Consider the following 288,358-nt stretch of genomic DNA (forward strand, 5'->3'; position numbering starts at 1 on the left):
AAGGGAATTGACTGGTAGGTTGTAAGGTTTTAGGCTTCTTGCAGAACCAGAGATAGTTCTTCTGCCTTTAAAGAATCTTGCTTAAATCTCTTTGGTTTCTTATCCGGGGAGCTTCACTTCATTGTTGCCAACGACATCTATTCTTAAAAAAAAATGGCATTCATGTGATGTGATGTGATGTCTATCACTGCTGAAGTGTCTCACACAGTCAGGAAGTAGTTCTGATGATACAAATGTTCTCAATAAAACCATTTTTTAATGTTCTGGTGTGATTCAAGCAGCCGTGTTAATAAATGTGACACATACCGAACAGTCGCACGCTACGTGACGAGGTTATTATTGGACATCTCTCTTTATTTCAGTCTTAGTAAGCATATCTATGTTTTTTATCCCATCAGTAGGAGATGATGAATGTTCCTTTGAAAGGTAAGCCGTCTCTACGAACCTGGAGGATTTTTATTTTTCTTATTTTTTCGTTCTTCTTTTTTTTTTTTTTAAACTATAATTTCGCTGAGTACCAAACGCTCCTTTCTGTCTCAGCTTTGGATGGATGAATTCACTTCCCATTAATGGCACTAAAGATTTTTCTGTCGCATGAGACTTCACGGTCGTTTTAATAACGACGAACAAGATGCATGATCCAAAATACCTCATGTCAGTAGAAGACTTATTGACTTTTCGAAACGCAACTCAGCCAAATCGTCCCGGACACCTTTATGATGAAAAGTTCAAGCTGTGGCCTTTTCTGCATGAATATATGAGAAAGAGAAATCTGAATAACAGAAATCTACTAAAGATATTTACTATACCTGAGAATGAACAAGCAGATAATTTTCCACTTAACTAAATATCATCCATCAGTCAAGTCTGGGGACTGAATTTACTTCTTTAGTTTAGCCACGATACACACAATGCTAACAAATAAGGAAAGCTTCTAGCTACTATTTTATGATTTTAACCTTATACAACTTGGCAACCTTACTGTAATTATCACACACTCAAGATAGAAAATTAAAATCTGCTCCAAAGGAAACAAGTATTGTGCGGTGCATTAATGACAAAACATGGCTAATATCTTGTTTTCTTGTACATTTTAATGTTCTTGCTGAGAACTTTTTTATATTGCTTGCTCTGGTAGTAGGAAGTCCTTTATGTTGTCAAGACAAGAATAGAAATCATTGAAGAATTTCTTGGCATTCTGTCACAGGCAAGGGCGTCGATTTGGGTAGGGACGGTAGGGACATGTCCCTACCAATATCCAGGGAACACTCAATTGTCCCTAGCAATAATTCGACCAAGCCTATATATATTTATACATAACCACTGATATCCGTCTGTGTCTTGTGCTTTGTTTTACTTATTTCATTTAACATTTATCCAGGAATCATTAAATAAGATTAAAATATTTTACAACGGCGTTCTGTAAAAAATAGCGCAACTAGTGGAACACAAACTGTTAACAGAGCTACCACCTGCAATGGATCCCGCCTCTGTAACTCACCTCTCTAAAATGATTGGCCTTTGCCTTTTTTGAGTCCCGCCTCTCTAACCCACGTCGCTGTTTGATTGGCTTTGTCTTTCTCGCTAATGTGTTGAGGTCGGAGGCTGCAGCTATATTCCGTTGTATGAAGCAATATGCAACGTGATTATGCAGGTTACCGGTATGTGACTAAGAAAGTATTCTTATAACAACAGTTTTATGCACAAAATACAGGGAATGTTGTCCCCACCAATGTCAAATAAATTATGTCCCAACCGATGTCAAATAAATTGTGTCCCCACCAATGTCAAAATCAAACTTTCGCCATTGGTCACAGGCAACTTCGATCTCACTCTCACGCTCACTCTGAGGTAATTCCCTATTAATAGAGTGTATTTAAGATAAGATATGATAAGATAAGATATACCTTTATTTGTCCCACAATGGGGAAATTTCTCTGTTACAGGAGCAAAAATATATAAAAGGAATAAAGAATAAAGACATAATATAATATACAGTATATATAAAAACAGAAATGTATAAAAAGAGTAGTGGTTACACTGAAAGACGTATTGTACATAGGTAATATTGCACATTTTTCTAAATTTCTGTTATTGCACATGATTAAAATGCTTTGTTATTGTTTATTATTGTAGTTAAACAGTAATAAGTGTGTATTATTGTAACTGGTTCACTGGGAGCAGCTTTGATTGTAAAGTCTAATAGCAGCAGGAGAGAGTGTCTGTATCGCTCCTTCAGACACTTAGGATGTAACAGTCTGTCACTGAAGGAGCTGCTGAGAGCTGAAACCGTTTCATACAGGGGGTGAGAGTCGTTCTCCAGCAATGATGATAGTTTTGCTACCATCCTCCTTTCTCCCACCTCCTGTACAGTGTCCAGAGGAATCCCCAGGACTGAGCTGGCCTTCCTGATCAGCTTGTCCAGTCTCTATTTATTGCTTTTATTAAAAAAAAAAAGAAATTGCACTGACCTCAAATATCTAAATACTGTTAGTTAGATAATCAGTTAAAACATGAATATTATATAATAATAATAATAATAATAATAATAATAATAATAATAATAATAATAATGTATTCAATTCTAATACTAGAAAAATTCTAGAATTAGTTTTCATGCACATTTTATTCAATCACTTATTAAATCCTTGCAATCATATTACATTGTTAATGCAATTGATTTCTGAAATAAAATGCTGCTGAAAATATATTTAAAAATTATTTTTAAAAAAATGAATGATGCAAAAATTTGACATTCTTGAAAAGTGTTCATTTCCACTTTTTGCATGTGTAAATATTGACCAAATGCTGCACATGTGTTGAGCTCACTCACTCATTTTCTACCGCTTATCCGACTACTTCGGGTCACGGGGAGCCTGTGCCTATCTCAGGCGTCATCGGGCATCGAGGCAGGATACACCCTGGACGGAGTGCCAACCCATCACAGGGCACACACACACACACACACACACACACACACACACACACACACACACACAGTCTCATTCACTCACACACTCACACACTACGGACAATTTTCCAGAGATGCCAATCAACCTACCATGCATGTCTTTGGACCGGGGGAGGAAACCGGAGTACCTGGAGGAAACATGCAAACTCCACACACACAAGGCAGAGGCAGGAATCGAACCCCGACCCTGGAGGTGTGAGGCGAATGTGCTAACCACTAAGCCACCGTGTCCCCTGTTGAGCTCACAATATCATGTAATTTTAGAGTTATTCTTTTTGCTACAATTTTGCATTTTCATAAAAATCGGCAATACTTCTTGAGGTCATGTTATTGTCTGTGTAGTTTGTAGTTTATATACTAAAATGCCTGTTTTGCAAAATGTTATTATTAACCTGAATATTAGATCACTTAAAGGGAAAATACAATTCTAAAATTGTGAGATAAGATGTATTAGAAAGACTTATAAAGGCTGGAAACAATAGACGAGAGTTTTTTTTTTCCATTTCTAAATTGCAGAGGCATGTAGGAAAGGTAAGAATGACTATAAATAAATTAGTTTTTAAATAATTAACTTAATTATTTCCTCCCATATAAATGACTTATTTGTCTGATTAGAAAATATCAAATATTTTTTGCAATTCAAAAACATAAATAAAAAAACAAACTCTCCAAATTCCCAAAGGTCAGAGTAACCGCATAAATATATATATTTTAAATATTCCTTCCGATTTTCAGCTAGCATGCATCACAGCAGGTTGTTTGTTTTTGCTTCATTAGTGCTTTAGTTCTTGTGGGTTTAATGGGAGAAATCTGGATAATTACAGTGTTAATTACAGCTCACCTTCACATGTGCTGAGAGAGTCAAATTCCCTGACTACTCTGTGTGTGTGTGTGTGTGTATGTGTGTGTGTGTGTGTGTGTGTGTGTGTGTGTGTGTGTGTGTGTGTGTGTTCAACTGTACAGTATACTTCACTACTGTATGTTTACGTACAGTAAGTATGTCCATTATCAGCACTCAGAAGGAGCTGAACAATGTAAACTGTTGGGAGAAATAACTCACACACTCAAGGCTTCTTTAAGCACTGTGTGTATACATACAGCTCCTCTGTGTGTGTGTGTGTGTGTGTGTGTGTGTGTGTGTGTGTGTGTGTGTGTGTGTGTGTGTGTGTGTGTGTGTGTGTGTTTGTGTGTGTGTGTGTGTGTGTGTGTGTGTGTGTGTGTGTGTGTGTGTGTGTGTGTGTGTGTGTGTGTGTCCATTAAGAAGCACTCAGGAGGAGGAGCAGATCGATGTAAATTGTAGTGGGTGTAAAGATACACACACACACACACACACACACACACACACACACACACACACACACACACACATACACACAGAGAGAGATTTAAATGGTGTATACTCACATACATATGGAAGTTGAATGTGTGTGTGTGTGTGTGTGTGTGTGTGTGTGTGTGTGTATGTGTGTATATAAGACTGCGCTGTGTGTGTGTGGATCTGCACTCCAGTTTCTCTACCCATCTGCAGAGACATTCCTGGGTCTCGATTCCCATCCAGACATAACGAGTCGAGTGCAGAGCTCAGCACAAAGCCATGCTACAAATCTCCACTAACAAGCACCGTGCTGTGCTGCAAATGTACTCAGTACAAAAGTGCAGATTCAACACTCAGTCTGAGTATGGGGTTTCCTTAACACAGACCTCTTCAGGGCACAGAGGTGCTGATGGCGGCACTCTGAACTCACAGAGCTTCTGAGAACTCGTGCCGTAAGTTTGACCTTGAACAAGAGACAAAGAAATAAAATGCTTCATGTGATAGTCTGGCAAAAATAAAATGTATATACATCCTTCCTAGAGCAGTATCTAGTCAATATACATGAATTGTTTGGTTTCTGAAGTTAGTTACTTTAGCGAGAGGCTAATGTAGCTAACGTGTAATGGAATAGTAGTCAGATGTTTATTAATGTTTACTATGTGTAGACTTTTAAATAATCACATGGTTTATGTCGCACTAAAACCAAACAAGGACAAGATATCATTGAAAACGGCAGTTAAAATTCTCCTATTAGTTAGCAACATTTTCCGCATTAAAATAAGATGTTTAGCTAATGAACCAAGCTGGATCTTATTTCAGAGCTTCCAAAGAAATATATTTTACTGCGCAAAATCTCTCCTGACAGAAAAACCCCACAGAGAAAGCTAAATTATGTAGATTATACTTTAAGGTTATCGGGATGAGTAAAACATAGCAGAGAGAGCGTGAGGCATAGATTGAGAGAGTGTGTGAGAGAGAGTGTGAGAGAGAGAGAGAGAGAGAGAGAGAGAGAGAGAGAGAGAGAGAGAGATCTTAAATGCTATCAATTTGTTTGAATCACCTGTCTCAGAGAGTAACAAATTAAATTAGATCAAGATACAGAGAGAAAGGTGTAGAGATAAAGAAATAGCTTTTTATTGAACTATGAGGTATGAGAATTTAAAAAAAAATGATCAGGGAATTGATACATAAACAAGAAGAAGATAAACAATAACCTCATATTTGTGAGGTCTGTGCAGGGAGTTTTTATTTCTCATTATCTTATTTAGCTCATTATCTACAAAGCGATTGTGACAATCTTTTCAGAGAATTGTTATTTTTAAGTCATATTAATAATCCTTTGTGACAATGCTAGCTTATTGCTAATAATGCTAGGTGGATAACTAATGTAACATGACAGGATTTCTGAACGATTTTTCATAAAACTTCATAATCTTCACTGCTAACAGAATATTTGGTGATTATGGCTACATAAACATGACCAACATGACAGGATTTCTGAGAGGATTTTAAGACATTCATGGATGCTCATTATCTTCATTGATAATGCTAGCTAGTTGGCTAATATAAGCAAACTTGGCAGACTTTCTGACAGATTTTTTCTGATAATGCTAGCTAAAATAATCCTAAATGTTTATCATCTTGTCTAATAATGTTAGCTAGTAAAATACATTAAACTACTGAAAGGTTTTCGAAGATTATTTAAGATATTGATAAATTCATCGTCTTTAATTAAAATTCAAGGCAGCTAACTAATGTCAGCTAACTTTACAGTATTTCTGAGAGGTTTTTTTTTTATTATAAAAAATTACTTCATAAGATAATTTCAGACATTAGGTAAGTGGATAACGTAAGCGTATTGATTAGCATTTCTGATAGAATTTAGGTCATAATATTCAAAATCTTTACTGTTACTTCTTACTGGCTGTCAATCTTCAGCTGACCTGACAGAATTTTGGAGAGGATTTTAAGATATTCATAAAAGTCAATAATCTTTACTGCCAACACAAGCTAGCTGGTTAACTTAACATAACATAAAATCTTCGATACCAGTGGTAGCTAGCTAGTTAACATGGGCTAACTTCAGGATATCAGAAAACGTTACCTCTTCAAGAGCAAATATGAGCGCTAAGTGGCTACTCAGAAAGCCATCAGAAGTTCATATGACTCAAAGATACGGCCATCTGTCCCGCTCAAAGCCACACCCTCTGGTTTGTGATCTTCAGAACCCTCTATTGATTGGCACTGCAGGAGCTTCTAGCCACATCAGCACTAAAGAGTTCGATTTCATGCCCATCGACCAGCAGGCCTCGGGACGTGTTTAATTAACCACCAGAAGAACATATCTGTTAAGAATTTAACAGGAAGGCGGGAAGGTGAACGAGCAACGCCTCATCTGTTCACCCAGGCCAAGAGAGAGAAGGAGAGAATGGGAAAACAGCAGAATGTGATCAATAGATAAATTGAACTGGCGTGATAGCAGCAATGATTACGAAGAGATGCTAATGACAATACCGATTCCTGAGCTAACGTCATTAGCGGCCTTTCTTCTTTTCCATACTGGTCTAACAGATAATATACAAGATCAAATCCATAAAAACGACCTGAAATGAATGACAAAACAATGACTTTGGAAAGACAAGGAAGACCAGGGCCAACTCAAATGCTTCGCCGTCTGACTGAAAACTTTTGAGGTCGTATAAAAATCGATGGCTGGGTTGTTAAATAAAAAACTCATGTATTGAATTTGCTTCAGCACGGTTCTAGTTTCCTTGGTTATTAGCGATGTATTCAGACCCCCAGCTTTTCCGGGATTCTTTTTTTTTTAATATGTTTTTTCTCTCTGTATCTTTCTCTGGGACTCAAGGTCACTCCATTCCACAAGAACAACTCCATTCAACCCTTATGTTTACTGCTTAGCAATGGATGTCTTATTGACCCAGAGCATCTAATTCTGATTTTATGTCAATGCGATTGTAGATAAAAATACCCAATATCTTGTCTTAAATATTTATTAGCAACAGAAACAACATTATTGAAAGAAAGCTTTTTCCCCCGAATGCTTAATTATCATCATGGATAAAGATAGTTGCTTTAGCGCTTGATATTTTTAGCCACTCAAGTTAAGTAATTTATGTGTTTATCCTGCACTTTATGTGTTTATCTTGCATAATTTAAATTGTTTGTTACTCAGTGATTCACTCCTAGTGTTTTGTTTCAACTAATTTGGACTCCTTTTAACCAGACCCCAATCCCTCTTGTCATACCACACCACATTCTACACCTGGATTGTTTGCTAGATGCTAGAAAAAGGAAATTTCACTCTATATGATAAAATGTACCAGGTGCTCATGTTGCTCCATCATCAAATCGAGCTTTTGTCGCAAAGCTCACCAGAGAGACCAGACGGAGGGAGGAAAACGGAAAGTAAGAGAGCCATTTTGGATGACTGACAGCATGCTAGAGGAAAAGAGAGGAAGATGGGTGGAGATATAGACAGGAAGTGGTCGAGGAAGGGTGGGGGTGGGGGGTATGTGTGCGCATGCACGGCTGTTTCTACGATAAGACATGTTGGAATCAATTCCAAATAGAGGAAATGATTTAGAGAAGAGGGAGGGGGGTGGAAGCGAAAGAGAGAGAGTGAGAGAGAGAGAGAAAGAGAGAGAGAGAGAAGAGACAGTGTTATAGATATATTGAGGGTGGCTCAGATAAAGAGACAGAGACAAAATGGGGCAGGATGAAGGATTTGCTTCATAAAAGATGCAAAGTCGGCATGATCACACAGAGCACCTGATGATACCAAAAACCCTGAAATGCATGAATCCAGAGCTGAGAGCAAACATCCACCTCCTGCATGAATCTTTCCTAACAAGGTAGAATTGTACGTAAGAAGAACAAGAAGAAGGTTTGAGGTTTCGGAAAGAGGAATTTGAGGTAATGAGTCTGTTTGCGAATAGGACTGAGGTCTGGTGGAGTTATAAGTTGGTGTTAAAAGACAATATTCAATCATGTGATGTTTGAAAATCCAGGAAATCCAGCCTTGAATTGTTCCTGTTAAGCAATAACATTTTTCGAACGATTGCAATATTATAGCTATTAAATATACAAAATATCGTACTGTTTTTTAATTATCGTCAAAACTCCCTCCAGAAAGTTTCATTACAGCAGAAAGAAAACTGATTTTATTGTAGAGTGGATAAACATTATTACCATGATAAACTGATAAACATTATTACCATGGCAACCAGGAACGCCTACTGACGACTTCAAACTGTTCAAACCGCCGACTTGAAGAGATAAAATCACTGTGTGTGTGAAAGCTCCAGATGAAAACGGTCCGTAATCAGGTGAGTTGGAACGTGATGTGGAGCGGGTTTGTTGGAGATGCAGTTGGAGTCCGTGGCGGCCATGTTTTTGTTGATCGCAATGCATACTAGTTGCGTCACCCACTGATACATTTTTACTATGGCAACCAGTAGTAGCAACACTTATCCTGATCAGGGACGCAATGGATCCAAAGACAATCCAAGGAACACTGGGTTTTGGGTTTATCAGTTGCCTTTCAGATGTCTTTCACTTGACTTAGATGTGATTGAACTTCTGCTTGGTTGGATTGAAAACCTCTATCAATGCCAACACTTCCTGCATCAACGCTAACATTCCGTAATCTGTAAGCAAAATGAAGTAATCTCTGCAATTTACATGCCAAGAAGTACGAGCTCAGTGCCGTATAATATTTAAAATATTTTCGTGACCGTTTATGTTTGTTATTTCGTACATTATTTCAGCCATATTGCATTCTGGTTTGGCAGAACTTTGTATAGATGCCTGAAAGTGTAGTGTTTTGAACACTACATAATTCAGTGCTTTCCTTTTTCCCAAAAAATCCAAATAATCAGCAAGTTAATTCTTTTTTCCCAGAGGTCAAACAATGAAGTTTACTTCTGTTGGGTTGTGTCCATTTAACGGTAGTGAATATCATGTCCCACTCTTTGTTCTCTGACCCCAACCTCCAAAGATGGGATATGCGAAGAAAGAATTTCACTTTGCTGTACTGTATATGTGACAAAAATAAGGCTTTTTCTACTTCTTATCACTCAATTCACCTGGAGTTCATGGCCTGTCTTGGTAATCACCATTTGCTATTCTAAACAATCTCATGAGTTTCCTAAGGTCTTAAGGTCAGGCGATTTTGTAGGTTGACCCAATGGTCCATCGTGTTCACTGACTTCAGAGCTTGTACTCTCTAACATCTAGGTGGCTCAATTGGTTAAAGCTCTGGGTTGTTGATTGGAAGATCAGGGTTCAAGTCCTGGCACTGCCAAGCTGCCACTGTTGGGCCCTTGAGTAAAGCCCTTAACCCTCTTTGCTTCAGTGGTGCTGTATCATGACTGACCCCAACCTCCAATGTTGGGATACACAAAGAAAGAATTTCACTCTGCTGTAATATATATAGGACAAAATAAATAATCTTTTTCTTTTCACACTGGAGGGTTAATATGAAGCTCATATGAAAGTAGACACTCCGGGCTGTAAGAATTTGTAGGTTTCAGTTTTTCCCTAGCATAATAGGGAAAATTGACAAACAAATCAAATAAATAAATATCCCACACAAATCTTTGTATCTTCAAATTAAATGATGATATCAAACCCATTTCTGCTCTCCGAGATGCCTCAAGTGTTTGTTCAGAATCAGCTAAACTTTATCATTAAGCAATAAAATTCTTTCTAAGGTTATCCAACAAATGGGGAAAACACACATCTCACACCGAAACCCAGTCCTGACTCATTTTATTTCAGATGGACTCGCAGATGGAAATTCATTCATTTATTTACAATGAATAAAAATGCCTCATCAGTCGATTTTAGAGTTTACTGATGAAAGGGTTTTTGTTTTTCTGCTTTTTTTGTTCTGTGCATTCCTATTGTTCAGTATTTTTACAGGTCTCTAATGCATGTGTATTATTTTTTTTTTATCACCTAAGGTTTTTGTTTTAAGACAAATGGAAATTTTCTCCTTCAGTTTACACATCCTCTTCTGGGAGGTCTTGAAAAATTGTGTTATGTCTAAAAAAAACTGGTTTGTGGTCCCCGGTCTGCATTGATACAGTATATTATATTTTCCCCCCTTTTCTATCTGTAGAGTTACATTTTATTTGTAATTCCAATCTTAATATTTTTTTTCTAGTTCGAGAGATCTGATTAATCATTTCCCTGCACGTCGTATTGTATGCGGTTGTGGATGTGGCCGATAAAACGATTTTGAATTTAATTGGACGAATTAATTTATCCGAAAGTAAACTGTTATTATGACTGATATAACCCTTATCATCGTCCCCCTGTTCTGACTTAATAATTTTTAGAATTTATTTGACGATTGATTGAAAACAACCGGATAATAATGGCAATGCGATTGATCTGAACGGCACTATTTCAGAGCCTTTAACTGATCTGAAGTGCATCAAACACAGATCTGTTTATGGCTGAATCAGAACACGATGCATTAGTGAGCAGAGAACACACGTAAAGTGCCTGTCTAACTGCTTAACTTCCACTGGTCCAGACAATAAAGACGCATGCCGGCCTATTTCATCGATTTAATCCAATTTTCCACAGCGTTCTGCCTAAAGTGGCTTGCCATTAATCTGTCCATATGCTCAGAGTAAACGCCTACCGGTGCCGCATCGTGGAGAGAGGTTTAACAAAAAACAGGAAAAAGAAGGGGTTGTATTCGACGTACATGATGTAATATCAATTGTACTGTATATGATAAGCTTTAGAGCTGATGCAAAGCAACACAATGCGAATTCCTTTGTCTTTATTTGAATAAAAACAACAAGAAATGAGTATTAGCTTTAATAAAGCAGAGACCACGCCCCTTCCTGTTATCGGTTATGTTACAGCGACTATAAATAATAAATAAACATTCCCGCATCAGTTTGTCATGTTTTTCTCTCTCCGGTAGAGTCGATAACATTTACGGTAGTCTTTCCCGTATTTGAAAACGTACGGAATGTTACTAAAACTTCCGTAAATTTCCAAACAGATACTTTAAAAAAAAAAACATTATATGGGCCACTACGGTATTATATCTGTTACTATCGAAACTATAAAATATTAGAACGAGCACATTAATATAAACGTGCAATATTATCGACAGCTGGAACTGTTTTATTTGTCCAATCAGAATCGAGAATTTAATCGAGTTCATTCACTCATTTTCTACCGCTTATCCGAACTTCTCGGGTCACGGGGAGCCTGTGCCTATCTCAGGCGTCATCGGGCATCGAGGCAGGATACACCTTGGACGGAGTGCCAACCCATTGCAGGGCACACACACACTCTCATTCACTCACACACTACAGACAATTTTCCAATCAACCTACCATGCATGTCTTTGGACCGGGGGAGGAAACCGGAGTACCCGGAGGAAACCCGCAGGAATCGACCCCCCAACCCTGGAGGTCTGAGGTAAACGTGCTAACCACTAAGCCACCGTGCCCATTTAATCGAGTTGTTGTCGTTTCATTTACAACCCAAAGGATGAAATACCTCATGATGTGACAGTTATAACCAAGCTACTAAAATGAGCTAAGTTAGCTAGCATGCTAGCAACAATAATGTAGCACTATGTTTATTTGTAGCAAATGCTAATACATATATAATTATTTTTTTTTTACATGTGATGAGTAGTTTCTGTGTGTGGTTTGTGCGTGAGAGGAATTTCCCTTGGCTGCGTTTCATTACACATTTCATATGAGTAATATAGTACACCCTGAGGGAGAAAATTAAATACCCTCCTTTTTTTTTTTTTTTTATAGGTTACAGTAGTACAATTTTGGGGTGAAGTGCTAATTCAATTTAGCATTTAGCATTTTAAAGCCTGAGAACCACAAAGTAATTGCTCAATTTTTTTTTCCTTGAAAATGTTGCTGCTTTCTCATCTGCTCTGTTTTTGTTGATACAGTTTGGCTTGTTCAATTTCAAGGTGCTTTATAGGCATGACTTGTCGCCGGAGCAATCAGCGGAAAACAACGGGCACGATAACGAAGCAAATGTAACGACACAGTCGATGTTAAAGCAGGCGAGATTAGCGCTGACTGATTTGTTCCTCTGTGCTGTGTGTGAATCGTCTGCATCCCACACACACCGCTCTTCATTTAATACAGAACTCGGCTTCAGAGTACTCAAGGCCTCTCGCTTCTGCACACACACACACACACACACACACACACACACACACACACACACACACACACACACACACACTTTGCTCTTATTCTCGATCACATAGTCTCCATTCACTAGAATATTTAAAGAGAAATGAGGGATTTATCTGTCCTTCTCTCTCTCTCTCTCTCTCTCTCTCTCTCTCTCTCTCTCTCTCTCTCTCTCTCTCTCTCTCTCTCTTCCCCAAAACTGCCATTCCTCCTTCTTTCTCCTTAATCTATAATTCCCCCTTTTTCTTCCCTACATTGTTTCCATTCTCTCTGACTATCTCTTATTCTTTGCCGGATGAAGAACAGGAAAGATGTCAGGAGAAAGGTCTGCTTAAAGTTAACAAATCTTGAGAGCTACGGCACTAAAAGATCTTAGACTCCCACTGATGTCAGTCTGTTTTTAGGCCTCTGCAGTAAAACTAAACCCTAGTGAAAGTCAACACTTCAGACATCGAATGCTTCTAGTGCAGAAAGCTTCGAGTGCAGCAGCAATATGTGAGAAAGCAGTGCGTTTATGTAGCTAGAAACACATCTGGATTAAGATTAACATGTGCTAACTATCTATCGGGGGGGGGGGGACGGTGGCTTAATGGTCAGCACGTTTGCCTCACACCTCCAGGGTTGGGGGTTCGATTCCGGCCTCCGCCTTGTGTGTGGAGTTTGCATGTTCTCTCCGTGCCTCGGGGGTTTCCTCCGGGTACTCCGGTTTCCTCCCCCGGTCCAAAGACATGCATGGTAGGTTGATTGGCATCTCTGGAAAATTGTCTGTAGTGTGTGATTGTGTGAGTGAATGAGAGTGTGTGTGTGCCCTGCGATGGGTTGGCACTCCGTCCAGGGTGTATCCTGCCTTGATGCCCGATGACACCTGAGATAGGCACAGGCTCCCCGTGACCCGAGAAGTTCGGATAAGCGGTAGAAAATGAATGAATGAATGAATGAACTATCTAACGGTGAATAAACCTAGCAAGCTACTGCAATGTCAATAAGAAGGTAGCTAGTATGTAGCTTAAATATCAGTTGTATATTATTGTATATAAAACAACATCAGCAACAAAGGCCACGCCCCCTTCAATGGTAAGTTTCTGTAATCAGTTATATAATGACATGCAAACGTCTTAAGAGGCCATGCCTTATTACTTTTTTGTCCTTTTTTGTTTTCCTCGTTATCTTGAAATAACTTCTTTTTCGACTTCTTTTTCTCGTGATCTCAGCACAAGAACATGTTCTCGAGGCAGCAGAAGCACAGTAACGCAGCATCTTGCTTTTGCCGGCTCTAAAACATTTTCTTTTGTTATGTCGAGGTCATGTGAAAAACAAGAACAACAAAAAAAAATGTAATAATGCATGGCATCTTAAGACCTCCGTATGTCAGTCCTCATCAGTATTACATAACTGAAAACAGGACCTTTCCAGTGAAGGGGGCGTGGCCTCTGCTTCCTAAGAAATTGAAGCCTAAGAAATTGAAAAACAACTTTTTTTATGTCAAGATCAAAAAAGAAAGAAAAAATATAATTATGCACGGCATCCTAGGACTTGTCTGACAGCGACCCTTGGTGACTAGACGTGGGTGTGTCCGGGGACATGACAAAACTGAGACAAGTCTGTTCAGCGGTATGGTTGAGCGCACGTGATCCGTGATATATGGCACATGCTGCTTCTCCTTCATCTCGTGAGATATGATGCAGATATACATTGTTGAATGTTATACCCAAACACCAAATCTCCCTCTGGAATGTTTCAATTTTACAAACAAAAAACTGATATGTTGAAGTGGAATGATACTGGAACGTGCCACATGTTCTCTGATCGACCTTATTCCCATGGCAACCAGTATATAGTATACAGTAACTTTAACTGGCCGAGATGTACAGTACAGTATGTGTGAAGGTAATTTGATGGAGTTCTGGTTCAATCAGTCAGTAATCAGCCGAGTTAGACATGACATTATAGCCTTTTTTATCTCGAACCAGAGAAGTAATTTATTGGTGAGTTCTCCATCAAGCATGAACCAGGGTTATGGCATCTCTGAAAGTTAAGTAACGTTCGATGCATCCCTGCTTCGTGGCTCTGACATGGCGTCTGACTCTGCCAATCTCGCCTCGTGTTTATGACCCGACGGTGCTCGTCTAATTTACTCTGGCTGTTAGTTTCATAGATCCACGCAGGCTGTTTGACACCGTTTGATGATCTGACTGCTGTTTATATCGGATTGTAAAGCCGTGCCGGTCTGAACATGCTCGGTGTTAATGACTGTTCCGGGGTTAGTGAGGTTCACTAGCTTAAATCTAACGGTGCTTTTTTTTCCTGGACCTTTTAAAGCATTCAGATTCACCGCAACTCCATTTTCACGGCTCGGGCTGAAGTCGTAGAGAAAACAACCTGAACTCTGTAGAGCGTTAAATCACACTTTTGAAGCATCTGATGCTGCCTGGACTGCAAGCTGTCTTAATTTAAAAGATTTGAGTTTTGAAAGCAGCTCTTCCTGTTTTATAGGCTGCACAAATGAGTTCTTAAGGCCGTTAATCGTATATTCACTTAATTGCAACCTCTGCTTTTTTTAAACACACGAATTAGTGTCCAAGTGAGCAAGCCATTGAGACATTAACAGACAGATCCTACTTGCATTAAGATCCCACTCCTGAGTATGTGATGTGCCTTGGCTTTTACATCGCTGACCTGCTGTGCTTCCTCTGCGCTCCAATCTGTTTAAGCCAGACAAAGAGGAAAAAGTCATACTACGTTCAATCATCTGAATATTTCATGTATAACTAAACTCCAGGAGACATCAGACACTTGCTCAGATGGAAATCAGGGGCTTCTGCTCAAAATGTGCAAGGCTCGTGTTCCTTTTTTCCCCCTGCTGAATCTTTGCAAATGATTTTCAGAACAGATAATTAGATAAATATTTGACGTAAGCTCATTTATGTTCGTTGGTTTGATTAGCTCGGGCCACGTTTTGTATAATTCTCTTGATTATTGTTTGGATTTTTTTCTAGACAAACCGTCAGGATCGTTTTAAATAAGCCCAGTATTTACCAATAAAAATTATTTTATAAATACTGATATCAATTACTCAATATTTATAATTCTAGCTTTTGTTGTTATTAAACAATACTATTAATAATAATAATATTAATAACAACAACAAATATTATATATAATTGTTATTATTATTATTATTAAATAATATTATAAATTATATACTACTACTACTACTACTACTACTACTACTACTACTACTACTACTACTACTACTACTAATAATAATAATAATAATAATTATTATTATTATTATTAGTAGTAGTAGTAGTAGTAGTAGTAGTAGTAGTAGTATTTAGTCTCTCTCACATGCTCTTACATCATATTTTGGAAATGCAAACCTAATTTCTACATATTTGACATCCCATACATAGTCAAGAAGCACTCATTTAAAGATTATAAATTATATTGAAATCAAGTGTTTGTTATTTCTCTGTCAACACTTTATTGTCTTTAACAACTACAGTTTGGTCAATATTAACCTATTGAATATGTGTAATGGAGTCTCCAACAGTATCACAGCTGTTTGTAACGTAAGCTAAGCTAACTTTAGTTTTCAGGGCGGAAAACTCGACATACTGTTTTTTGTCGTCTTAGTAACTTCAAGACGGAAACAAAAGAAGAGGTTGGTGATGGAGATCAGGGGCAGACTTGTTCTGTGGACGTTCCACAATATTGAATGGAAATGAATCATGAATCAAATACAGCAGGTAAGGAATTGATTGCAGAAGCTACTGAATCGAACCGAGGATGTACTCAAATGCTCGTTCTTTTAGTTCTGCAAAATGTGTAGTATATATACATACATACATACATATATATATATATATATATATATATATATATATATATATATATATATATATATATAGACAGAGAGAGAGAGAGAGAGAGAGAGAGAGAGAGAGAGAGCGATGGATAGAAGGCCGATTGTCATGATATCAATTTCATACCTAGTTTGAAATTCATTCCACAGATTCATTCTCACCAGCTCAAGTGTGTGTGTGTGTGTGTGTGTGTGTGTGTGTGTGTGTGTGTGTGTGTGTGTGTGTGTGTGCGCGCGCGCATCAGTACGTCGGTGTGTTTTAATTTAAGAGCAGGAGAAAACGAGGAATGAAAGGTTAACAGCATTTTTGGGACGCATTTTGTGCACTCTGAGATAAAGGCTTTTCTAGGCTTTTCCATTTGGAAGTCCAGCGAACGCATAAACCTCATAAATCTGTTCACCAGACCAAACCGCTATAAAAGTTTGGACATACATGGAGGAGCAATCTGGAACTGTTTTTTTTTTTTTTAGAAAAGCTTATAAAAGTTACGTAACCTCAGAGTTTGTCTCACTATCCTGATATCCACTAAGGATTACCATTATCCATGATATGAAGGATATGACAATATGATAAGATGTTATCATGATTACAGATAGTGAATGGAAACGAATCGCAAATAGAAACTAAAGATATGTTTGGAGAACTATGAAAATGTGGAACCGTGTTGCAAAAATTTGGATTTGCCGCTTTACGGTTTCAGGAGTAATTTTTATAGAAAATTTAAATTGATGCCCTGCGATGGGTTGGCACTCCATCCAGGGTGTATCCTGCCTCGATGCCCGATGACACCTGAGATAGGCACAGGCTCCCCGTGACCCGAGAAGTTTGGATAAGTGGTAGAAAATGAATGAATGAATGAATGAATGAATGAATGAATGAATGAATGAATGAATTTAAGTCGATGATGAAATCATGGCTTCGCGTCACGTCAAGTGTGTACATGGAAAATGAACGCTCAGGTGTCACCAACTAGTGTAAACGTAGGTTATATTGACAGCTTTGAAGGATGCGACCACTAAATCAGGAAGCTGAGGTAACAAGCCTCAATGGTGGTCTGGAGGACAGATTTCCTCTGGCGCGTTTGTGTACCAGAGCGAGGATTAGTAAGCGTTTTTACTCTGTAACATCCATCCGGAATTTTACTCCCTTTCCCAAGAGTGCAGCTCTTTTGTCTGTCTCTATTACATGCCAGCCGGGACTGCTTGGGGTAATCATGGCACTCCAGCGTAGTCGACTGGAGCTCTTCCTACTTCAGGTGCACGTGCATTTGTAATTGGTTTATTTATTCATTTATTTCATTCATTCATTTTCTACCGCTTATCTGAACTTCTCGGGTCACGGGGAGCCTGTGCCTATCTCAGGCGTCATTGGGCATCAAGGCAGGATACACCCTGGACAGAGTGGCAACCCATCACAGGGCACACACACACACACACTCATTCACTCACACACTCACACACTACGGACAATTTTCCAGAGATGCCAATCAACCTACCATGCATGTCTTTGGACCGGGGGAGGAAACCGGAATACCCGGAGGAAACCCCCGAGGCACGGGGAGAACATGCCACCTCCACACACACAAGGAGGAAGCGGGAATCGAACACCCAAACCTGGAGGTGTGAGGTAAACGTGCTAACCACTAAGTCCCCCCCCCCATTCATTTATTTATTTATTTTATTTTTCAGATCTATCCATGGACCTGAGTGTTACAGTAGATGAGAAACCCAGTAGTAAGGGTGAGCATAACCATATATAAATATACTGCATAAGCTTTGTTTTTGGTCCAAATGTCCAAAAAAAAAAAAAAACATATGCTAATTTGTTTTCCTTGCAGCCAAACATGGTTTTCCAGTCTTCCTTTGAAGCTTCTCTGGTGTTTTGTCCAGAAGCTTGTACCTGCTTGTTTGGAGGAATAAAAATGGCTAGTATGGTGGTCTTGTGCCCTTGTGTCATGACCCCTACTATAAAGTCTTGTGGAAAAGCTAATAAACAGACTGTCATTACACCCACTTGCTGCGATCTCTCGTATCTATTAAACAAAACGGTAAAACAAAGAGGAAGTAATGAAGATCAATCAGAGCCAGATGTTTCTGATTTCCACTACAGCTTTAAACATGACAGTCTGTGTAACGATACATTTGGCACCAAACACATGGAAAACATCATGTTTGACGAGATACATTAAATCCCAGACGTTTAGGGAAAATCTGTGATTTCGGCAGCTGAGCTAATGAAGAAGCATTTTCTTGTTTGTTTGGGGAACGATTTTACTCAACGTGAAAGTAACCGAGGCAAACTTCAAGACCAGGACAGAAGCAGTGACGGTGATGCAAGTGCTACAAGACTAAAGCACTATTCGGACGGGACTAGTTTTACGTGGAGTAATACAATTTTACCTCAGGACGTCTGTAATATTAATTGGCCAATTCGCACAGGACAAGACATCTCAGTAAAACTAGCAGAAGTGGGAGGGGTAACTCGCTTTACGCACCACAGTAACCTCCTTGTCGTCATGTGCGTATGATGTCGCTTCCTGTTTATCATGTGCGCAAACAGACAACATGGCGCCTCCATGCTTGAAAAACGCGCCAAAAATTACTTTTAAACAGGAAATGACGTAATTTTACCGTACATATTTACAGCGGGTCGATTCGGACGGGATCAGTATTACCTGAGGTAATTTTTCCGGACCTTTTTATAGAAGGTAAAAGTTGCCGTAATCTTTACTGACATTGTCCGTAATGATTACCGAGATGGCACATTCGGACGGGACTAAAATCACCGAGAAGCTCTGGTAATAATTACTTTACCCCCCACGTCCCCACGTAAAACTAATCCAGTCTGAATAGGACTTAAACGTGCGTCCCAAATCCCAGTTACGGACTATTCTACCACAGTGTAGCTTAATCGTGTGTGTAGTGTGTGTAGTGTGTTCAGACTGAAAAGTGTGGGATGTTGGACTCAACACCCGCAGCTTAAAAAAAACACATAAAAAAATATATACAAAAATATACGAAACATTCTTTGTCTACACCAAAAAACTATAATAATTGAAACAATTATATATACAGTACTGTGCAAGTTTTAGGCAGGTGTGAAAAAATGCTGTAAACGAAGAATGCTTTCAGAAATATAAAAAATTAGTGTTTATTTCTGTCAACTTACAAGTGACAGAATTTACAAGTGAGTAAAAAAAAATAAAATTTAAATCAAATTAATATTTGGTGTTACTACCTTTTGCCTTCAAACCAGCATGAAGTGATGACACGGCCCCCACAGAGCCCTGATCTCATCATCATCGAGTGTGTCTGGCATTACATGAAGAGACAGAAGGATGAGAAAGCCGACTCGGTGAGAAAGCCGACATCCACAGAAGATCTGTGGTTAGTTCTCCAAGATGTCTGGAACGACCTACCGGCCGAGTTCCTTCAAGAACCGTGTGCAAGTGTACCTAGGAAGAATTGCTGCTGTTTTGAAGGCAAACGCTGGTCACACTGAATATTGATTTGATTTAGATTTCTCTTTTGTTCATTCACTGCATTTTGTTCATTTACATTTATGAAAATAAATGTTTAACACTTCCATTTTCAGGGGGGCACGGTGGCTTAGTGGTTAGCCACCTCGTTTGCCTCACACCTCCAGGGTCGGGGTTCGATTCCCGCCTCCACCTTGTGTGTGTGGATTTTGCATGTTCTCCCCGTGCCTCGGGGGTTTCCTCCGGGTACTCCGGTTTCCTCCGCCGGTCCAAAGACATGCATGGTAGGTTGATTGGCATCTCTGGAAAATTGTCCTTAGTGTGTGAGTGTGTGAGTGAATGAGAGTGTGTGTGTGCCCTGTGATGGGTTGGCACTCCGACCAGGGTGTATCCTGCCTCGATGCCAGATGACGCCTGAGATAGGCACAGGCTCCCCGTGACCCAGGAAGTTCGGATAAGCGGTAGAAGATGAATGACTTATAATTTTGAAAGCCTTCTTTGTTTGTTTACAGCATTTTTTCACACCTGCACAGTACTATATATATACATACATATATTTTGGACATGGAGAGAAATCTAATCCACTTCTGACCCGTTACTGTAGAAAAAGGAACAAAACAGCTTTTTTTTTTACATCAAAAAGTTATGTCTTATTAATAATAACTTATAATCCTTATAAACCTCAACACTCCAAGAACTCCACTAGGTAGACATTTTTAAAACCAAACCAAATGAAAAGAAGCAGTCTGCTGAGTACAGTTTCAATTATTTACACTTTAAATTCGACTTCGTTTTGTGTTGCGCTACAATGAAAAATTTTACAATGTGTTCAATAAAAGAAAGGCTCAACCCCGAGCAATGCATATGCAATACTCAGTGATGCTTCGCTGATTAATTGCTTTTCAATGGGCTGAGCAGTAAATCAAACGTAATTAATGCACATAGTATTCTCCATTGTTCTCTGAAAGCACGTCTCTGAAGTGCTATTAAAACATGGCGGCTTTTATCTACTGAGCTGAGCATCTGTGTGAGCATGATACGTGTCATTCAGACTTTGGCTAATTGACATTCGTGAGATTTCCCTCGTCTCATTTGCGGTGTCATCGGTCTGTCCGAAGCAGCAGACGGCTGGGCCCTGCTAGAGCTCCGTCCATCCTGAGCGCTTGACCTTGTGAGGACATAGCGACACGTAGTCATGTGGGTTATGTCTCACATCCTGGATATTTTGAAGAACATGCCATGGGGGAGTAGTTCTGATGAAATACAAGGGCATTATGGGTGTAAATGTCGAAATCGTTAAAAGTGGGAACATAAAGCTTCACATTTGGTGTCCTTTAAATTATTAGTTGTACTGTAAGTGACTCGGCTGAGACCAAAACAGGGATGACTCTTATGGGTAAGTCATACTCATCCATTATCTTATTTTTTATATGACTGAGCAACTGAAGGTTAAGGGCCTTGCTCAGGGGCCTAACAGTGGCAGCTTGGCAGACCTGGGATGGAACTCACAACCTGACGATCAGTAGACCTACACCTTAACCACTAAGCTACCACGCACCCTTACAAGTCCTCATTTATTATTCAGATTCAGCTTTAACTCACTCCATCTCACAATTACTCCATCTCACAAAACTCTGTTCACTGTTGACTTTTATTATATTTGCAATGAGAATGATATAGGAAATAAAATCTTGACTGAATAAAAAACCCTGCGGTTTTGCCTAAGTTATGTTTGATTATTTTCCCTGTATCTTTCGAATACTTAGTGTAAATAGAAACATACTTAAATGTATCTAATATTAATCTTGAATTTTTGTATTATATTAATCTTTATATTATTCTTTATATTAACCTTTTGTGTTATGTTTATGTTCTGTAAAGCTGCTTTGAGACGATGTCAATTGTTTTAATTCAGGGTTTTAATTTGTATCGGAAATGAAAAGGTGGCATCTATATTGTAAATAAATAAATAAATAAATAAATAAATAAATAAATAAATAAATAAATGATATGCAGATTTTTTAAAATCTTGTTGCAATGATTGTTATTGTCTGATTGTCTGTTATTTATCAATATCTGAATAGATCTGAAGCAGTGGGTCTCTAACAGTGGGTATCTGATCAATGCTATGTCTAAATGACATATTTTATTTAATTTGTTTATGCAATTCTACATTTACATTTCCACCATTTAGCGGAAGCTCTTATCTGGAGTGGCTTACATTTTCGTCTCATTTTATACAACTGAACCATTTAGGGATAAGGTCCTTTCTCAGGGGCCCTGCTCAGGGGCCCAACAGTGGCATTCTGGTGGATTTGGGATTTGAACTCACAACCTTTCCATTGGTAACCCAACACCTTAAACACTAGGCTACCACATCCCTCATGTCATGTGTGTACGGTGTTTCTGCTGTACGCACTGTCACGAGGAGGAGGAGGAGGAGGAGGAGGAAGAGGAGGAATACCGCAGTACCTGCACACTTTCCCTATAAATCACTTTAATATTCTGTTCTCGCTCCGTTCTTAACCCCGCCCCTCTCGCCTTGTGATTGGCCACCTCGCCTCCCATGAGCCACGCCTCCGCTTTGAACCGGCCGACCGCTTTTTCTCCTCGAGCTGCCAATCAGAGCACCGTGCGGGCTCCACTCTAGTCCCTGCCTCGCGCTAACTATGCGCGTAGTGTCGCGCTGATCCTCCGAGTCGCTCGCGCCGCATTCCGTGAGAGAGACTCCGGACAGTGGGGAGATACACCAGTGAGTGCGCGCGCGTCTCGATCATCCTTAAATTTTCACTTCGTCCGGTCCGGTCGTGTGCGCGTGCAGGGATGCTTTCTGCGTGAGGGATATTTACGTGCTGCTTTTTTTTTAATTCAAGGGGTCACTTTGGAGCAAAGAAGCAGAGGGGGGAAAAAAGAAAAAAGGGCACGAGAAACAAGGAGACAAGAAACCGTTTAAAAATTCGCATCTCGTGACATTATTATTATTTTTTTTTTCTGGAACATCTGTAGTCAACAAGAGCAAAGGAAGAGCGCGTGCTGTGCGCTTTATGCGTCTCTCTCTCTCTAGAAGAAGAAAAAACAAACAAACAAACAAACAAACACAAGGACAACCTGCTGAATTGCATCACGGTGCTCGAGGAGCGACACACGGGTCTAAACTCGTAAACATGAGCCGCGCGATCTCAATCTTCACTGCTGTGCTGCTGGCGCTGCTGCCTGAAGGTAAGTCGCAAAGGATCGCGTGCTGGAAATACCGAATGTCCCCGGTTTCTCTCGTGCGCGTCTCGTCTCGCCTCGCGCTCTGCTTCTGCTCGTGCGCTTCTCCAGTCGCATACTAATGCGCGCTCCTGTGTGTCTGTCTGTATGCCGAGATTTTTTATTTACACTCTTCAACATATTTAACTTTTTTCCCCTTCTTAATTGTTCAGGATTTTCAAACATGCTACACGAAGCTGAGTACACTGAGAGAGAAACAAAAACAAAAAAAAAATCCTTAAAAGTAATAAGGCGACTGTTTGTTTCTTAGCTCACAAGCCACGCCCATTTATTTATTTATTTATTTATTTATTTATTTATTTATTTATTTATTTATTTTACAAACCACGCCCACTCGACAGCAAGTTTATTTTGCAAACCACGCCCACACGATACTGCTAAACTATATTTATTTGACAACCTTTAATGCTTAAACTATATATATATATATATATATATATATATATATATATATATATATATATATATATGTGTGTGTGTGTGTGTGTGTGTGTGTGTGTGTGTTTAATCATGCAATGGTTTGAAGGACAGACAGAGGATCAGTTGATGCACTGTAGTCCATCTCCGAGAGAATTAACAGGTTGCGATTCCCTCTAATATTCACCCGTGCGTTTTGTTTATATGGACCTGGGACATTACTGGGAATGTTGCCTTTCACACTTATTACTAGATGTGGATCATGTTCAGCTGTTACAATGTTTAGCAGTTGTTCGAGGTTGTGTTAAGTCATTAGATGTGTGCATTGTTATTCCGAAACACAAAAAGCATCTTTTTTTTTAAAACTGCTGCTTATGTTGCATCACAGGGTAACGTAAGCGACGTATATCCTCTTCAGCATACACGAGTTTAGAGATTCAAGCACGTGATTGGCTTGCTTTGTAGTGACTGACAGGAGAGAGAGAGAGAGAGAGAGAGAGAGAGAGAGAGAGAGAGAGAGAGAGAGAGTAGGCCATCTCTCCCACACCAACACACTGTACCGTTCCAAAGTCTGTCAGAATGTATTAATCTGTCTGATTGCTTAAGGCTGTGTCATATGAGTCACTCTTATTCATCAGAGCAACATCACTCCCACCCTCCCCATGTTCTATCCAGTTTGGTCATTGTGCCAATTCCTACACACACATTTCAGAATCATAAGAAGGATGACCAGCTGGGGCACGATAGTCTGTCTAGAGCATCGGTTCCCAAAGAGGCTCTAGTGGGATCGCCAATGGGTTGTTACAGTGCTGGACATCACAATGCACCAGTAATAAATTTATTCGATTTTTTATTAAGTTGTAATCATTATCAGCTACATTGACTGTTCACTTGAATGGAATAGGTTTAATCCAAACAAAAAAAAGAAAAAAAAGTTAATTAAAGAGTAATTAAAGAGTAATTAACTAATTAACAACCAACCAACCAACCAACCAACCAACCAACCAAATAAATAAATAAATAAATAAATAAATAAATAAATAAATAAATAAATAAAGTCAGCTTGGTCCAGTGGCGGTTCTAGGAATTTTCTGTAATAGGGGCCATTAAGGGGCCACATTTTACATTCAGGGGCCAATACAGGGTACATTCAAGAACACAAAATAATTTATTCAGTACGGTGCAAATACATTTCAGCAGTCATTCCTTTTTCAAACGCTTGAGTGCCACCAATTGTTTGGGGGTGGAATTACATCTTTGATCGTTGTGAAAAATCCTCCAGTTTCAGCAGGGGCCGGGGCCCCTGTGGCCCCGCCCCTAGAACCACGCCGGCTTGGACAGTTAGTTCTGTTGGTAGAAACGTCCGGTAAAATGAATAATAAAAATAATAATAATAATTCTGTAATAAATATGCTGAATCTGATTGTTTGTAAGGTTAACTAATAAGCCAGATATTTAAGTCAAACCTTTTTTCTTTCAGTTTTTCTGCAACAAGTTAAGAGACTAATTTGTTTGTGAGTCTGTTGTGCACTTTGGATGTCCTCCATGTGTAGGCTTCAGTGGAATTTTGTCAGAGAAAGTTTTCCGAACGGCTTCACTCTCCTCAGTCCTCTTCATTTATTTTTGTTGTTTCTATAAACCTTATTTTCTTTTCCCTGTCTGATATCGTCAGTGATCTCTATTCAAGGTTTATCTATGCATGAATTCATGAATATCTCATTAACTACATTAACAAGCAAGCGGCACAAACTTCCTCTGTGTCACGTTTTAATCGCTCGTGCATTTATTACCGTCACGTAATTATCCAATCATTTTATCATTTCCTCTCCAAAGTGTTTTTGTTCGATCCTGATTTGCTTTCTGTTTTGTTCCGTTGTTGTTGTTGTTGAATCTCATTTTGTCGTGTTAGAGTTTGTTCATGTTTCCTATTTACTCCTCATGTCTGTGTTACCAGGTTTTCTTTTTTATCGCCATGTCTTTTTTTATGTTAATGTTGTAAAATCACTTTGTGCAGCAAACAAATGAAGGTATTCTAAAGTCGACAGAACGCTGATTTAATTGAATGTCAATGTGTTAAGACTGGATTTGGATTCAAAGAAAAACAACAAAACACTTAATTACACGCCGTCCTGTTAGAGCAGGCTTAATGTGAATGTTATAAGCATGAAATCTGGGTGTTGAATTCATCGGAAAATTTTAATTCTGACTAATGAGTTTTACTTCCTTCAGTTTGTACTGAAACCCGCAGGTCGTCTGGTTGTGTCCACACCTTTATGTAGAATTCATCAAGATGTATTTTTGGATAATGAAACACTGAATTTGTGTTGCATGTCACAGAGAACTCAAATCAAATTGGACCATTGTGACAACAGGAACCCAAGCCTTAGTGGTTAGCATGTTCGATTCCCGTCTCCGCCTTGTGTGTGTGGAGTTTGCATGTTCTCCCCGTGCCTCGGGGGTTTCCTCCGGGTACTCCGGTTTCCTCCCCCGGTCCAAAGACATGCATGGTAGGTTGATTGGCATCTCTGGAAAAAATTGTCCATAGTGTGTGAGTGTGTGAGTGAATGAGAGTGTGTGTGTGCCCTGCGATGGGTTGGCACTCCGTCCAGGGTGTGTCCTGCCTCGATGCCCGATGACGCCGAGGTAGTTCAGATAAGTGGTAGAAAATGAATGAATGAAAGAATCAACCAAGAAAGCATGGTCTTGTTGACGGTCAAATGAGCACAAGGTGCTGCAACTATCTTGCACGAAAAAGTTATTTATGAGCATGGAGCAGTGAAGCGGTCATACAGAGGAAATGTCACAGGTGAGAGCACTTCAGTTCTTCCAGCACTGAGACACGTGTGATTCCGGCGTCTACACTTTGCTCACGAGTCGAGGTACAACCGATTCCAGTGCCATAAAACTAAAAAACTCAGCAGGAGGACTTCATTATTAGCAGCAACCATTGCTTCAGCTAATGCTGGCAAGCGAATTCTCAAATCGAATGGAGATTTTCTGGAGGCCCTGTGTCAAGAATAGATAAAGTATGATGATTCACAAGATACCAAAGTTGTAGCCACAATTAAATACTTTGTGGCCTTAATATATTATTTTATTAGATTCATGATCACCGTGCGGCCTTGATATATTACCTTGTGCCATTAATATAATATCTCATGGCCTCAGTGAAGTCATTAGTGACTTCAATGTATTGTCTCATAATTATCTCACAATATATTATTTTATTGCCTCAGTAAATTAACTCAGCATATTATCTTGTGTCCTCAATATATTATAGTCTTGTTTCGATATATTATCTTGTAGCCTGAATATAATACCTTATGGCCTTATAATATCTTAGATTTCCCATATTGGCCTCATTGTATTATCTCATCATTTCTATATTATTTTGTGGCTTCAATATTATTATTTTGTTGCCTCACTGTATTATCTCATTACCTCAGTATATCCTCTTCAGTGGATTGTTTTAAATACTATGGGCCATAACATATCTCATATCTCATATCTCATATTATCTCATTGCCACAATATACTTTAATTAATATATGGATACTAATCCTGTCCATATTGTTTATCTCATGGCTTCAACATGTCAACTCACAGATTCATCGTTTTTTTCATCCTTCCTTTTTATTAGTTTATGTTCTCAGTACATCATGACCTCTATGTTAAATCACAGTCATTACGATTCTTAATTTCTTGATCGTATTCCAAGATGACATCCAAGTGAAGAAAAAATTCATTACAAACTGTGAAGTTAAGAGTCCCAGCAGTGGCTGTCAGGCAGACCTTCCATTTGAGCTCACGACCTTCTCCTTCTGGTCATTAGCACACAAGGCACCGCTGCTTCTAATCTGCTTTTCTCTCTTCTCATATTAAAACCCAGTAATATTTACACACACACACACAAACACACACACACACACACACACACACACACACACACACACACACACACACACACACACACACACACACACACAGTTATATTACACATTCACCCAGACCACTTCCTGTTGTTCACTTATACTGTATCTGGGGGATGAAAATGTTGAAGAGCTCACAGCAGAGGTCACAGCAGAGGTCACAGCAGAGGTCACAGCAGAGGTCACAGCAGAGGTCACAGCGGGTAAACATTTTAAGATGATCTTTATATCCGTTTCTCATAAAAAATGTTTATTTTCTGGTTTGAGTACATTGCTGTAAAAGAATGGGGGAAAGTAAGTGTCATCTAAACACAGTTCACCTGCAATGACCTCACACCACCTACAGGAATACAGACTCTGGGGCTGAGTAGACCATGAAACACAGATAAACACAGTGTGGGGGGGGGAGGGAGAGAGAGAGAGAGAGAGAGAGAGAGAGAGAGAGAGAGAGAGAGAGAGAGAGAGAGAGAAGGGGATAAGAGAAGAAATAGAGATACGGAAGTTTAATTAGGGACTTCTCTACCCTATATATATACTTAGATGAGTAATTTTAATAAATAATAGCTCTCTTCTATATATAGATCTGTTTTATAAAAATCCCCCAGATATCTATATTAATCAGATACTTTTATATTAAAAATTATTATAGATACTTCGTATATTATAATTCTTTTATCCTCTCTCTTTCTCCTTCTCTCTCTATCTTTTCTCTTCCTTTTCTCTCCTCTCTCTATCTCTCTTTCTTTCTTCTCTCTCTTTCCTTTTCTCCCTCCCTTCTTCTCTCTCCTCTCTCTCTCCTCTTCTCTCTCTCTTTTCTCTCTCTACCTTTCTCTCCCTCCTTCTCTCTCCTTCTTATCTCTCTCCCTCTCTCTCCCTCTTTCTTTTCTCCTCTCTCCCTCCCTCTCTCTCCTTCTCTCTCTCTCTCTCTCTCTCTCTCTCTCTCTCTCTCTCCTTTTCTCTCTCTTTCCCTCTCTCTCTCTTTCTTCATCTCTCCCTCTCTCCGTCTCTCTCCTTTTCTTCTCTCTCCCCCCTCTCTCTCTCCCTCGCTCTCTCTTTCCTTTTCTCCGTCTCTCCCCCTCTCTCTCTCCTTCTCTATCTCCCTCTCTCTCTCTCTCTCTTTTCCTTTTCTCCTCTCTCCTTTTCTCCTCTCTCTCTCTTCTCTCTCTCTCCTCTCTTTCCCTCTCCCTCTTTCTCGCTCCTTTTCTTCTCTCTCCCCCTCTCTCTCTCTCTCTCTCTCTCTCTCTTTCCTTTTCCTCCTCTCTCTCCTTCTCTCTCCTTTTCTCCTCTCTCCCCCTCTCTCTCTCTCCTCCTCTCTCTCTCTCTCTTTCCTTTTCTCCTCTCTCCTTTTTCTTCTCTCTCTCCTCTCTCTCTCTCTCTCTTCCCTCATCCTATAGGTAGTTATATCGGTATGGATACTAATCCTGTCCATATTGTTTATCTCATGGCTTCAACATGTCAACTCACAGATTCATCATTTTTTTTCATCCTTCCTTTTTATTAGTTTATGTTCTCAGTACATCATGGCCTTGTTGGAAAAAAATCTTAGTAGAAATAATTAAAATATTATTCCTTACAATACTATAACCAAAGTAAAGTATTAGGCCTTGCAAAATATTACAATTGCTGTCATAAGACATATGTAGGTGATGTTGTAGGCCAAATATGTTTATTGCAACCAGATTCGGGGCTGTTAGGCCTAGTCAGTCTGAGCACATTTGTAATAACAACTTGTTATGTAGAAGGGAAAATACCATTGTTCCCAGACCTTAGCTCATAAATTGTTATGGAAAATGAAGAACACCATGGTCCACAGACCTAGGCCCTGAGAACTAAAGGGAGGAAAATCCATATATGGGCATGTGGTGCTCATAAACTTGTTGTGCAGACTGAAGAAGGCCCAGATGTTTAGTCTGAGGTCATGAAAAATAAGGGGAGGAAAATCCATAAATGGGCATATGGGTGAAAGGTAATGGGAAATAAGGGGAAATTGGGTCAGTGTATTTAGGAGATGATTCCGGTAAATAAGGTGATATGGCACCTGGGCTCCTAGGAGCGCCAGGGTATATATTGAGAAGATATTTGAGTTTTTCTTTTTTGGTTCTTCGGGGGCGAAGGTGTGTGTGTGCGTGTGGGGGCGCGCGCACGCGGGCGCATGCCCGTGTCCGCGGGTCAAGGTGGGTGGTTTTTATTTTTGCAAGGACGTCATGAGAGTTCTTGTTTTTCTTGATTGATTTTGCATGACATGCTCTTTTTGGGGGTTTTCATTTGTTACTTTGAATTTGGCAATTTGTTACTTCTAAGTTGGCAATTTGTTACTTTGAATTTGGCAAATTATAATTTGTTGGCTGATTGACCACAATAAAGAAGTTTGTTCCCCCCTGTGAGACTGTAAAGTCTCACCAAACTTATGTTGCAGTGTTCTGGACTACCTTGTCATTTCCACTAACCCATATATCTATCTAATCACGACGACCTCTACCCCAACTTACAACAACTTACAACATTCCCCCACAACGAAAACAAAAAAAACCCATAATACATAAAACATAAACACAATAACATAAAACAGAATATTACTCCCCACAATGAAAACAAAAACCCATAATACATAAAACACATGTCCACAATTCACACATGCTCTTTCTCAGAAGGTGAGCCAGGAGTGAGCGAAAAACCCTCTTTGGAGTCAGATTTGAGGGAAAATTCTCACTCTGCCCGCATATATAGCGCGGCAGTGAAAGCAGTGTCACCAGGGTCACCGAAACATACAGCATAAACATACTAAAGGTATGGTAAACATAATAAACAGACAAAAAACACACAAAAACCGTTACAGGGCATAAGAAAACTAGCTGTCCCTACAACCACCACCAATAGTAATTGCGATGCATGGTTTAAATCCACTGTGGCGAGGGGGATGCGTAGGGATCTCCAAATGTCATTGTGGCGATAAGCGTGGAAAGCTCGAGTTATGGGAACAACCGCATCCGAATCACCCCCTGTCCATGAGTCCATGAAAGTGGGTGGCCCTTGCATATCCTGTAGACCTTGATGCACATCTTTGGTGTGAGATGTCCAGAGTTTATATACACAAAAGAATAACATACAGTACTGGTGTACGGCGGCCTGCCGTACATGGTGGGAAATAATATACGCATGTGCATGTCCACGTCCATATGTCAAGGTCACACAAAAGGAACGATGTACCTCATATGTGTGTACCTGCAAAAACAATCCCTTGTCCAGAGATTTATCATTCTCGTGGCACGAATGAACCCACAGTCCTTCAGGGAGGACTAAATCTGCATGTGCAAGGATAAGTGACACGGGGCTTGTGTCCTCAAGCAACGTGAACCAGGTGTCAGCCGTCGGCGGGGAAGGGTATGTTAGCCAGGTGCAATGTGGTGATACACCCAGGTCGAAGTCCCCCCAGATGAAGTCAGACAGGTCTACCTCATTGTCCAGTAGGATGCACGTGTAGCAGTAACCGGGGGCGTCGAGGCGACAAGCGACACTCCGTGAGCTTGCCTCTAACCGGGCACAAGTGCGGGGTCACTGGACTTGTCTCTCCACGGGTTCGACATAGCCTGCAACAAAGCCTTACAGACAACAGAGAGACAGGCAATAGACCAGTAGACACAAAATACCAACACCCATTACGTAAGCATATGTACAGAAAGGTTTGTGTGTAGTTAGTCTGGAGTCAGTCACAATTAAGGCATTAAGACCATCACCAGTAATGTGGTGCCTCGTGTACACAACACTTATGAAAGATATACACACATAGGGGATACAGACAAACAGGGACACACACCAATATGTTACAGTCCTATATATGCGCAACTAGTTCCAGTCCGAATCACTATTGTTTTCGTCCAGCAGTGGGAATGAGTCTGGATCCAATTAAACCAACATACACTGATAGGCACGAATTTTAACTGTAAGAATTTTTACTGTGATTGCCAGATTCAGAAGTATGCCTATCACACATGCCATATAAAAGATTTGTACAGTTAGTCTGTCCTTATATTGTTTGAGTTCCATCGAGTTTATCTAGTGGTTTCTCGTCTATGCTCTCCTTTTGTAAATTCACCAGATCTCTGGTCAGTATTTGGTTGAATATCGATGGATTTTCACAATATCCTTGTTGCTCTTAATATGTGAATGCAAACAAGTGCTGAGAGTCAGGGTGCAATGGGATACTAAAAAAATGCTGAACATAAATCAATTACTGTATACCATTTTGTTCCCTCTGGAATATTTGATAACAACATTTGTGGATCCGGGGCCATTGGGGTCTCTGCCACCACTATCTGATTGACTGGTCTCAAATCGTGGACCAATCTCCATTTATCTGAATTTTGGCTTTCTGATCGGACAAAATCGGAGTGTTGCACTGACTTTTTGTGGGGATTAAAACTCCTGCTTCTAATAACCCTTTAATAGTTGGCCCTATCCCTTCTTCCGCTTCTTTGGATAATTGATACTGTCTCCGATAAAGTAATAGTACATTGGGTCTAACCTGTATTTTTGCTAATCCTGCTGACTTAACTAGTCTGTTGCATGTTTAGTCCACAGTTACTCTGGGACTTGACTTAGTGCTTCGTCTACTTCTTTCTCTGTTGACTCTTCCTTATCTGCCATCTGTATCTCTACTTCTACTCTTACCAGAATTTATGTTTGTTCACTGACTTACTAACATGGTTGTGTATGATTACATGATAACATGATTGTCCCCTAATCTATCCTTAAAATCTCCATCTTCTGACATATGTACTCTAGGGTCTTTAGTCATGTTCCACTTCACTACCCTTTCTGCCTCTTTCATCTTAGGCCCAAAATCTTTGGATTCAAAACCTCGCCCGATCATCAGGGAGATGTGGGAGACTGCATCTCCAACTTGATACCATTCTTGAATCTGCTCAGGGAGTTCAGCATATGTAGCTACTCCTTGCTGTCCAATTATCATGCTGTGCGTGCTGATGTGATATTTTCTTCCTTCTAGTCGTTCTTATCATTATGATGCATATTCTTCATCTTTTCCCTCTTCATCATGTTTCAGGGTACAATGCCATGGTCCTCTAGCTTCACGGCAATCTGGTCGTATGTAGTTTAGCCATGGTTTCCATACTGAGTATTCTTGCCATATTTTTTGATGTATCTTTGTCCTTGACTTCCATCCAATATACTTTGTCCAGTTCTGTCATTTCATCTTCTTGGCTTACTACTAGTTATTGTCGAGCTAACATTTCTGGGAGTGTTATCCACACTCCCGTTGGCCCACAGTGTATTTTGGCTCCTAATTTGCAGAGCACATCTCCCCCAAGTAGATTGGTTGGAGTGTCTGGGAAATATAGTAAATATTTTTTTTTTCCCATGCTTGTAAATATTGCTCCTGTGTCACTCAGGAATGGGGCCTGTACTTCATTTCCAATTCCCACCATAATTGTTGGTTCTTGTGCAGGATGCAGTGAGGTGGTACACTGCACCAGCTCCACCTCTGGCTTCTCTGGACCTCTTCACAGTCCTCCTGGTGCTGGGCCCAATGGGCTCCCTCCTAGCGGTGCTGGGGCTTGTCCTTGAAATCCTGGGCCTGGGCATTGGCCTGCCCAATTTCCAGCTCCTTGTGGTTTTGCTGCGAGTGCATGCTGCATTCCTGACTGCCCTGCTCCTTGTTGAAACATTGGAGCAGGCATCTGTTGTCTTCCTTGGCTTCCCATGTGCACAGCGCAATCTTTGTCATATCCATCTTCCCAGGAAAAGCATCACACAAAAAGCCTTACGCTTCATGTAATTCCATTATGAAGTCAGAGTACGTGGCATTTCTCCCATTCTCATGATCTGGGAATCTGGGTGTCTCATGCACAGATTTTCATCCGGCCTTTCATACCTAATCCGCTCCTTCATACTTTGCGTGGGCAGCTATTCCGCATGCAGAGCATGTTGTATGATGAGGCTCAGCTTTCCAGTTTCCCACGTGATGCATAGGTTTTTCACCTTGTCAGATACTTCCGGAATCAGTCCATTCATGAAACTGTTTCTCGAGTGTGCCTCGTACTCCGTCACTTCCCCCTCACATATCCTGCTGGGGGAATGAGGCCACTGTGGGCGTTGTGTACTGTATGTCAGTGAGGCGATGGAAATATTGCGCAACTGTCTCGCTGTCCTTTTGTTCCTCGACCTCAGCCTGGTCCCCAGTCATGCTGTTGAGGTGCATACTCATGGGATAACTCGTTGGGTATTGCATCATAGTTGGAGGCAGTGGCTGTGTCATCAACACTTGTGGTACTCCTCCATTTTGAGGTGGCACAGCCTGAGCAGCGGTTGGAACCACCATGACTGCCGCCTGTTTTGAGGCATAGAATTTATCTTCCTTCTTCTTCTTTTCATGGCTTTCTTGTTTATTTCTTGCTAGTTCTCCCAGCTGCGCCTTGTGCAATTGCATTACTAAATCTTCTGCATCCTTCTTTGCCTCTCTCCTCCTCTTTCTGTGTAACTCTGTATGGTGTATTACATTCGCTTCGAAGGTGGCCCATGGCATGGTGTTTAGACCCACCACTGTTTCCAGTTGGTCTTGGACTTCCTCAGGGAGTGCCCTTTTTAACATGAGTTTAAACAGTGTCTCACTTGCGGGTGTCTCATCCCATGCTGCTCCCATCTCCTCTCTCCAGGACTCCTGGAGTTTCAGTATGAACTCGGCAACCCCTTCTTCTTCTTCCAGCTTTATTTTTTCCACTTTTCCTGGGTCTGCCTTGGTTGGGTAGGCCGTCCTTAACTGATCCCACAGGTCATTCCTGTATGGGACGAAGGTTATTCCATCTCCCCTTGGATCATCTGCCTCTCTTCCTAATCCAGCAAGATGGAATATTTCCATCATTTTTGCTTTTCCTATGGTTTGGCATAGGATTGCCTTCGGATCTCCCAGAGCCAAACTTTGTCCGGTTGTTTGTTCCTCAAACTTTGTGATCCACCTTTGTGCTCCTTCACACACACTTGGCAGTCTTTTTACCAATCCAGTCACATCCATAAATGTCCATGGCACATAATGCATTTGCTTTCCTTTAACTATCAGGGGGAGCTGTGTTGCTCTCGGTGCTTCTGTCTCCTCCTCTTCTTCACTGGAGCTCTCACTTTCGGGGGTCACCTGCTGCGTCTCCCCACCTTTACCTCTTCCCGTCTGGGATCGGGTCTGCATGTGTCTGTTTCTTTGGATGTCGCCCCATTTTTGTTTGTCTAACTTCTTCCGTGCCTAACTTATTCTTTGGAGATTTTTAAATTGTTTCTCCGCTCGTTTCTGTTCTTCCTCCAAGTTTTTATATTCAAACTCCAATTCCTCCACCTTCATCTCCAGTCGTGATGCCTGACCTCGTAACTCCTCCATCGTCACATCTGCTTTCTGGCTTCGTTCCAGAGCTTCCTTTATTGCTCTTTCCTGCTGTTTCCAGGGGGGTCAGCTGCACTTCTTCTTCCAGTCTCACTCTTACTCCTCTCATATCGTGCAGGGGCTCCACATCAACTGGGGCCGCCCTTGAGCTTATTTCGTCATCACTCACTATTTCCATTGGGGTGAGAGACTTTTGGTTACTCCGTCCTTTTATTCTCTCGCCGGGCATCTCTGTACCTTCCACCAGCTGTTGATGCCGTTGCCGCACCTCCCCTGTCTTTCCATTGGGTAATAAATTCCCATCTGCCTTGGTCTGTTGTTTCTTTTCTTGCTCCTCCTGGACCGCTATGAGGGTCCTTTTTGTCGCACAGTCGTTTGGTTTGCTTAGGGACCCCTGGGCTTCGCTTAGGCTCTTATGATGTTCCACCTGCCCGGTCTTTATTAATCCTCTCCTTCCCGACTGGCAGACATCTTCCATTTGTGGCTCCATATGTTCTCCTGCCCAATGTGCTGTTGGTGTGCTGTGTCTTTTTAAACCTGGCGGGTGTGTGTATTCAGTCAACCACTCCATATTACGCTCCTCTGCTTGTTGCCTCGATAAGTGGGAGTCCCCTTCCTCCCATCGGGCATTAGCTTTCTCCACCTCCCTGTCCCAGTACAGGCATCGGTATTCATCATCTTCCAGCACTTCCTCTCTTCCTCCTGTAGCCCCTTCTGGGCATTCTGGGTATTTTCCTTCTTCTCCTCTGCTGCCGCCCTTTACCATTGGAGGGCAGTCCTCTTGTTCTCCTTTGGGACGTTCTTTTTCTGCTGACGTCTGCCGGATTACTCCTCTGACTTGCCCTCCTGTAATCTCCAGTTCTATTTCTTGTGTTTCACCTCCTTCTCCCAACTGTATTGATGGATCCCATTGTACTCGGATCTGTAATGTTCGCTATAAGATGGGGGTTGCAGCTGCTCCTCACATTCACCTGAGGGTGGGGCTGTAGCCTACTCTTACTCCTGTTCTTTACTCTGTTCTGCTTTTAGCTTCTTTAACCCTGTAAAGCCCACCGTTGCAGAATTACAACACCACCTTGTTTATTTGTCCAGTCACTTGGCCATGAACTCACCCTACCTGCAAATTTATTATTTTTTTTTTTCCATGACTGGTTTTGTCAAGATCCGTATAAAATTCCTCAAAAAAGTTTCTGTGTTCATTACAATGTCTAGAACACATACATATTTAGTTATTTTGGAAAACTAGAGCTTATGTCCATGCTGTAATTCTACAAGTTTGGGCCAAAGTGGGAGTCAAAATAGCCTTATGCCTTATGCCTTACATAAAGACACTGCACTTCTTACATCATCCCAAATTGAAATTTAAACTGTAAGATGATTCATTGTAATTCATTTCTAAATGTGCTTTTCTGTTAAATTTATACTTATTTTCAATTAGACCATAATTACAGGGACAGGTGCAAATGGATATGCTGGATAATATGTAGATTTCTTTTTCAGTTAGTCTATTCTTCCAGTTTACTGTAATTGTGGATACACAAACACACTGTGTAGCAAGTGCAATGTTCGCCTGTGCTTTTCAGTAGAAAAGAGCTGTCTTAGGGCCTATCACTGCAATCAAAATTAAAACAGAAACAAAAGCTCTCCTAAATATTTTCTTCTCAATACCCATATCAATAAATGCCCATTCATACATCATATGATTATGCACAGTAAGCAATCAACCCTGCAAATGAATGCCTAAATGCTCTGTATATCTGATCAGACAAAGTAAGTACAAATACAGAAATTCTGCTCCTAGCAGAGCCCAACATTGCAATATTACAACATTTTCCTAAAAAACTTACTAAAATGTAAAAAATTTAAACAAAAAAAATTTCACCATGCTTTTTACTTCTCCCCAGCATTTTATACTTACTCTCATCTTCCTGCATTTTACCTCATCAAACGTGCCTCCTTCAGGCCACTGCAATTCTCCTTTTGTCCGGTCTTGCCATTTTTTCCATGTACTGTACTTCTTAATTTCTTTTTCAGCCATCTTGTGCTTTATTATTACAATTGCAGCTGGAGTAATTAAGTTCTTTTACCTTTCTCCATCATGCACCCTTGTCTCGCCCTTGTGGCACTGTCACGTGGTTCTGTAATTATTGCAGTTGAACGTTTATTCTTTTTCTGGAAAACGTGGTTGTGCAGGATTCCTTCTAGTATAATTCTCAAGAAAGACAAGGCAGATATCAAGATCAGAGTATAAGTCCAATAAATATAACTTCAATCAAAATAAAAATTAAATTAAAATTGATTAAAATCAAATCAACTGAACATTCAAATAATTACATACTCAACCAAGTATTGACCTATTCAATTAATTAACTCACTAATAAATCAAATAAACAATCAATCAATCAATCAATCAAATAAACTACCAGTTAAATCACTGTTAAATCACTTAGATAAATAATCAAAACAAATTGTTAAGTTGTAAAAATTAAATTGTTGTTACATTGTCAAAAAGGAAAAAATACAAATAAAAAATAAAAGTGAAAAGAACAAATCAATTAAATTGTTGTTAACTTGTTGGTAATTGTCTCATCTAACGACCCACTTATAACATAATATAACTCTATACGGTTAGATAATGCTCGAAGTTTTCAGCTTCTAAAACCTCTAACACTCAGAAAAGAGAGAAAGAAAAAACAACAATCTCATTGGAACCAAAACAATCTCTGTGTGTGTGTGTGTTTTACAAATGTCAAGGTGATTCTAGGCCTTACTGGCACAGAGTTACAGAAGCTAAAATGGAGGGTTTCTTTTACTGAAACAAAAACACTACATTAGGTTTTTATATGTCTTAATGTAATTATAAATCATATTGTAGTTTATGTCTAGTCCTGTTATGAATTAAAAACAGATTTGTATGTATGAATATGCATATGTGTGTACCCAGGAAGACTAGCTGATTGCATAGACTTTCAGCTAATTGGATCCATATGAACAAACACAAACAACAAAAAAATAAAATAAAATAAAACAAAGACAAAGACAAAAAATAAAATAAATAAAATAAAAATAACTTACACCTGGTGTAACACTACTAAAAAAAACTTTCCCCAACAAAACAAACAAAACTTATGAAGTCAAAAAGAATGGCCCAAGAATTGTTTAAATTCTTTAAAAAACTTAAAATGATTTAATTTTATATGAATGGTTTTTCCCTTAAGAGAGAAGGAGAGAGAAGGGGATGAGAGAGAGAAAGAGAGAGAAAGAGTGAAGGGGATAAGAGAGAAAGAGAGAGAGAGACGGAGAGAGAGAGAGAGAGAGAGAGAGAGAGAGAGATCACTCTCTCTAGCGCCTTTGCTACGAGCTCCCAATGACCCTAGTCTATCTTGATAGAGATATAGCTCCAGGAGTACGATCCATTTGCTATCTCATCTCCCATCAGGCGATCTACCTCTCAGCTTTCCTTTTCTCCTCTCTCCTCTCTTCTGCCTTCTCTCTCTCTCTCTCTGCCTCTCCTCTCTCTCTCTCTCCTCTACTTCACGTAGTCTCCTCTCTGCCCACCTCTCTCTCTGGTCTCTTTCTCCTCTCTCGCTCTCCGTCTCTCTCCTTTTCTTCTCTCTCCCCCTCTCTCTCTCCCTCTCTCTCTTTCCTTCTCTCTCTCTCCCCCCTCTCTTTTCCTCTCTCGCTCTTTCCTCTTCCCCCTCTCTCCTTTTCTTCTCTCTCCCTCTCTCTCTTTCTCTCTCTCTCTCTCTCCTCTCTCTCTCTCTCTCCTTTTCCCTCTCCCTCTCACTCTCTCTCTTCTTCTTCTCTCTCTCTCTCCTTCTCTCTGTCTCTCTCTCTCTTCTCTCTTTCCTTTCTGTCCCCCTCTCTCCTTTTCTTCTCTCTCTCTCTTCTCTCTTTCCCTCCCTCTCCCCTCTTTCTCTCTCTCTTTTCTTCTGCTCTCCCTCTCTTCTCTCTTTCCCTCTCTCTCTCTTTCTCTCTCTCTCTCTCACTCTCTCTCTCTCTCTTTCTCTCTCTTCCTCATTTAGCAGATTTAGCTTCCTGTCTTTTACCTGGAACACATATGTTGGAGAGATTTTTTTTAATTCCGATGAATGCTAATTATCCCAGAAAACAACAGTCCTCCTGTCCAAACAACAGCATCTTGTCTCTGGTTGTTCTGATGGACCTTCTCGTCTGTCTGCTTCCACACAGATTGCTAAACGGAATATTCTCGTCTTGTTTTTCCACCACGATGTCTAACGTTACTGATTCTAATCACCACGGACTGGAACCGATACATTAACCTTCAGTTGCATTTGGTTTCTGAGACAGTCGTCAAAGTCTGTCATTAAACTTTTCAAATAAGCTCACACGAGATTTTAGCTGTGTTTTATTCCTCTTATACCCAAATAATTTGCCAATGATTACGTTTAAATAAAATTAAATAAAGAACAACCTGTCAAAGAACAATGTCGGTCCTTCACCAGATGGAAGCTGGAAAAAAAAAAACCTGTTCTTTCTCTGCTAGAAGATTTCTGATTTCTTAGGAAACATACAAAGGAACAGCTTTACCGCTGACTACCTCAGCACTGTCACTGAACACCGGAGACTCCCTCGGAATCTGTTTATCTGAAGTTCCTGTATCAGCTGTTACCATAGAAACCAAAATGTAAATGAAAGACAGCCCTTAATATAAACTTTGCAGCAATTACTATTAAATATGATGTCGACCAATCAGAATCGACGAGACCGCCCTTTTTGAAATATTGAAGATCTGCACTAAGGCTTAGACTTTAAGTGAGTTTTGATTAAATAAAGGGTGGCTTAGTGGTTGGCACGTTCGCCTCACACCTACAGGGTTGGGGGTTCGATTCCCGCCTCCGCCTTGTGTGTGTGGAGTTTTCATGTTCTCCCCGTGCCTCGGGGGTTTCCTCCGGGTACTCCGGTTTCCTCCCCCGGTCCAAAGACATGCATGGTAGGTTGATTGGCATCTCTGGAAAATTGTCCGTAGTGTGTGAGCGAATGAGTGTGTGTGTGTGTGTGCCCTGTGATGGGTTGGCACTCCGTCCATAGTGTATCCTGCCTCGATGCCCTATGACGCCTGAGATAGACACAGGCTCCCCGTGACCCGAGGTAGTTCAGATAAGCGGTAGAAAATGAATAAATGAATGAATGAATGAAGTCTTGTCCGTATCAGCTAACATGATGAAATGATATGTGTGAAGAAGTAATGACGCACACGCCACCAAAAAAAGAGAAAAAAAGTAAAGAAAGAAATCCTGTAGTTTTCCTATTCCTATAATAAGGTCAAAATGTCAGCTTGTGTAAGCACCGCATAGTCTACTGACATCTGGATGGGTTCGTACAAGGCAAAGGAATGTGCTCTTTCTCGTGTATTACGACGCCACCGCATACTGCCTCGACATACGGTCGTTACTCAAACCCGTGGATTCCCCGTGCCGTTTCCGTGCCGATGTTATCGATGGTTTTGTCTAAGCCGCTCGCCTGGCTGATGCCTGACGCAGCGCCCGCACTCCAGGTAGAAAAAAATAGAAAGAATGTACAAAGCATTCAGAGGTGAGCTCTGTGACTTGGCAATGTGCCAAACGATAGTGACAGCTTTAGTAGTCTATGGCCTTTGTAGCGTGGAACAATTACAGAAAAATTATACATCTGGTTTTTCAGAATTGTAATACAACTTATATCACAGTTACGGATACGTATGTATGAATGTACACACACACACACACACACACACACAAAAAAAACATCATTACTTCCATATCTCTCAAATATTATGTATTATTTATGGGAGAATTTTTATAAGTCTCCTGTCTCAGTGGTTTGAAATCTTTTCGCTCTTCCACGACGACATCTGAACCTGGTTTAAAGCTTTCGAGACAGACCACTTTGAGATTTCCCGTTTCTCAGTAAGATTTTATTTCATCCGGCTAACGACTTTATCTATCTGCTGCAATCTGATGAAAGAGCGAAATTCAGTCATCGTTCATTAATAAACTAAAATCTGTTGGATAATTTCTCTGGTTGAAGACGAATTAAACACTTTGGGATGCGATGATGTCGGACATATGGAGTACCTTGCTACCTAGATCTGGGGGAAGTCGTGGCCTGATGGTTAGAGAGTTTGACTCCTAACCCTAAGGTTGTGGGTTCGAGTCTCGGGCTGGCAATACCACGACTGAGGTGGCCTTGAGCAAGGCACCGAACCCCCCCAACTGCTCCCCGGGCGCCGCAGCATAAATGGCTGCCCACTGATCCGGGTGTGTGTTCACGGTGTGTGTGTGTGTGTTCACTGCTGTGTGTGTGCACTTTGGATGGGTCAAATGCAGAGAACGAAACCTGAGTACGGGTCACCACAGTTAGCCGTACATCACGTCACGAAGTATTCATTACGAAATATAAAAAGATAAATAAATAAACACAAAGGCCCAGGTGCACGGTGCACTAAGGGATTTTTTTTAAGGTAAAAGGATGAACCGGAAACTGAGTGCTACATAATGTAATTTCTCTGTTGTTTGAGATCTAGCTTATAAATATTGATTTGAGGCTTCTACCTCTCCATCGGTTCAGCTCTTAGATCCTCTTACATATTTTAGTGAGTGTTACTATTTTCACCTGGCTTCTCTGTCAATATATAACACTAAGGTGCCATTAAGGAACCCAATAATTGTGCGTTCCTATCGTATTTATATCATATACCACTGAATGGGGAAGTCCTGGCCTGATGGTTAGAGAGTTTGACTCCAAACCCTAAGGTTGTGGGTTTGAGTCTCGGGCCGGAAATACCACGACTGAGGTGCCCTTGAGCGAGGCACCCCCCAACCCAGAGGTGGCAAAAGTACATCCTTTACTCAAGTAGAAGTTCAGATACTCATTTTTTAAAAGACTCAAGTAAAATTAGAAGTAGTGACTACACTCTTTTACTCAAGCTAAAGTAAAGAAGGATATTTGTGTTCATCAGCCACAAGATTGTTATGAAAGGCAGGCACTGATGTAGGTGAGGTAGGGTGGAGTCAGCGTTCACATTCATCCCAAAGGTGTTCAGTAGGGATGAGATCAGAAAACAACCACATATAGCAGGGAAGGTCAGGTGACCCAATACTTTTGGAAACATAATGTATACCAAGTGTATCACCAAGGCCATATCCCAAACTGTAGGGAGATTCCAGCTCTGTTCCTGAAAACAACTCAAAATTGTTGTGATGTTTCACAAATGACAAAATTGATGTTAATTAAATTAAGCACTTCGTGTTTTTATGGGGTGACACCAGGGGCGGTTCTAGGATTTCATCTTTAGGGGCTTTAGCCCTCAGTGAGAATTTAAAACAAGAAGAGTTCTATATTATATATTATATGACAACTCTGGTAATAAGAATAGTGAAATTTCACTGCTTTTGGTTGCCGTCTTTGTGTCTTTCCGCCGATTAACGTTAGAGATAAACGCCTCCAGCTCTGACTGCGCGTGCACGCTGCGCGTACCTGTGCTTTTCTGTTCAAATAAAGCAGACAGCTGATGATGCACTTTTGAAAGACCACAACACACGCGTGTAAAAGTATAGAATAAAAGCAAAGTAAAAAAAAAAAAATCGCTCTTGGATCAAACTGATAAATAATTTTCTTTCCCATCGACGACATGTCCTGCATTTTAACGTCATTTTTATTGTTTATTTATGAAAGTAAAAATTATTCTTATAGTTTTAGGGTGGCTGAGATTACAGACAGGGGGCTGAAGCCACCCTAAAAAAGGGCTAGAACCGCCCCTGAGTGACACAATTCGCAACGCATTCGCCAGGAATCCTTTTTGACCCCGATTATTTCAAACATCTCCCTCATATATGGCCATGTGTGTTCAGGAATGTCCTCGTTGTTAGTTATTTTAACATTGGTGACTCCCTCAGAATTAACATTATCCATTCCTTTTGTAGGCGCTGCTCATTGTTAGCTCCGCTATCCTTAGTCTATGTCTGATAGCCAGTAAATAATACAGTACACCAGTCACATGGGGAAAAAGCCGCACAATGATAGGATGATAGGCTGGAAACGGCGCTCAATGAGAAGAAATAATACTAAAAGTAACGAGTCCGTTTTGAAAATGTAAGAAGTAAAAAGTACAGATATTTGTGTAAAAATGTAATGAGTAAAAGTAAAAAGTTGTCCGAAAAATAAATAGTGGAGTAAAGTAAAAAAATGTACTTAATTACAGTAACAAAGTATTTTTACTCCGTTACTTCACACCTCTGCCCCAACCCCCAACTGCTCCCCGGGCGCCGCGGCATAAACGGCTGCCCACTGCTCCGGGTGTGTGTTCACGGTGTGTGTGTGTGTGTGTGTGTGTTCACTGCTGTGTGTGTGCACTTTGGATGGGTTAAATGCAGAGGACGAAACCTGAGTACGGGTCACCGTACTTAGCCGTACGTCACGTCATGTCACTCTGAATCCATCAGCCAGTCTTAAATATATAAACGACAGAACTATAGAAGGACTTCAAGAAATCCTACTACTAACATAACAGTTGGAATAGGAATAGAGTGAAAAGATAAAACATGACACTTATATTGTTCTATATGAATCTGTGATACGCAAAGAAACATCCAGAACGTCTCATGATTCAAATCTTAATTAAATAAGTCATGCTCTTAAGAATTTATTTTCCTCCATTTAAAAAAGAAAAGCAAAGGAAAGAAAAGTAGAGCCTGCAGGTAAAATTACCATTCTAAAAATGGTGGGTCGATTGGGATGCTGTTAAATAAAATTGCTCTCGGTCTCCAGGGTACTCTTGTTTTGTTCTTGACAAATATGAATTTAAAACTGATCGGACTGCAAATGTGCGAATCTCAAGATATGTACGTTATGGCTCATGAGAGTAGACTTTACTTTTACTACCCAAATAAATAAACAAACAAACAAACAAATAAATAAATAAAGCTGCCAGACCAATGCAACAAACACTCTTTATTGTACTGTAAGGTATTTTTAGTGAACTAGTTGTATTCATTCATTTCTACCGCTTATCCGAACTTCTCGGGTCACGGGGAGAATGTGCCTTTCTCCCTGGACGGAGTGCCAACCCATCGCAGGGCACACACACTCCATTTAAAAAAGAAAGGCACGGGGAGAACATGGAATCTCCACACACACAAGGCGGAGGTGGGAATCGAACCCCCGACCCTGGAGGTGTGAGGCGAACGTGCTAACCACTAAGTCACCGTTCCCCCCTATCTAGTTGTATTCAAATCTTAAATCAAAACTGTGATTTAGCATATATAATTCATGCTAAGAATTTGAGAGAACCTTAACCCTTGTATGGTGTTCGTATTTTTGTTCCTAAGCCAGTGTTCGTGGGTTTGGTCAATACGCTGCATTTTTGGGTTTTTAATTCAACACTCACTCACTCACTCATTTTCTACCGCTTATCCAAACTACCTCGGGTCACGGGGAGTCTGTGCCTATCCTAGGCGTCAATGGGCATCGAGGCAGGATACACCCTGGACGGAGTGCCAACCCATCACAGGGCACACACACACTCTCATTCTCTCACACACTCACACACTACGGACAATTTTCCAGAGATGCCAATCAACCTACCATGCATGTCTTTGGACCGGCGGAGGAAACCGGAGTACCCGGAGGAAACCCCCGAGGCACGGGGAGAACACGCAAACTCCACACACACAAGGCGGAGGTGGGAATCGAACCCCGACCCTGGAGGTGTGAGGCGAACCTGCTAACCACTAATGGATTTAGGGGCTGGGAGCCCAAGAGAGTAAAATTGGCAAGCGATATACTGTAACATCTTTCTCTCATAAAGACACCAGCCAATCAGGGGGATCTTTGAACTCTTAGATGTAAGTGGACCAGAAAGCAGAAAGCTGTTCCCTCTGAGGGTGTTACAATATAACATAGCTAGCTTAGCTTTGTACAACAGGGAAATGCTGACTGGTTAGTGACCTAATTTGGGAGAAAGTAAGGAAAAAATAAAATACATATTCTACAAGAATCAAAATACAATGGCTCCGGGTTCCTGACCTGTTCCACAGAGCATACCATAGCTAATCTAGATCACAACAGGTTATGATGAACTACACCACAGCTTCTAATTTAATAAGACTGCAAACGATTAAAGCTACAGAATCTAAAGGGCAGCGGTTTGGTCTGTTTAGGTGGACCTTCTGTTGAGAGAAAGCAGACAAAGGATCTGGCTCTCGCATCTCCATCATCGTTTAGTCACAGCACTCAAACGGCACTCCAGTTGTTATGAAACACGTACACGTACATTTCCGACATGAGACTGAAAACTAAACACAACTTTCAGGAGCTTTATTCTAGTCGGTTGTAAATAAAAAGGTATTTTGCGCTCAGAGAATCTGTGCGCTTATACGGAATTAGTAGTGGGGTGCCAATTCTTTTGAAACCTTTCCCAAAATTTTTTTTTCCCTCTGCACTTTTAGACCGTCGGTGTCTAAACTGGTGTCTCACTTGGTGCTCCACCAATAACATGGCTTCTTTGTATGACATATGGAAAAGACAAGTGGGGTCGGTGCATGTAGAACATGTTAGCCAGCCTGGCATCTCAAGTGGAAACTGGAACTGCAAATTTGGCTTGCAGATAAAGAGCGATAGAAGGTTGAAGGGATGGAGAGAGATGGAGGGATGGCGTATGCTGCCAACCCTAACAGATGCCGCCTCGTTTAAACCCACAACCCCTCCCTTTGCCTGTCAAATCCACCCTGTCTGAACTGCGCCATGTTCCAGACCTGGCTTGTGTGTGCTCTTTATCTTTCATCCGTTGTATCTGGAGTGTGCCGTCGCTTCCCGGATTCGGCGCTTTGGACTGTGAGTCAGCTTGAAAATCCAAGGCAGGAGGCAGAGGATGGTGCTTGGCACCCTCTCCGAAGCAGAGAGCAGTGCCCGGGCAGGATGCCTGGAGATCTGCACGCTCTCGTTGCACCTGTTGGACGGAGAACCAACAGATTGCGTTGTTTTCAGACCTGGGTTATAATATGAGGCCCTGTTTTGTCAAGCGAACAATGCATAATGAATGCACATCTTCATCCTAAACAGTCGGAGATCTTGAGGGTGCATTCATGTATACGATGTTTGGTTCATTTGAGTGGAGCTCTGGTGTGTTCTGCCCTCAGGTCTGGTTCTATAGGTGAGTGAGAATGCATCGATCATCAAGCTCCGAGCCCAGCAACTTCTTTCTGTCCGCTTCCACGTCAACTGCAGCGATAAAAGCGATTAGACTCTGATTCACTTTCGTACAACTGATTCGTTTCAAACATGCCGTCTGTTTTGAATTGAGCAAGAGGTCAGAACTGCACAAATGTGATGCTGGATATTTGGACAGATCCACCAAAAGAAAAAGCAGGTAATCGTGACATCATCCGATCATCCGTTTAGCTCCAACTCCAAGGTGTGTTTCAGTCCTACACGACCATCACACAAGCATTTTTTATTTTATTTTTTTTGGTTTGTTTATTACGTGCAGTCTGAAAGGAAGCAAAACTAAACAGCAAACAAAATTATACACGTAGCTCTGATTCAGATTTTCCTAACAGACTAACACCGTACGTGTGAATCGTGTGGTTTGATTTGATTCCAGAAAGAAAATCATTAGGCATGGAAATAAATATTCTCGATTTTGGACAGCATTTCATTCCACTAAACTAAGCAAAGGAATAAGCTGTAGTAATAAAGAAATTTGAGGATTTCTGGAGATTTCATTCATTCATTCATTCATTCATTTTCTACCGCTTATCCGAACTTCTCGGGTCACGGGGAGCCTGTGAATATCTCAGGCGTCATCGGGCATCGAGGAAGGATACACCCTGGACGGAGTGCCAACCCATCACAGGGCACACACACACTCTCATTCACTCACACACTCACACACTACGGACAATTTTCCAGAGATGCCAATCAACCTACCATGCATGTCTTTGGACCGGGGGAGGAAACCGGAGTACCCGGAGGAAACCCCCGAGGCACGGAGAGAACATGCAAACTCCACACACACAAGGCGGAGGCGGGAATCGAACCCCAACCCTGGAGGTGTGAGGTGAACGTGCTAACCACTAAGCCACCGTGCCCCCCTTCTGGAGTTTTGGACTGACAAAAATTAATTATGAAAATAAACGCCGGTTACACAAAAATCTATAATTATCTAATAACTTATTTAAGAATATTTTTTTCTGTAACAGAAGGATAACTTAATGGATGTGAATATTACAGGAAGCAAATCATAAATCATAAATCACGCTTGTATAGAAGGAAAAAGGTAACACGTCCTCCCAGAGCGTATGGAGAAATCTCAGAAAGCACCGACCGCAGAGAATACGCTAATAGCCACATGACGGGGAATCTCCACCTGCGGCATCACTTCTTCTGCTTTTAGCCGTGACCTTGAGCTCACCTTGAGGTCACTGATGCTTCACCTCAGAGATATCCCTCAGCGAAGACCGATCTGACTCTCGCATCTCGTTATATCCCGACCACTCGCTTTGCAATTAGATCCCGGACAATAAGTGAAGATCATGGTGCAATGATTATTCATTACTATAATTACAGTCATTATAAGTCTTCAGTGATTAGAAAAAATAGGACTGAATTTGGGTCGCTGGTGGCGTGGGACGAGTTCGTCCGCCGTGTTTAATTACTGTAATACTACCCACTTTCTCCATCGTTCTCCCTTTTGTTCGATACATGAATATGTGCATGAGCTAAAGAACCCACTGCGAATAAAAGTGAAAAGAGAGCCATGTTTTATTTAGTAGAGCGTAGAGCAATCGTTTAGGTGGTCACAGAGTGAGGTGGAAATGAGCGATGGGAGGGAAATGAGAGGATGGCACATGCACGGAAATTTATTTACACACACACACACACACACACACACACACACACATCTCATATGCACCACGAGGTATATTCTCATACATGCATAGAAATATAGAACATACCCACAATTGCACACGGACTTGTTTTGGCGCTGGCAGCAAGATGAATTAAAAAAAAAATCCACTGGTGCAAGGGGGTTTGTGCAAGTCAATAAAAGAGCTAAGGGCACCCAGCAACGGGAAAGAACATCTATATATTTACTAGACGCCACAGCGGCGCTGCAAATAGACTCCATCGATCTCTTATCAATAGTTAATCTCATATAGGGAGAACGTAATAAGTCGTGGACCTAGGGAAAAATGCTCGCTCTATAAGATTGTACCAAGACACCGAATTGAACTGTTGAAGGAGAATAGTTTTGCTCTGGGGGATGTGTATTTGTGTGTGTGTGTGTGTGTGTGTGTGTGTGTGTGTGTGTGTGTGTGTGTGTGTGTGTGTGTGTGAGTGTGTGCTAGCATACAGATGTAGAGCTGCAGATTGAAGTGCACGAACAAGGGACCACTGGTTTTGGTTTTGCTTTGCGTCTTTCTTACACAGGACAAGGTGCTCAGCTGCAAATCAATGCGAAAGGCTTAGGTGCTAACACCAGCTGTAGCCTATGAGTGGCCTTGTGTGTGTGTGTGTGTGTGTGGGTGTGGGTGGGTGTGTGTGTGTCTGCATGGCTGTCTGTCTCTGCTTGTGTGTTGATGCCTGGTCCCTGCTGTTTGACGCAGTACTGGCTGAAGAAAGGCATGCACTGCAGTCATTTTTAAAGCTGAGTTATTACACCAGCGCAGATCCCACAGGTAGCCTGCGCTTCAAAATGGCTGAGTTCATAACGGCATGAATAATGAGCTCATTAGCAGATGAAAATGTCACGAGCATAATTTTAGGTTGTTTTTTTTTTTTTTTTTTTTTTAAATATGCACATGTACATGTAAGGAAATGGAGTGGAATGTCTGAGGGCACCACCGAGAGCTGGTTTTGTTTAATCACTGATGGATCAAAACCTAATTTTTTTAAACACATACCGTGTTTGATATTAAATAACACAACATTTGAAATGGAGGCATTTGGAGTTTAAACCTTTCCTAGAAATCTCTTTAATGGTGAAACATTGGCTTCATCTGGCAACCCAACAAAGAGTCCAGATGTTTTAGATGTTCAAAGAGCTGTTGATTTAAAGGCTGTTTCTGAAACTGTGGGGATAAGACGTCTCTGGCTGTACCGGATTTCCATCCGTCCCTGGATAGAGTGCCGTCCCATCACGGTGCACAATTACACACGACAGACAGACAAATTGGAGATGCCAATCAGCCTGTAATGCATGTTTTTGGACTGCGGAAAGAAACTAGAGAATCTCAGGGAAACCCTAATGCCCCGGAGAGCACATGCAAACCAGTCACAGGACGGAGACATCGTTAACCAGTCGATTACCCGAATGTTCATACTGTGGACTTGTAAATTTCTTGTGAACAAGCCCCTCTGTGGTTTTTCTGACATCCGAACAAGAACTTACAATCTGACACATGACACCATGATCCTAGTAAATCGGTTCAAACCTTTTTGTAGGTAAATCCGACCAAGGATTTACTTTCTACTATGTCGAGAAATTCCAAATCGGCCAATTTACATCAATGACACCTGACGTCGGTGAAAAGAAGAAGAAGCGGTTCTTATACGAGGAACGCGCTAAATCGTACAAAAATGCGGCTCGGACAATGAAGCGCATGAGCCATCACAGACACACAAACCGTTCCTCTATTCATAGGGTGCCAATACTTTTGTCTTGAATAAATGCTTGGTCTAATTTGGTTAAATTTAAGGTTGGATTTGGATTACTTCACTTTCAAGTTAAAAGTGAAGTATTTCACCAGAGAAGTTGGGATTCGAATCGTACACGAACATGAAGTCAGGAGAGAACCTTTTTCCGGATTACCGGGTTTTTCTTGGAATGCTTCATGAATACATTCGTTCGTATACGGTTTGATAAACGAGGCACAAGTTTACGGCTACAGGACAGAAAAGAGGTACACGTTTTAACCGCATTGCTTCGCTTTCTCTGCACAGCAGTACATTTATATTCTCATTTGCATTCCCAGCATTTGGCAGACTCTCTCACACACTTGAGGCAACTTCCAGAAGTTCTTTGTTGAAGAAATCCTTATGTTAGCGCTCTATATTCCAGACAGCTATTAACGTAATGCTACACTTCACTAATCTCTTGGCGTCATTTATATTCCATGTGATGTTTCTAATCACTTCCTGTTTTGCACCTATTGTGTTGTGCTGTTTATCGTTGAGTTGCACTTACACAAAGAGCTACAGTGCAAATGCTGGTTAGAGGAAGGCTTAATGCTGCGTTCATAACACCGTAATAAACCACGTATGAAAGGATGAAAGAAACAAAACGTATTTATTAAAACCCATAAACAAAAAAAAACCCCTTTCGCAGGATCACGTGACCGTTCGCGTGACACAAAAGTGTCGACAGCATTTCGGTAATGACGAGGCAGGTATTTTTGGAGGGTCTAAAAGATATTTCCTTCTTGATAGAAGTCTTTGGGGTGTAATTTAGAGTTTTGGGCAATGCCGTGTTTTAAAAAAGTTTAATTCGGGAGATACAAATCAATAAGGAAATATAATTTATGCAGGAGATACAAACTGTTCAGGAGGTACGAATCGTTCAGGAGATATGAATCATTCAGTAGATATGAATCATTCAGGAGGTAGGAATGGTTCAGGAGATACAAATCATAAAGAAGATACGAATCGTTCAGTAAACATGAATAGTTCAGGACGAACGAATGAACTAGGAGATACGAATTGTACAGGAGATACGAATTGTACAGGAGATACGAATTGTACAGGAGATACGAATTGTACAGGAGATACGAATCGTTCAGGAGATACGATTCGTTCAGGAGATATGATTCGTTCAGGAGATATGATTCGTTCAGGAGATATGATTCGTTCCGTAGGTACGAATGGTTCAGGAGATACAAATTGTTCAGGAGATACGAATCGTTAAGAAGATGTGAATCGTTCAGGAGAAACAAATCTTTCAAATCTTTAATGTTATCTTCATTGAATCCTGACTAATGATAGATAGATAGATAGATAGATAGATAGATAGATAGATAGATAGATAGATAGATAGATAGATAGATAGATAGATAGATAGATAATTGATCAATCAGTTTAAAAAAGATAAGAAACGACAAAGAAACGTGCAAACAACCTCAGCAGAATATGACATGAATCATTCACAGCTTGCTAGCTAACGTTATCTACATGGAAACGGGACTAACTTTAGCAAGCTAGCTGGTATTCATGTAAGTACATAACATATTTAAACTTCAGCTAATTGTTCTTTTTCTTCTTCCTTAAACTCTATTACTTTTTTTCTCCTTTGCTAAATGATTTCTTACTTCAAAATAACAACCGGATGTCAGCGATCCCCAAAACGGCGCTAGTTTGTCTAGTTATGCTAACAAACGCAAAAGACGGAGCACTGACGATCCTGGAAGCCGCGTGAAGAATTGTACGATCGTACGGATTCACGGCATGGACGTCCTGCGCCGCAATCGTCAGGCTCGTTTAAAAGTTTCCTGCATGCTGAAGAGGAGGAAGATTATTTACCAGTTTCACAAGCGTGAACGTAGGAGGACTCGGGAGTAATGGGTGGGTCGCGTCGTAAACTTTTACCTCGGCTCAATCGGTATAAAGACTCGTGTGCTTGTAAGTGATTCGGCTTTAATGAGCTCGTTTCTGACTTTTGGACGTGATGTATTGCGTATACATTTTAATTTGTGTGATTTAACAGCTGAGAGACTTCAGCACAGCTGTAGAGTACAGGCATGTGGGCTGCTCATGTCCTCCTCTCTTCTTCCTCTTCCTCTATTCTTTCTCACCATCATCCTCTGCCACTTCTCAACATTCTTCTTCTCTTCTCTTCTCTTCTCTTCTCTTCTCTTCTCTTCTCTTCTCTTCTCTTCTCTTCTCTTCTCTTCTCTCTCTTCTGTCTTTCTCCTGTCATTTTCCCCTACCATTTTCCTTCTGTCATCCTCTTGAATCCTTTTCTTCCATAATCCCCCTTTTTTTCTCTCTTCAACCTCTTCTTTCTTTTCCTCCTGTCCTCTTCTTCCCACCTTTCTCTTTTACTTTTATCCCTTTCATCCTACTCACGTCTGCTCGTTCTCTTCTTCCATGTTTACTTTCCTCTCCTCCTCTCCTCTCCTCTCCTCTCTTAATTCTCCTTTTCCTTTTCTCTTTCTCTCCTCTGCCGTTTATTCTTTCTTCTCGCTTTCTCCTTTCCTTTTTTTTTTACTTTCGCCTTGCCTCGTATTCCGTCACTCCTTTCTCCATTTACATGAAAAAAGGAGGATGTATCCTCTTGTCTCCTCCTCCTATCCATCTTTTTTCTCCTTTATTCCTTTTTCTCTTTTGCTTTCATTTCTCCTTTGCTACTGTTTCTTCTCTTTTGTTTCCGATTCTCAACCATCTCTCCTTCATGTCCATCTCTTCTCCTTTTCTTCTTTTCTCCCTCCATCATATTTTTCTTTACTTTCTCCTTCCTCTCCAGAGCCTCGTGTACTCTTCTCTCCTCTCTTTCTACTCTTTCTCCTTTCTCTCTCTCTCTCTGCCCTTTCCTCCGGGGTGAAGCCGTCTGATTTGCTGCCCCCCCCTCCCCCCACGTCTCTTCACCCTGCTGTTGTTTAATAAAAGCTGACATCTTGCCAACTCCAGTGCTTCAGACTCACAACACGAGTGTGAAGGCTACACATGTGGATGTTCCATGCTTGTTTTGTTTGTTGAACCAAACATCTCATCATTATATCTGAAGAGAGAAAACAAAGCAACATCGTGAGACACGATGCAAAAAAAAGAACTTTGTGTTATGTGAGTTGGCGGAGTTTTAAATTAGTTTGGAGTAAATGAAAAGTAAATGAGGCTTCACGCTTAATCTGGAGCTTCTTATAGACGTTCATCTTCAGTAAACGCTTTATCATGGTCAGGGTTGAGGTGGATCCAGGGACTATCATGGAAACGCTGGAGGGGACACACACACACACACACACACACACACACACACACACACACACACACACACACACACACACACACAAAACTAGTGCTAATTTATTGCACAGTCCAACTATCGGAAGGTTTTTTGGAAGGTAGGAGGAAACTGGAGAATCTCAACAAAACCCACACAGAGACATCTGAAAATCTGAGCTCGGGATCAAATCCAGATCTCTGAATCTGTGAGGTTTCGACGGCATTCGATCGACTTATCAGACTTTTTTCTCTCAGTGTAAACAAATGAATTATTATCTGGCTGCAAGTCTGATATAAAATGAGTCATGTTAGCTTTCAGTCTACGATGTTTGTTTTCACCTCTGTTCGGATAAACATCGAATTTTAGTGGTTGATGGTAAATTTTATGAATTTTATTTTTAGGAACAAACACCTAGGGCATCTCAGAGATCACGTTTGAGGCTGGAAAATGTTCTAACATGATTTCAAGTCAAGTCAAGTCACTTATATTGTCACATCACCACAGCACGTGTCTTGGTGAGTGAAATTCTTAGGAGCGAACTCCAGAAATTGCAGAACAATTATACAGATAATGAGTTGATATGTGAAAATGTGCAGTTTGCTCATACATATAGTCAGTACACACAGTGTACTATTGGGCTTCCTTACAGTACCACTACACATTATATGCAATATGTACTTATACAGCGATCCCTCGTTTATCACGGTTAATGGGGACCGGAACCCCTCGCGATAGGTGAAAATCCGCGAAGTACAGTAGGATTGACCCTAAGTTTGACCTTTTCACTGATGGTCATCATCTTCCTCTTCCTCTTGGGCTCACTAGAGGAATCTTTATATAATGTAGTGTAATCTTTATATAATCTTTGTATAATGTAGTGTGTATGTATAGTCCAGTGTGTATAAATGCAGTGTGTATGTATAGTCCTGTGTGTATAAATGCAGTGTGTATGTATAGTCCAGTGTGTACAGAATAAATGCAGTGTGTATGTATAGTCCAGTGTGTATGTATAGTCCAGTATGTATAAATGCAGTGTGTATGTATAGTCCAGTGTGTACAGAATAAATGCAGTGTGTATGTATAGTCCAGTGTGTACAGTATAAATGCAGTGTGTATGTATAGTCTTGTGTGTACAGTATAAATGCAGTGTGTATGTATAGTCCTGTGTGCATAAATGCAGTGTGTATGTATAGTCCAGTGTGTACAGTATAAATGCAGTGTATATGTATAGTCCAGTGTGTATGTATAGTCCAGTGTGTACAGTATAAATGTAGTGTGTATGCATAGTCCAGTGTGTATAAATGTAGTGTGTATGTATAGTCTTGTGTGCATACACACTGCATTTATACATACTGGATTTCTCTCAGTTCTATATTTTCACTTTCAGAAAAATGAGTCTTTCATTTCTGTAAAAAGTGGGCAGGCTTAAGCTTGGATACATTGTTCATTAGCATTAATCTCACCAATCACAGTACCGATTTTGCCACGTTTCTCTCTCAAATGTTTGAAAATGCTGCACCTTTGAGCAAATCTGAGCAAGCATAAACGATAGCATCTGTGTTTTGATACAAAAGCGTTATCACAGAAATGGCTGTAATATTTCACAGAATATTCAAGATCTCATTAATGCGTGGAAATAAAGACATATGTGGCAAGAACCCTTCAGTGTTTCAGCAGTTTGAGAGAGAAATTGTTCTAAATACATGAAGAATCCATTATAACAACACTGTGTTTCTTTTCTGGCTGTTTTATCAACCATTCAATCATTATATCCATCATGTTTCTTGTCACTGTTCACTGTTCACTGATATGATATGGCCATAAAGAGCAATATTGTGATACTCTAGATGTTCATAATAACCTTTACGTGCCCCTAGTCTGACCCAGAATTGAAAATAGTTTTACTTTTTTAAAAGCCAGGTGTTCAAATTGCAGATCGAGCTCTTTACGGAACCCGGTGCTTTTAAATCTCGACGGGGCCGTTTCAGCGATTCCTATTTAATACCGGTGCCGTGGAATGACATGGCGCGGAAAAGTCTACATGTTGGTCTGCTGTAGACCGTTTTCCTCCATGTCTGGCAATGACTGGTGTCTGAGGCTGATGGGAGTGCAGGAGAGATAAATAAATATATATATAAATAAATAAATAAATAATAAATATTTTAGTAGCTGGCTGCATTTACACACTTACACACCTCCCCAAGCCAAACAGTGGACATAGAAGGGAAGGAGGGAGATGGTAAGACAGTATATTTTATAGAGAGAGAGAAAGAGAGAGAGAGAGAGAGAGAGAGAGAGAGAGAGAGAGAGAGAGAGAGAGAGAGAGAGAGAGAGAGAGAGAAATCAAAGCAGAGACTAACACAGTCAGGACAAGAGGTAGGTGTTGCTGTAGTTCACTAACGAGTTCAACAACGTGTGGTGCTCCATCACCGCTACTGCTTTCCATCAATAACTGAATCCCTTTTGACCTATGAGCGAAGAATATCATATCTCAGAGATACAATATCTAAATTCTCCACATTTTAGACAAATCTTAGTAGAGATCTTTAAACCTTGCTGTCACCTTTCGTTGCACTACATATCCATGACATCCCAAGATGAATCTAGACAGAAAGGAGAGTGCAGAATACAGTGAGATTGAATTTGAGAGACAGAGTAAGTGCTACCGAGAAAGATAGACATGGAAGTACTAAAGGTAGAGTAATGGACAAGTAGCGACGGAGATTGCTACTTCAGCGATGCTGGTGCTCCACTGGGACTCCTCTGGACTGTTGAGACCTGGAGGACATTGTGGCTTTATAAAAGTACCAAAGTGTGGATCAGACATGGAGTGAATATAACGGGGCATAACTGGTGTAGCAGATACCCTTTTTTCAGCAAGATTGAAAACTATTGAAGAGCTTTTCCAGCAGATTCGGGATTGGACCATTATATAATAACATTAAAAGTCTGTAATGTTAATATATCCCTAATTTCAATCACAACATCCTCAACACTTCCAGCAATACAACCAGAATCCTAAACACACTCCTGACAATCCTAACAAGACTGCTAACACCAATCCCCACAACATTCCCGACAATATCTTTAAAATGACAATTACTATAATAAGGTTTACAACGATCTCTAAAATAATCTCTACACAATTACAGTACAACAATTCCAACAAAATGTTTTAAATATAAAATCCATCAGAATCAATACAGAATAAAACTATAGTAGTATAGTATTAGGCAGTCGTGGCCTGATGGTTAGAGAGTCTGATTCGTAACCCAAAGGTTGTGGGTTCGAGTCTCGGGCCGGCCACGACTGAGGTGCCCTTGAGCAAGGCACCAAATCCCCCAACTGCTCCCCGGGCGCCCTGGGGGTTTCTGAGATAATGGTATTTTACTAAAGTATATTGTTTTCTAGGGGGGACACGGTGGCTTAGTGGTTAGCACGTTTACCTCACACCTCCAGGGTTGGGTGTTCGATTCCCGCCTCCGCCTTGTGTGTGTGGAGTTTGCATGTTCTCCCTGTGCCTCGGGGGTTTCCTCCGGGTACTCCGGTTTCCTCCCCCGGTCCAAAGACATGCATGGTTGTTTGATTGGCATCTCTTGAAAATTGTCCGTAGTGTGTGAGTGAATGAGAGTGTGTGGGTGTCCTGCGATGGGTTGGCACTCCGTCCAGGGTGTATCCTGCCTTGATGCCCGATGACGCCTGAGATAGGCACAGGCTCCCCGTGACCCGAGAAGTTCGGATAAGCGGTAGAAAATGAATGAATGAATGAATGAATATTGTTTTCTAGAACAGTACTCTACCTCCCACAAAATTGTATACTGTATATGTTTTTGGATTTCTAAATGACACCAAACTGCCTTACACTAGGAGCAAACTAGAAGGCAACTGTAGAGGACTGCACTATGGAGTAATTAGGATAATTAGCCTTTTCTATCACTGACCTTCAAATATATGTTGTTATAAAGGTGCTATGATGTTTAAAGGGCCTCGTGTACTTTTATAAGAGTTCTAAACAAAACGTTTGCAGTGAGTTGGAGCGCATGCTGTGAAGCGTAATGCATCGGAAATGTGCAGTTGACTCCTCCAGTCCTCCCACGATATCACTGAAATGTTATGGCTGCAATCCCTCGTTGTACCACAATCATGAAACCTACGCTATTAGCCCTAGGCAGTGGAGAAAAGAGTACAAAATGCAATGACAAGTAAAAGCTCTGCAACTGTAGTAATAATTCACTTGAGAAAAAGTAGTAAGCAGGAAAATGACTCGAGTAAGGGTAAATACTGTAAGTCAGAGGAAACTTTATATTTCTGCAGTTAACAACAAAAATGTTTGATATTTTTTACGACCGCATTACGAACGATTACGTAAGCTTACGAAGTAAGCGATGCCGAAGTGAACACCACCTCTATTAATAATGGTAAATAATGAACGGTAATGTTAGCTGGTTAGCTGGCTAGCTAACATAGCCAAATGCTGTTAAAGAATTAGTAGTTTGCTAGGTTCATTAGCTAGATAGCTAGATATTGTAAATTCGTAAATATTTCTAGATGCAAATTTCTATAGACACTATAGTAGAGATGACCCTTATATATTTTCCTGAGTTCTTCTTATAGGCTGTAAAGTGGTAACCATGTCGTCATGTACTGTGCTGTAATTTATCTCTTTCCAACTCTGTCTTTTTAATCTATGAGTTTCATGTTTTTATACTGATGATAATGTTTCCCTTAATGTTCCTGTACATCATCTTACAAATTAAGCATACTAATATTGTAAGCCTCCATTGCCAGGAGGAACATTAGCATTATGAGACAAGTTATGAAGACAGAATGCATAGGTTGGACATGGCCACAAGAGGTTATATACAGTATATAAAAAATAAATAAAGACTTAATCGGGTTTTGAAAATTTGTGCTGAGAGACAGATGGTGAGTAGGAGAAGCGGAGAAAAAACAAGGAAAGGGAGAAGGAGATAAAGAGTGCAAGACGGGTTGATCTAAAAGCAGTCATTACATACAATAATAAACAACAGGTTTCTCTGACTAGTCAGATAAACATGGCCAAATACCACGTAGGCGTTCTGTAAAGTCATAATGTCCCTCCTGCAGACACAAGGAACTGGCAGCGAACTGATATTTTCCTCACACGCTACGTTCCCCTTCTCATTAGTCCATCGTTCCAGGGAGTTAATCTGTTAGCCTTGCTAAGTCCTGCTAATGAAAACAACTTTTTTTTTCCGCTCATGGTTTGGTAAACGGGTGCTAGTGTTGGATCACGGTATTATTATTATTATTATTATTATTATTGGCAACTTGTCATTTTGCTAAACAGCTAATACGCATGTGCCCAACTCAGTAACCGATAATAATCCATGTGCAAGACATTGTGACCAAACTTGTCTAACCGTGCATTGTAATTCCCTTGTCATTTCTTCGGGCCTGGCATTTAGGAGATATGGCAGCTGTGAAAGGTGCCAGTACTTTTTTTTCCCCAAGCGGTATAAGCGTCACTTTGAGGGAGTAAAGAAGACATTTCAGTGAGGAGGTGATTTCACTTCCCAAGCTAATCGGTATTGAGATACCATAACCAGCTAATCAGTATTTTCCATTTTACACTTTGTATTGATAGTAGATCCCACTCAGAGATACAAAGGATAGGATGGAAGGGGATGGCAGGGTGTGATTATTTCTGCAACTGGGATTTCAGGGTTAGACTTAAACCCTTAACTGTAACCACAACCGAACTGTTGTGGTCGAATGTACCACTAATGTGATGCTCAGAGGAGCAGGAGGAGGAGGAGGAGGAGGACGAAGCTCAGATCGAATTTATCCTGTGCTTGGTGAGACAGATCTAAAGCATGATGCTGAAATTATTTATTTATTTATTTATTTTATTATCTTTCTATAAATGTACGTATATTCCTAAGCCGAATTCTTTTATTACACCACAGCAAATCGCAACTCTAACAAAAACAATTATTTAAAAAAAAAATGGTTATTAAATTTACACAAAACTAGTAAGTTCTTGTTAGTTCTTTTTATATTATAGCATATTATAAAACAGACAGGTCTCTAACCAGCCTTTTTTTTTTTTTTTCGTTTTTTGGTTAACTTTCTTGAAATTAATAAGACAAATAAATGCTTGTTACATTACCGAGTGTCGAAGACACAAAATGTCACAAAACTCTTTCATTCATTCATTTTCTACCGCTTGTCCGAACTATTCTCGGGTCACGGGGAGCCTGTGCCTATCTCAGGCGTCATCGGGCATCGAGGCAGGATACACCCTGGATGGAGTGCCAACCCATCACAGGGCACACACACACACTCTCATTCACTCACACACTCACACACTACAGACAATTTTCCAGAGATGCCAATCAACCTACCATGCATGTCTTTGGACCGGGGGAGGAAACCGGAGTACCCGGAGGAAACCCCCGAGGCACGGGGAGAACATGCAAACTCCACACACACAAGACGAAGGCGGGAATCGAACCCCCAAACCTGGAGGTGTGAGGCGAACGTGCTAACCACTAAGCCACCGTGCCCCCCCAAAACTCTTTCAATTAAGACTAAATAAATAAAAACAAATAAAGATCTCCTTTCGGATGATGTCGCAATAACAAAAAACCCGACACGTTCTTAGAATCTGTTGGTTTGAAAACGAACAGGCGAGAATGCCGGATTATTCTAGAAACATTCCAGCATGCGCGTGTGCCTACAAGTGGTGGCTGTGCTTTGCTTAGAAATTTTCCTCACTTTTCCATTTTCAATGTCATTAAACAAAAAAGCAATTTCGCGTGTTTAATTAATCGTAATGAATTTCGCTGCATTATGTCCTGTTTGGGTGGATTAGATATTCATGGTTAATGAAATTCCCTTTCATTTTGAAACGGAATTACTCTTGTAGCTCTTGCAGCTCGACGGCATCTGCGTTACAGTTTGGAGCACAGCAGCTTTCTCAGATTTGTCAAATACGTTGGAATGACATCATGCGCTTGCGGTTGAATACAATTTACATAATAAAAGGTCATTTATTATTAAAGCCCTTTCTTCCCTGCAGCTTATTTGATAAGCATGCATTATAGATAACATATCTGACTATTTTACACAATCAACACAATAATGTTTCGTTTTTTTTTTTTTTTTCATCTGTTCTATCCTTCCATCCTTAGGGAAATGAGTATTAAATGCACGGTAACGAGTGGCACGTTTGCTCAGTGGCAGTGACCTTTGCACGGTCCACTCTGTTCAGACAGTAATGAAAGTGTTATGGAGGTCGATTAACTTGGCCAATTTTGTCAGGATACCATCCAGTTTGTGCTGAGAAGACAATATAAAGTGAAGTAGGGGTTCATTAGGCTCTATGTTGGATGTAATTTGGCTATTTATGCATCTCTAGTGTTAGCTTAGGTTGAACGGTCCACCGCCTGTGTCATCCCTAGTCTGGATACGCACATGGTCCATCAAAACCTTCGATGAAAATTGATCTGTTTACCACCGAGCCCTTAATTCAGACACGTCTGCAACGACGCTGTCGGTCCTATCAAGCCAAGCCCAAAGATAAAGCCTGTGAGATCCATCACAGTCAGCTCACATCGACAAATAAGACGTTATGATCCACTGCTCCGAGTAAAAATAGATGGCAGTATTGACGGTGCCTCGGGTTCCACCCTACAGTGAGCGGGCTTTAGGCAGACAGCATTCTTTAATCTCAGGTCTTCAGTCTAATAAAAGTACATTTTAAGTGCAATGCTTTAACTCTTATTCCCAGAGGCTAAAAATGGAATTTGGGCCTGTTTTTTGTTCAGTCCATGTTCATTATTGGAGGTCTTTGTCATGTCTCACTCCACAGTGATGGTTAATATGAAGCTCATAGAAATTTAGACACTCAGGGCTTTAGGAATTTGTAGTTTTTCTATAAGAATTTATGTTTTTACCTAGCCTACTAGGGGTTGAAAATATTCCAATAAAAAAAAGTTTAGATGTTTAGCTGTAATTTTGCTCTAATTTTTATATCATTAAAGTAAATGGTAATAGTAAATCTATCTCTGCTCTTTGAGATGCCTCAAGATATTGTCCATAAGCGAATTTGTAGCCGTTACATTCACCTTCATTCAATCGTTCATTTTCTACCGCTTATCCGAACTACCTCGGGTCACGGGAAGCCTGTGCCTATCTCGAGCGTCATCGGGCATCGAGGCAGGATACACCCTGGACGGAGTGCCAACCCATCACAGGGCACACACACTCTCATTCACTTCACACACTCACACACTAACGGACAATTTTCCAGAGATGCCATTCAACCTACCATGCATGTCTTTGGACCGGGGGAGGAAACCGGAGTACCCGGAGGAAACCCCCGAGGCACAGGGAGAACATGCAAACTCCACACATACAGTACAAGGCGGAGGTGGGAATCGAACCGCCAACCCTGGAGGTGTGAGGCGAACGTGCTAACCACTAAGCCACCGTGCCCCCCCCCCCCCCCCAAGTTCAACCACTAACATTCTGAACAGATTTAAAAACCTCTCACACTGAAAGCCAAAAGTATCTCGATTCCTTTTCTATCAGTCATTTGTTTATACTCATTGAAAATGATACCTAAAGTCCATTTCCAATCCTAGTGCACTGGGATTAAAATTGCCTGTATTTGAAGTGTCTCAGACCGATACAGTATGTGGATAGCTAGAACAAATTCAAAGAAAAGACACAAATGACTATCAGAGTTTTTAAAGTGTTTGGAATTCAAATTATGAATTGAAGAATGAATTGAATGAGGCTCAGAAGCATTCAGAGCTGTGTGGGTGGGTGTAGCCATCATGAAGTATAAAGTTAGTCCAGTCAGTTGATTAAAATCTTCCCAGATGTCCTCTATTCATGATCAATTTCTTTAAGTGATAAATTATGCCCGTATACAAACTCTTAATCTTCGATCTTTTGAATACTGCGTGTAGTTTTGATGTTTGAAGTGAAATCAATTCATATTTCTTCTGCCAAAACGAAACCCATTGATTTCTACAAAATGTGGAAAGCATAACCAGAAGTAATATATTATCAAATTATAAAGGGAATCATACCTATAATCAATCTTTTTTTTTTTCCATAGCGATGAGCAGTACTACTTAATGTGATTCTTTCAACTTCTACTTTTAATTGAATCAAATCAACACTTTGATTCATTTGATTCAGCCACATGCTTTGAAAGTTCCTGGAAGCCTCGGAAGGCGATGTGTTCTGGAAGAAAATACACCATTTCTTGCAGTGAATAAAACCCTTTGGTGGTGATATCAATGAGCCGATGGTGTGATGTGGCAGGAAGTTGACTGTTTTGTGTTTTATGTCTCGTTGAAAACACAACCATTTGCGTATACAGCCTCGAAAACCTTTTTTTTTTCTCATTTGGATTACTCTCACTCATTTTCTACCGCTTTATCCAAACTACCTCGGGTCATGGGGAGCCTGTGCCTATCTCAGGTGTCATCGGGCATCGAGGCAGGATACACCCTGGATGGAGTGCCAACCCATCGCAGGGCACATACACACACTCATTTACTCACACACACACACTACAGACAATTTTCCAGAGATGCCAATCAACCTACCATGCATGTCTTTGGACCGGGGGAGGAAACCGGAGTACCCGGAGGAAACCCCCGAGGCACGGGGAGAACATGCAAACTCCACACACACAAGGCGGAGGCGGGAATCGGACCCCGACCCTGGGGGTGGGAGGCGAACGTGCTAACCACTAAGCCACCCTCATTTGGATTAAATATGACAAAAATATATAGGTCATGTTGCCATGAAACTGCAAACTCCTCTGTTCTAAAGACTTTCCAATGCAAGAAAACATACAGCTCTTTCCAAAGCAGTGACACTGGAGACTCCTTCCAAAAATTCATGTTACTTTTTCTGTGCAAATGAATTATAAGTACCTCATTAAGTTGTATCTTGATTATAGAATTTATAACATATTTGATTCAATACATTAATATAAATAAGTATGAGTTTGGGTGGGTGCACGGTGGCTTAGTGGTTAGCACGTTCGCCTCACACCTCCAGGGTTGGGGGTTCGATTCCCGCCTCCGCCTTGTGTGTGTGTAGTTTACATGTTTTTCCCGTGCCTTGGGGGTTTCCTCCGGGTACTCCGGTTGCCTCCCCTGGTCCAAAGACATGCATGGTAGGTTGACTGGCATCTCTGGAAAATTGTCCGTAGTGTGTGAGTGTGTGAGTGCCCTGCGATGGGTTGGCACTCCATCCAGGGTGTATCCTGCCTCGATGCCCGATGACGGGATAGGCACAGGCTCCCGTGACCCGAGAAGTTCGGATAAGCGGTAGAAAATGAGTGAGTGAGTATGAGTTTGCCTCGTAGCTGAAAATACTGTCAAAGCTACTGTAATAGAAACATGTTTATCGTCTGATTAATCAGATTCAAGCACTCGACAGTGCTGTTTATTACGGCTGTGGCAAACAAATCTTGTGTTAAACATACATGAAATTGCTCATAATAACACTTTTTTTTCCTCCTTTGCGATGTCTAAGCATATAGAAAAATATGTTCTATACATAATGACATCTTTTAGTTCGATTTTCATTGTATAACAGCAATCGACATCAGAGTTCTCTCAACTCACATTCTTTTTACATCACTCAAGCATTCAAGGCCTTCATGGAGTCCTCACTTCTTCATGGAATGTTAATGTTATTAATAAATAAATATTTAATAAACATTCCATTTAAATGGAATGCAAATTAAATAAATGAATATATAAAAAAGACGAATGTTGCTATGGTGGCGTTGATCGTTTCCATTATGTTGCTCGATTTCATTTCCATTCCCGAAGAACAAAATCTGCGGACAAATACGGTGCATTCTTTAATCTTGCACTCGAAAACACAAAAGTAGCCTGATGAATGACGACCGAATCAGACGAGTGCACGAAACAATGCGTCTCCAGATTCTTTTGTGCTCGCGTTCTCGCTACACTATTCAAAACCTGTTTCGGATGCGGTGTAGCCAGACCACACAATGCCATAATAATGTTTGGAAACAAAGTGCAGCCTTCTCGGCAATTATTGTTGACTTCCATTGAAATTCAAATGCTCCTAAACCTGCATTTAAAGCCTTTCCCCTTCACTCAGAAAGTATTATCTTCTTATATCAGCACGACGGCTTTGCATAGCCGTTGCTATCCAAGGATCCAAGACGGAGCACTTAGCACAATTGTGATCGTTCTTCCAAGAGATGTTTAGTGTCAAACATGAAGTTTGGCTTTTTAGTTTTTTGCTTGCTGATGCTATCTGTATAAACAAACTACATGAATGTACTAGGCAGCCATCTTGAAGATGGGCTAATTTCTTTAATTTGGTATTACCACACATTAAAATCAGAAGGACACAAGAACATGTGAAGATGACATTTAATGTTTATGGCAGAATGATGATAACACACTTACACTATACGGCCAAAGTTTTGAGGACACCACCAATCACACCCATATGTAGGTCTTCCCCAAACTGCCGCCACCAACATGGAAGCATAAGGATAGGATATTACTGTATAGCACTGTATATAATTTCTCTTCCCTCTTTAAACTAAGAGGCTCAGACTTTTTTCAGCATGTCAACCCAACCCCTCTAGAGGTCAGTGTAGAAGAACCAGAGTGTCCTGCACAGAACCCTGACTCTGACTCACCCCCAATGTACACCAGTACTTAAGGATTAATTTCAACACCAACTGAACCCCAGACCTCCTCACATGACAATGTCTGATCTCAATAACACTTGTAGCTGAATGACCTCACCATGTTCCAACATCTAGTGGAAAGACTTTACAGAAGAAAAGAGGATGTTATAACAACAAAGAGAAGATGAAATCTGGAATCTTTGTGCAACACGACCAATGGACCAATGGCCGTGACGGTGAGGTGGGCACGTACTTTTGGCCGTATATATCATAGTTAGAGATAGGAGAGCTAGATTAAGAAACACAATGAACAGGATGACATTTTCTGCTAGAAGATTGGTGCAGCAGGTTACAGCACGTTGCTACCTCACAGTACCTACGACTAAGAACAGTTTATTCCTCGGGGTAATCATTCTGCTGAATCAGTCTTTTACAAACCACCTCTCTTTCCCTGAACTGGGACTTTGCCACACACAGACTCCACAAATTCACTCTTTTGCACGTAAGTCTTTTGCAATACATAGAGTATAGCAGTAGGAAGCTCCCGGTAACAGACTGCTACACACATTCGTCTGTTCCTGTTCGTCGTGAGCCACTCATGTCAGCCATTGCATGTTAGATAATTATGCTGTTGGATTTCATGACTATGTTACAGTAAATGCTTTTTTTTTTACGACTGTCTGAGTTATATACATAGAGTGAAATTAAAAATAATGAAAAAAAAAGAAAATATAAATATAAAATAAAAAAAGAAGAAATTAGAAGTAAAAATAAAACTAAATGGAATTAGCTCTACATTACAGAGAAAAATATAATAACAGCATCTAAATAAATAAATAAATAAATAAATAAATAAATAAATAAATAGTTTTTTGTTGTTTTTTTTATTCAGGACTGGGAGTAAATGTTATTTGAATATCATTATATGAAATTTAGATACAGCATTGTTATTGATACAAATAATGAATTCTCAGCTCTGTGTGTGTGTGTGTGTGTGTGTGTGTGTGTGTGTGTGTGTGTGTGTGTGTGTGTGTGTGTGTGTGTGTGTGTGTGTGTGTGTGTAAAATGATTTGTTCTGCATTTTTCCTTACTTGTTAGCCACATTAGCATTGAAGGTCCAAAAATTCTTAGAAAGCAAAACATATTGATTATAATATCTTGATTATATATATATTTTTAAATGTATTTATTTATTTATTTAAGTACAAAACTAAATACGCTATGACCAGGGCAGGGTAATTATTTTTCAGTGATGGAAAAAATGTGATTTTTTTTTTCTCTAAATATCAACATTTCACTCTTTTTTCTCACCCAGATCTGAGCTTGTTTGACAAGGACGTTAAAAAAATGGTTCCTTCTGGCTCAGCCATGGCACTAGTCAAATAAATGTCTCTAAATGTAAAATCTAACTTTATAACCTGCTTCCTTATGCCAATAATCAGACCTACTCTGCGAACTGCTTGTACCTTTTATATAAGCAGGTTGAAATGCACACTTGATGGGTTTATTTAAATATAGCGCAAAGTGACAAGTGCGCTTATTCTATCCACTTAATGTCAGCAGCGTACTGTGGTGGTGTCAGCTTTCACTCGAGTGGCAGGTTTAATCACAGCAGAAGCTCACTCTCACAATAATATCACTCTCTCATTACACCAGAGTCAAAGCACGTTCACACCCCAATTAGTGTCACACTCCTCCCATCCACACCTCGTGTACACCCAGAACTCTGCAGAGCCCTGACAGATGGTGTGGTAAGAACGACTTGTTTCCTTTCGAACACCGTTTACCTGATTTTCAAAAATGTCTTTCATTAGCGGACAAATCTCTTTATATAACTGATATATATTTCCTTTTATTTTTGGTTTCTGGTAAATTTTTGGTAAATGTTATGACAAATTAACAAATAACTTTAGCAAAAAAGACGTAGCTTGAAAGGATCTCAGTGGTGATTTTTATAATGTTAATAAATATCATTAGACAGCTAGCAAACGTGACGTAGCCTGACAGGATTTCTGAGGTGATGTTTATGATACGTTAGCAAGCATGACGTAGCCTGACAGGATTTCTGAGGTGATGTCTATGACACGTTAGCAAGTATGACATAGCCTGACGATTTCTGAGGTCACGTTTATGACACGTTAGCAAGCATGACGTAGCCTGACAGGATTTCTGAGGTGATGTCTATGACACGTTAGCAAGTATGACGTAGCCTGACGATTTCTGAGGTGACGTTTATGACACGTTAGCAAGCATGACGTAGCCTGACAGGATTTCTGAGGTGACGTTTATGACACGTTAGCAAGCATGACGTAGCCTGACAGGATTTCTGAGGTGATGTCTATGACACGTTAGCAAGCATGACGTAGCCTGACGATTTCTGAGGTGACGTTTATGACACGTTAGCAAACATGACTTAACCTGACAGGATTTCTGAGGTGAAGTTTATGACACGTTAGCAAACATGACATAGCCTGACAGGATTTCTGAGGTGACGTTTATGACACGTTAGCAAGCATGACGTAGCCTGACAGGATTTCTGAGGTGACGTTTATGACACGTTAGCAAGCATGACTTAGCCTGACAGGATATCTGAGGTGATATTTAGCGAACATGACTGTATGAAATTGAATATGTACCATTGAGCATACAATCGAAAGCTAATTAGAAAGTAAATTAATTGAAAATGGAAGTAAGCAGTAAGGCAAAGGTGTCTGTTTTATATTCATTCCACCGGTTTTTGTTATATTATCTTGCTTGATTTGGTAGAGCACTGGTTTAATTCTTTATTCTATAGTCTAGTATGCTAATGCTTTCATAGACAACAACAAAAATAGGCATCCACATACTGACAATTTTGCGGTTTACTGTTTGAACATTTAAGAAATGGCATTTGGTAACGATATATGAGAGATATGACAATAAAAAAACGAGCAAAAGAAGTCATTCACATCACCATAGCAACCATAGTGAAACGGTAGCAGAATAGTGGTGTTTGAGTAGGGCTGAAGAGATCTTGTTTTTTTTCCCTTGACAATGGGAAACCTAATACGTGATACACTGTAAGTATTTTTGGCCTACAAACAAATCAAAGTTGCATCGTTGAGTTCACTTGAAGGGGTCAGCTGAAGAGAATCAAATCAGTCGTAATCAGTGACTCATAATGCCCATCGTTAGACACGCAAATACACTGTGTTCAGACCACAAATCAGCAATCCACCTACTCAAAATACATGCAAACATTAGCCAAGATGTTGAGTGGGCACATGCACACACAGGAACACACACACCACTTACATTGTTGAGTCAGAACCATCTGTTGGCCTCTTGTGGGCAGTCTGAGGTGTTAATGTCAGATGTTGTTGAGTAGGCGAGACCCCAAACGTCCCCTCCATCTCTTGGCGTAATCTGAATCGTCTAGCTTCCTGACTTTCTGCTCGCTTTCTGCAGAGGTTAATAGAAATGACATGCATATTAATAACAGCATTATTACCACAGGGACGTGTCTGCGTTTGAATTTCATAATGCAGCGGATCCCTCAAAGGTGAGGGCGGGTCAAACGTCACCTCGCTCGTCTCTCTCTGCTGGCGACCTCTGCCAAAGAGATGCGATGCACACATCACACTAGCAAATTGCCTGTGACAAAGTCAGGGAGAGAAATGACTAGAAACTTTGACCTTTAGGCTAATTAGCACCGATTAGGCAGAAAGCTCTCTTAAAGGAGTGGGTAGACATGCTTCCATCAGTGAGACTGACATGCACAAAAAGAGAAGCCTTCTGCACAACAAACTTCACAGGCACTAGGACTTTGTTGACTACCAGAAGCATGTCATTGACCAGACTAGAGACGAAGGATGTGGAGGATGTACAAAGGGTCAAAGAACTCATGCAGAGAAACACTTGAATCCCCCAAAGGAGTGACGGTACCCTTCCATCCCTTTATCTTTAACCCACTCGCCCAGATCACACACACTCCACCTCCTTAAAAATTCATGAGTGTGGTTTGTTTTAGGTCATTAAAGAGTCATAAATCAGGATTTTTGAATGAAATTTAATATTCATGATGTGGGTTTTTTTCGGTGTCGGCATCCCCTGGCTTTTCTCGCTCCTCCCGCCCACCTCAGCCTTGTTGTGACTGTGTGTTTGTGTGCTTTGGCTGGAATGTTGGAGAACTGCGTAGGTTAATGGAATGGTATATTGCAGGTCCAATTACTAAGTAAAGAGCTGGCGGTGGTGTACTCTAATGAGCTAAAGGCTAGCCGTAGGAGACCTAAAGAGAGAGGTATGTGGGAGTGATGTTGGACAGAAGAGCAATAACACTAAGCTCAGATGAGGAGTTACCACACACTTACATCACCTACAGTACTCATCCTCTTCTCATTCAATAATGTATTGCAGGAATCTAAAGGCATTTCAGTACTTGACATAACCTAGGTCCTTCCTTAGACCCAGATTAGAGCCAGACTAATCCAAAATTTGCACAAAGATTGCACCAATCAGGAAAAAATGAATCGTAGATTGGTCCAGATGTACATTTGGGGCAAATCTTTGGGTAGATTCTTGGCAAGGCAAGACCAACCCAAATTTAGCCCAATATGGGATTTACATTTATGGCACTTGGCAGACACCCTTATCGACGGCTGAATTTTTTCTTGTTTCTATATATGTATCTGAGTATTAAGGGCCTTGCTCAAGACCAGCATTGTGCGCTTAGTGGATGCGGGATTCAAGCTCATGACCTTCCGGTCAGACCCAGGTTAGAATAAGACCAGTCCCATCATTTGATCCAGGTTAAAAGTAGACTTAAATCAGATCTAGATTAAAATAAGACCAGCGCCACAATTTAATCCTGGACATATATACACTCATATTCAACCCCAGGATAGAATCAGTCCGAGGCTGCATGCTGAGGAAAACATCAGACCTGAGACCAATCAGAGACCAATTAGACCCAGATCACACACAGACTGACCCAAAATTGGGCCAAATCTAACATCAGAACCCAAGATAGAACCCATGTGAGACCTAAACCAAAGAAAGACTGGACAGACTCTGACTTTGATACTGATACTGAATAGACAAAGCCATAACAGCTTAATAACATGGCCAGATTAAAACATGCACTATCCATAAATCACTACGGTAATTAAAACTTCCACTTCTCCTATCAATCTGCTGTCACCTCTATCCCGACACTCACCACCAGCCATAGATCTAATGACGTCTAAATGTAATCAAACTGTAATTTATACTGTTCTTCTTTTCCCGGCTCTGTGGACGCTTTGTGTGGTGTCGCAGTTCTGGCTGAGGTTTTCCTTACTCCAATTACATTCTCCAGTGGAGCTGGATGGGTAATCCCCACTCTCAGTGTCTCTCATTTTATTTTATTCGAGCTGTATTTCAATTCTCATTTTCTTCTCTCTCTAGGTAGCTCTTATATTATATCTATACTGGGCTCCAGTAGACTGAGAATAGAAATGTGAGTTCACTACTGTTTTTTATTTCCTAAAGTATATCAGTAAGTTATCTATATATAACTATAAAAATATATATCACACCATGCAATGGCTTTTCTTTCTGTGAGAAGACATCTGGGCCTGTATACTGTACATAAAGATTCCAAGAACGATCTTAGAGAGCTCCTAATTTAGCTGAAGAATTTCTAACTAGGATCTCAAGAGCGATTCAGGAACGATCTCAGAGCAACTCCGAGCAAGGAAAATACAACAACTTTTATCTTAAAGAGGAGGCGTGGCTTAACCTGTTACTAGGTACTGTAGGACAAAAAAAGGTCTATTATAAACCTTCACTTATCAGAAATGTCATAAAGCCAAATTATATCATGTATCAGCTCTGTTCCGGAGATGTTAGTGTATCTCTAAATGCAGAGGTGGGAGTAAGTCACACATGTGTAAGTCACAAGTAAGCCTCAAGTCATGAATGTCAAGTCAAAGTCAAGTCGTTTTTTTTTTTATATTTGTCAAGCAAGTCTCGAGTCTCAAATTTACGACTTAAGTCTGACTCGAGTCAAGTCATGTCCCCCATCTCTGAGTTATATAACTCAAGTCCGAGTCGAGTCTTAAGTCATGAATGTCAAGTCAAAGTCAAGTCGAGTCTTTTTTAATATTTGTCAAGCAAGTCTCGAGTCTCAAATTTACGACTTAAGTCTGACTCGAGTCAAGTCGAGTCCCCCATCTCTGAGTTATATAACTCAAGTCCGGGTCAAGCCTCAAGTCATGAATGTCAAGTCAAAGTCAAGGCGAGTCTTTTTTTTAATATTTGTCAAGCAAGTCTCAAGTCTCAAATTTGCGACTTAAGTCTGACTCGAGTCATGTCATATGACTCCAGTCCCCCATCTCTGTCTAAATGCCATAGCGGCAGTGTGTGTATATATATGTGTAATTTCTGTGCTATGTCTGAGATCTAATCTCTAATCTGATTGGTCACAATAAAAATTCAACACTAGTTTTTCCAAAAAGGAATACACTCAAAATGTATTAAAATAATTTGTTTCATAAATTCATAAATGGTTCATTTACATTGTATAGTCTGGAAATGCGACAGGAAAAAAAAAACTACAACTAATATTTATGTTTTTTTTTTTATCTTTATTTTGTTGTTATGCTTTATATACTATATAGGGTATGTCATACTCTATTTTACTATATTATACATCCCGGAGTACACACACACACACACACACACACACACACACACACACACACACACACACACACACTTTAAAAAGTACAAATATATCTTTATTTATTTATTTATTGTATTTATTATTATTGCTGTTATAATCTCTGTATTATAAAACACAGAGTACAAAAAAAAACCTTTTATCTTACACTTTTAACTGTAATCTCTTATTATATTAATATATTTTTTCTTTTTTAGATTTAATTAGTTAGATTTTCTTTTTGGTTTTGATGTGAGGTTGTGTTTGTAAAGACAGGCGAGTGACAAAGTGACAAAGATGGGTTGACAATATGTGTGTGCGTGTGCGTGTGCGTGTGTGTGTGTGTGTGTGTGTGTGTATGTGTGTGTGTGTGTGTGTGTGTGTGTATACACGTGACATGGGGAATGATAATGGGAGGGTGGTGGTGCAAAGGTCATAATTTGCTGGAAGCCTGTGAGTCATGAGTCATTAAATACACAGATTTGAACTTGTGTATTCCATAGAAACTGTGTACTTTCATATAATCTATCTATCTATCTATCTATCTATCTATCTATCTATCTATCTATCTATCTATCTATCTATCTATCTATCTATATATATATCTATGTCAGATAGCCTACAAGCCCCCCTCCCTCCCCCTCTCTCGCACGTCACTCAGCCATGAAGGGAGAAAAATAGGAAGAATAGAGTCATCATGCCTTCGCTGCGAGCTCACTGACGTCCCATTAACAAATTTATTCCAATTTACTCGGAGCTCTGACAGACAGCGCAGCGCTACTCGCAATGAGCAGTAACTATAAATACAACCCAACAGGCTTCCTGTTCCTGCTAGTATGCAGAAAGACAGACAGCGAGCGAGGGATGACAGACGGATATAAACAAGAGAACAAAAAGCCGAGGTGCCACTTCTCTCCCCTCCCCCACTTTTCTCTCTTCCCTCCTTTTTTTTCCCCTTCAATCTCATCCCTGTAGCTTGATCTCCTGAGGTAAAAAAACAACAACACAAAACAACACAAAACAAAATTGAATAAAAAAGACACTTTTGATATCTTTTACACAACCGATAAATAAAATTGTCGGCATCTGTCAACATCTCAGCATCTCGCATCGAAAATGCAAACGCTTCTCAGTTCCAGATCGAAATCTTGCCGCCTATTTGCTATCTTCCTCTGCTGAGTTAACTAGATTGTGTCAGGGATTCGGGATGCATAACTCCTGCTGCTTTCTCCCCTCTGTCCTCCCTCGTGATTCCGATTTCGGTCCCTTCTTCCTCCTCTCTCTCTCTCTCTCTCTCTCGCTCTCCATCCTCATCCTCTTGTGCTCTGAGGTCTGTGGAGAATTTGTCCAAATTACCTGTCATAGCTAGTGCTACGTGTAAATAAGCCAGGAAAGTGTCTCTCTCTTGCTGTTCCAGCTCTGCCTTGCGATTTATCCCTAAAGACTAACCGGGTTGCCTGTGTCATCTTTTGTCTGTCTTTTTTCCCCAAATAAATAAATCAAGAAATTAATAAATAAATATATTCACCTGCTAGAATTGACTAGCTGTCATTTAGCCACATGGTCTAAGCGAATTTAAAAAGGCAGCCTTTAGTTTCTCTGTGTGTGTGTGTGTGTGTGTGTGTGTGTGTGTGTGTGTGTGTGTGTGTGTGTGTGTGTGTGTGTGTGTGTGTGTGTGAGAGTGACATAATACAAGTGTGCATCAGGTCGTGTGTGGTTTACAGAGCCACTTCGGAGTTTGCTCATCAGCCCGTATCAAAGTGTGGTCATAAATATAAAGTGCCGGAGGTTCTTCATAACTCATCCGATGTGTTTAGATTGGTGTGTTTGTGTGTGTGTGTGTGTGTGTGTGTGTGTGTGTGTGTGTGTGTGTGTGTGTGTGTGTGTGTGTGTGTGTGTGTGTGTGTGTATGGGTGAGTGTGTGGGTGGGTGGGTGTGTGTGGATCAGCTCGAGAGCTCAATTTCCAGTTTCCAAGGTGCAATCATACTTTGCTCAAGGGTTACAGGTGCAACGGCACAGATTCAGAGAGGATGAGCAGCCAACAGGAGAGGGCTAAAATGCGGCAGCCAAATCTGATACGATTTATTGAGTGCGTCCAGCGAAATCATAATCCAGCGGAGAGGTGATAAATGTGTCCTGGGATATTTCTGGGCCCTTTAAGGAGCAGCTGGGGAGCAAAGACTCCAGCTAGCGACCGAATTCAAGGACTGCAACTTTAAAAGTGACCTACTTCATCAAACAGCGGCATCTCGCTGATCTGAAAGAGTGAGACGATCAGGGACAAAAACGTCAGAGCGAGACAGACACAGCGGCGCTCAGAGCGATACAGAAAGCGATGAGGCATGGTGCTAATAAAAAACTTGGTGCATTGGCACACTGCTTGGCTGTGCCTCTGTCATCTCAAGCTATCCCTCTGCTAAATAATGCATGGCTGATATCCCCGAGTCAGGGCTAAGTATAGGGTGCCCCTGGCTCTGTGCGCCATCCGGAAGCTTGGCATGGAGGCTGGGCAGCTGTTTTCCTCAGAGGGATGTGAGAGGTTATAAACAAGAACCAGTGGTGAATCCGTAGCATTATGAGAAGGTAGCTGCAAAGTTCGAGCCGCATAAAAACATAAACCTGTGAATTGCTTCCCTATTTGAGAAGATCCTAAAGATCAGGCAGTTTGATGTAGTGTGTGTGTAATGTAGGTTTTCGGTCGTATTTCTCAGTTCTCAGCCATTTGGTTCATTCATCCATTCATGGCAACCCCTATCGAATCTAGACACAAAACATACACATTTATAAATATAGACTTACCACAGCTCTGGTGAATTTTTAGCTCTGATTGGGTGTTGATTCTAATAATGGTTTCATGATAATGAACAAACCAGAGGCGACAGTGACAAAGAAAAACTCCCTGAGACGATAAGAGGAAGGAAGTTGAAGAGAAACCAGACGCAAAAGGAAGTAATTTTGCCTCAAAATTCTGTACATAAATGTAAATAATTGTTTATTATTTCCATTTAGGGCAAAAGTTACAATCTTGCATTTAGCCACTCAGAGCTCTGCCTTGTGACACCAAACCCGGTCGGAACACACGGTGTGTATCCTTGGGTCCGGCCGGGTCACGACTCTGTGTGCGTCTCCTGATGCATGCTGACATTTTACTGCGTGTTCAGATGTTTCAGTCGTTCTTACCAGCTGGACATGTGGATCCACATAGACCTGACTTTTATCCTGCGCTGATTCGAGCAGTAAACGTGATTGTTTATCTGCAGCTGTCACACAGGTCCACTTTTCAATCGCTCTCATATAAATTAGAGGGGACACTATGGCTTAGTGGTTAGAATGTTTTGACTTGCACCTCTGTGGTTGGGGGTTCGTGTCAGTTCTCCCAGTGCTTTGGGGGTTTTTTCTTGGTTCTTTGGTTTCCTCCACCAGTCATAGATACATGTTTTAAGATGATTAGCATCGCTAAATTGTCCTGTGATGGGTTGTCCAGGGTGTCCCCCACCTTGTACTCCAAGTCCCCTGGGATAGACTTCAAATTCCCCACAAACCCTGTGTAGGAAATGTGCTACAGAAAATGGGTGGATACACAGAGAGAGAGAGAGAGAGAGAGAGAGAGAGAGAGAGAGAGAGAGAGAGAGAGAAAGGAAGATAAAAGAGCAGTAATGCTCAAACCCTTCTGATTAAATGTCATCCGTGAAAACAGCATCCGACGGGAAAAAAAGGGAAAGGAAGAACTAATCAGCGTAAAAATGAGGAACATGCTTTTCTTAACGAGCTCCTGCTGAAAATCGCCGCCACGCCATGTCACCTCTTCTAGGCTTGATTTCACCTCTGTTTAGTGCCACAAATAGGCCTCAGAATGTGTGGAGGAAGAAAAGAAGAGCTGGCATTTCCCAATTCTGAAGCCAAATATTACAGCGTGAAAAAGGGAGCACTGATCAATAACAGGTTGGAGTTCTGGATAGATAGCTGAATACGGAATGATGGTTTCCTGAAAGATTTATGCATTTGCTTGTGTGTGTGTGTGTGTGTGTGTGTGTGTGTGTGTGTGTGTGAAGAAAAAAAGCGAGGTTGAAGCATCAGGCTGTTTGAAAGACCTGAATGTTTATGCTCCACTGGCCAAGGACTCCTTCCCTCTGCTGTTTGTTTGTTTGCTTGCTTGCTTGCAGGCTTGCTTGTCTGGTGTCATTGTCAACAAGACGCTGACATTAAGGCGATATGGTAGCAGACACAGGCAGCACAGGTATCAGCAGCTGATTGAATCCTGAAGCCAATTTCCATTCAGACCACTGAACAAAGAGAGATGAGAGAGAACAGACGCGGAAATATATACGTATACGTTTTCTAGCTTTAGACCTAGCCGCTATCCCCAATCGTACTCCCGGTCTTTCTGTACCGACGACAGCTTTTTCCACACGTCGCTACTGTGCATCAAATATGTGTGGCGTGTTGTTTGGCTCAGGAGACACAACAAACTATAATTCGATTCCACTTTAAGAATCTCGTCCAAACTCTGTGGGTTAAGGGTTAGAATATTGATTCTGGCATTCCCTCAACACAACACATAATTCAGTCCATATGTTTCCTTTTGATCGCACCACCACTGAGGGAAACATGCAGCCAATGATTTAGAACGACAAAATGCTGCCGAGATGCTAACAAAAATACGGGAAAAGCGTCTCGATTCATGACAACAGAAGAATGAGAAATACAAGGTGCTTTGTTTTGTACAAGACAACATTAGACAAAACAAATTTAGTGCGTTTATTTCATTTTGTCAGTTGCTATAAAAAACAATAAACGCCTAAATAAACTAGCTAGAGTTAGATAGTTGCTATTACAGAAACCTAATCTTTTATGGATGGCTATTACTTTCCATGTCTACTGAATAGCAATTTTAGCTGTGGGATGTGGTAGATTATTGGTCAAGGTGTTGGGCTACTGACAGGAAGGTTGTGAATTTGAGTCTGTTGTGGAAGTTCTGAGGTCTGAGAGATTTAAAGAATAAAGTATAACACTGGTAGACACGGGCAAGAGTAAAAAAAAAAAGTTTCACAGTTTATAGACAGAACTCAGGGAAAGAAGATAAGTAAAAGCCAAACACCATCATTCATTGGCTCAAAATTACTGCATGATCATTACTCCTGACCAAGCTAATCTGACCAGGCCAAGGTCTGCTACAAGGCCTACTAGAAGATTTACTGGACATTGTTTATGCCTAATTCCCGACAACTCGTCCCCAGTCCCTACTGCCCTTGTCATAATCTTAACAAAACAACTCATGACATTGTCAGTCCCTGGTCATGACGCATGCAGGGTACAAGCATAGAAGGACAAAGCCTTATGAACATCTTTAGATTAGAAATTTCCACCACAAGTCCCAGGTCAACCAAGTGTCCACTGCTGGGACCTTGAGCAAGGCTCGAATAAAAATGTAAGTTGCTCAGATTAAGCGGGTCTATGCCATAAATGTCCTTTCATACCTTTAACCAGCACTGGTCAAACTGACACACTGGTCTCTTCTGACAAAAGAGAATTAATGTAAATTCGTTAATATGCTGCAAGGGGTGGCTTACTGGTTAGCACGTTTACCTCACACCTGCAGGGTTGGGGGTCCGATTCCTGCCTGGAGTTTGCATGTTCTCCCCGCGCCTCGGGGGTTCCCTCCGGGTACTCCGGTTTCCTCCCCTGGTCCAAAGACATGCATGGTAGGTTGATTGGCATCTCTGGAAAATTGTCCGTAGTGTGTGTGTGTGTGTGAGTGAATGAGAGTGTGTGCCCTGCGATGGGTTGGCACTCCGTCCAGGGTGTATCCTGCCTTGACTCCCGATGACGCCTGAGATAGGCACAGGCTCCCCGTGACCCGAGAAGTTCGGATAAGCGGTAGAAAATGAATGAATAAATGAATGAATGTTAATATGCTCAAAAGGAAGAAATTCAAGCTTTCAACAACTGTCAAAATGTGATCAAGTGCCATCACACAAATATGGGCACACATAGGTTAATTACCTTGATCTGGGGTTCCTTAGCCCTGCCCACCAATCATCACTCAGTGTAAAGTACCTCATGATGCAAAGAAAAAGAACGAAAAAAAGACACACGGAAGCCTACAATACTGATGCTTTGACATTCTCATGCCATCTTGTCTGGCCAGAAAACGTTACATCACTTCATTAGTCAAGCCTAATTAAACCTATTTCAGCGAAACCGCATCTATCCCGCACTCATAACCAAAAGCCTTTTAAAAGCTTCCCAGTGTTTAATTCAGACTATCTCAGAGACCAAGAGTGTCCAGAGAGCCTGGTGCACTCCAGAGCTCTGTTTTTAATTAAGGGAGATACATAAGAGACACCAGGCATGGCCTAATCCCGCTTATGGTGGCGCTAGCGCTCCCTGCAGTGGGCTGCGTCGGCTGCGTGTCCATCCATCGAGTCTCTCGCGTCTCCTGTATCGACAGTTCGCTCAGGTTATTATCAGGACATGGAGAGTAAAAGAAAACACATAAAGCGAGAGAAGAGAGGAGATGAGAGGAGGTGCGAGAGAGGTGGGAATGTGGAAAGAGGAGTGGGAATGAGATAAGAAAAGACACCGACATCCTGTATAGAGAGAATGTTACAGGGCTTGATCAAAAGGGAAAAATGGACTAAATGTTAAAATAGAAAATGACAAGAAGTGAAAAAAGCAGAGGTAGAGCTAGAGATGAAGGAGGAGGAGGAGGAGGAGGAGGAAGAAAAGTGAGAGTCATGTTTGTCTGATCAGTTATTACTGCCTGAAAGGAGAACCAGAACATGTGAAAGTGTTAATAAATCAATGAGAGTCAGAGATAAGTAGAAAGAGCATAAAGGAGAAAAAAAAAATGATTGACGTTATCAGTCAGCATGTTTTGAAACACACATTTACGTTTTTGTGTTGCTTGTAAGGACAAAACGGTTTTATTAGCACAGAAACATGACATAAACGAATGACGTTATACACATTATACAGTACACTAACAGAGCTGTCATGCCAAATGTAACGCCGTGAATCCGTCGGCTGTCAGAACTTATTCTGTAATATTTCCATAACCGTCTATGTGTCATGTTTTTTATTGATTTCCGTCCTGTTTACACCATGTTTTGACTGTCAATCAGCAGCAAACTCGAAGAGCATTAAAATGCGATGTTCCGACCGCATGGATGCTCTAGGCGAGATACGGATTTGCTGCCTCATCTGATGTATTCATACAGCGAGGATGTTGCTTCTTCGCGTCCCTCACCAGGATGGTCAAACACAAACACGGTGATGTAACACTAGAACACGATGGACTGAGCATGAAACAAGACGCAATAGTAAAATGTATCCAATTTGCCATTCAAAGCCTTGAATGCATTTATCCATAAAGCAAATAATGACATATGATGGTACTTACGTGCCATGGTTTTTGCAGTGGTTGCTATGGTGATAAGAATCCCCAGACTGTACTGTACTCTAGGAAGTTATAATACAGGTCGAAAAGAAATGCCATTTTATTTGTCTACCTTGTTCTAAAAACAAAGGTTCTTGAAGGGTTCTTTGTCAGGGTGTACGATCCTATGAAGAACCTTAAACATCTAAGGAACATTGTAAGGAATAAGACTGTACAAATGGTCTTTCTGGCACTGAGGGGGGAAAAAGGTTCTTTTAAGAACCATTTACTCAAAGCTTCTTTGGGAACCAAATATGGTTCTTCTGTGGTATCATTCATTCATTCATTCATACATTCACTCATTTCCTACCGCTTATCCGAACTTCTCGGGTCACGGGGAGCCTGTGCCTATCTCAGGCGTCATCGGGCATCGAGGCAGGATACACCCTGGACGGAGTGCCAACCCATCACAGGGCACACACACACTCTCATTCACTCACACTCTCACACACTATGGACAATTTTCCAGAGATGCCAATCAACCTACCATGCATGTCTTTGGACCGGGGGAGGAAACCGGTGTACCTGGAGGAAACCCCCGAGGCACGGGGAGAACATGCAAACTCCACACACACAAGGCGGAGGCGGGAATCGAACCCCCAACCCTGGAGGTGTGAGGAGAACGTGCTAACCACTAAGCCACCGTGCCCCCCCCCCCCCCCTTCTGTGTTATCACTGTAAAAGAAAAACCTTTCTGACACCATTTAGAGTTACAGTTAATGTTTGGAAAATCTGTATTTCCTGTTCTTTTGTAGTTTCTTTTAGCCTTTATGTAATAACAGCTATAAACATCTGTCTTTCTACCAGCCTCTGTTTTTTTTTTTTTTCTTTTCTCTTGAAGACAAATTAGAAAATGTTACTTGTGATGTTACCGAGAAACTGCAAACATCTCCATCCTCAAGATTTTACACAAGTACCAAATCGGAATACGGAAAATTAGCCGACCCCGGAGACTCCTTCCATGGAAAAGGTGACAGATTAATGCACGTTAACCTAATTCGTGTTCTATGTTCATGTGCAGGATCTGTTTGTATCATTTAGGCATTTACACCATGATCCAAATTCAGTGCTTTAGGCTGGTCTCACTTTAATACTACTATTCCGTACTCCGCCGTTATGCCTCTGTTTTCCGCTACATATTTTAATATACTCCATTATGAGGAAGATTTTTCCCCCCTATGTCTCTTTTTTTTTGTCCCCATGAGGATGGCTTGTGAACAGGATTCTGCATCTATTAAAAAAGCAGAATACAGAAACATCCACACTGACCCTGAGGAGATTAATAAAGAATAGCTAATTTAGCTTTCCCTCACTTTAGGAGAAGATGGTGTTCTCTGTCTGCAGAGGAAGTGTGTGGGATGGGGTGGATTTTGGGATGTGCCCGTCTAACATTTCCCTCGAGGCTTCTGTTTCTGTGACGTGCTTGGTTTATTATTAGTAGGCAGTGAGTAAGAGATAAAAGGATGGAGAGCGAGAAAACGACAGCAAATCTGTGCCTGTGTCTGTTTCCCTTTTATAATTTTTCGCGGGGATTACGGTTTATTGCATATTAAAGTCATCCTGAATTTTATACAAACGTATTTTTGATGATTAAATCTTTCCACAGGAATTCACTTTTCAGTTTTTAAAACAAAACAACAACAACAAAAAAAACACGATTCGTGCAGAAGCGGAAACCGCTGGAAAAATCTGTGCTAGTAATGAATATATAAGAGGTGACAGCCAATCAGATAATGATATGCAAATGAGGTTCCAGTATGCAAATGAGACCCATGCAAGTAGAGCCTTTCAGTCAGATTTACGTTTCACTGAATCTGGACATCATGTGAGTTTCTTGAACTTTTCTTGAAGATATATTTTTTTTCCAAATGTAATGGCGCCCCAAAAAACGTAGCAATTGTTAATGTACGGCAGTAGTAGCTGATGCACTGGGTTGGCTGAGCTGCATTTTTGGAATATTTGGCATATAAGACACAAACCCTTTTGTTGTCGTTTTGAGTTTCGTGGGTGTAACCGAATGTAAATCAGATGTGCTTGTTTGTTTAAATGTGATATTCAACCTAATCATTTGGGAAAATCTGTGTTAATGAAACTTTTATACGTCTGAAGGGAATTTCATTTATTACATTTTGGGACACAGGAACATTTAAAATATTATTACATTTTAAAAACTGATGAATGAAGCCTATTAAGGCTATTTTGCTTAAATCTCTAACACTGAATACATTAATGCTGGCTCACTAGGTTACATACTTAAGATACCATGAGTTTAAAACATTTGTTCAAAGTTACAATGAAAAAGTGTCAAAGGTTGTTTTTTTGTTTTTGTTTTGTTTTTTTAATGCAAAAGATAAGGAAAGAAGTGCTAGTTGAAGTGTTTCCTGAATAAGTAGGTCTTCAATCGCCGCTTGAAAATAGCCAGTGACTCAGCTGTCCGGACCTCTATGGGAAGTTCATTCCACCACCTTGGTGCCAGAACAGAGAAGAGTCTTGTAGTATACTTGCCTCTTACCCTGAGAGATGGTGGAACCAGTCGAGCAGTGCTGGTAGATCGGAGGTTGCGGGGTGCAGTGCGAGGAGTGATGAGGGCTTTGAGGTAAGAGGGAGCTGGTCCATTTTTGGCTTTGTAGGCCAGCATCAGTGTTTTGAATCGGATGCGTGCAGTGGAGGGATCGCAGCAGCGGGGTGGTATGCGAGAACTTTGGCAGGTTGAAAACAAGCCAGGCAGCTCATGTGCTAATGTGCTCATGTGCTAATCGCAAACTTTTTAGTTTAAAGTTTAGTGATATTTTTGTGAGGCAAACAAACACGATCGGCAAAAACTTGTGATTGAAATAAGGCATAGAAAAAGTGGGTAACGATTTAAAAATCAGCCTTTGTAGAACTATAGAAGTATTTTAATGCTCAGTCATTCATTACAAACACGGCAATCAAACCATCGAACGTTCTCCTAATTCAGTCTGCTGTGAAAGCAGAGTGAGCGTGTTTGATCTGTCAGCGTGAAGTCTGATTGATTCCAGATTACGAAGGTCTCTACTGATCGGCCTTAAGCCGAGCTCCTGGATAAATCAAACCAAAACTGTTAGCTGTCTCAACTGACTCACAGCAGAACCTGAGCCTTTGCATCCTGGTGTCGTGTTGAACAGTGCTTCGCCACTTTCAGCTGGGATTTATGAGGAGTAGATGGACAGGCAGAATGAAAAAGAATTTTTTTTTTGGTGAAATTTTGCACAATTTCTCTCAGATGTCTCTGAAAAAAAAACAACCTCTCGTTCAAAATCTTGCCTGCTATTTTCAGGACAAGATAGCATGTCTGAAAAATAACAATTCACATTATAACAGAGATTTGAGGGAACAGTTTAGGCTTAAACCGCCCACGCTGGGTGTTCAACCGTCAGAAAATCTTCACCTCGTATGTCGAGTGTACACGACTGATCCCAGCCAATGTATAGTGTGTTCACAGGGGCACTGCACTGCATTGCATTAGATTTCACAGGGCAACAAAGGCTGAATTCCTTGTATTATTTCTTTGAACCTGATAATTGTACAAGTGCCGAGAGTTTTGTGTTTGTGCCATGAGCATGCTCTTAAAAATAATGTTTAAGTTTTCGGTTACTGGAGGTGCAGCAGTGATTAATAACTACAACAATGGAGTTGCTATTTAGCTAACTACTGATTTACTTCAGATAAACCTCTCATATCACTTTAAGCAATCACCTGACACACAAGGAAGAAATTGTGGCTTCTTTTTCGACATTCCCAGTACAAAGAAATGTAGCCTGTTAGTTTCAGTTAAAGGGCATGGCATTTACCTGTAAGATCATCAGTCCAAGTGATAGAGATGTGACATGAGGGTCCCTGGGAAAGAGACGTGGTTTGGACCTGTCCATTACATGGAAAGAGGTGTGGCTGATACCTGTCCATCACAAAGAAAGAGGCATGGACTCTGTGTCTTACAGGCCTAAAGAAAATGTGTGGTCTCTCTACTTGTGAGTCCTAGTAAAAATGGTGCAGACTTGACCTTGACTTGGCCACACCTCTTTCACTTGGATCAGACAGAGAGGTGTGGCCTCTGTAACTGTCAATCTAAGAGAAATAGGAGTGGCCTTTATATCTGTCAGTCCAAGAAAAGGAGGTGTGGCTTCTATCCAAGAGACAGAGGAGTGGCCTCTATATCTGTCAGTCCAAGAGAAAGAGGTGTTGCTTCTATATCTGTCAGTCCAAGAGAAAGAGGTGTGGCTTGTATATCTGTCAGTCCAAGAGAAAGAGGTGTGGCTTGTATATCTGTCAGTCCAAGAGAAAGAGGTGTGGCTTCTATATCTGTCAGTCCAAGAGAAAGAGGTGTGGCTTGTATATCTGTCAGTCCAAGAGAAAGAGGTGTGGTTTCTATATCTGTCAGTCCAAGAGAAAGAGGTATGGCTTGTATATCTGTCAGTCCGAGAGAAAGAGGTGTGGCTTGTATATCTGTCAGTCCAAGAGAAAGAGGTGTGGTTTCTATATCTGTCAGTCCAAGAGAAAGAGGTGTGGCTTCTATATCTGTCAGTCCAAGAGAAAGAGGTGTGGCTTGTATATCTGTCAGTCCAAGAGAAAGAGGTGTGGCTTCTATATCTGTCAGTCCAAGAGAAAGAGGTGTGGCTTCTATATCTGTCAGTCCAAGAGAAAGAGGTGTGGCTTCTATATCAGTCAGTCCAAGAGAAAGAGGTGTGGCTTCTATATCAGTCAGTCCCATGGGAAAGAGGCACCTATCATGGTGTGGCCTGGACTTAATGTTTGTGCTGCAGTAACTCACAGCAGAATTGAGTGCACATTAAATACTTTCTAGATCTGACTGAAGGATACTTTATTGTGGTTTTTTTTTTTTTTTTTTTGCTCTTTGATTGAATAGTCAGAATTTCTAAAAAGGAATTTTGCCCTTGAGATATCCAAGCTTGCTATTTGAGATTAATCTGAACAAACAAGAAAAAAGATATCCTGAACGACCTCTGACGTTATTTCAAGTCTTCAAGTGCGGTGGATTGGTGAGCAGGGGCTTTTAAGACCAAATGTGATGTACTGCCAGTTACACATTGTTCCCAAAGGATGAGTTAAATGCCTTGAAAATGTGCTGCACTGTCGTTACAGAGTCATTTAGGTAGGTAGCTTCTATTGCTGAACATCTGTATCACCTGGACATAAAGGACACATAAAAGCCAGAGGTGGGAGATAACACAGTACAAATGTTTTGATATTGTGTTTAAGTTCCTGTACTTTACTTAAGCTGTATTTTGACTTCCTAATTTCCAAAAGGAAAAATATTACTTATTACTGGCTACATTTTTGTTATCTGTGATCATATATAATATAAAGCATCAAGGAGTTGATCAAAATATTTAACAAACCTATATACAGACGTAAAACCCATCACCAAAATCGATCTTCTCTTACATAAATATTGTACTATTACCATACAGCTAGTTTGTATCACATATCCAGCTAGCTACTATTTAAGAGCCTAAGAAAAAAAATGTTGCATTCATGACTATGTGGAAAGTTGGATATTTACGACTTCCCAGTAGAAACGGCTCTCCGGCTCGAAATTCCCGTTTGGGAATTCTGTGTTTTGAGATGTGTTTCCGTGATAACGCTTTAACACGGCGGTGCTGCTAATAAAATGCAAAGCATGCAACAGTTTGTTGAGTTCTGTTGAAGTCACTAAAAACTAGCTGAAACTTGATCTTTCTATCAAACTGCTCTTTAATTTAATTCCTTCGATATTAACAGTGACTTAGCAAATGCACTTTACAAAAAACATAATCACTACACTAACAAACCTTTTATTTCGGTCTTTATAGACACTCATCGGTGAGTATTCATTTTAATTCTGACTTTTCAGACTATCAGACAGCTCACAGCTCACTTACACAGAGTCTATGGGAGCTCTCTAATGTGGGAAGAAGGAAATTTGGAAAATTCCCAGTTGTCATGAACGCAGAAAAAAGCTGTTAATATTTAGCCTTCGCTGAGGATTTCTCCGGTTCCTATGTGAAAAGGACAAAAATTTACTATCAGGAACTAAAATCAGTGTCAGATTTAAGGCAGGCATTATTATACCAGACAAATAAATTTATTTATTTGTTTGTTTGTTTGTTTGTTTATTGATTGATTGATTGATTGATTGATTGATTGATTGATTGATTGATTTTTTGGAATAAAAAAATGATTATATTTACCATATCTGGAAAAACTACATTTTTTTTTCTTTTTTTTTTTTTTTTTTACAAAAATTCCAGTGAGAGCACTAGAAAGAGAGCTCTTTACTCAATTCTTAGTGTCAGTTAACAGGAGAAAAAACAAAACAAAATGAAAAGTATATGGAAAAGTGTGTATAAGATACACAAGATGCATGACACGGTGGCTACTGGCTGTTGTATAGGAATAAAGAAATCAACTCCAGGCCGGTAACAGTACAGATCACATCCACCGTCTCGCTGATTATTTTCCTGTAACTGCACAAATCATTGTGTTTCATTCCTTACAATAATTTCCTTAAAAGACTTTCTACACTTCGCATGAACAGAGATGTCCTTAAGCGGCGTAGAGAAGGTGCAAAAATGAGCAGTCATGCTTATCAGTCCGCATTCTGTTCCTGCCTAGTACCAATTAACTCACTTGGCTCTTTGAAATAAAATGACTTTTCTTTTTTTTTTTTCAGTTCACAACAAAAAGAATCTGCTGTTTTAATGCCGAGTCCTGGCAGATAATCCCCTTATAAAAAGGTCTTATCATTGTGAAAATAATTCCATTATAAGAGTCTGCTTTATCTGACTCCATGAGGACGTGAGGGGTGCCGGAAGTTACCGGACATCCCCGAGGATCGAGCTTTGCTGTACCTCGTCTTCCCAGAAGACCTCATTAGCATTAACTAGGATTGTTGAAGAAACCCATAGAGAAATGCTAGCTTAGATTATCTGGGAAGAATTCCATCGTGTCTTATATCAGTGCTTAGCAAAAAAAAAAAAGACATATGCATGCTCAGGCACTCCAAATATTTATGGGACACTGCTGAAGCTGCAACTTTAAGGATATTTAAATTAGAGGTGAAAAATATAGGGAAAACAAGACATCATGATTTTTGGAGGTTTATTTTCTCTGTATACTTTGGGAAACATACTGGACCTCCTCCCATGAATCCAGATAAGTTAGTACTCCCAGGATATTTACTGTTTATAGCTTCATTGCGAAGTCTTGCCAACCTTTCAGTCTGAGCCTTGTATACTTTTATTGGCAATCCTTTTTTCCAGCCTTGACTATCGAGTTAGGAAATCTTTCTAAGCTTTCCTCCATTCTCGATTGGCCAGAAAGTGTCGATTCATTTGATCTAAATACATCTCAGGCAAAATATAGTATAATGTCTGTAGTAACACTGAGGTAAAGATAACTAACAATGGTTGAGTTATATAACGTAAGTACATTTTCTTTCATTTAAATTCAAAATGTAGGTAATTAAAGGATCTCTGTCACTCAAAATGTGCTCAAAATGTCTTTTTTTTTTTTGTATTAACGCAGATGTACTTAGTATATAATCGTTTCACAAAAACCTCACCTTTTTATAGATTTTATAGATTCCGTGGTAAAGTTTCAAAGTGACTCAAAATATCGCATTTAAATTTATTTTCAGTTCAATGCAGTTTTTAAAAAAAAAGAAAAGTCAAACTCAGAAAGAGAACTCTGATGGACAATAATATCGATTGTCAGTAAGCGATTGTAAGCGTCAGTATAAATACAGAAAATGTCAGTTCACCGTGTTGCTTTAACATCAACATCTCTTCCTGTTAAAACAAATTATTCTGAAAAGGTGCAACAAGATGACATCGTTAAATGAACACCAGCCAAACATGCAGGCTGTGTCCAGATCAGACATCAGTTGCCATGATACCTTGCTTTCTAGGTTGCCTCATAATTCACACGGAGAAGGCCGAGCTTCAATATCAATAAGACGACAATCTAAAACAAGGGCATAATGCTGTCAAGATACCAACATATGCTGATGAGTACTAACCACAGAAGATCCATTAGGCGAGATGGGATAAAGCGTGCTTGTGGATAATACGATGGATTTACTCGGACTACACCAGCTATTATTCATCATAAATAAACTCATGCCAAAAACTATTACAGGATACAAACTCACTTATGCTTATCAGGTCTTTCTTTTCTTTTCTTTTCTTTTTTTTTTGGGACCATACTCTGAGCATTAGCTAAGGATCGTGGCATGTGTAGGACCAGAAATAGGACATATGAAGGTATAGCGGTCGGGAATCAGCAATGAACGCAAACATTCATTTACGACGTGACTCACTGCCTTCCTGCATCCAAAGACAGCCTGAGTAGGGAGGATTTCTGAACACACCCACACAGTCATGTGGAGTTTGGAACCCACACACACACACACACACACACACACACACACACACACACACACACACACACAAACATACACAATCTGTTCCTCTCACCTATTATTGACATGTTCTCTTTAATTGCTACACAAACTTTTTCACTTCAGCCACAACTTGGACGTGGTATTTAGTGTGTCAGGATGAACAGGTGGATGTAATCCTCACTTCGGTGACGCACGTGCAAAGCTCAAAGCTCAGAGCTGACGTCCTTGTGACACGATTCTACATCTCCTGCGACTCTGAACTGGACTCTGGCCATGAGCCTTGCTTGCTGCCCATCATTCATCTTCCGCCACCTGCTCGGGTGTCACGCCTCACATCACCTGCTCGCTTCATGCCCGCACGTCTCTCTCTCCTGGGGAACTCTCTTCCCTCACCTGTCCCTCCTCCCTGCTTTTTTTCCCCCTTTCCTCCCACAATTTCCCGGGGACGTGCTGTGTTCTGTAAATATCCGTGCACGACAGGGACTCACGCAGCCTGCTGTGCAGTGATGCAGATGATGCTGTAGAGGCTGAGCAGGACACAAACACACTGATGCACAGCATAAAAACATACAAACATATCTATCGCTCAAATCCACCACACTTTCACAAGTTTCTTGTGTTTCATTCCAGTTTCATCTCAGACATATTTAATACAACAACCAGAAAATCGTATAGTTTCCATAGTAACCCATTCCGAACAACACTTTATGTAGGATAAACAATAAACAAATTTGAAGTGTCGGAGTTTGACTGTTTTCAGACAAGTTTAAACTTCTGGTAACATGACAACTTACGCGCTTTTTTTTTTTCTTACTATGTGTTCATACTGTAGCTGCTATAACATAAGCGTCAAAAAAACTTGCTTCGCGGACATTCCACAACACAAACATAACACTAGTTGATTTACATTCTGAATATTAAATGTAAGAGGATTGCAAAACAATTGTTGTCACATGCTACGATGTGTATAAGAGGAATAAAACACTTTAAAAAATCAACAAAGAAAAGAAATCAGCCAAAGCATAACATTCAGGTTATTTTATATTGACTATTCTATTAATTCTATTTTCTATTAAGTTAATGCTAAAAAAAACTAAACCTGATATTGACGTCTCTCTATTTAAGGCAGGGGACTGGACCCAGAACTCAAGCTGTACCTTACTAAACTTCACCTACCTGTACGTTCATAAAATAATGGATATCTGGCATCGCAAAGAGATCAGGTTTAATCCCAATTTTAATCCCAACTAAACCTTGAGGTGTCTTTTCATCCCAGTGACACACTCATAGTGTCACAGCGTCTAATGTTGTTCAGTTGGACAATGGGTTAATAAAGATGTGTGTACTGGAGATAAAGGAGTTAAACAGCCAATTACATTACATCCTTGATGGTCCTGTTGTATGTGGTAAGTTTTCCAGTGAGTTTAGGTCTCCCTCCGCTGAATTCAGTACAGTTAGTACTCCCAGTCCATTTTCTGTTTCTAGCATCATTGCGAAGTCTTGCCAACCTTCCAGTCTAAAGCTTGTATACTGTTATTGCCAATCCTTTGTTGCCAGCCTTGATTTGTTCTTGTTTAGAGATCAGTGCCTTCCTGCATTGCTATCGTTATGACATCGTTATGAGGTTTGGATTTCTTATTAAACAGTCTTCACATGGATTCTGAACCATCTCCCGAGTGCTGTTCGTTACATAAAGTAACTCTCGGCTCAATTATCTCACAGCCACCATGTGAACACTGGAGAGAAAAGAAAGCGATGAAGAAAATTTGGTAGAAAAAAATCTGAGGCATTTTAAGACTTCCATTAACTAGACGTGACTGCTAACCGTGGGGACGGAGCCTCTGTGGTGCCGGTGCTTGGTATGCGAGAGCAGGCTTCAGATTTTTACGAGTGCAATGATCTTGACAGTTTCGGTGCGTTCTCAGAAAGACAGCACTTTCCTTTTGTTTGCAGAAATGCAGAGGGACGAGCAATGTTTTATAGAAAACTGATGAAATTTTGTGCTCTTGTGCGTATCCAATAATAGTAATTTAATTTTCAAAATGTTCTTGACAGAAAAAAACTCTGGAAGCTTGAATCAATAAAGGAGGGTGATAACGCCGGCGCTATGGATGCACAGAAGCTTCTGGAGTCGCAGTTTAATTGTGCAGATTTGCTTCTGAGGTCTCCACTCAGTGATTATTTCCCACGGATCGAGGGCCGTGCCAAGTGTTTCTTAATGAACATGTTTATTTTGCTCGGTCGCACACTCTTCCCAGGCCACCACAACTTAAACACACACACACACACACACAAACACACACATCAGCAATGATGATAACCTCATAAAACATTAATAGGATGACATTTCCACAGACAAACAAATGGCCTCTGTCGCACTGCGCTTCTCGTGGGAAACAAACACAGGCCGGAACTTTGCACACAGACTGCTATTAATTTTGCATTTCGATTCGTTATCGGTAAATACGTGTCAAAATTCACAAGAGCTCTTCTTTACCCTGGGTTCATTTGCACGAATTGCTTCGGTTAGGAGCAAAAAGCAAGGCGGAAAAGTTTCCAGACAGCTGTTAAAGTAAATGATGCACCACACATCTGCATTGTTGTCTTTCCCCCAGGAATAATCTTAAGCCTTATAAGGATACTATTAAACTAAAGTATCTTGAGGCTAATAAAAGGATCACAACAGCGTTTATCCGTTCGTTATTAGCAGCGTTAGCATATTATTGATAAAATAGCTTTTCTGTATCATTTCAGAGGCTTATACTTATTTGTACTAGTTCTGCCTTCTTCTTCATCCTCTGGGATAAGCTTTACAACGAATATTTTATGCAGGAATATTCAATAGCAATGTTATTCAACGCTTTTATTTTCATTTCTTTTTTTTTTCTTCATATATTTCATACAGGCTTCCATGCGAAAAGATAATAAGAAAAAAGGGGGGAAACGTGGCTGTGAATTTCAACACGAGTCTGATTCCTCCTCTCCACTCCATTATCATAATCTTCAAAGATGCTTGTCTTGCTCGTTTCGCTCATGACCCCGGCAAGCAGGTCGCGGAGTGTTTCCAATATGACTACAAATAGGAGAGGCGTCATTAGGGCTCTCGAAGGAACGAGAGGACCGCAGACATTTCTGACGGTAAGGCAGAACGCCGGTTCCTTTTAATGTGTTTGATCCTGTTCCAAGTAATAAGCCGACAGAATAGGACGCTTTTCAGCCTGCCCACATCAGCAACAGATGCAACATGCTAGCTCAGCCAAGCATTTTCGATCTAAATAAGCAAACAACTCTGTTTTTTTTTTTTTTAACAAAATGTACAAGTGAGCGTTTTTAACATAAATACTGTAAACCATTTTCAGTGAAGCGTACAAACCGTTTCAGCGATGTAACTTAATCTGAAAACATAAACTTTCTGATAACGTGACATAAATATAGTGAAGGAAACCATATTATTACCATTTTCTCCAATACTGCTCCTTGTAACCTGTTCTTAAATAAGTGTTTGAATCCTATAATATCATCTTCATGGAAAATGATGTGCACAGTATCATGAAACGCCACTTAAGGACTGGCAGCATCACTAGTGTCCATCAGCCCTGTAGCAGGTTTTGATACCGTGTCCATCCTCAGAATTGAAGTAAAACTAATCATATTTTAATGGTTTTCTATTTGTGTTGTTGTGGAAGTTCTGTGGTTCGAGAAATTTAAAGAACAAAGTATAACTCTGGTAGACACAGGCAAGAATAAAAAAGGTTACACAATTTATTGTGCTCAGCTGCGCAGCAGGTCCCAACACTCCACATATAGCATGAGAGATGAAGGGCCACGATCATTGATTACATCAAGATTTTATAGACAGAACTCAAGAAAACAGAAGATATGTAAAAGCAAAACATCATCAATCATTGGCTCAAAATTACCGCATGCTCATCTCCTGACCAAGCTAATCTGACCAGGCCAAGGTCTTCTAGAGGACCTATTGGACATTGTTCATGGACAACTCATCCCCATTCCCTACTGCCCTTGTCATAATCTTAACAAAACCATTCTGATGACAATGTCAGTCTCTGGTCATGACGCACACAGGGTACAAGCATAGAAGGTCAAAGCCTTATGAACGTCTTAAGATTAGAAATTTCCACCACAGTGTCAACAATAAACAACAGCTCACTGACAAATGTCAAGAATGTTGTTTTAGGTGGTTCCCCAGCTTACTTGGTCACATTTGATAAAAAGATTTCCAGAAAGTTCCACAGGGCGAGTTATGAACACATGCGATGTAGCTAAAATGGAGGAACTTTTGAAGTTCAAACTCTGTAAATTGCAGTATTCATAATTTACACTTAATAACAATAACAATAAAAGTCCTTCCAGGTGAAGCTACGCCAACTTACCTTACAAACCTGAATTCCTCTATGGATATTTTGTGTACTTATCAGATACAGATACAGAGAGCAGCATTTTGCTGCACCCCTTGAGCGAGCCTCATAAAAGTGTCTCAGATCTCTTTAATACTGTTATACTCTAGAGCTCTAGCTAGAAACCTGCAGGTCCAAAAGTACAAAGAGAAAGAAGAGGCATGATTTAGTCTGGCTTATGCCGGCGAGGTCAAATAGCACAGTAAACACTTTAACTTCCACTGACAGACCACTGGTATCAAATTCGAGTCAAAAGGCGGTCGGATGTAATTGCAGAGACTTTTTATTTGGTAACATAACCCATTATAGGGGTCAAGGCACAAACAGACACATAAGCAGGTTCATAATCAAGGTTAAAACACACAAACAGCCCAGACAGCACATGATACTGGGCCAAATATGGTTAGACACATAAGGGATCAGAGATGGTCGTAATATTTTTGCTATGGGCCAAAAGTAACCCATGCAGTCATATGTAATGTTTTCATGGCATTTGAAATCTAGGCCAAAGAAGAGCTAAATGCAACCAACTGGATATAGAGCCTCATATGCAAGCTCTGCTCTGAGATGTGGGTCTCATTTCTTGAGGCTGACAGAAAGAAAGAGTCTAAACTGTAGCTCACCTGGTTGCTTGCTATTGCTTGGGTAATATCCATAAAGAGAAATGGTTTGTACGTGCACGTAGTGTTGCTTTTAACAATGGTACAACAAAGCTGCTTTACAACAACAACAACAAAAAAGACATACAATAATCTTGAGAAACCGGGCTACAAAGAGAAGACATTTTCTGGGTGACTAACAGAAGTGTGATTAGAAATCATTACAGTATGCAGGTGTAGAAGATCAAAGAAAGTACTGTTAAAAGGATGTGTACTGTGAACATACTACGAATGAGTCCTGGGTCGACAATCTTTCCAATTACAGCAGCAGTTCTTTAGAACAAAACTACACTATTTAGGTGAGGTTTGTTTTATGAAGTGTGAATGAGACTCGAGCATGATATGGTTTGGAAAAGTACAAATCTTGAAGGTATCCATGCACAACTGTGCGGCCATCCATGACAGGAAAATATACTGTAAACTACATTATATACATGTTTCAAATGTACAGGTACATACCCATGATGGTATGACCACAGTGACAAGAAAAGGTACCTTTATTTATTACGCAATAGGACGAGACCATCATAGATCACCAAAGTGATGTGTTGATACTTTGATCCTATTGTTAAAAATAATAATAATAATAAGATTATGACATCACTAATTTACTAACCCAATCAGAATCGAGGATCTACAGAAAAGAAAACTATAATAAGTACTAAACACTTTAACACTAAGACACAACAATAGCGTGTTTATAGTTTATTAAAAGGAACCAAAGCAAAGCTGAGAGAAACTAGACATAACAAGTCTAATCATGAAAGAGAGTAACTGATAGCAATCGGGGGTTTAGAGAAGACAGAGATGGAGCTGGTGTGAGGTAGAACGAATATTAAAAAGAAGTTTTTCTTATAGGTTTCTTACCTAGTTGATATTAAAAACTTGCGGTGGTGATGTTTAAGACAGTGCAACTCTCTATAATCTATAAATATAAACTATAAACAAAACCTTACGATGTCACTGAATGCATCAACATTATGATGGCAGCCATCTTGAACAACTGGAACATTCATTCATTCATTCATTCATTTTCTACCGCTTATAGAACTTCTCGGGTCAACCACTAAGCCACCGTTACACCCACACACACACACAACTGTAAGTGAGGTTTCCTGTTCCAGGATCATTACTGATCAAGGGCCAATCACAGGAATGATGTGGCGATACGATGCGAACACCGTACAGTAATCCAGTCCATTGTAGACATCATACAATCAGTCATTCATACACCTCTGGGCAATTTAGCATCAACAGTCCACCTACTTCCATGTTTTTGGGAGATGTAAAGGAAGAAACCAAAGAACCCATATTAAACCCATGTGGACACAAGAAGACAGTTGAATTAATTTTTCTTCTTGGATCTACTTGTGCAATATGTGGATGAAGTGCATGACTAGGGTCTGGCTATGGAAAGAAGTTCTAAGAACTAGGGTGATATATCTTAGATAATGTTGCTAGTTTTTTTGTGGACAGGAACCCAAGCATCATTAAACTTAAAATAAATATCATAAGATGTCATAGTTTGGTACAATACAACATTTTCCAGTTATCAGTCCCACACTAATGATAGCAAAATATATTTTTTTGCTGTTTGAATCAATGTAAGCTGACAGGCTAGTGTTGTAGGATAACGTATAGCATTCTGTTTTTGCCACCTGGCTTTGCACAAAATAGCGCAGAGGCAAAAAATAGACCTCACAACGCAGCAGTTTATTTTTGTTTCTGTTCTGCTCTTTTTTTTTTTTACAGCAGCAAATTGCCGGCCAAATAAAAATATATTAGGAGGCTAATGAGGGGGGTCAGATGGACCTCATTTTGCTTGGCTATTGTGTGTAACAATGCAGAATTCTGCACACCTGGTCCTGGATTTGCTTCGTAGCCATGATGGTGTCATTGGTAAAGCATGTAAAAAAAATGTTTATTACACATATTAAGGTATTTAGATGTGCTTGAGTGATGAAGACCTTGCTCAAGGGTAACGAAGAAATTAGAGGCAACCATTTCTCCCCCTCCATCCATCCTCCTTATCATACTGTAAGCTAGGAATCTTTGTTCAGCATTTAAAATGTCTAAAGTGTAATTTTCATCCAGATCTCTTTCACAAAATGTCTGATGACGTTCTTGCAAAAAAAGAAAAAAAAAAAAAGAAATTACATAATTGAACTGGTTGAATTCATTTACAAAGGTACAGAGGAATATTATATTACCCCTCAGAGAGCAAGAGCTCTGTCTCCGAATGCATGTGTAAGCGCATGACCTCATGTCAAGCATTCCTGCTTTTACTAATTGAACTTGTGTGTAGTGAGAGCAGTACTCAACTCTGCGTGCTGTAATTAATTTTAGCTTTAAAAAAGGGACGACACCAGTCCGAATTCCAGTTAACACTCCAATGCCTTGTGTTTGTCACTCTTTGGTTTGTCTAATATGTCATTATTTTTGTTTTGAATGGTTGAAAAGAGGGGACACGGTGGCTTAGTGGTTAGCACGTTCGCCTCACACCTCCAGGGTTGGGGGTTCGATTCCCACCTCCGCCTTGTGTGTGTGGAGTTTGCATGTTCTCTCCGTGCCTCGGGGGTTTCCTCCGGGTACTCCGGTTTCCTCCCTCGGTCCAAAGACATGCATGGTAGGTTGATTGGCATCTCTGGAAAATTGTCCATAGCGTGTGAGTGTGTGAGTGAATGAGAGTGTGTGTGTGCGCGATGCGATGGGTTGGCACTCCGTCCAGGGTGTATCCTGCCTCGATGCCCGATGACGCCTGAGAAAGGCACAGACTCGCCGTGACCCGAGAAGTTCGGATAAGCGGTAGAAAATGAATGAATGAATGAATGAATGGTTGAAAAGGAGACAGATCGATTCCTGGTGATAACAGCAGCATCATAGAAAAACATTTTTTAGGTTTATAGTAACAAACCACGTGTAATGTGTCTGTCTGTGTTTTCCCCTTGTTTCTGTCTGCTGTCTCTCCCTGATGTTAATTGTTGACCCCGCCCACCTATCTGTTACCATGGACACTAATTACATTCATTCTCTTCCCCAGGTGTTTTGTCTTAGTCCTTGTCTGTCTCTGTTTTGTGATTGGTTCTCGTTCACCATATATACTCTGTCTGTTCACTTCAATGTTGTTGGTCGTTGTTGGTGTGTGCATGTCCATGTTCCCGTTTCCTGTTTGTTCCGCGTTGCCTGCCTGTTTGTTTGTGTTTTGTTTAGTAAAAACCTTTAAACTGCATTTGGATCCTCACTCGCCTTTGTCTCACCGTGTCACATCGTGACACCACGTGAACCGGTAGACTATTTTTGCTTTGTACCATCAAGAGGAGTCGAATGCTTGATTCGGATTGGTCAGAAGATCTCGATGAAGTCAATTCGGACTATAGTTTATTAATTATAGTTTAGATTTGGATTTGGATTAACATATTGTTTATGGAGTAACAATAAAATGAAAGAACGTAGATAAATTGATCAAATTGATGCCAAAGTTTCCTGTTTATGAGATGTTTACATTTAGTTAGTATTTTGGAAGGAGTCTCCAGTTTTAAAAATGGAGCCAGAACTTTTCAGTTTTTCAACACGGTAAGTGATGACGAAGTGATATTTTTTTTTTTTAGAGAAGCTTGTGAGGCAAATTACTTTATTTCTGCTATATAAGTGTTAACAGGACCTAATGTGATTCGCACCACAGTGTCACTATACATCGGCAAGCTGCTGTGTTATAAAACAAATAGTACACCGGAAAATAACCAACTTCAAGGTGTGTTTGCCAAGTGATTTATTTCCTGTCGTGTTTTATTCCAACACACTATCCACTTCTCCTAATAGGCTCGTTGCAATATACTGTAATATAATTCGATTTAAAGACATTCCCCTACAATTATAACCTCAAATTAGCTTCAGACTTTTTTCCTCACGCCAAAATCTTAAAAGATTTTTCTGCTGCTGCTGATGGAATTAAAATATAGCCAAATTGATATCACATAATAAAATGGATTCAAAGGGGATGGAAAAGAGGGTGAAGAGTTTTGTTAATCATGACCCTCACATCTCTCCTCAGATGGAGCCTTGGTGACAGATGCAGCACACTCAGACTCTGTGATTAATATGTTTAACTTTTCCGTCCGGTACGCACGAGCGTACGGCTATAATGCATCTGCAATGAGTTTGCCAGCTATGCAACTCCCCCTCCCACACACACACACACACACCATCGGCCCTCTGGTCTATCATTACCGTATCAGTGTGACAGAGATGGAGGGGAATGTTCTGGCTGTAGAAACTCACATCGATCCATTCCCTGCGGTCCGGGCGCAAACCCGCTGACTGTGTGCAAAATAAAAATGGAGGGAAAAATGGTTGAGAAAGTTAAGAGAAGCGAATCTTCAGCTGTTTTGACCATCCTTCAAGCTTAAAATCAAGTCAATCAAGTCAAGTCGAGTCAAGATACTTCAGTCCCTTTTCCTCCTCTCTTTCCAAGAATTTTTACAACATCACATGGTCGCCCCCCCCCATCAATTTTTTCATCCCTGAGACTATCTCACCCCCTTCAATCGTGCAAACAGCCTGCCATTTTCACAAGCACCAATTTCCTCATTTCTTTCCTCGTCTCCGGTGTCTCGTTCTCTCTTCTCACCTCCTTTTTTTTCCCCACCATCTCTCCTTAACCCTCCTCACATATGCCCTCCTAGTCTATCGAGCCTGGAGGATTTGCATCTGGCATCTCATGAGACGTCAGACAGGGTGCTTATGCGACCTGGTTGTTTGTGTTTCATAGATTATGGATTGTTTCTCAGCTCCCGATCATACATGTGGATCAGACCAGGCTTCCGATACAAGCGGAGATCAGGATTCACTGCACAGCTTGTCCGATATTCTTCTATTATTGATCTGAACGAATCATTAAATAGTCAGTTTTCCTGGACTTGTAAGAAGACATTAAAGACTACTCAGAATGGTGGAGTTTGGCGATATATATATTTATATAGAGGCGTGTCTCAGTTACTCACGATCCTGCTCTGGATATTAAGCTTATTTTTCATGCTCTGTATTGGTTGATCCAACCAGAAAATTGCTGTATTGAGCATTAAAAGTCATGAAATCCACAAAAAAACTTTATTTTTGTCCATACCAATATGAAACATCTAATTTTATAGCTATAGTTATGATAAGAATGAACTGCATGGTAAATGAATGCTCAGTCAATTTATCCTTCAAACCTTCCTCACGTTTCTTTATCGTGCTAAAACAATGCCATTATTTTATTTATCCACTTTACAACTCAAAAAATAATTCTACATCCAAATTACACACATTACAATTTCATGACATCGATTTAGTATCTTGTGGCTTCATTAAACTGTTGAATTATTAGATTAGATTAGATTCAACTTTATTGTCATTACACATGTTGTCAGGTCTCAGCCCGAACTGTTGGCCACGTGCCTTTGTTTACCTTCCTCGTCACGTGTCTGCCCCGCCTTCGTCTGCCCCTCCCTGTCTCCACACCTGATCCTTATTCTGTCATCATTGTCTTTTATATTTAAGTGAGCCGCGTTGCCGATGGCAGTGCCGAATCATTAGTTACGTTTACCCTTCGTCATGTCTAGTCATTGTTAAGTGTCATCATTTGTATTGTTTCAGTTATCGTCTTTTATGTCTTTGTCTTCATCATTTATTAAACCCCGTTCATTTGAAGCTATTTTGCATACGGGTTTGTCTCCTCCATCCTCGGTTGTGACACAAGTACAAGGCAACCAAATGCAGTTTAGGTCTAACCAGAGTGCAATAGTAGCAAGTGCAGGATATACAGTGTTTACAAGATTTAAATGAGTTAAATAAAGTGGTAATATAGAAGTAATTTACAGTGTACAGTGTGTACTATGAACATAATATACAGATGGCTATAACTATAACTGAAATTTACAGAAGGATGTAAAAAAATATATGGCTATTACTATAAACAGTTATTTACAGACGCGTATGTACTATGAACGTAATATACAGATGAATATTATATATGTAGTATGAACGTAATATACAGATGAATATTATATATGTAGTATGAACGTAATATGCAGATGAATATTATATATGTAGTATGAACGTAATATACAGATGAATATTATATATGTAGTATGAACGTAATATACAGATGAATATATATGTAGTATGAATATAATATACGGAAGAATATATATGTAGTATGAATATAATATGCAGATGGCTATTAGTATAAACTGAAATTTACAGATTGGTATGTGCTATAAACAAAATATATGCCTATTAATATAATATATTGCTGTTACTATAAACAGAAATCAGGTGGATATATACAACGGTAAGGCAATGGTGAGCAGCAATGCAATAAAAAAAAGAGCAAGTGTGCAAGTGAGCATAGTTTGTAATAGTCCATTAGTGCAATATGAAGGTGGATGGAATGTTTATTTCAATACTTGCACTTATATCATCCATTCATTCATTTATTTATTTTGGATTTTTTTTTATTATTATTTTAATCAGTCTCCTGCCTCAGTCTACATTTTATAGACCTGATTCCTGCTTTTTTTCTGGCATAAAAACAAGTGTTTGTGGTGATTTAGACGTTATTGTTAAAACCTACAGTATGTTGGACTTTTAGGCAGGTACCTAAGTCGAGTCTAAATACTCAGAACTTTTTCTATGTAAATATTGACATAACTTTTTTGCTTGAGTCGCTAACCTTGAATTAGGCCTAATGCATAATTTAGGTAACATTGAGTCTTTCTATCTTAATCCTACATGAAGACATGCAATTTTACCTCACAATGGGATTGTTAATAAGCTAATTTGGTCGAATTAGGTAGATTCAAATGTGCACAGCAAAAAGTGCATAAATGACCTGGATTGAGAAGCACTAAAGGGATTCAATGAGCCTTTTGGTCACAGCACGAAACGAGACAGATTGACGTTTGAGGACGTGAGCATTTATATTCATGTGTACGCGACGATGCGGATTTCATTAAAAAGTCAGAGAAGTGACGGGCAGCAAACGACGGCACACCCTTTTCAGCCGCAGTGAGCCGAATCAAATGGGTACACGCCCGCCTGACGGCTTCCATTACGTCGAATGAATGACCTTATGTGGATATCATAGGCCTGTGTGTATTCTGATGCATAGCCGCGAGACATTGGGCTTTAAAGACAACCAGGAAGTGATTGTTTATACAAACGAGCAGGCCATGTAGCCAATTACATCTCCAAACGAGCACTTAATTAGTTAATTGTTTTATTAGGCCAATTGCTCCCGCGGTGCTTGGTGCAGTTCGGCTGTCATTTATCGAAGGTTAGTGTTTGCTGAAGCACAGGGTGAGAGGACAGACAGAAATAGAAAACCCAGCAGCACTCAGTCAGGATTGCCTGTGCCCTGGCCAGACAGATTTCAAGGGTGACTTTCAATTATTAGAATTATACTGATTAATAAGATGCAAAGAGGAATAATGACAACAGGCAACTGCTGATACTGTTGTATACAGGTCTGGAAATGAGTGGCGCATTGAGTGGCGCTCTGTGAACCCCGTTTTACCCACATACTGCCCACTTTTCCCCACCTTTCATTCCTCATTTTGCTCTGATGCTCCATATTGGGCACAGACAGGGCTGTGAGGCTCAGAAATGATGTGAAGAGATTTATAGGGATCGACAGCTCTTTAGAAAGCGAAGCTTGAAAAGGTAAATTGAGGAGGTGTGGGAGATTTTTTTTTTCAAGGCCCTTAAAAGGATCAGGCTTTTTACTTAAAGATTTTTTTATCGCGTTAAAGGTATAAATTGCTGAGCTTAGTTGATGCATTCCCTGTAGTATCTAATGCTGAAATGAAACATAATGCTGGTAAGAAAAAGATGGAATAAAACTTTGTACTGTTTTCTAGAAATCGTATGCAGGATTGATGATAGAGATTTTGACTGTTAGGGAAAAAAATGGGTTTGGTAAAAGAATAAAACTGAAAAAACTTTAAAGCTCAAGGATAAAACTCTCAAGGATGTGCCGTTATATGAAAATAACAAACCGCAATATGGCCCAACATTACTACAGAGTGGATTATTTTCCTGTAGCGAGTGTTTTGTTCCTGTTGAATCGTACAACATAAAAACAACGATTACAATTTTTTTTTGTCAGACTGTATAAGAATAACACATGGTAATAACACAGTACTTTTTATCAGTTCATTGGTACAATTAATATTGTAAAAATTTTCACAAAGTTTTCACTTACATTATCAGCTTCATTTTTTTTATTCTGCCTTGAAATTAATGCTACAAAATTATGCTTATCGTATTAAAAAACAAACAAAAAAAAAAACATCCAATGTATGATATTTTCCCATCAACTGTTAAAAAGTGCTGGAGATTCCTACAAAAGTGTGAAATAAACAATTCCATACAGAAAGCCTGACTTTCCACAAAGTCATTGTTCTAAGGGTTATGAATTAACATATTAGTTAATAACTATTAGCTACTTTGAAAAAAAAATACGATTTAAATCTTTTTTCCCAGAGACTAAAGGAAAAAAGTAAAAAGAATTTGCTCCTGATTTGCTGTGTCCATGTTCAGCATTGAATGTCTTTGTCTTGTCATGTCTCACTCCATAGTGGTGGTTCATACTGTATGAAGCTCACATAAAAGTAGACACTCGGGAAATAGTATTTCTATTTTTACCTAGCCAACATAAGGCAATATTCCTAGAAAAGCATTAAAAAAATATCCCAAAATGGCTAGTTGTTTCTCACAAATGTTCCTATCTTTAAAAGTATATGTTAGTATATGATCTCAAACCCATTTCTGCTCTCTAAGGGCCTTTTTACACCTGGTCACTTCGTGTGTTTTCTCTGATCCGATAGCTATCTGATTTATTAAAACTGTTCCATTTACATCAGGCCACACAAATGCATCTCGGCGAATCGGATATCGATCCGATCTTTCTACTCCCGCCCAAAATGCAAATATATTTTACCTCATTTCTGGGGTAATTGAAATGGAACACGCTTTGGTGTATGTGGTTTTCAGAATGCAATCAAAAAGAAGATGAAAAAACTTTACGACGTTTATGCTACAAAAAAACACTTTACTGTTTGCTGCATTTTCGCTGGCGGCTGCAGCGCATTTTAAGACCCGACGAGACGCCTGAGTGAAAGATCACCTGCGAGTGACGGACCTCCGTTTGGGAGGAGTACAGCGCTGACGTATGTGGCTTGAACAACCACATTCATTTACACCTGTCCAGTTTCATCTGAAATGCGTCCCAGACTACCTCCTGAAGGGGTTCGAACGATCGGATTTATATCCGTCTCGAAAACTTTTAGGAGGGCATTTAGACCTGGTCTTTTTAACATCAGATAGCAGAAACACATGAAGTGACCAGGTGTAAAAAGCCCCTCAGATGCCCCGAGTGTTTGTTCATAAGAAGCTACAGTTTGACGCTGTTGGCTTTAACCGCTAAAATTCTGCGTATGGTTATAGAACAGAGGGGAAAACGCAGGTCTCACACTGAAATCCAACCGATTCCCGGCTCATTTTATATCCGACTTGTGGCCAAAACATAATAAGTTTTGTTTATACTGATCAGAAATGTCCCGTAAGTCAATTTCTGTTCTATACTTGTAAAAAGGTTTAAAACACAAAGGAGGCTGGGATTCGTCTATATGGAGTTTGACAAGGAAAACATATACTGTATACAATATGGGTGCATTAAAAAAAAGTACTGGAGGTATTTGCTCTTCGCACGCAAAGACTTATCATGCGTGAGCGTGAATGCTGTATGAGGTGTTATGCGATAATGTGGTGGAAGTGGCGGAGGCGTTAATAAGGGCTTGTTATTGGCACACATCGTCTCTCTCTCTCAAGGCCAAAATGTTTGCACTTGACCAAAAGCAGTCCACCCACGCAATCGGGCAGTTTTTCAAAACTCGCAGTCTGTTATGCAAGAATTCAGATGGCTCGGTCTTGGTGATTTTTTTTTTCTTTTCAATGATAACGGTAATAAAAAGTGCCCTAATTCTGTTTGCACTGACCCATACAGTCTGAAAAGGACACTCTGTCCTTTCTCACCATTAAATACTTTCATTATTTAATCCACAGACTTTCCTTCTTAAGAATTCCGTTTTGTCCGTGAGTTAGTTGTGTTTGTTTCGTTTGTATTACAGAGTCAAGCACTGTGTCTGAAATCGCTCCTCTATACGCTGTATAGTGTGGAACACTGTTGCACGGCGAATAATGTTCCAACGTCCTTGGATCAATCCTGAGCTTGGGTTGCTGTCTGTGTGAAGAATGTCTCTGTGGTCCTACCTTCGGGTTTTTCTGGTTTCCGACCATTTTCACAAAAAACGTGCCGGTATGTCGATTGTCTGCTCTAAATTACCTCAAGGTGTGAATGAGTGTGTGGTGCCTTGTGATCCCATCTGTGGTGTTTCCGAGGAGCCTCGGTAACCTTGAACAGGAAATAAAGGCTTTCTGGAGATAAATGAGGCAGTGGACTTGATTCGACTCACACAACGCTTACTAACAAATCATCATCGCTCTCAGGTAAACATTACAAATTAGTGAAAATCTAAACCTTTAAATATATACGGTATATATTATAATAATAATAGTGACTTTTGGTATCATATGCATTTGTAGGGATGTGGTATCCTAGTGGTTAAGGTGTTGGGCTACCAATCGGAAGGTTGAGTTCGATTCCTACGTCCACCGAGCTGCCACTGCTGGACCCCTGAGCAAGGCCCTTAACCCTCAATTGCTCAGTTGTATAAAAAAAAACTAGATCTGCTCTGGATAAAGGTGTCTGCTAAATGCTGTAAATGTAAATGCAACACTAAGCTGTTAAGTATGTATAGGATTCACTCACACTTTATCATCTTATACACAAAGTTGTTGGAAACATTCTGACAATTCATTTATTCAGGATGAAACAGCTATTGATTGTGGTAATTAGTACAGAAGTATTGTGTGTCGGTTCTACACCGGATTTATTGTGCATTATATTTTGATTTGAATAAAAGAGAGGTGTGTATTTGATAAGCTCGATGTTTAAAGTTGCAAGAAGATGTAATGATAATTTGTCATGTCTGATTACAGCTGTAACCACATATATATACATATATATATATATATATATGTATATATATGTGGAAAATTACGCCGATGTAAAACACTCAAATAATCCATTATAAATGAATGACTAGTATTGTTCATATAAAGTCCTCGTGTTCAGGAGAACGTTACAGCAGTGAGGCCGTTTGTGTAATTTGAATGGGGCTTTCAGAAGCGTAGCGCCTTCTATACTGATATAACGTTTGGAGGTATGAAAGCTGTCTTCAGGTACAAGGTGACTTTAGAGGCTAATTCATGGAATAAAATTGATCTCCAACTCCAAGGGAATATCATTACTGAGAATTTGAGCCTTGCAGTGTATAAGTGTGGTAAGTAAGAATAAAGTCACAGCAGCGGTTTTACTGCTCTTGTTTTTGCTTCTTGTTGCTTGGTGTTAATGTTCTCAGCTTTAGGTTCTGCCTGGATGTGTGGATTACATCATACTAATTTTGTCAACCTGATTCGCCCCTCACGTTGGCTTAGTGGTTAGCGTCACACCTCCAGGGTCGGGGTTCGTTTCCCGCCTCCGCCTTGTGTGTGTGGAGTTTGCATGTTCTCCCCGTGCCTCGGGGGTTTCCTCCGGGTACTCCGGTTTCCTCCCCCGGTCCAAAGACATGCATGGTAGGTTGATTGGCATCTCTGGAAAATTGTCCGTAGTGTGTGAGTGTGTGAGTGAATGAGAGTGTGTGTGTGCCCTGTGATGAGTTGGCACTCCGTCCAGGGTGTATCCTGCCTCGATGCCCGATGACGCCTGAGATAGGCACAGGCTCCCCGTGACCCGAGAGGTTCGGATAAGCGGTAGAAAGAGAGTGAGAGTGATTCACCCCCTCCTCGTGTACCGTCTATCTCTATTTTACTTGTTCCTACAAGATGCTTGCGTCTCACATTTTACTCCTAATAACAAATAAGCCTGCTTTGAACAAAAACAAAACAATGCATGAAGTTTATATAATTATCACTGAAACTATGGTTTTCTTTCAGTTGCGCATTGCTTCATCTAATTATCTGTGGCTCTACTGATATATAACAGACTCTGTTAAGCTCACGCGTCCTAAATGAGTCCTTTAGGAATGAACACGATCAGCAAATTATTCGGTTCGGTATTTGGCGGGCAAATAACAGACGAACAGTGATCTATAGTGGAGTGGTCAGACATGGTAAGCCAGCAATCATTGCTTAAAGAACAACCTGTCCTCTGAGACTCCATGCTCTGTGTCGAATTTATGTTTTTTTTTTTCATTCCGAGCCGCAGCAGCAGTGCTTTGTAAATGACATTGTAGATATAACAAATGGGTTTTTTTTCTCTGTCTGAGCAGTGTGATCACAAACTGTACACCCCTGACCTATTTGATCAAATTCTGCAGTTGTGCAAAGTGCAACTATCTGTATCGCACTCTGCATTCAAAGTAATTTCATCTAGAAGATTACATAGAGACAAAATAAGGACATGGGATGAATAGATGCAGATTAATTACCTAGTGGACCAAATATTGCAAAACTGTAGTTTTCTGGAAGGTAATGGACAGCAAAATGTACATTAGACTCCTTTAACATTAGATCAGATTACATTCACACTCCAACATCTGGAGAAGGATACATTTCTGGATGTGGCGGCCTATGCGAAGGATTCATTTCAGGGATGGTATGGAAATATAAATAAAATCACTCCATGATCTGTACAACGTTTAATTGAGAGATACAACGTGCTCATGTGTTTTGAGTGAATGCCAGGCAGTAGCAGAAGTTGTGGTGGTGCTCAGAATTTGTCATGTTAATTATTTAAGATGCTGTCAAGTGATCATACCATTAATACTGTTAACAGGTGTAGGAGATAAAATACCCTCAGGACAGTTTCCACTAAGGGGTGCACGGAGGCTTAGTGGTTAGCACGTTCGCCTCACACCTCCAGGGTTGGGGATTCGATTCCCACCTCCGCCTTGTGTGTGTGGAGTTTGCATGTTCTCCCCGTGCCTCGGGGGTTTCCTCCGGGTACTCCGGTTTCCTCCCCCGGTCCAAAGACATGCATGGTAGGTTGATTGGCATTTCTGGAAAATTGTCCGTAGTGTGTGAGTGTGTGAGTGAATGAGAGTGTGTGTGCGCCCTGTGATGGGTTGGCACTCCGTCCAGGGTGTATCCTGCCTCGATGCCCGATGACACCTGAGATAGGCACAGGCTCCCCGTGACCCGAGGTAGTTTGGAAAAGCGGTAGAAAATGAATGAATGAATGTTCAAAAACTGGGTGGATTGATTGATTGATTGATTGATTGATTGAGGAGATGCATGTAGTTGAACATAATAAGGAATGAATGGGAGTTCGGGGAATATGGTGCAGTATTATATAATGACAGAGTATGGAGACACTGGTCGGTGGATGAGTCTCCAGATGGGAGGAGGATTTAATGCCTGTATAGAGTGATGGTAGAATCTGGAGTTCTGAATGGATGAAGAGATGTATGCGTAAGTATTAGTTGGAGGACTACATGGGTGATAAATGATAGGGAAATTGGTGAACAGGGAAAATGCACGGTTGGATGGAGAGACTTATGGATGAATACTGTAGAATGACACAAAGCTGTGATATGAGGAAATTGGAAGGATGTGAGCAGGGTTTTATGCATGAATAAGCTGATGGATAAAGGGTTAATCAGGGGAATACTAGATGAATGGATAGAATGATGCTTGATAGAATGATGATGACGCTGGTGAAGAGGGAAAAATAGATGCAGAGATTGATGGAAAAACTGGTAATCATGGGGATACTGGATGGATGGAAGGGTGGATAAATAACGAGTAGACGTGTGCATGGTTGATCGAACGAGGGAGAAGCTGGCGAACAGGGAAAGTACATGCATACAGTAGATTGATGGCGGAAAGGTTTATTGATGGAGAGAAGGTTTGAAAGACGTGGTCTGCAGAATCGGTGGGTGGATGGATGACTGGATGGGAGGAGGAGGAGGGGGTTATGCATGAATAGTGGATAGTGATGGAGAAAGGGTTGTTATGGGAAACTGGACAAATCTAGTTGGATGAATGAAAGGAGGACTGAGTAAGGTTGATGGGTGGATAGTGATGGAGAAAGCATTTGTCAGGAGGGAGTGGATGGATGGGTGTATGGATGAAAAGATGGATGAGAGCATGAATGGGTAGAAAGACTTTTATTGGTGCACCATCCAGTTAAACTGATCATAATAATCATTTAATTGTCTATTTGTTTTGCTGAACATGTCCCATTTTAGCTTCAGCGGATCTCCGCTGCTGAGTTGTGAAGCTACGCATAATTACAATACCCACGTCTTAGCTGTATTTCAAACTGACACTTCATTTTTCCTCTGAAGTGGCTGGCTGTCTTCTTCGGGTGTAGAGAGCCTAAATTAACACTGGCCGTCAGTGAAGTGCTGGGGCACATGCGATAGGGACTAGAACCAGTTAATGTCCTTATTAGCTTGAAGCCTTGCTTCATCTTATAGAAGATATAAGTGCTGAGTGTATCTAATTAGCTAGTCAAGTGTAAACGAGATTCACTCTACTATTTGTTTTGCTCAGAGAACATTCATTCATTCATTCATTCATTCATTCATTTTCTACCGCTTATCCGAACTTCTCGGGTCACGGGGAGCCTGTGCCTATCTCAGGCGTCATCGGGCATCGAGGCAGGATACACCCTGGACGGAGTGCCAACCCATCGCAGGGGGCACACACACACACACTCTCATTCACTCACACACTACGGACAATTTCCCAGAGATGCCAATCAACCTACCATGCACGTCTTTGGACCGGGGGAGGAAACCGGAGTACCCGGAGGAAACCCGCGAGGCACGGGGAGAACATGCAAACTCCACACACACAAGGAGGAGGCGGGAATCGAACCCCCGACCCTGGAGGTGTGAGGCGAACCTGCTAACCACTAAGCCACAGTGCCCCCTGCTCAGAGAACATACATTTGTCTATCTCCTGTTTATTTATTGTCACTACAATCCTTATGAAGAGACATGTGCTATATTTACAGTCCTTGTGCTTAGAGAGTGACTCACCTGCAGAATGCTGTGACTTAGCGCTAAGCAGGTTTTTTTTTTTTTTTTTTTTTTTTACCCAGCTGGATTTTTTTATTTCTTTTTTCAAACACAATACCAAAATCATCTGTGCAATCAAATGAAGCAATGACGCAAAATGCACGTTCCATCATCCCAGTGGCTGCTGGAGAACTCTCACAGATGTAGAGCAAGCTGGACAGACTAGCACTAATAATACAAATCCTTCACTTGTTAATATTTAAGAGCACATAAGTCAGATTAAAAAGGTCGACGCTCTCTATGAGACTATATTCATTAGAGTGCTTGTCGTGATGTTATATTTTCTGGCTCACTAATCAAAGAGACAAGAGAAATAGACTTCACGGTCAGCAGGATGAATGATCATTAGCCAAAGTATACTAATCCCTGGATTGGCTAATCCTGATGTTCCGCTCATCTGAGACCTCGGAACAACAAAGAAGCTCAGGAAAAACTGCCATGCGTGTTAAAATCCATTCAGTTAATCAGAATCTTGCTCTGAGCATGTGCATGTTAGCTTCTGTCTCGTTTGTCAGCCCTGCTAATGAACTTCCGTTGACTAATTAAATTGCAGAACATGAAAGCATTGCTGTTTGCTTGCAAAGACGTATTGTCTTTTCCCTTGAACTCCGTCGAGCATCTCTCTCTGGGTCAGTAAACTCTTTCTTGTCTCGTCAGTCCAATTTAGTATAGTACCTGTAGTAAAACAGCAAGACTAATGAGCTGCCCTGTCCTCTGCAAGGACATTGTGTGACTGTGTCTCACTTAGGGCCTTTTTACACCTGGTCACTTCATGTATTTTCTCTGATCCGATAGCAATCTTTGATATTTTAAAACTGTTCCATTTACATCAGGTCACATAAATGCGTCTCGGAGAATCGGATATCGATCTGATCTTTCTACTCCCGCCCAAAATGCTAATATACTTTACCTTATTTCTGGAGTAATTGAAATGGAACACGCTTTGGTGTATGCGGTTGCTACAAAAAACAGCATTTACTGTTTGCTGCATTTTCGCTGGCGCAGCAGTGCATTTTAAGAACCAACGAGAAAGATCAGAGCCAGCGCTGGTGGGAGAACATATATGTTTCTGGTGCGACGCACGACTAGCGAGTCACTTGCGAGTGACGTACTTCCGTTTGGGAGGAGTATAGCGCTGACGTATGTGGCTTGAACAACCACATTCATTTACACCTGTCCAGTTTCATCTGAAATGCGTCCCAGACCACCTCCTGAAGGGGTTCGAACCATCGGATTTATATCCGTCTCGAAACTGTTTCGCAGGGCATTTAGACCTGGTCTTTTTACCATCGGATAGATATCTGATCACAGAAAACGCATGAAGTGTCCAGGTGTACAAAAAACCCTTATATAGTTCACTATGAAAAAAATTTAAATATATATATATTGAAGTCTTTTCATACATTTATTTCAGAGTGATGGAGATGTTTTGAGCAGGAATTCTGTGTTTCCCATTGTCCCACCAGAAAGAAAGCCCAAACAACAAACAGATGCTGAACCTGAGAATGAAACCACTGATTAAAACAAAACTCAACATTCCCTTTAGGGTGCACATTTTGGGTCGAACTCAAAGCGCGTTCCAGCCAGTGAAGCAAGCCAAACTGGAAATCTTGGTGACACAGTGCCTCAGGAAAAGCTAATGAGATCCTTCTGTTCTCCAGGGCTGAGCTCCTTCAGGTACCTCTTAATTAGCGACTCGTGAAAACAAGAGGGGGAAGGAATTAAAAATGAATGCATCCTCTGTCATTATTTAAATATGATGTTGCGTCGCACCTGGACTGGATCGCATGTGCGTTTGGCCACCTGGGCATTCAGACCCCAGGTGGACTCTCAGCTGGTGGTCTCCCAACTGCTAATTTAGACTACAGAGCTGTGTAAATTCTAAACCTCAGACCCTCGTGGTTTATCGGGGGTTACCAAGGACTAATCAAGTTTCCCTTTTGAAGCATTTCCAATGAGCAGGTGCTGACTGTGTGACCAAAATAGAGCACACACTACAGGGAAGAGAGAAATGTAAATAAAAATCTTGCATATGGTGAGAAACCACTGCTGGGCTACCACAGAGAGGCAAGCTACAGTATTACCAGGGTTCTCGGGATTCAGAAACAAGCCTGGCGAAAAACATAGTTTTCAATTTAATCATAGTCAGTATCAAAAGATTTGTGACAGTTGATGAGATGATATAGTGAACTGTGTAGCTGTTAACCAGAATGCTAACGGCAGACTCCTGGCATCTCTCAGACTGACTGACTGACTGACTGACTCACTAACTGACTGGTAGCGTGACTGGATGACACACTGATTCACTATTCCAACACCAACTTTGATTAAATGCGAGGAGGAGAAATCCTCAGGAGCTTTTCCCTGGGAATCTTTCCTTCTCTGCCTCAGCAGAGCCTGACGGGCTTACAGGGATACTTAACCAGGGAAAGGAGCAGAAATCATTGTCGATGGAGGAGGTCGAAGCGTAGCACAGGAAGGGGTGTTTGTCTTTCTTAGATCGATAGCCCTTCTGCTGAAAGACACAGAGAGACAATTTATGAGCCTTAAAGCGTTTGCCTACATGGTTTCAAACGGTATAAAAACGTGATACTAGATCTGTCACTTATTACTCACTAGCCAAGAGTAAATTCAAGAATTATAGACCTGTGAATGGATCTAGGGAAATAATCAACGACAGGTTGGGGTGATGTTGTCCTATTCGTTTTTAAGTGTTATTTATTATTTTCATATTCCATGTTTGTTTTGTTTTTTTAATATTTATGACTAGAGTTTGGTTTTAATTAAACAATAACAATAGAGTTACAAGTTAGTTTCTGTTTGTAATGTTAACAGTTAGGATGAGAAGTTTCCTCGCCATCTTTTTTCTCTTGCTTGAAGGTAAGAAATCACAAAGTGCAAAACTCTCTGTCCCGAATGTGGTGGAAAACTTCATTTTATCGACAATGAATCATGTTTCTCTGTTGAATAAATCATTGTTTCATTTAGTTTTACTATTACTAATAGGGTTAGATTATGTGGAACCAAAATGAGGTGCGTTCATAAAGATCTGTTATTTGCATTAGCGATAAAGCTGCTAATAATAATCAATTAACCCCTTCTGGCCAATCAGGCTAGAGAGTTCAACACTGGTGTGGAATGGAATCGTTTTTGGAGCGATTCTTTTATTTAAATAATAAGAAACACTAAGGTACAGCTACTTAGCAATTCTGCACAAACTAAAGATTACAGTAAGTATTAACAATGAACTTTGTCACAAAGCAGCTATGCAGAAATGTATGCATTCAGGATGTCAATTTTAAATGCGGGGGGACATGGTGGCTTAGTGGTTAGCACGTTCGCCTCACACCTCCAGGGTTGGGGGTTCGATTCCTGCCTCCGCCTTGTGTGTGTGGAGTTTGCATGTTCTCCACGTGCCTCGGGGGTTTCCACCGGGTACTCCGGTTTCCTCCCCTGGTCCAAAGACATGCATGGTAGGTTGATTGGCATCTCTGGAAAATTGTCCATAGTGTATGAGGGTGTGAGTGAATGAGAGTGTGTGTGTGTGCCCTGTGATGGGTTGGCACTCCGTCCAGGGTGTATCCTGCCTTGATGCCCCGATGGCGCCTGAGATAGGCACAGGCTCCCCGTGACCCGAGAAGTTCGGATAAGCGGTAGAAAATGAATGAATGAATGAATTTTAAATGCATAAATGTATCCCTAAATTCAAGCCAGAGGTGACAGTGGAGAAGAAAAACTGTATGAGGAAGAAACCACGAGAGGAACCAGACTCAAGGGAATTTTCCTCTAGGTGACACCGGATAGTGGAATTATAAATCATTTCAGTTCTATAACTGTGTACTATACTATAGGCTCAGAGGAACTAACAGTGTGTTGTACAGATGTGTTTTGAATATGTGAAGTTTTGATGAAGGACAGATGAGTCTAAGTAAGCAGGAAAGACGTTTTGTGGTCAAGGTGAAGAAGGATGCTGATGTAAGCACGTTCCTAAACCTGGTATTATCTCTCCTATTTTAATAAAGTCCCTTCCAGATGAAGCTGACCAAAGCAAAGGAGCACTATTCATTCTTTTAGAGTCCATTTATTTCACCCCAGAAGCTATAACTAAGAGTAAAAGTAAAAACCTTGCAGAAGTTTTAAAGGACACAGATGACACCTTGATTCGCTTTACAAGTCGTTAAGTATCTTTATGTAGTTTCTCCATCTTTCTAATGCCTTCCCTTGCATCCCACTGTTTCACTTTCCGTCTTCTTTGCCAGCTGTGATCAGGGGCAGAGGGTGATGAGGGCTCTCTCGTGCATCTCCAGATGGTTCACTGAGCAACAGCTGCCACCAGGGGGGAAGAGAGGGAAGTCTAAGGGGGTCTGTGAAGAATGATTACAGCCCTCTGAAGCGACCAGGTGAAAATTGTGAGGGGAAGAAAATAACGGAAGAAGAAAATAATCAATAAGGAAGCATGGTTGAGCTCTGCATCTCACTCCAGGGCCTTACAGAACTCGATGTAATGGTGCGGGTGCTGACCTTGTTAGGTGAGTGCCAGAGGTGGCGTGTACTGAGGGTGCAGGTGAGAATAGCTATTAGCAGGGCAGTGCACACAAATTAATTATAGCCATGCGCAATGCCATCAATGATAAATGCACCGAGGTGTGCGTATTCAAGCCTCACGTAGGTGTGTTACTATGAATAAGAAGATTTGATACGCAACTGAATTATAAATGAAGAGCGCAAGCCTCTAGACTGATGACCTTATTTTGTAATAGGCGCTGTAGGGAGTTGTCTTTGAGTAAGGAGTAATGCAAGCGCCGTTCTTCCCCTAGGTGTCGTCGGCATAAACCTACCCTTGTTGCCTTGTGTTAACCTGGTTGTTTCGCCCCCGCGCGCGCACCGAATTAACTCCTCTATATGTTAATGTGAAGGCAGAAAGGTCCACTCACAAAGGCATTTTTCTGGACCCTTTGGAAGCAGATGAAGCAGACAAGCATGTGTGTGTGTGTGTGTGTGAAGAGACTGGCAGGAACAGAATCAACTCGAACTGTGTCGAGCGATGAACTCGGAATCTAAAAAAACCCTCCCTAGCCTCCTCCTTCAGTTTGACCTCCTTTTCCACCAGATTCCCTGAGTAAAAGTAGCTGCTCCGAACAAGGCCTGCTTTCTTCCTCTATCTGTGGGAAAAAATGGTGTTGGAAGACTCGAGATAGGCAAAGAGAGGCAGAGCCGAGCTGAAGAGGCCGCCGCGAGGAGAGCCATGCAAGGAGGCTGCGTGCCATCGTGCATGACAATGAGGAGAGCATTCAATTAGAGGCAGTTTACGGCCCCTGATGGTGATTACCTTAGACAAGCCGGTGGACCTCGGCCCCTTGCTGATTAAAATGAGCTCAGGCAGGAAAGGGACAGGCTCATCCTTTCAGAAGTCTTTCAATATGCAGTGTTCTCATGGACTTGACCGCTTTTTTGCCGTTCTTTGTAGTTGGGCTAACTGTTCACACACACAAAAAAATACTATCTCAATCACTGATTACGTATTGTGATAGGAATTTGAAAATTTCATTTCAGTTGTGCATTGTTCAGCTGAAATCCCACATTTATGGCATTTTGAGACACTTATAGATCCATAAAATGACTATCAGAAACAATAAACGCATTGCAGTGCTACAGTAGATGCATATGCTAAGCATGCCCATGTTAAATTAACCAGTGATAACGTTAGCTTGCTAGCTGCTAAGTTTTACTTCAAAAATTATGAGGCATGAAACATTTTAGAAATGTAAAATATATATACTTTTGGAAATAAGCTTATAATATATCAAAAATAAGCAGTAAATCTGTTGGATTAGCAACGCTTGCATGTTAATGAATACTAACTTTCAATGCATAAATCATACTATTGTTGACCATTTTGTTTTATTTTTGCTTGTTATACAACGTTTTAACAGAAAAAGATTCAACATCTGTGAGATCGTGAACTCAGACACACTGTTAAACATAAAAACAAGGGGTGTTTATAACGTGTTGTTTTTAACACCTCATATTTTTGAGACTTTCATTGCAGTGCTTCGTGTGAAAATTAAAGACTATCTGGGTTTGTTACAGAACTCTTGGCTAGGATCCGAATGGAGAAATGCTGACACATTCCTGCTACTGAGTTTAAGTGCCCTCTATATTAGTGTACAGGATTTCATCAGACAATTGGTGGTCAGTTTTAATTTACCCTTAATATAATGCCCTAGATTGGTGCTCTAGGTGTAGGCGGTATTCCGAATCTGACTTCATTCACTATTGGAAAACTTTTAAGCAGGAGTGAAGTTTTTAAGATTAAAGGTGCAGTCAACCTCACTTCACAAACTCCGGAAAACTCTTTGTGTGGAAAATAAAGAGAAAATAGTTTGGATCAAGAAATTTGATTTCTTTTTAGACGGAAAAATGTTTGAGGCCGAAATTTAAGCCACATTAAGGTTGCCTTAATATTAATTGCCTTAATATTATGGGAAATTTATCCACTTTTCAATTGGGTTATCTGTTTAACATAGATTAGATTAATATCACAAATAAATTCAAGTTTAATTCAATTCAATTCAAGTTTATTTGTATAGCGCTTTTTACAATGGGCTTCGTCTCAAAGCAGCTTTACAGGACATAAACATAGAACAGAAGGTAAACATAAGGAGAAAAAAGAATTAATATAGTAAAAAATTAAGAGATATATATATAGTTCACAGTATGTATGTATGTATGTATGTATGTATGTATGTATGTATGTATGTATTTATTTATTTATCCCCAATGAACAAGTCTGAGGTGACTCAGGCAGCAGTGGCAAGGAAAAACTCCCTTAAATTGGTAAAGGAAGAAACCTTGAGAGGAACCGGACTCAAGGGGGAACCCATCCTCATATGGGTGACACTGGGGGTGAGATTACAAATAAACAGTCAAACAAGTGTTGAATTGGTGTAAATGTCACATGGAGTTCAGATCTCCTCTTGGTATCATAGAATCCAACTGGAGCTGGTAGCTCTGTAGATGTCTCAGGATTTTCAAATAAATACGGCATACAAATTATAAAGTGAGTAAATCTGTTCATCTACTAAATGAGGAGCAACAATCGGCAAATTAACTGGAGGCAGCGATCTGATGTAACATCCAGTGATGGACAGAAATCAGAGGAGAATAACCAGACTGGTTTTAGCTGACAGGAATGGCTATGACTACAGTAGTTATAACTACTTATTACAACCATGCTGAAGAGAAAAGCATCCCAGGAGGCAGATCTACTGTACAACAGTACATTTCACATCAAGTTTTATTCCTGTCAGTTAAATGGGAGCCTACAGAGGACACAGCTCACCAAATCTGCTCAACAGTTCCAATCGTAGCGCAATGTCACCAAGGTCACACCTTTGAATGAACCGAGGCTACTGTTGTGATTAAAATGTAATAAATTAACAGGTGAAATGCTGCCCTTTAAGTCACGTCTTTGTAGATCCTTTTGTATGTAAATGCACCAGTTACTCATTTAAAGGACTAATTAGCTGATAAAGATCCGTGTCTGTGCCTCTGAGTCACGTTTACAGATGAGGTTTGACACTGAACCCTCATTACCTTGTTCCATTTCAGTTCGAGGTGTCCGCATGCACAATTGTTAATTATCGGGATTATTACTATTACTACTGGCTCTAATGCTGTGATGATACACATATCGATTTTCCAATTTAACCTCACATCAAGCAGATTGTTAAAATGATAGGCTCACCTGTACGCTAGTCCGATACAGACGGACTGTCGGACTATGACGTGAAATTGGACCCGAGTTTGGAATATGATCTATATCTATATCTATGCCTTGAAAGACATAAGCCATTTGTGTCTGATGGATCAGACCAAGGCTGAGGGTTATACATATTATTGTGGCTCATATGACACATGAAAAACATCCTTTAGATCTATGCATAGTCTTTACTGCAGTATGAAGCATCCTTTTTTTTACTTTTTAATATAGTCACAGGGGGCACGGTGGCTTAGTGGTTAGCATGTTTGCCTCACACCTCCAGGGTTGGGGGTTCGATTCCCGCCTCCGCCTTGTGTGTGTGGAGTTTGCATGTTCTCCCCGTGCCTCAGGGGTTTCCTCCGGGTACTCCGGGTTTCGGTCCAAAGACATGCATGGTAGGTTGATTGGCATCTCTGGAAAATTGTCCGTAGTGTGTGATTGTGTGTGTGAATGAGAGTGTGTGTGTGTGCGATGGGTTGGCACTCCGTCCAGGGTGTATCCTGCCTCGATGCCCAATGACGCACAGGCTCCCCGTGACCCGAGAAGTTCGGATAAGCGGTAGAAAATGAATGAATGAATGAATGAATATAGTCACAACTTACCATCCTCTGGGCTACATATGCTGCTCTTCATCAGCTGGACTGTACCATAGCAGCAAGCATAGGGGGAGGTAAAGAAATAAATGGTACCTAAAATTGCTTTTTGGAAATTTCTGAGAACAAAACCTACAAACAAACAAATAAACCAAACTTGTATATGGGAATGTTAAATTCTGAATACATTCTCTCTCTCTCTCTCTCTCTCTCTCTCTCTCTCTCTCTCTCTCTCTCTCTCTCTCCAGTTAAGATAATGCTCTGCATAATCTAGTATGTTATTTGACATTAGAAATTGTTGGCATTTATTGCATTTTATGTAAGGAGATGGTAAAAGAGAGAAACACACAGAGAGAGAGAGAGAGAGAGAGAGAGAGAGAGAGAGAGAGAGAGAGAGAGAGAGAGAGAGAGAAGAGAAATGATAGCAGACAGTTGAACGAATGACTGTTATACCGTAAGTAATATATCGTATGGAAAAGTAAATATCTTTTCTTGTGGAAGTTACAACTACTGTATAAACACATGTAACATTCAATAAGAAGTCATTTTATTTTTTATAACAGCTTGCTTCCAAATTTAATCAGATAAACATTTTCTGAGTCTAGATTTTGACTTAAACGGTGAAATTTAACACAGAAGATATTTGCAAATGATGGTCCAGTAATGCATACATCAGGTTTAATGATTTCCAGCACAGGAAGCACAACGCCTTCAGCATGAGAAAGCGATTCATCATACTGACACTTACATTATTTATCATCATGATAGGTCAGCTATTAATTTGTTAACTCCCAGGAATGGCAGACAGCTTCTCATTGTCGTAGACTTGTGTGCTTTTAAGGGTCCTTTTAATTGAGGGTTTTCATTAAGGCTGTGTCTGAAATGTTACCAAAAGTCTGCGATAAACTCCCTTAACAGCTATTTAAAGACAGGTATGTCATTTAAAGTTTGAAAGTATGGCAAAAGGACAAACAGAGAAGGTAAAGTCACTCAAACATGAATGAGAGCGTAGTGTGTTGTGTGTGTGTGTGTGTGTGTGTGTGTGTGTGTGTGTGTGTGTGTGTGTGTGTGTTTCATGGAAAACTCCAGGCTTTATAATTGCACATGCACAAATAAACAGTGACATTAACGTTGCAAAGGCCAGACAGCGCAGAGTCTGAATCTCTGCATCTTGTTTCCAGATAAAAAGGCCTATGATGGACAGGTTTGACATCCAGCAAGGAGAAGGAGGGAAAGAGCGAAGGAGTAGAACATGTGCGCAGCCCACTTTAATCACGCCATTCACTTCTAGTCATTTTGCCTTCAGCTATTTTTTATTTTTTTTATCTAGATTTTTCACTTCCACTGACTCATTCAATTAAATCCAAGACTTTCCTCTCAGTTTGCGAATAGTTGAAGGGTTGACAGCAAATTAAATATCACAAATTGCTAGTTCTGTGTTTTTTTTTTGCGTAATAAGGGAGGGAACGAAGGGGAAACATGATTGGCACGGTAATTAAGACAAAAAAGGAGAGTAGGAGGGAAAGTGAAGAAGAGGAAGAATGAGGAAGGGGGTTAGTCATGTTAGCAATGCGTTTGTGACAAGATTACAGAGAGAAAAACAGAACATGATGACAGGAGGGCGGAAGGGGATGGAGCTGAGGATGTGCAAGGGATGCCGGCTGTAGCATGTCTCGTGTGTCAGGCTGCGACAAAAGACAATGTTTGTTTGTCCAAAACGGACTGCTTGTCCTTTCTAAGGTGTGTTTGTGTATGTGGGGTTCGTCTAGCTTTGAGCATTTTTGCTACAGTAACTTAGCTGGGCAGATGTACAGTATAGAGATTTCCAGAACACACCATTGAATATTTCTGAACTGTTGTTAACTACGAAACAAGTAATTAGACGATGAATGATGATGCTGAAAAGATTCCCTATTGTGATGGCTGCCAAAGAAAACTGTCAAAATCAGAAGAGGGTTTAGTTGTACAATATGATAATGTTCATACATTCATTCATTCATTCATTCATTTTCTACTGCTTAGAGCCTGTGCCTATCTCAGGCATCATCGGGCATCGAGGCAGGATACACCCTGGATGGGGTGCCAACCCATCGCCGGGTACACACACACTCTCTCATTCACTCACGCAATCACACACTATGGACAATTTTCCAGAGATTATGATAACGTTGTTTGTTGTAATAAAGGTTAAGGGATATATATGTGCACTGCATACTGTATGGCTGGCAGTGATATTAGCATTGATGGGGAGGTGTTAAAAAATCTTTTATTCCTTTCTTGTTGGGTTTATAGCTTCTTTTAGCCCCAGTACCATTATGTAGTATCTACATTATGGTGAAGGTCACACAAAATCCTTTTGCTCATGTTTTGTGTATGTGTGTGTGTGTGTGTGTGTGTTGGGGTGAAAATCCTCTGAGCCTTCTTAAATGCCACTGTAATTGACGACAGCAAACAATTCTAGCTCTTATGGTGAAAGGCAGTTTACACTATGCATGAGATCTTTAGCTGTTTGTTTACTTGATCGCACACCAATCACTGTACTTGGATCAGTCGAAACCACGACATGTGAGCCGTTAGCCTTCTGTGTTTACCTCTCTGTCACATAGGCTTCGCTCCTGCTTTCAGCCTGTCTGCCAGAGCAGGTGTCTCCAGTCTCACGCTGACCCTTGTTTGATAAGTGAGGGCATCAAAGACTTTAGAGGCAACCTGAGGCAGGCCATTTTGGCATGGCTGGCAGAAGAAGTTGAGAGGGACAATACAGGATCAATTGCTTCGGACTAGTCTGGAACAAAGCACTGCGGCGACACGCTGGAAATTGCATCTTCAAGGAAACGTGCTTGATGAGATTGTGGGATCAATATAGCCGAGGACAGGCCGTGGCACGGTGGCAGAATGAAAATGGGCCTGCGTCACGCTCCCTAACTCTGACCGACTGACTAATAAAACACTTCTCACCACGGCGAGGGCCGAACCTGAGCCACGGGTGCGACCTCTTGTGCATCTTGCTAACAGATGGTAAATTGACCGTATGTTAGGAAGAGGAAGTTCTGTAAGAGTGACTATTTAGGCCTCCATGCAGACTCACTAAACTTTTTTTTTTTTTTTTAATTTTGCATTTAGTGCAATTTGGAAAAACAGGATGAGCAATATATGTAAAATGGGAGTCATATGTCAGCTCTCGTGCGCCTACGCATAATCTGGCCATTCTTACATAAAAAGAGTTTATTCAAATTCAACCACATGGACGTCTCAGCCACTTCTGTCTCATTCATACACACACACACACACACACACACACACAGGAACATACATACGCAAGTCCAGCAATGCGGCAGTCCCCCCCTCCTCCCCCCTCACCGTGGCTGTTTCCATGGCAACAAGCTCCAGTTTTCTGGCGCTGATAAGTGGATACTGACAGGAAGTGCGAGCAATCCACCTCCAGGGGGGCGTAGGGACGGGGAGGGGTATGAGGGAATGATGGCGTGTGATGGGGAGGGCTCGATGGGGGTAATGAAGGAGCAGGTGTGGGGTGGAATAATGATGGATTTGCAATCGTCCCCCCCTCTTGTTCAACAGCTCCTGTGGGGAGCGACGTTGATTGGCACCAAAACATTTACTCCCATTTAAATAGCTCTTGGCTGTATAGCTGCCGTGCAGGTCGAAAGTTCAGAGACACTCTTGTTGATTTTCTCTCTCTCCCCTCTTTCCCCTGGAGTGTCCACCGCTCACCGCTATTGGATTCAGTGGGTCAGGATATTTCAGCCTTGACTCAGGGACAGATATTGTTATTTATCCATTAATACATCTTCCATGTCAGACGGGTTGTAATGTTTCAGGGCTGGTTTGTTTACTGTCAATGGTTAGGGTTTTGTTTAGTATTACTGTATGCATTATTGCATGGTATTATTTATGTTTCTCTTATTTAGCATTGTTTACCTTTGGGTCTGTGCAGCCCTACGCTAGACCTTGAGAACTGATCCAACTAATATAAGTTTATTCCTTAAAATTTTTACTACATATTCAGTGCATCGTTTCTTTATCACATTTCTTCATGAAATACTTTATCTCGTTACGGGGCTGTCGATCCTCTGTCGGACTACAGTCAATCACGGGTCGCGACCTAGATCCTGAGCTATTCCTGACTAAGACATTAGTTTTCATGCAGGTGCATGATAACGTATGATATTCAGTATTTCATATATTCTAAATATTGTATTATTCAAAAAAAATTTGAAACATCAGAAGTCAAAATGAGCCTCTGAATACCAGGGCTTATCATTTAAGTAAGTAATACATAAAGTCGTTGATGAATTCAGCCTGCCGTCCGGGTAACTCATGATGGATGTACTGCTAGCACAAGCTGACAGAAGTTGGGGTGAATTTTTCATGGTTTCAGCATGCCTTGACGACTGACATTTATTATGTAGCTTACCAAATTACTGCAACCTGATTTGCCTTGATCGCTGACGCTGTTTACCTTTTTTCACTGAATTGCAAAATGACGAACAGATCCACCAATTATGTCAATTTCTTTCAGAGGCCTGGCAGACTGGCCAATGTCACGTCAGTGATCGATAGCTTCAGCTGCTCTGATTAGTTCAGTGTGCCATCACAGCTGCTGGAGAGACCGAAGTAAATAAACGCTCACTTTTGAAAACTGGCTGCTTGTTTCTCATTAATATATATCAAAAAAAAAGAGAAATTGTGTACTGTTAAAAAATATGTAATAGAGCAGAAAGTGAAAAATCGTCTCTCAGAGGTAGAGTTGTCAAAATCAGATGGCATAACACCGTACAGATGTTGGGTAAAAAAGACTTTTAAGGATTAAAAAGTTGTTTTTTTTAGAATATGGCAACTTTGTCTCTACAGCTCAGAGCATAAATTTCAACCTTTGAATCACGCGATCACATTATGGTTCCAAAAATCCACTTTATCCTGCCCAGACACTAGGACAAAAACTCAGATTTAAAAACTGTTAAACATTATTAAAGGTCCAGTCATCTAATCATGCTGCAACAGCAACATGTGGCTGTATGGTAGAGGTCTTCACGGGTCCACTTAGATCCGAAAACCCGAGGTCTGACCCGAGACCCTAGCGGATTCGGGTCTAAAAGTTTCACGTGTGACTCGGATATGGGTCGGGTATAACAATAGCGGCATCGGGTCTCGGGTAATTTAAAATGAACGTGTTTTTACCGAATGGACCGGAGAAGACCCAAACTACTGTATCTCGCATGTTCATCGACTCGAGTCCTTTTCCAACCTCTCTTCTGTTTGCCAAGACCGTTTGCGACATCGTGTGACTGGCGGTAAGCTAATTTTCATTGAAACAGACCTGTCAATCAATTTTGAATCCACGCTGTAGCGGTTACACTAAAGTAATATTCGGGTCCAGTCGGGTTAAAAAAATATTGCCGTCAGGTCGGACTCGGGTCTAATTTTTTCGGGTTTGTCTCGGGTCGGGTGTTTCTTAAATATATATATATATATATATATATATATATATATATATATATATATATATATATATATATATATATATGCACGTTCGGGTTTGGGAAAAAGTGATTTGGGTCACTTTGGGTCGGGTACATTTCTTTAGACCCCGAGAAGACATCTACTGTATGGTTCTTAACCCCAGACATTTTGGTTTAAGTATTTAAGGAACCGTTTGATTATCTTGATCTCGATACATTTCCAGACATAACACAATGTACAGTGTTTACAGAAAGCACAAAAAACAAAACAAAAAAAACATTCAGTGATTGACGGTTCTGTCAGTAGAAATATCTCGTTCATGAGAAAGGTCAGACTGCTTCCACCTTACAGGAAGGCTAAAGTATCCGAACTAACATGAACTGTGAGGATAAATAAAAAATATAATCATTGACAAGTTGTTGAAATAGAAGAGTGTGGTATAGGAAAAGAATAAGCTTCAGTGTGATTCCAGTACCTCTGCTTTTCATCATGCTACCAGGTTAGTCATTGTTTTCTATAACCAAACAACCAGTTGGGTTTTAAATCGATATGCTTTTTAAGACCTGACAAAAAGGACCTGGCTTACATGTAAAATTGACGTTCATGGAACTGTTTTATTGCTTCAGGCCAGTATTTTAGTGCTTGGGGCTAGTGTGGGTAATAATGCACAATGCAGATTTGTGGATCTTCGGATCATTGTTGCGTAAAAGTGTGTATATGATCATTGCTCACAGATACAGAAACATAGAACTAAAGCAAATGTGGATAGAATACTAAATATCAAAACTCATTCATTATTCAAACGATAGCCCAAGGAGTTGATACAATTATTCTTCAAGCAGTTATTTTCCTTAAGTTTATGTCCTACTTAATGATGAATCTATCTAAACTTAAACTGGGGGGAAAATAAATTATTAATAAAGAGGAGGATTTTTTTGCTGGATAATTTGTGACCTTAGCATTATATAAGGTTCTTAGTAAGCTCAGGTTTGGTTTGTATATATATATATATATATATATATATATATATATATATATATATATATATATATATATATTTATTTGTATAAGCATGTTAGTACTTCACAGTGGAATTCAATTATCTACAAAGCCCTGTTGTGATGTGAAAAAAAGATAAATCAATTCACATTACCACCTCCATCCATCCATTTTCTGAACCAATTATCCCAGGGGACTCGGGGCACATGGCAGGGGACACCTTGGACAAGATGCCAACCCATCACTGGGCACAATCACACACACTGGACAATTTAGAGATGCCAATCAATGCAGGTCTTTGGACTGGGTAGGAAATCTGTGAGCCTGTGGTAGGAAACCCATAAAAGCACTGAGAGACAATATGCATCATTGGAAGTGTGAGTCAAATGTTCTAAACACTACCCCACCAACATTACCACCTTTAATGTAACATTTACAACCTGTACAATAGCATTGATTAAAATCCAAAATGACATTTCAGATGGAAAGAAAAATATAAATGAACTGAGTTAAATCATCTAAGTAAGTCATGAAGGTTTTAAGAAATGGTAGTTATTACACACCTGCCTGCAACTGAAGTGACTTTCATTAACTCCAAATAAATCTCTGCTGTACAAGAAGGACCTTCTTGGTTGCATCCCACTGCAAGAACACAAGGATCTCACAAAGCATCAGTGGGATCTCATTGTTCATTAGTATTGCTCAGTAGAGGGCTACACAATAATTTATACGACATTTGATATACATTGTAACACCAAAGACAATCATCAACAAGTTGAGAAAATATGGCACAACTCTGACAAGAGTACCAAGAACGAACAGGATCTCCCCCCAAAATAGATGAGAAGCAAAGAGAAAACTGGTCAGAGAGGCTGTCAAGAGCCCCACAGCATATATTCATAGTGCTGCAGCTTCTTCTGTCAAATACATGTGGTGGCTTCCTACATGAGACAACTAGCCAGAGCTCAGACCTAAATCCTATAGAAATTCTGTGAGGGTAACCAATGAGGGCTTTACACAGGAAATTGCGATTGCAATCACAATTTGACAGGTGGAACATTTTTGCAAAGACGAAATGAGAAATATTCCCAAAATCATTATGCAAACAATGCTGTAAGTGCTGTACTAAGATCAAATTGGGGGCAAATATTATATTTGCCAAAGGTGAGCATATGCAAAGAAAATAGGAGCAGTACAAACTGGTTGGTGAGGCTGTGCTGGAGGTGGAGGTGAAGGGGAAGGCGTCCTCCAGTAAACTGCAGGAGAGCACCAAGGCAGTCCTCTAGCACCAGGACCAGTCATGAAGCACCAGGCAGAGGAAGAGCAGAAAGCAGCGGGCAGCATTGTCACCTGTTGTCGCCGGGTTACCCTGGCGTTGGTGCCCTTTTGCTCTTGCCATTCATTGCAATGTAGCTTGGCTGACCCGCCAGGTAATACCGTAGATCCTTGATGGCCCACTTGAAAGCAAGGGCCTCTCACTCCATGGCGGCATGCTCTCTCTCTCTCTCTCTCTCTCTCTCTCTCTCTCTCTCTCTCTCTCTCTCTCTCCGTCTCTGCAGGGCTTAGTTTCTGGCTGATGTAGAGGACCAGGTGCTCCTACCCCTCAAATGACTGGGACAATATGGCAGCAAATCCCATTTCTTTAGCATCGGTTTGCACAATGAAGGGGAGGTCGAAGTTCCGTAGTATTGGTGCGCCGTCGAGGATATCTCTGTGGGCTGAGAGGGGCTTTAGTAACGTGCCGATGTTGCAGGAGGTCTCCTTCCCAAAGTGGAACCGCCACAGGGTACCTAGTCATCAACTCATCAGCATTGTGTTAATTGTTTGGAGGCGGCAGTGTGAGATCCTATATGGAAATGTTATAATCTGATTTATATATTTTTAATTTTTACATCTCAAAAACCTAGAGTTTTAACTAGGTTAGGGTTTGTAGACTTTTTTAGACCTGTCGCGTATCCGAATCAACGATGATACCATGGTGCAATTCACAGCCAGAGTGAAACAGAAAGTGTGCTCTTCATCTTTTCTCACCATTGAAAAGTCTTCTTCCTGCCACCACTTTCCATCCCTCCCTCCCCTCCCCTCCTTTTTACTCAACCTGGAATTGATTATCTCAACCTGGATTTGATTGACAGATCATGGGTAATCCCCAAGCACTCTCTTATAAACACCCACTTTGTAACCCTAAGCAAATCATACACATTTAAACAGATGCAAGACACACCGTGTCTTTGATACCTTTTCTCTACCCATTTTTCCTATCTTATCAGTCAGTTCAGGAGGAAAGAGTGTAGCGAGGTGAAGTGATTCTGGGTTTTTAATGCAACACATCGTTCACTGTCTCTTGCGTTAATTCTTCCTAAAGGATTTACATGTTTATGCTCTTATCAGTCATTTCAGGAGGTAAGAGGGTAGTGCATCTGGAGAGTGATTCTGAATTTGAACAAAAAGCACATTCTTGTGAATAATGGGGCAAAGAATCTAAAAGTGTGACAGCTCCTATTTGGGTATTGCATTTTGAAGGAATGCTACACTGAGAAAACAACTGGTTTAATTAGATAATAGTAGTTAGATTTAAAGTCTTAAAGCACCAGTCTTTACTCATTATTCAATCTATTTTGGGGAAAATATCTATTTAAAGGGGAAAAAAACCTGTTTAAAGGCTATCTAAGGGCCTTTTTACACCTGGTCACTTCATGTGTTTTCTCTGATCCGATAGCTATCTGATTTGCTAAAACTGTGCCATTTACATCAGGCCACATAAATGCGTCTCGGAGATTCGGATATCGATCGGCTCTTTCTACTCGCGCCCAATATGCAAATATATTTTACCTTATTTCCAGGGAAATTGAAATGGAACACGCTTTGGTGTATGTGGTTGCTACAAAAAACAGCATTTACCCAACGAGACACCTGGGTGAAAGATCGGAGCCAGCGCTGGTGGGAAAACATATTTGTTTCTGGCGCGATGCAAGACTCGCGAGTCACCTGCGAGTGACGTATTTCCGTTTGGGAGGAGTACTGTATAGCGCTGACGTATGTGGCTTGAACAACCACTTTCATTTACACCTGTCCAGTTTCATCTGAAATGCGTCCCAGACCACCTCCTGAAGTGGTTTGAGCGATCGGATTTATATCCGTCTCGAAACCGTTTCGTAGGGCATTTAGACCTGGTCTTTTTACCATCAGATAGCTGATATCTGATCACAGAAAACGCATGAAGTGTCCAGGTGTAAAAACCCCCTAAGATTTTAAAGTATTTATTAAACGTTGAACAGTAAATCTATTTTGCTTGTTGAGAAAGACTCAAACCAACATAAAAAAAATACTTTAATTTTTTCCAAAGTGCATTCCATTAACTGAACATATCATAACAAATGCAGGCAATAAGACAAAGTCAAAAAGGTCATGAATCTTTGCTCCAACGAGACAACCCTCTCAGATATCCTACACTCATTGCTTCAAACCCATCCTCCTGCTTTTCATGACCCACTTCTTTTTAATTGAACTCTCTCTTCCTCACTGCATCTCATTCCTAATCCCTGGTGAGTCAGATGTTCTGTAATTTTTTTCTGTTTTTTTTTTCTTCTTTTCACTACAGCCTCTCGCTCTTTACTGCTGTGTTCTTTCTTCGACCCGACTCTGTGCTGATTATTGCCTTCCTCCGTCTCTTTTTGTCGCTGTCTGTTCCTTGACCAAAGTCGAGCTCAATCGTTCTGACACTTTGTCTCATCCCTCCTCTGGTGCACGCCCCCCCCCCTCCCCCTCGATCTATTTGTCTCTCTTTCCTCTCAAAGAGAGATGCACACCGTTTCAATTTGGCACCTCTAGCTTTTTCGGGGCCTTCCACAGCCCAGAACAAATCTGATGATCGATCTTCCTTCTCCTGAACTGAACCTGGAGAATACCATCACTACCAACATTCTTCCAGCCAATTCCCACACACACGTATTTCTGTACTACCACCTCAGTCTTGTACTTCCACCTCACTTTTCTTTTGACACTAAATAACCTCAATGCTATCACCTCCAATTACCCAGCTCAACCAAGATTGCCCTTTCTAACGGTTTATCCTGATTGTCTTAGCCATCCAGCCTTTTTTTTCCCCTGTTCTGTCTCTCAGCACTCCAAAAATCACACAATTAAAATGATCACTGTACCCATCCAGCACATTCCATCTCCATCAGCCCTATATTCCTGGACTACATCTCCAGCTTTCTCGCACAATTCCCAGAGGTATGTGTTCCCTGGTTCTCCAGTGGCTAATCTCAGATTTAATTAATTCATCTTCTTCCTGTTGGTTCCTCTTGTGCATTACTCATTACTCATAGTAGGGGTGCCCTACCACATAGCAGTTCCCCACACTCCCATATCTGTGTTATATTGTAAGGAATGTGCTACTCTCTGGGCGACTAATAGGTACCGTTGCTTGCCATTCACCTTCTGCCCTTGGCCTGTTTGTGATCCACTAATTAACACCACCAGAGCTAAATTATTCCTTTTCTGGAGTGCTTCTTATTTTTCCTGTCTGGTTTCCATTTCATGTAGCATTTTCCCATGCCGAGCTAATAATGAGGATGTATTGTAGTACCTTGAGCACTACTCTCCAGAGTTTGGTTCCAACACTAATCTAACACCCAAGCGCCTTTGGTGTTTTTCAGAAGGATGAAGAATGTGTGGTTGGTTATATTTACTTTTATATTCTGTATTTAAAACGATTTCATGTAGAACAAGTGGTAGACATTTTGTTTAATCTAACATGCAGAAGTTGGGAATTTAGACATAAGATTTCTTTGGTATCTGAAAGCAAGGTAAGAGAAAGGCAAGAAAGGATTGAGTGAGCAGTGAACTTGTTGGCAAAGCTGCACATCAGATCTTACACGCACCCTCCCACTTCATGAGTATATTGCGTAATCTGTTTATTTTTGCCAGTGAAGAAACAGCACAGGACTTCCATGCCTTTGGTGATGGGTGGAATTTCTCTGGCTGAGCACACATTTATCTTGCTTGGAATGCAGTCTGTTCCTATTTGTATGCTTGTGTGTCTAATGGCAGATAACATTAGGCCATGTCATGTAGAGAACCCTTATGGGCAAGAGGTGCAAGACCATATATCATTTTCTTTATGATAACCTTCCAGTTCCTTCTGGAAATCCCTTTCATTGCTTGTGGGATTTGAAGTCCAGTAATTATTGATCATAGGCCCTGAGAATCGGCCTGAAATAATGATACCATTAGGCGGGATACATACTGCCTCTATGTGTCATTAAGAAGGATGCTCCTGCCAGTTCTGCATTCTTCCTGCAGGTATGGTGAGATTGTTTAAGGGAAGGTATTTCAGTGGCAGCTCCATACCCCATGCAGGCAATCCTGAGTAGATTGAGATAACAGAGCACGGCTCACTTATAATCCATCAGTAGTGTTTTTTTGACCCGTAATCATGCAGCAACATCTTGGCGTCCTGCCTCTAATTCCTTCACCCCAATCTCACCGTTGTTGTCCTAAAGTCTGGCCTCAAAGTTGGTGCCAAAAAGAAATCAAAGTCTTCCTTACTCTTCATTTCAGAAGTTCTTTTGAAGTAAAAGTTCACTCGGTAACATTTTGCCGAACAGCTTATTCTCTATCTGTTTGCTTGATTTCTTATCGATTTCCTAGCTCCTTGGTCTGCCAGAAATGACGGGAGAAGAAAAAAAGAAGAAAAGAGAGAGAAAGACAGATCAATGTAAGTGTGACCTCCCACAGGGATACGCTTCTCAGCGATCATTAACCAATTCCACGCTGCCAGTTCAAGCAGAAATACTTACCAGCCTACCCATTACCAACAGTATTTCATATTTTTAATATATAAATTATGTCCAAGGCTTTCTTCAGTAGTCTGATTTTCATGCAGGGCTTGAATACTACCATACTGTTTTACCATATAAAAGCTGTGCGGCAAAAGATGTTCAAGCGTCATTTGTAATTGTTAGAAAGCATCAATATAGAAACACAGAGGAACGAGGTGGAGGAAAGACCGACAGGTGCTGCTGCCTGTATGCAGCTCTGACCCTGACAGAGAAGTAATATGAAACATGGTCAATGCTCACATCCTCTTCATTCAAACAATTCCCAGACACAACAACCAAGAGAATATCGGATGAAGCTCGATCTAATGAGGATCTTGAATAATGCTCTGTTTACATAACCCTATAGGTCATACCTAAATTAGCCAGTGTCATCTGTATATGAAATCTGGGTCAGAAGAACAGAAAGGAATAAGACTAAGAAGAAAATGAAATAATTCAAATAATTAAAAGGGCATTGGGGGGCACGGTTGCTTAGTGGTTAGCACGTTCGCCTCACACCTCCAGGGTTGGGGGTTCGATTCCCGCCTCCGCCTTGTGTGTGTGGAGTTTGCATGTTCTCCCCGTGCCTCGGGGGTTTCCTCCGGGTACTCCGGTTTCCTCCACCGGTCCAAAGACATGCATGGTAGGTTGATTGGCATCTCTGTAAAATTGTCCGTAGTGTGTGTGTGTGTGAGTGAATGAGAGTGTGTGTGTGCCCTGTGATGGGTTGGCACTCCGTCCAGGGTGTATCCTGCCTCGATGCCCGATGACGCCTGAGATCCCCGTGACCCGAGGTAGTTCGGATAAGCGGTAGAAAATGAATGAATGAATGAATGAATGAATAAAAGGGCAATAATATGCCATTTAGCAGATACCCTTATTCAGAGCACCTTACAGCAGGAAGAGGACAATATAAAACAAATTTTAGGTATTTTAGGTTTTCACATGTCATTTTATGTGTTGAACATCAACAGACATCTAGGGGAAGTTTATTCCATCACGTACAGTAGGTGCCAGAACAATGAACGTTTTTGTCGCATACCTTCTTTGTACTCGTAGAGATGGTGGGATCAGTGGAGCATCGCTAAACTGCAGGAAGTTTAATAATATTCATATCAGTAACCATGAATGAAATCTGGTTTTGCAGACTAGACTTTAATCCAGAGTTTAAATAATAACTAAAACATCTTGGCAAGTGCTGCTACATAAGGATGGTGTAATGAAACAGTGCTGTCATGACAACCCTAAAATTTATTATTTTATACTTTAAGAGCATGTTTTATTCCCTTTAAAAGTGTTGTCATGGTTTACAATTTTTATTTTATTACAGAACAACACATCATTTTTAACCATTTATAGTTACAGTCAATGTTATTGAATTTTAACTAACCCTATCATGAAACACCTCGAGGTTTTTCTTCTTCTTCTTCTTCTTCTTCTTCTTCTTCTTCTTCTTCTTCTCCTCTGTCTTCTCCTTCTTCTTCTTCTTCTTCTTCTTCTTCTTCTTCTTCTTCTTCTTCTTCTCCTCTGTCTTCTCCTTCTTCTTCTTCTTCTTCTTCTTCTTCTTCTTCTTCTTCTTCTTCATTTTCTTCTTCTTCTCTGTCGTCTTCTTCTTCTCCGTCTTCTTCTTCTTCTTCTTCTTCTTCTTCTTCTTCTTCTTCTTCTTCTTCTTCTTTTTCTTCTTCTTCTTCTCCATCTTCTTCTTCTAATTATTATTATTCAATTCAATTCAATTCAATTCAAGTTTATTTGTATAGCGCTTTTTACAATAGACATTGTCTCAAAGCAGCTTTACAGAACATAAACATAGAGCAGAAGGTAAACATAATTAATGATAAAGGAAATAACGAATAATAAAAGAAATAAGAATTAACAGAATAAAAATTCTAGATTATTATTAGATGTATATAGTTCACAGTGTGTATGTATTTATTCCCCTATGAGCAAGTCTGAGATGACTCAGGCAGCAGTGGCAAGGAAAAACTGCCTTAAATTGGTAAAGGAAGAAACCTTGAGAGGAACCGGACTCAAGGGGGAACCCATCCTCATATGGGTGACACTGGGGGTGTGATTGTAATATACAGTCAAACAAATGTTGTATTGGTGTGAGGTTCAAGGACTTCTGATCTTCTGAGTACCACAGAGTCTAACTGGAGATGTCTCAGGATTCTTAGAGTCGGCCTCGGCTCAGTGGATGTCCAAAGGCTTCGTCCCACAGAGGACGTTGGGAGCTGGTACAGTGTCTGGATGCCTCGGGATGGGTACAAAGAGAAAAGCAGTGGAAAGGGATTAACATATCTGCCGTTCATAAAAATGCGCTGGTCTGATGTACTGGTGCATGATATTATGGGATGTATTATGTGTACGCCTGACTGAAGAGATGAGTTTTTAATCTACATTTAAACTGGGAAAGTGTGTCTGAGCCCCGAACACTATCAGGAAGACTGTTCCAAAGTTTGGGAGCTAAATAAGAAAATGCTCTACCACCTTTAGTAGACTTAGATATTCTGGGAACTACCAGAAGCCCTGAGTTTTGTGATCTCAGAGAGCGTGAAGGATTGTAACGTGTTAGAAGACTAGTTAGATACATGGGAGCTAAACTTAAACTTAAAAGCTTATTATTATTATTATTATTATTATTATTATTATTATTATTATTATTATTATTATTATTAAAGTCAGATTGTCCTCACTAAGAACCTTTTGTTTATAGTAAGATGTTTTCCTAATCCCAGTGATACAGAGGGTGGTAATACTGAGCAGTTTTTGGTGTGGGCTATAGACAGATCATCCACAAAAGCTCTCTTTGACATACTATGTAATAGCAGCTTAGTGAAGGTGAAGCTGGATTTAGTGTTCATGCCTTCCCAAAATACAACTTGAGGCTAAATCTGACAGCATAGTTAAGGTACACAGATTTTACTCGTTTTATGAGTATAGAAATCTGTATGCAGGTCATATTTATTAGTGTTGTAAAAAATCATATTGAAGGCACATTGGGACGAGTTGCTTTCGCTGCCTTTGCTGCCAGATTGTTGTCCTATTAATAACAATAAAAAAAGTTTTTGCTGAGGGGCAAGTGATGCAACTAGTCCTGTCCTGAGGTAATTAACGTTGCATCATATTTTTTGACCTTTGAAGTCAAAACATGAATAATTAGGGAAAAACTTTATCCAAAAAAAAGCTGGACATTAGCAGGTAGAGGTTAGTACTAACCAAATGACATCATGTTAATTAGTCCTCTTTGCCTGCTGAATTAAAATTCTCTGAGCCCTCCACTGAAATATGTTTACAGTGAAATGATGCTCATGCTAATTTTTTAGTCGGTGCTGGACTGGATTTTCTTTATTTATTTATAGAGTTTTGAGGTTATGTGTCACGCTGATGTCATGGGGTGACATTGCCGGTTCAGTTCAAATATACAATATACTATGTACTATATAATAATATAACGATATTACAATATAATGTCACATTACAAGTATGATGATTCGCCGTGGGGACCCCTAACGAGAAAAGTCGAAAGTAGAAGAAAAAAGATTGCAATACAGTACAATATACAAAACTCATCAATCACAGATATTCACAGGATTTTCTGTTCCTAAAACAGATGCTCTGCTTCTTAAAACAAAAGAGCAAGAGCTTCTTTACTAGGCGAACGTTTTCCAGCAGCGTCATTTGAATCTAACGTAATAGAGACAACGACCATTGGATTTGCACTTCCAGAATTCATTGACACAGATGGCAGAGACCTGGCTCAACTAGTTATGTTCTATTTAGTGACAAACACGACAGCATCGATGGCAGTGTTAGAGTGAATGTTGACGCTTTGGAAGCTGATCTATTCTAGAGAGAAAGCCAAAGCACGACTGCATTGCTTTCTTAACCCTTCGTATGGTGTTCGTATTTTTGTTACTCAGCCAGTGTTCGTGGGTCTGGTGGACCTGCTGCATTTTTTTTGGTTTTTAATTCAACACAATCAAAAAAGTTTATGTTAAAATTCTCTACAGATGTTTACTTCATCCCAATTACAAGCAATATATACTGTAAAGCATATACATGTATAGTGGTTAGCATGTTTGCCTCACACCTCCAGGGTTGGGGGTTCGATTCCTGCCTCCGCCTTGTGTGTGTGGAGTTTGCATGTTCTCCCCGTGCCTCGGGGGTTTCCTCCGGGTACTCCGGTTTCCTCCCCTGGTCCAAAGACATGCATGGTAGGTTGATTGGCATCTCTGGAAAATTGTCCGTAGTGTGTGAGTGTGTGAGTGAATGAGAGTGTGTGTGTGCCCTGTGATGGGTTGGCACTCCGTCCAGGGTGTATCCTGCCTCGATGCCCGATGACGACTGAGATAGGCACAGGCTCCCTGTGACCCGAGAAGTTCTGAAATTCTGATAAGCGGCAGAAAATGAATGAATGAATGAATGAATGAATGAATGAATGAATAAGCATATATGGTTAATATTTGCCCTTTACCTTTATTACATCCCATTTTTAAATTAATGTGCTACTCGTTTTTTTGTTGTTTTTTAATAAAATTTAATCAAGTTATGAGTGGAAAAAAATCAACAAATTTACAAGGAAGCAAAGTAGTCGAACAGCACTGTAGGAAAACCATTAACAACAGTGCAAATATACCAACAGATGAATAAAAGATGTTTGAGTTAAAAACAAATGATAGATGCAAGTGAAAATCATATTCATTTTTAAAGGCTAGATTTTGTTCCTTTTAACTCTAACACATGGTCTGTGACTATTTAGGCAAAATTTTGGGAATACATCCAGCGTACAAATTAACATACCCACAATCTGCTCTTTGCCAATTTGGGAACTCTGGTCCCATATTGGCGTAGACATGTTGTTCTGAAGCTCTTCACAGGGTTCTCCGATGTAAACAGGCTGCTTCATTCCCCAAAACTCTGTCCCATCATGTGTTATTCATGAATATGTCTCACTTCCTCATACACACGTTTTTTTTTTTCAACAGAAACGGGTACACTCAGGCCAGAGCTGAGACTCTCCCATGGCTTGTTGTGCCTGCTGTGATATTTTCACTTTACGCACCACCACTGTGTCCTATTCTTCTAGGAAAGGAAGTAATAACGGAAATGGCTATCAAGCTCGATCATTGGCCAAGCCGCTCTCTGTGCATACAGCCACTGAACTGGCAATAATGTGGAGAATAAAAAGTTCTGAGAGTCCAGCTTACAAAGAGCCTGCAGTGCAGTGTGTGTGTGTGTGTGTGTACTGTATATGTGTGTGTGTGTATGTAAAACAAGGAAGCATGGCAATACATAAAGTGCTGCATGAGCATGAAGGAGGGTTTGTTCTGCTTGATATGCTAGAATGTTGTAAGGACTTTACTTAGCCTGGGATGGAGGCCAAAACGAAGATCTGCATCACCACACCCGCTTAGAATGGATGAGCATTTAAGTGACCAGCAGGGCAGCAGGAATGTTCTGTTGCAATTATTACACGGCCACACTGCAGTTTGTGGTCACTGCTGACAATTCTTTCTGGAAATATTATTATAACTTCCATAGTTAATATCGCTGAGAACAAAGTCTGCAGTCATTAGGGACTGTTTAAAAAAGCTCATAAATAAATGAACTGAACATCACACCCATGACGGGTTTATAACCCTCGAAGATTTGTGGAGCACACGGGTCTTTGAGATACCGAGAATGTAATCAGAAAGCTGTCTCTGCTGAAATGTCCGCTATCAGGTTAAGCGACTATTAGGCTATCGCATTAGCTGAGCGGCATTAAGGGTACACACACGGTCCACATTTAACTGACGTGGGATCAGTATGTTTGTTACTTTTTCATTCTAATATCAGTCACTAGGCCTGGATCTCAGTTTTGCATTAAGATGCATTGATAAATGCAAGTGTTCAGGTCATATCTCCTTCGGATCTGAAGTACTTGTCTCATATTCACTCCTTCGAGGTCACTCTATTGTGTCTGTAACTATTTAAGCAGTGCCGAGTTCACCCGGAATCAATTGAGCGATTACATTTTAATGAGAAGCGGTTGATGTGCATTCAGCCAGATTTAGAGCTTCTATCCATCATTGCCGTTTCTCCTTCTCGGATCCTTTTTAGCCCGTTCCATCCATCTCGTTTTGCTAAATGGTAGGGGGAAGGGAGAAAACCGGTCGCTTATTAAAATTTAATTGCAAGCGATTTTGCTTTTTTTTTTTTCAATCAAAAAGCTCTCGGTCATTTACAAATGCACCTTCGTTCCCGTTTTTGCCAGAGAGGATTCGCCAAAGCAGCTGTTACAGTCTTCCACTGTTATGGCTTTCCTGCACAATTAGCTGTGCCATTAAGAGTCTGAACCACAGCATGAAAAGGGATCCATTTGGAGAACTTTATGTCATGCAGTGCAGTAAGGTCAGAAAAGGACAAGCCAGACTGCGGTGGATTTTAAAGCTTGACGACTTCTACCACAGGCTTAACATATCAACAGAAAATGGGATTTTGAGCAGCCAGCTTAAGGTGTATTGTGATACTGAAGCCGTTTGGAAAAGGTGATTGGTTACCCAGGTCTTTGAGTCATTCTGGTCCCAGGGATGTCTTGTATGAGGTCAAAATCTTCCACTTAATGGAGAACCTTCACCAGACTTACAAAAGTCTTCAAGATTGTATGTGTCTTACGATTGCATCACTGTTTTATCCAATATCGGAAGCATCTTATCTTCAGGCTCCATTTTGATTGCTCATTATGTGGATGTGGGCAGCATGGTGGCACCATGGGTAGCATTGCCACCTCACCTCAAAGATTTAGGGTCTCTGGATCAATCTTGTGCTGGGTTTAATTTCTGTGTGGAGATTCACAAGTACTTACTGTGCCGAGGTGGGGTTCCTCTGGGTTCCTGGTTTCTTCCAACGTCCTACTGTAGTTAGGCTCTAAATTGAGCTTACATGTGAATGTGCATGTGTGTGATTGTGTTGTGTATTGCTCCCTGGCATTCGTTGCAGTGTGTATTCCCACCTTGCACCACCTTGTGTTCCGAAATCCTGACCAATTATTGAAATAGTTTGACTTTATTTACCTAGATCTATAAAATAAAAACTAGTGTCTTGGCCTCACACAATAGGCTGGACACCTACTTGGTGTAGCTGTCGCTAGAGGCAACTCTCATTATATATGTAAAGTTCGTAATATATGCACTTTACAGTTTTAAGGAAATAAATTGTCAAAATGTTCAAATAATAATTAGAATAAAACAGCAATACATTTTTGTTGATGTTCATTTATTTATGTTATTAGTTAAAACCCTTTGGGGGGTTCGTGCCAAAGGTAGAAGAGACGCACGAGGTACGCGGTATTAATGTCTGTACGAGTTGCACTTGAAAGAAGTGCTAAGAAGTTACAGTAATATTGATGTTCTTTGGTTAAAGAAGAAGAAACTGTTAACCCTTAAGTTTCTTCCTCTTGAGTTAGAGAGGCCAATGAGGTATGTGTTTGTTGTTAATTACCTTTTTGTATGTAACTGTGTCAATGTGTAATCAGCCAGTTTAAGTGTATTTTCTTATTTGTTGAATGTGCACTTTATTAAAGTTATGTATGTCTTTCTATAGTTCTGACGGCATTTTGGCATCTTTGGCATTTTCGGCATTATTGGCATTATTGGAGCATAAAGGCTACAAGACATGTTGAAGACTTGTCCAAAATAAATGTCTGTTGAAACTAAGAACGACCTGAGCCTCTTATTCAACTCAAGGGGAGTAACACCTGGAGTGGACCAACAAGTCCTATCGTATTAACTAAAAAGTTTGTTCTTTCCTTATCCAGGCCACCAAGATGTTCCGTTTGGTTAAATAAGGTCTATTCTCCCTGTTGGACAAAATCTGAATACTGGGCCACTTTGCTCCAATGCTGTTTTCAATACTGAATGAAATTCACCAAAATAGCAATATTCATTCTGTCTTTCTCTGTAAACACACACACTCTGAGCTCACACTGGAGGTCTCAATAAATCAGGTCACCAAACTGTGAGTTCCAGTCTTCATGCTGTTCCGATTACTTTCTTTAGTTGTGTGTATTGTGCATCAGTCTTTTCATCGAAACATTACTTACACATACGTTTCTTGGGGATGCATTCAGTCTGCTACTTGGATCAAATTTGGTCCAAAAGTTACACGTATAACATATATTCAGACCAAGGTTAAGTACCTACATAGATTTTCTCCATAAATGTGCTCAATTCATGGCATATAAATGACCTCTTTGTGCCTCGTACTTGAATACTGTAGCTTGCTGGATTTTTTAGTCAGAACGAAGAACGAAACGGATACGATGCAAATTCAAATGCAAAGTATCGTAAAAGCAAGACATCGTTTAAAAAGTAAAAAGTAAAAAAAAAATAATACCAAGGCTATTAAGGCTATTACGACATATGAACGAGCATAAATAGGAGGCTACATATCAGCATAATATTTCTGCAAAGTTGAGATTATCACAATAATCATTCATTCATTCATTTTCTACCGCTTATCCAAACTTCTCGGGTCACTGGGAGCCTGTGCCTATCTCAGGCGTCATCGGGCATCGAGGCAGGATACACCCTGGACGGAGTGCCAACCCATCGCAGGGCACACACACACACTCTCATACACTCACACACTCACACACTACGGACAATTTTCCAGAGATGCCAGTCAACCTACCATGCATGTCTTTGGACCGGGGGAGGAATCCGGAGTACCCGGAGGAAACCCCCGAGGCACGGGGAGAACATGCAAACTCCACACACATAAGGCGGAGGCGGGAATCGAACCCCCAACCCTGGAGGTGTGAGGCGAACGTGCTAACCACTAAGTCACCGTGCCCCCATTTTAATAATCAACTCACATTTAATTTCACAATATGCCTTTTGTCCTCTTTATCATTACAACATTTATTCAATTATTATTAAGTACCAGTCGATCACCACATTCTATTATACTGCACTTTATTTTTGAATGTCATGCTTTGCTTTTAATTGTTTAACTGCTTAAGTCTGTACTTATTGACTGAGTAGAATTTTCACTATATTTTCACTTTGTGCTCCTTGGAGTCCTTGCATTTTTATATGCCCTGATCCTAAAGTCTCAATAATTCATTTCAGTCTCATCTGGTCATAAAGTGGCAACTGACCACTAACAGGATAATCTCATTATCAGATTGTCAGAGTTCATTGCCTCCTTTGCTCTAATGGTGACTGGCCGTTCCTTTCCACCTTAACGCCCTGGTGGCAAATCTCTCCTCTCATGAGAGAGTGAAAGTGCTGCATCCACAACTCCCTCCTTCGAACATTGTCGTCCCACTCACTGGCAGTCCCTCCCTCGCGCCATCCTTCCTTCCCTGCTGGTACCTCTTTCATTAATGGGCCGTGACACGCATACACACTCTGCCGCCTTACATCTGTGTGCAGGTTTTGTTGTCCGTTTGTACGTGTTTATGGAGAAGGGAAAAGAAGAGAGGGGAGTAAATGTGTTCACACTGTCTTGGCTATGTATGGGTGATTGCTTCGTAGTGAATTTATGAGACTGCAGTGTGCACATGAGCATATTTATGTGCCCATAAAAGCATGTTGGTGTATGTGGGTCATGTGGGTAGCTGTGGTTAGTATTCATTCGCAATGCACATATGAATAATGGACACTGCAGTGCTTTGGTGCAACGGGTCCATGGATAAAATGCTGAATGGCTCCTGTGATGTCCATAGACTCATCCCATATGGGGATATTCTGTTTCAGAGCGGGACAGCGAGCATTCGCAGCCCCATAAATCAAGAGCAGCAGCACGGCAGAATTATTTTGTGTAGAGAAGTGGGTGGAGATATTGACACCCTATTGCACATTGTCATTCCCCTGAACAGGGAAGCTTTAAATTAGAGACAACATGAGATGAAATATATCCCGGAGTTGAACGTGTCGGTCAGTAGGTGCCAAACTGCTTGTTTTGCTGTCACAGCTCTTGATACTAAACTAGACAATAAAAATAGCAGTGAGAAATTCATCTGGAGGGAAATCCATAGACTAGTTTGGGAAGTGACTGTATTTGCAGTTGGATCATGATTTTCCTAGAGTAAATAGGCAGTAGAGGATTACAATGAATAGATTTGCTGTCTCACAGCTCCCCTGAACTTGGCTAACCGTGAGTGAATGCAGAGTGTCTGTGCGACGTTCTCCGAGCTCTGTGGTTACCTGCCCAAAACATGGTGTTTGGCCACACTATATTGTCCCTAGGTGACAGTGAGCATCTGAAGGTGTACAGTATACATGTTGCCCATCCAGGATATATCCTGAATCCACCACGGTGATCCACTATGATGATGTAGTGTGAATGAATGAATGAATGAATGAATGAATGAATGAATGAATGAATGGGGGGAAGCCAGTAGGTTGGTCATGATACCAGAATTTTTACTTTAATACAAATACAAGTTATAGTATCATGATTCTCATTGTCAAAATGATTATTTTCTAACAGTAAATCAATGGATTGTCGATGCTAAATAACAAGTCATTTTCCTGAATACAGAGCTCATTTCATATCTGAGCTTCGATGATCAATTATTCAATTAAATTCAGATTTAATTGTGTAACCCATTATCTAATAGATTACCGATGAGCTAACCAGATTCAAGGAAAAACTCCCTGAAAGGACATGAAATAAAAAAAACGGATATTGGAAAAAAGCAATCTGAGATTAGATTAAATTGTAAGATTAGAAATGATTACTCTACAACATTACTTAGACAGAGTGTCAGTATGGGACTTTTTACACCTGGTCACTTCATGCATTTTCTGTGATCAGATATCTATCCGATGGTAAAAAGACCAGGTCTAAATGCCCTCCGAAACGGTTTCGAGACGGATATAAATCCGATCGTTCGAACCCCTTCAGGAGGTGGTCTGGGACGCGTTTCAGATGAAACTGGACAGGTGTAAATGAATGTGGTTGTTCAAGCCACATACGTCAGCGCTATACAGTACTCCTCCCAAACGGAAGTACGTCACTCGCAGGTGATCTTTCACCCAGGCGTCTCGTTGGGTCTTAAAACGCGCTGCTGCCTCCACTGAAAATGCAGCAAACATTAAATGCTGTTTTTTATAGCATAAACATCGTAACGAGTTCTTTCGTTTTCTTTTTCATTGCGTTCTGAAAACCGCATACACCAAAGCGTGTTCCATTTCAATTACCCTGGAAATGAGGTAAAATATATTTGCGTTTTGGGCGGGAGTAGAAAGATCGGATCGATATCCGATTCGCCGAGACGCGTTTATGTGGCCTGATGTAAATGGAACAGTTTTAACAAATCAGATAGCTATCGGATCAGAGACAACACATGAAGTGACCGGGTGTAAAAAGGCCCTATGAGATGGTCCATAGGATGGTCAGTATGAGTGTATTATGAATATACAGTAATACTGACCTGCGCATCAGGTCTTTCTTTATGTGTACAGCAGCAGTTGTTAGATCCGAATCTTTAATATCCTCGTAATCATGGGGTGGACTGTTATGTAAATCTTTACTCATGAAATATCACAAACACATGCACAAGAACTTCTATCAGTTATTAAAAGAAAAAAGATAAACAAGCCCATACTGAGTGAAAGTAATGCTCATTAATTGCACAAGGTGTGGGGAACGAAGCAGATACACCTCATGCGATGTTCATGCACCATTAATCATAGTTAATTTATAATTTGTGGTTGTTTTGCATGCTTAACACCTTCCTGTGTTATAAACACCAGTATTTTATCATGCTCTTAAAAATTAAATGATTAGTTAATCACAAAGATGCAAATGCAATGTTTCTGGCACCAGAACCGACGGAACAGGAAAAGCAGTTAGTCACATCCGTGAAGTAAGAACTGTTCAACTCTCAGTAAAACATTTTGATCATTATGGAAGCTGTGCCACGTAGTGCAGACGTCTGTGTAGTGGTCGTGATGTTTGACAGTCAGATGCTTAGATCATGCTGCTGGTTTTTTGCAGTGAGGAAATTTCTAACATCTTTTGCTTGGCATCATCAACAAGATGTGCATAAAAACGCCTAACTTTAACACCTTACAGTAAATGTCTTTTTTACAACCAGACAGCATTAAATAATGTTATTCTTTACTACTCTGCTTATCTCCCCGTAAGTCAGATTAAGACACACGATTTGATTTAGTGACAAACAGAATGTGTCATAAATATACTGTACCATGTTAGAGTATGAATTGTTTACAGCATCGTACTGTAGCATTGAAATCGTGTCGAATTTTACACAGGTATCTTGTGCAAATTGAACTTCTACGCTTTATAACATGATACATAGAAGAATAAAAGAGTGCCATTTATCTTTAAATGGATGGTGACTCTATTACGAGATAAAGAGCCTCCATTACTCTGTTTAAACATGTTTTTTTTTTTTGTCCAGCATGTGTACATTCTTGTCTTCAGAAACATTATCCCTTCTAGATCAGGCGTAGATTTGTCGTTGCTTGACTCGGACAATTTTCCCTTCTGTGTCGGGTATTACAAACCGCTGAACAAAAGGGCTCTAAAATTAAAACACAGGTTGTCAGCACTTACAAAAATGAGCTCTAACATAAAGACATCTGAAAACCTGTACAGAAGTAAGCTAATCGTTTTTGACAGCACACGAAATGTAAGGTGAGAAGGTCCAAAAAGACAGAAAAGGAAAAAAAAAAACAAATGTTAACTAAAAAGGCAATTTCCTACGGATACATTTGGATCAAATTAAAAGCTTGGACTTACTTGACAAGCCATACTATTTATTAAAAATTCACTTTAAAAAATACGTTTGCGCCAAATGACCAAACGTTATGGGTATTAGCTGTGAATGTACCCAATGACCATAATGTTATGGTTAGGCTTGACCTTAAAATGTTTTTCATAGAAAGGTGTGAATTGTGTTGTATTGCACACACACACACACACACACACACACACACACACACACACACAAATAAATATATATATCTATATATATATCTATATATATATATATCTATATATATATATATATATATATATACAAAGCCCTTCAAATGTGTTGTTGATATAAGACAAATAGCGTGACATTCTGTATATAACATCATGAGCAGCATCATATAGCGAGGCTGTCAAGTGTCACGCATTGAGAGTGACAGTCACACATTTCGGTCTTTTCTCACGCTTTCCCGCCACACATCGTATTTCTCACGCAGAAAAAACTTTTTGACTATTTATCATATATTTAATAAGCCGCAGCTCCCAAAATGTACTGTATCTGTCCGCACCGCTGTATCTATGGAACCGGGCAGGAATCAAGCGCGTCTCCCCTGGAGTTCTTAGTCGAGCTTGACACTTATCAGCCAATCAAAAAAAGAGGATACACAATAGCCAATCAGAATATAGCACTATCTGAGTAAGATTTAAGGCAACAACCAATTAAAAAAAAACATATTCATTAGAGAGGGTATTTTCAAATACCTCAAAACGAAACAGCTTGTCTCTGGACGGGACATTGTCCTTAATCATGACCCTGAAAATGGCTGCGCTTGAGACAAACTGTTTTATATGAGAGCAACATTATAATAATTTTTTTTTTTAATTTGTGTGTGTGGGCGGGGGGGGGGGGGTGTTGTTTGGTTGCGCGCAGATGTCACGCTTGCCTGTCTTCAAAACTTGAGAGCCCTGTATAGAGATAAACACCCTCACAATCATTTCTTTATTTTTACCATTTTTTCCGCCTTTTTTTTTAGTAATATACATTACAAAGGTGTTTTTATACATAAAGGCTTCGGGGATGGATGAGGAGAATACTAATTATGTTGATTTCAAATGTCAGATAGCAAATTGCATGTGAAGTGGATTTTCACATAGGTTCCTGTTTTGTACAGAGATTTTTTTTTAGTAGCTCGAATATAAATCTTGAATTTTAACTATAAGATTGAGTAGCACGCTGGATTCTGTTTTGATAAATGATGAAATAAATTCTGTTCTTACTCTTGGATGCAGACTTTTTGGCCTGCTCAAAGAGCGAGAGACTGGGAGAAAGAAGGGGGAGAAGCTGAGAACAGCTTGCAGGGCTTGATCAATTATTAATGCTGTGCAGATTAGCAGGGGCGCCAACAAATACTGCAATGATCACCCTGCATTCCTTCAGAGATGGAAAGAGCAAGGGAGGGGAAGGGGGGAGAGTGTGGGAGAGAAATAGAGAGAGTAAGCGAGATGGATAGTGATTCTGTTTACTCTGGTCCTGCTGGGAGTCCTGCAGCCCTTCTGCTAAAAGGCCACGGCCATCATCCTTAGCACATATCCCACGTTGCCCTCATCCATAGGCCAAAGAGCTCAGCAGGGGGCGCCACTGCTGCGACTTTCAGCTGTCTTAATGACCTGCAAACATTCCCTCCTGCACAGAGATTGGAACTGAACTTGTTGTGGTGCAATAGTTATGTGGAACTCAAAAAAAATAAAAAAATTCCTGCATAAAATCCTGCATAGAATTGTGTTTGAAATGGAAGTGAGTGAGAGACGTTTTAAACATTTTTTAAAAAAAGAAACTTCCTCCGTGTTCGCCGGTCTTCTGGGAGAACCACATTTTAGGCCTGGGAAAAATGAACAGAGGTTTGCAATTAACTACAGCAAGATAAAGGAATGAGCATGAAGAAGAGAAGAGAGGGAGGGGGAGAGAGAGAGAGAGAGAGAGAGAGAGAGAGAGAGAGAGAAGTGGAAAAAAAAAGTGTCTTGAGACTAAGAGTGCAAAATGGCCTGAGAGCAAAGTAGAGTCACAGAGCTTGTAGCTTGCAGAATGAGTGAGGGAAAATGACAGGATGGTCTATTTGATTTTGGTGAACCGGGACATGAGAAAGAGAGGAAGAGTGTGAGAGACTAAGAGAGAGAGAGAGAGAGAGAGAGAGAGAGAGAGAAAGAGAGAAAGAGAGAAAGGAAAAATCGGTTGTGTTACCTCTTCTCCTCAGCCTGTGACGCCATCTGTGTCTGCAAAAGTGCCTGAAATTCATTAACGTTCTGAGCGAGAGCAGAATGGAGATGATGGCATCCTCCGTCCAGAGGGGACGGATAGGAAAAACAAGGGATAGACAGAGATGAAGCTACAGTTGGGTCTTTGAGCTTGGCAGGTGACTAAAGATCTGGTTTTCCGTGACACATCTGTACAAAATTGTCCGTCAGTCACTTCCAGCCGGTTTTTATCTCTGGCCCGCGGGGCTTCTCTTATTCCTCCCTGCCTCCTTCTCGTCCCCGCCTCTCTCCGATTGCTGCTCCATGGGGATCCGAACTGCGAGAGAGTCTTGTCAAACGTGTGTGCTCAGATAAGCTGGGGAATTAGAGGCAGCCTCTGTGTCAGTGATGAGATCACACACAGAAATGGGAACAGACACGGCGCCTCCAGCCAACCCTGGCCACTAGCTATCAGAACGAACCCTTATGCTCAGTTTGGATCAAAGTGACCAGGTTTAAATTTGAAATAAAAGTGGATAAATAATAAAAAGATTTTTTTTAAACCGAAGGGCGTGTACGTGAATTCAATTAAGTTCTATTAAATATTAATAATTAAATTATACACCGTTCTGTTGCATGTTTTTTTCTTTTGTTGCCCTGTATTTTTTATTATTTATTAATTACTCAGCTTTTTTTTGTACTTCTATATTTCTTTGGTTTATACAGAATACATTCAAACGAGCGATGTTAGCTTGTAGCATCCTCTAAGCCTCTCAATCAATCTTTTATCAGCGCTCACCTGACATCAGGAGCATCACAGGAAGTGCTTCTGTGTGTTTTTATTGAGTGTTGCTTATATCAGTAATCACCGAGATGAAGATGAGCAATATGGGGTCATTTCATAGTAACTGTATTGTTCTAAAATCCTTTCGGTTTCTAAATAGTGAACTGAAACATGAAGGTTAAACGAGTTCAGTGAGGACGATGGAGGTTGTTATGGACTCGACCTCAACCAAAATCAAGCACTTTCAAGAGACAAACACATCCAATAACTGATTAGACGAGCTGCTGGCAGGCAGCCCTAAGGCTTCTGATGTCGGAGACGTTAATCTCTCTCTGCGCCCGTCAGAAATCGGGGAAACGCGTTTTGATCGATGAGGGCCAAACGTGCACTGACAGTGTTGTGACACGGCTCCTGATCTGACTCTGAAGCAGGAACATGACTAAATCATTACAGCTTTCCTTTGATGGATTTTTTTTTCTTCTAGAGGCGTGACCGGCATCCGAGAGGCGAGGCTTGTTGTTTTATTTATCTTCATACGCCGAGGGCACAGGCTTTACACCTCAAGAGGAATCTCTCAAGAGATGCACATGATCAAGAATCAGTTAACACTGTGTCTCTGTGTGTATCTGGGCTTTTAGCCGGTTTGATTGCGTCGTGCAAGTTTTTAGAACAATAAAATAAAAAAAAAAAGCCTTCGTAAACCCGATAGCTGATATAGCTGTTAGAACACCGCCGAGACTCACTCATGTCTGAGCTCTTTATGTAATCAAGCAGATGAGGTGTTCACCAGGTGTCGTCTGCTTTTGATTACAGCCTGAGTGAATACCACTGGAATGCCAATAAATGGCAACGTCTCGATGAATACTCGACATGAATATGAACAAATCTGACACAAAAGAAATTGCCATTTATATTAGCTACTGGCAAAAAAAATGAACACGATGGATCATACACCTTTTCACAGCCTTGATTTATAGATCGTCTGGCTGCTATCCACTCCATCATTCACATAATACTGCATACGGGCAACTTTTAAATTAAAAACGCTGACAGACGGCAGTTTTCAGTGTGTCGTTTCAAATACAGGGCGCTGGAGCACTGAGCTAAAGCGACATCCTCCGATATATATACACTAATAAATTTCATAAATGAAGTAATAAATGTGGAGAGACTTTTCACACAGATGCCACATGTCAGCTGTACGTGGCGAGACAAAAAATTTGAAGCCGGGTCTTCTACAGAAAAAGGTCAGGACAATGAAACAATTCTGACTAGTCAAGTCAAGTCAAGTCAAGAAGATTTTATTGTAATTTACACAGTACGTAGTGAAATGAGACGAGGTTTATCCAGGACCATGGTGCTACGTAGACCAAAGACAGAGCTACGTAGAACACAGAGCTAAGGAGTATTTCTCAATTCTGATTGGACAGACTGTGTTGATTAGTGGTTATCATCATCAATGGAAGACTTAATAGAAGAAGAAGAAGAAGAAGAAGAAGAAGAAGAAGAAGAAGAAGAAGAAGAATGGGGCATAGCACAGTAGAATTCTTTTCTTCACATACCCCAGCTGAGGAGGTCGGGGTCAGAGGGCAGGGGCAGCTGTGATACAGCGCCCCTGGAGCAGGGAGGGTTGACGGCCTTGCTGAAGGGCCCAACAGTGGCAGCTTGGCTGTGCTGGGCCTTGAACGCCGATCCTCCGATCAACAACCCAGAGCGTTAACCAGTTGAGCCACCACTGCCCCAGCCACCACTGCCCCAGCCACCACTGTTCCTGCCACCACTGCCACAGCCACCACTGCCCCAGCCACCACTGCCCCAGCCACCACTGCCCCAGCCACCACTGCCCCAGCCACCACTGCCCCAGCCACCACTGACCCAGCCACCACTGCTCCAGCCACCAGCCACCTTATTTATTTCCTGTTAAAAAAAAATATATATATATATATATCAAATATTCTGGATATCCTGACAGAGGTTGCATACGTAATCAGGGCTTGTAGTCTTTGACATTTCTTGATGCACAAAGCACAGCCCTCTCGACACTCTCAGCTAATGACACACATATCCAATCCATCTGAAGCCGGTCTGAATCCCATAATGACACAACTCTTGTGAGACAAGCATTGTGCGTCTCCCATCTGATCCCCTCTCCTCCAGGTTCTGAGAGTTAAATTAAATAGCTGTCTATTGATCGCAAGCTTCTTAATGGGGTTTTGCTCAGAAAAGAAAAAACAATGACATCCTTCTTCCCATCTATGAAAAACACGGTTCTGATGATGATTCAGGAAAAATAAAATAACCAAAAAATGCTGTGTCATTTTCAATGAGCAGAAAAATAAAGAGTTACTGGCTGGTGAGATGAACGGTGTGAGTTACAGAGGCGCTTCAGGATTTCGTCATTGGAACGTATTGGGTAATAAGCCTGGTGGCACCACGAGACTCGCTCAATGGCAACGACAAAAGCACTGCTGAAATATGACCCGGTCAATGGCCGAGAAGCTCAGCAGTAGCCAAGCCAGGGAGCAAAACACAAGCAGCAGTGTAGCAGTGTGCAAATTGAGCACAATGCTGAGAAATGATGCCAACGTACAGCCAGCCAGTCGGCTATTCTATCCCTGTGGTCTTTGTTCCATTTTGTATCCAAGCTGTTAAAGTCTTTGCAAGCTAAACACGTTCAAAACACGCTGTAGGTATACACAACGTGGTCAGGAGTACTGTACAGTATGTGGACATTTGACCACGATACCCATACAGTATGTGTTTGCTGAACATCAGCATTAATATGAGGTTTGTATGCTGGAAGAGGTTTGGTGTTCCAGTTCCAGTGAAGGGAAATCGTAATGGTACAGCATGCAAAAGACAATCATATACAGTACTCGCATTCTGTGACAAAAGGCTCTGAATCCACTGCAATCAGAATATATAAAGATTTGAATGTGAATAAATTAACGAATTAATTTATTACGGTTGCGTCCAGAGAAAGCCGAATCTGAATCTGGCTAGCGTCGACATTTCTGCTCCACATGTTCTATTCTCTTTAGCCAGCTCTTGTCGTGGTCTGATAGATTTGCATCACTGGCACTGTGGACATGTAGTAGACGAGCAAAACTGTCTCCGACACTACATTGACTAATGTGGCACAGGGGTGAAAAACTTATTAGCTAGAACACTGGGCAAATACTGGGTTTCCTGAAAGGATAAATTAAAATAGTAGCTAACATACAGTAATATACTATTTTATGACAGACTTGTTAGCTAGTTTTCGATGCGTCATCATGTTTAGGCGCCAAAAAGTCAGCAAGATGCTGGCCAAGGTTTTACCGATGAGATATTGTGTTCTGTCTATATCTCTCTATATGTTTAACCACTGTGTACCAAGTGAAAACTGATGTTTCGCTAAAGTCAATATTGAGTATGGATTTTTATGTCTTCTTCACAAGGGAACTACATAAATAAAATAAATAAATAAATAATAGATTGGAATAAAAATCTGTTCCCAGGTGACCGGGCTGCTGATTTGTTATTCCCTACCTACCTTCCCTGGTGTTTAAATTCTTTCCTCTTCAGTAACTGCTATATCCTGGTCAGGACCATAAAGAATCCAAAGCCTTTCCTGAAGCATTAAGCAAATGAGGCAGGAAATTCATCCTTCATGGAACACCAGTACAACATAGACCACCATGGATGTCCATCCATCCATCCATGTACACTGGGACACATAAAAATAGCCAATTCACCTACTGGCATTTTTTTCTTTTGGATATGAGATTAAGCCCAAGTCCACACAGACAATAAGCTGAGGTCAGGCTTATACTTTGGAACAAGGAGATATCAAAGCCCTTGATCGTGGTACTTGAGCTCCAGAGCAGCCATAGATCCAGAGTCTGTGGAGGTGATTATGTATGATGGCATGATGAACAGCCTGATTCATATCCACCTAGTTGTATGGTGACATCATGTTCTGCTCAGCATCCTTAACTAATAATGCAGACACTCTGAACTGACAGACAGCACTGAGTCTGACGGGAAACACAGACGTTTCCAACATGCCACTCTGTCTTTCACTGCCAACCTGTCAGGCTCCCATTCTGTGGTTCAGTTTCATCCCCCCCACTCCTCTCTCTCTCTCTCTCTCTCTCTCTCTCTCTCTCTCTCTCTCTCTCTCTCTCTCTCTCTCGACCCTGAGACTTCTCGTCTAAGCAGGTGCTATCTGGTTTCAGCTCCCCGAGGTAATTCACGTTTGTTCTAGGCACGACTGCTGTAGTGCTGCATTATCCTGACAACCGCAGGCTCCTGGGGTACAGAACTTTCCACCTCTTCCTCTTTCCTGATGCTCTCTCACCAAAAGATGGATCCAACACACCCCTCGTGTACGAAAAAGATCCTTTATACTGTTTCATCAGCTCCGGATCAATGCAAGACAGATAATACCTACAAATAGTTTCATTTATCAATGTCGGAAAGAAGAGCAGTGTGAGAACTAGTAAGTGGAATGAATGCAAGGGATGGGTATTCACACCGTGAAAGATATCGAGCCAAACCTCCGTTTGCTAAGCCTCTGTGTCAGTGACGGGTATTCTTGCACCTCAGAAGCCGAGCATAGAAACTGACATATGGCTGTGTGGTTTGAGCTTTGCTCTTCTCTGTCAACGGCTCTCGGTTTTCACTGTCACTGAGCACCGAGCACTAAAACAAGAGTGAATTATTCAAAAGTGCTGCACTGCCGTGCCAAGCCGTTCATAAGCTCATTCCAGTGCGCTGCACTCATGCACACAAAAACTGAACAAAAAGTCAAACGACATCTAAATGCCAGAGCTCTAACAATGATTTTCTTTCTGAGCATACTTTCCTGATGCAGATCTCTGCCCTTTTGCTACAGCGGCTTTATCAGGAATATTTTATAACATATTCTTTGGAGGAGCTAAAAGATCTAGACCAGGGGTTCTCATACTTCCCGAACCCTTTCAAAAAAAAAAAAAAATACAATACAATAAAATAAACAATGTTTACCGTGATTATCCTACTATTAAAATATTAGGCAACGTGTAACATTGAATTTATTTATTAAAGCTATTAAAGCTTTCTATGCCTGAACTCTTCACCTAAAGATCATGAAATTCAAATTATTTGATTCATTCTATCGTTACCGATTTTATTAAAACTGCAGTCTGATTTAAGGTGACCATTCTTCTTTTTGTAACTTATTGACACTTTGGATTAAACTCATTCAGTTTAACTGATTAGTCAATTAGACTTAAAACTATAATAACCAAATCAAACAGCTTTAATTGTGTTTGATTGTAATCACAGTTTAATTATTAATTAAATTGGAGATCCCTAGAGCAGTCATTAATTTGACTGGAAATGCAATAAAATACACACATCCGTCATCGTTTCTGCCCCAGGCTTGCTTTGACTGGTTCAGAGAGACAGATAAAGAATATGTGAGAGAGAGAGAGAGAGAGAGAGAGAGAGAGAGAGAGAGAGAGAGAGAGAGAGAGAGAGAGTATTTGCAGCTTCTTAACTAGATTAGATAACACCGAGTAAATACTCGGTGTTATCTAATCTAGTTAAGAAGCTGCAAATGATCAAATTAAATTATCTTCAATATTGAATCCTTAAAAATCATACAGTTAATTAAAAAAGGGTGATGATTTAAAGAAGAAGAATCTTCCAACTGAAAAGTATAAAAGCACAAAATGGCATCACTAAGCTAACATTAACTAACTGAATGACTCATTGGGTCATTTGGGGACATAGCAGTAGTAATAAAAGTAGTAGTAATAGTAATAGCAAGTACTAATATTAGCGGTAGTATCGGCAGTGTCATTAGTAGTGGTAACAATAGCAGCATTATTAATAGTAGCAAGTTGTGGCCTAATGGTTAGAGCGTCTGATTCGTAATCCTGAGGTTGTGGGTTCGAGTCTCGGGCCGGCCATGACTGAGGTGCCCTTGAGCAAGGCACCAAACCCCCCAACTGCTCCCCGGGCGCCGCAGCATAAATGGCTGCCTACTGCTCCGGGTGTGTTTTCACTGTGTGTGTGCACTTTGAAGGGGTCAAATGCAGAGAGTGAATTCTGAGTATGGGTCACTGTACTTAGCCGTATGTCACGTCACTAGTAGCGGTGTTAGCAATAGGCATTATTTGTAGCGGTAGTATTGTTATATAGAGAACATGCTGTCTGTAAAATGTTTCTTTTTCTACTCTAGCTAGCTATATTCATTTGATCATAGAATAATTCCAGGTCATGTCTGGACTTTTGTCAGGACTCTGGCCACGTGTTTTTTGTTTATGTTTTGTCACGTGTCTGCCCCGCCCTTGGCTCTTCCTCCCCGCCTCTGCACACCTGTTCCTCATGTGTCTAATTGTGATTAGTATTCAGTCGAGTCACGTTGCCTAAAGCAGCGCGGAATCCTCTGTTGTCATGTCGTCTTTTGTGTAGTCTGTGTCCAGGGTTTCATGTTTTTTAAGTTATTAAATCTGTTAATTTTATGCTATCCTGCATTTAGGTCTGTTTTATCCCCCCCGTCGCTGACACGTTTTGTGTTTTGACCAGCTCTTTGTTCTGGATAGACATGTTGATTATTTTTTTTAAAAAAAAAAAGAAAGAAATATGAAATCTTACTCACGTAACACATCGACTTCTTGAAATGTATACACTGAATGCCTCCTGAATACTTAAAAGTTACTAACAATGGATGTGATTCCATTAGCAGTACAAGCACAATAAAATCAATCATAAGAACATAATCCCTAAGAGTGAATGAAGGGGATATTAACAAAAACATCAGCTACGTGTATTAAGATGCATTATGTCAAAATATGCCACAATGAAATGTGCAGTTTCTAGAAATAAATAAATAATTAAAAGAGCAGATGTTACACTATAATCCTCTTGTATTAGTTGAATATTAAACAGATGTTTTGCAATATATTGGTCATAACTAATCCTGTCAAAATAGGGCTATTGGTTTATAACTGTACACTAGGTTTCGGCTGTGTAGTTGTTTTTATACGACCCGTTCAGGTTCTTCACTCTTCTCTGTCGTTACTCTTGCTAGCTCCCTTAGTCAGCCGTGGATGACAGTGCTTTTTATTTAATCTTTTAAAATGACTCTCACACACCCCATGTGACAGCTAACTCCATCCGATGATCTGTGCTGGATAGTAGTTGTAGCACATGTGGGTTTTGTTCTTTTCCTTTATGGCAGAAATAACAGTTTAACTAGTGTATTGATCTCTGAGAGCAAAGGGGGTTTGGGGTTTCTCTCCAAGAATAAAATGGGGGTTAAGATCTGACAGGGCCTTGAGGAAATTCCCAAGTGCCAATTCTGGCAGCTTGAACACTGACTGACTGAAAATACAGACGTGCTTTTTGCTGGCTGATGTGTGCCTGGAGAGTGTAATGATATATGCTGGTAATGTTAGCCATCCTCCAAACAGATGGAGAAACTGGGAACTTTTCTACATTTTACAGATGCATGGTACAGACTCAAGGCCAAACCTGCATTTTACTGTATGTGAGCTTATTTTCACGTTTTGAAATTTTCAAGTTTCATGAATCAGTATCTCTCACACAATTCAAACTTTTGGGGCTTTCAATGTCCATGAAGCTTTGTGTGTGTGTGTGTGTGTGTGTGTGTGTGTGTGTGTGTGTGTGTGTGTGTGTGTGTGTGTGTGTGTGTGTGTGTGTGTGCGTGTGCTAAATTGCAAAAATATCATTGACATCAGCAGCATGAAATCTATTCAGTAGCATCAAAGAGCAACATTTCCATCTAGTTACTGGAAAGGAGGTAGTTTTATCACATTCATAGCTACTGATAAATCCCATGCTGGAGAGATTTCTTTAAAATAACATGTCCCAGTTTGATGTTGTTTGAAATCGCAATTGGTTTGCGCGTATGTCTCAGTGGGAGCTCTCATCTGGTATGGGTCTTTCCCCAACACTGAAAAAAGATCCACTCTGTGACTAAAATACGTTCAAGAATGGATTTACAAATGTGGACGTATTTGAAATATATACAGTATTTCACCACCAAACCAAAAATCCAACAACCAGACGTGTCTATTGTATGAGCTCCAGTTTAGCTCTAGGTGGTTGTCACAGTGACTGTTTTCGATTAGCATGCTAACTATCCTGGTCACATGACCTTTTCACCGTCAGTTCTAAAGTTTCTATTCATTTCGATTCAATTTCAGTTCAATTTATTTGTATAGCGCTTTTAACATTTAACCGTCTCAAAGCAGCTTTACAGAAGTATAGAAACAGAAGAAAAAATAAAACAAATTTAAAGTTTCAAATTAATTTACTTTATATCTCTATTTGAGCAATAGGGAGGTGACGGTGGCAAGGAAAATCTCCCTGAGGGAATATGAGGAAGAAACCTTGAGAGGAATCAGGCTCAGATATATAGAGGTGTAAAAATAAACAGAAGATACGACGCTGATGCAAATCTAATGACATATTTTGCTCTGCTACATAAGATTTGGGTAGAAAGTGCTCCAAAAAACGCATTATGTAAATCAGAATGACATTACATAAAACCTGCAGCACAGAATTAGTTAAATCAATCATGAATTATGGTTAAGCAGAACTCCATGCGATCCCTTCTTAACCTCTGTGTCCTTTATTCGAAGTGAAATTGTCACAGATAGACATCCAGCTGAGCTGCTGAACTTTTGCCCTCAGAGAATAAAAATGCCCTTTTTAGCAGGCGTGTATGATAATTATATTTTTCTTTATAACAACTAGATGGCTAGACTCTTCCCTAGTTATTGTATATCGTTGTGCTAAATCGGCTTTGGAAAAAATCCGCTCGGCTTTAGAGGTTAAAAAGGTTTGCTTGTGAAGACTTATGAAGATGTTGGAGCGTATTTATGGAAAATATAAGTACATATACAGTATAGCTTTGTCAGCTTCTTCTCACCAGCAGTAAATTTTAAACAGCTAACATTTCTTAGTTGATCAAAATGATGATGATTTTCTTTTCTTTTTTATTGATCCATTAATTTAAACATCTTTAAGGAATCCTGTGTTTAAGTAAAACAGTGAGTATGATTATGAGTGGTGCTATAATCGAGGTGGGAGTGTTTTGGTATGATGTGGTCTTGACATTGACATTTCTTCTTCTTCCAGCTGGTGCTGGTCCTTGTTCGGGTTTGCCGATCATTGGATGGATCATTTGGTCCTCGTATTTTGATTTGGCGCAGGTTTTATGCCGGATTTCTTTGCTGACGCAAGCCTCCCATTTTATCCGGGCTTGGGCCCAGTACTGAGAGTTAGCTCCTCAATGACTGGATTTGCTCCCTGGCTGGGAATCGAATCAAGGACACCAAATGAGAACACAAGATCGTGCCACTGGATTACCAGGAGGCTGTCTCGAGAACAACATTTAATGTCCCCAAATTCCCTTCATCCCAGAATTTCTCTGAGACGTGTGAAAGAGAACCTCAACAAACTTTCCGCTTAGAGAGTTCTCGTTAATTCTTCTGCACAATCTGCAAACATCCATCTATAGACCATAGACCCAAAAGCAGCTGATGTGTGTGTGTGTGTGTGTGTGTGTGTGTGTGTGTGTGTGTGTGTAGAGTGATTTGTCTTGTGCCAGGAGCAAGTGGCATCCAGAGGGCATCCTTTCCTTCTCCATCATTCAGTGTCATCACACAGAGAGAGAGAGACATGTGGAGTAGAGTCGAGAGGCTCTTTGGGTGGAGAAGAGTGTGTGTGTGTGTGTGTGTGTGTGTGTGTGCGCGTGCACGTACAAGAGAGATTGGAGAGGTCAATGCGGCCTGGCCAGTGTTAATGGGATCAGACGCCAAAGAAACGGGATCTGTCTGCCAGTTAATGTTTAATCCTCTTGCGCCTCGGGCTTCTACCATCTGATAATCCTCTGGCCGCCTGTCTTCATCACTGAGGTGGCGGAGGAAAGCGCCTCCGTAAATATTTAATGGGCTGTAGTGTGCCACTGTTAATCATGTGTGTGTGTATGTGTGTGTGTGCCACCCTCTCTATATCCCCCACCTCCTCTCTCCTCCTTTCCTCCCTCTCTTCGGTCGTCCCTCGTTCCACATCTCTACTGCTTCGTTGTGATCCTCCCTCCCTCCTTCGCTTTCTTCTTTGCTTCATGCTTTTCTGACTCTGTGTTTTTCCCCCTCTTCGATCTGACACCACTCATAAGCGGATTATTCTTTTCCTGTCTCTGTTCGCTGCTTTCCTCGTCTTTATTTGTTCGTCAAGGGCAACAAGTAGATGTACTGTATGAGGTAGAAGACGGTGCGGTTTCTTCGGTCTGACTCCGACTTGCTCTGCTTAATGACTCTGAGCTGGAAGCGAGTGCGATTACAAAGCCAAGTGTGTAAAAGTCAAAAGGATACAAATCATGTTTAAATTAATGTCCTGCAGGGGATGAGGGACTCGTACACTGCGAGCTGATTCGAACATGTGTTTCGGGACTGTGTAACTGGACAGAGCTGTGCGTGGCCGGGTAAGGGTGAAGGAGAGGTTAGGGATTAGGCGTATGCAGATATTACATTTTCATATCACAATAAACGCCTAAAAATTTTTACGTTTTTTTAATCATCCTATCACTATATAGGGTTTTAAAAAATGAGTACATTACTGAAGCCTTATCACTCAGTCAGAGTGACAGTTTTATGACTGATTTTCAAGCAACTCTTCTCTGGTGAATATCATGAGATTGTCTTCTTGGACAAGGACACAGTAAGCACCCTTAGAAAATAGCTGACCTTATCCTGCCCTTGAATGAGACAGGCTTCAAAAATACCCAACATGGCAGGAAGTGTCCTGAATATAAAGAACATTATTTATTTATGTTTTGGGAATCACACGTTTTAGTATTGCTGCTGAATTCTTGATTCTGATTGGTCAGAGGGTGTTTTTTCCTACGTATAACAGCAGCAGTGACAGAACATGTACTGTAGTTGCAGCTGTAACTCAAACCACTGTTCAATATTAATGCACTTCTTCTAAAGTCACAGGTCATTCATGTCAGACATAATTTAAGTTAGAAGTTAACAGATTTATAAAAGCATGTTATTTAGTGAAAAATGTAGTGAAGCTTTCTGTAAGGAGGCTAACATTTATGGAAGGAGTCTCAAGTTTCAGTGATTAAAAAAATCTTTCTAATTTCGATATATCTTGTTAATTGAAAACCTTTATTGCCCCGAAGGGAATTTCTTTTGCACTCAAGGAAGCCACATTAACATAGAACTTTAAAAACATAGAAGACACAAAAAAAAAACCCATAAACAACACAAACACAACAATGATAGTGACATACAATAATCAGTCCAATATCTAAAAATTTTTTACATTTTTTAAATCTTTAAAAATTCTATGTACCTGTGTCTAATCTGTTCAGTAACTGAATGCTCCTTGGTACAAATGATTAAGAAACAATGACCACTGGAGGGAGAAGCATTGGATCTTGTTGTGCAGCAGCAGAAATAAATTGTGAACCTTTTTACTCTTGCCTGTGCCTAACAGTGTGCTATTTTCTAAAAACGTCCACAACACATAAACTAAGAGACAATAAAGAGTGTAAAAGTGTAACGTATGCAGACGTACAACACCAATGGCAGAGATCGAACCCGGATCTCCACCGTAGGCTCAACCGCCCGCATTAAAGCTTTAGACCCAAGGAAATGAGAATCAAAACAAAACCTAAACATAAAAATCATAGGTCATAAACAAAACATGACCTGGACATGACAACATTTTACATGACAGCGTTAACAGATACAGCCCTCATCACTCCTCGCACTGCACCCCGCAACCTCAGATCTACCAGCACTGCTCACCTGGTTCCACCATCTCTCAGGGTAAGAGGCAAGTATACTACAAGACTCTTCTCTGTTCTGGCAACAAGGTGGTGGAATGAACTTCCCCTAGAGATCCGGACAGCTGAGTCACTGGCTATTTTCAAGCGGCGGTTGAAGACCTACTTATTCAGTAAACACTTCAACTAGCACTTCTTTCCCTATCTTCTGCATTAAAAAAAAAAAAAAAAAACTTTTTCATTGTAACTTTGAACAAATATTTTAAACTCTAAAGTATCTTAAGTATGTAACCTTGTGAGCCAGCATTAATGTATTCGATGCTAGACGTTTAAGCACTTATGTAAGTCGCTCTGGATAAGGGCGTCTGCCAAATGCTGTAAATGTAAATGTATACGGCAACAACAACAATGACTCACAAAAACAAAGAGAACAAGACAGGCACATATAAGGCAACTAATCGAGATAAACAAGTAACAGGTGAGATAATGGGAACATAGGACAGAGCGTAGGACCACCCACATAGAAACAATAAGGTAGGCGATGATAAAACACCTGACAGCCCCCCTAATGTTGTCCGGCAGGGAACTGTCAGAGCTCCCGTCAATAGGTACAGTAAGCAAAGGAACAACAATTTATAGCTCTTATAAACACTATAGCTCTTGACATAAACTATAACAGAAACTGACTTGTTTTGCAGATGTTCCGCAACATTAAGTAATGTAACTTACACAACTACAAACTGAAAGTGTTATTTTTCATCCTAGCTAATGAAAAAATGTAATTGTCCACAAATTATGATGAGCAGATGAACAGTAACTCCGCTTCAACAGGGCCATATCACACTGCCACATTGCTAAATATTCCCCTAAACCAACACACCATTTTGTGCTTTGCTCCTTACATATCATAAAACTAATTATTGGTACAATTATACGCACCATGTTGCTTTGGGTTTGTGAATTTACAGTTCTACTAACACATACAAAGTGGTGATAAACCCTTTTTTCCTCCTTAAATATGAAATATGTGACCCAGAAATATCATTCTAGTTTCATACAACAAGCATCCAATTATATTAAATTGTTCTCGGTTTTATGCTAATTAGTTATTGTGCTGTAAAGCTACTCCAAAATAAGTGCCAACACAGCACAGAGTGTGTCAGCCTAATGAGATTGTCTAGCTAGCGTAAATCTTTCTCTCACAGTAAATGTATCTCTGAAGTTAAGCAAATGATCAGCTAACATCTTATGTGAGTGTTTGTTAATATTATTATTGAGCTTAGTAGTTAGTAAGGTTTTTGTAATTCTTTTTTTTATTTCTAGCTTAACAAAATGCCTAAATAGCAGGATTTGTGTATGTTGGCTAAACAATCGAACATCCCTGTGGTAAAATCAACATTAGCTAACAGCTAACTGACAAAGTGATAAACTATATTTAGCTAGCTAAACAAGACACTAACTATTAAAATATAAAATTAAATATAATTAAAAATTAAAAATTTGTTTAGTGTGTGTGTGTGTGTGTGTGTGTGTGTGTGTGTGTGTGTGTGTGTGTGTGTGTGTGTTTCTTACTATAATTCCAAAATCTCTAAGGTAAAATCAAACACATGAGCTAATTACTAATTACTAATTGCTTATAAACAATATTCTACAGGCTTCAAAGTAGCTATCTAGCTAAATGAGGTAATAAATATTAACCTTTTGCATTTCCTTAGTGATTTTCTTTCATTTTCTGACTGAGTGAATTCAAACGTAGCACAGTATTTGTACATCAGATGAATAAGCTTGTGTAACTACAACATCTCTAAGGTCAAATAAAAGTGAGCTAACTGCTTATAAGCTAACATTGGGTTGTTGTACTCCTCGTTCGGGTCTTAACTTACATTTTCTGGCTGTGAAATATGAAATAACTCTGTGTTTGTTTTGTCAGCTGAAGGATCTCGTGTATATTGTCAGTGAAATATTTTTTACAGTAGCTCCATGTCTGAGATAACATCATAATATATGAGCTGTCCATGACCTCAACTAGGTAACTAACCTAACAGTAACTAGCTTGTTAAATGCGGTAATAAATATTTACTTACCTTTAAACATTCCTCCAGATTTTTGTATCCTGTTTTCATTTCTTTTCAATGTCTTTTTCAAAACATATTATGTGAGAAAACATTCCATCATAACCTTGTGTTTGTCAGCTGAATTGTGTATATATTCTATATAAATATTTCTCACAGTAACTCTAACATCTCTGAGGTAAAATAAAATATTTAGCAGCTAACCACTTAGCTAATAAACAACATTAGCCTGGCCTCGCAGTAGCTAGCTAGATATATTGAGTAATAAATATTAATTTACTGTACACTTTTCTCTGGATTTCTGTCAGTGTAAAATGGTAACAGTATAAATATATTTATATAATATATCTCTGTATCTTTATAAAGTGTTTAAGATCATAAATTATAGCTTGTCATGAAATTGATTTTCTCACTGTAATTTTTTTAAGTAAAACAATTAAACTGTTAAAGTAAAATATGCTGTATATTAGAAAGGAAGAAGTGTGCTATTTACTGATTATAGAATATTATATCTTTTATTAAATATATATTCAGTAAATATCATATAGAATGTTTCTTAGATTAGCAGTAAATCTATTAAATCACTTGGAATACATCTAGAAATTTTTACAGTACCTTTAGAAATTTAGACCCTGACATTCGAAGACGATCTTCCTACGTAGTACATACAGTATGTACATGTTTTCTCAGTGGTCAAATTTTCATTTTGTCATATAGTCAGGAAAATTTCTAGGGACTATTTTTTTGACCGAGCTGAATGTCCACTGAATGTTCCAAGAGTTAAGGAAGGTCGGGAATTGTCTAGAGAGAGAATGTGTTATAGTTTGGAAAGAAAGTTAAAAAAGCAACAGCTTGTCCATGAGAGTGGCGTCTCTCTGCTGATTGAATCCTCCAGCCCAAATGTGATAGCAGCCAGCACAAAACTGCAAGGTTATATCAATTTTGATGGCGCGGGTGTTCAGTCATAAAGTGTCTCTCGAATATCACCCACCCACTCTTGCCTCCTTCTGCTACTCTGTGCATTCCCTTTATTCCTTTTTGCACCTCTGTTTTGCTATCTCATCTCTCTCACTCACTCTCTCGCTCTCTCATCTCTCACTATATTACCCATTCGTTTCTCGTCACTCCCTGCTCTCTCCCTCCCTCCCTCATACTCACATCTCTGTTTCTCACTCACACACCCTTGGTGTATTATTAATGCTGAAGGGTGGCGGCTGTGCACCATGAGGTTCCCAGGTGTTTTCACACCCTGTCTGTGATCCTTAGCAGCTGAGGGCTGCGTCTGACAGCAGGATGTAAGGCGGTGGATCTTGTAATGCAGCTTCCTCTATAAACTCACCTGCACTGTCTCTATACAACCAACTTGCACTGAATTCCAAACCTTTATACAGTACAGTACCACACACGAACACCCAAACAATAAAGCCAAGGAGGCATCTCTAATCATATGTCAGTCTTGTCAAATCCAGAAATGTTTTGAACAACTATTCAGGAATTCTAGCCTCGACAGCTAGCTATAGTAAACTTCTATTAGAAATTGCTGACTGGATATTTACACAGAATGTTTATGTTGAGTTTAGATGATAAACAAAAGAAAGTACTCTGACTGCCTGCATTTCTTCTTTGAATGCATTTTTTTTCAGGCATATCTTATAGATAAATAAGGCTATAACAAGTTGGTGACTTTAGTTCAAAAGTTTGAAAGGGAAAGTTACATGTATTTACACTCAGGTCATACACAACGCTTCTTGGGTGTGCTGTTAGGATAATGTAAATTACATGTGTGGTTCATTTTATTTAGTTTTTTTTAGGTCCATCTCTCAAATACAGTATATGAACTAACCACTAAGCTTATGAACCATGTTAGCAAGGTAGCACAGTAGCTAGATAGCTGAAAAAAGTTTTGGCATTTTTATTAGTGATTGTGAATCATTTCTTACATATTCTTACTGAGTAAAATTTTATCATACTGTAGCACTGTCTTTGTCACCTGAAGAAGCTTGTGTAAATAGAACATCTCTGAGGTAAAATAAAAATATATGAGCTAAGTGCTAATTCCCAAGCTCATTAATAAACTTTAAATGGCAATCTAACAGTTAAACAAGGCAATAAACTTTAACTTACCTCATAATTCATCATGCCCTTCTGGTTTTCCGATAAAAAAAGAAATTTGCAGCAGTTTCACCTGCAGATTGCTGTATATCATTTAAGTATTAAGTCCTTGCTCGTACAGAAAACAGCCCATAGAGAATAAGCGTTGCATTTTCAATAAAACTCTGTGTTTATCCAGAGTGTGTAGCATTAACACCATGTTAATACTCTATAATTGAAAGTATTAATGTTCAATAAGATATGCATATTTGCTTATGCATACCATTCTGGATTAAACCCTGTGCATGCAAAAATGCACCCTGTGTGATATACTAACTAAAATAGTGCATTAAGCCAGACATTGAGCAGGGAATTGAGCATATATTAAAACCAGAGGTGCCAATTGAGTTGTGAAAATGGGAATTGAGTAGAAAATAGGGAATACCAGCCCACTAACCCCCTCCCAGTCATTCCATTTACGACTTTCCCTGTGTTGTTTTGGGGTTTTAGCTTATGTACACATCATCTATTTAATGGCTGTGTGTGTGTGTGTGTATATATGTGTGTGTGTATTCCCCAGGTTTCCCGGCATTTGTGAGTGTATGAGTGTGCAAGGGGAAGCACTGAATTGAATTAACCTCAATACGCTACGTCAATGAACTGCTGTTGTTCCACATGGGCGAGAGAAAGTAGCTGCTGCTGCAATAAACACACACGCGCACACTTAGTACATCAAGCACCCGTCTATTGCTCTCACAGACACAGGCATAGAGTGCCGCAGTCGCTGGCACAGTATTAGCTGCCGTCACTAATGTGATTAGACCTTTCAGCTGGAGACTTTCAGACAGGAGAGAGAAAGAGAAGAGCAGAGAAGAGAGGAGAGAGCTAATGTTCCGCTCTAGTGGTTTAAAGGTTGTGGGATCAAATCCCACAGATTTGCCTCTGCTAGGTTCTTAAGCAATACATTGCTCTTAGCAATAGTTTTAACCCTTAGCTGCTCGACTCTTTGTTTGGACTAGATTTAGCTTGTTTTGGAATAATATTTTTCTACCAGATTAATTCTACAAATCTACAATTCTCTACAATTCTTTTATACAGTACTCAAACGGAATAAATATTTCTATTCTCTGTCTTTTCCCATTCTCGTTGCTTTACTCTATTTGGATGTGACAGTGTCTGAAGTTGCTTTTCCTTTTCATTAGACTCGGGCTATTTGCTGTCTCTCGTCCATGCGCTAATTAAAAAAAAAAGCCAAGCAGCCGGACGTAGACGAGGCACTGCTCAGAAATTTTTTGCCTCATTCTCTTGACGAATTGTCACTTTTCTGCCTTCTGCGCTAAAAGACATAAAATCTCCTCGAGCCTCTTTTTCTTTCTTCATAAGACAGCGCATATTAAACCTTGAAGGCAGGAACTGCCAAATATTGACTGGAAGATATTAAAGATGGCAGGGATTTGGTGAAGAAGTGAGGCCACACTGCCACTAACCTGGAATTGTTGACAAGAGAGTGTGATGTGTCCTGAGTAGAAAAGCAGAGTTGCTTTAAGCATTGTGAACTTCTTTATTTTGTTGTAACTGTATTACCAAAGTAGGTTTGATGTATACAAAGGGTTGGTTTGTGTGTGTGTGTGTGTGTGTGTGTCAGTAATTGTACCTGACCTCATGTCTATCCAATGCGACAATATGTTATTTGTATGCAGTGACTTTGCGAGTGTGACCGCCCTAGTGTGTATGTGTGTGTGTGATATTGCATCCCTCGTGCGGCCAGGCCTGTCCCTTCATTTCACGCTCTGCCGCCTCTGTGTGAATCCTCTTCCCACGGCTCATTATCGGGCCTCTTTGGCGGGCGCACAGCCGACCCGTACGCCCAATCATTATTCAAATACATGGAGGCCTGGCGCACACTCCCCTGCTTGTGTACTCATTACTCTGTTCTCAGAAATAACTAAGTAAACTTCCAAGAAAATTGGCTCCATGACGTTGTGGTAGCTATGTCGTGCTTGAATAACAGAATTATGTTAAACACCTTCTTCCTGTCTTCCTTGCTTTTCTTGACAGGACCCAGCAGTGTCCAGGCGGTGGAGTTTGGTTATTTCCCTGACAACATTACAGTGCTGGAAGGGCAGAGCGTCATTTTGAGGTGATTCTCTGTCTATGCACACACAAACACACACACATATACACTTATGGGGCCAAATCCATCATATGATATGATGCACATTGTAATATGTGATGTACACTTATAATTATTCATTTATATACATGAATAAAACCGCCAATAATTACTTTTTGATTGATATTTAGTGCTGTTTCAGTGTGATAGAACACCACTGGAGCTGCATTTTCTTCACTCTCTTCCAGGCTTTTAGGCCACACCTCCTTTACTGAACTGACAGCTACTGAGGCCACACATCTTTCACTGGACTGACAGGCTTTGATAGCATGACTTTTAGAATAGGACTAACAGCTAGCTATCAGGGGATTGACAGGACCTGATGTCATGCCCGTTTCAATAGGACTGAGAGACAGTGAGGCCACACCTCCTTCACCTTCTGTCTGTCACTGAGGCCCTAAACTCTCGCACTTGTCTAACATTGATACCCTGCAGCTTTTACTGAAAAGGAAAAACACAAAGGCCACACCTCCTTCACCATAAAGACATACACTCTGGCCACACCTCCTTCACCATAAAGACATACACTCTGGCCACACCTCCTTCACCATAAAGACATACACTCTGGCCACACCTCCTTCACCATAAAGACATACACTCTGGCCACACCTCCTTCACCATAAAGACATACACTCTGGCCACACCCCCTTCTCAATAAAGACATACATTAAGGCCACACCTCCTTCACTATAAAAACAGATACTAAGGCCACACCTCCTTCACAATAAAGACAGACACTAAGGCCACACCTCATTCACAGTAAGACAAACACTAAGGCCACGCCTCATTCACAGTAAGACAAACACTAAGGCCACACCTCCCTCACAATAAAGACAGACACTAAGGCCACACCTCCTTCACAGTAAGACAAACACTAAGGCCACACCTCATTCACAGTAAGACAAACACTAAGGCCACACCTCCCTCACAATAAAGACAGACACTAAGGCCACACCTCCTTCACAGTAAGACAAACACTAAGGCAACACCTCATTCACAGTAAGACAAACACTAAGGCAACACCTCATTCACAGTAAGACAAACACTAAGGCCACACCTCCCTCACAATAAAGACAGACACTAAGGCCACACCTCCTTCGCTATAAAGACAGATGCTTAGGCCACACCTCCGTCACTATAAAAACAGATAGTAAGGCCAAAAGTCCTTCGCTATAAAAAGAGATGCTAAGACCACACCTCCACAATAAAGACAGACACTAAGGCCACACCTCATTCACAGTAAGACAAACACTAAGGCCACACCTCCTTCACTATAAAAACAGATACTACGGCCATACCTCCTTCCCAATAAAGACAAACACTAAGGCCACACCTCCTTCACAGTACGACAAGCACTAAGGCCACACCTCCTTCACAGTACGATAAGCACTAAGGCCACACCTCTTTCACTATAAAAACAAATTCTAAGGCCACACCTCCTTCACAATAAAGACATATGCTTAGGCCACACCTCCTTCACAGTAAGACAAACACTAAGGCCACACCTCCTTCACTATAAAAACAGATACTAAGGCCACACCTCCTTCACAGTAAGACAAGCACTAAGGCCACACCTCCTTCACTATAAAGACAAATTCTAAGGCCACACCTCCTTCACAATAAAGACATATGCTTAGGCCACACCTCCTTCACAGTAAGACAAACACTAAGGCCACACCTCCTTCACTATAAAAACAGATACTAAGGCCACACCTCCTTCACAGTAAGACAAGCACTAAGGCCACACCTCCTTCACTATAAAGACAGACAGACAGACTCACTCATTGTGCATTATGGGTACTCTGTATCTGCTGAGGTTTTGTGAGTATGCTGCATTACAAAATGAAAAATATTCAACTGTATAGTGAAAAAGATTTTAGAGATACTTAATGATACTACTTCTGGATTGTAACACAAATATAATATGTTATTGTACTGTCACACTCTTTAGTTTTACTGTTTGTCACATCCCAAACAATAGAAAGTGACTCAACCTCGAATCATCATCTGACAACCGAAACCCTGTACTGTCTGTCAGACGACACTGTAGTTGTGCAGCACAGGGCTCTGTTGTGAGTCTCATCGCTCAGCATTCACAAAACCCCTCACAAGTGTTCTCTTTAGTATTCCACACACACACACAGAGCACGAGTGAGGGTTGATTTCATACCCATATCATCTGTCGAGTCAAAGTCAAAGTCGACATGAAGTGGGACACTGGGATCTCTGGAGGTTTTAAACCTCGACACGTGCCACGTTAGAACTCAGCACTGACATCTCGTGGTATAACGCAATCACAACGCAATCATAACACTGCAAAAATAAGCCTGCTTTGGCAGCAGCTGATTATGTGTGATTATCACTGAGTCACAAGGCTCATCACACATGTATCAACAAAAACAAAAAGGAAGTTTGCTGTAGGGCAACACTAGTAGAAGTGTTAGGACCAAATTTACAAGTGCTGATTTTGGCTAGGTGTGTAACTTTCTTATTAATAATGTAACAGTGAATACAGAATACGAATCGATGGCGTCTACACATCTTCATGAAATCTGCATTTCTTGTGACCTGGTATGGTTGATGCTACACATAATAAACAGATTGTGTTGTTATTTAAACAGAAAATTGTTGATACGGTGGATACGGTTTTCTTTAAAGAGATGTTTATTTTCCGGTTACGAAAGGAGTCTCTAGTGTCCAGAGCTTTGTAACAGTCGGCACATTTTCCGCCACTGAAAACTCTATACAAATTCCATACTTTCCAGTTTCTACTAACATGACAAGCCACAGTACGTACATTTGACAAGTCTCGCTTTTTAGCTTCAAGCGGGACTGAGCTTTTATAACATAAGCGATAAACAGGAACTAACTCGATTTATGGACGTTACATTAAACATTGATCTATAGTAACTATAAGTGTATAGAAACACTCTGTGACTTTGTTATTTTGTATAAAAAGCTTCAACAAAATGCTTCAGAATGTGCTGTTACTGAAAAATAATTAACTTAGGTTAATTAATTGGTAAGAGTAACTGCTTTGTGGCAGGTCACTCAAACGATATATTGATTTGTATCGATCTGGAGTGACCCTTGGATCTAACGGGACAAACGGAGCCAAACACACAATTTACTCCAATGGAAAAAAATCAATACAAGAGCTTAATATGCCCTTCTTCACCCCTGACTTATCAGAGAGTTTCTTAATGTTGTCTCTGTATATGAAATAAGTTCAGGACATTGTAAACGCCGGCATATCTATTAGAGGTCAACAGTAGTAAATACTAGAAACTATACTGACTAACGATTTGTAACTAGACAAAAAAATTGGAGAAAATAAGGAACAAGGGAATCTAAAAAAAAAAAAAAAAGAAAGGGAACACAGCTCGAAACAACACAGAAATTGGGTCTAACAAGACCACTAACCGGAGAGCGGTGTAGATGGTAATGGGAGCAGAAGTTCAGGATGGTGCTTGAGGAAGGAGTAGATGGGAAGTAGAAAGCAGTGAGCAGGACAAGGAAAGAGACACTGAGACACTCTCTGAGACACAACTATCATCTTAACTCGTGTCAGAAATGACTGAGTTTCAAATCATTATTAAATGTTTAAGATGATGTTAAATGATCAGCAGATTATTCTGAGACAAAGAATTTACAAAGAATAATTACAATCAGCAGAAACACATTTTAATCTCCTTGCAGGTGTAAGATCGACGAGGAGGTGACCCACAAGGCCTGGCTGAACCGCTCTAACATCCTATTCACGGGGAATGAGAAGTGGTCTCTGGACACGCGAGTGTCGATGGCTAACAACAACGAAAGCGATTTCTCCATCCAGATTGAGCGGGTGGCGGTGGCCGACGAGGGTCCGTACACGTGCAGCTTTCAGGCGCGAACCAAGCCACGCACTGCACACGTCTACCTCATCGTCCAAGGTCAGGCTTCATTCTTTCATTCATTTATTATATTTGTTCTCTTATCACTTATCTACTTAGAAACCATCTGTTTATTTTTGTCATATGCTCTGTCAAACTTGTAGCCATATTGTTGTCTAGGTCATCCTGGTCCTTCTAAAGTACAATATGTGGGAATATATTACCACTATTTTTGTCAATGAAATCAGACTCTTTAGTATTCCAGCACACGCTTGCAGCACCAATCAGGTTTGACCCATTACCAAGATCTGAGTGGAAATCGAATCCCACAGTCAACCAATTCGGTTCTGGTTTTAATCACAGTGTACGTAATTATGAGACCGAAAATACAGTCAATCAGCATCCCATACAATATAGCATCCTATGTTAATCATGAATTTGTGAATTTAGCATTCATGGACCGAGTTCATGAGAAAGAATTAATGAGAACCTATGAAAAGCTTCCACAGATCATTCCAACACTTAACGTTATGTTGACCGTGTTTACTCCTCAGCTTATCAGCTCCTCGAGCAGTCTATAAGGTTTTGACTGGAGTTTCTGCTTCAGTCAAGTTTACATACAGGGCCTAAGCTCATATTGATGATCTGTCACAAGATTTATGGTGATGGATAGCAGACCCTTAACTCCCCCTAACATGACAGTCATTTATGCAGATCATATTTTCCTCATTGTGTTTCACCGTAACACAAGACGGCCACTTAGGAAAATGAAAAATTGCCCCTAGACCAAAAAGGCTCAGGGTGCAATGAAGAGATTGTGGGATTTTCTTTTCCATAATGCTTCCAAGCAACTTCAGCCAACCGATGAGCAAGATGCATCTCCGAATCACGCGTTCTGCACCATGTTTGTTTGATACTACGTTGCCCCCAATTTTAAGTCTTTATACGATATCAGAGAGAAAAATAATTACACCCTGAAGTCAGTGCTCCACCAGAGACCCTGCAGCAGTTCCAATTTCTGCTTCATCCTTAAAAGCAGCTTTGGTGTGGCAAAAAAAAAAAAAATCATTCTTCTACTAAAGAATGCCTTGCAGGATGAATAGCTTGGCTGTTTTCATTAAAAGAATCTATGATGAGCCATTTAAATTCAAGGGTCATCTGGTTATTGGGCTGCCGTTATGTGTGGGCTTTCACAACAGGGGTTTTTGACACAAGACAACAGCTTGTGGCCATCAATTTTGGAAAGAAAGAAGGAAAACAAAGGCATCTAAAGTGGTACTTGACTGACAATATTCAGATCCATGAGCTCAAGGGGGGTTCAAATCAAAGCAATTACAGAATCCACGTTGTGAATGAAGATAACCGATTTGTTCCGTCCACGTTTTTTTCACGAACTGCTCTGTTTTTTGTTTTCACAGTGCCAGCAAGGATAGTCAACACTTCTCAGGATAAATCGGTCAACGAGGGCGACGACGTGAACCTCTTCTGTCTGGCGATCGGCCGACCCGAGCCAACCATCACCTGGAAGGACTTGAAATGTGAGCTGCATCTATTGAAGCACGTATTTCACGGCCATCTCACAATCACATTACGCGTAATTACAGCCGTATCCAAAACGATAATCATCAGCATCTGTCACCGCGCCCGCCATCACTGTCACCGCGATCAGTGTAACACTAATAATCGTGTTTGTCATTAAGGCCCTATTTATAACTTCCATCCTCATTGATATAAATCACATTCGTAATGGGCAGACGTGATGGAGCACCTATTAAAACTGTTTGGTTTTTTTTGTTGTTGTTGTTGTTTTTTTTGGGCAGTAAACATTACTGTCAGTAAACCTTGTTGAGACTCATTAAAAAAAAAAACATAAATTCATTCCGGAAATTTCATCCTCTGGACAACAACTGCCAGGAATCGTAACCAGAACTGCTTCGGCTGTGACATCGGTCTTGAGAGACCGCATTTACACACATTTAGAACACGAGTGACGAGCGCATAGAGGAAGAGGGTTAGTGATACACAGCATTAAAAATTCAGAACGGAGATGAAGAGGACCGACACGCTGATAGACACGATGTTTATTAAGATTTCTGTTCAGTTTGGTTCACGTTTTAGAAAAATCGAAATCAATCCTTCCCTCAAATCTGAGGGAACAGATACATGTGGGTCAAGTCAGCTATGTAAGTAGATTAGACGATTACAGTTAAAAATTAAAGTAGATACTCCATAAACAAGAAATTATCTGTCTTATTAAATTCTACAGAATATTACAGAACGACATTCAACATTAAGTCCTAGACCACCTCCTGAGGGGGTTCGAACGATCGGATTTATATCCGTCTCGAAATAGTTTCGGAGGGCATTTAGACCATCGGATAGCTATCTGATCACAGAAAACGCAGGAAGTGACCAGGTGTAAAAACCCCATATATATGAGGAATAATACTTCAGGTCATGCCATTATAAGAAAACAATTCATCACATCATTACATCATTAATGTTGATTTTTATTTATTTATTTATTTATTTATTTATTTATTTATTTATTTATTTATTTGCATATTAACAATTTTCATCTAATTATCATTCATGCTTCCAGCTTACATGTAAAGGAAAGAAAGCTCAGCTGTATGTCTTGTTTATGCTGACTCCACATTATGCAGGTTCATTTTATGGCACATAAGTGTTAGGTGCTTAGCTGATAGCTAGCTATTTTTAGTCTTAAGGGAAATCAGGACCGAAGGCGAACATGACTGCGCTCGAATACTTTTCTTTCTTCTTAAACGAGGCTAATTGTTGTGGCTCAGTGCGAGGTTGCAGGAAGGTGAGCTAGTTTAGCGTTTCCGCTGCAGAGTCTCCGGGTTTGCTGCAGGCTTCTTGTAAACGGACACACTCAGCAGTTTTGATACACACGCCTCACCTTCTGGAGGAGAAAAGGTGAAAAGAACTGGAAGGAAAAGAAAAGATTGAGGACATGTTGGTATTTCTGAGCAACCGGACTGCAAAGATAAGAGTCGGAAGCCAAAACAGCACACCTTGACGTCTGTCCATCATCCCAATCATTTTCCCGGCTATCAAATCTGCCTTCTGTTAGTCGCGCCAACTTTCGACCATCTCATCCATGAAGAAGAGATGAAACACTTTTTATTACCTAAAAGCCTAAAAACACTTTTAAGCTTCCTGATATGACACACACACAAACAGATACACATGTGTGTGTGACAAGTACATATCAGCCCGAACAGACATACGCTTGTCAGAGATAAGAATCGTGTGTCGTACAAAAGATCAGCTCTGTCCATCACGTATTTCATAGCAAACACACTGGAGATGCTTTCAGAGATAAGAAGATCTGTGATCCATAAATGTTGCCCATCTGTCTCTTTTACACTCTAGCCATGTCTCCTGAGGTGAGACCGAACAGAAAATATTTACCCAATAAATATGATAAAAAGTGATACAAGCCAAAAATGGCGCTCGGGTGCTGTGTCCGAGAAGGTAAATCTATCTATTATCTTGACCTCAGCTGATTTCGATCAGAATTGCTGATCTGTCGAGAGAGATCCTAGAGTGTTGGATTCCATTTTACCCGACACTTGGGTCTGATTAAAAAAAAAAAACGCATCATGTGTCACAGGAAAATGAGGAAAATGTGGTCTACTTAACAGGCACCGGATTCCACTTTTCATCTTTTCTCTTCATGTCTTCTGTCTTCTCAGCACTGACGGAATAACAAATTGGTGCTCACGTGAAGAAAGCCGTCGTCTACTTACTTACCTTTAAAAAAAAAACTCACATTGTCTGGATCTGATGTCATTTTTTTCCTCCGCCTTCTCGCCTCCGAGCTTAAAATGACTGCCAGAGTTGACGAAGTGGCAGGAGAGAGATATTTAATAACTTAAGAGAATAAGTGAATAGTGTTGTAGCCAGGGCTGCGTTCAGGATAAACAACAGCAACCGCAAAATAATCGGCTCCAGCTCAGTGGCTGTGCTAATAATCCTCTGGCTTAATCTTCAATTAACAGGCACGCAAATCTGTGACAGGGAAATGCGTGCGTGGCTTTATGAATTAAGTCTTTAGTTGTCCTGCAGTGGACTGTGGGCTTGTCAAATGGCAGGTGGGAATGAAATCACATCCTGAGTGGAGTTGGTGGTTAATGCCACTATTCTTCTGACACGTAGCGTACCTTGAGCTTTCAGTAGTATAAAACCAGAGCGCGGACGCCATGCAGAGACAGATAGCTTTCTAAATCAGACGGTTGAATGACTCAGACTATTTTACCAAAAGACCCTCAGAGAGATTTCTCCCTCTCTTTTATTAGTGTGCTTTCCGTCTCCCTCGTATCATGCTAGCTAATACGAAAACTTAGGAGGGGAAATAATCATTTGTGGAGTTATAACGGCGGAGCTAGTTTACGCGAGAGCAAACCCTTTTGTGTGAAATTAGCATTGTCGTAGTGTGATTTGACACGAGGTTTACTGTTGTGTCTTGAATTCGTAAAGAACGGGTTTAAGAAGAAAGAGTCTGAAACATAAAAATCTTTATGTTGAAAAATTTGTACTGTGGTTAAATATTTTCAAGCTAATTTGTTAGTTGCACTCTATTTTGATGAATCCTGTGAGAAGTTAGTGTTTGTTTTCTGCTCTGACATAACAGCCAGGAGAAATTCATCACTACAGTATAAATCTTAGATCACATGTTATACTTAAACAATACTTAAACTTGTTTTAAATTCAGCGCATCCATAAAATAAAAATACATCAATGTAATTCAAATTTTTAATCAGTTTTTTCTACAGAGACTGTTCTGGAAAACACGTTACTCATATATTACATTAGTAAAGCTCCTCATTAGCATGTTTTAACTGGCCCTTATTGACTTACCATCTTAATTTCCCCTTGGTTAATGTCCTGTTACCATCGTAAAGGCAATCTTATGCTTTATTAGCTCTGGTGAATTTCGTTACACGAGCCCATGGAGATCCAATTGCGATCTGATGCAATTTCCCTTTAGAAACTGCAACGAAACGATGGGTCAAGCAGTTTGTACATGTGAATAGGATGTAGCAAATTAGGCTTTAGAAAAACGTGAGGCTCTGTTCACATAGTTTATTACAACACAATCCAAATTACGAGTCATTAATCAGAGTAATGGAACTAATCATCAAAATGATGGGGTAATCGGAAGAAAAGCTGAACAAGCAGTAGCAAAAAAAAAACACACAAATAGGGAAATCATAACTCCAAAATTACACAAGACTAAAGATTGGCAAGACTTTGTGAAGTGGAATTGAACTCCCATGCTTATATAATGCAAAAAAGAAAGTGAACTCCATTTGTTTATGACAAATAACAAACAGCTACAAGTAGTATTCAAATTAGTTATATCAGCTGGATGTGGTAGATTAGTGGTTGAGGTGTTGGGCAACTGAGCAGAGTATCATGAGCTTGAATCCTGGGTCCTCCACATATGGGCCCCTAAGCAAGGTCCTTAACCATTTACATTTATGGCATTTAGCAGACACCCTAATCCAGAGTAACTTACAACTGAGCAACTGAGGGTTAAGGGCCTTGCTCAGGGGCACAGTAGTGGCAGCTTGGTGGACCTGGGGTTTGAACCCATGAACTTCCGATCAGTAGCCCAACACATTAACCACTGAGCTACCACATCCCTTAAATTAGGGTGTCTGCCAAATGCTGGAAATGTGGCATGCTATAGGTCGAATATGAGAGTGTGTGAAGGAAATATTCAAATCTATCTAGTTTTAAAAACTAAAACAGCAAAGTATCAAGGGTCAAAGCGAGGAAACTTACCTCATGACTGAGCTTCCTGAAAGTATATTAGAACAAAATCTATTGACAACTAGTAAAGTGTACTTTACATTGAACACAAAACCTGAGTCTATTGGGAAACTTGGCCTTAAATTAAATCTTCAAAATACTCAAACTCACTCAGTGTATTGAACTGGAGAGTCTACACTTGATAGTGTTCCGATATTTGGAAAGTTAGTGCTTGGACCCGAATGATTGCTTGCAGCAGTTCATTTAAAAGGTTGGTCCAAGATAAAATAACATTTTTTGCATTGTTGTTCTGCTTCTGCGTGGTTTAACAAGCAACAACAAATCATAGTGATTACCCATCATGGCAACAGGTAACGAGAACAGGAAATATTGACCATATAAGGAAAATAGGAAAGGGGGAAATACGTACAAAAAAGCAATACGGAGGTCACACAGAGGTCATACACAAGCAGGATTTAGATCATTTCAGCAGTCTTAGAATATTGACTTTAGCATAGCATAAGGCATGGTTAAGTAGCATGCAACACATTTTAATCAGAGCAGCCATTCTTGGAAAAAGTAACTCCCTGGGGCATCGTGATGAGATTATTTAGCAGATAAAGGAATTTGTTGCACAAAAATGCCTCTTAAACAAAGAAACAGGAGATCATCGTGCCTCGCTATGCCAAATTAGCATAAGTTTAAAACTTTAAGATTTACTTATAACCTTAAATCACAATTCTCCGAAATTTGTCCTGTGAAACGATCAAACAAGATGGCCTCATGAGACTAACTATTTTTTTGCTAGAACTTTCCACGATCCCACTTTGAATGAAAAGAAATCCCAATGCTACTTAAGAGAAATCCTCTACAGCACCACTAGCCTGCTGCTTCACTCTCTCGCTGCGCCCTTTCATATCTATCCACTCTGTCAAATTCTCGTAATAAACGTCATCTCACAATCCAGCCTCGTTAGCAAAGTGCTGTAGCTCATTTTTGAGCTAAATGACACTACATCTACTGAACATTATTCATTTTGGCAATGTTTCACGCCGGCCACAGTCCAAACATTTCGATCACGCAGCTAAATAAACCATCAATTAAGCCTATTGAGTTTAAATAAACCCATTTGATCAAACATGCTAACAGTGATTGAGAGTCAGCAGCCGCTAATTAGCACGATCTCACTGGGAGTGTGCTAATTCATTATTAGCAACAGGAACACATTAGGCTCAGCTGTTCCTTTAGCGTCCTAGTGGCTGGCACGAATGTGACATTTGACCCTTTGTCGTTTTTGTGTCGGCTTGCAGCTGGACGCACGTACGAGGGAGAGTTTCTGGACATCACGGAGATCAAACGACATCAAGCCGAAGAGTTTGAGTGCATCACAAACAACGGTGTGGCTCCACCGGATACACGCCGCGTTAAAGTCACAGTGAATTGTAAGTATTGTATCACACACACACACACACGCACACACACACACACACACACACACACATTATTGGGAGTAATAAATACAAAAGTTTTTCACTGCATTATGTCCTTTTTAACTTTCACATCACCTCCTCATGACAACTTTAATGCTAAAAAATTAATTTTCAGCCTACATATGGCACCCAATAAGCTGTTCTTTATGCTGTTCCGTTTTGTTTTTTTAATCAATTTATAACACATCTTTACATAGTATAAACAAATGAATTATTTGATCACTGCAATTCTGCAACTGATATAAAATTTGTTGGCTTTCGGTGTAATACTAGTGTTTTTCCCTTTGTCGGATAACCTTACAAATAATTTTTAGTGGTTGAACATAAAGCCTTTGGATTTTAGATCTTTATAAACAAGCACCTGAGGCATCTCAGAGAGCAGATATGGGTTTGATATCATTTATTTGAAAGCTTATGTGAAAAAATATACCCATTTTGGGAAATTTGCTATGAAATATTTGCCCCAAGTAAGCTAGGTAAAAACAGAAATACTTAAACTACAGAGCTTCATATTACCCACCATGGTGGAGAATGACATGACATAATATTCAAGGACAAGACATTCAATGCTGAACAGGGACACAACAAAACAGGAGCAAACTCCAAACAATTTTTTTTTTTGACCAACATCAGATCGAGCAAAAAATGGCAAAATTTTAACTCTCTGAAATTTCAATGGATTTCATAACACCAGTCAGAAGGTTGGTCTATCATCAGTTCTAGGTCTTTCCCAGGGTGATCAAATCATCAATTCATTATCCAGCTCACCAGTCAAGTAAAAGCTCTAGTGTGTTGCCCAGTCTCTTATTATGCATGTCTGAAAATCCAATTAACTAGAATAAAAGCATCAACTAATGCAATATAAGCCAAAAGTATAATAAAGTAATGATGTGCATTAATGCAGACTATGAAAACCTTTAGTATTCTGAGAGGAGTGGTTTTACTCACACCGAACATACTGTAAAGTACTGTTAATACGCTGGGGTGATCTGTAGAATTGAGAAATCTATGGACCACGTGGGGCAGGTTAGGTTTAATCATACAAACCATAGAGATCGACGGAAACGATCTTCCTCTCGTACATCTTTTTCGGCTTTTCTTTGGAGAGGGTCATGAGAGACGAAACATCAAGTGAAGAAACCAGCAAAGAATTTAGAACATCGCAGTGACAGACGCAGTGAGCAAATTTGGTCTCTGGGTGGGAAAGAAGGCATAATGTCTTCACCCTGTCGATCATGATGACATCAGACATTCATGGATGTCTGTGAGATCATGTATGCAGAAGAGGTTAGTTAGTGTTTTCGTGTGAGTGTGTTAACTGATCCAGTGATAGAGGTTTTAAGATGTGTCACTGGCTTTCTAAACATATCTCATTTTAGGACAGTGGTGGCTCAAGTGGTTAAGGCTCTGGGTTGTTGATCAGGGTTCAAGCCCCAGCACTGCCAAGCTACCACTTTTGGGCCCTTGAGCAAGGCCCTTAACCCTCTCTGCTCTAGTTGTGTTGTATCATGGTACCCTGTGCTCTGACCCCAACCTCCGAAGTTAGGATATGTGAGAAAGTATTTCACTGTGCTGTAATAAGATGTGATCAAATAAAGGCTTCTAGCCTTCATCCTTCCTGTATGATTACTGGTACAGTAGGTGACCCAGTTGGGAAGAAAATGGGGAAAATCTAATAGCTTCGATGCATAATCTGCTTGTTTCAGATTAATAATTAATTTCCAAATCTGTATTAAGATTGCATTGTCACACAAAAACAGCCAACACGTGCCTCTTTCATTAGCTGTCAAACATAATATCCGTAATATCTTCGACAGCACAGCTCAGGCCTGCTGATTTAGTTTTATTAGATAAAAAAATAACAGAAGGAAGCCAACGTAATTAGCTCTGGGATGGAATCATAAAAACACTCTTCTACCTAGCCACAAAATTTCATTATTTTCTTCCTCCAGATCCACCCATGATCACGGACGTAAAGAATATGCCGGCTCAAGTCGGGAAGACGGCCATCTTGCGCTGCGAGGCGATGGCTGTCCCCACCGCATCCTTCGAGTGGTACAGGGATGACCGGAGGTAAATATCATTGCCTGTCTAGGAAAACATCAAAGTTTTAAGTTGTCGCTTTAATCCTGCTGGAATCTCTTGACAATTGTGTAATGTGATTTAAAATATTCGATTTATCTTATATATTTTATATCTCCACAATGTTGAGTGTGTGTGTGTGTGGGGGGGGGGGGGGGAGTTTAAGAGACAGAGGGAATGGGACAGTGACTAACACTCTCTCTTTCAGATCTACAGCACCAGTCATTTTTCATTACTTTTCTTATCACTTGTAGGTGTGCAAGGTTTCTATATTTTATTTTATTTTATTTTATTATTTTTTTTGGTTTTGTTTTTTTTTTTCCACCAGCTGTCAAAGCGGCTCTGCTGTGCCACCTACAAAATTGAACAAGTGAAGGAATTATTATGGTTTTCTCCACAAGATTTCTTTCACATATGCTGCCAGTCATGCTGAACCTCTGCTATTCCACAAACCCTAAATTCAAGACACCGGGAATGCTAAGCTATTATATTTGTTTTATATCTATGGTCTGATATCCACCAAATATTTACCAGGAGTAGAAAATATTGCCTCAAATAGGACGCAAACCGGATCTGATCAGCATAATACAAAGAAGTGCAAAACTGTAATTTTTTAACTCTTACTTTTAGCTTCTGAATTTTTAACATGTGTCTAGGACCGGGGTCCAGAACCACTGGGCCACAGACCGATATCTGGTTGTCGTTTGTTACCAAGCTGCACAGAAATAATAAGTTATTTTTATTTCATTATTATTTTATTTCCATTTCTTTGACTATAACACTGTCTGCAAGGTGTTTTATTTTGAAAAATGATCACTTCATCTTTCCCAGACTCGTCTCATTCATTAAAAAGTAAAAGATCTAATGTGTCTGGACAGCTTCCTTCAAAAGGTGGAAAAAACCCAATCATAACACAGCAAAAGATTCCAAGATAGCTGACGAAAAAAGAAAGTTAGATTTAACCACTTATGTGACCGCCGTGCCGAGAAGAAAATTCCTAATTAAATTATGGATTCATGTGTGATATGTGGGCAGGCACTTATTTCCAGGGATTTCAGTACAGCTTAACAGATATTGCGTCATCAGGTAGGCGTGGCCTATTTGATAATCTAACCCCAACCCTAACCCTAACCGTAGTTTTTGGTTGTTTATTTGTTTTCTAAAATAAATCAACCTGTTTGACTGTTTTGTCCTTCGTAGTATGCTGTTTTTTTGAAAGAAGGCGTTTTTCCAAGACCTCCGGAAACACGCCCACTTTACGTCGTGGTAAAGAAACCTGCCGACCGATATGGCTATCCAACGAGGCCATTGAAAAAAAGTGCAAAATATACAATGTATTAATGACATTTACATTATAGATATAGAGATTAAATGACATACTGTATATTAAGCACCAGTCTGGGGAAAAATGAGCTTGAAACCAAAACCAGGCTGTGGTGCAGAGAAGGTTTGGGGCTGCTAGTCTAGAAAACTAGTAAGACTAAAAAGTGTTGGATTTTGTGTTTTGTGAAAACTCTTGATTGTTGTTTTTTTCACTTTGTTATCCGGCAGACTGATGGAGAGCGACAACACGCTGAGGATTAAAAACGAGAAGACGCGTTCCCTGCTGCTTTTTACCAACGTCACCGAAAAACACTTTGGCAACTACACCTGCTTCGCCTCCAACCGCTTAGGGGCCTCCAACGCCAGCATGCTTCTGTTCCGTGAGTACACACAGACGATTGTGAAGCTTCTTGCTAGCAAATACTTAGGAATTTCTAAATCCACAAAGGAGAAGTGTCAAGAGTGCGTAAACACCCTTGGGGAAAACAACATGCACGTATGCGATTGTGTTCTGAGTGCTCTTCCTGTGCTCACTAAGGATTGTGTTCACACAAAGACGATGGCTTTAATATCACGTCTAGACGTTTTTTGCATTACAAAAAAAAAAAAAGAAAAAAACTAAAATGCTGTCTCTTGCTGTCCCCGGATACTTTCGAGCCCTCGTTTTTTTTTCTCGCCTTGCCATTCCTTTTACCCGTTTATTTCTCCCGATCCCTCCATTTGCAGGGCCGTTATGCTCTCTGTCGTTTATCGTCCTCCCATTTTCGCTCCGTTCTTTCCTGCTCTGCCACAAAGCCATGATTTCTCTCCCTCCATCCTTCTCTCTCGCATTCCTTTTCTCGCATTACCGCCCCCAGTGAGTGATTTCCCTCGCTCCCTCCTTCGCTCCTGCCACACTACTGCACATTACCATTGTAAGTGAGTCCTCCATCTCTCGCCCCGTCTCTTTCCACTCTCCCTCCCCGTATACACCCCCCACCCCCACCCCCACCCCCTCTCCTATTATCTGCACGAGTTTCACCTCAGTGAGTCACTCGCTGTCATTCTCATACATCTTTCGGCTGGTTCGTGCCGTCGCTTCCGCCCTCGGCTCTGCTTTTTAGCTCCTCGTCTTTACGTCCTTCATATTTAAAGAAATAAGAGACACTACTTTAAAGAAATGGAAAAAAAAATAAATCTTCTCATGCCAGAAAAGCTTATGAGTAGTCAAGTTCAACAACCACGCAATGGAGAGGAGATGGAATTTGATAGTTTGGGTTTGTTTTTCTGTCTCAAAGTAAATAAAAGTTGGACACAAAATTAGCCACATTTGCTAGCCAGAGTAGCTTTTTTGAAAAACTGTTTACATAATTATATATTTCTTGTTGCTGGAAACTGTTTCTAACACAAACACATGGTCATTATGCAAACAGCTAACTAGATAGGAATGCTAGTTGCTAGTCACTGTGCTAGCATGGCAACTAAAAACTAGCATTTGTTTTTGCTAGTTTTGTCCTTTTTCTGTCTTTTTTGTTTATCAGTTTCACAGAAATATGATTTTTGTTAATCGACAAAATGTATAAAAGCTAACCATTTAAACAATGTTATCTTCAGTTCTTGCAGAACATTATCGCTAGCAGTGCAGCTATTTTCCATACTTTTGTAAAAAGTATGGAAAATATGTAAAATATGTAAAAAAGGCCCTTGCCTTGCTCAAGGGCACCTCAGTCATTTTAAAATGCTTGTTTGGACAAACCAATATCCAGTACATTTGTGTAAGTAAAACTCAGTGTAAATATGTTCCAAATACATGGTTAATATCCCTTCATCATTTCTAGCTCATGTCATGTTTTTTTGCAATGTCACGTCCTGTCTTTTCAGGGCCGGGGGCAGTGTACGGTGGAAACGCATCGCTAAACACCCGTATATCAGGACTCGTCTTCTGGCTCAGCCTCACCATGTCCGTCCTGCTGAAGGTCTAATACGCCGCCACCTCGGAAAGGAGTCTTTAAATGACGAACCCATCACTGTGAATAAAAAAGAATTATGCATTAACCCAGGAGCCATCTCTTGCATCCTAGTGATATAATCATCACCTTCCCCTCCTTCCCCTTCCCGTGCCTGCCTTTCCTTACTCATCTCATTCCCACCCTTCTTTGGCGACCACTGGCCACTGCCTCTCCCACTTCTCAAGCGAAGGTCACCTTTTCGATGTTCATAGCTGTTGTGGTGATGATTGTTAAAAAAATAAATAATAATAATAATAATAATAATAATAGAAAAAAGAAAAAAAATGCTAAAGCGTGAAGGTGCTGAGCGGAGCGTGTCTTTGTCTCATGTGTGCACGTGCTGGATCATGGTTGTATATTTGTGAATGCTGTCACATTAATGGTGTTTATGAGAAATGTGATATATGATGATGATGATGATGATGATGATGATGATGATGATGGTCAGGTGACCCTGTAAACAAGCTGTGGCTGTTCACCAGCAGGCCACGCGTCAGTGGCCTTCGCTCTCTCGGATCAGATCAGAGCAACAGATTTTTTTCTGTGAATGATGTCAAATTTCATCAAGGGTCAACATTAGCATGGGGGGAGGAGAAAACAGATTTGCTCCGCCCCACTTTTTTGCATTAGCTGAAGGTTTTGACCCAGGGCAAAGCATGTGATCCCTGTCTGGCCTTCCAGTCCTTGCTCAGTCTCATCACTTTACTACATCACCACATTCCCTCACATTACATTCACCCTCAGTGTAAATATAAATGCAGTAGAGGCCACACCATAAGTCCATACGCAATTCTATACGAATACATTTCCCATCAGCCTCTCTGTTTCAGGCTTTTTTGGCTTGGAGGTTATGGTTCTGGTGTCTCCTGCCCCCTCACCCTTCCCTCACACCTGAAACCGTCGATCACTCCTCCTTGTCGCTTGTTGATAGCATGTACTGGTTAGAGCTGTTCCTGTTGTGCCGTCCATCCGAGTCCTCACCTCTCGTCCCTCTCTATAGCCCCTGCACTGTGTACATTTATTCTGCAAGGTTAACTGCTAATTGCTTTTTATTTTATTTTTTTTGGTGTTAATAATGAAGATGATGATGATGATAATGATGATGTTAATAAGTATTTGAAATTGATATGATCATAATAACATGAGAAAAAAGAATACCAGAGCCAGGTGTGCGAAAATATTTTGTACTTTGCTCTGAAAAAAAAATCCTAATAATAATAATAATAATAATATAATAATAATAATAATAATAATAATAATAATAATAATAATAATGTTTTTTTTCAAAGTGTTGTGCTCTATTTTGCCATGAAAAGCTTTTTAAAAACAAAACAAACAAACAAAAAAAAATGATGAGCCTGAGCGCAGCAAAACTCTGCTTTGAATTAGCCCCCCTTTGTTATGCTAGCATGCCACGATGCTAGAGTTGTTTAAAAAGATAAGCGTTATGACAAAACGTAGCGTTTTGCTGCACTCACAAAGGGAGCAATCAATGAAATGAAATGTAATATAATTTGTACCGTGTATGTATCCAAACGTTTCTTTTTAAAGGCTCTGTACTGTATCGAATGTATGCTAACTTGTATGCTGTCCCATCGTTTTTGCTGTAACATTTGTCAGCCATCTTGACGTGACAACCAAAAAACTCTTGGCATATCTCAAAAATCCTGTGTGCTCACCCTCTTCGTTCGTTCGTTCGTTTGTTCGTTTCTTTCCTTCCTCCAGCCGTTTTCGAGAGGGAGCCAAATTAGTGGGAAATAGAGACGTAATTAGCGAGCGGATCGCTAAGCGAGGGTGCCGTCGCTCTTCTCCTCATCCCTCCATCTGCTGAGGAGCAGAGCTCATAAATCAAGCTCAATCCAGGCGCTGACAGGGACCCTCTTCAAGGACGACAGTGTCTCGGTGGTGACTAATTAACCGCCACTTAAAGGCACGTAGCGAAGACACTTCGACCATGTGCTCGGCGGCGCATGGCTTACCGAGTTCTAGTTTCCGCACGCGTTTGCCGTATGCAATCTCTTACATTCATGGACAAAATAAAAGGCAAGGTTAAGAGCAGGATCATTCAGTCACGTAAGTGCTGTATATAGCATGTTTTGACATCGTTGTGTCCCCATAGCTAATTTTGTCAAAATCAGCAATAACCAAACTAAAACATAAATGTAAAGAAATATCTAATTGGCGTAATCTGTTAAATGTTGACCGGAGTGCCATGCTAATCTAATCCTGAAAGTGTTGTGTGATAAATTTAATCTCATGTGTGTGACGGAAGGAGCTCGGACAGCGGTGTTTAAAGGTTGACAAGGCCTATATGCATCTCCATACCTCTTCCATATCTCTCTCTTTCTCTGTCTCTCTCTCTTTCTGTCTATCTATGGTGTACAAATCTGTACTGTATAGCCACAATTGCGACACACTCTTGCATGTTTTGAGATCCCATCCAAAATTTTCTAATTTGGGTTCAATTTAAAGCACAAAACCGGTCCCAGTGCTATTTTTTCTCTGTATCTGTCTGTCTTTGTCCCTCTTTTATTGTTCACGACTGCGCCGCCCGTGTAAAGCTCAATGATCCATGGCGAACCTATCTGTGCTCATGTTTTCTCCTGAACAATAAGTAAACAAAAAAAAAACAAAAAAAAAAAGATAACAAGTATGTCATGTTTCTCAATGTGGGTTATAAAAAAAAAAAAAGCATGTCAATGTTTGTTATGGGTGGATTTTCCTTTTAAGAAAAAAAAAGTATGAATATGAAAAGAGTGTGTGTGGGAAAGGTTGGCTTTAAAATACAGAAGATTGAAGTGTGATTTGATTTGAGCTCCCCTGTAGAGATGAGTGACTGTGGGTAACCTGGAGGTCTGGTCTGGGGTGTGAAGAGAGGCATGAGAGGCAGGAAGGGTGAGATGGGCTGCCGCTGACCGGACACTGAACTCTCTCTGTACGCATGCGATTAACTGGAAGACAGCAGCTACAAATCAGCTTGAGGATCCATTTTTTATAAAGGCAGATTGTGTGTATTGATCTTTCCTGCCGCTACACTCTGCTGCTTGTGTCCACACATTTAAAATGTGCTTCAATGCTAATGTCCTACTAGTGTCCACTGAGACTGATGGATAGTACATGCGTTAGTAAGAGGCCTCTAATTGCTCCACAAATGCTGCAATTATTTTTTTTTTCGTCACATGGTTGCTCAGAAGTTATCCAATCAGGAGGTATGTAAGCCTGGATTTACATGTGGCCAATCAGGTGGCACCTAAGATTACAAATGGCCAATCAAGTGCATCTTTAGCTTATACATGTCTAATCAGGAGACACCTGAGCTTTTAGATATCCAATGATGAGGCAGATTATGTGTTTCCATTGAAGAAGCCCCTGAGAATACAAGAGACAAATTAAGCACCACTTTAGCTTATAAGCATCCAATCAGGAGGTCCTTGAGCTTCCAGACATCCAATCAGTTACCTTATGTTACAGATCTCCAATCAGGAGTTACCTTATCTTATAGGCATCCAATCAGGAGTTATCTTATCTTATAGGCATCCAAGTAGAAATTACCTTATCATATAGGCGTCCAATCAGGAGTTATCTTATCTAACAGGCATCCAATCAGGAGTTATCTTATCTTATAGGCATCCAATTAGAAATTACTTCATCTTATAGGTGTCCAATCAGGAGTAACCTTATCTTATAGTCATCCAATCAGTAGTTACCTTATCTTACAGGCGTCCAATTAGAAATTACCTTATCTTATAGGCGTCCAATTAGAAATTACCTTATCATTTAGGTGTCCAATTAGAAATGACCTTATCATTTAGGTGTCGAATCAGGAGTTATCTTATATAACAGGCATCCAATCAGGAGTTACCTTATCTAACAGGCATCCAATCAGGAGTTACCTTATCTAACAGGCATCCAATCAGGAGTTACTTTATCTCACACACATCCAATCACAAGATACCTGATCATATGTCCATTCAGAAAGCACCCGGACATCAGCTGCAAGACCTTGGAGAAGTTTGCATTTCTTTTTTTTTAATTTTAAAGGTACTTTGAATAACTCTTTGAATAACTTTTTCACCCATTTTTTTACCAGAAGTTTTCTTTTTTCTTTTTTTTATTTTCTTTTTTACAAAATGAACTAAAAGTGTGAACAAACAGTAATTCACTAGGAGCAAAAACACACACAAAAAAATGGAACCATAATTTGCTATTCTAGTATGAAATCATTCACTGGAATCTATCATGAGCTGATAATATCATTACAATAAACAACAGCAACAATTTATTATACTGGACCTACATTCATCCTCTAAACAAAAGGAATGAACCACTGTTTCTTTGTTCTGATGTTAGAGAGATTACGTCAGGGTTGGAATCAATTCGAACAATGTTACGAAAATGTTAAAATATGTTAAAAAGATTTGCTTCGAGCAAGACGAATTGATTTCTGAGGCTTCGAAGTGAGATAGAATTCAATTAAAGTGCAGATCTGAGAGTCTGAAGGTTAGGAGTATTGCTTAAGGGTGTCATTGGGGCCTTATTGTCAGTAACAGGATTTGAACTCATGACTTGATGCTTTACTGTGGACAAGTGGATTCATTGATTTATATGATTTAGACCAAAACTTAAAAAAAAAAAAAAGATAGATAGATAGATAGATAGATAGATAGATAGATAGATAGATAGATAGATAGATAGATAGATAGATAGATAGATAGATAGATAGACCTAATAATATATCATTTAATTTTCTGACGCATTTAAAATGCTTCTATTGTAATTCTTCAGATGACACGATAGAGAATGATGTGTTTTACCCGTTTAAGTAATATAATTAAATAAGGCAGGGGGCACGGTGGCTTAGTGGTTAGCACGTTCGCCTCACACCTCCAGGGTTGGGGGTTCGATTCCCGCCTCCGCCTTGTGTGTGTGGAGTTTGCATCGGGGGTTTCCTCCGGGTACTCCGGTTTCCTCCCCCGCTCCAAAGACATGCATGGTAAGTTGATTGGCATCTCTGGAAAAATTGTCCGTAGTGTGTGAGTGAATGAGAGTGTGTGTGCCCTGTGATGGGTTGGCACTCCGTCCAGGGTGTATCCTGCCTTGATGCCCGATGACGCCTAAGATAGGCACAGGCTCCCCGTGACCCGAGAAGTTTGGATAAGCGGTAGAAGATGAATGAATGAATGAATTTCATAAGGCTTAATCGGAGATGTTGTGAGAAATGTCAGTGCATATGGATACCATGTATCTTAAAGTAAAGATGAGATCTCTGTGAGTTAGAATTGGACCAGATGTGAAAAAAGCATCAGTTGGATTTTGTTGTGGTTGTGGGTGTTGATTTTAAGAAATTGCATTATTTCGTTTGTTTTCAGAGATAAGATTATTTGTTGTCACGGGCAGATGATGCTGATGGAATAGAAAGGGTTCTTCTGAAAGACTAAAAAATGAAATAAACAAGGAAAGAATAATTTGAGAAACAAAACAATAGAATTGATGGGCAGATACATGGACAGACAGACAGACAGACAGACAGACAGACAGACAGACAGACAGACAGACAGACAGACAGACAGATAGATAGATAGATAGATAGATAGATAGATAGATAGATAGATAGATAGATAGATAACGAAAGAATAATTTAAGAGTTAGAACAATGGAATTGATGGAAAGATACATGGAGGGATGTATGGATCAGTTATAGTTAAGCTAGATAGCTAAATAGATAGATAGATAGATAGATAGATAGATAGATAGATAGATAGATAGATAGATAGATAGATAGATAGATAGATAGATAGATAGATAGACAGACAGACAGACAAACAGACAGGCATATAACTGTTGGTTAAGACACAGGAGATTATGACTCTAACCTACGCCAGGCTTCATCTACTGGCAAAAAAGTTGCAGATCAAACTAAGAATTCAGAAATAGTGTAGCAGAGCCAATCAGTGTATTGACTGCAGTTCAGTGAAAAACAATTGCTGATGTGAATTGTTGCAGCCAATCACACGCATTTATGTGAATAACACCGTAGAAGACATCAAGAAACGAAAACATTTTGACGAAAATGCTTTGATAGATTTGTCTATTCACTCTGTCTTGTCTGATTAGTGAATCGTAAACATGGATTGTTAAAAAAAAAAAAAAATTTAAAGATGTAGAAGAGTGTGTTTTTTTTCTCCACTCAAAATATATTTCAAAACAGCAATTAGTCAGATGTTGCGTTAGCCGCTTTGTTGTGTTTTGATTTTCAGCAGGAACCTGAATGATTAAGCGTTAAAAAGCAATTGCTTGTAAACTATTAAAGAATAAACAAAACTTTTCTTTTTTCCCAAACCCTGAAACATTATATGGACATGAACAGAGCAACGTTAATGGCATGAAAAGACTTCGCAATGCCAAATGGACACAGGATATTCATCGTAATCAAGGATTAACACAAAACAAATTGGAAAAGATGGCATTTAGGACATGAAAAGGAAGCTTTTACAAACGCTACGGTATTTCTGCTACTTGACAAACTTGTACTAAAAAAAATAAATGAATCAATAAATTAATAAATAAAAGCGCATATATGAAAATCTTAGCATCTGTATTTGAAAAGGTTTTTGTATGAGAGAATTACAATTGTAAAAATGTATAGCTGCACAAAGCAAAGAAGAAACAGCAAACACATCTCGGATGCAATGGGGTGTGGATATAAATGTGTAAATTTGAGTTCTTTTTAAACTCCATTTAATGTTTAATTATCCTGCGAATTATCGAGCCTTTGTGTGCATACGGTTTTTACGCAACAGGTGCCGCCTGTCAGTCACATGCAGCTGTATCGATAACACTCCACTAATTATCTGAGCATAATTCAGTAGGTGTATTAAATGAGACGTAGCCGAGGCAGTGCGTTTCCCGTCCAAACGGAAAAAAAGGAGGTGTAAGAAGCAACGCCACTGTGCACAAACAAGCCCATCACTCTGAATGTCAACGGAGTGTGTCGCTCACCCACTGCAAGCTGAAATTTCTGTCAGTCAAATGGGTGAACGCAGGCTGTGGTATAGTACTCTCGGTAGAATTGGGATTGAAAGCGCTTGATGTAATGTCAGACGTTCACAGGTTAACAGGGACCGGGTCGGTCAGTGAGTCAAGCCCATCTCCGTCTCTTTGTGCCCTTTGCCTCTTCTTATTCTCCTCCACTCCTCGTCCTCTTCCTCTCCTATGGAAACGAGATGAAATGCCGTGTGCACCTCCGGCTCTCCATTCTGATGTTTCTGTCGTTTTATTGTGTGTTCGGATGTACGTGTGTGTGTGTGTGTTTGTGTGTGTGTGTGTGTGTGTGTGTGTGTGTGTGTGTGTGTGTGTGTGTGTGTGTCAGCATGCATGTGAGAGTGTGTGTTCTCTGACCTTGATTGATCATGACCTACTTCACATTCCAGTTCAACACACAGTTCAGTGTTTTCTCTACATCAACAAAAAGATGGAAAATCCAGAGCATTGTCTTCCACCTTCGACAAATCTTGTGCTGTGTTCCAAGTCATGTTTCAGAATTTTGTCTGGTTTTGTCATTTTTATTGTGTCTGGGTTTTGTTTTGTTCTGTTTTTGTTTTGTTTTTGTTTCTCAAAGTCCATAAAGGAGAGAATAAAGTGAAGGGATTAAGAAGGGGAGAAAAATAAAACTGAATTTTGTTTTTAACACAATCTGATGCTTGCCTTGTTGTTTTCCTTCACGCTCGTCTGTCGTCGGTTAGTCATACACAGGAAGAACACCACTTGAGCAAGAAGCTGTTGCTTCAGAAAAGATTACACAGAGGTTTGACGTCAATTTTGCTTTGACCACAAAGCGCGTCGTTTTGTGCATCACGTACACAGAATGATAGAAATACAGATATTGGCAAGGACTGTGTGTGGACATTCAGATCAAGTGTAAACTAACCTTCATGACTCAACGATGTGATATACTGTAATGCCAAGAAAAAAAATTTATTCATTTAAAAGATTGAATACACACTTGGAGTTGAATGTATTCTTAGTTAGTAAAAATGTCTAGGATTTAAAAAAAATAGGGTTTCAAGAACTCTTACTATTCTTTGGTGGTCTGTCTGAAGAAACTGTGAAAAATACACATACAAATAGGACAAATCTTCCAGTCAAAGGCTTCCAAGCAGAGTTTTTTCTTTTTTTTTTTAAAGATTCAAGTATGTTTGGTGTTTCTGAGAATCCATCCAACCCAACCATTAATCCGATATTCGTTACTTCGTCTTCAGGAACCTATTCATCCTGGTCAGGGATGAGGTAGATCAAGCCTATCAAAGAAGCGTTAGGTACATAGTACATCATTGCTGAAATTCCAGTCCATGACAGAGACCCAATTTATTCGTTCACACCTTGGGAAAATTTAATGTAGCCCATCTACCTACCAGGAGAAGTGAGAGGAATCCAGAGGAAGCTCCTGCATCCATTAGAAGAAAGTATCTCCACAGAATTCCAAACAGACAATACAGTAGATGCCAACATTCCATCCCTAACCATTATATTATATTAGTATCAAGGTTGTTCACAGTTCACAGGTCGTTCACAGGGTTTCTCACACTACTAAAACCTTAACTTGTGATTTTACTCACACAGAAACCCGACCGGTGAGCTGCCACTGTCCCCATGACTAATGGATATTAGAGTAAGTCAGCCTTCCTTCCACATGCCAAATAGTTTCCTGACTTCAAAGTGTCCAGTAATGCTCAAAATTGACCTTGCAAACTGTGACTTTTGGTTAATAAGACACATCTGAACTTAATGTACAGAAATCCTAACTAGTGAGCTACTACTTTCCCCCATGACTAAAGGTTATCAGATGGTGCCAGCCTTCCTGCTGTCACTTATTTAAATGGCTTCATGACTTCAGAGTGTGGTGGAATCTTAAAATGATCCAAGCAAAAAAAAAAAACTGAGGGTCCATCCAGCGTTACCATTTGGGTTTTTTCTTTGGGGGTGGTGGTGGATTACATAACGCTCTTGGACATAATGTTCTGTTTTCGTTAACAAAGTCAATGCAGTTCCTGAAAAATGTTCAGAGACCTTTAAAACACAAGATGGTTATATAACACCTGAAAAAGAACCTTCACCAAAGCTTTCTTTTATGAACTATTATTTTGTAACTATGAGCTATAATTTCAGGAATATTTTGTTCTCTTATGGAAAGATCACCAAAGTTCACTTTCAGGTTTTTTTTTTTTTGCATATAAACATTACAGTCAGTCTGCTTGGCGAAACATTTACACTACATAAAAATTGCGTTCGATAGACTACAATAGGTTTCAAATATTTCACAGGGAATGTGGAATGCAGTAAATATTCTGTACTGATGATGCACAGTCAGTCTCATCATAGTTACAGGTTTGTATTAGGATGAACTTCCAACGGAATCATCTGGGGTTATTGCGAGGTTTCCAAGAGGTATGAATTAGATAAAGGTTACCGAAACGTTCTCTAAACCGTTGTACTTCAAAAGTTATGGAAACAGTAGGGGGCGGTTCTTTGAACCGTAATGCACAAAGAAACTGTAGAAAAATCTGGACTGAATAACAAAGTAGAAACTAAATAAGATCATTTCTGGCTTTAAAGGTTAGAAAGCTATTAGTGCTCAGATCCCAGAAGCCAAAACTACAGAAACACGCATCTTCACATGCTATTATTCTTATAAGATAAGATAAGATAAGATAAGATACGATATTCTTTTATTCGTCCCACAATGGGGAAATTTCTCTGTTACAGCTGCAAAAATATATATATATATAAAAAGAATAAAGACATAATATAATATACTGTATATATACAGTAAAAACAAAAATGTATAAAAAGAGTAGTGGTTACACTGAAGACATATTGAACATAGGTAATATTGCACATTTTCCAAAAGTTCTGTTATTGCACATGATTAAAATACTTTGTTAATTGTTACTTTAGAGAAGTTAACGTACATTACGAGGGGTAAAGTACAGCAATTTGAAGAGATGTGGGCACCTTTCATTGATTTCCTTAAGAAATAAGAAGATGCATGTACAGTAATAAGGTTCTGAGTGTGACATTTTTTTATTTTTTTATTTTTCTGTTCTATTTTGTTTTATTTTAATTGCTGCTGTTTTGATCAACATATTTGGAAGGTTTTTGTATTTTATTCTCTTTTTGGTTATCCAATTTTTGTTATTTGGTTATTGGTTATGGTTAGTATTATTGGAAAATCAATAAAAAACATTGTTGAAAAAAAATACTTTGTTAATTAAGTGTTTATTATTGCAGTGAAACAGTAATAACATGGTGACTGGTTCACCATAATGGTTATCACCATTACCGTTACCTTTAACGTTGCTTTTTTTACAAACAGTCCCGATACAAGATTCTCATTTCGAGAGGTTAAAATGTGTTTTGTCGTTGTGCAGACCGAGTTCAGAGATGGTGACACAAATCCTGTTGACTCTGCTGTGTGTTCGATTTGAAATGAAAGGGCAGGCTGCCAACTGTAATTACGAATGATCACATGGCATGAATCACAGAGGAATTACAGTGATTTTTATACACGGCCCTCTTTATTTCGGGGGAACCAAAAGTAATTGGCTGCCTCATTGTTTCTTGGGCAGCTGGGTGTGGGTGTGGTGAAGCTAACAAAAGGTCTCTAGCTGATTGTGGATGGATCTGGAGGCTGCTGCTAAACAACACGAGGACCACAGCAGTGTGAAGTGCAGAAATGAGATGAAGAGAATTATGAGACTGAGATACAGTATGTGAGAGAAATAAAGCAAGAACTTAGTAAGGAAAAGAACATCTAGCAAAATGCTACACCTTTTTTAAATGGTTATCAGCCACAAATTCCTTTCACTGTCTGTTTAATAAGCACATTTGGAGGTTTGTAGCTTGAGACAGACAATAAAACTTATTAATGGCACAACCCCAATGCAATTAAACACTTGGCTGACGTGCTGAAATGATGCTGGGCCTGGATTGACGCGTTCTTCATTTTTATATTTTTGTGGGGTTTTTTTATGGCTTCTTCTTGTATGTCTTTAACTGCGGATTTGCATTTTCACCAAGTACCGAGTTCATGTGTGTTCAAAACGAATTTGTACAGATTGAGAAACACAGCTACAGTTTTTACCAGTGGCGTAACCATGAATTAATTTCAGTTAGAGAAGAGAAAATATAAATAAATACATAAAACAACTCCATGATCTGTACAATTACCTTGACAAGTGTGATGCATTAATGGATTTTTTCCTGGATGCCAGACAGTAGTAGGAGTAGTGATGACATTTAGAGCGTGTTATTTAATCACGTAAAGCATGTTCTACTGTCAATCTCACCGTATTAATAATGTCTCCACTGGTAATAGGAGGAAATGATGTTTTAATCTGATAAAACCAGAGATACTTTTCTATTTTTTATCGCTGCATTAAACCTATGCCGGCTGTCAGCTTGATATCCATGAGCTTGGAGTGTATCTAGCTATAAGAGAAAGAAAAAAATGCTTAGACTAGTTAATCTTGTTTATAGCAGCTGGTCAGCAACAACATAAAAATATACAACAAGGGCTGTGTTTGGCTGATATCAGGTGTATAATGGGGGCAGTGGTGGCGCAACTGGTTAACAGGATCAGAGGATCAGAGGATCGGGGTTCAAGGCCCAGTAAAGCCAAGCTTCCACTGCTGGGCCCTTCAGCAAGGCCCTCAGCCCTCCCTGCTCCAGGGGCGCTGTATCATAGCTGCCCCTGTACTCTGACCCCAACCTCCTCAGTATGTTAAGAAAAGAATTCCACTGTGCTGTAATGTATATGTGGCGATAATAAAGGCTTCTATGCCCCGTTTCAATTCAATTCAAGTTTATTTGTATAGCGCTTTTACAATAGACATTGTCTCAAAGCAGCTTTACAGAACATAAACATAGAGCAGAAGGTAAACATAAGGAATAATAAAAGAAATAAGGAATAACAAAAGAAAAAGAATTAACAGAATAAAAAATTCAAGATTATTATTAGATATATATAGTTCACAATCTGTATGTATTTATGCCACTATGAGCAAGTCTGAGGTGACTCAGGCAGCAGTGGCAAGGAAAAACTCCCTTAAATTGGTAAAGGAAGAAACCTTGAGAGGAACCGGACTCAAGGGGGAACCCATCCTCATATGGGTGACACTGGGGGTGTGATTGTAATATACAGTCAGTTAAATGTTGTATTGGTGTAAGGATCATGGACTTCAGATTTCCTTAGTATCACAGAGTCTAACGAGATGTCTCAGGATTCTTAGAGTCGGCCTCGGCTCAGTGGACGTCCAAAGGCTTCGTCCCACAGAGGACGTTGGGAGCTGGTACAATGTCTGGATGCCTCGGGATGGGTACAAAGAGAGAAGCAGTGGAGCGGGATTAACATATCTGCTGTTCATAAAAATGTGCAGGTCTGATGTACTGGTGCATGATATTATGGGATGTATTATGTGTACGCCTGACTAAAGAGATGAGTTTTTAATCTACATTTAAACTGGGAAAGTGTGTCTGAGCCCCGAACACTATCAGGAAGACTATTCCAAAGTTTGGGAGCTAAATAAGAAAATGCTCTACCACCTTTAGTAGACTTAGATAGTCTGGGAACTACCAGAAGTCCTGAGTTTTGTGATCTCAGAGGGTGTGAAGGATTGTAACATGTTAGAAGACTAGTTAGATACATGGGAGCTAAACCATTAAGAGCCTAAGTAGCAGCAGTTCTTTCACTTTCGATCTACTAGTAACAGTACATCCCTCTAAATGGAAGTTAAGTTGTGAGAGTTTCTGTGCACTGGTTTTTGGACCTATAAGTAGTATTTCTGTCTTATCAGAGTTTAACAACAGAAAATTGCAGTTCATCCAATCGTTTATCTCTCTAAGGCATTGAGTTAATTTGGACACTGTGGCTATTTCATCTGGTTTTGAAGAGATATATAACTGTGTGTCGTCAGCATAACAATGGAAACTAATCCCATGTCTTCTAATAATGTTCCCTAATGGAAGCATGTATATCGAGAAAAGCAGAGGTCCTAGAACTGATCCTTGAAGGACCCCGTAATTAACTGGTAATAAACTGGAGGATTCACCATTTAATTCTACAAAATGGTATCGGTCTGACAGGTAGGATCTAAACCAACTTAAAGCCTGACCATGAATACCTGTGTAATATTGTAAGCGATCTAGAAGAATGTTGTGGTCTATAGTGTTGAATGCAGCACTAAGGTCAAGAAGAACTAATAAGGACATACAGTCTTCCAAAGCTAAGAGCAAGTCATTTGTAACTTTAACAAGTGCTGTTTCTGTGCTGTCATGGGGCCTGAAACCTGACTGAAACTCTTCAAGGATGTTGCTCTCCTGTAAGAAGGAGCTCAGTTGAACAGACACAACCTTTTCAAGTATTTTAGACATAAACGGAAGGTGTGAGATAGGTCTGTAATTTGATAGTTGCTCACCAGCTTTATGTAACACTTCTTTCAGTAGTTTAGTTGGGATGGGGTCTAGTGAACATGTTGTTGATTTAGCTGTAGTAATAAGTTTATCTAACTCTTCCTGTCCTATACTTGTAAAGCTCTGTAAAGCCTTAGCTGAGATTGTGTCACTAGTTGCTCTCATATGTTGAGCGTCACCTATTTTATTCCTGATACTTTCGATTTTATCAGTGAAGAATCTCATAAATTCATAAATTCTATTCTATCTATTCTATAATTATTTGACTCCCAGTCAGTCTCGATATAGTTACATGTCTGTACTAGGATGAACCTCTTCTGAACCGTATGGGGTTAGTACAAGGTTCCGGAATATTCGCAAAACCGATGTGCTTCAAAGGTTATGGGAACATTAGGGGGAGTTTCTTTGAACCATAATGCACAAAGAAACATGGACATGATATTTCTGTAGAAAGAAAACTTTACTAACCCTGAATAACAAAGCAGAAACTAAAAAAAAGGTCATGTCTGGCTTTAAAGGGTAGAAAGCTATTAGTACTCAAGCTACTGGAGCCTAATATCTGCTCTAATATAACCCAAGCTAACAATGAATGGTTTCCAGAATGTTCCCAAAATGTTTTTCATGAATGTTTCCAGAAGCCAAAGCAACAACTTTGTTATAGTTCAAAAAGCTATTAGTACTTAAGTGTCACTGGACAGAGTGGTTCCTGCAATAATAACCCTGTGTATTTTTTATTCTAGATGCAATAACAACTCTGTAGAGGCAAATAGGGCAGTGAATATTCTGCCCTATGTTCCTCTGCAAAATCTCAGTAGTCAACCAAATGAATAGAACAAAAACGAAAGAATGACCTGCCACTCTATATTCATGTCATGTTAACCACCAAGAAACAAACATTTAGATCAGTTCAAAATACAGAAATAAGGAAATTACCCCTAGCTATGCTTCTAATATTGACATAATTGTTCCATAAGCTTGTCCTAGGCATATTGCTTGCCCGTGAACGCAAGCCAGAGTTCAATACATGGAAAACATACTGGATTATACATGACAACTCACCTTGGACCATCCCAATAACTTCCACAAGCACCTTTACATTCCTCGGTTGTGGTGTTCATCCCCGCTGCCTTAGATAATCACTTTCCATCTCGGTTGAACGAACCGTGAGCAAAGCAGACGGCCTTGTATCTAATGAGGTAGTCTTTAAGAGAAATAAAGTGCAGTCGCACATGTCCTCCCACAGGACGCAGCTCATCCTGCCAGTAATACCTCTGGACCGTGGAGAAGTGGTGACATTTTAGGTAGTGCTGCTAGGAAACGTCCAGAAACAACATCCTGAGATCAGACATTTTGCTTGGCGATCTCTTGAGATCACGGAATATGATCACAATAAACGCATGACCTATTCAAGTATCTTGCCTCTTTATCTATTAGATAGTAAAAAGGTATTATTTGGTTTGTCTGTATTGTATAAGATGTACCATGAGGTGAACATGTTTCTATTAAGAGGGTGAAGATTAGCTGGGGAAAAGGTTAGCTAGAGATAATCAAATTGAATTACATAATGTCTGTAAACTCTATTTCATTGTGATGTGTTTATTAATCCCGTTCAGGGACATCGTGGATGTAGAGTCTGTCCCAGGAACATTGGACACTTTAAAGCTTTAAAATATTAAGGGATGTATAAAAGATTTCAGGCTGAAAAAAACAACAACAAAAAAAGCAATGGGGAGCACGGTGGCTTAGTGGTTAGCACGTTCGCCTCACACCTCCAGGGTTGGAGGTTCGATTCCCGCCTCCGCCTTGTGTGTGTGGAGTTTGCATGTTCTCCCCATGCCTCGGGGGTTTCCTCCGGGTACTCCGGTTTCCTCCCCCGGTTCAAAGACATGCATGGTAGGTTGATTGGCATCTCTGGAAAATTGTCCGTAGTGTGTGAGTGTGTGAGTGAATGAGAGTGTGTGTGTGCCCTGTGATGGGTTGGCACTCTTTCCAGGGTGTATCCTGCCTCGATGCCCGATGATGCCTGAGATAGGCACAGGCTCCCCGTGACCTGAGAAGTTCGGATAAGCGGTAGAAAATTAATGAATGAATGAATGAATGAAAAAAAGCAATTGAACGGAAATTCATCAACACTGACATTTATTTACTGATTACATAATATAATTATCATAAATTATATATTATTATATTACATAATGACATAATTATAATTATAAGGTTAAGACAATCTAGTTCCTGTTGTCGCTAGCCATATAACAGCTACAAACTTCTGTTCTTAACGACTGTTCTTTCTTAAAATTAATTTTAAAAACGTAACATACATATTAATTTTTCAATTAAACTCAGTTTGTTTGTATAGCACTTTTAGCCATTCACATTGTCTCAAAGCAGTTTTACAGAAGCATAAAAACAGAAACAATGTTAAAATTAAGGTACTATTTATCTCTAACATCCATCCCTATCTCTAATGAGCAAGTCTGAGGCGAAGTTGTCGAGGAAAAACTCCCTGAGATGATATGAGGAAGAAACCTTGAGAGGAACCAGACTCAGAATGGAACCTCATTTGCGTGACACTCGACAGGAAATACCAGAAATGTAAATAATGTCCTTTCACAATAGTTTATATTTGTGCAACCGAGAGGTCCTGAGGAAATAATGGGTCAGCGAATATAATATGGCATTAGCAAGGGATTGATAAGTAACACCCACGTCGTTTTCTTTTAACCAATCCAGAAATGGCTTCAGAATACTGAAATAGTGTCTGAGGAAAGGCAGTGACTGTAAATATGTGTTCACATCTGAGCTTTTTGAGAAATCCTCCAATCCGAAGAGCATTTGCTCTCTCTGCTGGCATTGACGGGTAAAGTGAGGATAGCTGCCGAGTCTCCTGTAGAGAAGTCGAGGAGAGCGTGTGAGTGTGAGTGTGTGAAGATTCCTGCTGATGGTAAGAATGGAAAATATCTACTGTTTCATTTTAAAGGAAACAAAAACTCTGGAACAAGAACAGACGGATGTCTAGACTGACTGTTTACATGTACATATAAGGCATAAGAAGGTCTGTTTATCTGAATGTACAAAAAATATACAATATGATGATACATGTACTGAAGATTTTCATTTTCATGATGCCAAAGGAATAGTACAAGAAAAATTAGATATGTCGAATGTTTCCCTAAATCCATTTAGGACAAGATTCTCTTTCAAGTTTCTGTACATACATTTTCCAGAAAATTAACACATAAAAATGATAACATTTCTTATTTATTAACCTTATAATGAATTAAAGAGTTACTAAAATAATGTAAAAAAAATGAAATAAAAAATTTCCATCTATTAATTATTAGACTTGGTTATGTGGTGCATCTACCTTGTGTATATGTGATTAGATTTTCAGCTTTAGGTTGGATTTCTCTGGAATCTCTAGTCAACGGTGCTTCCTGAAACATGTTATGATGGATAGTGTATCATAGCATCCTGCATATAGAAGCTAGATATTAGAGTCAATTGGAGTTTAATGGGAAAACACTGCTCTAATTCAACAAAGCCACTCCATATATCCTTAACCCATATTTATTCATGAATCGACGACTTTCCTGCCGAGAACCCACAGAATCATAAGGCAGCGAAGACTCGCTCCAGGCAATGTCAGCTTCTATGCAAATGAGGTCTGTGTGCGGTGGTTAAACCTCCACAACTTATTCATCAGAAATTAACCATAATTTAACCCTGAGCTTGTTCTCAGTTAATCATTTGTAATTGCGCAACTCTGAGGCAGCCCCAGATGTAATTCAGCCTCAGCTGAGGGAGGAAATGAAAGACATTACAAACACTGAACAAATTTAGCAAACACAGGAATATTGCTTTATGGCAGAAACCCTCAATGACACTTCCTATATTTTAAGCAGTCAATCGTGTTAAAAACCTTTGCTATAGACAGTTTTGAATTGCACAATTACAGTGTAGATTCCTTCTGATTTGTGAAATCATAGCATGCATTGCAAAAATGAATTGAACTCAATTATTAAAAGTGTATTTAAATCATTTTAGGGTCATTTTTGATATTTTTACCAATACACGGTGTAAACAAATGTACGATTTTATGGCCAGAAATCCGGTATAAAATTTGGTAAATGTGAAAAACAACAAATTCTTAAAACCAAGATTACTTTCATATGAGCTGAAGAAACTGTATTTCTTTGGCTAATTTCTTTGGCTAATTAAATGCAGTCATTTCTGAAAAAATATTAATCATCATTTTAATGAAAAATGATGCTCTAAATGGATCTGATCAAAAACGGTTATGAAATCAAGTGATTAAAATTTACCAGATTATTTCTAAACGATTTTGGTTTGCCAATACTGATAATACAATCTTGTTGCTATAGTAACCGCTCATTTGCAGCAACATCCGTGGTAAAGCAACATTACATAACATTTTGTATGAGAAAGCAAAGAAACAAATGAGAAATAAAACTTCTGAGGAAGGATGTGATAGTACTAGTTTGATGAGAACTGAGACAAGGAGCACACAGTAATGATGGAGATGAAGAAAGAAATTACCACATTACCATCATGTACAGCATTTTAGACCTATTGTTCTTCCATGAAGCACACAAACATGAGATCACTAGGACAATACCTCTACAGGAAGATAGCGTCGTCTTGCTTTCAATACCATCTTTGCCCCTGAGATAATAATGAGGATGCATGCTTACTGAACAGTTATCATTACAGCCAGCTGTTTGGGGGCAATTTTGCATTGATTTGGGATCAGTGTGGTACCAACAGCAGCTGTGTTTGTCTATCTATCTATCTATCTATCTATCTATCTATCTATCTATCTATCTATCTATCTATCTATCTATCTATCTATCTATCTATCTATCTATCTATCTATCTATCTGTCATCTTGCAGTTATGCTCTATCCTTCACATACAATGCTTACCCCAGTTTACCCCCGTTTACATATATTATCTCTACATACACTGTAAATTTCTTGTTGTAAATATATAATCAAATATTTTTAGACATATTGTACAGATCTAGCACATATTCTAGCACATATTCCTGATAGATCTAGCACATCCTGTATTCCTATGCACATAATGTTCTAATGCACGTATGACCTGCCGTAGCTTTATTTATTGTCATGCATATACTGTATTTGCATATATAGCTAACACATATCCCTATGCACATAATCTATCTATCTATCTATCTATCTATCTATCTATCTATCTATCTATCTATCTATCTATCTATCTATCTATCTATCTATCTATCTATCTATCGGTCATCTAAAGAGGATTAGACCACATTCTCATTTTTTTCAGGCCATGTTGTACACTTTATATAGCTATATATATATGACTTCTACAATCTTGATTAAATATACAAAAGTAGACTAAGCTAATAAAAAAGACTTTGCTTTCCTCCAACCTGACTTTCTTTTCTCCATCGATGTCAGTTACTTCTTGTTCTCAGTGGCAGCAACAAGATGGCAAACACGTCTCCTAATCGTTATTGTAATTATTTAATCCTGGAACACTATCTCTTTGTGTTTTCTATTGTTGATATTTAATTAAAGTCATATTCTAGCATCTAGGGGCCAAGCTTTGACAGTCAGAGGAGGTACACATACTATACTGTACACATCTCTCAATCTCTCTCTCTCTCTCTCTCTCTCTCTCTCTCTCTCTCTGTGTGTACTATATCAAAACAAAAATCCCTAATTCATATAATTCTTGTCCCATTTATTTGATCTCATATTTAATACCAAATGCTGTAATTCAGTGTAAGTGTTATTATTCTTTGTTTTGTTGTATTTTCTATTCATTCGTTCATTCATTTTCTACCGACCCATCGCAGGGGGCACACACACACTCTCATTCACTCACACACTCACACACTACGGACAATTTTCCAGAGATGCCAATTAACCTACCATGCATGTCTTTGAACCGGGGGAGGAAACCGGAGTACCCGGAGGAAACCCCCGAGGTACGGGGAGTGTATTTTGTATTCATGATAAAGTGAATTTCAATGACTAATTTTACACATGGAGAAACAAAGTACTATTACCACAAGAGTAGAAAATCTACAGTTAAAACTGTCCACATAGACATATTAAATTTGTTTAAAGTTAAAGTTCTACAACTTTTTCGTTCTTTGTGGTTTTTTTTTTTTAAAGACTCGAAACCTTGAATTATCCGTTGAAATGTAATTATCAAAGTAATAGCATAAATCTCTACGTGAAACCCAAGCTTACTTAAATTTCAGAATTTTTGTTTTTTCAGGATTCACTCTTCATATCAGTGAAAGGAAATGCCAAGCCCAGAACACAATACACATTCAACAAGGTGTCAGATTTATTAGTAGTGTCATCTATTTTGACAAACAACAATCTGTGTTCAATCCTGCAACTCCTTGGGTATCTTCCTTTCAAGCATCTTGGGACTTTTTTGCTAACAGGCTACAGATGATAAATAATAAATAACATCTTCACCGTGCGTGAAGCACAAAACCAAAGCCCTTGTGTGTTTGTTTTTACCTGCACATTCTTACTGGAGTACATTTACACACACACACACAAGCCCAAGATTAGAAATCAAAGACAATAACCTTATCCAAATATTTATTAGGTTCATAAATCATATCTCACACACCAGTATCCTGTAGGGAGATACGAGACGGTTATGAGCAACAGGGAAATGTACTATAAAAATTTTATGATGCCGTAGAGTCCAGAAATGGACAGCAGACATTACAATAAGCAATATACTCCTCATAGTTCTCCAATAAACATGTTAAGTAATGACAGCTAATTTCAGTCAGGACCAGATGAATTGCGGTAAGGTTGACAAGATAATAGGGCTTTTCTGCTGTAAGATTTGAAGAATTTCATTAAAAACAAGGTATCATGTTTTATTGTTATTCATTTCTTAGCTTTTTATTGATTCCTTTCTTTGTTGAGGTATGAAAGGTTTAGTGGTCTTGTCGTTTCCTGAATTGAAGTTAAAATGCGGTAATATAGAAAGCCTGATTTATTTTTGTGTCTATGTGTGTGTGTGTGTGTGTGTGTGTGTGTGTGTGTGTGTGTGTGTGTGTGTGTGTATGTGTGTGTTTGCTTTATAGTCTTTTTTTCCCCTTTCTCTCTCAACCTATTGTTCATTTTTCCCAGAACCAAATAACCTGCAAATATTAACATGGAACAGGTGAAAGAGCGAGTTCTATTGACCCAAGTATTGCCTGCTATTACAGATCCTTTATCTCAATGCTGAACAAACTGTGACTCTGTGCTTAATCTCCACCCAATCATACCGAACAGTCCAGGTGAAGGGTCCTTTTTTTCACACACCGTTCAATATGCCCAGTGAGTGCGTGTCTTTAATTCCGGCTGAAGAAGCAAGCACAAGAAAACATATTCAAGGCTGGGCATTCATAAACCATAGGCCTTCTGTTTGCAAAAACTCAATATATGGCTATCGTGTGTAAACATTGGGTTGTATATGATGTCTTTCTTCTCGTATTGTGGAATCATAAATCTCCCATATGAGGTCCGGTGTCCAAGCCCTTATCTTATGCAGGAAACATATGGACATTACTTACTGTACATACAGACATGTTGAAACATGTTGATTCAGCTATGGTAGCGCTGGTTTGCGGTTAGCAACCAGACTTTTACTGTAAATCCCACGATTGTGTTTGGTCTGACTACAAGGTTCTTCCTCATCTTATAAGATATCCAAGAAATAAATAATCTCCAAAGAGCATTTTCCACTGACCCAAGAGTTGCCGAAATGTTTATTCCGATTGCTGTGGCTTGTTCCTTTGGGAATTAAAATAAAAATTCAGATGGAATCCCAAAAGGATTGTCAATAACACAAGGACGTTACAAGGCATCCTCTTCCCGCCAACAATTTATGTCAAAGAACGTTAATCTCACCAGATGTTGGAAATGGGTTTTTAGTACTCTCATGCCCATCTTTTCCCAGTCTCCAACAGACAAGAACATTGCTGCTTGCTTTTATTTTGTGCCACACACCTTGCACCATTGTTGCTAACATGTTCCGGACGGCTGCCGATGACAGGTAAAAGATGAGTGGATCAAGGCAGGCATTGAAAGTGCTGAGTAACAGTGCCTTGTCCCGCCATGCAGGGCTGCGTTTGGTGATGAATCCCACCACATGCGAGACGTTGTAGGGTCCAAAGCACAGCGCAAACACCAGCAGCGTGCCCAAGGCAAGTCCAATGGCTCGAAGCTTCCTCCGTCTGCCAATGTTTGGCAAACGCGACAGGATGAGAATGAAGTTGACGTAGCAGAAAGTGCAGATGAGGAGTGGGATGCAGAACAGCACAATACACAGCTCCAAGCGTACAGGCAGCAGAATGTGCAGCTGGGCTTCTGTAAATTCCTCGTAGCACACATTCCTAGGTGGAGGACCTGTCCCAGCTGGGTTGTAGTACGGTACTATGTAGACGATGCTAAGATGGATCATGGACAGCGCCCAGAGGAAGATGGAGGCCAACACGGCATAGATGGGTCGTCGTCTCAACGAATGCTGGATGGGGAAAGCGACGCCCAGATAGCGCTCAACACTTACTGCAGTGAGAAAAAATGTACTATTGTAGATAGTCATGTAGAAGACAAAGCCTGACAACGGGCACAGGAAGTAAGGCATGTTCCAGTGCATGCCATCGACCACCTCTTGCATCTTAAACGGCAGGAAGAGAAGGAACAGCAGGTCTGAGATGGTCAGATTGAGCAGGAGTATGTCGATGGGCACTGGCTTTCTCCACACTTTGCAGCTGAACGTGTAGAAAGCCAGGATATTGCTAGGGAAGCCTGTGATGAAGGTGATAATGTAGACTGAGAGGCAAAGGATGGTCTCACACTGCTGCATGGCTTGCTTGTTAAGGCCTCACCTCATATTTTTCCAATCCTGAATATCACAGAAAAGAACAGCATTACTGTGAGTCTGGCAGATGTTGAACGATTGACGGTATTAAGGGTTGGTGTAGAAATATCAGGAGCTCGATGTGAACATGAAAAGAAGCAAAGCAAATGTGTACACAGGAGATAAAACTGAAGCCTATCCGTTGTATGCATTCAGAAACGCAAAAGGTTCGTGTTACTCGTTGTCTCTTTCTTGTCATCGTATTGGCAAAAATGCAATCTAATTAGTTCAACACAATGTAAATAAAGCACTAATCAGCTCAAATTTTGTTGATGGTAAATTAGCAAAGCAAGCGAACTGAAGAAATGTGAGTCCATATACTGTACAGTACACCATCAGCTTGTTCTGAGGAATCATTAAAGTCAACAGTTTCATTTTGTAACTTCCTTTCTACTTAACTGTTCTGTTACTGTTCATAGAATTGATGAAATTATATTTAGATTTTGCTTGCTGCGGCTGTTTTGCGCGCTTGCCGTTGCCACTGCCACTGAAATTCTCACCAGTTGCTTTGTCGCTGCTAGTATGAACAAAAGATAATACCGATAGGAACACCAGCTGAGTAACATGGACAAACGATAAATATATGAAAACCAGACCCTCATGTGATGCTTTGTTTACTTTGCTTTTCATTCTTTCTGACACCTTTGTTGTAAGTCTAAGACTGTAATTTCATTGTGGAGAAAAACAGAGGTATGTCATAACAAGCCACAGGGTTGTTATGACATCCCTCTAAGTTTCATAGCCGGCTCTTGGAACACGGCCATGTTTCTGGGTTAGGACTGTTTTAGTGTGTTAAAGCAAACAGCTGAGATCATGAAGCCTGAGTTCCAGAGTTTATTTTTTACAATGCCATAAACACCATGATATTTATTGCTATATACATTCTACAGTACACATGCATACAGTTTATGCTCAACTGTGTCAGAGCTTCTCTTGAAAGTATTCAGATGGAATGTTCATTCAAACTCTTCAATCCAAGCTTATATACTTGTCTCAGAGCAATTAATTCATTAACTTCAGAGGAATTACAAAGGAACTATTAGAAAAGTGTGAAGTTACATAACGTAGGAAGTCTAAGGAGTTTAATATACATTTCAAATGGGTCTTTGCATAGCTAAGAGCTCATAGGTTTCTAAGGTGTATAAGTTCTAGTCGGGATCTGTTTCCAATAGAAAATGCTCTCTTGTAGGGTTCTATATTGAATTTTTAGTGGATGTGAAAGTTTTTGGCTGTGAAACGTGTGGTAAAGAGTTAAAATATTCGGGAACATTAGATTTGACCTTGTTACTTTAACATCAGTAAAATTAATATAGAAATTAATATAGTAAATGGTTTATCAAATACTTAACATACATCACTAATTGATATCTTATAGGGAAATACTCTCTTATAGCACGTTTCAATGTTCCCTCAAAACAAGGACAAAGAACCCACCATTAAAACACTGTTTCTAAATATATACGTTAAAAATTGCTTTAAAAGACATTTTAGAAATATTGTCAATGGTTCTTTGTATAATTAAAGGTTCATAGCTTTCTAAAAAATTGCTTGAGGCTAAATTCAATCTCATTTAAAGCAATTTATTAAACTTTAATACATGGAAAATAACAAATAACTTTTTGTCCCTCTGAGGGAACCCATAAACCCTACAAAATGATATTTGTTATTTTCCATCAATTAAAGTTTAATAAATTGCTTTACATAAGATTTAATTTATTTAGTAAGCAATTTATCAGCTTTTTTTTATATAGCAATTGTTCATAGCTTTGAAATACACTGATTAATTTTGAGGGACAACTGAAAAATCCTTCTAGATTTTATATTTTTACATTTTGTATGTAAAGAATGGATAAAAATGTCATTCAATGTAAAAGTCAATAGTTACTTGTGTAATTAAGTGTTTATTGCTTCCTAAACAATATCTAAATTGGAACCATTTTTGATAGAAGAACACACTCCAGCAGAACCTCTAAAGGTTCCCTCAGAGGGAAAAGTGAATATGTTGAATAAATTAATTTTAATTAAAATACATAGTCGAGGGTTTAAAATCTCTGTGGTTCTGTATAGTTAGAAGTCGATTATCCAAGCCAGGTGATAGTCGTATTTGAAAGAAATAGTGCTGAATTCAATTGAATATTATAATAAAATAAAGTCTTTAAGCGGTTTGATGTACAGTTGTGCATTAAGGTGCTTTAAAACATCCAACACTCAAACTTCAAGTCATGTAGTTTCATTGTAATTTAGTCAATGTGACGATGGTTCTTTGTGCAGTTACGGGATCATAGCTTCCTAAATCCTAAAAAAATTCTAGTAAGGAATGTCTAATGATTACATAAACCTTTTGCATAAAATGTTTTTTTTTTCCACAGATTTAATAATACAGGAAAAGTAAAAAGTTTTTTTTACTCAAAGAATCATTTCCACAGGAAATGAAGCCATCACTGGTATTTGTTAAGCAGGTTTATGCATCTTGCTTAATATTCTCTGTAAAATTCCAAATCAATTCCATTTAAATACAATAAAGATTTATTAAAACACTTTCTGAAGTGTTACTAATTCTTTACTTTAAATTGCTGCATGAATAAAAAACAAATGTACAGTATGGATCTCACTCAAGAGTCCCACTTTTCTCCTACGCATTTCCTTTTTCGGGGAAAATATAATGAATCAGACCGAAGCTCTATTTATAAAAGCAGTTACCTTAGGACGTCTTCACGTACATTCCCGCCTTGAGGAGCCAAAGATTGCACAAGGCAAAAAAATTAAGACTGATGTAATACTCCTTCAGTGCTGTGGTCAGTTCATAGAACTGTAACTAGGAAAAAAAAGAGGAGTGGAGCTTATCTCAACACTGTTCAGGGTCTATCTGCCTCCTGCTTCGTCACTGTCCTCGCCTCGATGTTTGCTCTCACCATTTGATCATGGAAAATTAATAAGCCAAACTCTCTCTCCATTCTGTGAGGATACATCCCTTCTGTATGTTATTATGTCTGTGAGAAGTGTGTGTGTGCGTGTGTGTGCGTGTGTGCGTGTGTGCGTGTGTGTGTGTGTGTGTGTGTGTGTGTGTGTGTGTGTGTGTGTGTGTGTGTGTGTGTGTGTGTGTGTGTGTGTGTGTGTGAAACGTGTGCAGGTCAGTCGTTACAGACAGCCATGGCTCTTATCTGGAAATTCAGGTGTGTCTTGGTTAGGATAGTCAGACAGGGAAGACAGGGGCGAGTGTGTGAGCAGCTTCAGTGAGACTGGTTCCTTATCATGGTTTATGCACCTTCAGGTGTATGTCTTGATTAGGGGAGTGAGAAGGAGGGACAGAGGGAGAGACAGTAAACGTGTGTGTTTTGTGTGTGTGTGTGTGTGTGTGTGTGTGTGTGTGTGTGTGTGTGTGTGTGTGTGTGTGTGTGTGTGTGTGTGTGTGTAATTATGTGTTTGTATTAATTAGGAAATTTAGATGCATTGAACAGAGACAGTAAGAATTAACATTTGTGTGTGTGTGTGTGTGTGTGTGTGTGTGTGTGTGTGTGTGTGTGTGTGTGTGTGTGTGTGTGTGTGTGTGTGTGTGTGTGTGTGAGATTTCTCTTATTTCATCTGCACTACTCCTCTGTAGCACAGGCCTCACTTTCCCCTTTTCCACAGCAATGACCTGTCCATATTTTTATCCTATCACTACATGTCGTGTATAAACACAACACAGTGACATCATTTTCTTCTCTGAATGAAAGTTTTACACATTATTCTGTAACTCCTACTCTGGGAAATCCCTATCTGGGAAATGCAGGTGTGTCACAATACTGTGCAGCTCAATGCCAACACGCTGACTACACCGAACAAACATTCAGGAAACCGAGGCTGACGTGCGATGATTGTATACCACGGTTACAATATAATGGTTATAAGAGTTTCTGTTAGCATTCTGAATATATTTTTTGTTTTTTTTACTCTAATACCACAACAATTTAGCAGTGTTTGATTCATTATTCATCACGCATCTTGTTGGAATGGCAGAAAACTTCACGTTAAAACGTGTCCGTACTGGAGACTTCTTCCATCATCATTAAATAACCATCTACAGAAATCTTCACTACATCAATGATTACATTACATTCTTTGTTTTTTTTAACCGCTTATTTTTAGTTTAAGGTTCTATGAAGAAACTGTAATACAAAGTTGCTTTCTTAATTTAGAATCACTGAATCGTTTAGACTTAATGTAATATAGATTTATGCAAACGAGTTCATTATATAATTGATATAATGATAAGTATAATAAGTGATCGAGCTGTTTGGGGAATGGAGTATCTGGATACTGTAGCTCAAAACATTTTCTTTATCATTTTAGAACACTTTTCAACTCGTTCATAGCTTAAACAAATAAATCTAAAAAACATCAACCAGCAATATTTTGAAAATCAAAAACAAAAGTGCATTATTTATTTATTTATGTATTTATTTATTTATTTATTTATTTATTTATTTGTTTGTTTGTTTGTTTGTCTGTCTGTTTGTTTTTATTTGTTTGTTTGTTTTATTTATTTGTTTTTATTTATTTGTTTATTTATTTGTTTATTTATTTGCTTGTTTGTTGATTGATTGATTGATTGATTGATTGGTTGATTGATTGATTGATTGATTGATTGATCGATTGATTGATTGATTGATCGATTGATTGACTGATTGCATTCTGGCAGTGGGGGAAGAATATTTTATTGTGCAATGCCAGCTGTGCTTGCAAGCAATGAGCACACTGTGCTTCACATACAATTAAAAAAATGTTTAATTTAGGGAATATTGACTCATTATTACTTTTTAAGATTGTTCATGTATTCTATATATCTAATCATTATATAGACCATAATGACCTCTGGGGGGGCACGGTGGCTTAGTGGTTAGCATGTTCGCCTCACACCTCCAGGGTTGGGGGTTCGATTCCCGCCTCCGCCTTGTGTGTGTGGAGTTTGCATGTTCTCCCCGTGCCTCGGGGGTTTCCTCCGGGTACTCCAGTTTCCTCCCCCCAGTCCAAATACATGCATGGTAGGTTGATTGGCATCTCTGGAAAATTGTCCGTAGTGAATGAGAGTGTGTGTGTGCCCTGTGATGGGTTGGCACTCCGTCCAGGGTGTATCCTGCCTTGATGCCTGATGACGCCTGAGATAGGCACAGGCTCTCCGTGACCCAAGAAGCTTGGATAAAGCGGTAGAAAATGAATGAATGAATGAATAATGAGCTCTGGGAGATGGACTTCGATGCTGATTTGATGTGTACATGCAATAGGATTATGATTTATGCTTATCAAATATATGAATTCAAATTTTGCTTGAACAAAATCTGATGTAAAACCGAGAGTAGCTTCTACATTTGCATCTCTAGTCGTAGTTACATGATGCTTTTACGTCCTACAGGCTCACAAATGATGATTGATGATGACAGTGCCTTACTTCTTGGTTATTAGTTAGTTAACTATTGATTTCAGGCACTAATCCTGACTTTTACATGAACCACCTTAGAAAATCTGAATGTAAAGTAATTGCATTTTTGTTGAAGAAACCTTTAAACAATTTGTGGTTGTGTGTACAAAAAGAGAAACATTGGTACAATAAGAGAAAAATGGGGTTAGCAACTGTAATTTTTACAACAATAAATTATTAAACAGTTAGAAAAGATAAAAGTTAAAATAACAGTATCAACATCAAGAAGAAGAAATATTAGGAAAAGAATAATAAGAATAAGAATGTTACTATTTATATAAATAAATAAATTATTATATTGATTTTGGTGAGAATAAAAAAAAAATACATTTTTAACTTCATCACATTGTCCCTAAAGGTTTTTACTCAGGGCTCTGATTTGAACTCCAAACCTTCTAGACATAGAGTATGCCATAAATATATCATAGCTGTACTGCAACCAAGAACAAGTTTACAATAATTGTTGTTATCGATTTAAAAAAAAATTGCACCATTAAAAAAACAATTAAAAGAAGCTTAACTCGGTAGGTCAGGTCATGTTGATTAAAATGTTTCATCATATATTTATATGTCTATAAATTTATATGGAATTATTTATTCGTCACTAGATTACAATATTGATTTTACAATAAAGCAGAGATATATTTATATAAAACAGCATTCATTCATCCTGGCTGAGGATTTGGTATAGAAGAAAAGCTTAAAATGTCACTGAATTGTAGTTTAATATTATATTACAAAATAAAAAAAAAAAACAATGAAAAATGAAGACAGACATTCGGATCCGATACCAATTCAAGGCAAATGAAAGACAGCGTATTAACTAATGCGCCGTTTTTGCATTCCGAGCTAATGTATGCTAATTTATATCACATTTATAATTTTATGCTTTTTTTCTAGCCTTGAGTTTTGTCCACCTGTATATACCGTGTGATTAATACAATGTTAACACTCAATAGTCACTTATGACACTACAACATAAGTTAAATCAAGCTGTATGAATAACTTATGAATCTAAAATATTTCATTGATTTTACACATCCAAATGACACATATGGAAGAGTTGAAACAACATTCACAGTTACGTTACAAGAACATTCACAATACATTCACTGTTCATCACATTCTACTTTGTTGTCCACAAAAATGCTACCAAAAAAAAAAAGAACCCCAAACTACAAATGGTATATTTTACATTTCCCATCATGCTGTTTGGGTATTTACAGTAAGTCCTCCACTATGATTGCAGTAAAGACCAAGCGCGTTGGATTGATCTCTATCGATGAACATCGGATTGATATGAGTAAGAGGAAATTGTTCAAAACACAAGTGGGCAAAAAAGTGTGGGTTCATACTGTATTTTCAGACATTAGTAAAGCCAGAGCTGAAGACAATGGTAGTTCAGTTCCTGGGTCATTATCAGCTTTTCTTAGACATGGCTGTACACATTGACTTCTCTAGCTATAGAAGTCCACTCACTGAGCATCTGTGGATAGACACGAGCTTCTATGCTGCACACTTTCAGTTCAGCCACCATGTCACATTCAAGGCATTCAATGCATTGTAGGGATCGGAACGTCCTAAAATTGTGTCCTTTTAAGGCACTTAATTAGTTTAATTTTTGTTAGTTGTATAGAATAAGCTGGAAATTTTCTTTTGTTACTTTCTTTGCTGTTGTTTATCGACCCTTTTTTAAAGTTTGTAAAATTTAAAAGTTGTTCGACCCTTAGAAACATTAACGCCTTGTTCGGTTACAGATTTTGTGGTTCTACACAGTAGAGTCATTGGAACTCTGTGTACTTTCTTCGGTTGCAGTACAGTTTAACTGCGGACATTTGGCAAATCTCCGGCGATAGGAAGTGTGCATCCGATGTCTCGGTCCTCGTAGAAGTTGTTTTAAAGTCCCCCGGAGTGCTGAAGAGGAGAAATAAAAAATGAGGGGATCCAAGCAGGCATTAAATGTGCTGGTGAGCAGTGTGTACACCCTCCAGTCAGGACTATACCATCCGATAAAACCTACAACATGGGACACATTATACGGCATGAAGCAGATGATGAAGACCAGGAGGGTGGCTAAGGCAAGCCCGATGGCCCTGGAGCGCTTCTTAGGCTTGATGTTAGGTAAGCGGGAAAGAATGTGGATGAATCTGATGTAGCAGAAACTGCAGATGATAAAAGGAGTGCAGAACAGCACAGCAAACAATTCCAAGCGGACAGGCAAAAGGATCGTCAGCTGCTCTTTGCTAAATTCGTCATAGCAGACCGCCTTCTTGGACGGAAGAGCGAGAGATTCATTAGTGTGCCTGTGGTACTGCATGATGTACACGATACTGCAATGTGCCATGGAAACCACCCAGAATATGATGCTTGCGATCACGGCATATCGAGGTTGACGCTTGAGTTTGTATTTGATTGGAAAGGCCACTCCCAGATAGCGCTCCACACTGATAGCTGTTAAAAGGAAAGTGCTGTTGTAAATCGACGAGTAGAAAAAGAATCCTGAAAGTGGACAGAGGAAGTAGCTTATGGTCCATTTCATGTCAGCGGCCTCTTTCATGCGGAACGGAAGAAAGAACAGAAAGATCAGGTCCGAGATGGTGAGGCTGAGCAAGAGCACGTCGATGGGTGTGGCTCGCTGCTTCACCTTTTGAATGAAGGTGTAGAGAGCCAGCAGATTAGCCGGAAGGCCTACGATCAGTGTGATGGCATCAACTGTCAGGACCAAACCTCTCAGTTCTTCCGTCCACATGGTCAGCTTTTAAGGTAGTCTATAGAAAGAGAATTGAAATTGAAATGTCAATATTAATAGAAAGAGAAAGTATCATTTCTTTTTAAATTTCAGTTCATAACTGGTAGGTTACATTGTTGAGACCTGCAACAAAAGATACACAATTTTGTATGAAGTACACATCTACTTCATGTTAGATCTATTCCCGTAGTTACTAACACAGTACTATAACATCCATTAATACCAGCTAAAGCTGCAAATTTTGTTCTCTGTGTTTACTGAAAATAGAAAGAAACTCTCAAATGCTGAATGACAACCAATTAGCAAAGGCCCTCAAGCTAAAGACATGAAATAAAGAATCGCTCTTCATTCTAAAGCAGCTCAGAATTCAAAAAGAGGCTTACTTTTAGAAATGACTCGCGGTGCCTGTGCTTTCCAGAATGTTTTTTTTTTTGTTTGTTTTTTTTTAAGAAGCTCAGTTTATAAAAGCTCCCTTTTCACACTTTAGAAATAACATCATTTCACCATCACAGCAGAGGCTTTCAGTTCCTTAACGGTTCTTGGTATGATTCTACGTGTAGGAACATATACTGTAAGTAGAACCTTTCCTGGAAGACAAGAACCCTTACATTCTAACTGTCTAATGAAGTGCATGGTACACACTCCAAATTATTCATTATCCTGCTCTGTCTTCATCATGGATTCAGAGCCTATCTCAGGAACGTTGGGTGAGAGGTGGGAATACACTGTGACACAAACACAGGTCTATCACATGGCATCGCCTAGGAACTATTTAGACTAGCAAGTCTATTAAAGAGGGACCCTGGAGCCAGTCCTCTCCTAACTCCAATCTCTGTGCAATTATTTTCTTCTTAATCCCAACAACATGCCAAGAATTTCAATTTTATCGAAACTGCCTAGATGGATAATACAGATGCCACTGAAAAACACTGACTTTACCAGAGGCCAAAAAATGTTGGGATATTATACAATCATATGTGAAAAGAGACACTCGAGGATTTAAGTCTAGTGGCAATAAAATCATTAATTTGATTATACTGATTGATAATTTGATTTTTGTTCTGCAAGCAGAATTGCAAAAGGGTTAAGACTAAATATTGCTCAGCCTTGCTGTGCAGTCAGTGGTGCATCCAGGATTGCTCAGAAGAACCCTAAGGCTATTACACTTTTCAACAGTTCTTCAAGAGTTCTTAGAAAAGAAAAAAAGAGGCGAGGAGGCGGCGGGGCGGTGAGGTGGTTGCTAGAAAACCATGCTTAAAGGGCTACAAATAAAATATGTCTCTGACAGAGTTTAATACAACATTCTTCTTTAGAGCCTTAAGGATACCAAATTTTAATCTTCTACTCAGAATGTGGACACTAAATAGGAAGGTAAATCTTAGAACAATGGGTACTTCAATTTTGTTTTTTTTTCTGTACAATAAAAGTATCCTTCCTAATAAAGGACAGACTTTGTAGTGCAGAAGGAGTGTTCTGTTGTTCTCCATGAAGAACAACCAAAGCAACTTTAAGAGTGTAATGTTATACAGTATGTACATGTTAATAAAGCTTTGTAGACATCAGTAACATAAAATGTTTAATTAATGGTCAATTTGGGCAGCAGAAAATGTGATTATTAATCTACAGTCTTTCCAGGCATTAATTATTTAAGCTGCTAAAGTTCAGCGGTTAAAGTTTATCATCATATTAAAGTGTTTCTCTAATGGTAATAAGAACAAAGCTCTTCTGTGGAGAAAGGATACTGTAAAATGTTGTGGAAAGTTAATATAAATGCTAAATTTTCTATTCTTTTTAACAAAACCACAAGACTGTAGATTTACTCTCTGGTTAACTTTTTTAGGGACTAAAAACACTTTTATTTGAACATGTCTGTCTCAGGTAACACATGTGAGACACAGGGCGAGGGAAAGGTTTAACTTAATTTGTATTAACAGGCAAACTTTCTCTAATGCATTGTAATTCCGACTCAATTTCCTTGAGATTGCTTGCAGACGTCTTTTGGATGTAAGGATTATAATGGATGAGGTGTAGGAATTATTTTTGTATGAATGGCTAAGAAATGATGGGAAATTGTATAAAAAATGGACCAATAGTTATACTAAAGTAGACCAATTAGATCCAAGCATATCCAATTCTCCTTAATATTCCACTGTTTATCTTCAACAAGTCAAGGGAAAATTCAGATTAGGTTTGAACAGGTTTCAATAGGCAGATCACAAACTTCTGGGTTTCTGCACTTATTATCAACCATGTCAGCTTTAACAAGTCAAACTAATTTATTCAAATAGATTCGTGATAATATAAATAATGAACAAAAATAATAATGAACATAGTGCGGTGTTTGATGAACAAATCCAAGAGCTTCTTACCTTTGTTGATCCTTGTGATGTGTCTTCTTCAGATGTGTCCAACACAACTGATGAGCTCTGTATTTAATGATTTGCCTCCGATGTTGACACACACTTAAAAGAAGAAACACTTACATCCTCTTTAACTCGCCAGATGACATTGTTTGAATGTCTTGTATTTACTCATCAGATTTGCCAGACAAGTCACATGCTTCAAAATATACACATATTCCCGACAATTTCAGAAAGCGTACACGTGAACTGATCTTTGAGACTATTAAACACGTACGATAAAACAGAGATACGGGATTAGTTATATTTAATCAAAGTGTTATTAAACACATGCACATTTAATTTAATATTTAATTGCATCTTTTATTCATTTTGTGGTTCAATTGTAAAAATATGAAATCTGAAAATTCTAAAATCGTGCGTTATATTTGAAAAAGCTTTATATTTTAATAATACAAAGCATTTCCATAACATACCATCATTTATTATGAGTTGTATGGAGAAACATTTTGTTGATATAGTGAGGTTTCCTGTAAGCAAAAAATTTTTTAACATTTACTGAAGGAGTCTCTAGTATCAGAGCTAATGCGTCTGTAATTACGTTGTCCACTAGAGGGCAGTGGTTCATTAACATGACAAACTGCTTTGTTTTTGTACTTCAAGATTAAGAAAAAAGTGGCACTAAAACATATAATATCTGAGGTGTCCTTGGAAAATCGTGTACTATAATAGAAATAAAACATGACAGGATGGTAAAAAATAACTGCACTTCACCTATTTCTGCATTACATTGGCTAAATTTTGGAGAGTACATCTCTGGGACTTTTATTTTTTCATAATATTCTCTATAGCTGTTCTTTTGAGAACTACATTGAAACATCCTTGAAAGGAAAACAACGTTTTTTATCTATACTACTATATTACTCAAATTTTCTACACAACGTCACCGAAAATTAAAGAAAAAACTTGGTTAAATCCATTGGTTTACACAAATGAAATGTTGACACTAAACAAATCCATATATTCAGCAGAATTGCATCTCATTCTTGTTTGGCATGGGACATACTGTATCTCTGCATGCCATCACTGACTCCCCCAGTATTTTTTAAGAGTACACGATCAATCCATTCGGCACTGTGCCACAAACAAATGTCACACTGCATATTTTCATAGTCTTTATGGTCATTTATAGTGTGTCCATGATGCACTTTTTGTCACAACTCTACAGACCAAATGCTTTGACTTGGTCTTGCTTGGACATTTGTAAGGAAATAATTTAGTACTGTTTACACTGACTCTTCTACAGCTGCATACTGTAATGATTCATAATCCCATTATGTATCTCCCAAGGGCACAGTTTTCACTTTAGAGTCTGGTTTTTCTCAAGGTGTCTGAAGAATAAAACATAGCATATCGGGGATCATTATGAGGATGGTGCTGTTGGTTTTTTGACCAATAGAGGCCTCTGGTGGTCAGTGGAAGCCTTGCTAATAAAAATTAACCTTTTTTTTTCATCACAGTTGAATGGAAACACTTCATGAAGCTTCATCTTCTTGCCATTCCTAGATGAAGATGATCTCAAAAGACAAAGATGTAAAACCAATGTGGAAGACAATAGAAAGATCTCTTTACTCTTTAATCAAAGAAGCAGGGAAATGGTCAAAAAAAAGTAAAACATGAAGCAGGTCAAAACACAACTCAAAATAAGTGAGTAATTAAATTAAAGAGTGGATTGAATGAAACCAGTTGATCTGCTATGCCGATATGGTCAACGTACGTTGGGTGACTGAATCATCTACAAATATTTGCATCCATGCATGGCACCCCAGGGTAAGCTCTCGCAGGTTAGCCATTTATTTGTAAGAGAAATGTGAAAAGAATGAAAATGGGTTATCTTATGGGGAAAAGTTGATCAGAGGAAAAAAGGAAAAAATTTTCTACAGTCATTACACACATTGTTTCACATGAGCACTCTCCCTTAATTCATTACGTTAGACATGCATATGCTTGTTACAGGCATCTTTGGGTTTGTGATCACAATCAGAATATTTTTTCCGGCCCTTTGTGTTTAAGAAGTAGCAGGAATCTTTCATGTTGAAGAAGTAACAAGGCTCTTAGAAGTTCCTCTAATAAGCCCAGTGATCGTTCAAACACTAGATGCTTTAAGGTCTGAATTTTAAGGTACTGTGCCAATTTCAGTTCACTGAATGATGCTTGGGTTTTTTGCATAGAAATAATAAGACTCAGCGCTGATTATAGAGGCCTCGACTCTGTCCTGGTGAAGTACTGAATCCCATTACCACTGATGCCATCAGCTCTGGAACAAATACATGAAATAAGAGTTTCTTACATCCTTATCAGGATTTGATAGGAGGATAAGTGGAAGACACTGTGGTCATTTTAAACAGCTAGTGGTTTGGTATTCTAAGCTTGGTTTGGTATTCTAAGCCATTGTGAATGATGTACTCAGAGGCATGCACAATTGTTTTGTAGTTGTTTACAATGACAAAATTACTATTCAATGTAGATCATGTTCACCATGTCCTCATAGGCAATCAATCGTAAACTGGAATAGTCTGAATTTCATCAGTCTTCAGGCTTATACCTGGGATCCATCAGACATACCCAACCATTTACAGTATGATGGATGATATATGAAGCAGCACTGTGATTACCATGACCTTGTCCATGACCTTGTCCATGACCTTGTGAATGAAGGATCTGCAGTAATTCATAGGAGATACAAACTTTTGAAGAAGAGTATTTTATGGATTCACTTCTGCTCCTCTTACTTCCTGGCTCACAGTAAAACCCAGAACCTTTAAAGGAATGAAGCAGCCATCAGTGCATTGAAAGCCCTCAAGAACATGTTCAAGAACAAGAAATTCTTAATCAGAACATGCAACTGCGTTTTGTTTTTAAATACAATACATGGGACATAATGGACAGCTCTCAAACCCAATACTAAGAACTTTTACCAACACCCCACCACCTCCACCACCAACTTCCCCGATAACCTGGGCACCCTGGTATTTGGAAAACTCTTCATTTAGTCTAGAACAGTTTATGTGGGAATTTATTTAACCCTGTGAAATATCTGCTCAATCTACAACCCCATGACATTATTCTTTTTATGGCATACCCAAAGATACAGTGTCTGAACAATGTATGCCATTCACTTTTAGGTTCTCAAAAATGATTCTATTCTAACTGAAGATTAATATCAGGTAACTTTTATTTTATTTAGTAATGTACTTTACAAATGCATTATTTGGCATAATACAAAGAGTTAAATACAGGTTAATAAAATACTTTGCCATAACTAGCTTAAGAAACTGACTTTATTAAAGCTAACATACTAACATGTAAAGTAATACAATTTGATTTAGTTGGTTGACTTTTACATTACATTATCTACCACCTTTTCATGTATAGAATCACTTTTCCTATACAAGTCATCAAAACATGGATTCATTCATTCATTCATTCATTCATTCATTCATCATCAGGCATCAAGGCAGGATACACCCTGGATGGAGTGCCAACCCATCGCAGGGCACACACACACACACACACACACACACACACACACACACACACACACACACACACACACACACTCTCTCTTTCACTCACGCAATCACACACTACGGACAATTTTCCAGAGATGCCAATCAACCTACCATGCATGTCTTTGGACCAGGGGAGGAAACCGGAGTACCCGGAGAAAACCCCTGAGGCACGGGGAGAACATGCAAACTCCACACACACAAGGCGGAGGTGGGAATCGAACCCCCAACCCTGGAGGTGTGAGGCAAACATGCCAACTTCTAAGCCTTGTGCCCCCAAAACATGGATTTGGATAGCTAATACAGTTATGATTTAAAAACACCACTGATGTGACAGTTTTCAGCACAGATTTGTTTTGATTGCAGTAAAGATCACTGAATTGATCTGTATCAGTGAACATTACATTGACATAAGCAAGAGGTCCAGTATGTTTAAAAACCAGTAAACTATAACCAGTACTATAAATTTCCACCACTGATGTGATAGTAGGGTAGTTTTCAGCACAGATTTGTTTTGATTGCAGTAAAGAGCATTGAATTGATCTGTATCAGTGAACATTACATTGACATAAGCAAGAGGTATGTTTATTCTTAGATAGCCAAAAGATTTAGAAAAGAATAAGGGCTACACTTTTGGCCCACCAACAGCTGTAAGATTGTTCTATAACATCCTGGCAAACACCATGAACCAACAAAGTTAACTTATATGCAATGTTACATTCCAGCATGTCATTGTGTGCCAGAAGTGCCATTGGATCTCTGTGTCGTGTGAGGAGAGTTAAGCAATTTCCAGCAGCAGAAAGGTTGTATGCTATTGACTAGTCTCCTTATCAATTGATCGCAAGTCGCCCGGAGAACTGAAGAGGAGAAATAAAAAATGAGAGGGTCCAAGCAGGCATTAAAGGTGCTGGTGAGGAGTGCGTATGGTCTCCAGTCAGGACTGTACCATCCAATAAATCCCACAAGATGAGAAACATTGTAGGGCATGAAGCAGAAGATGAAGACCAGGAGGGTGGCTAGGGCAAGCCCAATGGCCCTGTAGCGTTTCTGAGGGTTGATGTTAGGTAGCCGAGAGAGGATGAGGATGAATCTGATGTAGCAGAAGCTGCAGACGATAAAAGGGATGCAGAACAGCAGAACAAACAATTCGAAACGGACAGACAAAACAAGCTTCAGCTGTTCTTCTGTAAACTCATAATAGCAGAGCTCTTTTTGGGATGAATCAGGGACGGTGTTATTGAAGTTATAGTACTGAATAATATAGACCAAGCTGCATTGTGCCATGGAAACCAACCAGAATATGATGCATGCAATCATGGCATATCGAGGATGTTTCTTGAGTTTGTACATGATTGGAAAGGCCACTCCCAGATAGCGCTCCACACTGATAGCCATCAAAAGCAAGGTGCTGTTGTAAATGGATGAGTAAAAGATAAATCCTGAAAGCGGACAAAGAAAGTAGCTCATGGTCCATTTCATTTCGGCCGCCTCTTTCATGCGCAATGGAAGGAAGAACAGGAAGATCAGGTCAGAGATGGTGAGGCTGAGCAAGAATACATTGAGGGGTGTAACTTGATGCTTCATCTTATGGATAAAGACGTAGAGAGCCAAAAGATTAGTTGGAAGACCTGCGATCAGTGTAACTGAATCCACTGCCAGGACCAACTTGCTGAGATTCTCTGTCCACTGCATGGTTCTATAAAAATAGTAGAAACAACATCAGAATTATAACAGAAAATGTAATCATTCTCAATTCACCACTTTAGTTATGTCTTCAGTTTTGCTAATGCTACTTTAAGTCAAACTGTAAAATTAACAACCATTACTTCTAGACAACTGAGCTAAATTCATGTAAACAGATTTCAAATAAATTGATGTTGACATAGTCTGCTTTGTGATTTCTCAATAAAATGATAAGCTGCTTTTTGAGTCATAAGAAAGAATAAAAAAGAGAAGTTGGTGAGGGACTATTCTGTCAGTCATTGCTATACTGTAAGTAATAACAAGAACTAGCTTGTTAACAGTAAAAAAAAAAAAATTAAAGTGAAAAGTACAAATTAATAAGTATTAGTATGGGTATATTTCTGTCATGAAAATAATTGGAGTGGTTTGGATTGGAAGAGGCTCTTTTTATACCCAATCATGTTGACCTAAAAATTTGCAAATTGGTCCCCCAGCTGTTCCTTATATGTACCTTTAACTTTTCCGGCCTCTTATTTCTACCTGTTCAACTTTTTTGGAATGTGTACAGTAGCTCTCATGAAATCCAAAAAGAGCCAATATTTGGCATGATATTTCAAAATGTCTCACTTTCAGCATTTGATATGTTATCTATATTCTATTGTGAATAAAATATATGTTGTAAATTATTGCATTCTTTTATTATTCACAATTTGTACAGTGTCTCAACTTTTTTGGAATCGGGTTTGTATATATGTATGAGTATGCATTCATATATTAAAAATGTTTTTTAAAAAGTTTATATATTTATTGTGAAAGAATGTATAAGTAACTATAAAGGGGATATTAATTGATATACCTAAATAAAAAAAAAAAAAAAATAATAATAATAATAATAATAATAATAATAATAATAATAATAATAATAATAATAATAATAATAATAATAATAATAATAATAATAATAATAATAGTAATAATAATAATAATAATACATATATACATACATACATACATACATACATACATACACAATTTTTGAATAAAATAAAAGGGAGAAAAGTTTCAATACATCAGTTAAATTGTGTTTTAATTGCATCTACATTCCATGTCTTATAAAACAAACTATTTTATTTTTATTGTTCAAGTCCAGTTGACCAAACCACGACTGATGGCAGACAGTCCATTTACAAGGCATTATTTTTTTTTATTCTTGTTTCATTTACCTTAATGGGTTTTTATGGGTTTTTCCCATATTCCTTAATTATTGACAATAATAAAAATTTACTTCAATTCACAAGTATTCTCAGTGGAATTTTAATTCCATGGCCTGGTGAAAGTAAAGTTTGTGAAGAAGAAAAAAATGCTAGTATGTTAAAGAAAGGGTTTGAAAATTCTTGATGTAGACCAATTAAACACAAGCATTTGTCATCGAAATTAAAATTCCGATAATTTCACTTCAACCTGTGTGAGCAAATTCTGAATTTAAGTGAGCAATTGTTAATAGGCTGATCACAGAATAAGAGTAAGACACAGAGACCTGTTTACAGATTTGTTTCCATAATCATTGCATTTCTAAGATAATAGGGTCTTCTTACCTTTGTTAATGCTGGTGGTATCCCTGGCTCTGATGTCTCCAGTATGTACTTAAATGCTCTACTTAATGATTTGGCAATTTATTGCACAATGAAAACAAAAAAAAGACACACAACCTCTTTTATACCTCAGATTACATCATCTCAAAGTGTTGTGCATTACAGGAACTGAACAAATATTATACATGAGATATTACATGTTTTTCTCAAAATCTTTTTGCAAGACGTGCAGACTGAAGCTGTGGTAGCCTACTGGTTATGGTGTTGGGCTACCAATCGGAAGGTTGTAAATTCAATCCCAGGTCCACCAAGCTGCCACTTTTGGGCTCCTAAGCAAGGCCCTTAACCCTCAATTGCTCAGCTGTATAAAAAAATGAGATAATGTAAGTCTATTCAGATAATTGTAAGTCTGCAAAATGCTGTAAATGTAAATATTTAAAACATTCTGCATGGAATAGTGTTAGAAAAAAAAGAATTTGGCAAGATGCCACATCAACCAAAAGGTGTGTTAGTAAGCACTGAGTTAGTAGGGTTTCTAAACTTTTTCACTTGATCTGTTGCAATTTATCAAATCTAAAGTAATGAATAACATTCGTAATTACCAGCATTTGGAAAAATTCCAACACATAGCAGAATTTATGTTTTATTCAATTAAAAAAATAAAGAAAATTTTATATATATATATATATATATATATATATATATATATATATATATATATATATATATATATATATAAGTGAAATCATACATACATATATATATATTAGGGGTGGAGCCGAACCCGAATACGGTATTCGGAAAGGCACAAATAGCGTGTTTTTTACTAATACTTATTTCGAACAAATTTCTAAGAATCCTGAGACATCTCCAGTTAGACTCTGTGATACTAAGGAGATCCGAAGTCCATGATCCTTACACCAATACAACATTTAAATGACTGTATATTACAATCACACCCCAGTGTCACCCATATGAGGATGGGTTCCCCCTTGAGTCCGGTTCCTCTCAAGGTTTCTTCCTTTACCAATTTAAGGGAGTTTTTCCTTGCCACTGCTGCCTGAGTCACCTCAGACTTGCTCATAGGGGGATAAATACATACAGATTGTGAACTATATACATCTAATAATAACCTAGAATTTTTATTCTGTTAATTCTTATTTCTTTTATTATTCGTTATTTCCTTTATCATTAATTATGTTTACCTTCTGCTCTATGTTTATGTTCTGTAAAGCTGCTTTGAGACAATGTCTATTGTAAAAAGCACTATACAAATAAACTTGTATTGAAAACTTGAATTGAATTGAACAAATACTTTTAAAAAAAATTTTATCCGGGAACAAGAAAAACTTTATATCAAAAAGCTGCGTTTTCTCATGAGACCGCAGTGCAGCCCACATGAGTGAGTGACATTCAGGAGTCGGCTCAGCTGAGCGAAAAAAGACCTCATTGCATCACTATTTTTGTTGAATAGATTTTTGTACCTTAACTGGGTTCCGGAGACAGTTTATAACTTTCGGGAAGCAGAGTTTGATCGGGAGATTATTCCATTACGCTGCATTATTGACGTCTGAGGTCGGGTGCTCTCGTGTTCCCTATGTTTACGTTCTGTTAGCTCGGTAATTCAGACAACGTTCAACGTTCGGTTAAAAAGGTTAAAACAATGCTTGTGTAGTCGAATTGTATGTACTTGTGGGAGTTATATGGTACGTTTAAGTTACCCTGTCTTTTGCAGACAGCAAGATGTACTGTAGGCTATAGGCTAGTTAACCTTAGCATATCTTCTCGTCACTCATTACTTAGTTGAAACTCCTCACGGGGGCACGGTGGCTTAATGGTTAGCACGTTCGCCTCACACCTTCTGGGTTGGGGGTTCGATTCCTGCCTTGTGAGTGTGGAGTTATGGTTAACATAAAAAAAAAACTTTTTTTAATGAAAAAAATAAAATAATAAAAAAAAGAATTAAAAACGTAAAAAAAAAACTCTGTGTCTTTTTTTTGGCATACAGTTGACAATAGCAGGGCTGTATCTTTTAGTACTATATAGAAAACAACTTTTGTTCTGCCAGATCTCCCAGTCAGGGGTTGATAAAGTTTAGTTCTTGGAATTTTGTGAGAGATTAGAGAGAAGTTCTTTCAGAAGAAGAACAGTTCTTTGAAGTATTATTTATTTTTATTCTGTCTGTTCAGCATCCTCCAACAAGGACGGGTGGTGGTGGGGTTCATAATGTTCACAATGCTATTTTATTAGTTGTTGGTTTAACTATGGATGAGGTAATGGATGTTGTTATTTTCTTTTCAATGACATTCCTTGTTACATGTTCAAGAACATCAAGCAATATTGCATATCCATAATTATTATAATGAATATAATTAAAGAATACTTAAACTATAACGTAAATTAGAAGTGTAACGCAAACAAAATGGATTTTTATGCATATTTTGAATTTTACTCGAATACAAATACTTTTCCCCCATAACAAATAAAAATACAGATACAAATACTGGCTGCTTTGCACACCCCTTATATATATATATATGGAAAAGAAAGTTTTCAAATTTCATTTCAAAACATATGAAGACCAAAACAAAAGAGTGCATAAATTCCTCAGCAAGACAAGAGTTTGATAAATATGAAGAAGTAGAGTTTTCATTTTTCGCATATACATTCCAACACAATGAGATTATTTTTTACATAATCTAGGAGGTTAGGAATCTTGGGTTAAAGCACAGGTTCAGCAGCATCACTGGATCAGAGAGGGTTAAGGACTTTGTTCATGGACCCAACAATGGCAGCTTGGAAGTGCTGGGGCTTGAACCTCCTGACCTTTAAGCAGTATCCCTGAGGTTTAACCTCTGAGCCACTGCTCCTTCCATATCAGGTGCCAGAATATTGCAAGAGTGAGGGTTGGAAGCTTACAATACAAAAACACCAGATGGCAGATATGAATATGTTTGTTGTATCCAATTTGTTCATTTTGCAAAGAATACAAGAGGTAGAGAAGAGTCTTATGCCACATCCACTAGAGACATTTCATCTTTATGTCTGCAGACGGCTTCCTCCCTTGAATACTAATAACGTTTCCTCTCCACCCCATCACTTCCTGTTCTCAGACTGTAAAGCACATGCAAACATTGCAAAACCTTGCCTTGGTTTGTGGCAGCTCTTTGGATTTGTCATATTGTCTTTACCTCCTGTACTTTTCTGAAACATCTCCAGACTCCTGTTGACTAATTTGTCTATGGATTTAGCAGTTTCATGAATGTGTATCAGTGCACCTGTGCTCATAAATTTACAGTGTTGGGAAACTCGGAAGTTAACCAGATGAACATTAAGTCATTGAAGAACTGATGTCAACATGCTGTATGCCACCATTCAAAAGTCTGAAATGGAAATTTCTCTATCTTCCAGTTGTGCACTGAAGCCTCCCACTTCCACCACTGTTCTATAAAGGGATTAGTTAAAGCATGGTAAGATAAATTCTTACCATGAAAAAAAGAAGGATGGTTCTTTCTTTCAGGCCATTTTGAATGTGTAAATAAAAGTGGCCTAAGGAAGGCCACTTTTATTGCTTCCTTAATCAGTACAACAATTTTCAGCTGTCAAGAACAATTGCAAAAGGGTTTATTAAACTGTGTGACAACATCGGTCTTCAGGCTCAGCTACAGTTAAAACTATTCATCTGATGACTTACAAATCATTTATTTTAGATATTGTTGTCATAGACATATATTTTGTTCACCTTCTGTATGGTGGGCAAGGCTGTGGGGCAGGAAAACACCTTGTATGAAATTCCGGCTCATCTCAAAGCAACGTGCACTCACACCTATGCATTCCTACATACACATTCACCCTCATGTTGTTTTCACACAGCAAGTGTTTAGTGAATTAACCTTTGCAGACATGAAAAGAACGCTCAGTCATAACGTCGACATTAAAATGATGACAAACCTCTAAAAATAGGATTTACTGGCACCTAGGTTTTAATGCATGCTCCCAAATGCCACTGAACAGATGTGAAAAGCAGAACCAAGCTTTGGTTTGCCACTTCTTCTTTTCCAAAATGATATGAACAAATATCAAATTACTATTCTGAGAATGTGTGAAAGAAAAAAGGACATGCTGCAGGACATAAGACTATTACTGTAGTTGTCCTTAAATAAACATGTTTTATTCACCAATGTACTGACCTGGCAAATGGCAAATATTAGTCTGAGGATGTAGGCATACTGAGCGGTTTAGGGTTAAGAGCTGCAAAGTAGTCGCTCTCTGGTAGTCTTGGGAATAAAGTTCCCAAATTTTCTCCCACAAGCACTAAACCACAACTCTCATGCTACCTCTGCCCTACTAATGAATTCATGCAAAACTCTTCAAGATAAGACTGCACAAAAGTCAAAAGAGGAACTAAAGAACTTGTTAGTTCTCAAGGTTATTATAGAAGTTTGAATAGTTTGTGTCCTTTTGTCTTTTATGACTATTTTGGCTGTTTTTTTTTTTTCCATTTTATTCATATAGTTAATTTCTTATTATAACACTTTCATTCTGAGATAAAGACCACATCAGAGTCAGGAGCATCACAGCCCGGCTGACGGTAAAAAATATATTTCTTCTATAACTACTTCTATTTCTATAGCTAATATAAAATAAAGTGCCGTATGATAGACGGGGACCCTCTCCAGAGTGCACCCTGCCTTGTGCCCCGAGTCTCCTGGGATAAGCTCCAGGTTTCCCGAGACCCAATAGAATAAGAGGTGTAGAGAATAGATGGACAGATGATGGATATAAAAGAAAAGTTTTATTTATATAATAGTTGCAACATGCTATGCAACACATCGACGTGCTTTATATGGGCAAATAATAATAATAAAAAGTTAAATTAGGATAATCCTAAATAAGGAAAAGAAGGAAACTCTAAAAAGTCAATGCTGTTTGCTTAATGACAGTAAAGAGTGGTAAGACTTTGTGATAAATAATGACAAAGAAGGAATCAAAAAAGGCAAATGAATTAAACAAATAACACAGTACAGGTGAACTCACATGAGCAACAAACCACAAGCAAGATGGGAAGAAGAGAGGCCTAAGAATAGAAAGGAAACATGCATTAGCATATGGTATTTATAACCATGGAAACGGGGATTTCTGTCTATTAGTTCATACCTGTTATAACTAATAAAACATAAACATAAAAAAGCCTTTCTTTGAAAAAATTTATATATATATATATATATATATATGCCTCATCCTTACTGTCATTGAACAATGTTTGCTTCAGCTGTCTATTATTAATTTCTCCTTTAAAGGCATCTAATGAAATCTGTTATAAAGTAATACATCTTTGTCATTGTTTTGAAAACAACGAAATACTGTTTAGCAGCTCACAAGGATTGCAATGTGAATAGTAAAAATTGTTGTGTTTGTATGTGTGTGGGTGGTGGTGGGGTGGTATTACATTTCCAGCTTGTAATGTAGGGGTTTATTGCATCTCAGTGTTCTAAAGGATAAATACCACCACAATTGCATATTACTATTGCACAGACACTGATCGTGACGACTAAACATTGTGGTGCTATTGCACTTGGTTCCACCAAAATCCAAAACAAGAATAAAATGTATTTTTGGTTAACAGCAAAACAATATGATGATGATAAAAAATTAAACCTTGCAGTGACGGGGGTAGCTAAGGCCAGCCATGAGGGGCCTTTACTTGGATTAAGACTAACACTCACACTACTTTGGCTATTTATTTAACTTTGAGCAAATTTGAAGAAGAACTGGATGCTTCCAGAAATTCTTTGCTACGTAATGTAGTTCCTTCCAGTCTTCTCTTAATCATAAAGAATAATTACTCTATTGTATTAAAATGTTTGCATGGTGAACAGCAAGAAAGATTTGCTGCACAAATTTCATACAGTTTTTTTAACGTCAGCACTAATACTGCTTACCACATGGAAATTGTCTTTTTGAGAAAAAAAAGTTTACTATAATAACCCTGTTGGTCTGTAAACAACATTGCAGAGTGTCACTAAAGAACAACTGAGTGCTGTGACCAGAACAGAAGAACCAAGAGTAACCCTGCTTAGTTGTAGGTAAGAATTCTCCTTTCTCTGTTGTAGCAATTTTGGCTCGCGAAGAAAGGTAAATATTTATGAGTAATTATAACGCGTTATAGTGACTCTAAATATTTTAACCTAAGTTGAAATTAACGGTAATGGAATTAACGTTACACTTATTTGGTCTGTTCGTCCGTCGAACAGTCCGTGTAACCTTTATTAATTCTATGAAGGCGGTATCTTCCTGGCCGAGAAAGATTCACTTCCCTTTTACTTTATACCGTAATGTAAATTAAATTAACTTAATAGAGCATGTAGTTCAGACCAGATGTTGCAGGTACCTTTAGTTTGTGAGCGATACTCAGAGACAATCACTTGTGGCACAAAAATATGACATTTAATGAATGAGAAAAACACAACATAAAACTAACTACACAAACAAACAAAAGAAAATAGGGTAAACGTAGATGAAAATAAAATAACACAAAAGAAATTTAAATTGGGGAAAGGGAGGAAGAGACTGGAAAGAAGAAATTAGAGAAAGGAAGGAAAGGAATGGCAAGCTTAAACTTCAAAATTAATCACAACCTAACTGGGAAATCGTCACCGGAAACTGGGTAAATTCACCTAAAGACACAATACAAGGTTCATACTTAAAATACGCATCTAAATTGGTTGGTAAAGGAAACGGTTACTTGCATTGGCTTACTGCACAAGAGTCCGGATGCAACAGAGAAATCTCTGAAAAGTCAGTTAGGGTGGGGTCAGACATTCTTCCAAGTTCTCCTGAAGATCAGAATAGTTGTCGTTCTTGGAAGTGAAGCTTGCTGGAACTTCTTTGAAGGAAGATGGATCTCCAAGATCGTCTTCAAGCTGTTCCAAAAGTCTGACCACAGATTGGTGGTGTTTGTGACAATTTAAATGTCGCGAACTCCACCCATCTTTGGGGAGATGGCCAACACTACGGCCTGAGATTTCAGAGGGAAAAACTCCCTTTGTTTCAGGTGTCTGTGGGCGTGGTTTAGCTATAAAACTTTTAGATGACTTTAAAGTTTTATCCAAGGTGTATTAAGACGGTATGGCGCCTTTCGTGCTCAAATGAAATACACCATTGTTTGAAAGTGTGTGTGTGTGTGTGTGTGTGTGTGTGTGTGTGTGTGTGTGTGTGTGTGTGTGTGTGTGTGTGTGTGTGTGTGTGTGTGTGTGTGTTCTGGTTGAGGGCCTCTATGAGTTCAATCAGAGAAGCGGCATGGGGTTATCTGGTCTTTGTGTAGGCTCCAGTCATTCTGGAGCCAGTTGTGTGTGTGTGTAAAACTGGGTTGCTCATCGGTTGATTGAAGATTAGATGCCGAAGTTTAGGGTGCCTTGGACATGAAATCTAAATGACCTGTACCAGATGCTACACTGTTGCAAGAATCAGACATTCTGCATGTTCAATCTAGATTTATTGTTTTAATAACATCATGGTTTTCATAATGGCTTTCCTCAAATTGTGTCCTGAAGGTACTGCTTCTGCTACTATAAAATGAATAAAAAAAATGAATATACTAGTTTCTAAATCATACAAATAACTTAGAACTTTAAAAATGTCACAGTAGAATATTGTTTTTAATCCTTTAATCCTTGTTGAAATTTCCAAAGTACTACATTACTACATACTACTGTACTACATTATTATAATATAAGTTTCATAATTGCTCTCAGACTCTTAAAACCTTGGACCTCAAATTTTGTGTACTCAAATGAGATGAAAACATAGATCCTAATAAGGCACTGGCCTAAGAATTTTTTAATTTATTTTTGTAGAATTTGAAAAGTGGAAAATGCAGTTTGACGGTGTAATTTAGGGGTTTATTGCATCTCAGTGTTCTAAACTATAAATACAACCACAATTGCATGTTACTATTGCACAGACACTGATCGTGACGTCTTATGGATACGACTAAACATTGTGGTGCTATTGCACTTGGTTCCACCAAAATCCAAAACAATCATAAAATGATTCTTTGGTTAACAGCAAAACATTATGATGATGCTAAAAAAATTAAACCTTGCAGTGATGGGGGTAGCTAAGGCCAGCCATGACGGTTCCTTTACTTGGATTAAGACTAGTGATGTCCGGTTCTTGAACGAATCGTTCTTTTGAACCGGTTCTTTTTAGTGAACTGTTCACCAAATCGGACTGATTCGTTCTAAACAGTTCGCGTCTTGAGTCAGCGCTGATCCACAAGTTACTAAAGTTACTCACTTTCGGTCATGCCTGACAGTCGGTTCGACTCTAAATAAACTAATATCCCGGAGTATAGAGTATGTAACTCCTGTACACTGAACTGAGACATGTTGTGCTGAGAGAACTGTGAGCTCGAGCTGTTGTTACTACGCATGCTTGAATAACTGAACTGATAAAGCGAATCATCAGTACACTGAACTGAGAACCGTTTCTTTCGGACGTGTCCGACATACAGTACTGAGAACCGATGAGCTGTTGATACTGCGCATGCGTAAATCACTGAACTGATGCAGCAACAAATGGAAATGGTTGTGATTTAATGTCTTATCAATGTATGAGTGTTTAACTCAGTTACGTTAGTTTTTGAAACAACTGATGGAGCGAAAGAAACATTTCAAAATTATGCATTTTTTGTAAGTTTTTGTAAGTTGATGACGATTATTTTATTAACTTTATATCTTTAAGACACATAAAACACCCACATTTGCACATTAATGCCTGTATTGGGTGTTTTAGTTGCAAAACTTAAATATAAGAAACGTATTCAACTAAAGTTATGATTACAAAGAACTTTTCAAATGTGTTAAATTGATTGTATTAATATCTGCCGGCAGCAGCGGGATGAAGGAATTTACATCATGACGTCATTGTGAATTACATCATTACGTCAGGACATACAGTAAAAGAATTGGTGAACTGGATTATTGAACTGGTTCATTAAAACGAACTGTCCGAATGAACCGGTTCGTGGAAAAAAAAGGAACTCATCACTAATTAAGAGTAACGCTCACAGTACTTTGGCTATTTATTTAACTTTGAGCAAATTTGAAGAAGAGCTGGATGCTTCCAGAAATTCTTTTCTACGTAAGGTAGTTCCTTCCAGTCTTCTCTTAATCATAAAGAATAATTACTCCACCGTATTAAAATGTTTCCATGGTGAACAGCTGCAGAAATTTCATACAGTTTTTTTTTTTAACATCAGCACTAATATTGCTTACTACATGGAAAATGTCTTTTTGAGAAAAAGAAGTTATAATAGTTATAATGAACTATAATAACCCTGTTGGTCTGTAAACAACATTGCAGAGTGTCACTAAAGAACAACTGAGTGCTGTGACCAGAGCATCAGAAGAACCAAGAGTAACCCTGCTCAGTTGTACAGAATTCTCTGCTCAGAATTCTTCTTTTCTCTGTTGCAAGAATCAGACATTCTGCATGTTCAATCTAGATTTATTGTTTTAATAACATCATGGTTTTCATAATGGCTTTCCACAAATTGTGTCTTGAAGATACTGCTTCTGCTACTATAAAATTAATAAAAAAAAATGTATACAAATATATATTAATATACAAATCATACAAATAACTTATAAAAACAACTTTAAAAATGTCACAGTATAATATTGCTTTTTAATCCTTGTTGAAATTAAATATATACTGCACATTGCAATGTCAATAATATTAATATTTTAATATGAAGTACTACATTAATTTAGTGTACTCAAATGAGATGAAAACGTAGATCCTAATAAGGCACTGGGCTAAGAATTTTTTATAAATTTTTTTAGTCTGTAGAACTTGAAAAGTGGAAAATGCAGTTTGAGAGTTGGTAAAATGAGAAATAAACCATGAAAAAACATGTGATCATTGAGATGGTTTAGTATCTTGTACTTTTTTTGTTGGAAGACGTTTCTAATGTCAGTTCAGTGCAGTAGTCAAAGGTTAAGCTGTAACTTAAAGCTGCAACAAGTTTTGAGATGCATGCTCAGGGCAAATTTTCTCAGGATTTCTTGGAAACATGACAAGCTGAAAGATGACAAGAATACAGACAGATAAAACCAAGGCTAGTGATTGAACCACTGTTTATAGTTGCTAAGCGGTAACAGGAAATAACGCTTACGCTCAGGATGTTTGGAGCTCAGGAGCTTTGCTGTCAGAGAAATACATGACATTTCTTTAGTCTGTCTTTAATATAGTATATAATACTCTGGAAAACACTAACAGTGTGGAATCTTTTCTGCAAACAAACTTCTTTTTTAGAAACCAATTTTATGATTCTTTGTTAGCTTGAATGCTATTGTTAATCTGCTTTCAGTCTTCAGTCTCAGTCTTATTTGTAAAGGTGTCAATATTTTTAATTACAAAATGACAGAAAATTATATAATTTTACAAAATTGCTCATCAGTTGTGCTTCATTTTTCTGTTGTTCTGTTGTGGACTAAAAAAAAAATCATATTTTTCATTTGTTTTTTATTTGATTGTTTTCACTACAGATCTAAAACTGCGACCATGCTGTGGACAAAAGAGCGTAGTTATTCTGTCCTGGTTGTTGATAGCATCACTCTGATCACCGGTCTTCCTGCCAACCTGCTGGCTCTCTACACCTTTATCCGAAAGGTGAAACAGCGTGCTACACCTCTAGATGTGCTCTTGCTCAGCCTTAATATTTCTGACCTTCTCTTCCTCTTGTTCCTTCCATTGCGCATTAAAGAGGCAGCTGACATGAAATGGACCGTGAGCTTTTTCCTTTGTCCGCTTTCAGGATTCATCTACTTCAGCACAATCTATAACAGCACCTTGCTCTTAACAGCTATCAGTGTGGAGCGCTATCTGGGAGTGGCCTTCCCCGTCAAATACAAACTCAAGAGAAATCCTCGGTATGCTGTGATTGCCAGCATCATGTTCTGGGTGGTTTCAATGAGCAATTGCACTATTGTGTACATTGTGGAGTACCATAAACACAGCAATGACACTGCCATGGAGCTGTCCAACAGGACTTCCTGTTACAAAGAGTTTAGCAGTGAGCAGCTGGAGATCCTTTTACCCGTCCGTCTTGAGTTGTTTATCGTCCTGTGCTGCATTCCTTTCTTCATCTGTTGCTTCTGCTACATCAGATTCATCATTATTCTTTCTCGCTTACCTAGCATCAATCCACAGAAGCGCTCCAGGGCAATTAGCCTTGCTGTAGTCACTCTTCTGGTTTTCATCATCTGCTTTGTACCATTCAGTGTGTCTCATTTGGTGGGGTTTATTGGATGGTACAGTCCTCCTTGGAGAGTCTACACAGTACTACCCAGCACCTTCAATGCCTGCTTGGACCCCTTTGTCTTTTATTTTTCTTCTGCAGCAATACGAGGAACATTCACCAACATAATACAAAAATTCCACAACTGGCTACAGCATTCCCTGTGTCAGAAATTCAACTGTCTGAAGACAGGCCGCACTTCTGCGTATGTGGAGAGAACACAGAGTTCCAATGATAGTTCTCCCTAGTATTTGTTGAGTATTATTAATATGTTAGATAGTAGCATTTATATTTGAGCATGCAGATAGGCAAATGTTTTAATAAGTGCTTATATTGTGAATGTCTTTACAGCTTCGTTCATGAGAAACCCTGTGCTTGCTGGTGGATCGATTGTTGATGGCCAGTATAATTAGAGCCTGGTTACACAGCACAGAGGGGTATCTAATTTTAATCCTCTTGGAAAAGATTATGGTATCTTCCAATACTATTTATGCATGGTTAATACAACACGTGTAATTTATAAACCATTGTTTTTTACAGTAATTGCATGAAAACTATGTTCATAAAAGGTAACCATTATGATTCCTACATATATAATTACACAAAATGTCAAAAGAATGACCAAAATTGACTACCAGTTGAAAAACATGAATAACCAATGAGAATCGTGCATTTTTTAAAACAAATTTACATTTATTACTAGCATAACTAGCTCTGTGATAATACACTTAGCCAGCCAGCCAGGAGTGGAAACTAAACTGAAACGTGTTTTAAGAGGTACCAGCAACCACCAATGAAGAAAATCCCCAGAGAAACAGGTACTATATTACAGTATATGGGTTACTGCTATAGGATCATAATATTTGTGGTGACACAATCAAGAGTGAACATCAAAATAAAACTGAAGCTCTGTTTTTTCCCTGTCTTTTCTAAACCAATCTTCTATCATGTTATTTTGATCATTTCTAGTGGACCTGTCATAAAGGTATTTTTATTTCCTTTGCCTATTAATATTATTATATTAATTAGAAGTACAATTGTGGTTAGATAATTAAATTGCAAATTTTTAATACAACCCCTGTTTCTACTAACATCTAGCATCCACCTAAAAACATAGCATATTTCCTTATACCAGCCCCAGAGACAGTGTACACTAAAAAGTACCTCCTACTTACCTGTTGCTTCTGCTACGTCAAATTCATAATTTCTTGCTTAACCAACCTCGACCCTCAATTCATGTTAAGTAAGTGAAAATGAGTGGTTCAATATTCTTGCAATTCTAATGACATGAGTTTTAAGATTGCTGCAACATCCATAAAAATTTGTGAGATTAGAGACACGCTGAAGGAGAGTGTGAAAAATATGGTGGAAAGCTCTAACACTTCGGAACCACAGAAAGAATGATGCAAAATTAAAAACAGCTTGCCACTTCAAAGAATGATGTAACGCAGCATGGAATTGTTTGTGGTTTTTCACACACTTTCATTTTTTTTATCCAATTTCATTAAGCAAAATAGTTAATAGCAAAGTTATTTAAATACATATTTAATTTTTAATGACAATCTTTTAATATTAAGCTAAAAAAAAAAACCTTATACAAAAATTGTTTTATTTAGCATTCGCTTAAAATCATGAATTTAAAATTTTAATCATTTCAGTTTGCGTAATTTTGCATAAATTTGCCTAAACTAAATTACTTAACGGAGGCTTGTTGTTTATATAGTTATTGTGTTTGTGAAAGGAAAACAAGAGGAAGAAGCTTTGAAGATGTCCAGCAGAGGGAGCCAAAAAAAGTTTAGAATGGTATCAGAGTATTCATTAGACATGAGTCATAGTACTTGGCCTCCAACCTCCCCACTAACCACAATGATGTAATTCAAGTTCGCATCCCAATGCTGCTGTATACTTAAATATAACTTTATATCTTGAATGGCATCTGTTCTATATACTACATACCAGCACATATTATATACAGTACTCTATATATACAGTACTGTGCATAGGTTTTAGGCAGGTGCTGTAAAGTAGTAATGATTTCAAAATAAAAGTTTTAATAGTTTATTTTTATCAATTAACTAAATGAACAGAAGAGAAATCCAAATTAAATCAATATTTGATGTGAACAACTTTTGCTTGTAAAACAGCATGACGCCTTCTAGGTAAACTTGCACACAATTTTTGATCAGCCTGCCTGAAATCCTTCTGTCTCTTCATGTAATCTCAAGCAGACTCGATGATGTTGAGACTAGGGCTCTGTGGGGGACAAACCAGTACTTGCTGGACTACTTGTTCTTCTCTAAGCTGAAGATAGTTCGGGTTGTTGTCTTGCTGAAGAATAAATTTAGGGCAAATCAGACACCTCACTGATAGTATTGCATGATGGATAAGTATTTGCCTGTATTTCCAAGCATTGAGGATAAGATTAATCCTGACCAAATCTCCAACTACATTTGCAGGAATGCAGCCCTAAACTTGCAAGGAACCTACAACATGCTTCTCTGTTGCCTGTAGACAATCATTATTGTACCACTCTTTAGCCCTTCAGCAAAAAACCTACCTCCTGCTACAGCCAAATGTTTTAAATTCTCACATCATTACAGAGCACCTGCTACCATTTGTCTGCACCCATTTCATACAGTATGTTTTTCTGCATGTTAAGTTGCTTAACCTCGTTTCCACATTAGAGGTATGGCTTTTTGGTTGCAATTGTTCCATGAAGACAACTGTCTAGAAGATTTGGGATAGTAGCTGGGTGTACCTGGGCCATCCTTATTGTCAGCAGTTGTGAAAGGGAAGTAAGCATGATACGCATGTCTGTCAACTACTCTGCTTAGGAATCTTTGCCTGGAGAGACATTGCAGATGCAGTATAATTACAACAACGTATGGCTTGTTGCTGTGCTCAGTCTTGCCATAGTGTATGACCTGTGCCATCAAACTATCTTCCATAACCTCACCTTTGGTGCAGACATTAGCTGTTCCTTACCCAGTTTTAAGCCTCCTACACAGCTGTAACTGTTTCACTTAATGACTGTGCAATCAACCTACATATGAAACTGATGATCATTAGCACCTGGATGGAATAACTGATGATCATTAGCACCTGCATGGAATAACTGAGCCTTGAAAATCCCTGACTTTTTGCAAGTGTACAAAGTGTGCAAGATGCTGGTTTGAAGCCAAAGGAAAGCGACAACAAATATTGATTTGATTTAAGATTTTTTCCTGTTTGCTCACTTTTGAAATTCATAAAAATAAACAATTCAAATATGTATTTTTTAAAGCAGTCTGACTTTACAGCGTTTCTTTACACCTACTGAAAACTTTTTCACAGAGACACACACACACGCACACACACAAATGTGTGTGAGACAGTTTGCAAGATGCATGTGGCGAAGCTGTCATATAGAATTTTAAGACATGTTTTACGTGTCTTAAAGATATAAAGTTAATAAACAAATCTTTATAAACTTACAAAAAGCGGCATATTAAAATACCGACTAACCTGCACAATAGTCAATAGTAAAATTAACTGACATATTGAGTGACATATATTGATTTTATTTTAATAAAAATGTTTAATAACCTATGACTAGTTATTATGCATATCCCAATATGTATCACTTGCTCTGAAGGTTCACACATGCGCAGCATCAACAGTATGTCGGACGTGTCCGAAACAGTTCGTTCAGCGTACTGAAAATTCGCTGTACCAGTTCATTGGTTCTCGGACGCGTTCGAAAGAAACAGTTCTCAGTTCAGTGTACTGATGATTCGCTGTACTAGTTCAGTTATTCAAGTATGCGCAGTATCAACAATTCATCGGTTCTCGGACGCATCCGAAACAAACAGTTCTCAGTTCAGTGTACTGATGATTCGCTGTACTAGTTCAGTTATTCAAGTATGCGCAGTATCAACAATTCATCGGTTCTCGGACGCATCCGAAACAAACAGTTCTCAGTTCAGTGTACTGATGATCGCTGTACCAGTTTATCTGTTCTCGGACGAGTCCGAAACAAGCAGTTCTCAGTTCAGTGTACTGATGATTCACTGTATCGGTTCAGTAATTCACGCATGCACCGTATCAACAGCTCGTGCTCACAGTTCTCTCAGCACAACATGTCTCAGTTCAGTGTACAGGAGTTACATACTCTATACTCCGGGATATTAGTTTATTTAGAGTCGGACCGACTGTCAGGCATGACCGAAAGTGAGTAACTTTAGTAACTTGTGGATCAGCGCTGACTCAAGACGCGAACTGTTTAGAACGAATCAGAACTGGTTCAAAAGAACGATTCGTTCCTGAACTGGCCATCACTAGACCATATGCAGATTTACACTAGCCACTTACTGAAGTGAGTCTTTTAGAGGAAATAAGGGTATTATAAGCGCTGCATGTAGCAGTGAGCAGATTCAGGGATGTATGTAGCAAGCGACAATCAAACATACAAAGCAATGACAATGTCAGTTGGACAGATGGTACATTTGGGTCCAAAACTCTGAAACAACATCCATCCAATCATCTATTCACAAACACACACACACACACACACACACACACACACACACACACATTCATGCACTATGGAGAGATACCCAGAGAAAACCCCTGAAACAGAAAGAGACCAATTTTGAGGTGCATTAGGTCAGATTTTCTTTGTGTCATATATATACACATAGTATTTACTTGAATTGTAGGAGACTTGGTGAATAAATCACAGACTCATTTCAGCATACTCATAAAGCGTACTCAGCGTGTCGTATTGACACCATTTTGGCTGAAATGAAACTTGTAACGGTCCACGTGTATGTCACACCTAAACCGTACACGATTAAATTGGGCACCCCTCCCTAATACAGGTAATCTACCAGAAAAGACAGACACACCAATATAAACAACACTTGGTATTATACAAAATTAATTTTTAATTAATATTTACCAATATATACAAAAAAAATACACACAAAAACTCAATGAGCATGAGGTGTGTGTGTGTGTGTGTGTGTGTGTGTGTGTGTGTGTGTGTGTGTGTGTGTGTGTGTGTGTGTGTGTGGTGTCCTTTAAGGCCTCGGTGAGTATAAATGTCCTTATATGGCGCAATCTCACTGGATGTAGTGACGTGATAGGAAGTCCGGCTTATGGATGGATGTACTAGCGTCCTCACAGGTGAATAATCCGATAAAGGGAGGAATATTTCACAATGAGTCTCTCCACGCTATACAACCCCACGAATAATCCACACAGAAACCGTGAACACTCCTTACAATATCAGCAGGTGCACCAATCGCCATTAAACTCGCCACCCTGAACGCCGTCGGCCCGCTTCCTTATATTGGGGGGAAACCCGGAAATGAAGCGATGTCGCGTGACGTCATCGGCGTTGTCTCGCAAGAACGGTAAACGGGGCAACACAACATTAAGACATTATGTCACCTTATGTGGCTCTGCTACATAGACCACCCCACCCCCCCCAGCCATCGGCGTCGACGGAGAGTGTCCATACCAAAGTTTTAAGGTTAACCACAATTACAATTTCATTTTTACATGGGTTTCCACAACAAACTATGTAATTTATTGGCCCCATTCTTTTTTTAATTTCAGCTGGTCCCTCCCACTTGGGCGCTAGCTTAGCAGAGAATTTATTTGAGGCCGGAGAGAGTGGGTGCGTTTTAATCCAGACTAGATCGCCCTGCAGCGGGAGCTCCGTAATGAGGTTCCTTTGATTCTTTGATTCTCGTGATTCAAAGATTGCACTTGTGAGCTAAGGGCCAATAAATCCACCTTAAGCTGCGCAATATCAGTTTGCATTGTTTGTATCAACTCAACATTCATCATACAGCTTTCCTCCTTATCACCATCAGACTCATCACCATCAGAAATATACAAAGAGCTAAGCATAGATGTTATTTCAGCCGTTGGATTACGTCTAGTTACAAATGGGCCTGCAGTAAAATCTGCATCAGGAATGGCATTAGTAGTGTTTTGTTCATTAACAGGAGTGTTGTTAGCACTAACCACGTCAGCATCTATAACAGTGGGTGGTGTGGTCTGTTCTGAATACATAATAATAATAATAATAATAATAATAATAATAATAATAATAATAATAATAATAATATTAACAACAGTAATAATAAACAAAATATTACAAAAAAATGCAAAATAAATGGAGCGAGCCCCGTACGGGCCACCACTATATAACGGTCCACGTGTATGTCATACCTAAACCGTACCCGATTAAACGAACCCCGTCGGGCCACTTCCTTATTTGGGGGGAAACCCCGGAAATGAAGCGATGTCGCGTGACGTCATCAGTGCGGTCTCGCGAGAGCGGTAAACGAGGCAACACAAATGCAACAGAATATATTACCGGTGTACATAATAAGTTAATGCTTACTCTATACATTTAGGCATTAAGACATTATGTCACCTTATGTGGCTCTGCTACAAACTGTCTATCTAAACAAATTCATGTAGCTAAATCTTAACAAGGGAACCTACATTCGTGCAATGAGTCATTAGTATCTGTCTGCATCTCTGCAAACAGAACTTATTATTGTTATTGCTAATAAAATTGAATGCTGTGCTTAAGAGTGTTATTGCATCATTGCTACATCGATGACTGCTTTGCTATTGTTAGTTATAAAACTAACTGTGGTCTATTAGTTAAATAGTTATTTATATAAATAGTTATTTATATGTTAGCTTTTATACATTTTTACAATTTTCCCCATTATTTATAAGGGTCCAAACAGGCATTAAATGTGCTGGTGAGCAGTGTGTACACCCTCCAGTCAGGACTATACCATCCGATAAAACCTACAACATGGGACACATTACACGGCATGAAGCAGATGATGAAGACCAGGAGGGTGGCTAAGGCAAGCCCGATGGCCCAGGAGCACTTCTTAGGCTTGATGTTAGGTAAGCAGGAAAGAATGTGGATGAATCTGATGTAGCAGAAACTGCAGATGAGAAAAGGAATGCAGAACAGCACAGCAAACAATTCCAAGCAGACAGGCAAAAGGAACGTCAACTGTTCTTTGCTAAATTCATCATAGCAGACCGCCTTCTTGAACGGAAGAGCAAGAGATTCATTAGTGTGCCTGTGGTACTGCATGATGTACACGATACTGCAATGTGCCATGGAAACCACCCAGAATATGATGCTTGCGATCACGGCATATCGAGGTTGACGCTTGAGTTTGTATTTGATTGGAAAGGCCACTCCCAGATAGCGCTCCACACTGATAGCTGTTTAAAAGGAAAGTGCTGTTGTATATCGACGAGTAGAAAAAGAATCCTGAAAGTGGACAGAGGAAGTGGTCCATTTCATGTCAGCGGCCTCTTTCATGCGGAACGAAAGAAAGAACAGAAAGATCAGGTCCGAGATGGTGAGGCTGAGCAAGAGCACGTCGATGGGTGTGGCGTCTACTCAGAATGGGACACTAAATAGGAAGGTAAATCTTAGAACAATGGGTACTTCAATTGTGTTTTTTTTTCTGTACAATAAAAGTATCCTTCCTAATAAAGGACAGACTTTGAAGCGCAGAAGGAGTGTTCTGTTGTTCTCTATGAAGAATAACCAAAGCAACTTTAAGAGGGTAGTGTTAAGCACTATTCGGACAGGACTAGTTCTACGTGGGGGTAAAGAAATTATTACCAGAGCTTCTCAGTGATTTTAGTCCCGTCCAAATGTGCCATCTTGGTAATCATTACGGACAATGTCAGTAAAGATTACAGCGACTTTTACCTTCTGTAAAAAGGTCCGGAAAAATTACCTCAGGTAATACTAATCCTGTCCGAATAGACCCTCTGTAAATATGTACGGTAAAATTCCGTCATTTCCTGTTTAAAGTAGTTTTTGCCGCGTTTTGCAAGTGTGGAGGCGCTTGAAACAGGAAGCAACGTCATACCCACATGACGACAAGGAGGTTACTGTGGTGCGTAAAGCGAATTACCCCTCCTACTTCTGCTGGTTTTACTGAGATGTCTTGTCCCATGTGAATTGGCCAATTCATATTACAGAAAAAAAGGTATTCATATATCCTGAGGTAAAATTGCATTACTCCACGTCCCCACGTAAAACTAGTCCTGTCCGAATAGTGCTTTATATGTACATGTTAATAAAGCTTTGTAGACATCAGTAACATAAAATGTTTAATTAATGGTCAATTTGGGCAGCAGAACATGTGATTATTAATCTACAGTCTTTCCAGGCATTAATTATTTAAGCTGCTGAAGTATAGCGGTTAAAGTTTATCATCATATTAAAGTGTTTCTCTAATGGTAATAAGAACAAAGCTCTTCTGTGGAGAAATGATCAAATGTTGTGGAAAGTTAATATAAATGCTAAATTTTCTATTCTTTTTAACAAAACCACAAGACTGTAGATTTACTCACTGGTTAACTTTTTTAGGGACTAAAAACACTTTTATTTGAACATGTCTGTCTCAGGTAACACATGTCAGACACAGGGCAAGGGAAAGGTTTAACTTAATTTGTATTTAAGTTAAACCTGGAAAAAACAGGCAAACTTTCTCTAATGCATTGTAATTCCGACTCAATTTCCTTGAGATTGCTTGCAGACGTCTTTTGGATGTAAGGATTATAATGGATGAGGTGTAGGAATTATTTTTGTATGAATGGCTAAGAAATGATGGGAAATTGTATAAAAAATGGACCAATAGTTATACTAAAGTAGACCAATTAGATCCAAGCATATCCAATTCTCCTTAATATTCCACTGTTTATCTTCAACAAGTCAAGGGAAAATTCAGATTAGGTTTGAGCAGGTTTCAATAGGCAGATCACAAACGTCTGGGTTTCTGCACTTATTATCAACCATGTCAGCTTTAACAAGTCAAACTAATTTATTCAAATAGATTTGTGATAATATAAATAATGAACTGAAAGAATAATGAACATAGTGCAGCGTTTGATGAACAAATCCAAGAGCTTCTTACCTTTGTTGATCCTTGTGATGTGTTTTCTTCAGATGTGTCCAACACAACTGATGAGCTCTGTATTTAATGATTTGCCTCCGATGTTGACACACACTTAAAAAAAGAAACACATCCTCTTTAACTCGCCAGATGACATTGTTTGAATGTCTTGTATTTACTCATCAGATTTGCCAGACAAGTCACATGCTTCAAAAATATACACATATTCCCGACAATTTCAGAAAGCGTACACTTGAACTGATTTTTGAGACTATTAAACACGTATGACAAAACAGAGATACAGGATTAGTTATATTTAGGCAAAGTGTTATTAAACACATGCACATTTAATTTAATATTTAATTGCATCTTTTCTACATTGTGGTTCAATTGTAAAAATATAAAATCTGAAAAATCTAAAATCATGCGTTATATTTTAATAATATAAAGCATTTCCATAACATACCATCATTTATTATGAGTTGTATGGAGAAACATTTTGTTGATATAGTTAGGTTTCCTGTAAGCAAAAATTTGTTTAACATTTAGTGATGGAGTCTCTAGTATCAGAGCTAATGCATCTGTAATTACGTTGTCCACTAGAGGGCAGTGGTTCAATAACATGACAAACTGCTTTGTTTTTGTACTTCAAGATTAAGAAAAAAGTGGCACTAAAACATATAATGTCTGAGGAGTCCTTGGAAAATCGTGTACTATAATAGAAATAAAACATGACAGGATGGTAAAAATAACTGCACTTCACCTATGGCTGCATTACAATGGCTAAATTTTGGAGAGTACATCTCTGGGACTTTTATTTTTTCATAATATTCTCTATAGCTGTTCTTTTGAGCACTACGTTGAAACATCCTTGAAAGGAAAACAACCATTTTTTTCTATACTACTATATTACTCAAATTTTCTACACAACGTCACCGAAAATTAAAGAAAAAACTTGGTTAAATCCATTGGTTTACACAAATGAAATGTTGACACTAAACAAATCCATATATTCAGCAGAATTGCATCTCATTCTTGTTTGGCATGGGACATACTGTATCTCTGCACGCCATCACTGACTCCCCCAGTATTTTTTAAGAGTACACGATCAATCTATTCGGCACTGTGCCACAAACAAATGTCACACTGTATATTTTCATAGTCTTTATGGTCATTTATAGTGTGTCCATGATGCAAATTTCGTCACAACTCTACAGACCAAATGCTTTGACTTGGTCTTGCTTGGACATTTGTAAGGAAATAATTTAGTACTGTTTACACTGACTCTTCTACAGCCGCATACTGTAATGATTCATAATTCCATTATGTATCACCCAAGGGCACAGGTTTCACTTTAGAGTCTGGTTTTTCTCAAGGTTTCTGAAGAATAAAACATAGAGTATCAGGGATTATTAAGAGTACGGTGCTGTTGGTGCTGTTGGTGCTGAAGAAGACAAACCCAAAAGGCTCATATTAGTACTACTAACACTTTTTATTGTACAGGAGGCTATGTTTTTTTGACCAATAGAGGCCTCTGGTGGTCAGTGGAAGCCTTGCTAATTAAAATTAACCATATTTTTTTCATCACAGTTGAATGGAAACACTTCATGAAGCTTCATCTTCTTGCCATTCCTAGATGAAGATGATCTCAAAAGAAAAAGAGGTAAAACCAATGTGGAAGACAATAGAAAGTTCTCTGTACTTTTTAATCAAAGAAGCAGGGAAATGGTCAAAAAAAGTAAAACATGAAGCAGGTCAAAACACAAATCAAAATAAGTGAGTAATTAAATTAAAGAGTGGATTGAATGAAACCAGTTGATCTGCTATGCCGATATGGTCAACATACGTTGGGTGACTGAATCATCTACAAATATTTGCATCCATGCATGGCACCCCAGGGTAAGCTCTCGCAGGTTAGCCATTTATTTGTAAGAGAAATGTGAAAAGCATGAAAATAGGTTATCTGATGGGGAAAAGTTGATCAGAGGAGAAAGGGCTGATTTTCTACAGTCATCCTGCACATTGTTTCACATGAGCACTCTCCCTTAATTCATTACATTAGACATGCATATGCTTGTTACAGGCATCTTTGGGTTTGTGATCACAATCAGAATATTTTTTTCCGGCCCTTTGTGTTTAAGAAGTAGCAGGAATCTTTCATGTTGAAGAAGTAACAAGGCTCTTAGAAGTTCCTCTAATAAGCCCAGTGACCGTTCAAGCACTAGATGCTTTAAGGTCTGAATTTTAAGGTTACTGTGCCAATTTCAGTTCACTGAATGATGCTTGGGTTTTTTGCATAGAAATAATAAGACTCAGCGCTGATTATAGAGGCCTCGACTCTGTCCTGGTGAAGTACTGAATCCCATTACCACTGATGCCATCAGCTCTGGAACAAATACATGAAATAAGAGTTTCTTACATCCTTATCAGGATTTGATAGGAGGATAAGTGGAAGACACTGTGGTCATTTTAAACAGCTAGTGGTTTGGTATTCTAAGCTTGGTTTGGTATTCTAAGCCATTGTGAATGATGTACTCAGAGGCATGCACAATTGTTTTGTAGTTGTTTACAATGACAAAATTACTATTCAATGTAGATCATGTTCACCATGTCCTCATAGGCAATCAATCGTAAACTGGAATAGTCTGAATTTCATCAGTCCTCAGGCTTATACCTGGGATCCATCAGAGATACCCAACCATTTACAGTATGATGGATGATATATGAAGCAACACTGTGATTACCATGACCTTGTCCATGACCTTGTGAATGAAGGATCTGCAGTAATTCATAAGAGATACAAACTTTTGAAGAAGAGTATTTTATGGATTCACTTCTGCTCCTCTTACTTCCTGGCTCACAGTAAAACCCAGAACCTTTAAAGGAATGAAGCAGCCATCAGTGCATTGAAAGACCTCATGAACATGTTTAAGAAGAAGAAATTCTTAATCAGAACATGCAACTGCATGTAGTTTTTAAATACAAGACATGGGACATAATGGACAGCTCTCAAACCCAATACTAAGAACTTTTACCAACACCCCACCACCTCCACCACCAACTTCCCCGATAACCTGGGCACCCTGGTATTTGGAAAACTCTTCATTTAGTCTAGAACAGTTTATGTGGGAATTTATTTAACCCTGTGAAATATCTGCTCAATCTACAACCCCATGACATTGTTTACCGCCCTCTTATGGCCATTATGGATTTTCTTTTTATGGCGTACCCAAAGATACAGTGTCTGAACAATGTATGCCATTCACTTTTCGGTTCTCAAAAATGATTCTATTCTAACTGAAGATTAATATCAGGTAACTTTTATTTTATTTAGTAATGTACTTTACAAATGCATTATTTGTATAATACAAAGAGTTAAATAAAGGTCAATAATATACTTTGCCATAACTAGCTTAAGAAACTGACTTTATTAAAGCTAACATACTAACATGTAAAGTAATACAATTTGATTTAGTTGGTTGACTTTTACATTACATTATCTACCACCTTTTCATGTATAGGATCACTTTTCCTATACAAGTCATCAAAACATGGATTCATTCATTCATTTATTCATTTTCTACCACTTATCCGAACTTCTCAGGCATCATCAGGCATCAAGGCAGGATACACTCTGGACAGACTGCCAACCCATCGCAGGGCACACACACACACACACACACACACTCATTCACTCATGCAATCACACACTACGGACAATTTTCCAGAGATGCCTATTAACCTACCATGCATGTCTTTGGACCGGGGGAGGAAACCGGAGTACCCGGAGAAAACCCCCGAGGCATGGGGAGAACATGCAAACTCCACACACACTCAAGGCGGAGGCGGGAATCGAACCCCCAACCCTGGAGGTGTGAGGCAAACGTGCTAACCACTAAGCCTTGTGCCCCCAAAACATTGATTTGGATAGCTAATACAGTTATGATATAAAAACACCACTGATGTGATAGTAGGGTAGTTTTCAGCACAGATTTGTTTTGATTGCAGTAAAGAGCATTGAATTGATCTGTATCAGTGGACATTACATTGACATAAGCAAGAGGTATGTTTATTCTTAGATAGCCAAAAGATTTAGAAAAGAATAAGGGCTACACTTTTGGCCCACCAACAGCTGTAAGATTGTTCTATAACATCCTGGCAAACACCATGAACCAACAAAGTTAAGTTATATGCAATGTTACATTCCAGCATGTCATTGTGTGCCAGAAGTGCCATTGGATCTCTGTGTGGTGTGAGGAGAGTTAAGCAATTTCCAGCAGCAGAAAGGTTGCATGCTATTGACTAGTCTCCTTATCAATTGATCGCAAGACGCCCGGAGAACTGAAGAGGAGAAATAAAAAATGAGAGGGTCCAAGCAGGCATTAAAGGTGCTGGTAAGGAGTGCGTATGGTCTCCAGTCAGGACTGTACCATCCAATAAATCCCACAAGATGAGACACGTTGTAGGGCATGAAGCAGATGATGAAGACCAGCAGGGTGGCTAGGGCAAGCCCAATGGCCCTGTAGCGTTTCTGAGGGTTGATGTTAGGTAGCCGAGAGAGGATGAGGATGAATCTGATGTAGCAGAAGCTGCAGACGATAAAAGGGATGCAGAACAGCAGGACAAACAATTCGAAACGGACAGGCAAAACATGCTTCAGCTGTTCTTCTGTAAACTCATAATAGCAGAGCTCTTTTTTGGATGAATCATTGACGGTGTTATTGAAGTTATACTGAATAATAATGACCGAGCTGCAATGTAACATGGAAACCAACCAGAATATAACGCATGCAATCATGGCATATCGAGGATGTCGCTTGAGTTTGTACTTGATTGGAAAGGCCACTCCCAGATAGCGATCCACACTGATAGCCATCAAAAGCAAGGTGCTGTTGTAAATGGTTGCGTAAAAGATAAATACTGAAAGCGAACAGAGAAAGTAGCTCATGGTCCATTTCATTTCGGCCGCCTCTTTCATGCGCAATGGAAGGAAGAACAGGAAGATCAGGTCAGAGATGGTGAGGCTGAGCAAGAATACATCGAGGGGTGTAGCTTGATGCTTCATCTTATGGATAAAGATGTAGAGAGCCAACAGATTAGTTGGAAGACCTGCGATCAGTGTAACTGAATCCACTGCCAGGACCAACTTGCTGAGATTCTCTGTCCACTGCATGGTTCTATATAAATAGTAGAAACAACATCAGAATTATAGCAGAAAATGTAATCATTCTCAATTCACCACTTTTGTCTTTTGTCAGTTATGTCTTCAGTTTTGCTAATGCTACTTTAAGTCAAACTGTAAAATTAACAACCATTACTTCTAGCCCAAACTCATTACTAAACACAGAGAGGAACGCCTGACAACTGAGCTAAAATCATGTAAACAGATTTCAAATAAATTGATTTTGACATATTATTGTGTCATATTTACTTCAAGAAAGAAGAAAAAAGAGAAGTTGGTGAGGGACTATTCTGTCAGTCATTGCTATACTGTAAGTAATAACAAGAACTAGCTTGTTAACAGTATAAAAAAAAATTTAAAGTGAAAAGTACAAATTAATAAGTATTAGCAAAGGTATATTTCTGTCATGTAAAACACTCTGTCATATGAAAATATGTCATATGGGTGGTGTCATGATGCAGCTCGGACTCTGGCCACGTGCAGTTTTGTTTACGTTTCTCGTCACGTGTCTGCCCTGCCTTCGTCTGCTCCTTCCTGTCACCACACCTGCTCCTCATTGTGTCATGATTGTCTTGTATATTTAATTGTGCCACGTTGCCTTGTGCAGCGCGGAATCTACTGTTGTCCTGTCTTGTCTTCAGTCCGTGTCGTGTTTTGTGTTCCTCTGTTATTAAACCCTGTTTTGTTTTGCTATCCTGCGTCTGGGTCCGCTTCCTGCCCTGTGTCATGACAGAAGATTCCGCCGCACCAGGACCCAGCAGGATAGCAGCTTGGATTTGGGAGCTTTTTTTTTCTCCCCCGGACTTTGCGGGTTTGGTGACATCGGCCCGCATTTTTTCGGTGAGGGACGCCGCTCCGCATCCGGTTTCTTCGCAGGGGGAGCCGCCTCACTTCCGGGTTGTGGGCCATGTCGCCAGCCCGAGTTTTGTTTTGTTTTTTCGGTGTCCTGTGATATCGCCCCGCATTTGTCCGGTGGGGGGCGTCGCTTCACGTTTTGTTCTTCCTGTTCGTGGGGTGTTGCAGGCCCAAATTTTTTGGATTTTCTGTTCTTTGGAGGATATATATATATATATTTTTTTTTCTTCTTCCCCGCCCTCCCTCCCTTCCTGTTCCTGGTTCCTGTTTCCTGAGGGGTGGGACTGGCAGCGGTGCATCGGGAGTTATGCGCGGCCCTTCAGCTCGGCTGTGGACGTCATTCGGCCCTTCAGCTCAGCTATGGCAGTCGGGTAGCCCTTCTGCTTGGCTGTGGACATCGCTCGGCCATTCTGCTTGGCTGTGGACGTCGTTAGGCCCCTCTGCTCGGCTGTGGACGTCGCTCGGCCCCCGCTGGCTGCGCCACCGTGTGCCTTGCTCCCCCCCACCTGCCTTCGCCGTGTGCCTTGCTCCCCCCCACCTGCCTTCGCCGTGTGCCTTGCTCCCCCCACCTGCCTTCGCCATGTGCCTCGCCCCCCCTCCTGGACCGTGTCGGGATTTGGCGCTTCGGGAGCCACGCCTTGGGGGGGCCTCTGTCATGATTCAGCTCGGACTCTGGCCACGTGTAGTTTTGTTTACGTTTCTCGTCACGTGTCTGCCCTGCCTTCGTCTGCTCCTTCCTGTCACCACAGCTGCTCCTCATTGTGTCATGATTGTCTTGTACAGTTAATTGTGCCGCGTTGCCTTCTGCCGCGTTGCGGAATCTACTGTTGTCCTGTCTTGTCTTCAGTCCGTGTCGTGTTTTGTGTTCCTCTGTTATTAAACCTTGTTTTGTTTTGCTATCCTGCGTCTGGGTTCGCTTCCTGCCCCGCGTCATGACAGGTGGCTTGGATTGGAAGAGTCTCTTTTTATACACAATCATGTTGACCTAATAATTTGCAAATTGGTCCTCCAGCTGTTCCTTATATGTACCTTTAACTTTTCCGGCCTCTTATTGCTACCTGTCCAACTTTTTTGGAATGTGTACAGTAGCTCTCATGAAATCCAAAAAGAGCCAATATTTGGCATGATATTTCAAAATGTCTCACTTTCAGCATTTGATATGTTATCTGTATTCTATTGTGAATAAAATATATGACGTAAATTATTGCATTCCTTTTTTATTCACAATTTGTACAGTGTCTCAACTTTTTTGGAATCGGGTTTGTATATATGTATGTTAAAGAAAGGATTTGAAAATTCTTGATGTAGACCAATTAAACACAAGCATTTGTCATCGAAATTAAAATTCCAATAATTCCACTTCAACCTGTGTGAGCAAATTCTGAATTTAAGTGAGTAATTGTTAATAGGCTGATCACAGAATAAGAGTAAGACACAGAGACCCGTTCATTTCTAAAATAATAGGGTCTTCTTACCTTTGTTAATGCTGGTGGTATCCCTGGCTCTGATGTCTCCAGTATGTACTTAAATGCTCTACCTAATGAATTGGCAATTTAATGCACAGTGAAAACAATAAAACACACACATCCTCTTTTATACCTCAGATTACATCATCTCAAAGTGTTGTGCATTACAGGAACTGAACAAATATACATGAGATATTACATGTTTTTCTCAAAATCTTTTTGCAAGACGTGCAGACTGAAGCTGTGGTAGCCTAGTGGTTATGGTGTTGGGCTACCAATCGGAAGGTTGTAAATTCAATCCCAGGTCCACCAATCTGCCACTTTTGGGCCCTTGAGAAAGGCCCTTAACCCTCAATTGCTCAGCTGTATAAAAAATGAGATAATGTAAGTCTATCTGGTTAAGGGCATCTGCAAAATGCTGTAAATGTAAATATTTAAAACAATCTGCATGTAATAGTGTTTGAAATAAAGAATTTGGCAAGATGCCACATCTACCAAAAGGTGTGTTAGTAAGCACTGAGTTAGTAGGGTTTCTAAACTTTTTCACATGATCTGTTGCAATTTATAAAATCTAAAGTAATGGAATAACATTCGTAATTACCAGCATTTGGAAAAATTCCAGCATGGAGCAGAATTTGTGTTTTATTCAATTAAAAAAAATAAAGAAAATGTGTTATTATAGCCATGGGATGCCAAAACATTTGCATATACACTTTGATAAGAATGGACGACTTTTTGAACAGAATATACACAAACACTTAATTTCAGCCGAATAATATCTGTTTAAAGACTGTAAAACATGCCCATTTTTATGAGTAACACGTCTGAGTGACGAGTAAAAAGGAGCAGGTAATGAATTCTTCTTTAATGAAGAGATTAATAAGAACATATAGGAGCAAATGGTGTTCTGATGGCAACAAAATAGCAAATAAATGAATGAATGAATGAATGAATGAATGAATGAATAGATTAAATATACTGATGCTATGTCAATTAGTCAATTACACAGTTGTGTAGTTTTTCTGAAAATAATGTTGCAATGACATACAGGAAAGCAGCACCTACTTCTTTAACAGACATCGTTTTTTAATTTAATTCAAGAGTGCTACTATGTGTGTTTGAGTGTTTGTGTGTAGACAGACAGATAGCTTTTATTTGATAAACAATGTACTGTAGATACCATTTGGTCCGCTGTTCAGATCTGTAGCTGTCTGGAATCTACTAAAGTTTTATTTCAATAGATTATTACTACAGCAGTCAGATTTAAGGCTGAAAATTATTTATTTATTTATTTATTTATTTATTTATTTATTTATTTATTTATTTATTTATTTATTTATTTATTGTGATTATTATTTTCATACACAGAATCCAAACAACTTGGCATCAGAAATGTAACACCACTTCTTCTTTATTTTTCACAAATAAATCATTTCCACAAGTTGGATTATTTTAAGACAATTCTTTTAAGTTATATAATTATTAATTATTTATTTCCATGTATTTTATTCAATTATTTTAACATATTTTTACCATTTTTTTTTCATTATTGATAGCCATTATTATTGTTTTATAACTATTATAATTAGCATGCTTGATTTTCTTTTCCTTTTCAAGACTTTTCACAATGCTACAGTAGCACTCTATCGTAATAATAAGCAGCCCCTAATATGTTTCCTCTAAACTGTGTCTTTTATTTTATTGGACCTCCAGAATGCTGTAATAATAATATAATAATTCCAGCCTGGAAGTGAAAACATTTCTAAATGAAACAAAAGCATATTTGCCCCACCAACAAATAAATCCCATATAAATCAAATTCTCACTGAAGGAAACTCCCCAGAATGTAAAATTAATTAATGTGTAATAAAATATTTTATTTGTGGATTTAAAAACAATTTAGTGAACCATCAGAGACTTTCAGTTTCTGGTACTAAAAAGGCTGTGGGAAGCCTAAAACAAAGTATTGTCCCATTAGAAACAGTTCCTATTTTTTACAGCTAAGAAATTTAAATTTTCTAAAGAACTAGAGTGCATATATTACCTGGATAGGTGTTGGGTACAAACTTACCTGATAATACCTCATCAGGTGTACAAAATTTAGTCAAATAACAATAGTAAAACTGTCATACATGGTACAGAAACAGTGCTGTATGGCTGAGGTTATTAATGGTGCTTGCAAAGCAACATTCTTATTATCTTGCATACGGATTATTATTCTTCCGGACAAAACTTCGGCGCATAACTTGTCCCATAGCTTTTGTCCTAGACCCATGAATGAGGTGTCAAATCGACCGGCTCATTGAGGAGAGGTGTGCTATGCCTTTTATAAGCAATCCAACAAACAATGTTTGCACAGCGGATAAAAAAGCGGCCAAAAAAGTCCCATAGACTTGAATGGGAAATTCCTAAAATTTCACTTTAGCAACCGAGTGCCGAGATTTGCCAAATGAAAGCTCCATTCACAGTTTCTAAAGGAAATGTACATTCTAGTTTCTTTTATTGTTGTTTTGTACACTACATTCCAGGCTAAATGTAAAACCAGTACCAACAAACTTGAGTTCCCTTTCGGAACTCGAGCTGCGTCGAAACGCTATGGGAACGCCCTCTGCGTGACCGCGCTCTGAACCACGTGTGTAATCTGACCAATAGGCTTTGGAACGTGACGTCATCGGCGGGTGACGTCGCGTAAACAGGAAGCTACAAATGGCTGCGAGATGGACAAGACGCTAGCTTCTGCTCGTTCAGGTAAGCGCTGTTTTCTGATACTGTGTTTTTCTGATCGAGTGATGGCTAGCAGACAGAACTTCCGAAAGTGTGTTTTTCCGTGTCCCCGTTTTATTACCGGGAAGGATTCGCACGATCGATGCGTTGTTTGCTTGGGAGTGGAGCATGCACAATCGGCTCTCGAGGGAGTCAATTGCTCGCATTGCAGCCGCATGGCTATGCGCACGCTTCACTCCCGGAGAGCGCTCTTCGAGAAGAGTGCTCTCCCTCGCGGCTCCGGTCTCGCTCTTGCGAGGCAAAGCGGCGCCGGCGCTCATGGGGCTCGCAGGCCGATTTAGCAGCGAGATTGGAGGCGGATGAGTCCTCTTCAGCCTCGTCTGCTGAATCGAGCTCCGGCTCTCGCGGAGAAGCAGGCCCGATGGCTGCTTCTTCTCCCGGTGCGAGCAGCGCGACATTACATGTCTCTCCCTCCGAGGAAGGAGAGCTGATGGATGCTAGCGAGCCCGTGGGCTCCTCACAGCCTGTGCTGTATGAGGAGCTCCTCGAGGTCGTGACACGAGCCGTAGCCAAACTGGATTTAGATTGGCCGGTGGAGCAGCAGAAGCAGCGCACACCCAGTAAGCTGGATGGGTGTTTCCTGCGCCCTGTGTCACTTCCTCGGCGCCGGAGCCTGCCATTTTTTCCCGATCTGCACGCCGAGGTGTCCAGATCCTGGAAAACCCCGTACTCTACGCACACTTCGCCTAGTCACTCCTCGCTTTACGCGAATGTGGTTGGGGCTAAGGCGTGTGGCTACGGGGCAATGCTACGTGTGGAAGAGACGCTGGCTAGCTATCTCTCCCCTAAAGTAGCATCGTCGCTAAAGGCTCCGGTTTTCCCTACTAAGCCGCTACGTGCTACGTCAGCCTTAGTAGGGAAGGCTTACGCGGCAGCAGGTCAGACCGCGGGCTGCCTCCACACCATGGGTGTGTTGCAGGCATACCAGGCTGACCTGCTACGTGATTTGGATGAGGGACTTAGCTCCGGGACCGCTGATATTGAGGAGTTGCGTCGCACTGCCGACTTGGCTCTTCGGGCCACGAAGCACACGGCGCGGGCCGTTGGGCGGTCCATGGCGGCCCTGGTGGCCACAGAAAGGCATCTGTGGCTCACCTTGTCCGACCTCCCGGACAAGGATCGAGCTGTGCTACTGGACGCACCGATGGCTCCTCCTGGACTGTTTGGCAACGCTGTGATGGCGGTCGTACACAAGTTCCAGGAGTCTAAGAAGCAGTCGGCTGCGTTTCAGCAGTACCTCCCTCGGTGATCTCGTGGGGCTGTTCGGCGGCAGCCCCAGCCTGGTCCTTCCGGGCACCGCGAAGCCCAGAGACAGAGCGTGGCCACCCGATCTCCGCTGGCAGGGCCTAAGGGCTCAAGGCGACGCTCTAGGCCCAGGAAGGAGCAGGGTGACCTGAGGGTCACCCTCGCCTCCGACAAACGGGCAGTGGTGCGTAGATCCTGACGATCTACGGTTGGGGGGATGGGGCACGCCTCACGTGACGGTGCCCATCCCTCCCCTGCACCACCGGGGTGCTAGGCCGTTGGCTCTGCCACAGGATGTGCTTCAGAGCACGGCCCCCCTCCAGCGGGCACCTCCCTCCACTTCCGCCCAAAGTCTCTGTACGGATGGGGGAGGCCCGCCGCCTCTCAGGAGGTCTCAACGGCCGCAGTACGTGGCTCCGGCCGTTCGGGTCATGGGAGCCGGTCTGTCTGCCCTGCCACAAGATGTGCTTCAGGGCGCGGCTTCCCTCCAGCGGTTCGCTCCCCACCTTTCCACCTGAAGGTTCGCTGTGGAGGGGGAGAGTCCGCCGCAGGGCTTGGCCCCAGCTGCTCTGAGTGAGTCAGAGGCCAGCCCTGAGGGGCTGGTTCCCCTGAGGAACTTTCTGACAGCTTGGGAGGAGCTGCCAGGAGTCTCCCGGTGGGTCCTGTGGACCATAGAGGATGGCTACACGATTCAGGTTCAGGATGCTCACCCTCAGGGAGGTCGTGGCTCAGATCAGGTCAGGGGACTGGTTCGTCACAATAGATCTGGAAGACGCGTACTTTCACGTTTCCATCCTTCCTGCACACGGAGGTTCCTGAGGTTTGCTTTTGGGGGCGAAGCTTACCAATATCGGGTCCTCCCGTTCGGCCTAGCACTCTCGCCCCGCACCTTCACGAAATGCGTTGACGCAGCACTGACCCCGCTGCGGCTCCAGGGCATCCGCATTTTAAACTACCTCGACGACTGGCTGATTCTGACTCAGTTGGAGTGCCAGGCATTGCATCATCGAGATGTCGTCCTTGCCTGCATGAAGGTGCTTGGGTTTCGGCTAAACGCCAGCAAAAGCGTGCTCTCTCCAGCACAGAGAACCACCTTTTTGGGCGTGATCTGGGACTCGGCCCGGATGCAGGCACGGTTGTCACCTGCTCGGGTCGAAGTCATCCTCACCTCAGTCAGGAGAGTGCGGGAAGGCCAGCCACTCACTGTGAAGCGGTTCCAGAGGCTGCTAGGGCTCATGACTGCGGCGTCCAGCGTAATCCCGCTCGGCCTCCTGCACATGAGGCCCCTCCAGTAGTGACTCCGGGGCAGGGGGTTTTCTCTTAGGGGAAGAGGTCCATCAAGGTCTCCATCAAGGTCTCGCGGCGTGCCCTTCGAGCCTTGGATGTTTGGAAAGACCGAACGTTTCTGTCCCAAGGCCGCGTGACGCTAACGACGGACGCCTCCCTCACGGGGTGGGGTGCGGTCATGAGTGGCCACTCCGCCCAAGGTCTGTGGAGCGGCCCACGTCTCTCGTAGCACATAAATTGCCTGGAGATGATGGCGGTGTTTTTGGGGTTACAACACTTCCTCCCGGACCTGAGAGATCGCCATGTATTGGTCCGCACGGACAATACTGCGGTGGTCTCCTACATCAACCACCAAGGGGGCCTCCGATCTCGCCCTTTGTACAAGTTAGCACGGGCGGTCCTCTTGTGGTCTCGGGACAGACTCCTCTCTTTGAAGGCCATTTATATCCCGGGACGGTTGAATGTAAGAGCAGATGCCCTGTCGAGGCAGGGGCCGAGGCCTGGGGAATGGCGTCTCCACCCCGAGGTGGTGGAGTTCATATGGCGGAGGTTCTACAGAGCCCAGGTGGATCTGTTTGCGACCCGGGAAACCTCGCACTGTCCCCTCTGGTTCTCTCTCTCTCACCCAGCCCCGTTAGGTCTGGATGCCATGGTGCAGTCGTGGCCGAGGCTACGCCTATACGCCTTTCCTCCGATTGCACTGCTCCCTGGAGTTCTGGAGAGAGTTCGCCGGGATGGAGTTCGTCTCCTCCTTGTAGCACCTTGATGGCCGGGCAAGCCATGGTTTGCGGATCTGATGTCCCTACTCGAAGGCCCTCCGTGGGAAATTCCTCACAGGAGGGATCTCCTCTCACAGGTGGGCGGAACCCTGGTGCACCCCCGCCCAGAGCTGTGGAGGCTGTGGCTGTGGCCCCTGAGGGGGCACAGTTCATAGCGGCTGGTCTCTCTACCGAGGTAGGAGAGACCCTTCTCCGCTCCAGAGCTTCCTCCATTTACAGCCCCCAAACAGGAGCGACAGAACCGACTGTGTCCAGTGCAAGCACTGGTCACTTACCTCCGCAGGACGAGTCCATGGAGAGAATCGGTGCAGCTGCTCGTCTGCTATGGCCCTAACAGGAAGAGTTTCCTGGCCGCTGTGCAGACGTTGAGCAGATGGATAGTGGATGCGATTGTCGGCTCCCAAGCCCTCTGGCTTCCCCGCACCGTTCGGGGTCCGAGCTCACTCCATCCGGAGTGTGGCGGCCTCTACAACCTGGTCCGCTGGTGTGGCACTCCAAGACATCTGTGACGCTGCGGGTTGGTCCACCCCGCTGACCTTTGTCGAGTTCTATGTCCTTGACCTCAGAGCCACCACGGGCTCCTCTGTTCTACGTGCAGGTGCCGAGGCCCTCACTCTCTAAGCAGGGTCTGGTCAGTGTGGCGTGATTGGACACTCGTTCCCATAGCGTTTCGACGCAGCTCGAGTTCAGAAAGGGAACGTCTCTAGGTTACGACCGTAACCATAGTTCCCTGAGGAACGAGACGCTGCGTCTCCGTGCCACACTCCCTGCATCCCTGCGGCGCTTACCTTCTCTCACAGGAGCTAGCGTCTTGTCCATCTCACAGCCATTTGTAGCTTCCTGTTTACACGACGTCACCCGCCGATGACGTCACGTTCCAAAGCCTATTGGTCAGATTACACACGTGGTTCAGAGCGCGGTCACGCAGAGGGCGTTCCCATAGCGTTTCGAAGCAGCATCTCATTCCTCAGGGAACTATGGTTACGGTCGTAACCTAGAGACGTTTTACCTGAAGCCTATTACACAGTTAGAAGCACATTTCTTTTAAGAGTTCCTTGAATGATTAAACAAACAAAAATGGGTTGTGTGAGAAAACCTTTCTGAAATGGTACTCGCAAAGGGGCAACTAAAGACCCTTGAAGATTCCTTAATGTTCTATGAGTCTAACATTATGTGTGCCTGACAGAGGTGAGAAGTAATGGAGTAAAAATACTTTGTTACTGTACTTAAGTAAATTTTTTTACTTTACTCCACTATTTATTTTTCGGACAACTTTTTACTTTTACTCATTACATTTTTACACAAATATCTGTACTTTTTACTTCTTACATTTTCAAAACGGACTCGTTACTTTTAGTATTATTTCTTCTCATTGAGCGCTGTTTCCAGCCTATCATTGTGTGGCTTTTTCACCATGTGACTGTTGTACTGTATTATTTACTGGCTATCAGACAGACTAAGGATAGTGGAGCTAACAATAAGCAGCACGCCTACAAAAGGAATGGATAATGTTAATTCTGAGGGAGTCACCGATGTTAAAATAACTAACAACGAGGACATTCCTGAACACACATGGCCATATATGAGGGAGATGTTTGAAATAATCGGTGTCAAAAAGGATTCCTGGCGAATGCGTTGCGAATTGTGTCAACCAGGGGCGGTTCTAGCCCTTTTTTAAGGTGGCTTCAGCCCCCTGTCTGTAATCTCAGCCAGCCTAAAACTATAAGAATAATTTTTACTTTCATAAATAAACAATAAAAATGCCGTTAAAATGCAGGACATGTCGTCGATGGGAAAGAAAATTATTTATCAGTTTGATCCAAGAGCAATTTTTTTTTTACTTTGCTTTTATTCTATACTTTTCCACGCGTGTGTTGTGGTCTTTCAAAAGTGCGTCATCAGCTGTCTGCTTTATTTGAACGGAAAAGCACAGGTACGCGCAGCGTGCATGCGCAGTCAGAGCTGGAGGCGTTTATCTATAACGTTAATCGATGGAAAGACACAAAGACGGCAACCAAAAGCTGTGAAATTTCACTATTCTTATTACCAGAGTTGTCATATAATATATAATATAAAACTCTTCTTGTTTTAAATTCTCACTGAGGGCTAAAGCCCCTAAAGATGAAATCCTAGAACCGCCCCTGGTGTCAACTCAAAAAACACGAAGTGCTTAATTTAATTAACATCAATTTTGTCATTTGTAAAACATCACAATAATTTTGAGTTGTTTTCAGGAACAGAGCTGGAATCTCCCTACAGTTTGGGATATGGCCTTGGTGATACACTTGGTATACATTATGTTTCCAAAAGTATTGGGTCACCTGACCTTCCCTGCTATATGTGGTTGTTTTCTGATCTCATCCCTACTGAACACCTTTGGGATGAATGTGACTCCACCCTACCTCACCTACATCAGTGCCTGCCTTTCGTAACAATCTTGTGGCTGATGAACACAAATATCCATCAGCACACTCCAAAATTATATATTCATATGCATACACACACACACACACACACATATATATATATATATATATATATATATATATATATAAAACATGCCGTCCAGTTACCAGCATGACACTAAAGAGGTAGTAAGTATTAACGGCGACTTTTTACTTAAGTACATGTCAGAGCCCATACTTCTTTACTTTAGCTTGAGTAAAAGAGTACAGTCACTACTTCTACTTTTACTGGAGTATTTTAAAAAATGAGTATCTGTACTTCTCTGTACAGAGTAAAAGATGTGTGTACTTTTGCCACCTCTGTCCACCGCCAACTTCCCCAATAACCTGGGCACCCTGGTATTTGGAAAACTCTTCATTTAGTCTAGAACAGATTATGTGGGAATTTATTTAACCCTGTGAAATATCTGCTCAATCTACAACCCCATGACAATGTTTATCGCCCTCTTATGGCCATTATGGATTTTCTTTTTATGGCATACCCAAAGATACAGTGTCTGAACAATGTATGCCATTCACTTTTAGGTTCTCAAAAATGATTTTATTCTAACTGAAGATTAATATCAGGTAACTTTTATTTCATTTAGTAATGTACTTTACAAATGCATTATTTGGCATAATTCAAAGAATTAAATACAGGTCAATAATATACTTTACCATAATTAGCTTAAGAAACTGACTTTATGTAAAGTAATACAATTTGATTTAGTTGGTTGACTTTTACATTACATTATCTACCACCTTTTCATGTATAGGTTCACTTTTCCTATACAAGTCATCAAAACATGGATTCATTCATTCATTTTCTACCACTTATCCGAACTTCTCAGGTGTCATCAGGCATCAAGGCAGGATACACCCTGGACAGAATGCCAACCCATCCCAGGGCACACACACTCTCATTCAATCACGCAATCACACACTTCGGACAATTTTCCAGAGATGCCAATTAACCTACCATGCATGTCTTTGGACCGGGGGAGGAAACCGGAGTACACGCAGGAAACCCCCGAGGCACGGGGAAAACATGCAAACTCCACACACACAAGGCGGAGGTGGGAATCGAACCCCCAACCCTGGAGGTGTGAGGCAAATGTGCCAACCACTAAGCCTTGTGCCCCCAAAACATGGATTTGGATAGCTAATACAGTTATGATATAAAAACACCACTGATGTGACAGTAGGGTAGTTTTCAGCACAGATTTGTTTTGATTGCAGTAAAGAGCATTGAATTGATCTGTATCAGTGGACATTACATTGACATAAGCAAGAGGTATGTTTATTCTTAGATAGCCAAAAGATTTAGAAAAGAATAAGGGCTACACGTTTAGCCCACAAACAGCTGTAAGATTGTTCTATAACATCCTGGCAAACACTATGAACCAACAAAGTTAACTTATATGCAATGTTACATTCCAACATGTCATTGTGTGCCAGAAGTGCCATTGGATCTCTGTGTCGTGTGAGCAGAGTTAAGCAATTTCCAGCAGCAGAAAGGTTTTATGCTATTGACTAGTCTCCTTATCAATTGTTCGCAAGTCGCCCGGAGAACTGAAGAGGAGAAATAAAAAATGAGAGGGTCCAAGCAGGCATTAAAGGTGCTGGTGAGGAGCGCATATGGTCTCCAGTCAGGACTGTACCATCCAATAAATCCCACAAGATGAGACACGTTGTAGGGCATGAAGCAGATGATGAAGACCAGGAGGGTGGTTAGGGCAAGCCCAATGGCCCTGTAGCGTTTCTGAGGGTTGATGTTAGGTAGCCGAGAGAGGATGAGGATGAATCTGATGTAGCAGAAGCTGCAGACGATAAAAGGGATGCAGAACAGCAGAACAAACAATTCGAAACGTACAGGCAAAACATGCTTCAGCTGTTCTTCTGTAAACTCATAATAGCAGACCTCTTTTTGGGATGAATCAGGGACGGTGTTATTGAAGTTATAGTACTGAATAATAATGGCCAAGCTGCATTGTGGCATGGAAACCAACCAGAATATAACGCATGCAATCATGGCATATCGAGGATGTCGCTTGAGTTTGTACTTGATTGGAAAGGCCACTCCCAGATAGCGATCCACACTGATAGCCATCAAAAGCAAGGTGCTGTTGTAAATGGTTGCGTAAAAGATAAATACTGAAAGCGAACAGAGAAAGTAGCTCATGGTCCATTTCATTTCGGCCGCCTCTTTCATGCGCAACGGAAGGAAGAACAGGAAGATCAGGTCAGAGATGGTGAGGCTGAGCAAGAATACATTGAGGGGTGTAGCTTGATGCTTCATCTTATGGATAAAGATGTAGAGAGCCAACAGATTAGTTGGAAGACCTGCAATAAGTGTAACTGAATCCACTGCCAGGACTAACTTGCTGAGATTCTCTGTCCACTGCATGGTTCTATATAAATAGTAGAAACAACATCAGAATTATAGCAGAAAATGTAATCATTCTCAATTCATCACTTTAGTTATGTCTTCAGTTTTGCTAATGCTACTTTAAGTCAAACTGTAAAATTAACAACCATTACTTCTAGCCCAAACTCGTTACTAAACACAGAGAGGAACGCCTGACAACTGAGCTAAAATCATGCAAACAGATTTCAAATAAATTGATTTTGACATATTATTGTGTCATATTTAACTTCAAGAAAGAAGAAAAAAGAGAAGTTGGTGAGGGACTATTCTGTCAGTCATTGCTATACTGTAAGTAATAACAAGAACTAGCTTGTTAACAGAAAAAAAAAATTTAAGTGAAAAGTACAAATTAATAAGTATTAGAATGGGTATATTTCTGTCGTGTAAAACCCTCTGTCATATGAAAATATGTCATATGGGTGGTTTGGATTGGAAGAGGCTCTATTTATACCCAATCATGTTGACCTAATAATTTGCAAATTGGTCGTCCAGCTGTTCCTTATATGTACTTTTAACTTTTCCGGCCTCTTATTGCTACCTGTTCAACTTTTTTGGAATGTGTACAGTAGCTCTCATGAAATCCAAAAAGAGCCAATAGTTGGCATGATATTTCAAAATGTCTCACTTTCAGCATTTGATATGTTATCTATATCATATTGTGAATAAAATATATGTTGTAAATTATTGCATTCCTTTTTTATTCACAATTTGCACAGTGTCTCAACTTTTTTGGAATCGGGTTTGTATATATGTATGAGTATGCATTCATATATTAAAAATGTTCTTAAAAAAGTTTATATACTGTGAAAGAATGTATAAGTAACTATAAAGGGGATATTAATTGATATAAATAAAATAAAAGGGAGAAAAGTTTCAATACATCAGTTAAATTGTGTTTTAATTGCATCTACATTCCATGTCTTATAAAACAAACTATTTTATTTTTATTGTTCAAATCCAGTTGACCAAAACACGACTGATGGCAGACAGTCCATTTTCAAGTTGTTTTTTTTTTATTCTTGTTTCATTTACCTTAATGGGTTTTTATGGGTTTTTTTCCATATTCCTTAATTATTGACAATAATATAAATTTACTTCAATTCACAAATTTTCTCAATGGAATTTTAATTCCATGGCCTGGGGAAAGTAAAATTTGTGAAGAAGAAAAAAAATGCTAGTATGTTAAAGCAAGGATTTGAAAATTCTTGATGTAGACGAATTGAACACAAGCATTTGTCATCGAAATTGAAATTCCGAGAATTTCACTTCAACCTGTGTGAAGAAATTCTGAATTTAAGTGAGTAATTGTTAATAGGCTGATCACAGAATAAGAGTAAGACACAGAGACCCGTTTACAGATTTTTTCCATAATCATTGCATTTCTAAGATAATAGGGTCTTCTTACCTTTGTTAATGCTGGTGGTATCCCTGACTCTGATGTCTCCAGTATGTACTTAAATGCTCTACCTAATGAATTGGCAATTGAATGCACAGTGAAAACAAAAAAAGACACACATCCTCTTTTACACCTCGGATTACATCTCAAAGTGTTGTGTGTCATTACAGGAACTGAACAAATATTATACATGAGATTTAAACAATTTAATTTAAAAGAATTTGGCAAGATGCCACATCTACCAAAAGGTGTGTTAGTAAGCACTGAGTTACTGTAGTAGGGTTTCTAAACTTTTTCACATGATCTGTTGCAATTTATCAAATCTAAAGTCACGGAATAACATTCGTAATTACCAGCATTTGGAAAAATTCCAGCATGCAGCAGAATTTGTGTTTTATTCAATAAAAAAATAAAGAAAATGTGTTATTATAGCCATGGGATGCCAAAACATTTGCATATACACTTTGATAAGAATGGACGACTTTTTGAACAGAATATACACAAACACTTAATTTCAGCCGAATAATATCTGTTTAAAGACTGTAAAACGTGTCCATTTTCATAAGTAACACGTCTGAGTGACGAGTAGAAGGAGCAGGTAGTGAATTCTTCTTTAATGAAGAGATTAATAAGAACATATAGGAGCAAATGGTGTTCTGATGAAAACAAAATAGCAAATAAATGAATGAATGAATGAATGAATGAATGAATGAATGAATGAATGAATGAATATACTGATGCTATGTAGGTCAATTAGTCAATTACACAGTTGTGTAGTTTTTCTGAAAATAATGTTGCAATGACATACAGGAAAGCAGAAACACCTACTTCTTCTTTAACATTTTTTACTTTAAATCAAGAGTGCTACTATATGTGTTTGAGTGTTTGTGTGTAGATAGATAGATAGATAGATAGATAGATAGATAGATAGATAGATAGATAGATAGATAGATAGATAGATAGATAGATAGATAGATAGATAGATAGATAGATAGATAGATAAGGATTGTTACCATGGCACTGCTCTGGACTTAAGATGAAATTTACCTAAATACTACCAGTGACGTTTACTTCCACTACCAGGCAGTAGACTTCATAACATCCTGAATTCTGATGTCTATTCTTAAGAACTTGCTGAATGACATTTTTCGCTATTTACTTGAGAAAACAGAGCTTTTATTTGATAAAGAATGTACTGTAGATACCATTTGGTCTCCGCTGTTCAGATCTGTAGCTGTCTGGAATCTATTAAAGTTTTTTTTTAATAGATTATTACTACAACAGTCAGATTTAATTCTGAAAATTATTTCTTTTTTATTTTTTTATGATTATTATTTTCATACACAGAATCCAAACAACTTGGCATCAGAAATGTAACACCACTTCTTCTTTATTTTTCACAAATAAATCATTTCCACAAGTTAGATTATTTTAAGACAATTCTTTTAAGTTAAATAATTATTAATTATTTATTTCCATGTATTTTATTCAATTATTTTAACATATTTTTACAAATTGTTTTTTTTTTTCATTATTTATAGCCATTATTATTGTATTATAACTATTTTAATTAGAATGCTTGATTTTCTTTTCCTTTTCAAGACTTTTCACAATGCTACAGTAGCACTCTCTTGTAATAATAAGCAGCCCCTAATATGTTTCCTCTAAACTGTGTCTTTTATTTTAATGGACCTCCAGAATGCTGTAATAATAATAATATAATGATTCCAGCCTGGAAGTGAAAACATTTCTAAATGAAACAAAAGCATATTTGCCCCACCAACAAATAAATCCCATATGAATCAAATTCTCACTGAAGGAAACTCCCCAGAATGTAAAATTGATTAATGTGTAATAAAATATTTTATTTGTGGATTTAAAAACAATGTAGTGAACCATCAGAGACTTTCAGTTTCTGGTACTAAAAAAGCTGTGGGAAGCCTAAAACAAAGTATTTTCCCATTAGAAACAGTTCGTATTTTTAGAGCTAAGAAATTTTCATATTCTAAAGAACTATTTCTGAACATTTCTATGAGTGCATATATTACCTGGATAGGCGTTGGGTACAAACTTACCTGATAATACTTCATCAGGTGTACAAAATTTAGTCAAATAACAATAGTAAAACTGTCATACATGGTACAGAAACAGTGCTGTATGGCTGAGGTTATTAATGGTGCTTGCAAAGCAACATTCTTGTTATCTTGCATACGGATTATTATTCTTCCGGACAAAACTTCGGCGCATAACTTGTCCCATAGCTTTTGTCCTAGACCCATGAATGAGGTGTCAAATCAAATCGGCTCATTGAGGAATGGGAAATTCCTAAAATTTCACTCTAGCAACCGAGTGCCGAGATTTGCCACATGAAAGCTCCATTCACAGTTTCTTCAGGAAATGTACATTCTAGTTTCTTTTATTGTTGTTTTGTACACTACATTCCAGACTAAATGTAAAACCAGTACCAACAAACTTGAGTTTTACCTGAAGCCTATTACACAGTTAGAAGCACATTTCTTTTAAGAGTTCCTTGAATGATTAAACAAACAAAAATGGGTTGTGTGAGAAAACCTTTCTGAAATGGTACTCGCAAAGGGGCAACTAAAGAACCTTGAAGATTACTTAATGTTCTATGAGTCTAAAATTATGTGTGCCTGACAGAGGTGGGAAGTAACGGAGTAAAAATACTTTGTTACTGTACTTAAGTAAATGTTTCTGGTATCAGTACTTTACTCCACTATTTATTTTTCGGACAACTTTTTACTTTTACTCATTACATTTTTACACAAATATCTGTACTTTTTACTTCTTACATTTTCAAAACGGACTCGTTACTTTTAGTATTATTTCTTCTCATTGAGCGCCGTTTCCAGCCTATCATCCTATCATTGTGCGGCTTTTTCCCCATGTGACTGTTGTACTGTATTATTTACTGGCTATCAGACATAGACTAAGGATAGCGGAGCTAACAATGAGCAGCACGCCTACAAAAGGAATGGATAATGTTAATTCTGAGGGAGTCACCAATGTTAAAATAACTAACAACGAGGACATTCCTGAACACACATGGCCATATATGAGGGAGATGTTTGAAATAATCGGTGTCAAAAAGGATTCCTGGCGAATGCGTTACGAATTGTGTCACTCAGGGGCGGTTCTAGCCCTTTTTTAGGGTGGCTTCAGCCCCCTGTCTGTAATCTCAGCCACCCTAAAACTATAAGAATAATTTTTACTTTCATAAATAAACAATAAAAATGACGTTAAAATACAGGACATGTTGTCATTGGGAAAGAAAATTATTTATCAGTTTGATCCAAGAGCGATTTTTTTTTTACTTTGCTTTTATTCCATACTTTTACACGCGTGTGTTGTGGTCTTTCAAAAGTGCGTCATCAGCTGTCTGCTTTATTTGAACGGAAAAGCACAGGTACGCGCAGCGTGCACGCGCAGTCAGAGCTGGAGGCGTTTATCTATAACTTTAATCGGCGGAAAGACACAAAGACGGCAACCAAAAGCTGTGAAATTTCACTATTCTTATTACCAGAGTTGTCATATAATATATAATATAAAACTCTTCTTGTTTTAAATTCACACTTAGGGCTAAACACTAGGGCTAAAACTAAAGATGAAATCCTAGAACCGCCCCTGGTGTCAACTCAAAAAACACGAAGTGCTTAATTTAATTAACATCAATTTTGTCATTTGTAAAACATCACAATAATTTTGAGTTGTTTTCAGGAACAGAGCTGGAATCTCCCTACAGTTTGGGATATGGCCTTGGTGATACACTTGGTATACATTATGTTTCCAAAAGTATTGGGTCACCTGACCTTTCCTGCTATATGTGCTTGTTTTCTGATCTTAAGCTTAACTAGCTTAAGAAACTGACTTTATGTAAAGTAATACAATTTGATTTAGTTAGTTGACTTTTACATTACATTATCTACCACCTTTTCATGTATAGGATCACTTTTCCTATACAAGTCATCAAAACATGGATTCATTCATTCATTTTCTACGGCTCATCCGAACTTCTCAGGCGTCATCAGGCATCAAGGCAGGATACACCCTGGACAGAGTGCCAACCCATCCCAGGGCACACACACACACTGTCTTTCACTCACGCAATCACACACTACGGACAATTTTCCAGATATGCCAATCAACCTACCATGCATGTCTTTGGACCGGGGGAGGAAACCGGAGTACCCGCAGGAAACCTCCGAGGCACGGGGAGAACATGCAAACTCCACACACACAAGGCGGAGGTGGGAATCGAACCCCCAACCCTGGAGGTGAGAGGCAAACGTGCCAACCACTAAGCCTTGTGCCCCCAAAACATGGATTTGGATAGCTAATACAGTTATGATATAAAAACACCACTGATGTGACAGTTTTCAGCACAGATTTGTTTTGATTGCATTAAAGATCATTGAATTGATCTGTATCAGTGGACATTACATTGACATAAGCAAGAGGTATGTTTATTCTTAGATAGCCAAAAGATTTAGAAAAGAATAAGGGCTACACTTTTGGCCCACCAACAGCTGTAAGATTGTTCTATAACATCCTGGCAAACACCATGAACCAACAAAGTTAAGTTATATGCAATGTTACATTCCAGCATGTCATTGTGTGCCAGAAGTGCCATTGGATCTCTGTGTGGTGTGAGGAGAGTTAAGCAATTTCCAGCAGCAGAAAGGTTGTATGCTATTGACTAGTCTCCTTATCAATTGATCACACGTTGCCCGGAGAACTGAAGAGGAAAAATAAAAAATGAGAGGGTCCAAGCAGGCATTAAAGGTGCTGGTGAGGAGTGCGTATGGTCTCCAGTCAGGACTGTACCATCCAATAAATCCCACAAGATGAGACACGTTGTAGGGCATGAAGCAGATGATGAAGACCAGGAGGGTGGTTAGGGCAAGCCCAATGGCCCTGTAGCGTTTCTGAGGGTTGATGTTAGGTAGCCGAGAGAGGATGAGGATGAATCTGATGTAGCAGAAGCTGCAGACGATAAAAGGGATGCAGAACAGCAGAACAAACAATTCGAAACGTACAGGCAAAACATGCTTCAGCTGTTCTTCTGTAAACTCATAATAGCAGACCTCTTTTTGGGATGAATCAGGGACGGTGTTATTGAAGTTATAGTACTGAATAATAATGGCCAAGCTGCATTGTGCCATGGAAACCAACCAGAATATGATGCATGCAATCATGGCATATCGAGGATGTTTCTTGAGTTTGTACATGATTGGAAAGGCCACTCCCAGATAGCGCTCCACACTGATAGCCATCAAAAGCAAGGTGCTGTTGTAAATGGTTGCGTAAAAGATAAATCCTGAAAGCGGACAGAGAAAGTAGTTCATGCTCCATTTCATTTCGGCCGCCTCTTTCATGCGCAACGGAAGGAAGAACAGGAAGATCAGGTCAGAGATGGTGAGGCTGAGCAAGAATACATTGAGGGGTGTAGCTTGATGCTTCATCTTATGGATAAAGATGTAGAGAGCCAAGAGGTTAGCAGGAAGACCTGCGATCAGTGTAACTGAATCCACTGCCAGGACTAACTTGCTAAGATTCTCTGTCCACTGCATGGTTCTATATACTGTAAATAGTAGAAACAACATCAGAATTATAACAGAAAATGTAATCATTCTCAATTCACCACTTTAGTTATGTCTTCAGTTTTGCTAATGCTACTTTAAGTCAAACTGTAAAATTAACAACCATTACTTCTAGCCCAAACTCGTTACTAAACACAGAGAGGAACGCCTGACAACTGAGCCAAAATCAGGTAAACAGATTATAAATAAATTGATTTTGACATAGTCTGCTTTGTGATTTCTCAATAAAAATAAGAAAAAAGAGAAGTTGGTGAGGGACTATTCTGTCAGTTATTGCTATACTGTAAGTAATAAGAACTAGCTTGTTAACAGTAAAAAAAAAAAAAATTAAGTGAAAAGTACAAATTAATAAGTATTAGCATGGGTATATTTCTGTCGTGTAAAACACTCTGTCATATGAAAATATGTCATATGGGTGGTTTGGATTGGAAGAGGCTCTATTTATACCCAATCATGTTGACCTAATAATTTGCAAATTGGTCGTCCAGCTGTTCCTTATATGTACTTTTAACTTTTCCGGCCTCTTATTGCTACCTGTCCAACTTTTTTGGAATGTGTACAGTAGCTCTCATGAAATCCAAAAAGAGCCAATATTTGGCAGGATATTTCAAAATGTCTCACTTTCAGCATTTGATATGTTATCTATATTCCATTGTGAATAAAATATATGTTGTAAATTATTGCATTCCTTTTTTATTCACAATTTGTACAGTGTCCCAACTTTTTTGGAATCGGGTTTATATATGTATGAGTATGCATTCATATATTAAAAATGTTTTTAAAAAAGTTTATATATTGTGAAAGAATGTATAAGTAACTATAAAGGGGATATTAACTGATATACCTAAATAATAATAATAATAATAATAATAATAATAATAATAATAATAATAATAATACATACATACATACATACATACATACATACATACATACACAATTTTTGAACAAAATAAAAGGGAGAAAAGTTTCAATAGATCAGTTAAATTGTGTTTTAATTGCATCTACATTCCATGTCTTATAAAAACTATTTTATTTTTATTGTTCAAATCCAGTTGACCAAACCACGACTGATGGCAGACGGTCCATTTTCAAGGCGTTATTTTTTTTATTCTTGTTTCATTTACCTTAATGGGTTTTTATGGGGGGTTTTTCCATGACCTGGTGAAAGTAAAGTTTGTGAAGAAGAAAAAAATGCTAGTATTTTAAAGAAAGGGTTTGAAAATTCTTGATGTAGACCAATTAAACACAAGCATTTGTCATCGAAATTGAAATTCCAATAATTCCACTTCAACCTGTGTGAGCAAATTCTGAAATTGAGTGAGCAATTGTTAACAGGCTGATCACAGAATAAGAGTAAAACACAGAGATTTACAGATTACAGATTTTTTCCATAATCACTGCATTTATAAAATAATAGGGTCTTCTTACCTTTGTTAATGCTGGTGGTATCCCTGGCTCTGATGTCTCCAGAATGTACTTAAATGCTCTACGTAATGATTTGGCAATTTATGTCCAGTGAAAACAAAAAAGACACACATCCTCTTTTAGACATCAGATTACATCATCTCAAATTGTTGTGTGTAATATACATGAGATATTACATGTTTTTCTCAAAATCTTTTTGCAAGACGTGCAGACTGAAGCTGTGGTAGCCTACTGGTTAAGGTGTTGGGCTACCAATCGGAAGGTTGTAAATTCAATCCCAGGCCCACCAATCTGCCACTTTTCGGCCCCTGAGCAAGGCCCTTAACACTCAATTGCTCAGCTGTATAAAAAAAATTAGATAATGTAAGTCTATCTGGTTAAGAGCATCTGCAAAATGCTGTAGATGTATATATTTAATACATTCTGCATGGAATAGTGTTAGAAAAAAAAGAATTTGGCAAGATGCCACATCTACCAAAAGGTGTGTTAGTAAACACTGAGTTACTGTAGTAGGGTTTCTAAACTTTTTCACATGATCTGTTGCAATTTATAAAATCTAAAGTCACGGATTAACATTTGTAATTACCAGCATTTGAAAAAGTTCCAGCATGCAGCAGAATTTGTGTTTTATTCAATTAAAAAAAATAAAGAAAATGTGTTATTATAGCCATGGGATGCCAAAACATTTGCATATACACTTTGATAAGAATGGACGACTTTTTGAACAGAATATACACAAACACTTAATTTCAGCCGAATAATATCTGTTTAAAGACTGTAAAACATGCCCATTTTTATGAGTAACACGTCTGAGTGACGAGTAGAAGGAGCAGGTAGTGAATTCTTCTTTAATGAAGAGATTAATAAGAACATATAGGAGCAAATGGTGTTCTGATGAAAACAAAATAGCAAATAAATGAATGGATGAATGAATGAATGAATGAATGAATGAATGAATGAATGAATGAAGAGATTAAATATACTGATGCTATGTAGGTCAATTAGTCAATTACACAGTTGTGTAGTTTTTCTGAAAATAATGTTGCAATGACATACAGGAAAGCAGAAACACCTACTTCTTCTTTAACATTTTTTACTTTAAATCAAGAGTGCTACTATATGTGTTTGAGTGTTTGTGTGTAGATAGATAGATAGATAGATAGATAGATAGATAGATAGATAGATAGATAGATAGATAGATAGATAGATAGATAGATAGATAGATAGATAGATAGATAAGGATTGTTACCATGGCACTGCTCTGGACTTAAGATGAAATTTACCTAAATACTATCAGTGACGTTTACTTCCACTACCAGGCAGTAGACTTCATAACATCCTGAATTCTGATGTCTATTCTTAAGAACTTGCTGAATGACGTTTTTCGCTATTTACTTGAGAAAACAGAGCTTTTATTTGATAAAGAATGTACTGTAGATACCATTTGGTCTCCGCTGTTCAGATCTGTAGCTGTCTGGAATCTATTAAAGTTTTTTTTTAATAGATTATTACTACAAAAGTCAGATTTAATTCTGAAAATTATTTCTTTTTTATTTTTTTATGATTATTATTTTCATACACAGAATCCAAACAACTTGGTATCAGAAATGTAACACCACTTCTTCTTTATTTTTCACAAATAAATCATTTCCACAAGTTAGATTATTTTAAGACAATTCTTTTAAGTTAAATAATTATTAATTATTTATTTCCATGTATTTTATTCAATTATTTTAACATATTTTTACAAATTGTTTTTTTTTTCATTATTTATAGCCATTATTATTGTATTATAAATATTTTAATTAGCATGCTTGATTTTCTTTTCCTTTTCAAGACTTTTCACAATGCTACAGTAGCACTCTCTTGTAATAATAAGCAGCCCCTAATATGTTTCCTCTAAACTGTGTCTTTTATTTTATTGGACCTCCAGAATGCTGTAATAATAATAATATAATGATTCCAGCCTGGAAGTGAAAACATTTCTAAATGAAACAAAAGCATATTTGCCCCACCAACAAATAAATCCCATATAAATCAAATTCTCACTGAAGGAAACTCCCCAGAATGTAAAATTGATTAATGTGTAATAAAATATTTTATTTGTGGATTTAAAAACAATGTAGTGAACCATCAGAGACTTTCAGTTTCTGGTACTAAAAAAGCTGTGGGAAGCCTAAAACAAAGTATTGTCCCATTAGAAACAGTTCCTATTTTTTACAGCTAAGAAATTTTCATTTTCTAAAGAACTATTTCTGAACATTTCTAAGAGTGCATATATTACCTGGATAGGTGTTGGGTACAAACTTACCTGATAATACCTCATCAGGTGTACAAAATTTAGTCAAATATCAATAGTAAAACTGTCGTACATGGTACAGAAACAGTGCTGTATGGCTGAGGTTATTAATGGTGCTTGCAAAGCAACATTCTTGTTATCTTGCATACGGATTATTATTTTTCCGGACAAAACTTCCGGAATGTTCTAATATCGTCCCATATGATGATAAAGAGATTTAGATCGTGGAAAAGAAAGTTTTCAAATTTCATTTCAAAACATATGAAGACCAAAACAAAAGAGTGCATAAATTCCTCAGCAAGACAAAAGTTTGATGAATATGAAGAAGTAGAGTTTTAATTTTTCGCATATACATTCCAACACAATGAGATTATTTTTTACATAATCTAGGAGGTTAGGAATCTTGGGTTAAAGCACAGGTTCAGCAGCATCACTGGATCAGAGAGGGTTAAGGACTTTGTTCATGGACCCAACAATGGCAGCTTGGAAGTGCTGGGGCTTGAACCTCATGACCTTTAAGCAGTATCCCTGAGGTTTAACCTCTGAGCCACTGCTCCTTCCATATCAGGTGCCAGAATATTGCAAGAGTGAGGGTTGGAAGCTTACAATACAAAAACACCAGATGGCAGATATGAATATGTTTGTTGTATCCAATTTGTTCATTTTGCAAAGAATACAAGAGGTAGAGAAGAGTCTTATGCCACATCCACTAGAGACATTTCATCTTTATGTCTGCAGACGGCTTCCTCCCTTGAATACTAATAACGTTTCCTCTCCACACCATCACTTCCTGTTCTCAGACTGTAAAGCACATGCAAACATTGCAAAACCTCGCCTTGGTTTGTGACAGCTCTTTGGATTTGTCATATTGTCGCTACCTTCTGTAACATCTGAAACATCTCCAGACTCCTGTTGACTAATTTGTCTATCGATTTAGCAGTTTCATGAATGTGTATCAGTGCACCTGTGCTCATAAATTTACAGTGTTGGGAAACTCGGAAGTTAACCAGATGAACATTAAGTCATTGAAGAACTGATGTCAACATGCTGTATGGCACCATTCAAAAGTCTGAAATGGAAATTTCTCTATTTTCCAGTTGTGCACTGAAGCCTCCAACTTCCACCACTGTTCTATAAAGGGATTAGTTAAAGCATGGTAAGATAAATTCTTACCATAAAAAAGAAGGATGGTTCTTTCTTTGAGGCCATTTTGAATGTGTAAATACTAAACTAGCCTAAGGAAGGCCACTTTTATTGCTTCCTTAATCAGTACAACAGTTTTCAGCTGTCAAGAACAATTGCAAAAGGGTTTATTAATAGCCTTTTTAAATGATTAACTTGGATTAACAAACATGACATGAGATTGAAACAAAGTCATTGAAACAATGCCATAAAAATCATATGAATCATTTTATGTTTTTGAAATGGATAAAACAATGAAAAGCAGGAAATTTTCAAGTGGTTGCATTCAAAAGTTTGAACAGTAGTCTATTAACAATAAAACAATATTAGCTTGTAAATATACTTTGGGGAAATGAGAATTTTTCAGAATGATTATTTTCACTTTTTGTGTCATATTGTTTAATTATCTCTTGCAGATAGATACAGTATATTTAAAGCAGAAAGTGATATATTCTGGTAGGTAAAAGAAGAAGTCAGCAGTTCCGCTTTCCAGCGTGTGCCATTGCAACATGGTTATGCAGAAAAACTTCACAACTCTTTGACCTACAGTACTTGAACCATACTTTTACACTGCTGTTACTGTCGTAGGTTGCTTTTTATTCTACAGTATAAATGTATTTATCCTTTTAATATTGATGCCAGAATCTCATGTTATGTTTGCTAATCCTAACCCTAACCCTAACCCAAGGCTAATTGATTAGTAAAAAAAAAAAAACTAAAAAAAAATGTTATTTCCTCTTTCTAGGGATACTCTGAGGTTTTTTAGGTCATAGTTTTATGCAATATTTTTATCTGTACACAGTGATTCAGACCATGAAAATGAACACTGATGGAGAATTACAGGCATGCAAGATTTATGCAATCTTGTGCGATATGTAAAAAAAACATTCCATTTATTTGCTTCACTTCTCTTTCCACTCCTGGTATTGATATTAATTTTATTATGTAGACATGATTTATGTGCCAGAAATTTTTTTTTGTCCAAGTTCCAAAACAAACATTTAACAATGTTAAACAATGTTAAAATGTGAAACAATTACCTTTTATGTAACATTTGTTCAACAATTTAAAAAAATAATTCTGATTAATTACATAGATATAGATATATAATTACATAGACAATAAAATAGAGGAGTTCATAATAAAAGAAAAAAGAAAAATAAATAATACAAAATTTCTCCCATGAGTAGATTTAAATTTAAATAATTTGTTGTTTATTTTGTTGTTTTGTTAATAGATTTAAAAGAGTTGATTTATTTTTTATTCTATCAAACACATCACTTTGCATGTACAACATCTGCAGTAACAAATCGAGGTACAGAAAGTTTAAGTAATCTAATAAAAAAAAATTAAGTAATCTAATATAAGCTGTAGCAGACAGGGTCTTTAACATCAAGCCATAAATTAAAGTGATATCACATAAAATTTACATGTATTATAATACTGCAAAATCATTTAGATGTATTCTACAGTTTTTATCCTTATATTCTGAACAGAAAAATCACAAATAATTCATGCACTGTTTTTTTATTACATTCTTTATACTTTCATTATGTTTCCATCTCTAGATGAAGACGAGAGCCCACTTCACATGTTTAAACTCTGATATCCAAGCTTTTTTGAAAAGAAAACACAGAGCAACACTGGACACAAATGCACTCAAATGTCATATTTCACATTACACCATGTTCATATTGATGTCCATCACTGGACTTTGCTTGAATATGGGAAAATTTGGAAGTTTAGTTCTGTACTACTGCTATTAAAAAAGGCATTTGGTAGAAGCCCTTATCCAGAGTGACTTCACTTATCCAGTTGAGTTGTTGAGGGTTAAGGACTATGCTCAACAGTCCAGCAGTGGCAGCTTGGTGGTACTGGAAACTGAACTCAAGACCGATCAGTAGTCCAACACCTTAACCACTGAGCTAGCACTACATACTATTAAAATTAGTCACTGTGTCATGATCAGTTCTGTCTGCAATACTGCAGACATGTGAAATGGCATTCATTGAGAACTTTCACTGGAATTCTGTAATTTCTCCTTAAATATAAGGTATTTGAACAATCTCCAGAAGCAGAATTCTTGAAGATTTTTAATGAGTCTGCCTACGAATTGGGCAAAAGTCTTTCGGAGCAAGGAGGATGAGAAGTAAAGGATAAAGGGATTCAAACAGGCATTAAAGGTGCTGGGAAGCAGGGTGTACACTCTCCAATTGGGAACATACCATCCAGAAAAACTCACCACATGGGACACGTTATAAGGCATGAAGCAAATGATGAAGACCAGAAAGGTGACTATGACAGTTCCAATGGCCCTGCAGCGCTTCTTAGGGTTGAATTTAGGTAACTGGGAGAGGATGAGAATAAACTTGATGTAGCAAAAGCTGCAGATCATAAAAGGTATAAAGAAAAGTACGATGAACAACTCTAGCCAGAACGGCAAAATAATCTTCAACTGCTTAGCGTTAAACGTGGTGTAGCAGGAGTCCCTGTTCGGTTCAGTGTTATTATGATTTTCATGATTCTGTACAATGTAGATGACACTGAAATGAACCAGAGTAATCACCCAGAATAAGACAACAGCGATCACGGCATTGCGAGGATTTCGTTGTTGTTTGTATTTAATGGGGAAGGCCACTCCCAGATAGCGCTCCACACTGATAGCTGTTATAAGCAAGGTGCTGTTGTATATGGTGGTGTAGAGGAAGTATCCCAGTAGAGGACACAGGAAGTAGCTCAGGGTCCATTTCATGTCGGCCGCCTCTTTCATGCGGATCGGGAGGAAGATGAGAGTGAGAAGGTTTGAGATGGTCAGGCTGAGCAGGATTACGTCAAGAGGCATAGCTTTTTTTTTTAGCTTCAGAACGAAGGTGTAGAGAGACAGCAGGTTGGCAGGGAGGCCAATCAGCAGTGAAATGCTGTCCACAGTCAGGATCAAATTGCTGAGTTCTTTTGTCCAGTACATTTTTTTGCACTCTAAATACATAAATAATGTTAGGAATTTTGACAAGCATGGGACAGAATTTCTACTTAATACAAGCACAATTCTTGTGGCTAATTTTCAAATTTTTGAAATATATTGAACATTATATTATTAAAAAAATATTGCAAAATGTTATTTAAGCCTGATGTACTGTATGGCTCTACTATCCACCTTTAGAGTCTAACAAGGACCCTAGAAGGCAGAGAGAAAAAACATAATATTTTACTGCAAAAGCTCTGGGATGGTGCATGGGACAGACAGCAATTTTTATTTTTTATTTTTTTTGGATGAAAAACAGTAAGAAAACCATAATGCAAACATGCAATAAGCACTTTTTAAAACAGGAATCAGTTTATCTAGTCATACTACACCTAGTCCAAACAGACCTACTGTAGACATAGTCCTTTTTTCTTTTCCATTAACTTGAAAGATAAAGACTGGATTCACAGTTTAAAATTTACTTAGATTAAGTCCCCACAATATAAAGCTAAGCACTAGCAAATGCCAATGTTCTTGCCCTCTTTAGTGCCACTAGAGCTAGAAAATCCAAAAGATATAGTTTTCCCTTGAAGGAGGCAAAAATTGTAAAAACTATGGCTAAATTACAGATGTTGCCAAATATTTGGATAACCCTGAGCACTGTGCATTGAGGAAACAAAATAGAATCACAGTCTAACGAAAAACAGTTCTGGGAATCACATTCGAGTTTTATTTTTAATCAGAGATCATACAGTTTTTATTTTTAATCAGTGATCAGTAGGTTGTCAAGGCTTTGAATTGTACTCAGAGCTAATTTGAAGTGGAATCCAAGAGGAATTGCTTATACGGCTTGCATATGATTTACAAACATACTAACACATTTGTTGCGTCTTAATTAAAATGCCAATCATGGCCATGCAAACAAAAGACGAGTTCAATAAATTCTTCAACAAAAGAAAATGTGTGCTATGATTAATATTAATATTGATATAGATAATTAATATTCTTTCCTCGGCTGGAATCTGTCCGATCTTTGGCCAGTCTTGGCGATGGAGAGTTTTTTCTGCATTTATGCAATTCATATTTCTATGGTTTATTAGTTATAGCTGTTAGTTACAACTGTTGTTAGTGTTTAACTGTTTTATTAGAAAATTTACCTACCGAGGATATACTGTAGCTATTAATAGAAAAGTAGCATGCTGTAACTATACAGTGCTACATTTTTATTAAAAAATACATCAAGATATTCAACAAGAAAAAACAAATAAAGTTTAGAAAGATCATAATTAGTTCCAACCCAAGGTGATACTGAATATATTCAGAAAATAACCACATTGTAACTCTTACCTTTGTTTGTCTGTGAGGTCGGAGATTTGGTTGTCTAGCTGAAATTTTACCATACTACACTAACTTATAGAGATGATGCAAGAATGAACACACACAGGAAAGAAGAAAGACTTGCTTCACCATTTACCTAATGGTTTGCGATTTTTTTTTTACAGGATGCATTGTTTTAGTGATTTTTTGTTGTGTAAATATAGGATTATACTGAAGAGACTCTAATTCATACATAGCAAATCAGTAGAGAAATAGAGCAGCTAGTGAGCTAGTAGAGAAATACCATCAATAATACTTAGACATTTACGAAAGAAAGAAAGAAAGAAAGAAAGAAAGAAAGAAAGAAAGAAAGAAAGAAAGAAAGAAAGAAAGAAAGAAAGAAAGAAAGAAAAGTGGATGTGGTAGGACTTAAGCATTAAGGTGTTGGACTACTGATTGGAATGTCATGAGTTTGAATCCCAAGTCCCCAAGCTGCCACTGCAGGGCCCCTGCGAAGGCCCTTAACCCTCAATTGCACAGTTGTATAAATTCTAAGTCACTCAATAAGGTTTTTTTTTTTTTTGTGGAGTTCTCAACTCTGATTTTGTCGATAATGTGTTGAGTGCAACGGATCGATAATGTTGTATATTTTCTATAGTAACAGCTCCTTAACAGTGACATGTTTATGTACACTTGATGTTCAATATAATAAAAAGTTCAAAATTAAAATCTGTTATGTAACAAGTAAAAATAAATGTGTTCATATGGTGATATTTATGTTAAAATATGTTTATTTAGCATTTTTGGAATTTGGACTAGTCATTTGTTTTCTGCAGTAAGAAAGTTTTCAAGAGTTCAGATTATATGTGATATTTCCTTTTTTTTTTTTTTTTTTTTTTTAGGTTGTTTTTGCTTTAACAGAAGTTTTCCAGCTGCTGTAAATATTAACAGGAAATAACTTGTTTTACAGGTAATGCACTGCATGTAACTAATGTATTCTAAATGAATACAGAAAATACAAAGTGCTGTTTGGAAATTATGAATAAATTGTTGGTCAAATGTGGTTGTATACTGTTTGATGACGAACGCACTTTGGGGTGTGCTTTGATTAGAACAGAATCATCTCCTGGGTAGTAACACTAACGCTGCTTCACATCTGTCCCATGTCCCATGCCGCACATCCTTGTCATTGCTTATATAATTATTATTTCAAATTATTTTAAACACCTAGACACTAAAAAGCAACCAATAACAATGTTGACCTTAATAATATATGACTCTGATGTGTGCAGTTGGGCAAAAGTGTGTCGCACAGGGAAGTTGAAACACTTACTTCTTCTTTTACTTTACTCTTTTTGGCTTTTTTTTTATTTTTTACTTAACCTTAAACATTATATAAAATAAACAACTGATTAATAGCCATTTGAAGAGGTACACGGCATTTAATGAGCTCAAGCAGCAGTAATTAAAGCAGTAAACTATTTAAAAATACATTTAGGTAGGTAGTAGCTCTAGGAGAACGTATGTGTTATGACGTGGTCAAATTGCTTAAATACGATTAGTAACATTTTTTCTGCTGAAAACCATGAGACTTCATCACATCCTGAATATGAAGCCAAGTTCTCAAGAAGAACCTGCTGGCACGCATTTGGATCATTTGGATCAACAATAGAAATTATTGAAGAGTGTAAAATTCTCTTATATACAGTACCACAGGAGTGTTGAATTCTTGACCTTGATTGGATTAAAGGTGATTTCAATGCAAATAGAAACAGAAATATGTTTTATCCCACTTCAGGGAAATTCTTTTTCTTATCCTAAAATGTTTTTATTTGTTTTTTTTACTTGAATTCGATTGAGTGAGTTGTTTGTCATACTGTAAGTTAAGGGTGGAAAAAAGATCTGACATCTGACCTTGTTTTTTGTTTGCAATTTTAACAGTAGTATGTAGATTCATTTATATCAGCTGTTTTGTCAGACTGTATATTACTGTAGAAAGGGCATTATTCATAATAACACAGTGTGATGTTTATAACAGTTAATAATCACACCCTCCAGTGTCACCCAAATGAGAGTTTCACTTTTGAGTCTGGTTCCTCTCAAGGTTTCTTCTTCTTCCAACTAAGGGAGTTTTTCCTCACCACGGTCACCTCAGTCACCTCAGGCTTGTTCATTGGGGATAAATACAAGCACGTTTAAATATAAGTCTAATATTAATCTTTGTATAATGTTAACATTTTTGAACTTATTTCAATATTTCTTATGTTCGGTAAAGCTGCTTTGAGACAATGTCCACTGTTAAAAGCACTGTACAAAAAATTTAAACTGAATTGAATTGAACTGTCTACAAAGAGGGAGAGGTGAATGTAAACAAATTAGAAAGGTGTTGAGCCTCTATGAGTACCACGATTAGGTTTCTCTCTTAGTTAATCGGTTTACTATTAGAATGAGGATGTGTTCCAGTTTTAGTTTACTAACGTGCACAAAAAAGTTGACTTATTGAAAGCTTTAGATGCCCTGATTGATGAAAATATTTTTGTTTATTTTTGTTCATTTCCATAGATCTGTTTGAAACCCACATCCTCTGACTTATATTTTATGTCATAAATTAGTTCAAGCATACAATATACACCTACAAACAGCAAACAACAAATGTACAAAAAACACCTACAGCAGTCTCCAGACAGAGAGCATACACACACATAGACACACCACATTAGTAAAAGGCAAAGGGAATTTCCAGATCACAGTTTTGCGTGGAACAATCAAGCCCCATGGCAATTTGTTCCTCCTCCCTTAACATTTTGCCTGATGCACTTACTCATTTTGCTCTGATAGATTATTTGATGTGATAATCTCTATCCTACTTTTTGTCTAGTAATTATGCCGAAAGTCCAGCATGTTCGTGAGCAGCTTGAACAATCAAAGGGCTGCTTATCAGTGGAGAAACAGTGGTGATTTTTCTGGTGATTGAGAGTAGGCCAGACCTTTCAATCTTGTGCTTTGTCATTAACCTTTAATACCGTGTTTGTGTGTTGTGTGTGTGTTTTAAGAAAATTATAGACCTACAGCCTAAAATATTTATTTATTTATGTATTTACTAGTGGCCACAAATCCCTTTGTTGGTTTAATCACCATGGGGAATAAATGCCGAAATAACAGAATATCCCCCTGAGACACCAGGGTGTCCTATTAGATTGCAGGTTTGTTTTTTTTTCTTAATATTTATTTATTCCTTAATTTTAATAAGTAAGGAATAATACATGACATAGTGTGTTGTTTATTATGAATAGGAAATAATTAAAATGTTCCAATTACTGCAATATTTAATATATTAATAAACAGCATGTTGATCATTTTAACCATTTAACGGTTATATTTAATGGTGTACAAAATATACAAAGTACTTGCTTGTTAACATCAATAAACTTTGTTTCCTCATGTTAATAAAGGGGAAAAATCTGTCTTCTGTAATGGAAAACATACAGTTCTCATTTTTACTGATTTCAGTACTTAAGAGTCCGTGTAGATTTATTATTAACTTTATATTATATGAAGCTATATGGGTTACTGTGAATGTGCTGTTACTATAGTAACAATAACAGTCAGAGCTGCCGTTATCAAATATTTATCAAGACCTTCTGACCAATTAGATTTAACAATTCAGCAGAGCAGTGATAGGAATAAGAAACAACAAGCCTATAGTTGTTATGATCGTGCAGGCTTTTTTAGGAAGCCTCCTTGTGGTGTACAATTTGAAAAAAATCTCTGAGGTAAGTGGGGAAGTTCGGGACCAAGTATGATGTCACTTAGAATGCAGACAGTTTTAGAAACTTTGTTGGTTATGGTTATCTGGCTTTGTTCATGAGGAAAATACAGTAAGTCAAGGCTCTGATATCTGATAGCAAGACCAGGATGTGGTAGCCTAGTGGTTAAGGTGTTGGACTACTGATTGGAAAGTCAAGGAAGTTTAAATCCCAGGTCCACCAAGGTGCCACTGCTGGGCCCTGCCTTGCTCAGCCTTGCCCTTAACCCTCAATTGCTCAGTTGTATAAATTGAAATACAATTAAAGTCACTCCCGGTAAGGGTGTCTGCCAAATGCTGTAAATGATACCATTCTACACATATTTGGCTCCCTCTTCTGGACATCTTCCAAGATTCTTCATCTGGTTTTACTTTCACAAACATAATAACTACATGAAATCCAGGCCTCAAGGGAGTAATTTAGTTTATTCCTCCTTTATTTCTCATTAAAGCAGATTTAATTTTACAATTAAAATGATTACAATTCAGACATTTTACATAAGTGATTTAATGCTAAGTTTTTATGGGAGAGTAATAATATTCAGTCTTTGAATGCCCATGTAAAAAAGAGATATTTTAAAACATCATTTATCACACCACCGTTCAAAAAGAAATGCTAAAAATATTATTTATATTCAAAATCATATTTAGCAAAATGCAAATAAACAGGACGAATGGTTCATGGGGTGAAATTTCACTTGTATTTATCTAGTTTTAATTTTTTTAATAATACAGAAGTTAATTTAGATTTTTACTCCTGGCAGGTTTGCTAAAGACATAATGATTCTTTGATTAATCTCAATAATCCATTAAGTTTATTGTCACTTAATAGGGTGTATGTTGTTTTCTCTGCTGTCTGCTGGGATATCTTTTGACAGAGATACTTCAGACTAATTCGATATCCACACCTAGCTGGCTTATAACAAATATAATGATTCTGATTGTAGCAGCAAATCCAGATTACACAGTACATGCTACCCTGTCTGAGGGAATTTTTATTGTGATTGGTTTTTGTTTGCATTGGTTATTACCTGGTGAATGTAACTTTTAAAACAGATGTTCAGGTTCATTTCAATTCCACTCCTGGCTGGCTCACCAGGTGTCAAAGGGTTTTTGAATTAATATGTAATATGTATTAATATGTTAATATGTTCTTTAATTATGAAATAAATCAGTCTAACATGCTTTGATATATTTTTTAATAATTTCTCAAAGTAACATAATGCTTATTGTAAATTGACAGAAAAAAAACTATAAACATGTACAATGGAAATAAAAAATGTGTGAAAAAAACACAAACAATTTCTTGCTGTGTTAGATCATTCTTAAGTTTGCATCATCCTTTCTGTGGTTTTGAATTGTAATGACATTTGCTCTGACCTTGTGTTTTCTCACAATCATAAAAGTGTTTCACATAAAACAATAAAAGCAGATGATTTTTTACATCCAGCTGATCACTTCCAGCTGACGGTCTGACAAAATGAAACAGCTGTCATGATTAACCTTTGTTAACTTGGTCCATTTTTGCTATTTGCTTGCAGAAGTGAAAGCGTCTACATAGTTGAGTCAGAGAAAGATAATAATAATAATAACAGATGGCAATTCTAAACTCAACATAGGCACTGATCCCTCAGAAATAATAATCATATACTCATTTAGATGCATAAACCACAAGAGACAGAGAGCAATAAAGACATATTCAGAACTAAAACTCCTAAATTCTTATAACTTATTTTAGTAATCTTAAAACTCAAAGTTAATAGAAATGCAAAAATATGATAGCATTTATTAAAGTCAGTATATTATCAGTATATAAGTGCTTTGTAGACATAAAACCACAAGTTTAGTCCTGCATTATAACTCAACTAATACTGATGTTAAATTAGAACACTGTTCTAAGCAGGTGAGTAAAAGGTACCCTATGCCCTATGCTGTCTTCATACTTATTTAGATGGCTCCTGAATTATATATACGCAGATTTTTGGATTCCAGTTCCATGATAGTAATAAGCAGAAATTTGTTTAAAAAAACAGAGCCCACCTTTTTCTCCTCCTGCATTACAACTCCAGCATTTGATCAGCTATCAGCTTTCAATCTATACCAAATCTAGCGAGAAGTATCATTGGAACTCTGTGTTCTCTCCTCATAACCATTATTGCGGCTAAGCTGCAGACAGAACTTCTGACACACAGAACGCTGTAGCCAGTTGAGGAACTGTCGCATTATGTGGTTGAAAGTTCCTCTAATTGCTGTTGAGGAGAAATAAAAGACAAAGGGGTCCAAGCAGGCATTGAAGGAGCTGGGTAGTACTGTATAGACTCTCCATGGAGGACTTTTCCATGTAATAAAACCCACCACATGGGACACATTGAATGGTACAAAGCAGATGATGAAAACTAGAAGGGTGGCTAAAGCAAGGCTAATGGCCCTGGAGCGTTTATGGGGATTGATATTAGGTAAATGAGAGAGGATAATGATGAATCTGATGTAGCAGAAGCAACAGATGAGAAAAGGAATGCAGAACAGGACAATGAACAACTCAAAACGGACAGGTAAAAGAAGGTCCAGCTGCTCACTGGTAAACTCTTTGTAACAGGAAGTCCTGTTGGACAGCTCCATGGCAGTGTCATTGTTGTCTTTATGGTACTCCACAATGTACACAATACTACAATTGGCCATGGAAACCACCCAGAACATGATGCTGGCAATCACAGCATACCGAGGATTTCTCTTGAGTTTGTATTTGACAGGGTAGGCCACTCCCAGATAGCGCTCCACACTGATTGCTGTTAAGAGCAAGGTGCTGTTGTGGATGGTGCTGAAGTAGATGAATCCTGAAAGCGGACAAAGGAAAAAGCTCACGGTCCATTTCATGTTAGCTGCCTCTTTAATGCGCAATGGAAGGAACAAGAGGAAGAGAAGGTCAGAAATATTAAGGCTGAGCAAGAGCACATCTAGAGGTGTAGCACGCTGTTTCACCTTTCGGATAAAGGTGTAGAGAGCCAGCAGGTTGGCAGGAAGACCGGTGATTAGAGTGATGCTATCAACAACCAGGACAGAATAACTACGCTCTTTTGTCCACGGCATGGTCACAGTTTTAGATCTGTAGAGAAAACAATCAAATGGAAAAAAAAATGGAAAAAGTGCATTATTTTCAGTCCACAACAGTGCTGTTATTGAATACTGAGACAAAAGATGCGCAATCAAAAATAAAGAAAGCTGATTTACAATAGCACTCAAGCTGAAGAAGAATCATAAAATACGTTTCTAAAAAAGAGGTTTGTTTGAAGAAAAGATACCACACTGTTAGTGTTTCCTAGAGTATTGTATATTATATAGTATGTGGAATGTAGACTACAGTATGTACTATCTCAGCATATATGATAAAATAAAAATAATATTATCTTGAAAAATAAACTTATGCTGGTGTCTGAAAAAAAAGAAGTGTGCAAAACATGAAGAGACCGAAGCTGATGTCTGTAAAATAATCTTATGCTAATGTCTGTTTATTTATCTGCTGCATTTATATCAGCTGTTCACATACAGTTTTTTCTCGATATATATTTACATTACTTCATTTCTATGCAGAAATCAACCGTTGAGAAAAACACAATACCATATAAAAAGATTCTTCTATTTAAAAATGTCATTCAAAAATAATCAACTTTAGGTGCATTAATTAGAAAATAGTTAAAACTCAACTGCAAGCATAACGAACAAATTTTTTACCTTCGACTGAGCTGTGAAGTTCCAGACTGTGACTTGGCCACATCCCTCACACAATTTAAATCTTTTTTCTGATGATGTAATGTCACATTCACTCCGACAGACTTACTTCAGTACCATCCGAAATAACACTCTATAGGGGAGTAGGTCACGATTTCTTCCAGACGTATAGAACCTATAGAAAGAGGTATTAAAACCGAAAGTGTTACCTTTTGCCTAGCAGGAAACAAGTGTTCTGTCAAGCACATGTCCGACATTAACCAGAAAGCCTAAATATAAATCCACTTCTAAGAAGTCGTCATTTGTGGCTTTAGCTGCATCACTCAGAGCTGACGGTATTGAAATAGTAATTAAAAAACTATTATTTTGGCTGATTTTATAACTAACAATAGCAAAGCAGTTATCGATGTAGCAATGATGCAATAACACTCTTAAGCACAGCATGCAATTTTATCAGCAATAACAATAATAAGTTCTGTTTGCAGAGATGCAGACAGATACTAATGACTCATTGCACGAATGTAGGTTCCCTTGTTGAGATTTAGCTACATGAATTTGTTTAGATAGACAGTTTCATTTCAGCCAAAATGTACGCTGTAAGAGTACGCTGTATGAGTATGCAGAAATGAGTCTGTGATTTATTCACCAAGTCTCCTACAATTCAAGTCAATACAATATATGAAAACGATCGCACAGAAATGAGAAATGTATTTTATTTCTCTGTAACTTATTTTGACATGGTTAAGTTGTTATGTATTTCAAGAAAGCAAAGCTGTAACTTCCAATAACAATACTTCTTGAGTATTAGTGTTAGTTCCTGTTAACACCCCTTGCCATTACTCAGAACTGAAACGACTTCTGCAAAAACATACAAACAATTAAAATACTTGACCCTATCAATGATCACATGTTTGTTTGTTTTATTATTAATCCATTTATGTGAGCGCCCATCATACAAATCCATTTGAATGAGTTGTTACTATAGAACCAATACCCTATTAGAATACATGCATTATTATAAATAATTTGATTTAAAACCAGAATGACTGTAGAGTCAGTTATACTCCTGTTATAAAAAAATACCTTCTGACCAAACAAAATCAAGCACTGCTGTAACAAAACCCAGGATGTATAACACAACATTAGTTTTATGTGGTCCTATGTGTTATCCGTAAACACTAAAATACACTAAAAAATGTTATGACACAAAGAAAATCTGAAATAATGCACCTCAAAATTGGTCTCTTTCTGTTTCAAGGGTTTTCTCTGGGTATCTCTCGAAAGTGCATGAATGTGTGTGTGTGTGTGTGTGTGTGTGTGTGTGTGTGTGTGTGTGTGTGTGTGTGTGTGTGTGTGTGTGTGTGTGTGTGTGTGTGTGTGTGTGTGTGTGTGTGTGTCAAGTCAGCTCAGGTCAAGTCAAGAAACTTTTATTGTCATTTCAACCATATATACTGTAGCTGTTGCAGTACACAGTGAAATGAGACAAGGTTTCTCCAGGATCATGGTGCTACATAAAACAAAGACAGGGCTAAGGACATGTAAGTATTCTTAGCCACATAAAGTGCAACTGTGCAACCTGGTGCAAACAGTGCAGGACAAGACAGACAAGACAGTGCAGGACAAAAAACAGTGCATACATAAAGTTACAAGACAGTACAAAAAGTACAAAAAATGCAATACACAAATGACAATAAACAGTAACAGAAACAGCGCCGACCGACCAGTGTAAATACTGTATGTAAATACTGTATGTTCAAACAATATTTCGTGCAGTAACATTAGAATGGACACAGTTTCTTAGCAGCAGGTCCTTTGGATAATATATAGAATTGTGCAAAAAACAGCAAATGACTGAAATATTGTATAGTATGTGCAAAAAGGCTGAGATATTGTACAATATGTGCAAAAACAGCTGAAATGTTGGACAGTATGTGCAAAAAATAGCAGAAAAGTGTGCAAAACAGTATGGGTGTTGTGTGAGGGTCTGTGCAGTCCATACAGATGATGTGTGTGTATGTTGTGCTCAGTATAGTACAGTTCAGTTATTGAGAAGTCTGATGGCTTGTGGGAAGAAGGTCTGGTCGTGAGGGCCCGAATGCTTCGGTACCTTTTTCCAGATGGCAGGAGGGTGTGTGTGTGTGTGTGTGTGTGTGTGTGTGTGTGTGTGTGTGTGTGAGAATAGATGATTGGATGGATGTTGTTTCAGAGTTTTGGACCCAAATGTACCGTCTTTTCTTTCAACTGACATTGTCATTGCTTTGTATGTTTGATTGTCGCTTGCTACATACATCCCTGAATCTGCTCACTGCTACATGCAGCGCTTATAATACCCTCATTTCCTCTAAAAGACTCACTTCAGTAAGTGGCTAGTGTAAACCTGCAAATAGTCTACCACAAATTTTATATGACAACTACGCCACATGCAACTTGCAAACTGTCTCACACACATCTGCGTGTGTATGTATGTGTGTGTGTGTGTGTGTGTGTGCATATATGTATGTGGGTGTGTGTGGGTGTGTGTTTGTCTCTGTGAAAAACTTTTCAGTAGGTGTAAAGAAACGCTGTAAAGTCAGACTGCTTTAAAAAATACATATTTGAATTGTTTATTTTTATGAATTTCAAAAGTGAGCAAACAGGAAAAAATCTTAAATCAAATCAATATTTGTTGTCGCTTTCCTTTGGCCTCAAACCAGCATCTTGCACACTTTGTACACTTGCAAAAAGTCAGGGATTTTGAAGGCTCAGTGTCAAGTGAATGATTAATCAGTTATTCCATGCAGGTGCTAATGATCATCAGTTATTCCATGCAGGTGCTAATGATCATCAGTTTCATATGTAGGTTGATTGCACAGTCATTAAGTGAAACAGTTACAGCTGTGTAGGAGGCTTAAAACTGGGTAAGGAACAGCTAATGTCTGCACCAAAGGTGAGGTTATGGAAGATAGTTTGATGGCACAGGTCATACACTATGGCAAGACTGAGCACAGCAACAAGCCATACGTTGTTGTAATTATACTGCATCTGCAATGTCTCTCCAGGCAAAGATTCCTAAGCAGAGTAGTTGACAGACATGCGTATCATGCTTACTTCCCTTTCACAACTGCTAAGGATGGCCCAGGTACACCCAGCTACTATCCCAAATCTTCTAGACAGTTGTCTTCATGGAACAATTGCAACAAAAAAGCCAAACCTCTAATGTGGAAACAAGGTTAAGCAACTAAAAATGCAGAAAAACATACTGTATGAAATGGGTGCAGACAAATGGCAGCGGGTGCTCCGTAATGATGTGAGAAGTTAAAACATTTGGCTGTAGCAGGAGGTAGGTTTTTTTGCTGAAGGGCTAAAGAGTGGTACAATAATGATTGTCTACAGGCAACAGAGAAGCATGTTGTAGGTTCCTTGCAAGTTTAGGGCTGCATTCCTGCAAATGTAGTTGGAGATTTGGTCAGGATTAATCTTATCCTCAATGCTTGGAAATACAGTCAAATACTTATCCATCATGCAATACTATCAGTGAGGTGTCTGATTTGCCCTAAATTTATTCTTCAGCAAGACAACAACCCGAACTATCGTCAGCTTAGAGAAGAACAAGTAGTCCAGCAAGTACTGGTTTGTCCCCCAAAGAGCCCTAGTCTCAACATCATCGAGTCTGCTTGGGATTACATGAAGAGACAGAAGGATTTCAGGCAGGCTGATCAAAAATTGTGTGCAAGTTTACCTAGAAGGCGTCATGCTGTTTTACAAGCAAAAGTTGTTCACATCAAATATTGATTTAATTTGGATTTCTCTTCTGTTCATTTAGTTAATTGATAAAAATAAACTATTAAAACTTTTATTTTGAAATCATTACTACTTTACAGCACCTGCCTAAAACCTATGCACAGTACTGTATATATAGAGTACTGTATATAATATGTGCTGGTATTTAGTATATAGAACGGATGCCATTCAAGATATAAAGCTATATTTAAGTATACAGCAGCATTGGGATGCGAACATGAATTACATCATTGTGGTGAGTGGGGAGGTTGGAGGCAAAGTACCATGACTCATGTCTAATGAATACTCTGATACCATTCTAAACTTTTTTTGGCTCCCTCTGCTGGACATCTTCCAAGCTTCTTCCTCTTGTTTTCCTTTCACAAACACAATAACTATATAAACAACAAGCCTCCGTTAAGTAATTTAGTTTAGGCAAATTTATGCAAAATTAGGCAAACTGAAATGATTAAAATTTTAAATTTATGATTTTAAGCAAATGCTAAATAAAACAACAAAGGTTTTTTTTAGCTTAATATTAAAAGATTGTCATTAAAAATGAAATATTTATTTAAATAACTTCTCAAAGAACTATTTTGCTTAATGAAATTGGATAAAAAAAAATATGAAAGTGTGTGAAAAACCACAAACAATTCCATGCTGCGTTACATCATTCTTTGAAGTGGCAAGCTGTTTATAATTTTGCATCATTCTTTCTGTGGTTCCGAAGTGTTAGAGCTTTCCACCGTATTTTTCACACTCTCCTTCAGGGTGTCTCTATTTGTGAAACTAAAAAATTAGATCACTTTAACTTTTTAAGATATTAGATAACACTCCCAGCTTTAACTATTAGCTGAAAAAAATATATCCATGTTAACGTTTTAAGAACATATGCTATTTTCACAGAGATGTGTAAGTGTCTAGATACAGTAGTTGAGTCACATTTCAGAGAAAGTGCATTTAGAAGGGACTGCAATACTGAACTCATTATGAACACTAATCATTCAGGAATAATAACCATATACTCAATTACATGCTTAAAGCATAATAGGCAGAGATACAAAAAGAGATATTCTAAAAGAAATCTCACAAATTTTTATGGTTGTTGCAGCAATCTCAAAACTCATGTCATTAGAATTGCAAGAATATTGAACCACTCATTTTCACTTACTTAACATGAATTGAGGGTCGAGGTTGGTTAAGCGAGAAATTTGACGTAGCAGAAGCAACAGGTAAGTAGGAGGTACTTTTTAGTGTACACTGTCTCTGGGGCTGGTATAAGGAAATATGCTATGTTTTTAGGTGGATGCTAGATGTTAGTAGAAACAGGGGTTGTCTTAAAAATTTGCAATTTAATTATGCAACCACAATCGTACTTCTAATTAATATAATAATATTAATAGGCAAAGGAAATAAAAATACCTTTATGACAGTTCCACTAGAAATGATCAAAATAACAGGATATAATTGGAGGAGATTGGTTTAGAAAAGACAGGGAAAAAACAGAGCTTCAGTTTTATTTTGATGTTCACTCTTGATTGTGTCACCACAAATATTATGATCCTATAGCAGTAACCCATATACTATAATATAGTACCTGTTACTCTGGGGATTTTCTTCATTGGTGGTTGCTGGTACCTCTTAAAACACGTTTCAGTTTAGTTTATACTCCTGGCTGGCTCGCTAATTGTATTATCACAGAGCTAGTTATGCTAGTAATAAATGGAAATTTGTTTTAAAAAATGCACAATTCTCATTGGTTATTCATGTTTTTCAACTGGTAGTCAATTTTGGTCATTCTTTTGACATTTTGTGTAATTATATATGTAGGAACCATAATGGTTACCTTTTATGAACATAGTTTTCATGCAATTACTGTAAAAAACAATGGTTTATAAATTACACGTGTTGTATTAACCATGCATAAATAGTATTGGAAGATGCCATAATCTTTTCCAAGAGGATTAAAATTAGATACCCTTCTGTGCTGTGTAACCAGGTTCTAATTATACTGGCCATCAACAATCGATCCACCAGCAAGCACAGGGTTTCTCATGAACGAAGCTGTAAAGACATTCACAATATAAGCACTTATTAAAACATTTGCCTATCTGCATGCTCAAATATAAATGCTACTATCTAACATATTAATAATACTCAACAAATACTAGGGAGAACTATCATTTGAACTCTGTGTTCTCTCCACATACGCAGAAGTGCGGCCTGTCTTCAGACAGTTGAATTTCTGACACAGGGAATGCTGTAGCCAGTTGTGGAATTTTTGTATTATGTTGGTGAATGTTCCTCGTATTGCTGCAGAAGAAAAATAAAAGACAAAGGGGTCCAAGCAGGCATTGAAGGTGCTGGGTAGTAATGTGTAGACTCTCCAAGGAGGACTGTACCGTCCAATAAACCCCACCAAATGAGACACACTGAACGGTACAAAGCAGATGATGAAAACCAGAAGAGTGACTATAGCAAGGCTAATTGCCCTGGAGCGCTTCTGAGGATTGATGCTAGGTAAGCGAGAAAGAATAATGATGAATCTGATGTAGCAGAAGCAACAGATGAAGAAAGGAATGCAGCACAGGACGATAAACAACTCAAGACGGACGGGTAAAAGGATCTCCAGCTGCTCACTGGTAAACTCTTTGTAACAGGAAGTCCTGTTGGACAGCTCCATGACAGTGTCATTGCTGTGTTTATGGTACTCCACAATGTACACAATAGTGCAATTGCTCATTGAAACCACCCAGAACATAATGCTGGCAATCACAGCATACCGAGGATTTCTCTTGAGTTTGTATTTGATGGGGAAGGCCACTCCCAGATAGCGCTCCACACTGATAGCTGTTAAGAGCAAGGTGCTGTTATAGATTGTGCTGAAGTAGATGAATCCTGAAAGCGGACAAAGGAAAAAGCTCACGGTCCATTTCATGTCAGCTGCCTCTTTAATGCGCAATGGAAGGAACAAGAGGAAGAGAAGGTCAGAAATATTAAGGCTGAGCAAGAGCACATCTAGAGGTGTAGCACGCTGTTTCACCTTTCGGATAAAGGTGTAGAGAGCCAGCAGGTTGGCAGGAAGACCAGTGAACAGAGTGATGCTATCAACAACCAGGACAGAATAGCTACGCTCTTTTGTCCACAGCATGGTCGCAGTTTTAGATCTGTAGTGAAAACAAATCAAATACATTTGTTTTCGTTACAATAAAAATGTAATTTTTTTTTTAGTCCACAACAGAACAACAGAAAAATGAAGCACAACTGATGAGAAATTTTGTAAAATTATATAATTTTCTGTCATTTTGTAATTAAAAATATTGACACCTTTACAAATAAGACCTTTTACAGATTAACAATAGCGCTCAAACTAACGAAGAATCATAAAATTGGTTTCTAAAAAAGAAATTTGTTTGCAGAAATGATTCCACACTGTTAGTGCTTTCCAGGGTATTATATACTATATTAATGACAGACTAAAGAAATGTCATGTATTTCTCAGTCAGCAAAGCTGTATTTTAGAATAACAGCACATCCTGAGCGTAAGCGTTATTTCCTGTTACCGCTTAGCAACTATAAACAGTGGTTCGATCACTAGCCTTGCTTTTATCTGTCTGTATTCTTGTCATCTTTCAGCTTGTCATGTTACCAAGAAATCCTGAGAAAATTTGCCCTGAGCATGCATCTCAAAACGTGAAAAAAAAGCTTAACCTTTGACTACCGCACTGAACTGACATTATAAACGTCTTCCAACAAAAAAAAGTATAAGATACTAAACCATTATTAATAATTATTTTATGTATTTTTTGTCTTGTGTGATACTATTAATATCTTCATCATTATTATTGTCATTATTGTCATATTATATTTTCCTCTTTGTTTTATATATATATATATATATATATATATAATTTCTGTTGTACTTCCCTACATGCTCCTTCATTCATATATATCCACTCCC

General features: G+C 39.3%; 11 protein-coding genes, 1 long non-coding RNA gene and 1 pseudogene across 17 annotated transcripts in view; 3 read left to right on the forward strand and 10 right to left on the reverse strand.

Moving 5' to 3' along the window:
* The first annotated feature begins 22,471 nt into the window (after positions 1 to 22,471).
* Positions 22,472 to 178,612, forward strand: iglon5 (IgLON family member 5). Of its 3 annotated transcripts, none has more exons than XM_027153830.2 (8): positions 22,472 to 23,068; positions 161,693 to 161,774; positions 165,507 to 165,739; positions 167,098 to 167,217; positions 172,774 to 172,905; positions 174,906 to 175,026; positions 176,587 to 176,738; positions 178,219 to 178,612. In XM_027153830.2, the coding sequence occupies exons 1-8, from the start codon at positions 22,894 to 22,896 to the stop codon at positions 178,317 to 178,319; spliced, it is 1,116 nt and encodes a 371-aa protein (XP_027009631.2). In that variant the 5' UTR covers positions 22,472 to 22,893; the 3' UTR covers positions 178,320 to 178,612. The 3 variants fall into 3 exon arrangements, with proteins under 3 accessions (XP_027009631.2, XP_047664409.1, XP_047664411.1); XM_047808453.1 differs by lacking the exons at positions 22,472 to 23,068; positions 161,693 to 161,774 and adding exons at positions 163,510 to 163,628; positions 163,789 to 163,879; XM_047808455.1 differs by lacking the exons at positions 22,472 to 23,068; positions 161,693 to 161,774 and adding an exon at positions 163,604 to 163,628.
* A 19,149-nt stretch (positions 178,613 to 197,761) lies between these two features.
* LOC125140208 lies at positions 197,762 to 198,342 on the forward strand. Its single transcript, XR_007139442.1, has 2 exons — positions 197,762 to 197,814; positions 198,111 to 198,342. It is a non-coding gene; the product is annotated as an uncharacterized LOC125140208 (long non-coding RNA).
* Positions 198,343 to 198,491: 149 nt separating this feature from the next.
* Positions 198,492 to 203,874, reverse strand: LOC113647196 (free fatty acid receptor 3-like). The gene is made up of 2 exons (XM_027153822.2): positions 203,472 to 203,874; positions 198,492 to 200,756 (listed from the first exon to the last, which is right to left on the reverse strand). The coding sequence occupies exon 2, from the start codon at positions 200,715 to 200,717 to the stop codon at positions 199,740 to 199,742; it is 978 nt and encodes a 325-aa protein (XP_027009623.2). The 5' UTR covers positions 200,718 to 200,756; positions 203,472 to 203,874; the 3' UTR covers positions 198,492 to 199,739.
* A 2,489-nt stretch (positions 203,875 to 206,363) lies between these two features.
* LOC113647215 (free fatty acid receptor 2-like) lies at positions 206,364 to 211,484 on the reverse strand. The gene is made up of 2 exons (XM_027153843.2): positions 211,348 to 211,484; positions 206,364 to 208,997 (listed from the first exon to the last, which is right to left on the reverse strand). Exon 2 carries the CDS (start codon positions 208,976 to 208,978, stop codon positions 207,998 to 208,000), a length of 981 nt encoding a protein of 326 aa, XP_027009644.1. The 5' UTR covers positions 208,979 to 208,997; positions 211,348 to 211,484; the 3' UTR covers positions 206,364 to 207,997.
* Positions 211,485 to 215,476: 3,992 nt separating this feature from the next.
* On the reverse strand, positions 215,477 to 238,550 carry LOC113647217 (free fatty acid receptor 3-like). Of its 2 annotated transcripts, none has more exons than XM_047808773.1 (2): positions 238,454 to 238,550; positions 215,477 to 216,603 (listed from the first exon to the last, which is right to left on the reverse strand). In XM_047808773.1, exon 2 carries the CDS (start codon positions 216,597 to 216,599, stop codon positions 215,637 to 215,639), a length of 963 nt encoding a protein of 320 aa, XP_047664729.1. In that variant the 5' UTR covers positions 216,600 to 216,603; positions 238,454 to 238,550; the 3' UTR covers positions 215,477 to 215,636. The 2 variants fall into 2 exon arrangements, with proteins under 2 accessions (XP_047664729.1, XP_027009646.2); XM_027153845.2 differs by lacking the exon at positions 238,454 to 238,550 and adding an exon at positions 218,186 to 218,768.
* On the forward strand, positions 220,758 to 230,998 carry LOC113647214 (free fatty acid receptor 2-like). The gene is made up of 3 exons (XM_027153842.2): positions 220,758 to 222,773; positions 224,198 to 224,268; positions 228,736 to 230,998. Exon 3 carries the CDS (start codon positions 228,752 to 228,754, stop codon positions 229,733 to 229,735), a length of 984 nt encoding a protein of 327 aa, XP_027009643.2. The 5' UTR covers positions 220,758 to 222,773; positions 224,198 to 224,268; positions 228,736 to 228,751; the 3' UTR covers positions 229,736 to 230,998.
* On the reverse strand, positions 236,221 to 237,490 carry LOC113647220 (annotated as a pseudogene).
* A 3,935-nt stretch (positions 238,551 to 242,485) lies between the features above and the next one.
* LOC113647205 (free fatty acid receptor 2-like) lies at positions 242,486 to 246,025 on the reverse strand. The gene is made up of 2 exons (XM_027153833.2): positions 245,945 to 246,025; positions 242,486 to 243,609 (listed from the first exon to the last, which is right to left on the reverse strand). Exon 2 carries the CDS (start codon positions 243,603 to 243,605, stop codon positions 242,646 to 242,648), a length of 960 nt encoding a protein of 319 aa, XP_027009634.1. The 5' UTR covers positions 243,606 to 243,609; positions 245,945 to 246,025; the 3' UTR covers positions 242,486 to 242,645.
* Positions 246,026 to 255,487: 9,462 nt separating this feature from the next.
* Positions 255,488 to 258,461, reverse strand: LOC113647206 (free fatty acid receptor 2-like). The gene is made up of 2 exons (XM_027153834.2): positions 258,308 to 258,461; positions 255,488 to 256,885 (listed from the first exon to the last, which is right to left on the reverse strand). The coding sequence occupies exon 2, from the start codon at positions 256,879 to 256,881 to the stop codon at positions 255,919 to 255,921; it is 963 nt and encodes a 320-aa protein (XP_027009635.2). The 5' UTR covers positions 256,882 to 256,885; positions 258,308 to 258,461; the 3' UTR covers positions 255,488 to 255,918.
* Positions 258,462 to 262,766: 4,305 nt separating this feature from the next.
* On the reverse strand, positions 262,767 to 265,410 carry LOC113647204 (free fatty acid receptor 2-like). Its single transcript, XM_027153832.2, has 2 exons — positions 265,351 to 265,410; positions 262,767 to 263,900 (listed from the first exon to the last, which is right to left on the reverse strand). The coding sequence occupies exon 2, from the start codon at positions 263,887 to 263,889 to the stop codon at positions 262,927 to 262,929; it is 963 nt and encodes a 320-aa protein (XP_027009633.2). The 5' UTR covers positions 263,890 to 263,900; positions 265,351 to 265,410; the 3' UTR covers positions 262,767 to 262,926.
* A 4,296-nt stretch (positions 265,411 to 269,706) lies between these two features.
* LOC113647195 (free fatty acid receptor 3-like) lies at positions 269,707 to 273,226 on the reverse strand. The gene is made up of 2 exons (XM_027153821.2): positions 273,138 to 273,226; positions 269,707 to 271,804 (listed from the first exon to the last, which is right to left on the reverse strand). Exon 2 carries the CDS (start codon positions 271,791 to 271,793, stop codon positions 270,834 to 270,836), a length of 960 nt encoding a protein of 319 aa, XP_027009622.1. The 5' UTR covers positions 271,794 to 271,804; positions 273,138 to 273,226; the 3' UTR covers positions 269,707 to 270,833.
* Positions 273,227 to 278,094: 4,868 nt separating this feature from the next.
* Positions 278,095 to 288,358, reverse strand: part of LOC125138344 (free fatty acid receptor 2-like) — a 13,696-nt gene continuing 3,432 nt past the window's right edge. For 2 of the 3 annotated variants that reach the window (XM_027153811.2, XM_047808897.1), the window contains exons 2-3: positions 280,642 to 280,813; positions 278,095 to 280,015 (exon numbers count right to left, since the gene is read on the reverse strand). In XM_027153811.2, coding sequence (XP_027009612.1) covers positions 279,019 to 279,999 — 981 coding nt within the window. In that variant the 5' untranslated portion in view covers positions 280,000 to 280,015; positions 280,642 to 280,813 and the 3' untranslated portion in view covers positions 278,095 to 279,018. Of the gene's footprint in view, positions 280,016 to 280,641; positions 280,814 to 287,440; positions 287,459 to 288,358 lie in introns of those variants that run through there. The other variant, XM_047808899.1, reaches the window with a different exon arrangement.
* LOC113647188 (free fatty acid receptor 2-like) overlaps positions 283,099 to 288,358 on the reverse strand; it is a 10,319-nt gene continuing 5,059 nt past the window's right edge. The window contains exon 3 of the mRNA XM_027153810.2: positions 283,099 to 287,564. Coding sequence (XP_027009611.2) covers positions 286,565 to 287,564 — 1,000 coding nt within the window. The 3' untranslated portion in view covers positions 283,099 to 286,564. The remainder of the gene's footprint in view (positions 287,565 to 288,358) is intronic.

This window comes from Tachysurus fulvidraco, chromosome 25 (genome assembly GCF_022655615.1).
Source record: "Tachysurus fulvidraco isolate hzauxx_2018 chromosome 25, HZAU_PFXX_2.0, whole genome shotgun sequence".
Taxonomy (NCBI): domain Eukaryota; kingdom Metazoa; phylum Chordata; class Actinopteri; order Siluriformes; family Bagridae; genus Tachysurus; species Tachysurus fulvidraco.

Coding starts and splice junctions, on each gene's coding strand:
- iglon5 (XM_027153830.2), top strand. CDS start 22,894: ATGCGTCTCTCTCTCTCTAGAAGAAGAAAAAACAAACAAACAAACAAA. Junction 165,740..167,097: donor CGTCTACCTCATCGTCCAAG/GTCAGGCTTCAT, acceptor TTGTTTTCACAG/TGCCAGCAAGGATAGTCAAC. Junction 172,906..174,905: donor CGTTAAAGTCACAGTGAATT/GTAAGTATTGTA, acceptor TTCTTCCTCCAG/ATCCACCCATGATCACGGAC.
- LOC113647196 (XM_027153822.2), bottom strand. CDS start 200,717: ATGCAGCAGTGTGAGACCATCCTTTGCCTCTCAGTCTACATTATCACC.
- LOC113647215 (XM_027153843.2), bottom strand. CDS start 208,978: ATGTGGACGGAAGAACTGAGAGGTTTGGTCCTGACAGTTGATGCCATC.
- LOC113647217 (XM_047808773.1), bottom strand. CDS start 216,599: ATGCAGTGGACAGAGAATCTCAGCAAGTTGGTCCTGGCAGTGGATTCA.
- LOC113647214 (XM_027153842.2), top strand. CDS start 228,752: ATGCTGTGGACAAAAGAGCGTAGTTATTCTGTCCTGGTTGTTGATAGC.
- LOC113647205 (XM_027153833.2), bottom strand. CDS start 243,605: ATGCAGTGGACAGAGAATCTCAGCAAGTTGGTCCTGGCAGTGGATTCA.
- LOC113647206 (XM_027153834.2), bottom strand. CDS start 256,881: ATGCAGTGGACAGAGAATCTCAGCAAGTTAGTCCTGGCAGTGGATTCA.
- LOC113647204 (XM_027153832.2), bottom strand. CDS start 263,889: ATGCAGTGGACAGAGAATCTTAGCAAGTTAGTCCTGGCAGTGGATTCA.
- LOC113647195 (XM_027153821.2), bottom strand. CDS start 271,793: ATGTACTGGACAAAAGAACTCAGCAATTTGATCCTGACTGTGGACAGC.